This window comes from Microcebus murinus, chromosome X (genome assembly GCF_040939455.1).
Source record: "Microcebus murinus isolate Inina chromosome X, M.murinus_Inina_mat1.0, whole genome shotgun sequence".
Classification (NCBI taxonomy): domain Eukaryota; kingdom Metazoa; phylum Chordata; class Mammalia; order Primates; family Cheirogaleidae; genus Microcebus; species Microcebus murinus.
Window position 1 is genome coordinate 83,745,016 of NC_134136.1, and position 288,358 is coordinate 84,033,373.

A 288,358-nucleotide genomic window follows, 5' to 3' on the forward strand; every position below is an offset into this window, starting at 1 on the left:
GACCAGTATTATTCTCAAAACTCATTCCATTGTGGCTGGGAGGAAATGAATGCATATTGTTTAGTAAGTTCATGTTATCATGGACTTAAAGGAATAAAGTGAGACAATTGTAGGAAAAAGTCATACATTTAAAGGAAGGGAAAAAAATCTTGGGTTTAGCTCAGAAGTCAAGATCCCACTGGGATGGATGTTCTTTTTTCCTTTGCCCCTTCGTTTCTGAAGGAGGAAGGTCTCCCTCTGAACCTTTCAGAACAGGTGTTCGTAAGAGGGAAGGTTTGAGGCAACCATCAACAAAGGCTATGTGAAAATTAACCTGATGTTTATAAGTGTACTGCATAACAGGGCCGTCATGGGCTGACTTGTGGTTCCACCAATTCACAGGTTGAAGCCCTGACCCCCAGGAACTCAGAACGTTACTGTGTTTGGAGATGGGTCTTTAAAGAGGTGATTAAGGTAAACTGAGGTCACCAGGGTGGGCCCTGATCCAACAGGACTGCTGTCCCCATAAGCAGAGGAGATGAGGACACAGACAGGCACAGAGGGACGACCCCGTGAGGACACAGGGAGGAGACGGCATCTACACGCCCAGGAGAGAGGACTCAGGAGGAACCAGCCCTGAGACACCTGGATCTGGGACTTCCAGCCTCCAGGACGTGAGAGAATAAATTTCTGTTGCTGAAATTTCATAGTCTGTGGCATTTTGTTATGGCGGCCCCAGCAGACTCACACGAGTACCAGGACTTTCTTAAAATAATGCCTAACAAGGTTAGTTTGGAAATGACTATCCTGTGATGAGTTCAAAAACTTTATGGGTGCTGTGTAGATAAGTGTATAATTTTGAGGTATAATACTGACAGCCTTTTGGGAAAATTCTAAATCCAGTCAGTACAGAAAATGGCACAGAACAATGCTTGTTTCAAAAATGTCTTCCACGCCAACCCATGGTTTGGGTTCTGAAAAGGAATACTTGTCGTTCCAATCCTAAAAGGTGAAATTTAGGGAGACGGGGTGTACGTAGGTTTCTTTCTGTGGGTTCACCCCCCTCTGAACCTCACAGCGAAGAACATCTGCAGACATCCGCCATTTTAATATTCCCTTGTATCCAAGCAAAGGCTGAGAATCCAGGACAGAGGAAATGTTGGGGCACCAAAGGTCTGCTGCATCCTCACCCATGGGTGTTAGTCAGCGGGCCCAGGTTTTCACGGACTCGAGTGCCAACTCTATTTCCCCTGGAGAGCTGGCCCCGTGCACTGTCACTGTCACCTGCAAGCCACCAGGCGTGGAAGTCTGTGCCTCCCTGGAGCATGGGGGCTGCTCTAGGAGCCGGTTCTGAACAACACACTCCCACCCAATCTACACCCAGCACGGAGAAGAGCCAGCTCCGTGCCTGCCACTGCGGGGCTGCTCACACATGGCAGAGCACCCTCAGGAAAGGGCTGCAAAGATAACCCCCAAACGAGAACAAAACAAACAAACAAAAATAACGGTCCTCGTCATTTGCCTCTGGACACCCCTTCCTGGAGAGAGTAGGGGGTGCTTCTCTCCAAACCAGACCTTGCCGCGTTTGTGCGGTGTGCACACCGTGGGAGCTTTGCTGAGTTTTCAAACATGACAGTCAGCCGCAAATTGTTTAAGAAAATCGAGCACTGGAATCATGGAGCATGCAAGCACTGTTATGCTATAAGGAACGTTCCTGGGCTCCTCTGATGTTCGACAAAGGTCCCTGATGGCTCAAGTTGCAAGTTTTCTAATCCGGTGCTTCCTCAGGCACTTTTGGCCCTCCACCCAAGAATTCAATCACAGACGTGAGCACTTGGAGGGATGGCTGCCTCCAAAGAGTGCTGATCGTCCCCACCTCTGAGCGCCCCTTCCTTAGCTCTCCCTTTCTCTCCCGCCTCCTCCACTCAGCCTCTCCAGTGTCCTGACAAGTACCCACTCCAACCTGCTTTCCCTCCTCCCGCGCCTCTTATGCAGAAGAGCGTTGCTTTTAATCCCCTCTTCTCCCCCTGCCCCTCACTCCCTGTTAGAAGCACCTCTCAGCTCAAAAGGAGGAGGAAGCGATCTGATTAAACAGGCGACAAGGGGAGTCACGTTCTTAGTGGGATTTGCATTTTTAAGAGGAGATTAAGGAACACAGCCAACAATGTCACCCTGGAATTTCGTGCAGTCACAGGGGAGCGGGGCTGACCTCCGTTCAGGGCAGGAGGCTCCCATCCCAAGTGTTTCCAGGAGCTCAGGCCGTAGCAGCAGGTGGCTGCCTCCCTGGCACAGCTGTAAACAAACACCTCTCATCACGAGTGGGGTCTACGGAGCCAGAGGGATGGGTCGTCCAGGCGCTCTGTAGATACCCGGCTGTGTTAGACTTGCAGGATTAAATAAGCTTCAATGAAAAAATGTTTTTCCTCCGCCCGGCTGGCCTCTTAGCCTCTCTTTCCTTCCCATTCTTTCCAAAGCCTCATTTCTTGAAAGACAAACTGAAACTCAGTCTCCACCTCTGACCCTTTCCCTTTGGGAGAAAGTTAAGATCTCTCTGCAAGATCCTTCACCGTCTGGAACTTAGAAGTGTGCCCTCTTCTGTGAACGCTCTCTGAATCTCTTGTTCTTCACCGAACTCCAACAGAGGCAAAATGTTTTTGTGACATCCTGCCCTGGAAGGACAGCCCCGTGTCTTGGCTTCTCGGATCAGCAAAACTTCTCGGGAGTCACTGACGACCTCTGCTTCTCCACTTTGACCTTCTCCAGCTTGTCTTTGCTGCTGGGTGGTCTCACGCTGATCCTGTCCAAGCCACAGAGGTCTGTCCTGTTGTCTCACCAGCACCCACTGCCCACTCCTTCCCTCTGCTGACCCCCACTTTCAGGAGACCATCTTTCCCCGGGGCTTCTCGGCCACCAATTCCCTGCTTCCTCTTTTCATTTTAATGCCTTTTCATCTATTAAGACCCAACTTCTCCTGAAGTTACATACATCCTCCCAAGCCACGGTTTGGCTTCTTTCAGCAAACAGCCTCCAGTAACAACATGAGCTGAAATTAGTATAAACCATGAAGAGATCTGAGCTCCTCTCCTGCTCCCTGCCTCCTCACCAACGCCACACTCAAGCCATCCTCCTGCCTCAGCCTCCTGAGTAGTTGGGACTACAGGTGGATACCACCATGCTAGTCTAATTTTTCTATTTTTCGCAGAGACGGGGTCTTGCTCTTGCTCAGGCTGGTCTCGAACTCCTGACCTTGAGCGATCCTCCTGCCTCGGCCTCCCAGAGTGCTAGGATGACAGGCATGAGCCACTGCACCTGGCCAAGATCCAGTCTTAAACTGACTAATAACTCGCTTCATAAACAGGACTGTATGTCAGCAAGGAAATCAAGAGAGAATAAACAGCTCATCACACTGGCTTGATGACTATTTGCAAAGAAAGAGTATCCAAGAAGGACATTTTGCAGTGGTTTCCAGCAGCAGGTTCAGAAAAACCGAAGACCAAGGTCATGAGGGAGGTGTGTCACGCATAGACAAGCAGAAGCATTCAAAGATCTTAATAGCTTCCCAATTAGTGGGCATCTCAAACTTGTTTAAGGAAGAAATTCTTCTTGATAAAGGTGACAGTGCAGAGCGAAAGCAGGAGTTTGTTCAGTGTGGTGCCTTAAATAGCGTGGGTAGATGCTGAATCGCTGTGCGGACTCGCTGCTCCCAGGAAGGCCCCACGTGACCTGGGTCTACATGAGGAATGTGTCAGTGGAACAAGAAACATCCTTCTCTACTCTCATTACTTCTTTCCCAGTGGCTGGAGAGAATGACGTTGGGAGTGATTAGGTTTCCAGGAGCAGGAGGTAGATAACTTTCACCCTCAGCTCCACCACCTCCCGAGTGGCCTTGGAAATCGCACGACCTAATTAATCGTGCCTCGGTTTCCTCGGAGGGGATGTCAAGGGTACTCTCAGCCACTGCCAGGCGGGCGATGACATGCACAAGAGCAGAGCAAAGGCCCAGGAGTGTGTGTTCAGAAAGAACCTAGCGTGGGATCAGAACGCGACAAGCGCTAGACAACCCACTTCTGCAGAAATTCAGAGTATTCCGTGATTTTCTAGCGATCAGCATATGTGAATGCTTTATACTAATTAAGAGTGTTCCCCATGAGATTTTCCGTGTTTCAGCAACTGTCCTGTCTTCTTGCCTTTCTTCTCAAAGTCAGCACTTTTCCACAGGATGGCGGGCTTAGCGGTTCTTGGTGCTGCCTTCGTATCAGACAAAGAACATTCACTCCCAAGTAGAGATGAAGGAACAGTTTCCCCTTCAGGGAAACAGGCTGTGCTGGTGCTCTGTGCTGGGCCTTGGGCAGACCCCTGGTTTGTGATTCTCTACGTTCTCTGCATTTCTGATTACTGATATACTTAATCCCCGGAAGGGAAGGGGGGTGCTTAGTATCAGTGTGGCTGGCTTCTGGTCTAATCCAGACAGCTAACTCTCTTTAGGTGCACATCTCTGATTCAAATTTCCCAGTTCCTATGTCCACTCAATTGGTGGCACAGCCCATGCCTGGGCATGGCTTACTGGTTATATGGGCTGCTCCGAGTTCACCTTCCTTCCGTTTGGTATGATAGTATGGAAGTGGCCCCCAGAGATGACCCAGGGAATATTCGTAAAGATAATGGCTGAGAAGTTTAGTCAAACCTAAAACAAACCACAGACCCAGGAGGATCCACAAAGTCTAAACAAGATCAAAACAAAGCAAGGCACACCTCAGCAGACCAAAGACCCAAAGAACAGCTGGATGGTAGCTAGAGAAGAGACAGAAGAGAAGTTACACTTTCAAAGGTGTAACTGTAAGACCGACAGCCTGGCTCTGCAACTGAAAATATGAAAGTCAGATAACAAGGAAACTATATCTTTAAAAGGTGAGGAAAAATTGTTCTCAGACTGGAATTCAATAAAGAGTAGTCAAATAGGCATTGTCAGACAAACAACTGAGAAAATTTGTCATAATCGGACACATATATGTAAACATTAAATGGCATTATTCATTGACTGCAGTTCCTGAAAGAATGATTAAAGTTAATTGATAGTAAGAATTCTTTTTTGTTTGTATTATGGACTCAATTGCGTCCCCTGCCCCCCAATTGGTATATTGAAGCCCTTCCCACTCACCCCACCCATGTGACTGTATTTGGAGGTAGGGCTTGTAAAGAAGTCATTAAAGTAAAATGAGGTCACTAGGGTGGGCCCTGATCCAATAGGACTGGAGTTCCTATAAGAGGAGATTAGGGCACACACACACACACACAGGGACGACCACGTGAGGACACAGGGAGAAGACAGCTATCTATGAGCCAAGGAGAGAGGAATGGAGCGACTACCACTAAGAACAGTAGTGATTCTTGGTTTACGAAGAATTAGGCATTCTTTATCATATTCGTTAAATATCTATTCACAATTTACTTTGACTTTGAGTATGGAGTGCATGCCAATTCTTTCCTAAAGCGAATTCTGAAAACGCACCTTTTAAGTGACTTTGCATTAATATGTGAACTCTCCATGTCTTGGACGAGCTTTTAAAATAAGCGGTGCATGTCTATGACTGCTCCCTTCCCAAGGCTTCCTCCTCGCTCACAGACATCAGAGAACACTAAGATTCTTAAAGCGTCTTCAAAATACATTTCGTCCTCAGAGAAATACATTATTAACATTGTGGTAAATATTTGGAAGCATTTTAATGAGAAAAAAGTTCATTTCTTATACCGTGTTGTTAAAATCCATGTAGAACTTGGAAATTATGAGCATTTGCAATGAGGAAAAAGCAATGCATTTATACTAGAAGGTGATGATTTCATAGTTTCAAAACTACTTCGTGACAGGCCCCTGCCGAACTGCTGGGAACCAAGGAAAGAGAGGCAAGTATTTAATCTTTCCAGAACAGCGTGGGTCACCAAATGCACAAAGTAGTTAATTCGAGGAGCAATGAAATCACACCAGGCAACAGGATGACGCCACTGCAGATTTCAACATTTCTCTCTGTCCTTTGTCACGCAGACGCGATGCTAACCACGGTGCTGTAAAAAGATCTGGAAACCAGTTTAAACATTCTGTGACTGAGGTTTAACGAGACAAACACTCTGAGCTATGTTCTTATTTAGTTTTGTAGGCTTACAATGGCTGGCATATAATAGGCAAACAGTATTTCTTGAATTAATTCAATCTAGATAACAGTTTTTCCGATGAAAACGGTTACAACCCGTGAAAATATTTTGCGGCTAATGAAGGAGAAAAAAACCCAGTGCTCTGTGTACAAGGCTTTATTCAAGAGATTCATTGAGAAACAGAATATTCTGAGACATCCTGAAGGTGTGCTTTCAGAGCCAATGTGAGCTCTTCAATCGACAAATATCTTCCCCAGTATCCTTTATAAACCAAGTAGCTTCAGTCAACAAAAGAACGCTACAGACTTTGAAACGATAATAATCCCTTGGTCTTTAACACTTCATTTTCTCTCTGCAGAAGATAGTTCTAGAGACGGCCCCTGTGGGGCTCAGGTGAGAGAGCCTCTGTGTGAGACCAGGCAGTTTCAGACCACTCCCCATGGACCAGTGCAGTGTAGACTGCAGAGCAGTGTAGACTGCAGAACAGTGTTCAGCGGAAGAGTCATGACAAGACAGGTGAAAACTCGTTATTTTTCAGGACACAACTTGCCTAATTGCAAATTCGTTTTTTCAAAATTCAGAGACACCGTTCAACGCATGCCGAATTCAGCATCCCACCGTCCACTGTATTCAAAGACATATGAACTGTGCAGAACCTAGATGCTGAGTACTGTTTGTTGCCTGCCCGAAATCATTCCTACACTGCAGGAAGTTGATTCTTTCAAGTGTAAAACAGGCGTCTCCCAGATCTTTTATATAAATCACCAAACTCCATCCTAGGACTTTACTAGGTGGGGAAAAAAACTCTCATTAAGTAGTCATCAGTAAGTTCTTAGAAGTGCCGTGCATGTTTCATGTAGGTGGAATTAAGAAGAGACTGATGGCGTCATTTCTAGACACTCCTCCTAAAGAGCCTACAACACATAAGCAAATGTTAGCGGCCAGTTAGGGCACAGCTGTATATAGTCTACTAATCACTGCATGTCCCTAACACACTGTAAATGAGCTAAGAAAGTATAACAATTACTCTTCAAACTCCCTTGGCATGTGTCATTCTGGCATAAATTTCCAGTGTCATTTCTCTGTAAAAGCAATGAGTTATACAGTAGAGCAACAGCACGAAAACGTATCGAAGCAATCCGGCTGATGTGGAGGAATAAAAGAGAATGTATGTGCTTTGGTCGAACCTCGGTATTTTTCCTCTGTGCAAAAATATAAGAACTCGGATGCTGCCTTGGTTAAAACAACAGCAACAGACTTGAGGTCAAGTTTGCCCTGTAAGAAACATACTGTGATGTAGATCCACATCATGTAGATCCACATTAAACCTCTTTGTCTTATCTACGCAAAATGACTCGCTGATTAGAAAAACACGAACATAAATACAGCGGAAGCACAAGATACAGCCCAGATCAAACCAGCGACCTTTTCATCGAAAGCCTTTATTCATTGTACGGCACCATAGTTCCATAAAACATGTAAATTTCCTCTTACCGTTCGAGTACTGTTTAGGTTAACAAAAAAAAAAGTCAATCAGTCACATTTATGTTTTACGTTTATTAGAGAATTTTTTTTTTTTTTTTAGAAAAAGGTAAAATCATGACTGTCATCCAAATATGGAAATTATGTCAGAAGATTTTATTAAACTAAGTTGTGAGGGCAACAGTAAGGTGTCCCGAGGGGTCTGGAGGAGAAGTGGAGGTGCAGACAGGCACACTGGCCGTTAGAACAGGGAAAGGGCCTGCTGAGCGGTGCAAACCCACCCACAGGCGATCGCTGTGCCAGACAAGATCACGCACCCCCGAGGCTGGTCTGCCCTTCCGGAGTGGAGAGGAGGAGCAGGAGAACACAGGGCAGAGGCCCCGCGAGGGGTGTGCCAGGCAGCGAGCGCCCTACACCTCGTTCCCATGGCTGTCACCATTTTCCCCTACCAAATCGCAGATTCCAAAGTCCACGTGAATCTGTAAAAGGGATTAACCGCAAACGTGTAACGCCTGGTCAATTATTCCAAGTGTGCTGCGGCTCTCGGTCTCATCAGGTATAAGTTCTGAAATCCAGTTCTACTTCTAACAAAGAAATGTGTAGAAAATCAATCGTTCTTCAAAAAAGGAAGTGGTTTTCCTGAGGCAGAAAACATTCTCCAATGTGGATGTGGATGGAGATGCAGGACAAATGCTACGGGCATGGTCCCACCAAAAACGAACTGTTGACAAACTACAAAACATTGGCTCAGAGTTGGTCAATGATGAGAGACCCAGAGAGATATGTTGAGGTCACAAAAATAATTTTAATAGTAGCTAATAAGGAGAATTACTTCTTAATATCCATCAAAAACATGGCTTTCCCACTCAGATTACAAACCAGACAGAATTAACATCTCACTCAGTCAGTTGTTCCTGCATGTTAGTTATCAATACAGAGGAGAATAAAACAGTGTACTATATATAAAAAGATAACATATATGTACACACATACATACACAAAAACATATACATATATGTATACATAGTTTACATTTCCCAGTCAAGTGTTCAGAGAAACTAAAATAAAATGAACACAAATATAACTTATTTTGTCTTGGAGAGGTATACATTTTACACATACATGCATGCATATACATACCTTCACATATATATAACGCCCACATGCATGTCAGCACACTGGTAATACGTGCACAAGAATGTCTATCTGCTTTATCCCACACTACAGCAGCTTGATTGTTTAGATGGGAATTCAAGTTTCACCTTTGTTCTGGGCTATCTCTACTCTGTTTTCTCTCAACTGCCAAGCCATGTTTAATCGACACTTTACGGATTGGGCCAAGCCAAGAGGAAGAAAAGGCAAATTTCAGAAGGCCAGGATCAATAGGCAGGTTGTGGTCTGGGTGCTGTCGCCTGCCCAGCCGCGTGGCCCCGGCGTGGGCTGGGAGCGCAGGACACGGCCTCCCTCACTCGTAGGGGGGCAGCCCGAACAGCTCGGGCCGGAAGTCCTGCAGGGAGTCCAGCACCAGCGTGGCCTTTGCCGTCAGGTCCCGGCTCAGGTGTCTGTCTGGAACCATAACCACCTGCATCCCGGCTGCCAGGGCCGCCTCCACGCCGTTGGGAGCATCCTCAAAGACAAGGCACTGCGGGAAGAAAAAGAGAGTCGAGATGGCCTTTCGTGTCACCAGACATCTAGACGAGGCGGTGTTTGTTACCGTCATCCCGTCAGCTTTGCAACTGTGCAAAAGGAGACAGAGACACAGCGGAGTCCCGGCACACAGACTGCTGAGGACAGCATGCCGCCCCTCACGGCCTTCCGGGAGCGCCCGCCACGCGTCTCGCAAAGAGGGGAGATTTCCGTCCCAGGCGAGGCAGTCCCGAAATGGAGCACAGCTGTGCGGGGAGTCGGTATTTTGTCGGCTTAAAACTTTATTTTATCGGCTTAAAACTTTATTTTATCGGGATCGTAACAACCTTGTTCTATCAATAATCGAACATTCAGAGCAGGAGCGGCAATTGCAAAAGTAAGACTCACGCCTTTCAAATGTAAAACCACTTCAGAGCTGCTCGTGTCTGAAGCACTGTCGTTTGAAAATTAAACGGCTGGGGTGTTTTAGTTACAAATTCAGTTCCTGCGTGCGTCATTGCTATGTGACAACAGCCTCACGAGCACAGAGATGCGGTGCCAGTGTGCTCTGTCCTCCGGGTGTTCGTGCAAACCCGCTTTACTGTTAGGATTCCCGACAGAGGGACATCCCAAACCTCTGCACGCTCTCTGTTCAGACACCGCATTTCAGATGGGGTGTCTGTACGCCGCACTTGTCAGCGAGCCCCTAAACGTGCCGCCCTGTCAGCACCATTACGGCAAGTTTCACACGGGGACTCCCGCAGAACAAGACACCCTGAGGGCTACTGAGTGGTAAAAGCAAGCTCAGTCCCGTGGCATCTTTCTCTCGCCCTGTGTCTCGGGAAAACGTGGACCTGGGAGGGTCCTTGCCCTGGCTCTGGAGTTTCACACACTGCGCGTGACAGCGCGTTTACTGATGCTCTCAGCGGAGACGCGGTGGGGGCCCAGACACCTGTGGGGGAGAGGGGTCCTCCCCGCTGTCAGCCAGACGCTCCTCTGTCCCTGTCCTCTTCCATCCACGCCTGGGGCTGCAGGAGCCGTCCACGTTGGGACTTGAGCCGTCCACGTTGAGATGGGCTGTCTGCCCATCTCTGCCTTGAGCCCTTTGCCTTTTGTTACAAAAACTCTCTCCCCAGCTCATCGTCAGAGACGCAGGGTGCCGTGTCCTGTAGAGGGCTCAGGTACGGGGTCTGGTAGGAGCAGCTCTGCACACTCTGACGCTTTCAGGGCATTGAAAAACTCTCCCCCTCTCTCCTCTCTCACTCACAGTCATAACGACTTGTGGTCTGAGCTGTAGCGAGCAAAAGGACTTTATTTCCTTTCTCCCTCTCACTCCCTTTTTCTTCTATCTTCTCGTTCTTTCCATCTGGGCCTAAGACATGCCATTAGCCAACTTACTCCACAGGGCAACGCCAGGAGGAAGTGATTTAATCCACACCGTGATGGGGTGTGGACGCCACATTACCCTCACAGGGAACTGTCTGCCCGGCTGCTCTGGTCCGCTCAGAACTGAAGGGCCAACGGGCAGGCAGGACGTCCGGAGCTCTAGCCCGACAGCACCAGGCCGGCCACGGCAGCTGGTCCTGGCACCTCCCTCCTGACAGCTTCTTAAGCCCCCAGGGCACTGCTTCTTTGACACATTGGCTTCCCTCTGGGTGGGCGGGAGGGGGCTGCACTCAGAGGTCCAGGTTGCTTTTCTCAGCTATCCGATTCAGAGACTGCCTGTCTGTGATATTTCTGTCCCGGTCTTTTTAAAGTTATGACTCGATCGTACTCTAAATGCCCTCCACTGTTCATATCTGGGACCAGAGCCAGGCAAACGTTTAAATGTCAAGCGACATTCTGAAATACCCATCCCCTTCTCTGGGGATTCTGAGGCTTTGTGCAGCTCACCTGCGAAATACGGGCTGCGGTGGAGGAAGGGATTTTGTTTATCCCCTGGGGTGACTTTGCTTGGCTAAAGTCACAAAAGCAGCTTGTACTTCTGTCCTCGCGGAGCAGGGCAGGTGGGTGGGATGGGAGTGGGCAGCTCACAACTGGGGCGCATGCTGCACAAGGTACAGCGGAGGCGCCCAGTACCCCCGCCCTCACCTGCAGGGGTCTGGCTACAGGTAACGAGGACACCAGGGTGTCCCCTCACGCCTGACGGGCGCGTTCCAGATGCCGCAGAAGGGGATAACGGCAGCCAAGTGAGGCCTGCAAGAGCGAAGAGAGAGCACTGCGTGTCCCAGCACTGACCAGGGGAGCGGCCCACACAGGCTCTCCGCGACATCTTTACTCTTCTCAGCGCTGATTTACCGATGTTCAATTCGTAATCTGTCCCCACTTCATTTTAGAATTATTGATCCAAAGATGGCATTGATAGCTGAGATGTTATAATATTACGTACCATGGGTAAGAAATGTGGTAGGTAAATTAAGGGAGACATGGAAAAGTATAGAGAATGGTGGATTCAAGGTGGGTGAATCCGCCATTCTCTATACTTTTCTGTCACTGTTGTTGGGCACAATCGGAAGGCGACATAAGAAGCTTATGCACAGGCCGGGCGCGGTGGCTCATCCTAGCACTCTGGGAGGTTGAGGTGGGCAGATTGCTCAAGATCAGGAGTTCAAAGCCAGCCTGAGCAAGAGCGAGACCCAGTCTCTACTATAAATAGAAAGAAATTAATTGGCCAACTAATATATATAGGAAAAATTAGCCGGGCGTGGTGGCCCATGCCTGTAGTCCCAGCTACTCTGGAGGCTGAGACAATAGGATCGCTAGAGTCTGGGAGTTAGAGGTTGCTGTGAGTGAGGCTGACGCCACAGCACTCACTCTAGTCTGGGCAACAAAGCAAGGCTCTGTCTCAAAAAAAAAAAAAAAAAAAAAAAAAAAAAAAAAGAAGAAGCTTATGCACAAAAGGACCGTGTGGAACAAGCCAATGTGCGTCAGTGAAACCCTGAGCGCTCAGGTGAGTGAGGGACAAACTAGGCAGGCAGGCTGATCGGTCTGGGTTTCCCATCGTGAGCCACGGGCACTGCTAACTATTCTAAAAGGTCAGGAGATTGTAGTTGGTGCCGTGAACGTGGGCAGCAAACAGAAACACTGACTGCAAGCGTGCCCACGGCACCCGAAATCCCTGTCTTCATCTTCCTTTCACGAGGCCACGTCACGGGACAGCTGTCAAAGGTGCTCCTCACTGAAAAACCCAGACTCTTTCTTACGTGCCAGTCACCTTGCGAGAATTCCATTCAAGAAACGTGCAATGTGAAAACAGAAAGGCTGACAGAACGTGGGCTGCAGATGGCCGATGATGAAGACATGGCAGGAAAACTCAGCAACACAGAGTGGACCAGGAGTTCACGGAAAAAAACAGACATGCTGGGCCTCTAGCACCAGGCCTCGTTTGCACACAGATTTAAACAAAGCCACGCACAGGACAGAAAGCAGACACGGAACACGACTCCTGCTGAGAGCACCGCCGTCCCCACCCCGGGCTGGGCCCCACGGCCAGCCACACCGATGCTGAGGGACTCCACAGCAACTGCAAGTTCAGCGTTTGTGTGCTTCTTCTCAGAAGCAGCAGAATGAGAGCAGAACAACCGCTGTGTTTTGAAGTGCCCATATACATGTCCCAAGAGGTTTTTATGTCTTCATTAAACTACATGTCTTGACCCCAAAGATCTGCTGCACTTCTAAACAGGCCCGCTCCTACGAGACAAGTATCCACATGGTAGATGGTAAACACCTAGACACGTGGGAGGTGCTCACAGCATGGTGTGTCCGTCTACCGAAACCCAGGAAAGAGAGCTGACACGGTTACCCGGAGAGACTCCGCCTGCTTAAACATCAAAAGAAGACACTGAAAAATGACAGTTAGAATAACGTGGCTTATAACTCTTGCACAAATAACAGTCATGAGGAAGCATGCTTTTTCTATTCAACGAGGTGCCATCTGAGTGCCGTTTGGGCCTGCCACGCCAGCTGCAGCAGAACAGTGGCAGTTTCGCGGGAGTGCGAAGCCCACTCACCGGGGGCGCGCACACCGCAGTTCCGTTCTGCGCCTGTGCAAAGAGACCTTTCCCTCTAAGGAGAGGAACTTCAGCTTCTGCGAGGGGTTGGGGAGCAGACTGATTTTAGCCATGTGTGGGCTTGGCGGCTACTCGCTCCGAGGGTGGCAGGGCGGGGCAGCTGGGAGGGCCCCTCGCTCCCTGCTGATTCCAGTCAGGGCCCCAGCACGGCCGGTGAAGCCCGGCAGAGGGTGGCGGGCCCTGCACACGCTCTCGGAGGCCTCCTCCCTCCAGGAACCTCCCTCCTCCACCGCATGTGCCACCTGTCTGCCTGGACACGCAGGTGGACATGTGTGTGGACACGCGTGTCTCACACGGTTCTCATGATTTAGTGACTGCTTTGTTGCACGATGCAGTTAATGGGGATCCTAGGACACACCTCCACGACTTCAAGGAAGTGTCTGGCCAAGGAGGACACTCTTCTGGCAGCCTGTGCCCACTCGGCCGTGTGTGGGCTGTAACTAGGCGGAGCCCGGTTTCACCTGCACTTTCTCACGGCGCCACAGCCCTTGCTGAGCTTCGGCTAAGTGCGTGCAAATGAGAGAAGACGGTGCAGGTGCCCCGTGCAGGACTGACTGCCACAGAGGGGCCTCGCGATGTCAGAGCTGGGGGACAGACCGCAGTGAACGCAGCCCTCTCCTCTCCTCAGGGTGAGGGGCCTGAGCGGGGGCAGAGGTCAGGGGTGAGCTGGAGGTCACACAGACCCCCGATGACAGAAGTCTAGCGCAGAATCCACGTCTGCAGAATGCAGTGCTCTCTCCACTCTGCCGAGCTGAAGGATAAAACACATCTGATTTCCACCGCTGGGCGAGGAGACGAGCTTAATTAAACTGTAGCTTCAGGGATTTAATTTAGAGAGAATGACATTTCCAACTCTAAGGGAGGGGAAGCGTTTTGGCGTCTTATCACCTGGAGGTACTGAACGTGCTTCTCCAACGCCAGTTAAGCTGAGCCTTGCCCCGTGAGATGGCCCACGTCCAGGGCTGCTTATTGGAACCACCGAGGGACTTAAAGGGTTCCTGCACTTTAATTTTCTTAAGATAAATATCAGATGACTAAAAAGTCCCATTTTATAACTGAGAAGTTCACATAATAATATCTTTGTCTGACAGCCCCTTCGGCTGCCGTCACCAAAGCAGACTGGTGGCTTAAGTAGTGACTCTCATGGTTGGGCTCTGGTGAGGACACCTTCCTAGTTTGTAGATGACACCTTCTGCAAAGGTGCCCGCACGTGCAGGGTGGTGGTGGCAGAGGATGCCAGCCCTCTGGGGTCCCTTTTATGAGCACAGTGATCCCACTCGTGAGGGCTCCCATTGACCTCGTCACCTCCTAAAGGTGCCACCTCCCAAACCGTCACCCTGGGGCTGAGGGTTTTAACACATGGACTCTGGGGGCACACACACACTCGGTCATTAACACAATGGGCATGGGTAAAAACAGTGGCCTATGTGGTGGGCCACCATCCCGGTGAACAGGAAGAGAGGCAGCATTTGGGGCAGGCTGGGTTTGAGGCCAGGTGGGACCCCCCAAGCAGAGGGGCCGGGGCCTGCCCGTGCCATAGGTGTGGGCTGGGGCTGGTGGCACTGGAGCTGAGAAGCAGCGGAAGCCACAACCAGGTGGCAGAGGAGGAGGGCTGAGAAGAGAGGGGTTCTGGAGGCAGCCACGGAGGTGTCTCTCTGCAGGGGGCAGACAGGGGCGGGGACAAAGCTCCAGGGACAGTGGAGGCAGGAGGGCGCCCCCGAGAGGCAGCACCAGGAGTCAGTTCCAGGTTTTCACAAGGGGAAGAGCCATTGCAGAGCGTGTGTTTTGTTTCTTAGACATGCTCATCCGAGTGCTGATGCCTTCCCCGGGGTCCTACTCCCAGGCCATGCTTTAATGCTTAGCTTAGTTGTGTCCTGAATCTCTGTCCCTGCAGCATTTTCCTTGTCCCAGGCAAGGCTCCAGCAGTGGCCGGGGAGAGACCTGCCAGAGAATGAGGGCCACCTCGCTCCTGTCCCCTCGGGTCCTGGCAGGTCTTCAGGATGTGTGCTGTCCACACTGCTCAGCATCTCATCTGGTAAAAGGTTTCACATTTTAAACAATTATGTGTCTGTTTTAAATTATATACCTTAATGGAACCAGTGAGCTTTTCAGATTTGACTGTATCTTCTCTAGGGAATAAACCTTTTTTCGTTTTGCTTAGTGACATAAAACGTTTGACAGAAAGTCACTAGAGGGTCCCTTTCAGGGCCCTGGAAGGACACCTGGCATCACGTGTACGCACATTTTATGAACATGCTACAGCAGCTGCCTGGGGCTGTTCATGCAACATAGAGCCACGTATGACGGGAATGTAATCCTTAGAAACTATTTTTCCCAGTAGATATTTTCCTATGCACTAATTTTGTAACATCAAATTCCACTTTCTCCTTGAGAGAGAGCAAAACTTCAAAGGGGCCTTAAACTTTATTTTTGATTAATTTCTGATGAGCAGTGCTCATATCTAAGGTTTAAGTTTTGCTTCCATGTTCTTGGCCAGACAGTTAATTACTGTAAATAAGTATACCAACACTGTAAGACTGAATATGCACACACAGTGGGGCTCGGAAAGCAGTACCCGAAAATGAAGCAAAAGCTTCATTTGGAAGCAAAAAGCTTCTCTCCGTCCTTCTCCTGCCCTCCTGCCTCTCGGTCCCATCCTCCCCTGAGGTAGCTGCAGAAACCAGAATCCCTCCTCCCAAAGGAGGGCTGGGAGAGCCAGAACCCCTTTTCCTGAAAGCCAGTCAGAAAACCTAAAATTATTCTGTGCAAAACTGGCCATAAGGAAATTCTCTGACTGCCTTGTCTAACTGTAGGTCACGAGACCCCCACTCCAGAGAGGGTCCCGCCCCACACCCAGCAGGAAGGAGGCCGCTCAGAGAGGCCAAGAAGAGTCTGGACAGATGGGCCTTGCTGGGTTCCCCACTCAGTCCGTCAGCGTCAGATCACGCCCTTCTGCCCCATCATATTTCTACACGGCTGTCCATGATTTGTTGAACCTGAACATAAAAATGGACAGTTTCCTCTGTGTCACTGGGTCTCCATTCTGAAGGCTCCTGTGTATATGTGCTAAATAAACTAGTGTGCCTTTTCTCCTATTAATTAATCTGCCTCATGTCAGTGGTTTGTCGGTAAACCTTTGGAGGCCAAGAGCCTTGGTCTCTATATATACTTCATTAGGTATTTGTTTAACTATGAAACCTATAGGTAATACTATAAACATGACTGTCAAAGTATGCGTGTATTTTCTGCTATTAATCAGTGCTTTTGTTTATATTATTCATGGATCCATCCACCTGTCCACCCCCCTCCCTACTACAGGTACGCTACGTGCTGTGATGTGTTCTCAAGTCATCGTGTCTGATGCGGAGTTCAGTGTTATCGCATTAATATCGGTCTGAAAATCAAACTACAAACCCAGCACTGACATGAACATATTTGTAACCAAATCCTCTACAACCCTAAATTGATTCGTTTTCCTTTACAGAAAAGCCTTTAAAAAAATTTAAGATTTAATGGCTTGGAGGGCTACGTGGTGGAAAGCTGCCTTAAGAATTCTCTGTGTCACTTCATTCATGAAAAGTACATAACGACGCTCTCTTAGCATCCACATTATAGTGCACGTACATAAATTAAGTGCAGAGTAAAAGGCTTCAAGATAGCCCAAAAAACCTTCCCTAATTTTCTCTTTTAATGACGCAGACTCCAGAAACCAATGAAAACCCAGCAGGGCGCTCTAAGGTGCTTAGACTTATAAATCTAGTCTTGAGAGTTTCTACACAGGTCTTAGGAAGTGGGCTCCACCAGGTCGAGGTTGGGGGCTGTCCTGCACCTAAAGCAGGAAGACGGTGGCTGCAAAGACAACAAAAAAGTCATTGGAGTCGATCAACTCTAGGCTCCAACTCGTCATGAAAAGTGGAAAGTAAGGGCTGGGGTACAAGCAGACGCTGAAGATGATCACACAAGGAAAAGTCAAATCAGTGGTCCTCGCCAGCAACTGCCCAGCTTTGAGGAAATCTGAAATAGAGTACTATGCCAGGCCAGCCAAACCTGGTGTCCTTCAGTACACTGGCAGTAACACTGAACTGGGCCCAGCACGCGGAACGCACTACAGAGTATGCACACTGGCTACCACTGATCCAGGTGACCCTGGTTTCATGAGAAGCATGCCAGAGCAGACTGGTGAAAAGTAAATTGTGCAAATTTTTTCTTTAATAAAACTTGCCAGATACTAAACTAAACTTCTGATACTAAGGAAAAAAAAAAAGTTTCTACATGGTCAAGAGAATTATTTATTTTTCTATTACTGTTATGTAAAATGTGAGAAATCACATCAGTTTTCCACAGCATTTGTGTGAGACTCACAATCTACAGGTGAGACAGGAGGTCCCTTTCAGCTTTCTGTGTGAAGAGGTGCACTATGCCAGCAGGTAGGAGGTGCACTATGCCAGCAGGTAGGAGGTGCACTATGCCAGCAGGTAAAAGGTACACTATGTCAGCAGGTAAGAGGTGTACTATGCCAGCAGGTAGGACATGCACTATGTCAGCAGGTAGGAGGTGCACTATGACAGCAGGTAGCAGGTGCACTATGACAGCAGGTAGCAGGTGCACTATGACAGCAGGTAGGAGGTGCACTATGTCAGCAGGTAAAATGTGCACTAGGCCAGCAGGTAGCAGGTGCACTATGGCAGCAGTAAAGAGGTGCACTATGACAGCAAGTAGGAGGTGCACTATGCTGCAGGTAAGAGGTGCACTATGACAGCAGGTAGGAAGTGCACTATGACAGCAGGTAGCAGGTGCACTATGCCAGCAGGTAGCAGGTACACTATGCCAGCAGGTAAGAGGTGCACTATGCCAGCAGGTAGGAGGTGCACTATGCCAGCAGGTAGCAGGTGCACTATGCCAGCAGGTAGGAGGTGCACTATGCCAGCAGGTAAGAGGTGCACTATGCCAGCAGGTAGGAGGTGCACCATGCAAGTAGGTAGGAGGTGCACCATGCCAGCAGGTAGGAGGTGCACCATGACAGCAGGTAAGAGGTACACTATGCCAGCAGGTAGGAAGTACACTATGTCAGCAGGTAAGAGGTGCACTATGCCAGCAGGTAGGAGATGCACTATGCCAGCAGGGAGGAGGTGCACTATCCGAGCAGGTAGGAGGTGTACTATGCCAGCAGGTAGGAGGTGCACTATGTCAGCAGGTAAGAGGTGCACTATGCCAGCAGGTAGAAGGTGCACTATGATAGCAGGTAGGAGGTGGACCATGACAGTAGGTAAAAGGTGCACTGTGACAGCAGGTAAGAGGTGCACTATGCCAGCAGGAAGCAGGTGCACTATGCCAGCAGGTAGGAGGTGCACCTTGACTGCAGGTAAAAGGTGCTCTATGACCGCAGGTAGGAGGTGCACTATGACAGCAGGTAGCAGGTGCATTATACCAGCAAGCAGGAGGTGCACTATGACAGTAGGTAAAAGGTGCACTATGCCAGCAGGTAGGAGGTGCACTATGACAGTAGGTAAAAGGTGGACTATGACAGCAGGTAGCAGGTGGGTTATGCCAGCAGGTAGGAGGTGTAGTATGGCAGCAGGTAAGAGGTGCACTATGGCAGCAGGTAGGAGGTGCACTATGGCAGCAGGTAAGAGTTGCACTATGATAGCAGGTAGGAAGTGCACTATGATAGCAGGTAGCAGGTGCGCTATGCCAGCAGGTAGCAGGTACACTATGCCAGCAGGTAAGAGGTGCACTATGCCAGCAGGTAGGAGGTGCACTATGACAGCAGGTAAGAGGTGCACTATGACAGCAGGTAGCAAGTGCACCATGCCAGCAGGTAGGAGGTGTACTATTCCAGCAGGTAAGAGGTGCACTATACCAGCAGGTAGGAGGTGCACTATGGCAGCAGGTAAGAGTTGCACTATGACAGCAGGTAGGAAGTGCACTATGATAGCAGGTAGCAGGTGCACTATCCCAGCAGGTAGCAGGTACACTATGCCAGCAGGTAAGAGGTGCACTATGCCAGCAGGTAGGAGGTGCACTATGACAGCAGGTAAGAGGTGCACTATGACAGCAGGTAGCAAGTGCACCATGCCAGCAGGTAGGAGGTGTACTATTCCAGCAGGTAAGAGGTGCACTATACCAGCAGGTAGGAGGTGCACTATGACAGCAGGTAAGAGTTGCACTATGACAGTAGGTAGGAGGTGCACTATGCCAGCAGGTAGCAGGTGCACTATGCCAGCAGGTAAGAGGTGCACCATGCCAGCAGGTAGGAGGTGCACCATGCCAGTAGTTAGGAGGTGCACTATGACAGCAGGTCAGAGGTGCACTATGACAGCAGGTAAAAGGTGCACTATGCCAGTAGGTAAGAGGTGCATTATGCCAGCATGTAGGAGGTGCACTATGTCATCAGGTAGGAGGTGCACTATGGCATCAGGTAAGAGGTGCACTATGACAGTAGGTAGGAGGTGCACCTTGACTGCAGGTAAAAGGTGCACTATGACCGCAGGTAGGAGGTGCACTATGACAGCAGGTAGCAGGTGCACTATACCAGCAGGTAGTAGGTGCACTATGACCGTAGGTAAAAGGTGCACTATGCCAGCAGGTAGCAGGTGCACTATGCCAGCAGGTAGGAGGTATACTATGGCAGCAGGTAAGGGGTGCACTATGCCAGCAGGTAGGAGGTGCACCATGGCAGCAGGTAAGAGGCGCACTATGACAGCAGGTAGGAGGTGCACTATGCCAGCAGGTAAGAAGTGCACTATGCCTGCAGGTAGGAAGTGCACTATGACAGCAGGTAGCAGGTGCACTATGCCAGCAGGTAGGAGGTGCACCATGCCAGTAGTTAGGAGGTGCACTATGACAGCCGGTCAGAGGTGCACTGTGACAGCAGGTAAAAGGTGCACTATGACAGTAGGTAAGAGGTGCACTATGCCAGCATGTAGGAGGTGCACTATGTCATCAGGTAAGAGGTGCACTATGACAGCAGGTAGGAGGTGCACTATGTCAGCAGGTAGGAGGTGCACTATGTCAGCAGGTAGGAGATGCACTATGACAGTAGGTAAGAGATGCACTATGCCAGCAGGCAGACGGTGGAAGATCAGCCACCTACACGAATAAAATACTCAAATATGTGCAACATAAGTTTCATTTAATTTTCAGTTCGTACTTTCCCTGTGCAAAAACCACACCTGAGATCAGAACCGCTTGTGGTCTGGGGGAAGGAAAGAATGGTTCCTGCAGGACCTGTGGGAAGTAATTCCATACCTTCTTAGGAAAGGACAAGCACAGTGACGTTTGCCTGCCTTTGAGAACAGCTGCTGGAGAGGCTTCACCCAACAGGACTGCCACAGAACAAAGATGGGGCCTTGGCCAAGCCACGTGACTGATTTTTCCATGTTGTCTCCAAAGGCACCATGCCAGAGAGGCTGCCAATTATCACGGGATGCAACACACACAGAGGGAAAAGCCTAAAGAACTGACTGCACCTGCAGGGGATTAAAACTCTTAATTACCCGATGAACTGTGGATGAGCTGTCCTTGCGGTGAACACGTGGCAGCCAGCAATGCAGAACCCTCTCCTCAGCCCGACACCGCTACGTGGGCCCAGCCACCACGCCGGGCCATTTAATGGGTGAGCCAACAAAACAAACTCCCTGGAGGATTTAGCTTTTGGTTTTCACAAGGATGCCATCGATTCTCCTTCCCACAAATTTATTAGCTGCTGACTCATGAAATAAAAACTAGTGTCTACACGGGTCATTGCAAAGTGAGCGTTTCCAGAAGTCAAGATGTGTTCGGATCCCAGGTGAGGCCTGCTCATGTTCTTTTCACCTGTCCCTCCATGCTCATATCAATGTTCACTTCTAAACTGCTCCTGGGTGTGGTGGTTCATGCCTGTCATCCTAGCACTTTGGAAGGCCAAGGTGGGAGGATCACTTGAGCCCAGGAGTTCAAGACCATCCTGGACAACGTAGTAAGATGCCGTCTCAAAACCGAAAAAAAAAATTATCTGGCCGTGGTGGTGCTTGCCTGCAGTCCCCACCACCTGGGAAGTTGACGCAGGAGGATTGCTTGAGCCCAGGAGTAACTTTAAAGTGCTTACAATAAATAAAAACAGATAAGGCAGATTTTTACCTGAAAAGCCTTTATCTGCTTTCAATGACTGTAGCTCCTAGGACATTTAGACCCTGCTTTAATTATGAACTGAAGTGAACGGGCTCTGGGAGGCCCCCTCTGCTGAGCACTTGGGACAAAACAGCGCCCCAGGGCACATGTGAGGGCCTGTGCCTCTCCCCTTTCCTTTAGAAAGCCAAGAGTGTGGACATCTTCTCAAACGTGGACCACAGGGCTGACACCTCTTCTTCCCCCTCCATTACCTGAGACTCTGAAGGTGCCTCGGCTGGAAGACTGGACGCAGGGCGAGAGGGGAGCGAGGGTGTGCTGGGTGTCCACGCCTGGCCGGGGTGGTGGGAGGTAGGGGCGTTACCGCCAGAGCTAGAGGACGCTGTGGCAGATGTCAGACCCTGCAGGCAGGCGCTGCAAGGTCGAGAAGGGATGCGGGGGCCACTGGGTCAAGAAAAGCTCTTGAGGAGTATTAGGAAGACTCTTCTGGGGGTTTGCTTGTGGGGCTTGTGGAGCTATTTGCTAACTCAGGCTCCACGCTGACCCAAACGCTTTGTGCTGATATGGTTCTGTGTACAACTGTGGTACCGAAATCTGGAGTTTCCGCTGCGTGGGGCCTGACCAGCTGATGTTCACCACGGTGGAATGAGAACCCAAGAACTCCCAGCACGGAGGTCTCCGTGGTCCTCTGGCTCCCCCAAGACACGCTCGACTGCTCACACACCACAGCTCTAGATAGCTACCAGTAAAATAAAGTAGGGAGGTACAATTCACCTTCAAAAAACATGGTGGCAACAATATAGTGTATTTGGAAAAAACAAAATCAAAGTAAAAGAATAAATATTGCACCATACCAGCTTTTCTTCTCTAAGCTGGCAACACGTGGAATGAGAATGCGGTAACTGCCCCTAAGTTTATTTTTTTATAGATTTAAGTGATGTCAGCCCCCAACACAGCGCCCCCCTTTGTAAAGAGGGGCTGTGAGTGCTCAGATTCACACCTGCCCAGAGACCATCCTCATTATCTAACGGGTACCACCAGCCTTCTCATGAGATCTCGGTAATTGGGGCAAGCAGGTGTGGGTCAGGAATGGGGCGGTCTGCTGCCAGGTGCTGGGAGAATCAGAAATATGAACCCCTAAGAGAATATTCTAGAAGAAACAAAGAAGGGCATGGAAGGACAAAAGCCCAGGGACAGTGGCTCAGAGAAGATAGTTCCTGCAGCCAATGTAAGTTTCATGAACCCTAATCTCTGTATCCCTACTTTACTCACAAGGAAACTGGAGTGGACATTAGGCACGTGGTGGGCAGCCCCCAAAGATGCCTTAACCTCCAGGACCGTGCACCTGGCCCCATGCAGGGTCGGGGCTCTGCAGATGTGATCATGGTTATGGACCTCAGGGTAGGGAGAGGCCCCTGGATTATGTGGGTGGCACTAATCTGATCAGCTGTCCTCAAAAGCAGAGAACTTTCTCTGGGTGAAGTAGGAGAGATGCTGCACAACACCTGGGCCCAGGTGTAGGAAGGGTTCAGTCACGGGGCTGGCTCTGAGGGGCAGCACCCACTGCCAGGCCTCTAATATCTCAATTGACAGCCAGGATATTAATTGACTGCAAATTAGTGATATCTGTCTCTTCCTGTTTGTGTTTTTCTGACACTCATCAAAAATGCATATTTATATTAGAAGCCGGGTTTTATTCAATAGCTATTAGCAATTCAAGCAGGTTCGACGTGTTTCTATAAAATTAACACCCACATAAAGTCCTGTCTTGGGCAGGTGGAAGTCAGAAAGCAGAGCGGGCTACTCTCTGCCCTTGTGACCACACAGTCCCTGAGGGGGAGATGCCCGTGGGAATCGCTGCTCACCTGAGCCCACGGTGGGGGGAGAGCACTACTCCAGGTACACCGTCCTCCGGGGCACAGAGTTCAGTCACCAGGATTTGGGAGGTGGGTCTGGAGGAGACGGGTGGGTCAGGGAAGGTGACTCAGGGGTATTTGGTCAGAGTCAGGTCATAAAGGACAGGAATGACCTCACTAGAAGATGCAGCCACTGGGAACCTGGAGGTGCCAGGTGAGAGTTCCACAGGGCGGGAGCTTGGCAGAGACAGTTGCAGGATGCAACCCTGGCGTAGAGAGAGTGACCAAGGGGCAAACAGACACTCTGCATATCCTGGGGGTGTCCTGGGGGACAGAGGAGAAGGCTGACAGGAAACCGGGGACAGAAGCAAGGGAGAGAGCAGCCAGGCTGAGAGGTCTGCGTCTCAGGGGTGGCGTGGGGACGGCGCGTGAGGTGGGCCAGGTGAGCAACAGGACCTGCTGAGCGCATGACCACTGACGTAGGAGGAGACTCTTCCCGCTGTTAAATACCAGCGCTCCCTATCCTAGCAGCTCTGTGCACGTCTCCTGAGATTACATGAGGGCGTGACTGCCTGCTTCCTTCACTTCTGAGAAATCCAAGGTGCACATAGCTGGCTGACAGGTGGATGCTCGCCCTTGCCATGGTGGCTTAACAGACAGGTCACATGCCACGTGCATCGTGACGGTCTAAGGAGAACGGTCACTCTGTGAAACCGCCGATAGGAGGAGATGTCACAGTGTCACGTACAAATACACAGAGCACTGAGAAAACCACTTAGCAGTTACGCGGGCAGGACACCCGTGCTGGACAAACTCTTAAGGAGCTCCTCGAGGTGCTACAAGTACGGCAACACAAAGTCCCGTCTGGTGTGTGACTTCGGCAATTTACATTCTCCCCGATGCACGTGTCTCTGTGCAGGAACGTAAAGGAGGAGGAAACAGTAATTGCTCAGTGATCTGTGTACCAGCAGTCATGCTGAATAAAGCAGAACACCAGCAGTGTGCAGACAGTGGCGCTCCTGTGGGGTTAATGGTCTCTGTATGGGCGCAAAGGAAAACGCTGTTGCCATCAACTCTGAAGGTGCGATTCGGTTTATCCGAAGGGGCTGGAAAAACATCAGAGCAATTACTAACCCTTCTTGGTTTCAAAAGGAAGACATGCACCCATGCAGCTGGCGTGGGAAGAGGAGTATGTGGGAGGCACTGTTCTCACTGTCTGGGGAGATGAGGTCTCCCCCATTGGCCCATTAGCTACAAGGAATACCAGATAATTATGTCTTGAAATGCTGCAGTATGATATCATTAGCTATGTGTTCCTAAGCCTGTGAACTGGTGCGTAGGCCATTTCTTAATGACAACTGCAAAAATGTACCCATGACTGTATACCTCCTCCCATAAACATAGTGATCATTACTGTGGTCTTTATTTCAAGCATTTATACGAGGGCATAAAACAGCATGCACCCGACATTTCTCCCCATGTTGGGATGTTCGTTGGCACCTCCTCATGGAAGGAGCAGATGTGAATGGAAGGTTCTCACAAGACGCGAGAGTCCAGTGTGAGGCTGTACGGTCACTTATGGAACAAGAATAAAGACCGAACGAAACCATCATACACTGCCAAAAAATATCACTGGTTGAACACAGGCGAGCTGGTGATTAGCACTTACGGGGTGTCTATGAACAAATGATGGGGGGCAGTCTGTATTCTGAGTTGCTGAGCGAGCTGCATTCTCCCTTGGGAACACGACAGAAACAGAGTTCCCAGCAGTTCTACTTTTCAGACACGGCCATTGTGCATTAACCCACAACATCGCGAAGAGGAAAGGAAGTGGGAAGGAGGAGAGAAAGGTCAGCCCACACTGACCCTGCTGCTGTCGCGGCTGAGTCGGGTGGAAGATGCACTTCTGCAACTTGCCGGATACCGAGGCTGTAACTCAAGAGGCGTCGTGCGTCATGCCGGAAAAGGCACCCAGGGAACCCACGTGGTGAGGCCCCTTGCATCACAGGCTTTCGGAATCTCCCAGGCTGACCTCAAACAGTGTTTAATTAAACTGCTTCTACTTAGCTCAAACAATACGCAACTTAGCTCAAACAATATACTCCAGATGACCCACAGAAAATGTCTTCGTTTCTAAGAAGACACATTTCCTTAATCCCTAGCTGGAATAACCTAGTGTTTAAGACCACGAATGTAATTATTCGGCAAGCAATGTACCATGTTTCCCTGAAAATAAGACCTATCCCTAAAATAAGCCCTAGAAGGATTTCTAAGCATTTGCTCAATAGAAGCCCCACCCCGAAAATAAGCCCTAGTGACAGGCGTGGCTACACAGCCCATCTGTACAACCCATGCATGTCGTCGCGGAGTGGGAAAGACGACGAGCAGCCCTTCTCATCTGCCCCAGGAGAGCTCTATGGCTCCACAGGAGAGATCAGGGCCGATGGCTCTAAAGGAAATAGAGTCTCAAGAAACTCAGGATGGAATTCGTGGTTTGGAGAGTTAGGATGATGTTCCAGAAGAAGACGACTTCACTATATTTGAATAAATGTAGATTGCTGTACCGTACTTAAAAAAAAAGAACATATCCCCTGAAAATAAGCCCTAGGGTGTCTTCTTGAGGAAAAATAAATATCAGACCCTGTCTCACTTTTGGGGAAACACGGTAATGCTTAGATGTTTTCAAGAAAACTAGTCCCTCCTCCAATTTTTACTGTTTTTTCTTTTTTAAACGGCATCCAAGAGGAGGTTGTGCTAGCTTAACTTTCTTAGCTGAGATCACACGCCACGCACAGCGCACAGGCCAGGGGCCTGTGGAGGCCGCCGTGCTGCGGGACCACAACTGCAGGTGGGAAGTGCTGCCCACGTGGTTCCATGGCGCCCACGCTCATCTCCCAGCATGACCACCCGCCTCTCCTGCCTGCCGCCTAGTTCTCAGTCAACCACAGCACGCAGCACACCATGCCACACCCACCAGGAACGATCCCTTCTCCCTGGGAGCCTGCAAGCCTTGGGCAAGTCCAGGCCAGCTCCTAAATCGCCCACCTGAGTCCCGCCTGGGGGGCTTGAGCCCATTTTCACAGGTCTCAATAAATGAATGGCTCATCTGCTTTTGCTAAATGAACATTCTTACAGGAAGTCAGAGGGAGAAGGCTCTGGTAGCAGTTGTGCTATTTTGCCCCCAGGCCTAACCGAAGGTCTCCCTGCAGGTGGGCTCAGAGCCTGCTGAGGCTCAGTCAGTAAGTCTCCCAATGCATATCTAGTCTCCCAAAGCACGTCCAGTCTCCCAAAGCACGTCCAGTCTCCCAAAGCACGTCCAGTCTCCCAAAGCACGTCCAGTCTCCCAATGCACGTCCAGTCTCCCAATGCACGTCCAGTCTCCCAATGCACGTCCAGTCTCCCAATGCACGTCCAGTCTCCCAAAGCACGTCCAGTCTCCCAAAGCACGTCCAGTCTCCCAAAGCACGTCCAGTCTCCCAATGCACGTCCAGTCTCCCAATGCACGTCCAGTCTCCCAAAGCACGTCCAGTCTCCCAAAGCATGTCCAGTCTCCCAATGCACGTCCAGTCTCCCAAAGCACGTCCAGTCTCCCAATGCACGTCAAGTCTGCCAATGCACGTCCAGTCTCCCAATGCACGTCTAGTCTCCCAATGCACGTCCAGTCTCCCAATGCACATCCAGTCCCAATGCACATCCAGTCTCCCAATGCACATCCGCATCCGGCTCCAAGGCAGACTTCCCAGACGCCCAGGACAGCTAGCACATCACTCACTGGTACTTACAGAAACCCTGGCCCGAGCACTCCCTAGGAAATTCTTCCCACAGGCAGCACTCCTTAGCCATTCTCAAGGTTACTCACATTCTCTATGCCAGATGTTTGCAGTGTAGGGGTCTTCGAGACATTTTTAGGGGGTCCATAAGATCAAATCTACATCTACAGTAATATTAAAGCTTCACTTGCCTTTTGCATGTCAGTATTTGCATTGATGGTACAAAAAGACATCTTAGGTGCTTTAATGGCGGGTGTTACACTCTGCCCCACCGCATGCTGGTACCAGCTCCACCTGAGAACATCTGCCAGGAAACAGTATGCTCTAGTTGCTATGAAACCTCAGCCGTCGAGCTGACTGCCTTTTCAGGCACTAAGAGACAGAATGAACATGGCACACAAAGTGTGTGTTCGGCGCAGGCAGGTGAGATCGTGGTCTCCAGAAAAGACACTTGATCACCTGCTTGGATGGCAAAGCAAGACGGCCACTTCACTATGTTTTTATTCTTCATGGAGCATCCTTTTTATTTGAAAGAAGGACTGAAAGATAAGCAATGATTACTAAAATTTGGGCATGTGGCAGAACTTCTCTTGAAGATTTGCTGAGTGAGCCAGCTACTCCAAAGAAAATAACTGAGAGTGTTAACAAAAATAAAATCCAAGTTTTGGAGACAAAACTAGAATTCTGGAAAACATGACTCTACCACTGTAAGCTTGACAGCCTGCCAGAATTTAGACTTGTCTGATGAGACTGATCGCGATGTGAACCGATGTAGGTTTTTGATATTGTTATAATGAAATGCACCAGCATTCTGGAGATATGATTTTTCAGTTAACCAGTATTTTCTAAATGTATGATGTTACAAAATCATCCATGGATAAAAGATCCATTCAAAGTTTAAGATAGGACAATAGATTTTCATATAAAAGAGGATGAAAAGGTCACTGATAAAGCTTCAATTTCCATCTTCCAACCAACACTAAGGAAACTACCCCTTGTTGAATTTTGGTATAGAATCAAATAAAATACCTAAAATTTTCTGAAAAGATTATTACAATACCCCTTACTTTTTAGCTTTCTAACATATACTTGAACCCGAACAAAGTATCCCAATATATTAAACATATGGAGTTAGAGATGAGAATACAGCCATCTTCTATTAGGACAGACACTAGGCCAGGTGCAGTAGCTCATGCCTATACTATAATCCCAGCACTCTGGGAGGCCCGAGCAGGAAAATCACTCGAGGCCAAGAGTTCGAGACCAGCCCAGTAACATAGCAAAATCTCAACTCTACAAAAAGTAGAAAAAAAGTCAGTCTGGCATTGTGGTGTGTATCTATAGTCCCAACTACTTGGGAGGCTGAGGCAGGAGGATGGCTTGAGGTCAGCAGTCCGAGGTTGCAGTGAGCTATGATGACATCATAGCCTGGGGCCACAGAGTGAGACCCTGTCTTAAAAAAGACACTACAGGTATTCACAAATATTTAAAAAATTTTTAAAATATGCCACTCTGGCATTTTCTTTTGTTTTGGGAATGTAACTATTCTTGTTAAAAATGTTACTTATGTGATCATGTAAGGGGTTTATTAGCTTCCTTTTAAAATGAATGAATTATTTGTAAAATGTCAGTTTCAATTTTTAACACAAGAAATATCAAAATATATAACCCACATAAACAAAGGCTCTGATGGATCCTAAATAATTATTAAGAATGCCTTTTAGGGAACCTGAGACCCCAAAATGTTTGAGAGCTTATGTTCTTCTAAGCTGGCTGAAAATGAGATGCCCCGAGCCCTTCAAATGAAAATTTGGGGATAGAATCTTTGCAAAATTTTTACTTGAAAGGAGTACTATTCTGTTTTTATTACAAAAAAAATTCACCACTTATAAAGTAGGATGCAGGTGCCTGTGTACTGTATATGCATAAGATACACACACCCAGGTGTGTGCAGGCACATGTATTATAGACACATGTGACTTAGAAAACGAACGTCCCTTAGAATCCCACTCCTCTGAGATAACTGCTGACAACAATTTGGTGATTTTAAAATACATTTTTATGCAGTATCTACTTTTTGCTTCTACAGAAATGAAATCCTTCAAACACGTCTCCCTGGGATTTGTTTTAATCATTTGAGGACAGATCGAGTGAGAGTGGCTTTCAATGCCAGTACTCACAGATCTGACCCATCTGCTCTATCTGTAGGTGCCGTAGGTAGTAAATCAAATCTCTTCCTGATGTGATGCTCAGTTTATTTATTTTAACTGCTTGGAAGTAGAAATGGATGGAAAACGGAGAAGTACATTTCCAGACATGCTGGCAACTGCTGACTGTCCTTCTATGCACACTCCCATTCTTGCTCACACTTTACTTCTTAGACTACTGCTTTTGTGTTTGGCTTCTTTTGCTCAATTTGTGTGATTCACCTGTGTTGTTCTAGGTGGCTGTCATCAATTGCTCGTGTCCACAACGCTGCCGAAATCCTCCATCTGCATTTTTAGTTCCTTGATGATATTAAGCACATTTAAGTCTGTACCTGACACTTTGATCATAACCTAGACCTGCTGTCTGTTCCTTCCCTTTGTGTTTTTAATCAGGAGGTATCCTCTCTTCTAAGGCCTGGTCATGACTACCTGGGACCACTCTATTTCTGGCCCTCTGCCCTCCTTCCTCCTCCTTACGGCCTGGTGTCGTAGCCCAAGGCCTGAGAACTTAGTAGGGCCGCCCCCGACCACCACCCCATTTGGCAGGTCTTGAACACCAATTTTTTTTTTCCTCCTAGCCCCATGCTCCTAAAAGCTCAGTTAGGCTTCTCACTCTTGTTCGCCACTACTTCTGAGGATACTTCTAGGGGGTAAAAGGCCCCAAATGCTATTCCCTAACTGCTGGGTGATCAGATACCTTTAAGGAGATGCTTTCAACCTTCCGTCCAGTTTTCCTCACCGTCTTATAAGACAGACAGAGGTAGTGCAGCGCACCAAGCTCCCACCACCAGAAGCAGAGCTCCTGCTTCACGCTGGACATGTTGATATTCGATCCGTGTGGGATTTATCTCAGTGTTAGAAGTGTCAGTCAGGGCTCTGGGGTTTATTTCCCTCTCTCCATTAGCGAGACACCTCTCCTGGGGTTATTTATGGGGGGGTTTCACAACAGTCTGAAACGCCACCCTGATCCCCCCCATATATCCCCAAACAGAACTGGGCTGACTTCATTGTTTACCGTCAGCCGAGGGGAAGTCCGGCCATTTGCACGCAAGTGTCACGCAGGAGAGGAACACGAGGAAAGTGCACTGTGTCCAGGGGTGAGAAGCGTCCACAGGCTTCACCACAAATTAGTCCAAACCAAACACTTTTAACAAACAGTATGAACTAAAGCAATGCTATGAAATGCAAGCTGAGGAGAAGTATAAAGTATAAATATTTACACAAAAAGCACTGGTGTTATTTATGGGTCACTTTCTGAATTATTTACCGTTCCCTTCCAATCAGGGCGATGAAAAAGGTCTCCTAAATTTGTAAATAGTCTGCGGTGGTATTAATTAATTGAGATGCTAGCACACAATATGCAATAATTATTGCGTATAATTACTCGTTAAAAGCTACAAAGTTTTGAAAATTGACACAATCCTAACAGAACTGGTAACAGAGGACCAACTGACTCGATGCAGTCGTGTATGGTGGATAGTGTCTGGATTATATTTTTACTGGATGGTTCTTAGAAACCTCAAGTTACTGAAAAGATTACTGAACAAAATACCATTCCCCAAAACTTGCGGCTGGTCACCAGCCAACCTAGTGGAACGCCATGAGTAGAGCCGTGACACTTTTACTGACTGTGGTTACTAACTCTTTTTATTTCTTTTGAGACAGGGTCTCACTATGTTGCCCAGGCTGGTCTTGAACTGCTGGGCTCAAGGGATTCTCCGTGTGGCTGGAATCGCAGAAGTGTGCCACCATGCCTGGAAGCACAGGGTTACTAACTCGTTTAAAAAAACGTTTTAAGGAAGCACGGAGCATACATTTCTTCCTAGGCATTTGAGTGACAAAGAATTTTTAATAATGTGTTTTAGAGCATGCAATAAGACATAAATGGAGACTACAGTTTTTCAGTATACAGCGAGTTAAAGGGTCAAGAACAGCATCAGTATAAATATTCAGCCATCAGATTCTTCTTGCTGCGAAGTATTTCCAGAGACATAAGCTTTTTCCATAACAAAATCAATCATGAGCTGCTTCTGCAGTGCTCTCTCATCCCCTGAAACAACTCAGCTGTCGTGAGTCCCGCCACCGGCAGTCTCACAACCAGGGAAGTTCCACCCAGGGCAAGAGGTCCGCACCCAGACAAGAAACGGCCCACACAGCTGCCGTCATCATACGATCACATCTCCCCCCACCCCCACCCCCGTTCTCCCAAGGGCCCACTGGCTTTTTCCTAAAAATCACTTACTCTTCCAGAAGTGCAACCTCTCCCGTGCCACGAACAGGACACACAAGTTCCGGATTCTAACTGCTTCCTTGAGCCACACCTTTCTGTGAACTCCTTGGTGGGACCGGAATTAAAAATCTGTCCTCTTTTGTCAGTTTATTTACAGGCCCCAAGGTGCACTGAACCTAAGAGGGGAAAGGAGACACTTTTTTTTCCTGACAGTGGAATCTGCAGAGCTAGCAAGCAACCCCTTCCGAGGAAACTCAGGAGGGACACCAAGCCCAGAGCCAGGTGCAACTAAAGAGAAGTACAACGAGAGGGTCTGGTAAGGTGACTGCTATTATTATTTGTATTAATGAAGTAAGAGAGGGCCCCGAAACCTGCCAGAAGGGACGCTGAGAACAGGTGAGAACAGGTGACTTAGAGGCACCTGCATGTTGCTCATATTCACAGGTGACAGCAGGAGGGGCAATGACAACAGAGGATACGGGTCCCTGGGGCCCAGAGAGTGGCCGTTGGTAGCAGGTGACTCTCTCTGCCCTCCAGAGGAGCTCCAGGGTGGCTGTGCCACTAACTGGGTGTGTGGAGAGGGCTGTGACTCCAGGAACACCCAATTCCCCGAAGGCAGAGGCCCAGCAAAGCTCACCGGGCTGCCAAACAGGAACTTTAAGTTTTACTTATTTGTCCACTGTTCTGGGAGGTAAGGAATTTCAGGTTAGGGAGCGTAACTCAGGCTGGCAGGGTAACCTCAGGTGACCAGTCCCTGCCCACATGCCCTCCAGACATACACAACGTAGGAAATATCATGACTAAACTTTGGATAAGCTTCCACCTCCAATTACAGGGATTAGGGGTGAAAAAAACATTACTTAAAAACTAGTTAAATTTTTTTTTTTTTTAAATCTAGGAAACAGTTACAGAGGGAAACTTCCTCAAATGTGGTATAAGGTGATGTGAAAATATACCCAGTGGCAATTTTCTTATATCTGTTTCACTTTCTCTAAGCGTCGTAGACGTTTTATTGTAAATAAATCTCTCTTTCTAATTGAACTATAACCTTCCTGAAGGAAACGACGCTGGGATCCCATCGGGCATCTCCACCTCCCTGACTGCCCAGCGCTGCTCCGTGATCGCCCAGCTCCCAGGGAGCTCCTAACACACACGCCGCCCACGCGCCCTCGCTCCCCAGGAGTGCCCTGCCAGCTCCAGAGCCTCCCGCGCCGCGGCGTCCTGGCCCTCCTGCTGCTTCTCAAAGTCCTCACGGATTATTCCGTGTCGCTTCCACTCCTGTGGGACGTGTCCTGTTCCGTGCTAAGCCCACCCTCTGCTCCTTCTCTATACAAACCCTGCACGCTTATCCCAGCCCAGTCCGATCCCCAGTCCCCTGAGTCGACTTTGGGTCTTGCTCTGTCACCCCGAGCAGGTGTCCCTACCCCAATGCTACGCTGTGCAGAGGGCTGCAAGCATTCACAGAACCTGCACTGGTCAACAAGGCAATGGCATCGTATTTGGGGATGTGGATGACAATGACATAGAAATGTCTCAGAGTCTGTTGAAATGAGCCCACTCTACCTATTCATGTGGACTTAGCCCTTATTCATTAACATATGCAGGTTTCCAAGAAAAAGAGGAGACTCGCCACCTCTCGTTTGTTTGCCAACTGTGAAGGTTATCTCGCAGCTTAGAAAAAGAGATACCAAATACACACAAAACTCACAGTCCAGCCAATGACCCCTTTTGGGGTTCCACAACAGAAGAGAGTAAATAGGCAAGTACACAAACAGGCAGAAAAGTGCTTTAAGTCACACTTGATATTTCCAGAAAGTGGTAAGATACCAGCAGAGAGACGTAAGGGATGGTTTTCAAATAAAATCACTTACTTGCCAAAATATTATATAAAATATATTAAGTGCCATTTCACATATGGAAAAGTCAACTCAAATAACTCCCTCCCTAACCGGGGGACTGGCCTGGGCTTTGCAATGAATGACAGTGTATACAGTTAGTTCATCAGTACTCACCAGATAAAATACACTCGCCATTCTTTGTTTACTCTTTGCGTACATAAAACTTTAATGTGCAAAATTTTATTGAAAACAGAACAAAGGAAAACAAAAATATTATTTTATTTTTTTCCAAAACCCTGAAACTCAGCTCTCAAAACAACATTAAGAAGGAAACCAGAATATGCAAAGCAGTGATGGCCAGGCTTCTAGAAACTGATTTCTGGTTTTACTTGTACTAAGTACCCACCCCACAAGTCAGGTTGTAAATGACGCCCTCCCTTTTGTTTTATAAGAAAGATGGGCGTTTTTGTGGTCAGGAATTCCAAGGACCCGACTCACACACCCAGAGCACCTGGATGCCTCCCAGCTGGGTCCTCAACCTGCTGCAGGACCACAGGCTTGTCCACACCTGCGAGCCTCCAGGGTCCCACTGCTGTGGGACTGCAGCACAGACAGACGCCCTCTACACATCGGGTCCCTGAGCTTGCAGGGAGATGGCTGAAGATGCCTAGGTCCCTGTCCGGCTCTCGCTCAGTGACGGCTCATGGGCCTGGTGCTGGGCTCTGGGGCACTTCTGAAGGGATATATATATATATATATATATATATATATATATATATATATATAAAAGAATGATACATAAATCACTTAAAAGAAAATATTCCTAGTGAAAATGTAATTCTTGAATACCGGCTATTAGGCACTTTCTTCCAGCAAAATGGAAATCAATACTTAACGTAATTCACGACCATTTGATACTACTTGGTTTTTACTACTTTCCCACCACTGCTACTACTACTATACCTAATTCACTTTGAGTGACCCATGGCATATTAAATTCCGTCAGGCGACTCTGGATCCCCTCAGTGACCTCACGATCTGCACGAGATGTCCGTGAACTGCGCAGGGACCTGCCCGGAAGGCTCCCACTGGCACTGGGACCCGGGCAAGGCAGCGCGACGTCATTGCAGAGCTCCGTCCTACCTCCACAGCTGCACGTACAAGACACGCAAGCACGAAGTCAGGGGTGCTCCCCACTCCCCCCCACCAAGGAGCTCGCTGGAACCTTTCTTCAGTACTACAACAGGTGCATCACATGAGAAAAACCCCCAAAGCCTTCACTGTATCTACATATGAACTGTGACAAGAAAGGATTCATTTCTGCAAGACACGTGTTCATACATCCGTGAGTAAACACAGATTAGTAACATGGGTGATTGTTTAGAACTCTCCAAGAGCTAACCTACTTCAAAAATACACAGTTGCAAAAAAAAAAAAAAAAAAAAAAAAAAGAATACACAGTTGCTCATTTTTCTTTGACAAGCCTCAAACACACATTGTCAACCAGAGGAACACCAGGGCCTCACAACACTATTGCAACACTGTTCCAACACTGTTCTGCAGGCCTCTTTTTCGCAGGTTACCCTGTGAAGAGCTATTCCTGCTTGGGAGAACCCTGGCTCGGCAAGGTTCCACCATAAGGGGTCTCACGCAAAGCCGGCATGTGGGCTCCAAATAAACTTCGCTTCCACAGACACTTCACAACACAGAAACACCACCTTCCCATTAACACGGTGCCTTGCAAAACAAGGACTGCCCACAGGTGAGAGGCAGTTTACCTGCTTCTGCCACAGGCTACATTTTCCCTAGCCTGCCATCAGTCTGCAGGCGCCGTGCTGAACCCAAGCGCTGGCATGCTATGGTCCACTCTGGGGGATCCATTCATGGAGGGCGGCACTCGCACTAGACTAGCGAACAGCAACAGTAAGATAAACGAACAAGAGAACGCGGTCCCTGGCAGGAAAACTTTATAACCTGAAGCTATGGAGTCATTCTTTTGTAAGGGGGGGGGGTGGATTCGTGGGAATAACGAACACATTTCAATGACGCAGGACGCCAAGCATGCAGGCATACAGGTGTCTAAATGTAGGAAGCAGACACACGTGCCTGAAAGGGAAGGGACCTGTGTCCCCTGGCGGCTCAGCATGCACCCTCTCACTCACTAGCTGAGTGGTCTCAGGGGTGGCCTGCGTCAGGCAGCTGTGGTAGAGCGGAATTCAGTAATGAGACTTGAATTAGCCCAGGGATGTGAACTGCTATAAATGCATCGCTGCCATTCAATGACTTTTCATGGTCATGGCATCATGGAAAACCACATACTTGGTCTTTGCCCCTGGTTCAGGGTATGGGGCTCCTAAAACACTTGGAATTTCCTGAGGGCTTCACCAGCACTTTTCAACCTAACAAGTGTCACTTGGTGGGCCCCAGGATAGCTTCCGGATGGGGCCCGGGCGCCGGCAAGACCAAATGTGTGAGTAGAGGTATGCAGTGTTCAGCCCCACCCTGACCTCCAGGGAGGGGACAGGGTCCGTCAGGATTGAGTTCAATGACCAGTGGTTGTGATTTAATCACTCATCACAAAGCCTGCATAGAACCCCTCAGTGATGGGGCTTGGGGAGCTTTGAGACTGCTCACACACGTCAGGGGCCAGGAGAGGGTGTGGGGGCTCTGTGCCCACTCCTACACCCTGCTCTACACATTGTTCCCTCTGGCCATTCCTGAGTTGCATCCTTTACAACTGCAGTCCTCAACCCCTATCAGTCCCTGGGCTGTTAGGAACTGGGCCGCACAGGAGGAGGTGAGCAGCGGGCAAGCGAGTGAAGCTTCATCTGTATTTACAGCCGCTCCCCATTGCTCTTACCACCGCCTGAGCTCCGCATCCCCCCATCCCTTGGTCACTGGAAAAACTGTCTTCCATGAAACCAGTCTCTGGTGACAAAAAGGTTGGGGACCACTGCTTTACAACACACCAGTGTTATGTGTATGGCGGTTTTCTGGGCTCTGTGAGTCATTTTAGGGGACTATCAGAGCTGAGGGGGGTTGCAGGAACCCCCAGCTTCTAGCCAGTGGATCAGAAACATGAGTGGCCCCTGGGACTCAGGATGGATGTCCTTTGTCGGGGCAGGCAATGGGACTGAGCCCTTAACCTGTGGGGTCTGCACTAGGCCTGGGAGTTAGTGTCAGGACGGAACTGCACTGCCGGACCCCCAGCTGGTGTGGGAGACTCAGAGGACAGACGGCACGCTGACTCACGTAAGCCAACCGCCTTCACAGGTTCCCTGTAGTAAGGTGGACCTTAGGCCAAAGCCAGATCTTTAGAGAATATTCCAGTAGCCCCAGTTTTCCTGGGCAAGAGGTTTCTGAGTAATTTTCCCCAGGCTTGTCACCGGTGTAGCTGTGGGCCAGCGATCCCATCCGCATCTCACAGTCAGAGACGTTCCACCGAAATACTCCCTTCATGAACTAATCCCCCCCTACTACTACCGCCCCCACACACAGGCACCCAGAGGGAAGGTGGCGCTCGCAGGGATCCACAGCACCACCCCGGGGATGGACGCCCTCCCCAGCCACTCATCAACTGCGTCTCTGGCAGGACACCCCTTCCGAGGATGTCTCCTGTTATTCCAGAACGTGCATCCTCAGACAATTCAGGCCAAGCACTCCATGTCCGCAGCCACAGGGCCGTCGGGAGAACGTGCAGTCAGGCTGGACAGCACGGTCACCGCTCCCCAACTGTTCTTCCAGGTCCTTTAGAAGGACCAGCGTACACAGGAGAGCAGGAAGCCATCAGCCTGTCTCCACCGTGGACGGCGTGTGATGAAGCAGGATGGGGCGCTACAGCACACAAGTCTACCACGGCAACTTTCCCACAGGGAGACTGGTGGAAGTCCAAAAACTTCTCGATAAAAGCCAAACGTCATTATGCAAGCAAAAGCTCTGCAGTGACAGATTGCCACGTGACGAGCAATGCGGGAGAGGATGTGAGTTGTGACCATTTGCATCTGAATTGTGGCATACACCTACCTGCCTTTAGAGCCTGCTCCTTGGAAAGAAGGATACTGTGAGCCCCCAATCATTGCAACCCCCTTCCCTGATGAACATCTGCCCGGAGAGCAGTGTTCTGGCACCACGAGCTTTCCTAGACACGTTCCTGCGATCCAGAAGATTCCGGGCCAGTCTCAGGGGCCGGGTAGCTTAGGCGCAGCCTCGATTCTGCACAAAGCCTTTCAGCCAGGCCACCCCCGCCCTCGTACCCAAGTCCTAAGGAGCGCCCACACTGACCCTTCCACAGCGAAAACCAAGGCCTTCTGTGCGGAACAGCGAGCACATGGCATGGCTTGGTGAAATGCAGCCTGCTGTCACTGCCGGTCCCCCGCACCCACCTACCTGCTCCACGGGAGGAGGCGGGGAGAACCTCTTGGCACAGGCCAGGAATATGTCGGGCTCCGGCTTCCCGCTCTTCACTTCTGGGTCGTCGCCCAAAACGATGTGACAGAACAGACCAAAGAATTCCTTGTGTCTGCTTGTCTTCATTTCGAATGACGCAGATGCGGAGCTGGTGGCGACGGCAAAGGGTATGTTGTGTTTTTGCAGGTGGCGGATGAGTTTTTCAACCCCTGGGGAGGAGGAGGGAGAGACTTCAGTGAGGGGGACAGGGCATCAACCACCAGGCCTTCCTCCCAGGGGGGCTCTTCCAGCCATGTGACACAGCGCCGTGGCTTCCGAGGAATGATCCGACCTCCGACAGCTCGTCTTAAGGGGGGGTTATCAGCTCTGAAACTGCCCTATTCAACACAAGCAGGGCTCAGCTGCACAGCGTCTCCTGCTGTCGCTGAACACGACTTAGCATAGGCACCGTTGCTGCGCTGGCTGATCCTCTCTTGTTGAATGTGGACCTCGGGCACTCCCTGAGTTCACTCCCCTGAGCTGGCACAGCACGCGGGGAAGGCAGTGGCCCCAGCAGGGCCTTGTTGGGCCATGTTTGTTTTCCAAAGCAGTGGATGCACAAGGACTGCGCCACTAGTGTTTCTAAGACACCTCTGCGTTCCGCAGAAAGCGGTTCAGTCACTTCTCACAACGCTGAGGAAGGGAAATCACGGAACAGCCTCCACCAGAGGCCAAGGGGAAAGGCGGCAGCGCAGGGAGAGCTGTAGCACCACTTAATACGGGGTCAGAGAATAACACGAACCCTGCTGAATACAGACCAAACAACAGCCAGGTAGCACGGGAAAAGAGCATTTCCCTCGTTGTCATTAGCTATGAGGATTAACCACAGAGAACACAGAGGTTAATGGAGTTATTCATAGAGCCAATTAAGAAGCTAGTTATCAGAAATGTGTCAGAAATAACGGGAGTACTTTCCACTTTTAATCTATGCTGATTAGGACAGCTGTTAACACCTAAATACGTACAAAGCATTATGGTTTATCTAAATTGGCATTTTAAATAATCATATAAACACGACTACTTGAATAATGACATGAGGTAATGTCCCCACTTTGTCAGTTGTTACAGAAAAGACTGACATGGTCACTTTTTTCCAAACACCTAAAACGACTCATGTAAGGCAACAGATAGATCCTGTGAGCACTGGACCCTCTAGAGAAAAAAATCCTATGAGATGTTAAAGACACAGGCAGATCTTAATTCTATGCCAGGGCAAAGCTAAATAAAGCAAATAATTTCAAGAAAAATCTAGCACTTCACTGGATGTAAACTTCATATTGTCCAACACCTAATACAAAGTCACCAGGCCTGCAAAGACAAAGACAAATACAACCCATAGCCTGGAGGAGAAAAAGAAGGAAACCAGCAGAAATGGACACAGAAATGACAGGGGTGGATGCTATTTGCAGCTCATGATCTTCAATTAGCTTAAAAATATTATAATATCCAAGGAAGCTACTGTCACAATGGAGAGGAAAAAAGTAAAACCCAACTATATGTTATCCACAGAAATGTAAAAAATTTAACATCAGGTTTAACATAAAAGGATAGAAGACTATACCATCACATAATTATGTGCTCAATTACTGCTCAAAAGAGAGTTGAAGTAGCTGTATCAGTAACAGGCAAGACTGCAGAACAATGAATATTAGTGGATGAGTATTATCAGGGATGCATAGGGACATCTCACAATGACAAATAGGTCAGTTCATCGACAAAACATAGTTCTAAATATATATGCGTCAAATAACAGAGCTTCAAAATACATAAAGCAAAAAGTAATAGAACTGAATGGAGAAACAGACAAATATAAAAGGTTTCCAACTCCTCTCTCAGTAATTGACAGAACAAGTAGACAGAAAAGAAGGAAACAGCAGACTTTAAAAATACTATCAAGCAACTTGACCTAATTGGTATTTATATTAATATAACACTTTTCCAACAACAGCAGAATCCACATTATTTTCAAGTGTACATGCAACATTCAATAAGAACACATTCTGAGCTGTATAGCAATTCTGAAAAAGTTTAAAATAATCGACACATACAGAATATGTTCTCTAACCTCAACAGAATTAAAATGGTTCAATGATAGAAAGGAGTTTGGAAAATCACAAATATTAGGATGCTAACACACTTCTATGTAAGACATAAATCAGATGAAATCACCAAAGGAAATTAGATAGTACTTTGTAGAGAAAAATAATAAGATCAAAATTTGTGGAATGTAGCCAAAACACGATTTAGAGGAAAACTGATAGCATTACATGCTCTACTAAGTAAGAAGAAGGTCTCAAATCAGTAATCTCAGCTGTCACATTAAAAACCTGAAAGATCAATGATAAATTCAAACTTTCACCTTAAGAAAGCAGAAGAGCAAGTTAAACTCAAAACAAACAAAATGAAGGACATACAAAACCAAGAGAGAATATCAATAAAATGCAAAGCAGAACACAGAAAATCACCTAAACCACAAGCTGGTTCTTTGAAAAGATCAATTAACTGGGGCGACTTCTAGCTAGACTGATTATAAAAAAAAGAAATAAGCTTCAAATTTACCAATATTAGTAATGAAAGAGGGGACATCACTACAGACCTTAAAATCAATAAAAAGACAAAAAATAATATTATGAGCTTATTGCCAATACATCTGACAACTCTGATGAAATGGGATAATGCTTTGAAAGATATAAAACTCCCTCAAGAAGACACTAATAACTGAATAACCTTCTATCCATGAAAGAAACTGAATTTGTAGTTAAAAATCTTTCCATAACCCAGGATCAGATGACTTCATTGGTGAATGTACCAAACACCAGAGAAAGAAATTATACCAATTCCAAACAACTTTTCAGGAAGGTGGAGGGAATACTTCCCAACTCATTTTATAGGATATCAGCACTTCCCTAAAACCAAAACCAGATAAAAGCCAGAAAAGAAAACTAGAGCTCTCATGAACTCGGACACATACCTCCTCATTGAAAAATAACATTCATCCAGAGTAAAAATATCCTACATGAAGAGCTTCAGTGAAGTTTGAAGCCACTGGTTAAACATATTAAAATGCCACACCATTTAATTAGTTTGCAACAACCACTGATTAGTATCTGGAGGATTAAATTTATTAGCTAACTTTCAATTTCAACCATAAGCTAACTGAGATAAAAGAATGGCTATAATAAAAAAAAAATAGCCAGTAATGAACTTCTGTCTGAATATACACAGTGATTAAAGCTGAGTATCAAAATGATTTGAATTTAAAACAAGATTTTTAAATTACTGTATCACCCAACTTTAAACCAACACTTAAAAAAAAAAAATAATGGAGAACATTTAAAACACATGGCTGTCTCCAAAACACATAGTAAAAAGAGTATTTTGTCAAAGCGCGTTGGTGCTATTCATTTTACAATTTTAAATACAGGTTATGTTATTTTAGCATATGCTTCCAACCTTTCTGCTTCTGTGAATATTCTGCAATGTCCCCAATGTGGCGGCACTGTAGTGGTATACATGGAATGAACCAACGTGCCTATACTGGAGAGTGTAGTGTGTCTATCGACATTTTTGTAGTTAGTGAGATTAATCGAAAATGTTTTCAGACTATCTGTAAACCACCCACAGCATGCTGAGATCCTTTGTAAAGTTTGGGGCCAGCATGGAGATGAACTCCAAGACAAAGCTCTGACCGTAGCCCCCAGGCCATGATACTCAGGCAACCACGCACCCTCAGTTGTGGGCCTCAATTGCGTCAGCTGTCAAAGAGCAATGGTTAGTTAAGCTCTCCTCACGAGCCGCAGCAAGGAAAGGCATGAGAAGGGCTGGTTGTGCAAGATGACGGCGGTGCACTCTCCAAGCATTAAGGGAAGTCCCAAGTAAGTGCTAACCAGCATCGTGGCATCCGGTAAAACTTCAGGGTACTGCCAGGAAGAAATGATTCTAATCTCCTGATACGTAACTGCCTAATTCCTTCAAAAACTTCTGTATCCTTTCAATATTGCACACAAACTTTTTCTCTCTCTGAGAAGTGGGAGAATGTAAATGGAGTTCCGTCCCAGGGAGAAGCTGGTTAATTAAGTGTGCAGATGAAAGCCAGCTACCGGCTCCCAGCACTTGGGGTGCGTCTATCAGCCTTAGGGAAGGGCAGGAAGACGGGATACCCGTTGCTACAAAGAATCAGCCCTCATGGGATCAGTCTCCAGGGGAAGAATCGGGAAAAGTGAAGAATCAGCACTCTACATAGGAAGATTGCTTCTATTTTACCTCATCCTACAGACAGAAGGTAGGTGAGAATAAGAACGCTGTAATTAAAGTAGATTAAAAAGGAAAAATACAGAAAGGACTGCTAGGAAAGCACGAGTTTTTCAGGTGTGCTCCTGGAATTCGTTTGTCGAGTGGACCTATCCATCAAAACCCTACAAGGTCCGGCATTCTCTGTGTGACTCGCCCTGAGACCTGCGGGGAGGGAGGAAGCGAAGGCAGATGGGTTGCTGTGTGTTAGACGATACAAAGGGGGAGAGGAAACTGAGGACTGACTACACCCTCAATGCTGTGGTGTGCATTCAGAACCACGTCCTGGGCCCAAGTCTAGAAGATCTCTGCAGAGTCAGACAATGAAGACGCCACGTGCCACTGTGGTGGGTGGGCCCTCTGGTCATGCCACCTGGCTTCCCTTTAAGCTGAACAGTGTCATGGTCCCAGGACCGGATGCATGGTGTGTATCCAAGCTCCTACGCAGGCCTCCTGCTGTGGGTACCCGGGCCTCCTGCGTGGATGGTGCTTTGGCACTCACCTTTCTCACAGGTACCTTTCACAGTGGCCTGCAAGGCAGGTCAGCTAACACCACAGTGTTACAGGCCAAAGGCTACATGACTAGGTGGAGAAGTTTGAACAGTGGCCACCTAAAAGATACACCCAAGCTCTAACCCATGCTCTTTCTGAACATGGCTTTGCATGGGAAAAGGGTCTTTGCAGATGTAATTAAGTTAAGGATCTTGAGATGAGATCACTCTGCAATTAAGGTGGGCCCTAACTCCAACGACTGGTGTCCTTACAAGAGACAGAGATACAGACATAGAGAAGGCCCCTGAAGAGATTGGAGTGAAGCAGCCACAGGGCAGGTGTCAACCTGAGATAATCACAAGGATCAGAACCCAGCTTTCAAGAGCTTACTCAGATGCAAAGCTGACAATGGCCATTAGGTAAGAAATTCCAAAAGAAATGAGGCTCTGAAGCTAAGGCAGAAAACAAAGAAATTGTAGTAGGATGATATCATTTTCTACGCAAGGCTGGCTTACGAGTTATAACAGTTTATTTAGTTATAGTTTGTTTTTATTCTCCCATACATAGAGTTTGTATTCATTTCCTTTCCAATTTAAGAGTGTATGTAGCATTCCATCTTAAGGCAATGGGATAGTCATGAAGCCCTTGTGTGAGAGAGAAAAGAGGGAAGTTGATCCACAATGAAGATCAACAGTGAGGAGGGGAGGAGTGTCCCTCGTGCATTTCAGTCTTTTACAACACTTTACCAGACAGAGGAGGCAAGGAGGAAGGCTAGTTTATAACCAGAGAAACAATGGTCCCAAGCTGCCTGCCAGGTGACTCAGGCCCCATAATCACATTCCTGTAAGGTTGAATATAATGCACAGTTCCTCCCAGCCTCCCTGGGAGGGCAGGGGCCCAAGTTCCATGAGAGCCGGTGGACAAACCCGGAAGGGCTCACAGGGGACATCCACCTTTCCGCTTTCTGTACTTTTTCACTTCCCTGACTCTTTTGAGCCCCAGCCAGCCCCTCCCCACCCCTACTCCCTGAATTTCCCCTTAAAATGCCCAGTCAGCTCTGTGCAAACCACAGTTGAGCCCAGTATCACGTTGGACTCTTGCCCCTATTGCAACAGTACCTTGCTGAGGAAAATCTGTGCTGACCACTTTAGTGTCTGGCTCTGTTTATCTTTGACATTACAAAATTCACCCAAATTAAATTCCTGAATGCAGATAGTAGTCACATCCCTACGTATAAGTTTTTTAAGATTATAGCTTTAAGTACGGATTTTAAAAGAAATCTTACAGAATTCAGGAAATCTGGCTAACACACAGATTTAAAAAAATTTTTTTATAACTTTTAGATATTTACCCATTAAAATGGAGCCATCACTTAAAAACCTTACTGTTTGCTTTTTAGTTCCCTGACAGGAGGCTTCCGCCAGCCACAGCCACTGTCAGTGCGTCTCGTAACGATTTAATTCAGAGCCATGCCTCCAGCCATCAGTTTTCGGATGGTTCCCAAGCTCCTGGGAATATGCTTCCTTCTTAGACATCACTGATTCTGGCAGAGCACCTCTTTCCTCTTTCTAGGCATTCCGAATGAACTGTGCTGCTTTGAAAAGGTGCTTGCTGTGACGGAGAGGGCTCTTGGCCACGCTCAGATCTTCAGTCCTAATTTCCTAGGTACCCTGCACCGATTCAAGCTAATATCAGGGATCATGACTGTTTGAAAAACTGGTCCCGTCTTATGGAATTGAGCAATTCAGCTAGAACACGGGTGCGAGGGGGTGTGGCAGGAAGTAAAACAAGAGAGCTGGGTTGAGGGGCTGGAAGAGGAGCCAGACTCCTGCCAGCGGGTGGGGGCTCATGCAACGCTTGCAAAGCCGGCATGGCTGACCCAGCGTCCTGGCTCCAGGGGCATGAGGTTCTGGGGCACCCAGGCTGGTGACAGGCTAGGCTAGGAGTAGCAAAGAATGGATGGGGGTGTGCTGGGATGAAACGTCCTCCCTCAAAAACGCATGTCCACTTGAAACCTGGGAACTCGACCTTATTTGGAAATAGGGTCTTTGTGCTGATAGCTGTAATCATGTCAATCAATATGAAGCCATATTGAATTGGGGGTGGGCCCTAAACACAATGAATAATTTCTTTGTAAGAGAAAGGAGAAGGAAATCTGGAGATGGAGGAGACACAGGGAAAACGGCCTGTGAAGATGAAGGCAGAGATTGGGGAGACGTGGCTACAAGCCAAGGGACCCCGAGGATGGCTGGCAACCTCCTGCAGCTGGTGGGAGGGAGAAGGACCCTACCCTCGAGCCTCAGGGCTGGGGTGCGTGGCCCTGCCCACACCCTCATTTCTCACTTCTACCTTCTGAAGTGTAAAATGATAAATTTCTGCTATTTTAAGCCACTCAGTTCATTAATTTATTAGGGCACTCCCAGGAACCCAACACAATGGGTTGATCATATAGGAGAAAACTTGAATGGACTCAGGTCCTATCTGTGAGGTGACCTCAAAGCACACGCTGGTGAGGAAATTTGACTATGGATTTTCACATAAATGTGGAAAAGCTCTTCTCCTCTCCCCAAACAGGATTACACCCCCCATTAGGGAAGAGGCAAAGCAACCCTACAGATTATAAGCATTCCCTATAAAAATCCCGATGGCATAAATAGAGAAATCCATCCTAAAATTCATATGAAGTTGAACAGACATAACAATCTTGAAAAAGAAGAACAAAGTTGGGAGTCTGACATTTCGTGATTTCAAAACATATCAGTCATCAAAACAGTGTGTTACTGACCTAAAGACCGATAGAGTAGAACAGATAGTCCAGAGATGAACCCTCACATATATGGTCAGATGATCTTCAACAAGAGGGCCAAGACCACTTGCTTGATGGGGAGACGATAAGTCTCTTCAACAAATGGTGCTAGAAAAACAGACTACCCACATGCAAAGGAATGAAGTTGGACCCTAACCTAACACCATATACAAAAATTCACTCAAAATGGATTAAAAACCTAACTGTAAGATGTAAGACTATAAAACTCCTAAAAAGGAAACATAGGGGAGAGCTTCATGACATTGGATTTGGCAGAGATTTCTTGGCTATGACACCAAAAGCACAGGCAACAAAAGCAAAACTAGACAAACGGGACGTAACACTTAAAAACTTGTGCACATCACATGACACAATTAACAAAGCAAAAAGGAAACCTGCAGAAAGAAAATGTCCGTAAGTCACATGTCTGAGAAGGGGTTAATATCCAGAATACATAAGAAATCCTTCAACTCAACAACAACAACAACAACAACAAACAACCAAATTAAAAAATAGGCAAAGGGTTTCAATAGGCATTTCTCCAAAGAAGCACACAAATGGCCAAAAGGCACCCGAGAAGGTTCTCATTATTACTAAGCCTTAGAGATGTGCAAATCCAAACCACAATGAGATACCAACTCACACCCATTAGGATAACTATTATGGAAAATATAAAGAAAATAATAAAGTGTTAGTGAGAATGCAGAGAAAAGTGGAACCCTTGTGGACTGTTGGTGGGAATATAAAATGGTGTGGCCACTATGGAAAACAGTATGGTGGTCACCCAAAAAATTAAAAATCGAATTACCACCTGATCCAGCAATTGCGCTTCTGGGTATAGACCCAAAAGAAATGAAAGTAGGGTCTCAAACAGATAATCTTCATACCCATGATTATATAAGCATTATTCACAATAGCCAAGACATGGAAGCAACCAAGGTGTCCATCGATAGATGAATGGATAAACGAGATGTAGTCAACACATACAAGAGAATATTATTCAGCCTTAAAAAGGAAGAACCTGTCACATAGTACACCACAGATGAAACTTGAGGACATCCTGCTACATAAAATAAGACAGTCGTGAAAAAATAAATACTGTAGGATTCTACTCATCAGAGGTACTGACAATAGTCAATTTTTAGAAAGCAGAATGGTGGAAATGGGTAGTTAGCTTTCTTCAGTGGGCATAGAGTTTCAGATTTACAAGGTAAAGAAGTTCTGGAGATCCACTGTAAAATAATGTGAATGACTTAACCCTGCTGAACTGTGTGCTTAAAAGTAGAAACGATAGTACATTTCACACTATGTGTGTGTTTTTTCTTTAATCACAATTAAAAAAAAATAGTAACTGTATGGATGTGTTTCCACCAAGACTTGTCAGGATAACTTCAGGTGCAAATGGTGCAGAAAGACAATATGATGCAGAGAACTGAGTTCTTCAGTACGTGCACCAGTGCCTGAAGTTCACAGGTATTAAGACTTGCAGCAGACACAGACAGAATAACTACAAAGGGCACCTGTCTGCCTCTGTGTACGTGTGTGTGTAAGCATGTGTGTGTATGTTTAATCCAACATACACCCTGCCGTTAGCTGGGTCCTTGCAAGAACATTCTCCAGTTCCCAGGAATATTCAATCAACATGTTTGGACATATGTATAAATAATAACATGCATTTCAAAAACGTGTATGATCCATATTAATACAACTTTAAAACTACTGCCATAACTGCAACTTTTTTCCCCTCCTCTGCACCAGGAATTCTAAAGACAGTGTTCGCCATGTTGTCCCTAGAAGGATCTTCAAACAGTTTACTTTCAAGCATTTCTGGATCTATAATCTAGAACATGCTTGACCTTCTCACTTTTAGCAAGCAGCAGCAGGCAATTCTGTTCTGACTGAGCGTCAGCTAACAAGCCCGGAGGGAACAAAGTCATCCTTCCTTTCAAAAGAAGACTGGATACTAGTCAAGAAAGGGCAGCGTGGCACATAAACAGACAGGCTAAAAATGAGTTTGGCTTTTAACTTTTTCTGTTTTTTGTTTTTTTTTAAATTAAGCTTCTTCGGGGAGATTCAGCTGCTTATCAATTTGTTGAAGTTTGAATAGTTGCTGAAACATTAATCCTATATCTGATTTTGAAAAACAAAAACAAACAAAAGGCAAAGCCATCTATTAAAAATTGAAGTAATTCCATCGTGAACATGATCTTTACAGAATACTGATATAAACAAAACGCAAATGGTTTTGGCCCCCGGAAATCAGTGAAACTGATGCATATTATTTTGACTGAGCCCCCGGGAGAGACTCAGTCCCGAGACTTAACAAGACAAGCGAGGACAGGCTAAGCGTGCCCTGCGGCGGGGACCGTGCAAGTGATCTAGAGCAACGCTGCTGATGCTCACACGTGTGATCCAGCACGCACACTCGGGGAGGACCCACCTGGCAGGAGTGCGGCCGTGGGGAACAGGTCCTTTAACCTGTCTTGGCTTTCTTCCACCAGTTCCTCCTTGGACATGGGGAGCTGCAAGACGTCTATGATGATCTGCGCAGCCTCCAGCGTCTTCTTACCCATTACCAGGGACTTCACGTCCCAGCTGTAGTTCTTCCCGTAGCGGCCACATATCTCTTGAAACACCACTGAATACAGCCGTTCAGTATCTGCAGAAACAGAACGAGACAAAGAGAGGTTTTTATAGTGCATGCTACGTGAACAACACGCCTGTGTCAGATCGGCGTGCATCCGTGTCAGGCAGGTCACGTTCCGTGAGAGGAGGCCTTCCCAGAGACCCAAGCAAACTGAAAATGCGTGTGGCCACTCTTACCCTGAGCAGCCCCCTCTCGAGTTTGCTGCAGTTATCTTTGGAGCTATGGTCTATAAAGTTAGAAATCTAGAAAGAAATGAAGTCTGTATTATTGTGTTTTCTATTCACATCTATGTAAATTGAGTCTAAACGCATATTTGGGACAGTAAACGCCATCTGATGGCACACCACATCGTCAGTTGGTATCCCCCAGAGAGCTGAAGACAGCAGCCCAGGACGTGGTCTTGCGTATGGCCCACTGCTGTTCAGGACGTTTCCACTATCCTAAGGAAGGACTCCCAAGCAGAGTGCCCGGCCATGGAGTTCACTGTGGGGACAGAACACTACGCACAGGCAGTATCACAGGTTGGTCAACACCGGCCTGGGAATTAGCCCCCAGCTCTGCACTCACTAGCCTCAGCCAAGTAGTGAACCCCCTGGAGCCTCCTCTTCCTCATGTTTATACAAGGTGAATAGGGGTATTGGTAAGAACCGTCCCAATACCACCAATACCCAGTATACTGTATCACACGCGATATAATAAATAGGGCCACCTATACTCACGTTTGTTTACACTGATGTGTTCTTTTTCTATACGTATAGCTAACACAGAAGTAGTATCACCAGCAATGTTACCAATAGGAGTAGTGGTGGTGCCACGATGGTGTGGTGACACTACTACTGTGAGGACCAAATACTTCAGCACACACAAGCAACCTTCTCGGATCAGCGCTGGCCACTGTGCTCAGTCAGCACCGTCAGTGAATAAATAGGCGAGGGCCTAGAAAGATCACTTCACTGAGAAACCAACTAGCAACCTGCCAGGAGGTGCGATTTATGACAAAAAGCGACACTTGAAAACTGAGGAAAATATCCCAAATATGACAATTTCAAAGCCAGGTAAGCCGCGTGGAGCTGAGTGCTTCTTGGTGACGGTCATCTCCAGGGGCCCGGTGAAGGCAGATGGGGTTTGTCCTGACGCCTGGACAGGCCCTTCACCTTCCTGTCTGTCATGGCACGGACAGAGGCGGCCCACAAACGCAAGGGGCCATGGATGGGGCCACTCGCACGTGGATTAAAGGGAAGACTCGGGGACTCCTTTGACAAAAATTCAAATTCAAATTTAATTAGGGCGCTGACCACCCTGTCCTAGATATGGCACTGAGGCCTTCCCACAGGGCGTGGAGCAATGCTGACAGTGTGTAGCCTACACCCTGAATTTGCACAGCTGGACCCAGTAATGTTCCTGGAAAGAGCCGGGCGACTCCAAGGGCTTTTAACTGGTTTTCCCGCAGTGAGAGGGAAAAATACAACAACGGGAAAGTACAGAGAAAGCTGTGTACATTCATGAGCCATATAAATAATCATATGCATGTTCACGTACATTTATGTGCATACAGCCACATGTGCTTGTAGACACTCCACCATATGCATCACCTTTTGGCAGAATCCCGAGTGAACCAAGCGTGGAGAGCAGTTCTCTTGCAAAGGGAAACCTTCTGCATGGGCCCTGCACCCTCCCCTTTAAGCGGCATCCAAATTGTATCCTGTGGCTGCCCCAGAGGGTATTGCTTCGGCCACTCCAGGCCTAGCAGGACTAGGCTCACTGGTGGCTCAGTGCCAGCTGTGTGGCCTCTGCCCCAGTGCATGCACCCCTCCTCATCCTGGGGCTCCCTGAACTTCTGGGCACTCCCTGCCTTTCCCTCCTTGGAATGGGGCAGAGGCAGCCCCTTGGCCCCCCTCCCTGTGTGGACACTGGGGACCAGCATGGGCTGCTCTGTGAGGCCAGGGCTCTTCCCTGGGCTGCTGACCTGCGGGGCCCAGCCCTCTAGCCTCGTGATAGATGCTTATCTCTCCTGTATGCCTTCCCTGCTTTTCATGGCAAAACCACGCACAGCCCTGGGTCAGGTGCAATTTCATCTTTGGCGTATTAGCTGTTTTTCTCCTTGCTTTTCCACCACGAGCTGTATTTCATTGCAATGCTATACAATGCACACATCTCAGAGTCTCTGCCGTTCTGGACACTTGAGATTGTGAAGGCATGATCCCTGAAATGGAGAGAGTAGGCTCTAAGAAAAGTCTTCCTGGGTGGTCTGTAGGAGAAGCTGCAGTTTGGATAATAACCTGAGAAACCCGAGCTTTTCTGCAACCTGCCTTGCACGTGGTCTCCCTAAAGAAGTTCCATAATGAAAAGAAGGGCTGGCCCACGCTCCTCCATCGGAGAGCTGGGAAATGCATCCTTTGATGGAGGGCCACCCAGTAATGAGCCTCCTATTATGTTCTTGTTCCCCGTGAGGGGCAGAAAGGGCCGGGGCTCTCAGGGTCAGCAGACGGACGGATCCGCAGTGAGGCGGCACGTTTTCCTTGCTTATCTTGAATTTTTCCTCTAGTAGTTGAGACAGAAAGACTGATGTACATAAATGACAGGCACCGAGCAAGTGAGAAACTACTGTCGGTTTTGCAAAGCGAAGGAGAGGAGGCCAGGCGGAGTACTGCTCAGGGCAGCTGCTACACTACTACGGCAGGCATACAAAGAGGAGGAAGGGGGGGGTGAGGAACACAGATTCCAAAGACAGAAAAAAAGAGCTATATCCTCTAAAATGCTTTAAACAGTGTTTATTTAAAGCTTAAAATGTCACAGAGCGTTTAATTTAAAAGATACAGAACTGTAGGATTATAAATCTGTAGGGGACTGCGCAGACAGCCACTTTTCTTCACAATTTAGATAAAATCATCCTAAATCCCCCGTGGAATAAGGAAGGATCTAAACAAGTAATTAAACTCCTCAGATCAAATGATGACTACACCCGCTGATGACAGCACGCTTAAAGGGACAGAGCTGTAAAAGGAAAAGGAGCTAAAATAGGATAAATAAGGCCAACATAGTGGTGCCAAGCTATGAGATGCATATTCTTCCCTGCTTGCTAGCAGCTTAAAGCTTTGCAAATTGCTCCAGTGTTATTTTTACCAGGAAACTCGATAGACATTGTCATAACATGCTCCAGCCACATGTACCACTACCTTCCACAGGTGAGTTAGAAAAACATCTCATGCAAAGTGGGGGCCTTCCTCCTGGCTGGGATCCCAGTGGCTCGTGCAGACAGCTGTAGGAAGTGCCAGGCAGGCCAGGGCGGAGGAGGAAGGCTCAGAGGATGGGACAGGAGCCCGTGCTGGGTCCAAAGGCTGTTTCCATGCTGAGTGGCAGGTATGGTTCCCAGGCAGGAAATGTGAGGCATTCCAGCTAAAATGACACTGATGAGGAGTCGCTGCACCTGGAGGAAGGTAAGGCCAATGGCCTCTAGGTTTCTAAGGCTGGCAATGTGGTGAGCTGCATCTTTTCTCAACGAGAATGAATCTGGATGCTTGCTAGCCCACCCCTGACCCGCAGTGGGCAGGAGCAGGTCGTTTTACCCAATAAAGATAAAAGGGGTGAGGGCTTTCCCCCGTTTCCAGTAAGCTGTACGACTGTACCATGCAAACGGGCACATGACTCTCTGATTTTAAACCCGTGCGTTGTATTATTTAGCGGCGAAACATCACCATCAACCCATCTCTCACCAACAAGCATGTATTGTACGACCTCACTTTGCTCCCAGCCCCGTTGTCATGCAAGACCCAGCATGAGGGGCTGGGAAAGCCAGGGCTGGCGGGCCAGAGGGGGTGCGGTAAACTCAGCCTAACCACGCAGCAGCTGCAGGTCTGGGACAAGCTTCCCCACTGCGCTGACTTGTAGGTCTGTTGGGGAAATGTGGTTAAATATAGCCGCTTGGCCTGCACGCAAGGGGTGTGAACACTCAGAGAGGGTTTGAACCCTTGCTCTGCAGCTTACTGGCCACCAAGATACTCCTTGGTTTAAGCATCTGTGAAATGGGGACATTACTAATACTGCATCCTCGTTGTACTACACACCCTGAAAGCCTGCTGGGCCTTGGCTGACATCTGTAAAATGGGATGCTGGTCATTTAATCACGCTACACACCTTCGAGGCTGTTGTGTCTACTGGGTGAAATAATCTATGCAGTGCTCTGAGCACCCCGCCTGGCCCAGTTTCCTCTGAGCATCATTAGGTGGAACAGTCAGAGAATGCTTTTAGTAACTGTGAGTTAGGAGGAAAGGATAAGATCTGCATTCACTCTGTACCCCAATGCTTCAATAATGGCAAAAAGCTGGTTAATCTGAGAAATTAAAGTGCCTTTTTCCAAATATTCTATTAATACTAAAAAAAAAAAAAAATCACTATTTGGAATTCACCAAAGCATCACACCTATTAGGCACGGAACTAGCTTCATGAACACTCATTAACTAACTGCCACACCTGGTACAGGAACAGAAGCCCTGTCCAGACGCCCATATGGAGAGTGAAAGTTTTCATTTAGCTGCAAAGTATGCTGTGGACTGGCAAGAGGTGGTTTTAATGCTTCACATTTATCACAGTTAGTGTGAATGTTCACATATTTCCCTATACAAATATTAATGGGTTTGATCACAGGTGCTGCCTGAGAACCCCCTGAGAGTGTCATATATCATGGGACATATGTATCCTAATATCTTTTAAAAATGATAATAAAAACCTACATCTAAATACATCTGGCTCCATAGACTTTGGATAAGGGACCATGACCGGAGTTTATTCCTACCGACTAGCCCGGTTAGACTTTGTGCATCTTCCACAACTTGAACAAACTGATTTAATGCCTTTTTTCTCAAAACTTATCTTTACATATCTTGAACACAGTTTTAATTTTATTTCCAATTACAAAAAAAAAGGAAAAACCTAAAGCTAGTGTTCTGCATTTCAGATAGACTGGTTCCTATCTGAAACACAAAATAAACTGCATGGAAAGGCTGATTTTGAGCTAAAACCAAACCGTCACAATCTGGCAGTTATATAGACGTTAACAGACTGCCAGTTTGCCTGTTTCCTCTCACCTAGACATTCAGCAGTTTGGGGTTTTGTTTTTTGGTTTTTGGTTTGTTTTCTTTTCAGTTTAGCTTTTCATTGAATATGTTACAAAAACAGGTTTAGTCAGAAAGACCAAAACCTGTGTCATCACCAGACTCCGCAGATTATTTTCTTTGCTTCCACTTCCTTCCCAGCAGGGCAGGGTGGTGGGGTGTTAGGATGTCAGGCTGCTGGAGCAGGCCCGCCAGCATCCACACTGCAGCTGGGGCCCCCAAGGCGGATGCGGCCAGGGCCTCTGCAAGCAAGCCAGGCCCACACCTCCAACAGGTGTTATGGGCTGCTGTAATGAGGCCACCGATGGATTGCACCCTCACTGCAGTGCAGACAAGGCAAGCTCAGAGACTGCGGCTGCTGCCCGGCATGACACTAGTTGCTGGATGAATGAGGGCCTCACCCCAAGGGGACCTTCGCCTCCTCAGAAGGACCGAGCACCTTAGCAGCAGCAGAGGAAAAAAGCGCAGCAGTGTTTTTGAATGTCTTTATGGTGGTGTCATTTTTCTAAACCATTGTGAGTACACGGTAGGTAGTTGGAGGTAATTGGTAATTACTGAAGAGATTTAATTTGTAAACCCATTAGTTTTGTTCACCTAACATATTCTACCACTGGTTTCCTTAACCCCCTGTTTCTCAAAGTGTGGCTTGGGAACCAGCAGCATCAGCGTTCCACGAGAAGTTGTCCAAACTTTAAATTCTTATAACAGAATGCCTGAAACTGGGTAATTTATAAAGAAAAGGAATTTATTTCTTACAGTTCTGGAGGCTGAGAAGTCCAAGGCCAAGGGGCCACATCTGGTCGGGGCCTTCTTGCAGGTGGGGACGCTCTGCAGAGCCCCCAGGTGGCACAGGGCATCGCATGGTGAGGGGCTGACTGCTAGCTAGGTCTCTCTTCCTCCCTTGATAATACTAATAATCCCTTAGCTCATTAATCTATTAATCCACGAATGAATTAATCCAATCATGATGGGATGAGCTTTCATGACCCAATCCCCTCTGAAAGGCCCCACCTCTCAATACTGCCAAGTTGGGCATCAAGTTTCAACACGACTTTCGGAGGAACAAACATGGAAACGACAACAGGCCCTGCCCCAGATCTGCAGGATCGAAAACTGGGCTGGGGCCCAGCAGTGTTTGATCAAGCCTTGCGGGTGATCTGGATGTGTGCTCAAGTGGAGAACAATTTACCTGGAGTTATGTTTTTACTGAAGACCTGTGCTCCATAAGGTCAGTGATTTTAAAAGTGGATCAATCTTAACTAAGAAATGTTTAATTTTAACGTATGCATTTATTACTAGACATTAAAGAAAGAACAATCCACCATGGGCTGACCTTCATCCCAATCTACACTTTCCTCTATGTTGCATCCTGTTACAACTTACAGTTGCATTTTTTTTTCCCTGTTGCCTTCCCTCAACCCCCAAACCAGATTTATGTTAATATGTTTGTACTGAAATCCAGGTTCACAAAATAAGGACCCTGAAATAGGCCCCATTCTTCCTAAAGTTAATTGCAGCAAACGATTCCAATGAATTGCAGTTCTCAATTAATACAAGTTAATTAGGTAATACTGCATATCAAAGGAGATGTGGATTTCAGTGAAAATTATGCACAGCATTCTTACAAACATGGCAAGGTAACGCTCTTATAAAAAGACACCCTAATAAGCTAGTTCTTAAGAAACATAAATCTTGGAATAAAAACATTGACAACTCAATGGAACACAGTATATTTAAAGGATTAGTTAATTGGTTCGCCTCTCTCAAATAGAAATCAAGGATTAAAAAATACATTTTCTAGTACTAGGATCATTACATACGAAGTAACAGTTGTCCTTGGGGACTTTCTTTTGAGAATAACTCCTGAAATTTTTACTAAATATTTGCTATATATGTATGGTCTAGCATTGAATCCCCTTTTTTCTCTAGTGAAAGCATTTCCAGCTTCATAAAGGGTGTTATTGGAAAACAAGGCTGCATCTCCAAAAGCCGACGACTTGGTCAGTAGCACAGCTACCCTAAAAACTGAGCTTTGAATTACATGAGCCTGGAAACGCAGCCCTTCACAGGAGAAGGGTTTGCGCCTTCTGAAACAGCTATATCTGATATCCAGGGTTGCCTGGAGCTCGTTTTGACCTTCTTCCACAGCCAAGCTTGCTTAGTAATTCCTAGAACCCTGATGGCCAAAACTGTTTTGGAAGGTCACCGCGGCAACAGCTGTTAAACACTGCTCCTGATGCCCCCAGAGCGCAGCAGAGCGCCCCATCTCCTCGGTGGCCGTCCTCACCTCTCGGACTGGCTGCTGTGCGCACACAGCGCTCAGGGTGCGCCAGACCGAGGCTGCAGCGGTGACAGCAAGGCCAAACCAAACTGCCTCTCTCCGGGACTGGAAGAGCATATTTGCTTAGAGCATCCCTGTGCGAATGGCCCCTCACACGGGTGCTCCAGCCTGGTAGGGAGGTGTCATTAACTGTGCAGGAAGATGGGAGAAGCACGTGGAAAAAGCAGGGTCTGGTGGGAGGCTGGCGAGGGAGGAAGTGGTTAAATTATAAAGTAAATGAAGCTCTCCCCAAACTGAGAAGCAGCAAAGGCTGTTCATTTGGAGCTTGTATGGCAACAGTCAGCCACCATCATTTTCCTCTGCAGAGGCTCGAAGGCAGGCAGCGGGCTGAGGAAGCTCCATAATGAGCAAAGGGAGTCCTGACTGGAGGCTGATAGCCTGGGGGGACTGGGGACAGCTCCCTAGAAGCAAGGTGTGCCATGGGATTGTCTCCAGGATACCCATACTTGGCTTTCTGGCCGGCGGAGGGAACTCCGGAATGCCCAAGCCACTCAAGTCCCATTAAAGAAGACGGTCACTGACCTGGTCAAACACACTAGGCCAACGGCTGGACCCACAAGAGCTGCATGGTAACCCCCACCCTGACCCCTGGTTTCTTCCCGGCCACAAAGGGGATCCACAAGCAAACCCTTAGCGCATTCCCAGCTGGGCCGTGTCCCCCCTCCCAGTCTCCTTCACCAGTCCACGTTCCATATTGCACAGGCACCCCTGCATCCTGATCTACGTCCTCACCCCACCTCTGGTCACAGCCAATCAGAATAAACTGACCTCCGCACCACACCTACACCAAGGCCCTGTGACAGGACGGACAGAGTTCAAGGGCAGGAACGGCAACGGTCAGGAAACTCCAGCATGGTTTGGAGAACTGTCACAGCTATGTGGGCTTCGGTGATGGCATGTCTGAGATTTATCCTTGGCACCATCTCCGGGCCTGGCATCAAACCTAATTCACGGTGTTATCCCACCCCGACATGTATCACAAAGGCACCGTGATTTGTGGGAAACACTCCCAAACTGTGAGGTTGAATGTGGACAAAAACCAGGTGTAAGTACATCACGGCAAAGGGAAACCAGAACTAAAGACTGACATTGTCAAAATCTAGTGCCATCAAAATCCACAAACATACAAAACTTTGTTCCTCTCTTCTAGACTTTCCACGATCTCCATCCAACTCTGCTTCCACAAATAAATACCAGTCTATAAACTACGCCGAAAGCAAACTGACCTGGTTCAAAGTTTACTTGCGTGGTGGTTTGCTTGTTTTGCTTATGAGCATGGCACTGCCAGCAGCATGACTGTATGACCGGCTCACCACTCTTCGCTGCTACGCATAGGTTATTTTATTCTCACTTTGGATTTGAAAAAAATTGTAATGGTATAAATTAGAATCCAAACCAACCTAATATTTACTTTTCCTCCAAATTAAAATCCAGCCCAGGTTTCAAATGACTGAGCACAGAGGTCCTTATGGGACAAATATTTACAAGTTGGGAACATCCAGTGTCACAAAAGTAAACAGAAGATGTAACATTGATTAGAATCATAGATAACAATCTCAAGAAGCTGCATATCAATCTGTAGTATGCAAAAATGGCACATGCTCAGAAGCTCAATTAAACAAATGTTTGCTGGGTACATACTCTGTGCTAGGCACTGGGAAAAACAGGACAACTGAGGACAAAACAGTCTTGCAAGGAATGTTAAATAAAGTAGTATCTGGAAAAATTAATTAATATTTGTTGAACAAAATAAACACAGAAACAAATACCTGCAAAGGTAAGAGAAACCCTGCAAAAAGAGTGATTAACAAAACGCCACTGTATGAATCAGAATGTTGTCCTCACCTGAAGACCAACCAATGTGTCACCTTCAGCTAAGCATAAATCTATCCAAGGGATTTCCTCTGAGACCTGAGAACAAAGTCACGTAGAAGCTATGTTAGATGCCCAACACAAATTCCTAGCGGTATGGGGAGGAAGATGAGAAGGTAAGATGAAGACCAATGATCCACTCTTCAACAAATGCTGCAAGTTCTTAACACGATGAGGGCCCTGAAGTGCTTCTTCCTAAGGCCAGTGACAATAAAAGACTAAAATGAATAATTAAACAAGCATGAAATTATGAGTTTCAGTAATATTTGCTTCAAATCAGACGCTTGCCCTATTGGGCTAAGAAAGAAGTATTTTAAGTATTTGAATATTGCTTCTGTGGCTGTAAGCTATCATTTTTGAACTGTAAAGAAAAAATAAATGCTGCTTAAAATAAAGATAGGTAATGATAATTTAATTGAGCGATCATTTGCAACATAAAACTTTCAATTAGCGTTTGGCATAATCCATTGGCCTTGGCAATCATTTCATCTAATAGGTATAGGTATCAGTCTGTGAATTTTTTTCCTTACGATCCATATCTAAATTTAAAAATCACTAAAAAATGAACTGCAAAAATTGCCACTGGATCACAGGTATCTAGCAGCAGTTGGAAACATATATCTGTACTGGGGAAAGAAATAAAAACATTGATCCTTAGGATGCAAAACCAAAACTATATGCAAAACCAAAACTGTAAAACTTCTAGAAGAAAACAGAATATCCTTAGAGCCTTGGGTTTGTGAAGGTGGGGGAAAAACCAACAGTTACAACGTTAAACAAATACGAGTAGCCTAGAATGATTTTTAAAATACCCGGTGACCATCACAACGACAGTGAGCTATCCCTGGAGCCCAACATGAGAAAGTCTTCCTGGGACTTGTCAGCTTCCCTTCAGAAAGCGACCTTTCTGTAGTGGAGGAAGCTTTGAGGGATCCCTGCTGAGCTCTCTCAGGTTGGTGGGGGCACCCTCGTCTTTTGGGCTCCTGTCCCCAGTCCCATGGCCCCTGGGGCACAGGTGATCAGAGACAGGGCATGGCGCAATCCCTTCCCAGAACCTCAGGGAATCTTCTCTGTACGCCCACACCCTCTGGGGGTAAAAGCAGGTTCCACTCCTTTTTTACATGTAATTATGGGGGAGGTGGGATTGAAGGGATAATTTAAGAGAGGACCAACATATATCCTGGTTCACAGAGGGTGACAGCCTGTCCCAGACACGGAAAGCAGGGAAGCTCCCAGAGAGAAGAGACCTGCAGGTAGGTGCCAAGGGACGGCAGGCACATGGGAGGGTCCTGCGGTCAGCAGGGGGGCTTTCCAAGTGGTATGCTGTGCGCCCGGCCGGCAGCTGTGAGGACAGTGGATATAAAGGGCTGTGGATCTGGACTTATAGATTTAAGAAAGAGCTACAAAATCTTTAAGTTGAGCTATCCAATGAAGAGTGAATCTTCAATCCTGCATATTTTGCATTTACATTCATTTGCACAAGAAACTAATATGCATGATAAAGAGGAAAGAGCCCAGGATGATACTGAATAACACTGCTATCTACATGTTCTTTTTTAAAAGCACACATGCAAAAAGTGCCTTTTAAATTCATTTTTTCTGGTTGCAGAGATGAACTATCCTATCTCTTTTTCCTATATATCTCCTTTCCTTCTCACGTTTCCTACGTGGATTTTTCAAAGTGGAATCTCAGGTGGCGCAGATGCTGATAGAAGAATGCTTTCCTATTTCCTTTAAGAAGGAAGTATTTCATTATGTTAGGAAATAACAGATTTGTCTTCCTTCTCCACCTCCCATTTTGTTTCCATGGGCAAGAGTCATGGTGCTGAGCCTTTTTCCAGGGCCAACACCTGTCCTGGGCATGGCTCTGAGTGTCAGGGATGATTTATAAAGACTTTTCTAACTCAGCATGCTAGAAGTCAGATTACATGCAACTTTCTCTGAAGAGACTTCCCCTCAGGTCAAATTCACTTAAGATCATTACTAGAATGACCTCATGGGTTTGTATATATCTGAAACAACATTACTTTCAATATTTAGATAGAGATTAAGGAACCAAAAAAAAAAGTTCTAAGTTGATGTCATATATAACCCTAAAATTGTTACAGATTTTCACTTTATTTTTTATTTTGGAAAATATCATCAAGCCTGGGTTGGCCACACTTAAAAAAAGGCAACATTGTTTATACATGAATTTTTTTGGTTCATTATCCAATAACCAATTCAAAAATGTCTTGAATAATCTTTCTAAATTGCGCCAAGTTACTTTAAAATACGATAAAGAATAGTGATGCTACAGCGCTGTTTTTGTAATACCTTAATGCGATGGTCCGTAATTGGGCATTGATTTTACGCCTTGGGAGACATACAAAAAAACAGTATAAATGTATTTTTAGTCTGTAAATCTTTTTTTCCCTCCTGGCTTAAAAAAATGCATGAAACAGTACTTATAAGTCTCTCTTGATGGACATACAGGGTACAAAGATGTAATGTGTATGACAACAACAGCACAAAGAAAGGGGGTGCGAATGGAACCCTCTAGGAGCAAAGGTTTTGTGAACTATTTAAAATAAATTGGTTAAGATGTTTATCATAATTCGCAGAGCAACCCCTTGGAAAGTAACTCAAAAATATACAGTAAAAGAAATGATAAAAGAATTGGTACACTAAAAATATCTACTTCAGATCAAATGGCACAAAAAGGTTGAAAGTAAAAGGATGGAAAAGATATTCCATGCCAACAGAAGCTGAAAGAGGGCTGGAGTGGCTATATTAGTATCAAAGTAGAATTAAGACAAACATTTTTTTACTAGAAGAAACCCCAAAAGTTTTAATAGAAACATTTTATAGTGATAAATGGGTCACTCCAACAAGAATATGCAACAATTATAAACATATATGAACCTAACCAGAGCCCCAAAATATAAGAAACAGACAATGACAAAACTGAACGGAGAGAGAACAGATTCTATGATAGTAGCTAGAGACTTCAATATCACATTTCTGATAATGGACAGAACAACTAGACTGAAGATTAAGAAAGACATACAAGACTTGATTTAAACCACTTAAAACATTGTAAACCAAGTAAACCTTAACAGACATCTATAGAACACACCACTCAGCAATAACAGAACATACATTATTCTCAAGTGCACATGGAAAATTCTCCAGGATAAGTCACATGCTAGACAAGTCTCAATAAATTTACAAAGAACTAAAATCATACAAAGTATTTCCCCATTCAACAATGAAATGAAATTAGAAATCGGTAACAGAAGAAAACCTGGGAAATTCACAAATGATGTGACAATTAAATAATGCGCTCCTGAATATTCAAGAGTCAAAGAAGAAACCATGAGAGAAATTAGAAGAGGCTTTGAAGGAAAACGAAAGCACAAGATAGCAACCAACACTTATGGGATACAGGAAAAGCAGTACTTGGAGGATGTCTGTGGCCACAAATGCCTACATTGAGAACCAGTGGTTAGAGAGGTCAAACACTGCCAGCTTCCAAGATAAGCCAGGGAGTAAATGTGGGTGGTCTCTAACTGCAGGAAAGGCAAGAAAACATTCTCCCTGAGGGCCTCAGAAAGGAAGGCAGCCTTGCCAACACTCTGACCTTGATTTTACCCTCAGATGGTGTGACACTTTCCACCTCAGAACTGCAACATCGTCAATCTGTGTTTTGGGCTCAGTTTGTGGTTGTCACGACACCAATAGAAAACGAATGCCTTAAGAAACTTTCTTAAACTGTCTTCTTTTTTTCTCCTATGTGGGCTTCTGCACAATTAGTCTCGAATGTATCCAAACCTAACGGAACACAAACATAAGAATGAACCTTTTCTGAGGTTTCATTCCCAACAGGTGTCAGTGAGGGCTGCAGGCAGGGTTTCCAGGAGGATTATATGTGACAAGGTACCTGATGAGGCCCACCAGTTCACCAACAAACAGCACGCTGGGCCGTCGCTATTGCTACAATATAATCACACCTGTATAAATCTCGATAATCACTGTTTATAACATGAGTTTCTTTCCCATTGCATGTTGACACACTATGACGCTGCCACTTAGCTAATACCAACAATTTAAATTCATCTCAACTTTTGTAGAGCTCTGGATGGGTGGATCTTTGTCCAAACCCTCTTCAGGGCTGGTTTCCCAGTGTCCCAGGCTTTATGGATGAATGCTGAATCCACACATCCCTACTCCTTTTGAATAAATGAAAACCAGCAACTGCCCTCCACAACACGCACAAAGGTGTTATGACCTTTGCCACCCAAATGCAATTGCTTCTGCCCTTCAGGGTGTCTTTTCGGGCGTCTGCCACCCTTCCATTTCTATCCTCACTGTCAGCAGCCCCTATTGAAGGCCTGTTGGGAATCACCCCCAGGGATGTGTTCATGAGTAAGGAGACAATGTCAGAATTACATTTTTTTTTTTTTAATTTAGGGCAATGTCAATTATTTTGAAATCTAGGAAACGCGTGAAGAATGAAAACAGCGATAAAAAGTACAAAGTGCTCCTCTTCTCAAGAAGCACACAGGTGGTGACATCATGAGCACATTCCTTTGGCTGTCATAGCATGTCTTTTGTTCACTTATTATTTTACATCAGTGGGGGTGGAAGAGTGTCAGAAAAGTCAACTGTAAAAAGATGACAGGAGTTAAGACTGGAGAAACTTACTTGGTAATCTTGCCAGCTCACACACTAAGTGGACAGCCCTGGGCCATTCACTGGTAGGTTTGCCCAGAAAATCTGTAAAACACTGGTCCAGATAGCTTGATCCCTTCACAGAATCAAAAATGTTAAGTTCCTGGGAGTGTTTGTCTGCTAGGGCTGACATAACAAAAAGAGCATAGATCGGGCTGCTTAAGCAACAGAAACGTATTCCCTCACGGTCCTGGAGGCTGGAAGTTCGAGATAAAGGTGACCACAGGCTTGGTTTCTCCTGAGGCCTCTCTCCTTGCCTTATAGAGGGCCGCCTTCTCACTGTGTCCCCACGGGGTCGTCCCTCTGTGCGTGTCTGTGTTCTCATCTCCTCTTCTTATAAGGACACCAGTCCTACTGGATCAGGGCCCACCCTAGTGACCTCGCTTTACCTTAATCACCTCTTTAAAGTCTCTGTCTCTAAACACAGTCATATTCAAAGGTCCAGGGGGGCACAGCTTCAATGTATGAATTTTATTGACGGCACAATTCAGCCCATGACACTGGGTCTCCAACTGCTGGATCTCCAACTACTCGGTATTTCTTTTCATAAAAGGCAAGAGCAGCCAGTTAAAATTATCCCTGTATATCTTGTTTGTTAAGCGAAAGGGGTTATCTTAACACGGGGAAGGGATGTAGAAGATCACTAAGAAATAAGGATCAACATCCCTTTTTAAAGAACATATATTTGCATAATGTGTATATAAATTGGTCCATAGATCTGAGATTTTAAATCTACCTAGGATTTCTCAAAAGAGCCAACCAAAAAGCATACGGTGTGGTTCCCTTCTATGCAGAGTATACTTCTGGTACTCAAAAGCAGTGGGAGTTTTGTTGACAAAAAGAGGCATAGCTTGGTAACCACAGGCATAACTCAATTTACTAAGTCTTCCATACACAAGGGCCCTGCGGGATTAGGAGGCAGAAATGCTCACTCACGTTCTCAAAGAGCAACTGACCTTTATTCCACAGCTCCAATTACCAGGGAAGGACAGCTGGGGAGAGACCGCCTTTTCTTTGAACAGGTAGGGGCTCGGCAGGCACATAATTAAGGCTAGCTCAATGTTCATTTTCTAACTATGTCAGGCCTTATGAGGTGTCACTGTAAGTAAGTCAGACAAACTACATGAAAGACATTCACAATTCAATCAGATATCCTCTTAATAGCTGTCCCTAGGACTTGTACTGACCTGGGAAGTATAATGAGAGAATGTAGAATTCTTGTCAAGTTCAAAGATTATTGGATTTGGGTGGAAAGAAATTTACATATGTTATGAAATGAAAAATCTAATTACCTGGCTGGAAACTGAAGGTACCTAGGAGGAGAACTGTTTTCCTTAATAGACAGACATCTCTCGACTCCCAAAACATTTAGAGAGATGTTTAAGAGAAGTAGCACTACTGAATGCATTTTCTGTGTTATTTTATTACCTGTCCTCTTTAATTAAATTTGGTCTATGAAGGAGATAATGCTATAAATAAATGTTTCAACACATACCTGAATTATATACACTTGTAATTTAGGACAACATCATTGGAATTCTATTGGAACATTAAGAACTTTAGGTTCATCATTTTTATAAACTTCACTTATTTAGGCTTAAAATAATCACCGACTATTTAAAAGGTTTCATTTGTTAATTCAGACAACTGAAGTATTCAACAAAGAAATATATTAGTTGTATAAGTGGGGCTTAACAAGTATAAAGGTGAAGTTTATAAAAAAATTTGTAAATGGAGTCACTGTTATGGCCTCTAAATAGAAACTGTTAAAATTATTACCAGATTTATAAACAGAGTAAGCAGAAATTAAACATTTAGAAAACAAAAAAGTTTTTGAGTCTGTATTTGAATAGTATATAAATCTTTAAAACTAAAGTATATAGTGGCAAGTCTCATGAACAAATCAAGCACTTGTAACACGCTGTCCCTGCACATGCCATCGTAGGAAAAGCAGGGACTGGAAACCGGCTGGGACCCAGGGGCACCAGCAGAAGAGCTGCTGCCCTGGGGCAGAATCATGTTCCTGGCATTCCAAGCTGGTACCCAAACACAGTTTACCATAATAAATAAGAGGTCGTCAGGGACATTCAGAACCAGGACAGCTCCCCACGTGCACGAAGGATTTTCTGAATATGGGTCTGGGTAGCTAATGTCTATTTTTTAACATTTCCATCTGGGGAAATGGGTTCTATCTAAGTACTTCACATCAAAACTATTTTAGGCCCTTTGTTTACACTCTAGTGTGGATGCTAATGAATGAGTCTGTGGACAAAACTCAGGCAGCCACCAGACGCAACAGTGGGACCCAGGACGATCGTTCCATAAATAATCAGGAATTCATGTATCTACATATGGGATTATATAGATCCCTAGCCCAAGCCCCACAATCTTTCTAGTCTCTTACTGCTCGTCAAATATAATAGTATTCAAATGCAGCTGGACTAGGAGCTCCTGCAGGTGAAATCGCAAGTTAGAACACAGTCAGTCCTCATGGGTGAAGACAGGACAGAGAGAGTCCTTAGCCGTCGGCAGTTTTGGCAACCACTGCTTTGAATGTAATTAGAGAATGCAAACATGTGGGAAAGAGGTGCCGGGATATAATTAGTTACACCGCGACATTTAATTAATAACATTTAATAACACTTAAAGATCACAGGGCACACACAAAACAATACTCCTTCCTTTCCATTCTACATTTCCTTATTGCCTGCACCGTACCGAACTTGAAGTGTGGAAAGAAGGGGGATCTGATGTACATACGGGCTCCATCCATCCTGCTGTCATGTAACACGTATCTGTTCATCCAGACACACATGTATTTATTAATTGGAGCTTCTCTATGAGCAAACACATCGTGTCGAGCCTCCAAAGTCAACACGACAGGCCCTAGATCCAAGCCTCGGTGCAGGACACGTTCTGGAACCCCATGTTTGCTCAGCGTTTTGGGGAGAGTGGGGCATAGAGCATCTGGAGCCTTCCACCCACCCCAGGGAATGTTACCCGAGGAAAAGAGGAATGAGGTGCAGACACAGTGGCCAGTCACCACCGCCTCTCCGGGAAGTACCGTTTACTTGTTATTAATATTTTACCGTGTAACTCCTCGGACTTACGGTCATGCTGCAAGTTTATCCCGGGCATGGTGAGGGACTGCAGAGTTTACTCCAGAGCACTTCCTTTCTTTCCCTTGTCTGGAAAACCAACCCCTCTATTTAGCAACCGTGGTGCACCTCCTTCTGAGACGTGGAGCTGCACCCTCTACTTCTCCCTGATATTTGCAACTGAGCAGGAACCAGAGGGCAAGGAGAAGGGAATGGAATAAAAGGACTTCAAAGACGTAAATTCCGTCACACCTTTAAAGTGGTCTCTAGGCACTATCACTGTCCAAATGTGCATGGGCCTTGGTGGATGGACACCTATTTCAGTGTTTGTGGCACGACAGTACATAGAGTTTTGTGCTTTAAATGGGAAATCATGGTAGTCTGTATCCGTCACATCGACCTAAGAGGGGTCCAGACTTTCAGCCACCTATAACTCAATGTGTCTGAGTTCCTAAAACAGAACTCCCCGTGTGTCAAGCTCTGCCAGTCTCCCCAGTCTCAGCGTCAGAGAAAACCACTGCTCCTCGCCCAGGCAGACAGAAATCCCGGCCGTCCGCCTTCTCCCTGTCGTCCCTCTCCACCCAGCTGTCGGCAGAACAGCCTCTGAAGCAGGCTTCTCCTCTTCCTGTCATTCCCACCCTGCAGGTCCTTGCCGCGGGCCCGATGGTGGCCCCCGGCAACCTGCAGACAGCGTGGGGCTCTGCCTGATGGCACCTTCATTCCAGACTTCTGGCGCCTGGAACCGGGAGAGAACAATCTTCTGTTGTCTAAAGCCCCCCAGTTTGCGGGAAGCTCGTAAAGCCCTTATTTCACTGGTCACCTGGACCATTGCAACAGCCTCCCAGCCAGTCTCCAGCGCCCAGGCTTCAACTGCCCACGCCACGGGAACCGCCCTTCCACACACACCCTCTGGCAAGGCTGCGCCCCGCCACGCAGGAGATCTGAATTCCTCCGCATGCCTGCCCCTGGCGTGCCTTTCTGCCGGGTCCCTCCCCCAGTGACCTCCACCCCAGGCGTGCACAGGCCACTTCTGCCCCACGCCCTGCTCTCTTACCTTTGCACACACGTCCTCCTGGCCCAAGTGCCTAAGCCTTTCCTCCTGCACCCAACCAACTCCCAACTCTCGCCCGCCGCTCACTGGGGACACATGTGTTCCTCTGTGAGGTGCATCTCGCCCGACAACCTCCCCTGCCTGGCTCCCAAGGAGGCCACGTCCTCTCTAGCAGAAAACAATGATGCAGTGGGACAGAACACGTCCACCTCCTCCCAACACAGGCCTCACGGCACAGCCGACTCCATCCCCTGAACAGCAGGGAGGGTGTTGTGTTCATTCGCCACAGTCCTCTCTGTACCTGGAGCTGGAGGATCCATTATATAAGTTATATAAGGGGTTCACGGACTGGGGTTCAGGAGTACCCCAAACATTTCTGCCTCTCCTCAAGTAACCTCACGGATCCATCTTGTCATGCTTTCTTTCTTTGTGAGCTTAGAGCTCTCTCCCCAAACTCTCTGCAGCAGAAAGTGCCACCTACCTTCAGCCACCTGAAGACCCACCTAAACGCGGGGTGCATCACGCCAATTATCGCAACTGCCTCTCATGGTTGGCTACCCGTGCTGCTCCACGGGCTTGTAAGGGGAACATTTACATGCTTTTTTTAGGTTGCTCTGGGGGGGCGGGGTCAGGTCAGCACAACTGGTTTAACAAGATGTGGGCTGAGATAGGGCTGGAGCGTTCAGAAAAGAACAAGTCACACAGCCACACCCAAGGACAACTCACAGGTTTGCATTCAGACTGCAGAACCAGGCACAGAAAAACCAACACGGCAGGGAGGGCAGCACTCACGGCCCAAAGTCCAAAGTTATTTTTATCCACGTGAACAAGCCTTCTCTTGGAAAATACTTACAGACCAGTTTATCACCTTTGACAAAGGAATCTAGAAACATACACCAGAGAGGAAAAAAACCAGAACTCTCCCCGGTGAAAGCTTCCCTCTCATCAAAGTGACCTTTACGCAAAGACACCTGGGCTGCAGAACTCTGTGTGTAATTCCAGCGCGGTGAGCACCAAAGCTCGAGAGCTGCCACGCAGGGATCCTTCTGCAGGTAACCAGCAGAACCACGCACAGTGCAGGTTCTCAACGGATATTGTTATTAGATCAGGAAAAAGCCCAAGAGGCTAGAGAAAGACACAGCAGCTGGGATGACACAGAGTGGCTTGGAAATATGTATAATAAGTGCTTGGAATGTGCAGGCTGGGAGGTAAGGAATTGAGCTGGAAAGTTGACTCCCAGCTTCTGCATGTGTGGCTCTCGGTGTCACTCGCCGTGTGCAGAACACAGGAGAGGGGCAGATCGGCAGCAGAGAATCAGAGGCTGTTCAGGACATGGGCTTCGGCGCTGTCTCTGGAACACTTGGGCAGGAAAGGGCCAGTGGTCACTGGGAAGCGTAGATGGGAACTCGAGAGAGGGGAGAGGGTCAGCGATGGAGGTCAGGGTGTCAAGCATGTGCTGAAGCCACAAGTGCAGAAGAGGCCTCCTCGAAAGAGAAGAGAGCTCAAAGTCACAAGGACACCAAACGGATCACACAAGGAGGAGAAAGGGATGAGGACGTCAGAAGAGGAGCTATCTGTAAAGCCAGAAAGAACCATGTCCAAGGGGACAATCGAAAGCGCCAAAGGAAGCTGGAAGTTCTGGAAATACAAGAAAAAGATGCCATAACGTACCTAGCAACTGTCAGGACAGTTTCCGTGAGTGGCAGGGCTGGGAAGCCGGCTGGCAGGGAGGGGATGGGACATGAGGGAGCAGGGACAGTGAATGAAGCTTTTTCGCAAGTTCGCCTGAGAATGGAAGCGGAAATACAGATAAGCCAGCACATCCTTCAAATCAAGACACCAACTGTTCCCAGGTGACAGGCACAATAAATGTGGCAACAAGTACACTGTGTTTATTATGCACTATTACAGACGCGATCGTACAAGGATGCTAAGTTCTTCAGAAGTGCCATCCTCTAGGTGGGGACGTGATTCCATCTGATGTAATGGTAAACACTAATGGTATATGGAAGGGCAGCATACTATATTCAGATGATCAAGTGTCTTTTGCAAAATCACGTTAAACACTGCAGTAAGGGCCTTGGGTCGGATATTAACGTGGTCTTCGGTGTGATTATTTTTATATTTTGATGAGCCTCCAACATCCTGGAAATGTCTTTTATAGATTTTTTCCCCCAATTAAGGCCTGTTGAATTTGGTTGTTAATGTCCCTTTAGCCTCTTTTAATCTACATAAGTGTGTCCCTGCCTTTCCTGAGATACTTCACCACCCCTGTCTCTTTATCTTTAGCATCTTGACACATAGACTTCTTTTTTTAAAATTCAGAGTATTATGCTCTATTATAGTCATTATTCTTTTGATTGCAATCTGCCTTCCCTGCATTCTGGCACAAGAAGGTGCTCTGTGCTCATCTTGCAAGCTTTCTGGCCCTGGACCTGGGATCAGCCACGTCTCCTCAGGGTCTTGGTTCCTTTCGTTGGGCATGGTGTTTAGAAATCCAGTATCTGATCTCTTTTAAGCACTGATGACTATCGCTTTGTGTGATGAGTAAGGTTTACAGAAGTAGGACTCCGTGGACAAATACGTGGGTCAGTCTGAGCCCTTACGTTTACTTTTCAAAAGCAGACTGTGCTGGCAGTGGCACTGGCTCTGAATAATCTACACTTCCTAAGGCGTCTTATGCCAGAGCTCCCAGTGTCCTCAGATCTTATCAGCAAGCGCTGCTCAGAGAGATCACAGCATGGGATCTGCTTTAGGCAGAACTGAAAACAGCCTGACCTGCAGGGCCGCTCTTTCTCTCCCGCATGCTACTGCATGCAGCGGAGGAACCCGTGCTCTTCAAACCCTCTGGGGTTCTGGGGTGTCCTCTTTCCAACAGCAGCAGTGCGGGGCACACTTCTGCTGCCTGCTGCCTCAACTGCTTGCCTGAAGGCTCAGGCCATCCACACATGCAAGCACTACAGCCACCTGCTGCAGACGGACTCTCGGGCGCTGGACTTCTCACCAAACGTCCCAGGTGCCACCATGGAAGACAAGAGTTGGCTCGACAACTTTCCTGAGGACAACACTGCTCAACGGGACTGGGACGACTGACCTCGTGAGGTGACTGACCTCACACTAACCACCTCCCCAAAAAGGTGATGAGGGGAAGCAGCATTATTCTTGCCAGAAGTGGCTGCGAACGTCAGTCCAGCTGAGGTGCCGGGCATCATTTCTAGACTCAAGGAAATACAGGGGCTGGAAGAACAAATAACGTGGCACCATGTGGAAACCACCAGGCAGATCCTGAATGTAGGACATTGTGATGATAACTGTCCCAGGCTCTTCTGAAAGTCACTAAATACCACAGGGAAAAATGCAAGGTATATGGCTGTGAAGTGGGGTTGGATTTTCTAGTTTAAAATAGGCTAAAGGGACATAACTACTACCGGGTAACTAGCTTGAGAAACACTGTTAGCAATCTCAGTCTTGACGTTACAATGTAATCATAAGTAAGATCTCTTTTCTTTTTAAAATTATTATATAAAGTCTTTGCTAGGCAGGGCATGGTGGATCATGCCTATAATCCTAACATTTTGGGAGGCCGAGGTGGGAGGATTGTTTAAGCTCAGGAGTTTGAGACCAGCCTGAGCACGAGTGAGATCCTGTACCTACAAAAAATAGAAAAATTAGCCGGGCATGGCGGTGCATGCCTGTAGTCTCAGCTACTCGGGAGGCTGAGGCAGGAGGATCACCTGAGCCCAGGAGTTTGAGGCTGCAGTGAGCCATGATGAAGCCTCTGTACTCTAGCCAAGGCAACAAGGTGACAGCCTGTCTCAAAAATAAATAAATAAAAAAACAACCCCTCCCTGCTTTAGAAAACATGCATACTGCTCAGCCATTCCTTCTCCTGGTCTGAAATATCCACTTCTCTTCTCAGCTCCTGTCTATGTTTGACAATATCGGCCCCCTCCCCAACATGCTTTCAGGCCAAAATACTGCTCTGTCACTAACACGCCCTTACCATGTAATCTCCAGCAACTATTCATTGATTTCCCCAATCTTGTTTTAGTTCCCACCTGGACTCTAAGGTCCCAAAAGGGAGAGACTAATTTTGATGCCTCTACCACACCCAGCACGGTATATTCTCTGAACAGATGAACGATGAACACACTCCTATAGAGATGTGTACGCTCTGGTGGCCGTAGCCACAGGGGGCTATTTAAATCCAAGTTACATAAATGGAAGTACTGTGAAAAGTTCAGTTCCTCAGCTGCATGGGCCACATCTGGGGTGGGGCTGGTCTCCAGCCATGGCTTCCGTCCACAGCAAAGCAGATACAGAACGAGCCCATCCTGGCAGAGAGGCGGGCTGCAAGGACAGTGCGGGTCTAGACAGCGGACAGTGTACAGGTCTCAGCGGGAACCACCCACTTCTCTTCCACATGCGAGGGGCCACATAAACGGGAGGGAGGCAGGGTGCTCACGTTGGCTTCTGTCTCAAAGCTTCAGATAAAGCTTATTAGATGTGCAAACTATGCTCAGTTCCTCTCAGTTCACAAACAGACTGGACGGTCTGTCTGTCACTGAATAGCTGTGTCATCCGCAGCATTTTTAAAATAGAGCATGACTGACCACAAAGAGCATGCCAGCCCGGCTCCCCGGCTAGGAGGAGTCAAGCGGATTCCCAGGCCCAGCCAGGTGCCGCCAGCAATGCCATGGAACACCCCTCAGGCAAGGGCACTGAAGAGGGACCACCCATCCCACCCACAAGCACCTTGCCATGCAGCACACTGCACCCAGGCTCTCAGCTGCGGACCATCGGCATCACAGCAAAGGGCCCGAGGGAGGCAGGGGACGGAGGAGGACTGGGGAAGGTGGTGATGTACCTGCCAAACTGCTTAAAAGCTGTCAAGCAGAGCTACAAGCATGGCCCTCCTTTGCAAAGCCAAAGGGAAGAAAATGTTTTCCTTTTTGTGGTCTTACACAGGAAAAGTGCATGCATTAGCATTATTATGTTTTCAAGAAAATGCTCTTTAAGCACCAACAAGGCAATTTTAAACCACAAATATCTGCACCACAAAAATCAAGGATGCCCCCAACCATTTCAACACAATTAAACGAAACTTTTACTGTATTAAACGCTGCAATTATTAGACCCTGGTATTCAGTTATAGTTGACAGTAGGAACCCTGACAAATGTAATTCATCCTAGGATAACACTATTGTATTTTCCAGAAACGGGATGTGTGTCAGCCACTTTTCAAACATCACATGAAAAGATTTCACGTGCCACCTGGGCATCTATACAAGGAGTGCTTTCCAGGGGCGTTTCTTAGGAGGTATTACCTACCCTGCTCTGCTACATTGCTTTAACTTCCCTATCTATCCCTGATAAATGACAGAAAATAACTAATATCTAAATTATAGTAGTTTAAAAAAAATAAAATCAAAGAGTAAATAATAACAAAGATACAAAAGACCAAATAATCTCTAACACATAACTTTTCAAGGAAAAAGAACAAGAAGAAATCAGTTCTTAAAAAAATCCTGATGATTACTCTCTCATAATCATGCAGACATTCCGTATTTATTGCACGTCACAGATACTGTGGTTTTTACCTACTGAAGGTTTCTGGCAACCCTGTGTAAAGCAAGTCTATCAGTGCCATTTTTCTCATAGCACATGCTCACTTTGTGTCTCTGTCACATTTTGGTAATTTCCGCAGTATTTCAAACCGTTTCATTATTACTGTATCTGTTATGATGACCTGTGATCAGTGATATTTGCTATTACTACTGTAATTATTTTGGGGTGCAATGAACTGCACACACATGAGACAGCAAACTTCATCCATGAATGTGTGCATGTTCTGCTGCTCCACTGATCAGCTCTTCCCCATCTCTCTACCTCTCCTCCCTATCCCCTGAGATACAACAGTATTGAAATCAGGCCAACTCTACAATGGCCTCTAAACATTCAAATGAAGAGTCATAAATCTCTCACTTTAAATCAAAAGCTAGAAATGAGGATATTGAAAGCTGAGATAAGGCAAAAACTTGGCCTCTTGAGCCCTGTTAGTTAAGTTGCGAATGCAAAGGAAAAGTTCTTGAAGGAAATTAAAGTGCTACTCCAGTGAACATATGAATGATAAGAAAGCAAAACAGCCTTATTGCTGATATGGAGAAAGCGTGAGTGGTCAGGACAGAAGATCAAACCAGCCACAACATTCCTTTAAACCAATCCAGAGCAAGCCTAATCCAGAGCAAGGCCCTAACTCTCCTCAATTCTATGAAGGCTGAGAGAGGTGAGGAAGTTGCATAAGAAAAGTCAGAACCTAGCAGAGGTTGTTTTTAAGGAAAGAAGCTGTCTCCATTACATAGAATTGCAAAGTCAAGCAGCAACTGTTGATGTAGATCCAGCTAAGATTACTGACAAAGGTGGCCACACTGACTGACAGATTTTCAACAAAGATGAAACAGCCTTCTATTGGAGGAAGATGCCATCTAGGAATTTCATAGCTAGACAGGAAAATCCAATGCCTGGCTTCAAAGGTTGGGCTGACTCTGTTGTTAGGCGCTAACGCAGCTGGTGACTTTAAGTTAAAGGCAATACACATTTACGATTCCAAAAATCCTAGGACCCTGAAGAATTCTGCTAAATCAACTCTGCTTGTGCTCTGCAAATGGAATAAAAAAGCCTGGGTGACGGTACATCTACTTACAGAATGGTTAGTGAATATTTAAAGTCCACTGTTGAGACCTACTGCTCAGAAAAGAAGGTTTCTTTTAAAGTATTAAGGCTCACTGACAACGCACCTGGTCACCCAACAGCTCTGTTGGAGACGTACAAGGAGATGGGACGTTGTTTTCATGCCCGTTAACAAAACATCCGTTCTGCAGCCCATGGACCCAGGCGTAATTTCAACTTTTAAGTCTTATTATTAAAGAAATACATTTTATACTTCATAAGGCTGTCACTGCTACAGACAGTCATTCTCCCAGTTGGATCTGAGCAAAGTAAGCCAAAAACCTCACATTCTAGATGCCACTAAGAACATTCATGATTCACTGGAGGAGGTCAAGATATTGACATTATTCCAACCCTCGTGGATGACTTTGAGGGGTTCAAGATTTCAGTGGTGGACTTATATGCAGATGTGGAGGAAAGGGCAAAAGAATTAGAACTAGAAGTGGAGGTTGAAGATATTACTGAATTGCTGCAATGTGATAGTAAAATTTGAACAACTGAGGAGTTGCTTCTCATGGATGATCAAAGAGCAGTGTCTTGACAAAGAATTTACTCCTGATAAAGATGCCACAAATGTTGAAGATGTTGAAATGACAAAAAGGATTTTGAATATTTCATAAACTTAGTTGATAAAACAACAGCAGAGGTTGAGAAGACTGACTCCAGTTTTGAAAGAAGTTCTGCTGTGGATCAAATGCTATCAAATAGCATTATTAATGTGCTACAGAAAATTTTTTCATAAAAGGAAGGGTATACTGATGTGGCTGAATTCATTGTGCTATTTTAAGAAATTGCCACAGACACCCCAACCTTCAGCAACCACAACCCTGATCAGTCTGCAACCATCAAGATCAAGGTAAGACCCTCCACCAGCAAAGAGAGTATGACTTGTTGTTGGCTCAGATGATCATTAGCACTTTTTAGCAATTGAGTATTTTAAGGTATGTTCATTGGTTTTGTAGACTTAATGCTACTGCAAACTTAATAGGCTACAGTAGAGTGCAAACATAACTTTCACATGCGCTGAAAAACCAAAAAATTCACAGACTGCCTTTACTGGGATATTCACTTTACTGCAACGGCCTGAAACTGAACCCGCAATATCTCCAAGGTATGCCTGCGTCCAGTTTGTGCAGCTGTGCAGTTTGTGCAGTTGTGTGGTTTTCCAAATAAAACCACACTGTGAGGGAGAGGAAGCTAGGAAAAAGTAAGGAATGGACACTTTATACCTGCACACCCAGAAATCTGCTACCTATTTTAGTTACATTGTCAGCTAGACAAAACTCTCATTTATCTACAGAATTTTGCAATTTAAATCTTACCCCCTTCTCAATTATTCTAGAAACAGGAATACCTGCAGTGGAAACCCAATCACTAAATATAAGAAGAAACTTAAGGCTGGCATGGTTCAGGTCTAATTAGAAAACACAACCAAAGGTAGCTGAGTCGACAATCTGATGCTTTTTCTCTAGCATATAATAAAGCATCTTACTCCAATTCTGGACCCTTAACATGAACACAGGTGTTCTGTGCTTGTTACATTTCAGAAACCTTTCCAGTTCCCAGGAATAACAGATTACTCATTGATAACACTATAATGAGGCCAGTTATAGCCCCTTACATGTGAGCTCACTTCTGTCATCAGACTGGCCTCCAAATTTCAGCTTTCTCCTTTGCAAACATGGATGAGAATTTAAATTTCACCTAGCAAGATGAAATAAAACCCAAGGGTGCACTGTTAGCTCCCAGGGGAGCTAGGGCAAAGACAGAACGTGAACCTATCATCACAGAGTTGCTGATATCCGGAACCAGACCCAATACATAAGACAGAAGGCCGGAGGTTATCTACAAAATGAACAGCACACAATTATCATCCCATTCCAACTGGAATCTCTCCAAGTTCTGGGGCTAGACAATAAGCACATATGGAGGCATACGGAATGATCCTTAATTTTGCTCTACCTTCCTGAGAAAGGTGTCAAAAGTCATGGAAACCTTACTTGGAATGAATGACTCGGTCACATTAAATGATAAGAACCAACAGCCACTGAAAATCTTATCACCTCCACTTTTAATCTCAGATGTATTACATAGGGTCAAATGACACTGTGATAGGTTCTTCTGAGTATTTACCTAGGGTATGCACTAATATAAGGAAAATCTATTTTTGTTATCAGCTTAATGACGTTCCAGTGTCTAAAGAAATAGCCTAGGCGAAAGTGAACAAAACAGTCTGTGGGCTTCCGACCACACACTGGACAGGATTGCCACCTGGCTCAGGAGCCCCCGATCCCCTCGGTGCTAGGCTTGGTGAACACTAGACACCTGCCTCCAGGACCTTCTGGGCTCTCATGGCCCTAGACAGGGAAGCAGGCACTTCTAAACGGCCTCAAGTATTATTATTTGGCAAGGAGGGAGCTATGGGAGTGAGAAAAGGTACAGAACAGGTCTTCACTCTACTATATGAAGGTGGAGTAGGATTCCCAGTCACTCATTAAAATCCTACAATCTGTGCATGTTTATGGAGACATGGCATATTATGGTCAATACTGCAAATATTCTTGCCGCCCCTCACAGATGTACCTTATTATTTTCTGACTTTTTAAGAATTTGAAAATCAGCTTATTCTTTGATTTTTTTTTTTTTTTTGAGACAGAGTCTTGGTTTGTTGTCCAGGCTAGAGTGAGTGCCGTGGCGTCAGCCTAGCTCACAGCAACCTCAAACTCCTGGGCTCGAGCGATCCTTCTGCCTCAGCCTCCCGAGTAGCTGGGACTACAGGCATGCGCCACCATGCCCGGCTAATTTTTTTTAATATATATATCAGTTGGCCAATTAATTTCTTTCTATTTATAGTAGAGACGGGGTCTCGCTCTTGCTCAGGCTGGTTTTGAACTCCTGACCTTGAGCAATCCGCCCGCCTCGGCCTCCCAAGAGCTAGGATTACAGGCGTGAGCCACCGCGCCCGGCCTGATTTTTTTTTAAGGATTTTAAATTACTGTATCAGACTCCTGGAAAATATATTTTACACACAGTACATCTTACATATACCAAAAATTCCAAATTCTGAATATACTTAACACCCTCCCTCTGCCTAGCCTTCCCACCACCATTATCAACAGCAGACATCATGGGCTGCGCTACAAAAATCTAGACCTGCATTGTCCAAGCTGGTAGTCACTCGCAAAACGTGGCTATTGCACACTTGGAATGAGACTAGCTCAGAGTGAGTATAAAATACACACATACTTTGAGGACCTAGTATCAAAAGTGAATGCTAACTATATCAGTGATTTTCTTATATTGACTATGTGTTGAATAATAATACTTTGGATGCATTAGGTTACATAAAACATATCATCCAAGTCAGTTCCATCTCGATCTTTTTGCTTTTTGAAAGTTGCTCCCAGAATATGTTAGCTGGTTCAATTCTATTTCTATGAGACAGCTGCTATGAACAACAAACTTCCTTCTCTTTCTAAAGAAATTTGGCCCATCTTTTGGGTTCCTAATTTCAGTTATTTGCAAACCACATAATCTCCCCTACACAGGTACTGAGATACTGTTAATACTTGTCATCTTCCTTCTTCCTTGAAATCTTGTCACAGTTTCCTCTTTGAATGGCATTTGAAAGCAAAACATTACTACTTAAATCACAACTGATTAATCGTTGTGTCAAGAAAAACAGAATCCAAAAGTGTTTTTGTTGGAAAGGACAACCAATAGCACCATGTATTTCAAACACATAAGAAAGTGACCTTTCTTTCTTGGCAACATTTCCTCTAAAATCTTCATGTACTTCCTCATTCTCCTCTGATTAAACAAGCTTCCCCTGTAATGTAAGAATTCTCCATGAAACTACTTGGTTTCTATTTTACTTCTTCCTTGAGAACTCAAGTACTGGGGATACATCATTGACAAACGGAACTTACTGGGGAAATGCTTTCAAAATTCTGAAAAACAGATCTACTGCAAAAGAACTCACTATAAATTGATGATATTTTGTTATGTAAACAACAGATATACTGAAGTGAGGTGCCAAAGAATTAGAGCAGACATAACTTAGTAGATTAAATGAGATACAGTGGTATGTTCTGGGAAGCTGTGTTTTATATAAGACATTCTGCGAAAGAACAGAGGAAGCAAAGACGAATTTCTGAGGGAGTTCTGCAAAGCCTACAACTTCAAAGGAGAATTAGGGCAGCAAAGGAGGAAAAGGGCAGAAAATGAAGGGGAGAAACAAAACTAGAGTTTATCTTTCCAAATAGCATTACTTCTTGGGCTATCGGAAGATTGGGTAACAGTGTCAGGTCAATGCTTGTATTGCCATTTAAGTAACATTCATCACTTCAGGGCATGGGTATATGTGACTCTAGAATCAGAATTAGGCATCAAGCTCATTTAGAAGTTTAGTATGTTTAATTTTAATGAGACATCTTGTTTGGTATTAAAATTCATGAGACTCCCAGAACAGGTTCTCTGGACCTTTCATTGGAGAGTAAGGAATTTGACAATTTAACTTCTTGACCTGAGTAGGAAAATTCATATCTACAGACTATACTTATGAATCCCAGCAGCTTTCTGAAATTGAATCATTTCAAATTTAGTAGCTGTATACACTGTTTGCTCCAATTAGTGACCTCTGTGGGGATTTTTTTTTCCCCTTTGGAATTTACCAGTTTATAGCTGTCTGCCCATATAATAGACTGTTTTTGGGGCCTTTTAAAAAATCATGCTACCGAACCACCCAATGAAATGACAAACAGGAGCAATCATATGCACAGTTTAAGATGAGCTCAATGTCTTATATTTAGAACTATATCGATGCACAATTATTTCTTGGCTTGGATTCTTAATGGCTGTGTGACCTTGGGCAATTAGCTTTACCTCTCTGGGCTGCAAGATTTGTTTTTTTTTCCTTTTTACTAGTCAAATGCAAATACTTCCTCCTACCTTGCCAGGTTTTGAAATGAAGCAATAGATGTAAACCAGCAGGCCAGCAGTCCACATCAAGCATGCAGACATGCTGACAGATCTATGAAGACTTCTGGTGGGTACCAGGTTAGAACATATTTTTCATAATGATAATTCTGTTGTGGTTTTGGGTAGAGTTCAGCATAGTCCTTTACTGAGTTATAAACCGAATGTTCTTTGAATTCTACTTGAATTCCTCTTGGCTGGTGAAGTTCATGTCTGCTAGGACTGACTATCAGACTGTTGGTGAAGTTCGTGCCTGGTAGAATTGACTATCTGACTTATTTAGTCCACTGCCAAGGACTTGTTAATGCCTCAGATCCTAAATTAGAGCAGTGCTTTTCAAACTTTCACGCATTTGTGTTGTTAAAATACAGGTTTTGATGGGGCAAGTATGGGTGCGGGGGTGGTCCCAGCTTGTGCACCCAGGTGAGGCCCACAGTGTCGGGTCACTCTGAGAGGCCAGGAAACTTGGCAGGGCTTCTGCACCTCCACACTACTGACAGTTGGGACGGGAAAATTCCTTGTGGTGGCACGGGGAGGTCCTGTGCACTGCAGAAGGTTTCGCAGAACCCCTGGCCTGGCCCCCACTAAACACCAGTGACCTTTTCACCCCGTCATTCCAGCTGTGCCACCCAAAATGTTGCCAAGCGCGCTGGGCTGGGGGGGGGGGGCCGCGAAATCGCCGGGTTGAGAAACACGGGCATGTAGGATGCTACGATCCAGGTGCGCCCACGACAGCGAGCGCGGAGCCGGCGGGCAGGTCCCCGGGAAGCGATTCCGCAGATGGGAACGCCGAGGCGGGGCCGCGCGGGTGGGAAACCGGAAGGAGGGCGCGGAGGACCGGCGCGGTGCGCCCGCTCGGTGGTCCCCGGGGCACCGCGCCTCACGTGCTCCGGCCCCACGCGCGGCCGGCCCACCGGAAGCGGGCGCGGGGGCGCGTACACGCCGCACCCACGCGCGCCGGTCAGCCCAGACATGGGCCCGCGGGCGCCGGCGGCCGCCCGGCTTCGGGGTCGGGCTGGGACAGAGCGCGCGGGAGCCGGAAGGTCCTCGCCGGGACACGGCCCCGCCGCGACCCCGCGGCCCTGAAGGACCCGCCCCGACGCCGACCCCACGCCCGCCCGGGGACAGCGCTCACGGGAGGCGACCGCAGACTACCCACCCAGAAGAAGGCCGTCCATGTCAAAGATGAGGTGGGTGACGGGGCGCGGCGGGGGCGCGGGCGGGGGCGCAGCCATGGTGCCGCCTTCTCGGTCTACTCTAGGGAGTGGGGGAAGCCAAGCGGAGGTGCGCGCGCAGCCGCCCGCCCCGCGCACGCGCGCTTCCGGCCTTGGCAGCCCAAGTCGAGCCGGGCTGCGGTGCGGGCGGGCGCGACACGTTTGCCCGCGTCCACCACCACACCCCTCGCTTCACACCTGAAACGGGCTAGGCCGCTCAGCCAGGGGCCGCGCAGAACTGAGCGCCTAGTCTGGGGTCAAATTCATGGCTCGGAGTTAGATAAAGGGCGGGAATGTGGAAGGAGGGACCGTGTGACAGGCTGTGGGGTGGGGAGGACGGCTTGAGGATGCTCAGGGGGTCATCACTGCGGGCCGCCAGGTTGCAGCCAAATGGCTTTGGTCACGGGGTTGCCCGGTGGGTTTCTCCGAGCCCGAACCGCCAGCCCCCGGACACCAGGCGGGGTTCCCTTTCGGTTTCGCCCGCCCGCCTCTCTGCTGTCCTGGACCAGGACGCGGGCCCAGGACGGCAGCCGCGCGGCGCATGCGCACTGGCGCGGGCAGGGTGCGCCACCCGCATCTTTGAGCGTCCGGGGCTGGTGCATTGGCCCTTAGGATGAGTATGCATGGAGGATGCTGAAATTATAGTCATTTTTAAAAACGTCTTGCGATTTTTGCCTTCTTAGGTCTCATTTACCTTTTGACTGCTCTTGAGTTTTATTCCTTTTCCAATTTTGTTTGAATGCAACCAGAAGATCATTTTTTTTTCCATTCTTAGAAAAATACCTGTTTGTGCCTGTTTCTATCTCGTGTTCGTTTAGTGTTATACACGCTTAATGACGAAGGTAAGACCTTTTGAGAAGCACAGAGGAGAAAGTTCCAAAGACTTTAAAACGTGAGTGTGTATTTCTGGTTTAGTGCACCTATGGTGGATGCGGCACTCATGGATTCAGAAAGGGTCTTATCATCTGTGATAGGCAATGAGCCTCCGCGGGTCGCTTTCCCCATGGGCAAAATGGACATGTCAAAGGAGGCAAGGCAGGTGAAGCTCTTAGTACCAGTGCATAGTATATAGTCAATAAAATTATGTATTTTTAGCGCTGGTGCTGTAAGAGATTTCCCCCCATTTAGTACAATCACGATTTCACTTTGAGAACACTAGATTTCAGGGAAGGCAATTCATGAGCAAATTAGGAAGGGGATTGTGACTCAAATGCTGCCATTTGTGGTCTGTTTCCAATGACCATATATCTGTTTCCAATGACCATAGTCTGCTCCATTCTTCTCTTTACATCTGTGGGGTACAGATCCTCCCCTTTCCCCCTTCCCCCCAATTAATGGTGACAGGTTGGACCAGGGACCATCTTTCTTAGAGGCTGTCCATGGCCACATTCCTTGATGGTGCTGAGAAACCAGAAAGCTCTGGCTTCTATCTAAGGGGGGCCTCCACTTCAGCCCCTCACTACAGATTTCCCTTTCTTCTTCCCCCAGGTAACTTGCTGGTAACAGAGACCCAGGGAGCCTCTTTCAGGGGATGTGTTGAAAATTTTCTCGCCTCCTACCACCAGTTTCCCCCAAGCCCCGTAGATTCCGGAAGGGAGCCTGGTGGAGGGAGGTGACTGAATCGCTATCCCTGGCTTTATACTCTAAGATGTATCTGGTACTTTGGTGGGAAGGGGTGTTGTTCTTGACCCTGTTGAACCTCAGGGTGCAATCTGGCTCTGAAGGGAAGGTCAGGTTTGCTGCTCTGCAGTGCTGAACAGCAGAGGAGGGCCCGGACCAGCAGCAACAGCAGCTCCCAGGGGATCACTAGAAATGCAGACTCCCTGGCACCCCCTACCCAGACTGTCTGACTCAGCATCTGCCTTTCAACCAGGTCCCAACATGTCCTAGGCCTTCACTCCCTGCCCCCTGGGCATACCAAATACTTCACTGTGAGGTGGGGGTACGTGAGGACCTCTACTTATTCTTTTAACGTAAAGAAGTAGGAAATATGTTAAGCTTGACTAGCATATGATATGTGTGTGGATGCTCGTGAATGGTCTTGTGTTCTGGTCACTTCTCCCGGTATCCTTGTGCAGGGTGTCAAGGGGAGACACTATTGCCCTCCGTGATTTATCTGATTTCAGTATGATGCAATGTGCAGACTAGGGTAAAGTGTATTTACAGTGTACATCATTTAATTTTTAAACCAACCCTCCCAAAATGAACAAGATGGACAGCTTAAAGAAACACCTACAAAAAATAATAAAATGCAGGTTTGAGTTAGTGACAAGAAAGTGGAACTTCTGGCATCAGATTTACAGCCTTCACTGATGATGAAAAGCCCCACAGGTTTTGTCACATCTGTAAAGTTAGGACGTACCTATAGATAGGTATGCGCTATTCTAAAACTGTGTAAGTGGAGGGGGCAAAAACGCACCAGAGATCTGGAGCATTAGAATTTCCACACTTTAGAATTTCAGCTCTGGCCCTAGGATCCTCGCTGACTAGGTGTCACCGTGGACACGTGAGATGGGGCTCTGGTTCATCACGTCCCACTGATAGGGGTGCCGCTTGTCTCCGCACTGTAGCAGGGTTTGGGGCTCCTGGCCCCACACAGTCCTTTCCTGGCTTGCTCCTTCCCTCCCTTCCTTTCTTCCTTCTCTCTTTTCCTGCCTTCCTTCCTTCCTGTCCTCCTCAACTCCTTTCCTTTTTTCTTCCCTCCCTCTCTGTCTTCCTTTCTTCTTTCCTTCCTGATTTGCCACTGGCATGGCCCCTCCCTCCAGGACCTGTTGGGGTAGCTGTGCCCGCCTGCAGTGGATGTGACTGGGGGTGTTGTGTCTGGGGCCGTTTGCTGCCTCCTTCCCCAGGTTCACAAGGCGGGGTGCCCACTGGCCCTGCCACTGGACAGAACCCCAGCGTGGCCTCGCCGCACCGAGCGCCGTCTCTCATGCGCGCCTCGCATGACGGCTGCTTCGGATTAGACCACTTGCTCCCCTGAAAGGCTTTCATCTCGCCTTGCATCTTACATGAATTACACAGTGCACTGGTAGGTTTTCAGAAGTATTTATGAAGGGCATGTGCTGAGAGTCCAAGTTTAAAGAATGATTGGTTGTTGGTAGTTAAAATTGGGTCTTCGTTTCATGTCAGCTGTGGTAACAGCCACCAGCCCTCAGACCATGAGGGTGGACTCACTACTTTATTAATATAAACTGTCTCTTATTTCATTCTCTCAGCACCTCTTACAAGTTAGGCAATGCAACTGTTTTTCTTACCTTGCCCCCCCCTCCGGTAATGCACCTTAAAAGGAACAGGGTAGAAAGGTGGTCTTACTTCCTTAGAGCCAAAAAGCAAAACCTATTATTGTATTTCCCTATGTGTTTTAAAAATGTCTTATGAGTACATAGTCAAAACCCTAACCTGAACAGATACTTAATATGAAAATCCAATATAAAAATGATTGTACAAATAAAGGAAAAGGTGTTCTAGAAACCACCAGCAAAACACTATGAGGAAATAGGAACCTTCAAAATATAAACAAAAAGAAACTTTTTTTTTTTTTTTTTTTTTTTTTTTTTTTTTTTTTTATTTTTCCTCCCGCCTCCCAAGAAACTTTTTTTTTTTCCCTCTGGCAATTCTGATTTCGGTTCAGAGTGTGGCAGCAACCACATGGTCCAAGCAGTCAATTCTCGACTTGCAAATTTGCTCCTTTGTTTTGCCTGTGCTCACCTCCTGTGTGCCGGAGCAGGCAGACCTCCAGGAACAGAAGGCTGGTGGCATAGCCACCTCCTCAGCTTTGCCTGATCACATCAGCCTGGAAAGCCTGTCCCTCCTCAGTCCACAGCCACTTCCGCCGGAAACACTCCCGTTCCTGAGGTCGACGATGGTCTTCTCATTTTTTTAAAACCCAATATTTGACAAAATTACTCAATGGAGACCATTTCGTACCCTCTTTAGAAAGACTGTAGCATCTCCCCCAAACAGACTTTGGAGATACCAGACTACTAGTGTTAGGTGTCGGGTCCCCCGTGACTCTCAAGTTCTCACCACCTACTCTCTTGGAGCAGTTCAGTAAGGATGTGGTGTCTCGCCAAGTTGCAGTAAACACCAAACACGCTGCAATAGCAGAGTAAATTCACATAGTAAAACGCACAGGATCTTGTTAAATACCTCAAATAGTTAAGATGTTAAGAATCTTAAGGGGAATGAGATGTGTATACATATATATATATATACACACACAGATATGTTATATAATATATGTAAATAATATGTTGGTGTGGGTAATTTTAAGGGACTTTAGAGGGAATGTCTTTATATATATAATTGAAATATATTTAATGTGCATATATGCACATGCATTTTAATGTTATATATTATATGAACAATTGTGTGCAGTTCCAAGAAAGTTAAGAGGAAAGGTCATTATATTTAATTCATATAAATATACGTATATATGTGTATGTGGTTTGAAAAAACTTAAGAAGAAAGGTCTTTATATATAATACATATCTGTATGTGTGTGTCTATATATATTTATATATAATTGCACTGGTTTGAGAGTTGTATAATAGGCTAAGTGAAGTAGATGGATCTAACAGGTACAAGAAATGTATTTTGTTCTTTTGTGGGCACATTTCAATCGCATATGTTTGTTAGCTGCTGTTGTATTAATGTATGAAGAATAACATCTGAAAAGCATATAGTTCAACTCAATTTCCTAGGGCCATTTGAACTACTCTGAAAGAACCTTAAAGGTAATCAATTTCCCTGTCTCCCTCCTTCTGGAGTAAAGTAGGTATATATACCTTATAAACGAAGGCAGTTTACTAGGACTTAGTTTAGGGCTTAATAATAAAGCTGTAACTTCAAACACCAAATTGCAATATATCAAGCAGAGGCCGTTATTAGCCCTGTTAGTGAAGAATGAGCAGCGAATGAAAATTAAAAACCTGGAATAACCAAAAATACCTACCCAGAAACTGTTCAAAGTTTTCCCTCTTCCTACTTTGGTCTGCCCCCCACACACACATTACTCATAGCACGCATAGGAGAATTCTGGGAGGGGTTTCCCATGTGTTTTTGCCCTTTGCTGCGCCTTAACCTTCCTTTTAATACCCAGGGGGCATCCCAGGACCAGAAATATGAGCACAGTTGAGATATTTTAGTATTTCTAGACTTTACCGGGGTGACATATGGTTTGGTGGAGAACAGCAAAGCCCATCTGGATATAGAGAAAGCTCCCAACTGGCGAGCCCCTGGCATCGTGGACAAGAGCACAGGAAGGCTGCACACTGGCTTCTGGAGCTCCCAGCATCTCCCCTTACCTGTGCCGAAGAGAAGAGCCTTTCTGTGAGCGCTGTGTTGTTCTCATCACAGTTGCCTGATTTGCATTGGAATGCCTGTTCCTTGGTTCAGGGCCCTAATTACCAAGCTTTGGTCTTTGCTCACACGTTTGCTGCATGTCCAATCTTCACGAGTGACTCTTTGCTGGCTAAGCTCTGAACGATGATGGCATGGTGTCCTGCCCTCCTCGTTCTACAGGACTCCCGAATTTTCCACTAAGAGTCTCTCTACTGGGCTCTTCCTGGGTAGAGCTCTAGGGAGAAGGTGTGCCCAGAGATAGCTTGAGGGTCAACACAGGTTTAGGAATGTCACACATCAGGTAGGTTCAACCCTGAACAATGTCATTAAGCACCTACACAGATTCAGATAACAAAGTATGCACTGTTTTTATTTTGTTTTGTTTTTTCAGTCCTCCAGGACATTTGAAAAAGTCTGTGCCTGTTATGACCTCAAAGCACAGTGGTTTTCATAGCTCTGTAAAATGAAATCCTTTTCCTTCTCCTCTCTAAAAATTGCCAAAAAGGAGCATCTATTTCTTTGTCAGACACCGTGCCCTGGGCCATTATCTGCAGTCAATAACTCTACCTGGAATATGTCCTTCTGCCTGTCTTACGGATGACAAACCGGTGCCCCAGGAGGTTAAGCCCTTTTCTGAGGCCACACAGCTAGTGAGTGCTGGAATCAGGGTTGGATTCATTTCCATCTGACTCCAAAGCCCTCCTTCCACAAATTAAGATGAATCATTCTGGGGAGATATTTACTGTTAACACGGTACTCAGTTGCCAGCATCATCAGCTGAACTGCAAAGAGACAGCGTCATGGAGTAATCTGCCATGTAGATAGCCGGGAACCCAGTGGCTGTCTGGCTTCACAGCAAGGGTGTAAGAGAAAAAGAGACAAGAGGGTTTGTGAAGAGGTTTCTGTAGCATGGGAGCCTGCCGTTTCCCGGGTGGGTGGCATGCATCTCTCCTGACTGCAGGACAGTGGGGAGGCTTCCGTGGCACCCCTCAGGGAGGATTGTGCAACTCTTGGGACCTGAGTCACTGGCCCCTGCCTCCTGCCTGCTACAGCTACAGAGACTCCTGGGGTTGCAGGCTAGTGGAATGTGTGGGTACAGTCTGTCCTCCCAGACTCCCTCAAACAAATACGCGTGACCAGATGACCTGAACCACCAGATGAGGACCAGCAGAAGGAGGGTTTGCAGACATTTGGAGTTTTGCTCCATAAAAGTCTCCTGGGAGGACAAGAGTCACCCCTAGAACATCAGCTGGAGGGAGAGACCACACTGCCCTCATCTCAGGAGTAGCAAAAGGGAGAAGCAGACGGGACAGCTTCTAAGAACCTAGGAAAATACCTCTCTGGTTTGCCTGAAACCCGCTGACAATGGCACCAGTGAGAAAAGAACCTTCCGTTCCTTTTGCTTCCCATTCCCTCTGCACTTCAGGCATGGAGAGGGGAGCAACTGCAGCTGGAGATGAAGGCAGAGGACAAATGGGGAAGCCAGAAGTTTCCCTCTGCCTGCCCTTCCTGAATTAAGTATGACTCGGATTTCACCAAAAGGCAATTACGTTTTATCTCCCTGGCTCTCTATTAAGCTTATTCATTGCAGAAAAGTTTTATACCAGCTAGTGGTCAAAGTTCCAACATGGCCCACCATATTTCTGCCATTTAAAAGCCCTTCCTGCCAGACCACCCAAGCATGCCTGAGCTGGGGGAGGGGTGGGGAGATAAGCAGAAGTCTTACCCTGGGATCAAAACTATAGAGATTTGGTGTTGCAGTAGAAATCTAATTTTGAGCTTTAAAGCATTTAGATGGCAGAAACGTCATGGGACATGTTGGAACTTTGACCACTAGCTGGTATAAAACATTTCTGCAATGAATAAGCTTTATAGAGAACCAGGGAGATAAAACGTCATTGCCTTTTGGTGAAATCCAGATCATACTTAACTCAGGTTAAAATATTTTTCAGGTTTCAGTGTGCTCTATCCCTTGGTTATTATTAAGAATGGAAAATAGGCTAACGCTGCTGCATTATACATTATTTGAGCACCTACCGAGAGCCAGAGGCATGCAACATAATTAAAAAATAAGCAATATTTTATTTATGGAAGTAGAATCATAAAAACAAAACCTCAGATTTAGGCTTTCCTTTCCTTTCTGTTGTTGTTGTTTTTTCCTTATTCCCTAAATGAAGTAAAGCAAAGTTCCCTAAATGAAATAAAGCAAATGACATGAGGAAACAAAAGAGAAACACACTGGAGGTTATTTTTTCCTGGGGTATGAGTTTCCCTCAAGGTGTCAGGTCAGAAGATTCCCTGCTGTGGAGTCAGCACTGCTGGGACACCTCCCTACCTCAGCACCCACAGGCAGGATGGTGGCCTTGCCCATTGCCTAACCTTGGATGTTGACAAAGAGAATGAATTCCTCGAGGCTCTTTGTGCCGTGTTGTGCGTGCAGGTCACTTAACAAACAGGCTAGCAGGGGCTAGGTGCATCGGGCTCTGGGCAGATCATTTAAAACATAACCTTTGCCATTCCTACCCTACACCTGCATCCCATTATTGATAGAAACACAGTAGTCACCATGTATCTGTCTGGCCCACCCCACCGTTTTGTAACCTCTCCCTCCTTTGTGAACACACGCTGGCTCTCCTGGCCGTGCATGGTGAAAGCAAATCCAATGCCCGCAGGCAATGCTGTCGGTGAACTTCAGGGTTGTTTTTTCTAGGTCAGGAGAGCCAAAAGGTGAGTGAGGATTGCTGTTAAGTATTCAGAACTGGCCCATGAAGCTCCTCCAATGTGATGACTTGGCAAAGGAAGTCCAGCTTCCCTCTGATTGATGTCTAAAACATGTGGGGCATTGGGGAAGGCCAGGTGGAGAAACACATGCGTTTAAATAACTTTTTTATGATAGATTCACCGATTACTCAGTGATGACATTATTGCCAATGATGGTCCAATATAACTACCCGGGCTGTCAAATGACTGTTCACACATTGGGAGCGTTTGGCTGGGTTGCTGTCCAGCGTGATAATGCGAAGAGCTGTTTAAGATCCTTGAAGGACAAGTACAGAGTGTCTGGGTCTCCCAGTTGCTAGCCCTGTCTGAAAGCCTTATGAGAACTGGTAAGTTGGATTATCATTGTTATGGTTTTGTTTCTCTGCTGCTAAGATGTTGACATACATGATGAAAGGAAATTGCTATGGGGAATATTTGCTTTGGTTGTACTGCTTCGAAGGAAGTCTAAAGGTTTCTACTTCTTCCCCTTTCTGGAATTAGCAAAAGGGCAGGCAGGGCAAGCGTTAATAAGTGGAAGAGCGAAGTCTTGACTCTGGGAGATAGTGTTTTAACTTCTCTGCCGTGTTTGTACATTTTTATCTGTAGTGTTACATTAAAGAAAATATCTGTCAAACCACCTACAACCATTTATCTAATATATTTTCATTTGTTCATTTTCCCTGAAAGAAGGCAGTCTTTAGGGAGAAGAAAGTAATTGGCAAATAGTCTTTCTTTCTTTCTGGATTAAAGCGGTAGTTTGAAAACATGGGCTTGGTTTAAAAACGAATAATGCACAGTTTAGAGGAAAGATATCTAAAAGGAAATGAGCAAAGTAGGAGGTGCATTTTGTGCTATAGCTTAGTCAAAAGGGAAATTGAATAAATTAACCTTATGTGTCAAAATATTAGACCCACTGTTTGAGTTATATACAATGTATATAAATGTCTTTGCCATTCAAGGAGTCCGTGAAAAATTGGAGTTTTTCTAAGTTTACTGCTTACTGCTTTTCCAAAACATGTATTTGAGAAGGAATAGTAGTTTTACTTCTTTTTACTTTTTTTCTCATTTACATTTTTTCTCATTCTTTTTTTTAAAAAAATTTAAATATATGGAATTAAAATCTGTCATGAACGCCTTAAATACATATCCTAAAAATGGGAAAATGACAAATATTCCTACTCCATTGAGGGGCATACATGTAGATCGCTGAATTTATTATCCTCAAGGCCATGGTGTGTAATGTTTCTTAACAGGGCGCATTGATTTTGCTCTAAGATGTGGGGTTTATTACTCAATTGTTTCAGAGTGTGTTTCGCTATGTAGACCATCTCTATAAAGAGGACTTTGTTGACTGAGGAATGACTATGTGGTTTAGAAATTGGCAACTATTTTCTGAAAATTCAAATTAATTACAGAAAATGGAGGCATCGGAAACAACCCTGCATACCGCAGATAATCTACCAATTATTAACCAACCAAATGAATCATTTTTTTTCCAAAGAGAGATGCTAAGACATTCATTGAATCCCTTTTAAATAAACCCTCTGCATTAATCACGTGGCTGAATTATATAAGTGATGATAATGAATGAAGAGGTCTAGTTCTAGCTAACTTCTTATCTGGGTATCAGTGTATTTCATGGATACATCAGTTTTGTCTTCTGTGCCAACCATTGCAGATTGAATTAGAGGGGTGTTAAAAAAAGAGTTTGCATTGAAAATGATGTCACTAAAAGTGTTGAAACTATTTTATAGAAAAACAATTTCATTTTATGATCATTTGCGGCATGCATTCTTTGTCTCAATAAACACATGATAATGCTTGACAGTTTATACCTGTGAATTGGTGTCTACAGGGGCATTAGTGTTTGCCAACTGAGAAATTGCCCTATATTGTTTATAATGAGATTATAATGTAACAGTTGAGGATATAGATACTGGGATAGAGAAATCTGAAAGCTTTTAGTGCATGAAAAAAAAAAAAAGACTGTAAAGATCCCTGTTGATATTAAAAACTTAAACAGTAAATGCCAGGCATTCTTTAAAACATTGAGTTAAAAAAAAAATCTTAAGACACACTCTCCAGATCAGTCTCCATGGCCATTGTTTGGGTTCTGTCTTATCTGCTCATAAAATTCCAGCCTTGTTTTGGAAATTAACCACTGTAAAACTTGGCCACTGAGTCAACAGGCACATCCCTTGTGCCCCTGGACATAGGTAAGATAGGATGTGATGATGATGAAACAGAAGTGCAATCTAAGAAGGAAAACAAATAGTATAAATACTGCAGGTGCCAATGTCAATAATAATTAAATGCTTATCATGGGGAGGAAGCACAGGGCAGAGGCGTGGCACCGAGCTAATGAGGAGTGCATGGCACCTTCAGCTGTGAGGTCTGGTGGGAAGGCTGGGCAGGGGACAGAGGTGGCCCGGGTCCCAGGTTCCTCGTGTTGGTTCCAGGATTGGCTGAGTGCTGGTTTTAGAGACAGACAGACTGGGAGGTTCTCTGTGACTCAACAGAAGCACCATTGCTATTGGAGCTGGCTGATTCTTGGCTACAGGGCCCTCCTGTGCACTGTGGGATGCTGAGCATGTTGCCAAATGGCCCCTGGTGGGTAGGATCATTCTCTGGTTCACAGTCACTGGCCCGGAGTCTGCATTTAAAACGTGCAAGGCAGAGCAGGCTTTCTCAGCCTCAGCACTGTGGACATTTGGGGCTGTGTCATCCTCTGTGGTGGGGGCTGTCCTGTGTGCCATGGGATGTTTAGCAGGAACCCTGGCCTCTGCCTACCTGATGCCGGATCACCCTCCTGCATGTGTGCGTACGCGCACACGCGCGCGCACACACACACACACACGCGCGCGCGCTGCTGAGTTACAACGTCCGAATTTGTCTCCAGACACTGCCAAATGTTTCTTGGGCGTCAAAACGGCCTCCAATTTAGAACCACCAGGTTAGAAACGGTCAGGAATCAGCACCGCCTGGGGTCATGGATAAGATGTGGACATCACCCCTGGCAGTCTGTTCTGAGCTCCTTTTCCAGCTGGACAGGTAGCTCTGTGTTTGTGCTGGAGCCTGGCACGGCTGGTTTGACATGGATCGTTGAGCAAGGGTGCCCCGGGTCCCTACCTGTCATCTAATTTGCCTGTGAGGAAACTGTGGCGTTATCTATGTTCAAGTCACTTGGCCAAGGCAGTTTGGCAGAGGTGGCTTTTCCAGGACCTGACTTCTTAGCCCCCAGACTCCACCACTTTTTTTCAAGTCCTGCCTTCAGGTATACAAGTCTGCAGTCCTTCGTCTAAACCCTGAAATGGAAGAGAAAACAATAACATTGAAAACTAAGAGTTTCTGTAACGTATTTGGCAGTGACACTGTGAACCAACTCATGCGAAATTAATGTAGGCTGAAAAGTCTTCATTCATCCCACTGAACACGGATATTCGTTTTGTTTCTCTGCAGAACTGTTAATAGGGGTGACTTCAGGTTGCAGTCCAAGATTTCGTTCAAGGTGTTATATATTATATGAGCTCTTCACCAGTACCTTCTAAATTCCAAAAAATGTTGAATTGTGGAACACATCTAGTCCCAACAGTTTTTGTTTCTTCTGGCCTCCGTGCCCAGTTGTGAGCAGCCTCCAGCTCCTCCTTCCCAGCCCACCCCCCTAGGATGCAAGGAACCGTTTACACAAATCTATTGGGGGACGCAGTGACCCAATCTGGGAACTCTGCAGATGGGCGTACCAACCCAGAAGGCAAGTGTTGACATTTGAAAGGCCAGATCCCATTAAAACGAACAAATTAGTTAAGAAGAAAGAAAAATTGTTCTTTGGCAAGCATGAGAACATCGGGGCCACGCTTTCTCAGCCTTGGCACAACTGATATGTGGTGCTGGATAATTCTTTCTGGTGAGATGGGCCTGTCCTATGCATTCTGGGGTGGTCACCAGCCTCCCTGGACTGTGTGAGAGCCAATAGTCCCCTCACAACTGTGACAGCCAGAAATGACTGCAGACATTGTGCAGTGCTCCCTGGAAGGCAAAAGTCACCCCTGGTTGAGAATCATGGGTCTAGAAAAAGCATTTTAAATTGAGCAATGCGGATCTTTGACTTGCAGCAGGGTTCTCTACCCTGACGCTACTGACAGTTGAAGCCAGGTTGTTCTATGTCATCACGGGCTGTCCTGTGCATGGTAGGGTGTTGAGTAGCATTTTTGGCCTCTGCCCACTGGATGGCACTGGCACAGCCCATAAGTTGTGACAAACAAAAATATCTTCAGACATTGCCAATCCCCCCCACGCCCCGTGGGAACCTCTGGTCTACTGCAGAGTCACGTTACTTTAACGCCGTGTGGCGCCTTTATGTTTTACAGAAAGCACCTTGTCCTATTTTGCTTCATTTCATTCTTTTCTCACTTCAACCCCATGATGTGGGTCGTTTTGAGTCCCATTTCATAAATGGGAAAATTAAGCCCAAGCATCTCTAAAGAGGATCAGAGTCAAGAGCCTTGTTTTTCTACCCTGTCATGTCACATTGCCGGACATCCCATCTATGATGCGTCCAAAGAGGTGTTGAAAGCCCTTTGCCTCCCTTGGCGGGCTGGGTCATAGCAGATAATTCACAGTACTAACTAGACAGTCACCACGGTCGGCAATATGAAATGGATTCCAGGACCTTCTAATTGCAAATCAGTTCAAGTTACAGTTTGGTTACTTAATCTAAGAGATTACAGTTGCAGCTTCCTAGAACTTGCAAATTGCATGACTCAGAAGGTTTGCAATTGGAAGAGATCCACAGCAACCTTGCTCAAACCTAGAAAGGGATTTTTCAGCTGCCTATGTGGGAAGCTCATAGATTCAAAGGGAAAACCATGAACCTGGAGCAGATGCCTTGAAGAGCAGCTGCAAATTCTCTGGCAGTCTTGGAGACACGACTCATAGCTGCTACCTATCGCTGCGGATAGTGGCCACCCCTGTAGTTGAAAACAGTTGGTTTTACGTTCTGGTTAAGTTCTCTGGTGTTGTGACTATTTTATGTCTATTTGGGAATAGATACCATGGTGGTTATTCATCATTGCATAGCAAACTGCCACAAACGTAAAGACTTAAACTGACACCCACTGATGATTTTACAATGACTATGGGTAAAGAGTCCAGGTGTAGCTGAATGGGGTCCTCTGGTCGGGGTCTTGCAGGTGTCAGTGAGGTATGGGCTGTGTTCTGCCCTGGAACTTGGGGTCCTCTTGCAAGCGCATTCAAGTTGTTGGCAGCCCATAGTTCCTTCTTGCAAGGATTGAGGTTCCCAGTAGCTGGGGACTGCCCCTCACCCACAGGTGTTTTACATCAGGGCTGTCTGTTTTATTAAGGCCAGTAGGTGAGGGGCTCTTGTGCTTGGAGTCTGTCTCCAAGGGCCCACCCGATTAGGGCAGGCCCGCCCAGGATCACCTGTCTTTGGATTAGAACAAAGTCCACTGATTAAGGCCCTTAATGACACATGCAAAATCCCTTCACTTTTGCCATGCCCTATTGGTTAGAAGCAAGTGACAGTCTCCATCCTCGCTCTAGAGAAGGAGACCACACAAAGGTATGAGTACCAAGGCTGAGAGTGAAGACCCTGCCTCCCCCAGGTGCCTGCTTGTGAGTGCACCTGGGAACCTAATCATAATCTAGGAAAATGTGTTCTGAGAACCAGAAAACCTAGTGGCAGACAGATGTCTGGGGGGAACTCACGTCTAAGTTGAGGTTGACAATCTCGACTCTAGTTAGCCACTCTGAATGCCACTGATTTATATTTGAGCGAGATGAAGTTATGGAAAACCCCATGCAGAACTGAGTATTTGATTCTCTTCATGCCAGAGTCTGTTCTGACTCATCACAGTCATTTTCTCTGCTTGCTCAAGATGCCTCTGGGGTCTGGTGGCCCTTCTGAAAAGATGAGGTGATCAAATGGCATCCCTCACGGCCCATGCCCCCCTTCACGAGGGGGAGCCCACCCAGGTTCTTCCTGTGCTACCCTGACACTGGGTCAGCTCTGCTACTTCTGCGTCCAGCCAGGCCTTGCAACAGGGCGCCATCTCCCAGTGTTGGGAATTATGATCCCACTGAGTTTCTCTTCCTTCTGCCCTTACCCAGGACGTGCATCAGAACAGTGGCTCAGGTGCCTGGGTCTGTGGCCAGGCGGGCTTGGTTGCAGTTTTCCCCAACTGTGCAATGAGGGTCCACCTTCCACTCACAACAGGGTCTGTGTATTTGTCCAAACTTCATTTGGGGGATATCTTGTCACGCCAGTGACATCACAAGGCTTGATGGTACTTAACAAAATAGCTTTAGCTGTGGTACCTCTCTTAATATAATATTTATTTTTTGTAAATGGAGGTGAAATTCACATAACATAAAATTAACCATTTTAAAGTGTACAGCTCAGAGGCGTACATTCACAATGGTGGTGGTGTTTGTTGTTGTTGTTGTTGTTGTTGTTATGGAGACAGGGTCTCACTTTGTTGCTCGAGCATCAATAGCTCACTGCAACCTTAAACTCCTGGGCTCAAGCGATCCTCCTGCTTCGGCCTCCCAAGTAGCTGGGACATTGGGCCAGACAAACACAGGGTCTGTGGTGGTTCAGTGCTCTCCAGGATAGTCTCTGACTTTTGTTTTGCCCCCTACTTCTTTGTGCCTTCTACCCCCACCCACCTCACCCTCCAAAATGTCCACCCCAGTCCCAGCCTGCCATGGTCTAGAAATGGAGCCAGTGGCCAGTCACCTTGTAAATATTCAAATTCCAGTGATATCAGGAGCTATTATCTTTGGATTTATTGTACTGATTTACATCCAGGGGAAAGAGCCTCTCTTGCAATCTCATGTCCTCACCGTCAACAAACACAATTGCATCCAGCTGATAAATGATGAGATTTGGGATTTTATTAGCCATAATAGCATAAAAGTGGCTGAGTGACTAATTACAAATTATTTTCCAGCAAAAAATGCTCCTGGCGACTGCCCAGCCATTAATAGGAAATGAGGCCTCCCTCGGTACAATGGTGTCTGTGGAATAGATGTGGCACCTAATTATATATTTGATTAGATTCATCAGAAGGATCAATATAGTGACTCTTGGCAGCTTTCTTTAAATAATTAAAGGAATGCAAATATTCCCAGCTGCTCTAGAACCACTTCTTTTCTTTAAATAGTTTTGATGAAAAACATGTTTACAACTTTTTTGAGGCCTATTTTACATTTGATTTCATTCACCCAGTTGTACAGTTCCGTGGTTTTTATTAAATTGCCAAGCTGTTGGATCCTCACTATAAATCAGTGTTAGAAGGTGTTCATCACCCCACTGAGATCCTTCATGCCCCCTGCTGTTCCGACCTCCTGCCTGAATATATTTTTAAGAAGGCAGATTTTTCTGGGTCTCATCATATTTCCATGATTCCATGGCCCGGGAATGCCGCCCTCTTGCCCTCTGGGGTGTGGATGATCTGGGGATCGTATCGCTCTACCGTATGAGCCTATCATTGGTGACTGTACTTTTTATGACCCTATAGTCAGTGTCCTCGAAGGACCCAGAACTAAATTGCTCAAGCTTGGGGAAATAAAACCCGTGTATTCTGTAAATCCCTGGGCCTGTCGCTGTTTGCAACGCCTGTCTGTCTTATGCCTCCGTGTGAAGTCAGCTAACCCTGCCCTGCCATTTTGCCTGGTTTCTCTTCCCGTCTGTAGTTATCGTCATCTTCTAAGACTTGCCTTAGACTTCTTTCCCATGCTTAGGCTCTTAGGACTGATCTCATTTACACACAAGTACACATATGTCATTACTTGTCTATCTCAGGATGCTTTCTTCTGAAAATATGTATCCTCATTTCAAAATACACAGCTAATAGGAAGAGTGGGGGAAACATAATGAATACTGGCAAATTACACAGAGGTAAAAAGAAAAATAAAAGCGAGCAACAAAGCTTTAAAAGTAGATGTGGAAGCATGTGGGGTATGATTTGGTAAGGGATTGTAAAAGAGAGAGAAAACACAAGGCCGATGTAATTTGGGAATATTCAGTCAACCCCTAGGCCTGGTTCGGACAATGAATAATGAGTTCTCACCTGCGAGTGACAAAATTGGCACTGAGGCCGGATCCACTGGTGATACGGGACTTTAGCAAGGGGCTGTCCTCTGGAATCTTTGCACAGCTGAGAGCTTACTCTATGATAAACTCTTTTCTTTCATTTTGGGAACTTCATCCCGCAGATCAAATGTTGCTCTGAAATTGACTGTGATGAACAAGGTGGATTAGTTGGTGAAGGAGGGTGTTAGAATCCCTGGCAGGAAGTGGCCATGAGATCTGCCATAGTAAATGATCAACATAGCTTGGCGTGTGCCTTGAGGTTTGGGAAAACAGATGACGTGAGCGTCATTTGGATAAAAACACAGATATTATCTTCTGGCCAGGGACTCTGAGAAGAGAATGGCTGAATGTACGCAGAAATGAAAGTCTGCCAACACAATCACAAAGCCACAAAGGATCCAACCGAGAAGGGAAAAGATGGAGCATTGAAAGAAACCGTCGTGGCTGTGTAGGGTTTCTCTTTAATGAACTGCGGCTTTGAAAGGGAGTATTTGAGAGGTGGAGAAGGGCCAGAGAACCGTGAAGTGAATGGCTACCTTTCTACATGTAATGTCAGGAAGTCCGAAACTAGCACAAACACGCTCACTTGGTACCCTGCTTCCTAGGTCTACCCTGGTTCAGTTTCCTTGCCCTTTGACTAGACAGCACACCAACGGCATCAGAACTAACCCTTGTCACGCTAACTGGCCATTTATACCATATGCGGGTTCTGAAACTCTAGTAACAGACATCGTGTGTGTCTGTCATGAGGCCCAGAATTAGCAGGTGAGGATAACATTTTGCCACATTTGCCTTCTGAGTCTAAGTGCTGCTGATGAGTTTCTTTGAGACACTTACATAGAAATGCTTACTTGACTCATTCCAAAGTGCCTGCTCACAGCCTCACCTGTGTCTTTGCTATCACTTCTCTGTTGATTTATGGACACGAAGTAAGGTTGCTTTTGCATTGTCCAGCGTCCCAAATCCACCACTCTGCTCGATTCCCAAAACCTCCTAGTCACTCCTCTCACTTTTAGTAGGAAAACTTTGCTCTGAAAACTCCGAGTAGACAAGCGAGCAAATGGACATCATCAAATTTGACTCTTCATACTTGTTCTACCCAATCCTTCGACTTGTCCTGATTTTAATCTCCCACAATGACTCCATTCGGGCTTCCACAGCTCCCTTTGGGCTTCCACAGCCACAGTCTTTCTCAAAACACTCGATTGCCTTGGAGGGTCCACATCCACACCTTCATCTCTACCTACGACAAACTGGCTTTGGCCTCTTCTAGAATTTCTTTTCCAAGTTCAGAATTGACGTTTTAAGTGTCAGATCCGATACCTTTTCCTTTGTGACAGTTCAGACCTTGGTTCTTCCATGTCATTCAGCTCACTCTGAGCTTCTGGGTCCTCTTCCCCTCTCTGCTCCTGGAAGGTTCATGGTGCTCAATCATCTTCCTCCCGCCATTTTCTCCTTCAATTATGCCCCCCACCCACCCCATGGGTGATCTCACCCCAAACCATGGCATCCAGTGCCATCCATTGTTCGTGTGTCCTCACTCTATCTCCCCTGCTGTCCTCGCCCCTTCACTCCAGTCTCCACGGAGGAGGCAGTGCTCGTACCATGCGTGATAGTGAGGCCAGTTCCAGAATCAGAAAACCTCGATCCAAATCCTGTCTTTTTGACAGACAAGCTGAGCTGGGAATAAAAACCACCTCTGTCTTGTAGAAGGAGAAGGAATAAATGACATGATTATAGATTTTATTAGTAACACTATGAAGATAATGCCTAGCATATTATTAGCCCTCAGTACATGATACTGGCAAGGATCTGTTTCCTCCAGGCAGATTGGTTGGTGAAGGAGGGTGTTAGAATCCCTGGGAGGAAGTGGCCATACATGCCATTCTTCCGGCATGAGCTAATGTTTTCCAAACCTACTGTGTTCCAAGGAAAACCTTGAGTGTCTCTTTTCTAGGATGACTACAGCTTCAGAACTTTCTAGCTCAATCAATGGGGCCCCCATCATCCAATCCGTGTGCTAGAATCATTCATGTTTTATCTCCCATGCCCTTTCCCAGTGAGTCATCCGTCTGGTTGGCTTGGTTTCTGAAATGCCTCTCGAATTTGCCACCTCTGTCCCTCCTTTGCATGCACCCAACAGACAGGACCTTTGGGCACCACAGTCCTTTCTTGGACTTGCGGAAGTCCATGATTTTTTTCCATGTTCTTACCTTGCTTCTCCACTGACCTTCAGCTTCTGTGCTTACCTAGTTCCTTGCTGATTCTGTAGCTCCATCTACTTTCTTTATGGAATGTTTCTTGAGAGCGAGTTTTGAGCTGACACTCTGGAACCATTTCCATTGCTTCCCAGTAACTCCCCAATCAGTCTAGCTCCAAAGTCACTCTTGGTTGATTTGGCCAATTTCCCATCAACACCAACAACTCACATAATCACGGAGGTACTCCGAAGGGTTTTGACAGACCAGGGAGATATCTACGGGAAGAGCTGGAAAGAGAGGAATGCCTTTTGTGTGAAGTGGAAGGCAGTTGACCTTGGAAGAAGTGTGCTTGGAAAACCACCTGATGCCAACATGTCAGACGTCCTTCAGCAGCTCGGGGTGGGAACAGAGCACAGGTGGATGGCGAACATCTAGAAATCGATTCCCTTACACGTTCCCAAGCCACTGCACCCCATCAACAAGGCGCTTTGAATATCTCTAAAAGTAGGTGCACCCCAGTTTGAAGAATAATGGCTCAGATGCTTGGAATCAGCTTCTCACTGGTGTCATTAAATCTACCATCTACCCATTTCGACTGTGTGAGAATAATTTTCCCACCATGTGTGTCATATTTCTTTAAAAACATGTCTCATTTTACTGTGAAAATGCTTGCTGTGGGTCCTTTGGGATAGCGCAAGATAATCTCTTCTTTCCCAAGATCCCTAACTTAATCTCATCTGCAAAGTCCTTTTTGCTGTGGAAGGAAACATATTCTCAGGATCAGGGTATTAGGGTGTGGACATCTTTGGGGACCCTTATTCTGTCTGCCACACTCTAATTTCCACTGATGTATAATGGTGTGTAGACATGGACTTTGATAACATGATGATGTAAATAATGCTGTTGGTTTTCTCATCAGCAAGTAGTGTGAACGTGAACTTTTCCTGCCGTCTCATTGTGTGCTGATTTTATATGACAGAGACTTTTTACTCTGGTCAGTATACTTGAGCTGGTTCAGGGACATCTGATGGGTGTAGAGAGAGATAAAAGTTTACTGTACAGTGAATGAATTAATTCTGTTAACACCAAGCATGTAAACGGAATCAGAAGGTTCTTTTTATTTTGTTTTGTTTTGAGTGACCTAAGCTTCAATGCTAAGAGGTCCTAATTCCCTGTTCAGTGGTACTGCTTTTTGGTGTTTGGCACGTTTTAATTGAGCTTAATTTGGAGGCAAAGATGTTTTGCTGCAGATGCAATGAAGGGACTCCCCGCTCCTGCCAGCCTGCTGTACTTACCGTGCTCCACGGTGTATAGCTGGGGTGTCGGTTGTGTCCACTGAATGTGTCAGTTCTCTCCTCACTGTTGTGTTTGTTTTTGTCCTTTTGGTTGGGGTCCTCAGTCCAGTCTATCCACATCCTCAAGGGCTGATCTCCTACGGAATTATTTCCCCTAGGAACCCCCTTTTCCTACTCTTTCCTAGCAAACTTCTCGTGAGTGTCGTACACGCTGTCTCTGGCCCTTCCTCTCTGTTTTCCGCTCTAGACCACCGCTCTCCCTGGGTGGCACCAATACCCACCCCAGTCTCTGACTTCACAACCCAGTGGCCACGGGGCAGCTACACATCAGCGTTCTCGCTCAGCAAAGCCACTACTCCATGACCGCAAGGCACCTGGACTAGTTACCCGCCTGCCGTCCTGACTAGACATATCTGAAAGGTCCAGAATATTTACTTTGTGGGCTCACGGAAGCAGAGAGTAGATGGAGTATTGGGGTAGAGGTTGAGGGACGGGGAGATGTTGGTTAAAGGGTATCAAGTTTCAATTAGACAGAAGGAGTAAGTGCGGAAGATCTATCTTGCAGCATGGTGACTATAGTTGATAATGATCTGTTGTGCCCTTGAAAATTGCTAAGAGTAGATCTGTGATGTTCTCACCACAAAAAGTAGGAAGTATGTGAGGTGCTGGGTATGTTACTTGGCTTGATTTAATCAGCCCACATTGTTTATGTGTGTGTGTGAGATATATACCATGAGTTTTGTACCAAATTTACATTTGTTGTACCTTAATTAAAGATAAATTTTTGAAAACAGTATTTACTTGGTGGAGCAAGGTGACATGGTATTGCATAGGTAGCGTGGAATTGCGGTCCAGAGACCTGGGATTCTGCCGTGGTTTTATGAGCTGCCTTCCTTTGTAATGTGAGCAAAGAACCTTCACACGATTCCATCCCGTCACCTATAAAGCATGGTCCTTGGGTTGGAATTCCCAGACAGTGTTCCTCGTACCCTACAGAGTGCATAGACCCTCAATACCCACATGCTCCAAAGCTCCCAGGCAAAACTTTGAGGTCAACTTCCCTGAGGTTACTTCTTGCTGTAAAACTAGGTGTTGATTTAATAATGAATGTTACTGCATTTGGGTGAGGGGTAATCAAGTAGTGGGTGATTTATAAAAGTTGTCACCTGGGAAAGCTGACAAGCTCCATAAATTTCCCCAGCTACTCACAATTAATAATTTTACACTGAAAGCAAGTAATTACAAATTTGCCTCTAAATCACTTTTTAAAATCCACACTCAAAAGTTGACAAACTGTCCTCATAAGTCAGACACCACTTACCAGCCTGTTATCAGCAAGGGAGAAACAGAGCTCTGTCTCGGTGATGGCACGCTCCTAAATGCCACAGCCCACACCTGCTCTTTTGAATAAGGGAGTGTTAAATGCCTACTAAAGGAAGCTGCATTGTTTGAGTGGGCAGGGCTGCTACATCTGCTCACCAAGGCATGGGGACTGTACACTGTGGTCAAGTGACAAACAAAAGTGGCACGCAACCATGTATTCATTGAAAGTTCTCCACGCATGCATGAATTCAATAAAGTATCATTTTCAGCCTAAAATGCTAAGACTATGAAGACCAATCTGCCAACTGTCAAATCGCTGGGTAAAATCAAAACCCGTGTGTTGAAGACGTCTTTATGAAAACCGGGTTAGTAAGGCAAAGCCACTTGGAGGTGAAGAAGAACAGAGATACTCACTCCTAGAAAGCATCCCTTGAATGTAACTGTCCCTGAGATGTCAAGAGAAAGTCCCTAAGGACATGGCCTGGGCTAGGAAGTGACTCTGCAGAGGTCCCCTAGGTGGTCAAGGTCTTGTGGTTAATCAGCTGTGGCTGAGAGGCCGGCCACACACCTGGACGTCCTCACTGGGCACCTGGCACAGCACGAGTGCACGCCGACATCACGGAAAGGTGGCAGGTTTCAGGTTGTTTACTGAGGCACCTCTGGGCTTGAAGATGTGCAGCAGTTTCATGGGGCTCCTGTTCGAGGCTGAGATGAAGCTGATTTGTCCCATGGGTTGATGATGAAGGCCTTTTAGAAAAGCAACGATTGTTTCTTTTGTTACACCTTGATTCTGTTTTCTAAGGATCCTCCTATACTGGCTTTATCTTTGGATCCTAAAGCAGGTACTCAGCAGCTCATCCTGCAGGGGATGCCAGAAACCATTAGGGTCTAGTTGATGAGAAATGAGGTGAAGCCATTGCTTGGGTGCAAGGTTTGCGTGTTGGTTCAGTACTGATACTGTGTCTGTAAGTGCCTGGTGCTGGCTTCCTCCTGAGCAAGTTGTATTCCCTGAACACCAGCCGATGGATCCTCCATACCATGGGGTGATTGTCACCTGCAGCAAGGTATGACCAGGCCTCTGGGGTGGCTTTTGGGCCAGTGTACCTGGCTGGATGCAGAAATGGATTCTAACTTTGCCACTGACTTTTAACCACTCTGGTCCTTTTCCTTGTAGTTGGGGAACTGTCTTTTCACAAACACAACCTGTTCCTGTAGACACAGGTGGGACATTGAATAGGAAAGTGCTTTGAACAACAATAGGTGCATATGGATTGTGTAAGCTCCCTGGGGTTGATGTGTGGATGCTAGCTTGGGAAATGACAGAAGTGAGAAAATCTGTGACAACACACAGACAGGACGAAAGAGTGCGAGGACGAGCTCTGAGTGAGCTCCAGCTTTCTTCTCCTTTCCCCACTTCCCTATCGTCCAGGAGGGTGCACAGGGCTGCCATAAATTCTCACAGAAGGCTGCCTGCCCTACTTGAATAGGGTCCCCCAAAAGCATATCACCCACAGAACCTCAGAACGTGACCTTAACTAGAAGTGCTGTTGCCACCCAACCAGGTTCATTGCCTACTGCACAAGAAGCAGACAATATGCTGAGTCAGCAGGGTTTATGGCAGAGGGGGAGTCTTGATTCTGCACAGCGCTAAGCGGAGAGACGGGAGAAATTTCTCAAATCCGCCTCCCTAAGAACTTGGTAGAGAGGGTTTTTGAGGATAGTTTGGCAGGTAAGGGATTAGGCAATTAGGTTTGTTAATTAGAGCAAAATTATGGGGGTGTAGGAATCATCTTCTTGTGTTGCTCCAGTCCCTGGGGTCACAATTCCAGTTGAGTGGGTTTCTTGGTCTGGGCCGCTGGTCTGGGTGGGTCAGTCAGTCCACTGGAATGGGGGGGCTGGAAGATATCTTAAAAACTACCTTTAGGTTTTGAAAAGGCGATGTTATCTATGGAGAAAGTTAAGAATCTTTATGGACACCAGCTGTGGGGAGGAGAAGTTAAGCATCTTTATGACCACCAGCTGTGTGGTTCTGGAGTGGCAATTATAGAAGCAAACAGTGACTAATTATTATCATTATTTTTAACTAGGCCATTATTTTACCATAGTTCTCACCTTGTACCCCGTTATTGAAGGGCGGTTTCAGGATGTTTGTTGCAGATGTAATTAGTTAGCTTGAGATGAAGTCATCCTGGAAGAGGGTGGGCCTTTCATCCAATATGATTAGTATCCTTATAAGAAGAGAAGAGATTCCTAGACAGACAGTCACAGAGGGATGAGAGGAAGACACAGGCAGAACACCGTGTGTCCACAGGGCCAGAGGTTAGAGTGACGGATAGAGGAGCCAAGGAACACCAAGGAGTGCCAGCAACCATTTGTTTTATGTTTTACTTCACTTTTTTTATATGTATGGCTTTGGTCCAGGTTGATATTTATAAGCTATACTTTTCCATAGGTGTTCAATCTAATTCTGTGTTAAATGTACACCCTAAGACTGTTCATATTTCCCCTGGAGAAACTTCTAGAACTCATTGTACAGCAGATTTAAACAATCAATCCAGCAAACACCTCTCTCTGTGTACTGCTGTACACAGCCTTATGGACAATGGACATAAAAAAGAAGATGTGGTTTTCATGGGGAGAATTACACAGTAGCATTAGGGAGGCAAGATGTAAATGCCTCCAAAACTAAGACTCAGAAGCACGGAACTACTTGGCCAAGATCACACAAGGTATAACTCACAGAAGTAGAATTTGAGCCTCACCCCATAGCTAAGGTTTTTATCTAAGGCACAGAGCTGGGTGCAGTGTATACTAATTGCATCAGCAGTGCTGTTTTGCAAATGAGGACATTTCCATTATGTAGCATATGAGTGAGAATAATCGAATGATTCTAATAACCTATTTTTTCTAAAATATCAAATCACCCAGTGACTCTGAAAATCGCAATACCCTTAGCATAAACGAAGACAGTTAACAGTTCTCCCATCCTGAGCACCCCAAAAAGTGGCCGGAGTAACTGAACAATCACAAGTCCCAATTCATTGGCAAATTTCAGACTATCCCAAAGGCAAAGGAAAAAGCTCCCTAAAAAAATTCTACAGTTGAAATTCTTCTCCCTCACTGGGTCAACATTATTATGATTGGCTGATTTAAAGGATGTGTTTTATGTCCTAAATTCAAACCTAGCTCTACTTCACGCATCAATGCCATTTTATAGTTAGGTTCAAGTTGTCAAAATTGTAGCAGTTTTGATTGTGGTTCTGAAAGAAACCCGGTTCCCCACAACATGACTGAGAATCTGTAACAGTAACAGTCACTCCATTTTAAAGCTAACTGATAACTTTATTTGATGCCTAACTGTGCACTTGCTTAAGAATCCCCAGGAACTGACCCGGAACAACTAACCTTGAAATCAAGATTGTAGAACTCCCCACCCCCTGCCCCCCTGGAGAAAAATGCTGACCAGGTACCCTTCCATTCTGTTGTGGTCTAGCTGACACAGGCCAGACCAGCAGATGGCCCCCGCTCAAGATAGCCACCAGAACAAGGCACGCTGACCTGCACGTAGGTAGTTTCCCACAACTCCTTTCCCTTTAAAACCTCTTGGTAGACTGAGGAATTTGAGATTGTTTTTGAGACATGAGCCCACCATCTCTCCGCAGGCTGCCGGCTCTTGAATACACCTGTTTTTCCTATCACCAGACACTTGTCTCTCCAGCCTGGGTTTTCAAGTGCTAGGTAGCCAGACTTGTATTCAGTTACATCCCCACTGTGTGAAATGGGAAAACAACCACGTGGAATCTGTTCTTTATCATTTTGACAATTTTTAATTGCTGATTGGCAGCCACGTTGGCAATTAGAAATTTTCCCCTGCAAGACAGGGGTTTCTGTGAATTAAGAATGCAACTGATTCAGTCTGATAATTCCAGATGTTCTTCATGTATAGAGTGACACTTTGACACTTGCTTTGATTAAATTCACGGCATTTCCACAGTCCCGGGTAACACAAGCTTTCAACGCATGCTGAATATTGATATACACTCACAATTTCTTACCTGAAACCCTTAGAGCCGGGTGTGTTTAGAATTCGGTTATGCATATTTTAGAAAGGTAATATGTGCCCTTACTGTACCTCCCATGACACCCTCAGCAAGTGGAGCAACATTCAATAATCACACACACTAATATTTTTACAGGAAAATGTATGAATATTCCTCCCAGTGGGATGCATGGAGGCTACAGATGGTCTAATAGTTAATTTACAGTGCATTTATATTGTAACACACTGGTCGTGTGATGATGGACCGTAAATACCCCGGTACTTCCTATTTCTAAGTAAAACATCAGGTAGCGCCAATTGAAAATAAGTTAAATGCCTTTACACATACCTGCAACATCTATTCATGTGGTCTGAATGCTTCAGTTCCTTTGAGAAGAGGTTATATCAGGGCTGTCATAGCTTTCCCATCATGGTGTTGTTGCCCATGGATTGATAGGCAGGGAATAAGATCCTCTAAGGACAAAATGGTAACATGAAAAATGACCCTTCAAAAGACTTTGCCCATTGTCACCTGTCTCTCGTTCTTGATGCCAGCAGTTAACATATCACACATTCTAACTTTACCTTCTAGGTCAGGGGTTGGCAAATATTTTCTGTATAGGGCCACATAATTAACATTTTCAGCTTTGCGGATCACCCAGTCAACCTTGTAATTGTAGTGCAAAAGTAGACATAGATAATGTATACCGGAACAGGTGTGCTGTGTTCCAATAAAACTTTATTGACAAAAATGGGTGGTGGGCTGGGTTTGGACCATGGGCCATAGTTTGGTGACTCCTGTTGTATGTGATTCTTTTCACTATTGTTCACAATTTCATTATCATTATTGTCACTATTAATGTTATTCTCATGTATATCAGTGTATAGCAAACATAGAGTTGGAAAAAATGTATATCTGATCTTCATGGAATATAACATGCCTTGGTCAAAAAGCTACATTCTAGATTTCATATTGAGGAAAAGATCAGAACCGAAAACATTATATTTTAAAATAAGTCTGAGGGAGGAGGACATGCCAGAAACTATATTATTTTATGTTTTTCTTTTAGCCCAGATTGCTGGCTAGTGGTATACTAGTTATTGGACTACTTAGAAACTATTTCTCAGGAAGTTCTTATTTGCAGGATGATGAATAGGTAAATGGAGCTCACATTTCTATCATTGCGGACATTGGCTTTTTCTAATCACTGACAACTGCATCTTGCATTTACCTAAAGCTTCAACACAGCAAAAGACTCTGAGCTCACAGACCTCTCTCCTGTTGGCTTTTGTTACGGTTTCGCTAGGGTTATAGCTTAGTAGCAAGATGGGGATGTTTGATTAGCACTGTATATATGTTCAGGACAAAAGTTTGGTTTGTTTGTTTTTATCAGATACTGTCTTATATTGAGTCCCAGGAAATAGATTCTGAGTTAAGATTGTGCTTGGGAGGTTTTTTAGGGATATATTCTTGGGATCCACACTTGCAGGGGGGTAGGGAAAGAGGATGAGCCTGATGGAGAAGTTGGGGCACCATGCTGTCACAGCCAAGGCCTCAGCTCATTTCAGAGGGAGCTCTGCAGCCCGGGAGGTCCTTCAGAGCTGTCCCACCTTGAGACACAGAGATTCCATCACCGTGGCAAAGGCAGCTCTCTTTAGCTAAGGCCAGTTTCCAAAGGCAGACGTGGCTGGCAACAGGTGGGGAAGAAGACCTTGGTCAGCAATGAGTTCAGACCACAGCATCCACCAAGGATGTCCCCTGTGCAAGTTCCTCTACAGCACATTCTGTTGTTCTCTTCAAAATACGTTTTCTTGCCCTGGATTTCCATTTAGCTTCTTAAATTCCTTCAGTCAATCTTCTAAATAGTCACATTTGCCTTCAGCTTTTACTCCTACTTGGAATATTCTGGAACCTTTCATGAGAAAGTAGGGTGACTACTCATTCCAGTTGGCATGGGACTGTCCCAGTATGGAAACTGGAACCCATCAATCCTGGACAATCTGGGATGATTGGTCACTCTGTGGCAAACTAATCAGTCAGATTTCAGCAACTTGCCTTTCCGTTTCATTACCATCTTCCTAGATCACGACCCGGCTTCCTTAATAACTGCACTTCCTGGGCTGTTGCTAAGGACAAATGCTGTCTCTGCTTTTCTCACTGTTACACATAGGATGGATGTCTTTAACTCTTTTTGACATTTCCACAGTGCAGTTAAACCTGAAGTCACCAATAAGCAACACAATACTTGCGAGCAGCAGAGACCAGTGGGCTGAGACAAGACTGACACCTCACGTCAGTTCAGTTTGGGTTTTGCTGCCAAATAAAGAAATGGAGGTTACAAAAATCATTTGGTTTTTAGGGCTTTTTGTGTCTCAGAGTCATGGACAAAGGACGGCATTTCCCGAGGGCATGCTTAGATGGCTGTCATTTTCAGTATCCTGTATCTGAAAGCTCATTTGAAGAGGGGGTGGGAATGGTGAGAAAAGTGGGCAAGCAAGTGACAGTTATGAGGATTATACATAAACAGAGAGTCAGAGGAATAAAGTGGGCTTATAATCGCTGAACTCACAGACGAATCAGAATGTGAGTTGCTCATGATAAAGGAGACTTAACCTCTTGATTGTCTTCAGTCTTGTTCTCTGACTATAGCTTGGATGATAAAGAGACCTATTTCCATATAACTTGTTTGGGCATGTGCTAGGCTGGATAGTTCTCTGTAGTCTTGTTCTGTCTTGTACATCATGGGACACCTGGCAGCACCCCTGCCTGGCCTCCACCTGCCACATGCCATGAGCAGCCACCCAGTTGTGACCACCAAACATGTTTCTAGACATTGCCTGATGCTCCCTGCAGAGTGGAATGGCTCTTGCGTGAGAACTCCTCTAGGACTCTCTTGAAAAATGTCCTCTGAGTGCGGGCCTTGAGATTTTGCTTCATGCTGTTTCATGCTGCAGGTGTAGACACTTCCTGGCAATGCCGCCGTGATAGGTATGGTGACCTAATCCCTGCAGAATTGTTTCTTCTTCATTACTCTCCTGGGGTCGCAAGCACAGACTATATCATGTGTAGTCACAGGGCTGCCGTGCTGATACCTTGAAATCTATTTTCTGTAAATAAAATGTGTGGTCAAAAAGCAAGGCTCGGGGGAAAGGGAATGATGATTTGGATCTCTCCTACCTTGCAAGAAGAGTCTCCTGATGGTTCTGATCCACATCTGAGCAATCTTGGTCTAGCCCACTGATGTCATTCATGGTGAGCGAGCAGAAGACACGGCCCTGCCCAGTGGCTTTGTCATTCTTGCTGTGGGAGGTTAAAGGTCAATGTTGACAGCACAGTGTTCCATTTCATCAAGGATCCAACATGAAAAGCAATGCTGGAAGATGGATGACAGTTTAAAATGCCATCTCTGGGGGGGCGAAAATCACATTTCTGAGGCTCTGATGGAACCTAAGAAATTCTTGTTGGAAGCTTCACTTCAATAAAGCAAAATCCTCATTTACAAAAATCTATAGAATAGTCATTTTTCTCTAAGGTGATGGTCTCTTGTGAATATTTTTTTACCAAGTGGAATTGCACTTCATATTTTAAAGCATAAATGATAGATTTATACACTAACAAATTGTTCGAGACATATAGTAGTTTTTGTCTAAATGTCAACAACTAAAAAGAAAATTCTTCAGTAGGTTCAAAGCTGTCGTCTTGGGTTTCTTCTGAGCTCACTTGCAATTCGTGTCTAGGGCTGAATATCGGTAAAGAGCTAGATAGTAAATATTTCCAGCTTTTCGGGCCAATCTCTGCCACAACTACTCAACTCTGGCACAGTTGCACAAAAGCAGCCATAGATAATGCATAAACACAACATAGCTGTGTTCCAATACGCTTTATTTACAGACGCTGAAATTTGAATCTTATGTATTTTTCCCATATCACAAAGCATTTTTCTTTTATCAACCATTTAAACAGGCAAGCATCCTTAGCTCACTGTGAAAACAGGTATCACGACAGCTTTGTAACCCCAGACCTATTCAGGAAACGTTTATTGAGTGCTTGCAATGGCAAACAAATGATATAATAATGGGCCCTGCCCTCTGGATCCTTGGAACATTTTGGGCAGGCAGCTATGCAGTAAATAGATGACTAACTAGATATATTATTGCAAATAGTAATAATTGCTATCAAGGAGGGAAAGGTGCTGTGGTAGCCAGGAAGAGGGAGCCTGCTTTCTATGGGATAATCACGGGGGGCTTCTTTGAGGCAGTGGCAGTACATGGAGGCAGGCTGGTTGGGAGTTAGACAGCGAGTGGGAGGAAGAGGAATCCTCTAGGCAAGAAAGTGCTTGTTCATGTAAGTGCTCCGACATGTGGTTATTCCATTCCTGATTCTTGTGCTTTTGAATGAATCCACAGATGAGCCCAAAGACCTTGGTCTGTCTCTGCTGAGAGCCACACAGTCGCTGCCCCTGCACATGGTGATCACAGCCACTTAAGATCTTCCCGAGGACAACCGCTCACGCTTGTCTGATAGCATTAGTACCGTAAGTGTGACAAACACATGTGTGTGGACCTTCGGTGTGAAAATAGCACCAGCTGTGCACAGATGTTCAACTCACATGACTGCGTTGTCTAAGTCCAGGAGTAGCAGGTGGTGACCTTTGTGCTGGTGTTGGGGACCTTCTGATATTGCAGGGATGATGTGGACATGTGGCTGTCCCAGTGGTCCCTTTCGTTCAGAAAGGACTGTCCGATGGAAGGTCACGTTGGCCAACAGGGAGCATCAGTGGGCAGGTATGTTTTTCTGGAGAAAAACTACTCAGGGCCAGCGGGGGCAACATGCACAATCTGGTGAGCAAGAGCATGAGGCGCGTCCTGAGGGAAGTCTTGAGGAAAACACAGGTGTGGGTGTGTAAATGGTGTGATGCATCTCCCCGGAATTGGAGGCAGCTCTAGTTGAAAGGTGCAAACCCCTGCGACATGGGAAGGATCATGGTACACCTGCTGTTCTCAACTGCTTTCCTTCCTTCCTCCCTTCCTTTCCTTCCTCCTTTCTTCCTCCCTTCCTCTCCTTCCATTCCCATCTTCCTTTCTTTTTTCCTTTCTTTCTCCCTCCCTTCCTTCTTTCCTTTTCTTTTTTTAAGGCAGAGTCTCATTCTGTTGTGCTGGGCTAGAGTACAGCAGCTTCATCATAGCTCACAGCAACCTCAAACTCCTGGGCTCAAGCCATTGTCTTGCCTCAGCTTATCCAGTAGCTGGGACTACAGGCACATACCACGACACCTGGCTAAGTTTTCTATTTTTAGTAGAGACAGGGTCTGGCTCTTGCTCAGGCGGGTCTCAAACTGCTTAGCTCAAGCAATCCTCCCACCTTGGCCTCCCAGTGCGCCCGGCCTCAACTGCTTTTCTGATGCCACACCTGAGGGGCAGAGCAGGGTCCCTCCCTGCGGGAAGGACATCTCCCGTGATGGAGGTGAGAGCTCAGGGCAAAACTGGGTCTCTCTCTGCAGATAGAACACCTGCCCTGGTGGAGCTGAGAGCTGAGGGACAAGGTGGCTCTCCTCCCTGCAGGAAGGACACCTCCCTGGTGGAGATAAGACCTCAGGGCAGAGCAGGGTTCCTCCCTGCAGGCAGAGCACCTCCCCTGGTAGAAGTGAGGGCTGAGGGACAAGGTGGCTTGTGTCCCTGCAGGCAGAGCACCTCCCCTGGTAGAAGTGAGGGCTGAGGGACAAGGTGGCTTGTGTCCCTGCAGGCAGAGCACCTCCCCTGGTAGAAGTGAGGGCTGAGGGACAAGGTGGCTTGTGTCCCTGCAGGCAGAGCACCTCCCCTGGTAGAAGTGAGGGCTGAGGGACAAGGTGGCTTGTGTCCCTGCAGGCAGAGCACCTCCCCTGGTAGAAGTGAGGGCTGAGGGACAAGGTGGCTTGTGTCCCTGCAGGCAGAGCACCTCCCCTGGTAGAAGTGAGGGCTGAGGGACAAGGTGGCTTCTGTCCCTGCAGGCAGAGCACCTCCCCTGGTAGAGTCGAGGGCTGAGGGCAGAGTAGGGTCCCTGCCTGCAGGAAGAGCTCCTCTCATCCTCTAGCAGTGAGTGTGGCGAAGGTCCTGGGGTGGGACGGGAAGCATGGTTGCAAAGATCCTGCTGGTGAGCACCCCTGTGATCATACTGGCTTCTCTTGGGCAAACCTGCAGGGTCATGACTCTCTGCCATCAGGACATCAAGGGGGCACTTTGGGCGTCACAACCTTTCTATTGTTCCCCGTAGCCGCAAGCTCAGAGAAGCGGGCAAAGAGATGGTTTCAGAAGAGACATTAGGGTCAAAATCATCGTGAGTAGTTCTCCCGAAGTGGGTCCCTGCCCTGGAGTCAGAGACCCCGCGGCTTGGCACGCAGCTCCCACCGCTGCCACGCTTGCTCGGGGGCTGTTTCGTCTCTCTATGCCGCTTCTGTGAAAAGGGGTGAGAAGGACAGTTGCATAAGGAAGTTATAAAGAGCAAGAGATGACTCCCTTTTTGTAGGGAAAAACATGATGAAGATTTGATGATTTGTCCAGCCAGGGTGACGGGAGCTATAAGAGCTTGCCAGGGTGATTTTTAATGGTCTTCAAAACGCAGTCGGACTGATGGGTCAGTGATGGTCGTAGCCCTGTGTCTGGGCAAGCTCTGCCCTCCAGAGAGACTTTGTCGACTGGTACATAGTGGGTGGAGGCCAGCGATGCTGCCAACCGTCCCGCGGTGCACAGGACAGACAACCTTCCCCTGTCCCCCACAATCCCCAAATGCCCCTAGTGCTGAGGTCGAGAAACCCTGCTCTGTGGAGAAAGAGACTCTAAACTTAATCTTCTCTTTCATCCTACAATATGCAATGGTCTTTTACTTTGAGGGATCTGAGTTAGAATTAAAGAGAACAAAAAGACAATGACTTTTTAGGGTTTTTGTTTGTTTGTTTGTTTGTTTTTCTGTAAGGCTAAAACCCTGTAGCACAGAATTCTCCGACCGAAAGGAACATCCTACAAGCTTAAAGACTCGGATTGTGTTCATCGCAAATACTGAGCTGCTTAACAGACTCATTTTCTATTGTCATTTCTGTTAATTTGCTCTTTAAAAGGACCGGGTGTTCCTTTTTTTGTTGTTGTTGTTCCAGAAACAAACTTTCTGGGTGTTTAAAGAATAATTTATTTTCTAAAATCATTAGTAATATAGGAGGTGGCTTTGATTTCCGACCTAGCTATCAAAGCCTTCTGTACTTGCTAAGTGGAGTTCTCATTTTTTATTCCTCTGAAAAACAACTGTACATTTTGCAGCAAAATGCTTAAAGTACATTTTTTTTTTTGTCATTTTAGTCTATAGTGGAGATTGACATTCTTTAGACCCAGCCAGAAGGGCTCTGAGAAAATTGACAGACTCTGGAGCTAATTAGAAGTATGCGGCTGCAAAGGCTCATGATTAATTCATGATAAACGGACGCAGCATTCATTATCCTTTCCTACTGTCCTGATGCGAAGCGGGAGTCTTTCTGTGGGGGCTAAAATATCTGTTCCTAAATACCTAATAACAATATCCGTTCCATCTCAGCAACACGAAGCCGTCCTCACTGGGGCATTTTAATGTGTTTCGCAGTTCTGAATTCAGGATTCCTTGAATAGAGCATGTGAAATTCTCTCCCTCTGCTTAAGCGGGTGAGGACTTTGGTTGTCTAGTGTTTCTAATCCGTTCCCCTCCAAAGACAATGTTTAAGATGTTAAAATATAACTTTATTGTAAAACATCTACAAAAAAAGGAAAGTTCCTGTTTGTGGGATATCATTTTATTTGAATAAACCTGTCAGAAGTCTCTTGGCTTAATTCTGCTGAAACATATACTAAGGTTGTCAGTAGGTTAATTTTTTGTTTTTTAAATCCTTTGATGGTGATGTAAAGGTTTTTCAAGTGGATGGTAATCCTTAATCAGGGCAGCAAATACCCATGATAAGCATGTTTTAGTGTCAAGATATTAATCCCAACTGCAAAAAAAATGTTGCTGTGGAATGTGTCTCAGCAGAAATAATGGAGGAAAAGTGAAGAGGTAAACGGTGAGGGAGGGTGGAGCAATGTGAAGGTGAAGGTCACAGCCTTAACCAGGTGTGCTGGGCATCATGTACCTCTCAATGTCAGGCTATCAAGACCTGTGTAGAGTACCTGCCACAGTTGTTCAGCCTGAATCTGATCACAAGGAAACATGAGGCCAATATGCAATGTAGCACATTGCTTTGACATGACTGGCCCCGGTCCTGCTAAAAGAGTCAGTGTCACGAGAAACAAAGAAAGGTGGGAGGATTATTCCAGGTTTCAAAAGACCGGGAAATATAACAATACCTGAACCTTGAATGGCTCCTGGCTTGGAAAAAAGAGCCAGTTGGTACAGTTACTTGAGGACTGTCTAGGAGATGAAGTTATTGAATCTATGTTTGTCTTCACAGTTGTGGTCATGGTTATGTGGTTATGAAGGAAAATGTCCTTACTCTAGGAGATGGGCACTGATGTATTGGGGTGGAGTGTCAGAATCTATGCAACTTGCTATAAAAAAGTCATGATACACACATATAAATATATTCCTTATCCCATCTTAATGAACTGATGTAGAAAAATGTGCTATGTATGCATATATATGTTTGCACACCTTCCTCCCTCTCCCTCCCTCCCTCCCCTCTCTCTCTCTCTCTCTCTCTCTCTTCTCCCCTCTTTCCCCCTCCCCCCTGCTTCCCCTTCCCTCTCTACCACTCTACCCTCCAGAGAGGAAGAGAGAAAGCAAGAAAATGTGGCAAAAATGTAAACCATCAGTAAACCTAAGTGAAGGAATATACTGGTATGCACGTTTTATTCTTTCAACTGTTTTGTAAGTTTGACAGTGTTTAAAATTAAAAAGTTTTGGGGGGAAATAATATGCTATGCATAAAGTATCATTTTACTTCACCCGTTTGAGGAGATGTTTTAGTCCTCTTGATTTTATTTTTTAAGTTTTCCACAGAACCAGTTTGTAAGCGGCGCATGTTATATGCTCTTGTTTGTCTGATTCGGGGTGCCCGTTCTCACTGGGATGTGCGGCAGGGTCTGGTCCCGTTTGTGGTGGATTCCCATGTGTGGGGTGTGGGGTGTACTTGGCTACCCGCCATCACTGTGCTGTTACAATGATGTATCCCTGTTTCTTTGTAACGTGATATAGTCACGTAACAACGTGATACATATAGTGATACATATAATATCTATGTATTACTTAATGACAGGGCAGGGGTATGTTCTGAGAAATCCACCAGTAGGCGGTTTTGTCATTATGCGAGCAGCATGGCATGTATGTACACAAGCCTGGGTGGCATAGCCTACTGCTCACCTGGGCTATATGATACAGCCTGTTGCTCCCAGTCTGCACACACACACAGCATGTTACTGTACTGAACACTGCAGGCAATTGTAGCACAGTGGTAAGTATTTGTGTATCTAAACATACCTAAACATAGATAATGTTCAGTAAAAATATGATATTATAATCTTATGGGCCCACTGTCATGCCTGTGGTCTATCAGTAACTGAAATGTCATTAAAGTCACTGTGGAGCCTGGCGTCTTGCTTTCCATGTTGCTCCTTTACGTAGTAGTCACCACATGGTAGATTCTCATCAAGAGGGACATTCAGAACTCGTCTTTGGTAACTCACATGACCCATTCCAAATCTTCCCAACTCCTGCTTTCTTTCACCTGAGACAGGGTTCACGTGATAGTGTAATCGCTACTATCTTGGGAGTTGTCTCGGGTTTCTAGCAGCAGTGGTCTGGTTCATACTTCCTGTTCTGAGTTTATCTCTGCATGGTTTGCTGAAACAGGATTAACTCAGGTGCTGTGGCTCTGTGGACCCTTGAATTAGACCAAAGAGCAACAGAGCCCATATTGCTCCCTCTGGCCAAGCACACCCTGGTGTCGGAATTGAGAACAATAACTCTGTGCTACATTGTAAAACACTGTATGTAAAAGTACCTCAGGAACAAAATGTTCCATGTCTAGTAAGACATCTTACAGACACACTCCAGCCAAACACGTAGTTTGCAATCTTTACATCTATTCTAGTGAAAACATTTAGGATGCGCAGTACTTGGCAAGCTGTTCCAGTTGGAACCCTGAGGGTTCCTCAGCTTGATGCCTAGAGCCTCTTCAGCCCTGGCAGGAGTGGTCAGCGAGCTGATTCCACCCACTGCTCTGAGAACAACACTGAGTTTTATCTACATTGGGCTTTCTTATGGACAGAAGATCCTGTGATTAAACACAATGACAACCCCTGGTTTCTCCACCTGTCCTGTTATAGATCTGAGAGCAACACTGAAGCTGAAAGCTGTTAAGCTCTTTACCTAAGACTAGGTGAGATTGTGGATGCCCTCAGCTGCATCTTAGCCACCGTTTCTTTAGCTGAGTTACTACTGTAGGGGAGGAAAAAATAAGTTTCTCTATTCTCTCTGAGTTCTTATCTGGGACCAGCCCTTGTAGCAAAAGGCAGATAAGTAAGAGAAAAACAAGCACATTTATTAACATGTATACTTCATATATTCATGGAAGACACCAGGGGAGATTGCTACCCCCAGGCCCTCCTTGCATCTGCCAGCCTCTTGTATACTTCGTGTATTCATGGGAGATATCAGCCAAGACTGAGTAAATCTCAAAGAGGTGGCTTTAAGTTGAGACTGAAATACCATCCCATGCTGAGGCAAAGAAAGAAGGGTGTGGGGAAAACCAGCTATGGGGATGTGACCAGGAAAAGGATGGTAAACCAGGGTAAGGTTTGTTCTGCAGACTTAAGTGGGTATCTTCTCTAACCTTAAGAGTTTTTAGGGATTCAGTCATCCATTTCTTCCTGGTACCTTGTGGGAGGCACTCTTACAAATGGAGATTTTGTTTCTAGGTATGCATTTCTCTTTTCTCTTACAAAAGAGTAACTTCTCCTTTGTTTTCAGGACTTCTCTGTATCTTCAATTTCTCAAAATAATCCGATTTATGCCAAAGAGGCATATTGTGGGGTGGTATCTTCTGGTCCCCTGTCCCCTCCAGCCATAGGATTCTCAGCACCATTTCCACTACTACCAAGCTTAATATCAACAAAGAAATGCACAGATTACTGAGAAGACATTATTTTTCAACTCAAAGATCTTTAATGCAAAAGACGCAATGCCCTCTTGCATTTGCTTCTTAGCTGTTTCTTGACTATGCATTTGTCTCTTTGTATGTGGACACCTTGGACTGAGCCTTTGTCATCTCTCAGGTATCAAAATGTCTGGCTTCCCAGGGCTCTGTCTGTATCCACCAAAGTCTTTTCTTCCACCCTCAGCTGCCAGGGGCACCCTCTCAAAAGCTAGGCCCAACCTGCCACGGGCCCTGTCAGAACCCTTCAATGGCTTTCTGTTAGGAGAAAGATGGAATTCCAGAACCAGACGTGGGTGGATCTCTGTTGTCAGGCTGCTATGTCCTTCTTAGCCCCAGGCCCTCCTTGCATCTGCCTGTCTCTTGCTTTCTTTCTACCCTCCAAGCACTTTGCCTTAAAAATCTCTCCTACTGGCCAGGCTCTGCCCCCTGGGCCCGCCTCACGAGTCAACCCTACTTGCAGTAGGCGTCCTTCCTCTCTTTGACTAGTCATGTCCACTCCATGCTCTGGGCACTCTTGTTCCATTTGCAATTTCATACTGTTACTTATGTGAGTGTTTGTCCAACATTTATTATTTGAATAGTATGTGACTTTGCAAATGCATTCCAAGCTCTCTGAAGGCAAAACCACACAGTAGACCCTACTCCATCCCTGCAATGCACAGAATGCCTTAGTAGGTGGTTGGTAAATAGCTGTTGAATACATGAATGAATAAAATGGTTCCACCACCGTATTCATACAATATTGATATCAAATTATATTCTTTGGATTTCAACCACACAAGAAAGAAAAATTTTCTGATATGGTTTGGCATATAACTTATACCAATATAACAAATGATCTTTAACCCTGTCTGGAGTTTCACAGACTTTCTCATTATCTGGCAACTGTGTCAAGTGAAAAAAAGTACAAGGTTCCTAAGTTTGGAAAGGGGAGCGTTATTTCTTATAAAGAGTTGCAGCCCATAAGTGGCCATTCTGACAGGTTGGGAAGCAGAGCCTCCACCTGGAAGCCAGAAATGCATACATTGAGGGAATGGTTAAGGAACAGGAATTTATGCTGAGAAGGGTAGCCGAATGTGCATACTTAACAAGCTATAGGAGGAATCCTGGGTATTTATGAGAGAAGAAACAAATACATGCGCAATTGAGCTTCATGCCCCTTCATGGGGTGCGTGTTCAGAAAATTGCAGTGTTAGCATGATCCAAGAGTGGAGTTTTTAGCCCTCTGATATCAAAAGGTGACATGAAAACCCTTACTTCACAGCCTCCATAGACAGATCAGAACCACCCCATGGTTGCTGGTCTCTTACCAGGAAAGAATGCTGGTCAATTGCAGAGCCAAAACCACAAAAAGGGATGAGTGGATCACGAGATTGGTTTCTGCTTAGCCCTTAGAGGAGAAATCCTGGTGGTCATTAGCAAGGGAGGGATTATAACGAGGCATGTCCAACCACCCCCATCCTGTCACGGTTCAGTTTTAAGGTTTTTTAAAGTTTTAAGGTTTCTCTGGGGCCCCCTTGGCCAAAAGGAGGTCCATCAGTCAGTGGGAGGCTAGGGTTTTATTTTAATTCACAAATGTGTATCCTCAAATGTGATGAAACCTAATACCTATTAAAGATTATCTCCAATTAACCTACCTGAGATTCCAGAGGGGGGCTAAAAGCACCTGGTCCCTGACAACAGTAAGTAGTTTTGTTTTTCTTTATAGCATTTCAAACTACAGTCCATGGATTTCCTTTGTATTCCACTATGTGACTTCGGCAGTCTTGATGACAATCATTTAAGAAGTATAGCAGTTTCTTAATTTATGCTGCCTGTGAGGATTTTGTTCATGACTTTTTTTTGTATATAAAGTACATATTAAATCCTCCTTTTGAAGAGTGAGTTCTAAGGGATGTTCTGTGGAAATCCTTCATTTTAGGATTGACTCTACAATATAGTTTTTAAGTACAAAATATTACATGAAGTCAATCAAGAAGTGATCTATCTATAATACAACTTCAAATTCATCATTGTGTTTCGATATATTAATGTTAGACAGCAGTAATAAAATACCTGAAGTTAGATTGATTTTATAATTTAGTGGCACAGCCTTCTAATTTTACAATAATAATCAGTCAATAACGAGTGGTTTGTGTATTTCTTAGCCTATGCTACTGTTTATCTCTACTTTTCTTAAAATCAACTCTTGACTTTGATAACATAAGGGAAATTTACCATTTACTATTATGTTTTCATAATTCACTGTTTTCACAACTTAAAACTTAGCTCTTTCTTCAAATTCTAAATTCCTATGACCTCTTTAGTCTTATCTTTTGTAGTTTGTTTCCACAGACCAAAGGGATTTGCTGTGAGTTTAATTGTATCATATTTCACACCAGATGAATAGAGAGCCAGTCAATTTTAGTCATCTGTCAAGTCTATTTCGAGATTCTAATATTTAGGGTGAGGGTTGATTAAGTGCATAGCTACTGTATATTTACAATAATTAATCAGATGTCACTTCCTTGCTTAGTCACTTATGTTCTTTGCTTTTTTAACATAAGCATCAGAGCAGTTATTCTGAGATCAAAACTTTGACTCCAGACTAAATTTATCTTTAAAGGACATTTCTCTTTTTGAGAAATAGGAAATTGCCTAATAACATCCTTAGCTTTGGAGACATTACCATACAAATGTGAAAGATAAGTGTGTGAAGCACATTTAATAACACTGAGCATCATAATGATAGCTAGAAGTAATTTTGATTTCCTATCTAGCAGCCACACATTTGAAGTATTAGAGGACTTCATTTTTTTTGATGATACTGTTCTGTAGTTTATTTCAAATGTTATTCTTGGTCCTCTTCTCTAGGAATGTCAAGAACCAGTTTAGTCCGCAATCTCTAGTTTTCTTCTTAGTTTTTTCAAAGTATTGTTAAGTACTATTTTTGTTGTTGTTCTTTGATAACGTGGGGAAAGAGTCAATGACTATGATGTAATTTCCTTAAAAAAAATTTTATCAGGCTTGCCAGAAATTTTGAAATTTTATACAGTCACTTCTGACTCTAAAAGCTTTAATCATATTACAATGTCTATGACGTAAAAACCATGCTTCAGCTTTCTGTGCCTCTTAGCTGTAATTAATAACCTCAGATTCTCATTTCTAGAGGTAGAACTAGTGAAATGGGACCAGGATATGTGCTAAAAACAATGAGGTGAGGTTCCTTCTTTCTTTTGCTGCCTTTGGACATTTGTTGGACCAAGTGTGAAACAGATGGATGATAGGCAGAGAGAAGAGGCAAGATAAACTTTTGTTTACTCAGCGATGGGAAGGAGATACCAGGGGCAAAAACAGATGCCCCAGTGCCATGGTGAACACACCCTCTTGGCTCTGAGTCTGGTACTGGGGGCTTCTGGGGACTCACACAAAGAACCCGCATATTTTGTAGCCCTGCCAGACATACCTCCTGCCTGAAATTCAGAACCTCGTAGACTTTCAATTTATCCACCAATTATTTCCCCCTTTCCTCTCTTCACCCACAAAGCTACATGTGACCCATGTCACCCATGCTCCATAGTAGAAGCTGTCATTCCACATGTAGTTTGCTTTGCTACCCACAGTTGCCTCTTGCCACCATGCCCCTTGAACAAAGCCATATATAAAACCATATACTGGTTGGATGAATAGGTGGATGGATAGTTAGATAAATTGATAGGTAAGATGGATAGATGAATGATAGAATGGATAAATGCATGGATGGATGGATGGATAGATAGATGGATGATAGAATGGATAAACGTGTGGATGCATGGGTAGACGGATAGATAAATGGATGATAGAATGGATAAATGCATGGATGGATGAATGGATTGATGGATGGATAGATTGATACATATGATGATGGATAGATGGATGATAAAATGGATAAATGGATGGGTTGATGGCAGATAGAGATGAGATATGGTGAATAGATGGATAATAGATGGAATAAATGAATGATTGATAGATAATAGTTATTGTAACCTTGTAGTTTCTCTATTGAGAATGTTCTCAGGGACATGTTTATGATTCAATTTTCTGAGTCAGCAACAAAGAGACTTCTTCAAGAGTGCTCTCAATGTGAAAACCCAAACCAATTTTGTTTTTTCTTGGCCTTTCTGTCATACACATATACATAGACTTCTAATTTTTTTTTATAGAGTTGAAGTTTTATGAATCATTATAATAAATACAGAGAAGAGTCAGCAAGCTCTTCACCTATTGGGAAAGATTTCACTTTACATCCTGTCTCCTTTCTGGTTGTGCTGTGGTAAGGAGGTTCTTTCATCACATCCGTTCTGCTCTTCAAATGCATTCTTCTCAATAATAATGCACTCACGAGTTTCTGTCGTTTCATGGTTTGTGTGTGTCTGGGAGATCCCACTCCGCTCTAGGGAACTGCACTAGAGGTTTATGCATTTGTCTTGAATGCTGGTTCAGATGTTGTTGCCTGTCCCCACTCTGTGGGTGTCGGGGACATAGGACCACCTGCGACCTAATGTGGGAACAGACGAGACTGGACATGCAGAACCCGAGCCCTGCTCAGGGTGGGAACTTGTCGGTGTTCCTAGACACCGAAATCAGGGCCACACTGGTGTGTGTGTGGCATGGTTGATTTCTCCTTTCTAATCCTTTCTTTTGTTTAATTGTTATGTTCTGTTAACTCTCCACAGCTAATGTTGGCACTGCTAACTGGATTTGTTACAATCTCCTTTCTAATCCATGGTGCTTGGGATGGTTGATTTTAGGTGTCACCGTGACCGGATTAAAGAATACCTGGAGAACTGGTAAAGCATTCCCTCTGGGGTGTTTCTGGGAGGGTGTTCCCAGAGAAGATTGGTGTGACCAGTTACAGAAATGACTGCTGTAATTGCCAGGAGTATTTTCTCCCTATGTTGTTAAGAATACTTTTATGTATTCATATGTATACATATTCGTGTATAGCATATACATATACATATATATATACACACACACACACACATGTATTTAGTGAATATCTTTGTTTTCCTTCCTCTCTTATTCCTTTATCATGTCATGTAAAGTATATTAACTTTATGTCAGTAGGTAAGTCTTGCTAATTTTGCATTATAATATTTAAGTCATGGGATGTCAGGACAAGAGTCGACTTCACCCCAGGGCTTTGCTTCCTCTTCTAGGGAATGGATTAGTGCGTCTTCAATTGTTTGCAGGATAGCTGTTATCACGTTAAATGGAACGACTACCTTGCTACTGTGTTTATGTGGAGATTAAGTATGATTTAAGGTGATGCATATGGGTGCCAAGTTGACAAGGAGTGGATTTATGATGGTTAATTATAGCATCAACTTGACTGGATTAAGCAATACCCAGAGAATTGGCAAACCATTGTCTCTGGATGTGTCTGTGAGGCATGTCCAGAGGAGACTGACGTGTGGGTCACAGGACTGAGTGGGGAAGATCCACCCTCAGTGTGGCATCATCCCATCGGCTGGGGGTCCAGGTAGAACGAGGATTTTCTTCCTGTCTCTCTCTTTCTCTCCTGAACCTGGGGCATCCTTCTTCTCTGTCCCTAGACCATAAGAACACCAGGCTCTTCCGCGTTGGAACTCTAGGACTAACCCCAGCGACATCCCAGGTTCATAGGCTACCAGCCTCAGACTGACAATTAGTATGACCTGAGATTAATCCTCAGGGGGAAATCTCCAAAGATTAGAAATGTGTGTTAATTCAGTCCTCTGCAGTGAGTATTTATTAGGCATTTACCATGTGCTGGTGCTGAAAAAATAAGGACTAAACACATTTCTCTAAAAAGGGAACCTTATTATTATTATTTTTTTTTTCTGCTGATGTGACAAGGGCCAGTGGACAGTTATCAGAGCTCCTCAAATAGGAGTTCTGTAAATTAGAAGTCTCTTCAGGCCAACCCTGAGCCCAGGTTTCTTTTCTTTTTATTTTTATTAGTACAAATTATTGTATTTGAGGAGCTTTGCAAATTTAACTATGACAATATCTTTCTCTGTCATCAAGAATACAATGTAGTTAAATTGTATTTTCCAAACATTTTTTTCTGATTATGAAAATAAGTAGAACATTTGCTAAAAAGAAGAATGTATTAAGAATCATATAAAAACCACTGGCAGTCCCATTCTCCCCAAACTAATGACAAGTAAAGTTGCATCATCATTCTATCCCGTTATGTGTATGCATGTCTATACAAATATGCGCACATGAAACACACATATTCACATATATACATATATGAATAATCTTTTAAAAATTTGTGATCATGTTGCCTTTATATAGTGTTTGGTTCTGCCTATTCCACCCTAAATTTATACCATGGAGCTTTTCAATATGAGCAGACATACTTCAGAAATAAAGAATTTTAAGGGCTGTATAATATTCTAGTGTATAATTTTTTTGTTGTTCTATATAACTTTTTATTTAAGAATATTACAGGGGTACAAATCTTTAGGTTAGCTATATTGCCTGTGTCCCTAATATGTAATTTATTTAACCTTTCCTCAAGTCTCCTGGTTCACAATTTTCTAACCAATGTTGGTAGGCTTATAAAGAATAAAAGACATGCTTGTGTCTCTCTCTATTACTAGATACATTCCTGGAATTAGAAACACTGAGTGTCAAAGAGTGTGCACACATCGAGGCACTTGCTGTCCATTGTCAGGCATGCTCCCAAAACTCTGTCGGGATTTGTGTTTCCCCGGCCGATGAGCCGGTCTTCATTTCACCACTTCTTTCCCAAGATGCAGTGTTACCCTGTCATAATGTTTTTCAAATCAGTACAGTAAAACCAGAATTTTCTTTATGTTTTAATTTTAATTTTCCTTCCTTCCTTCCCTCTCTCTCCTTCCTTCCTTCCTTCCTCCCTCCCTCCCTCCCTCCCTCCCTCCCTCCCTCCCTCCTTCCTTCCTTCCTTCCTTCCTTCCTTCCTTCCTTCCTTCCTTCCCTCCCTCCCTCCCTCCCTCCCTCCCTCCCTCCCTCCCTCCCTCCCTCCCTCCTTCCTTCCTTCCTTCCTTCCTTCCTTCCTTCCTTCCTTCCTTCCTCCCTTTCTTCCTTCCCTCCTTCCCTCCTTTCCTTCCTGTCTGTCTCCTTCAGTTTCTTCCCTCCCTTCCTTCCTTCTCAATCAATTACTGACAATATCTTTCCCCATTCTAAGATCAGGGATACTAATGACAGATTTCGTGGATCTGCTTTGTGGCCCTCACGTGACCCCCTACTAGGCTCTTCTCAGTAGCAGAGCTTTTGTTGCCTGTTGTTGTAGACACCGTGGTAAGCTGGGGTATGTGCCATGCCTAGACCTTATGGGAAAGGAAGAAGAAATACAAGAGTGTAGACCATTCTTTAGTAAAATAGACCCTTGGCCAAATGTGTGATCATCTAGGTTATCAGATAAAGCTCTTAATAGATGTTTTTCATTCCAGTTTAATTACACTGGAAGAAAGGGATGATTTTCCCTGCCTACGCACCCACATCCTGGTTTCATAGTGAAGAAGAGAAAGAATGGGAATTTAATCCACACAATTATTATTCATCATGTTCACTATTCCCCTAAGATAGAAGTAACAACTCTGTGTTGTAGCTCTTCTTCTTTGGGGTTCTTACCTGGGAGAGTGAGGCAGCAGGAAATGCAACCACCTGGGCAGAAAGGCTCCCCCCATACTGAGTAGCAGAATCCTTGGGAGCAGAGACCTTCAGCTTGAGGAGCAAATAGTTGGCATTCAGTGCATTCATGGGCGGTATTCAGGGGCCAGTGAAACTGGCTGGAGTGGTTTGACTGGTGTAAAACTCCCTGCTGGATGTCGTTTTTCCCTCTGGATTTTGCAGTCATTGCTTGACTGCCTTGTACCAGTGAGTTGAAAGACCAAAGCATTATCTTTTGGTCTGTAACCTCTGCACCCTCCCTGCCCACTGCGCACAGGTGACCTCTTCTTTGTCCGCAGCACCCTAAGAGTCCATGAAAATGGGCTTTGCTCTGCGTTTATTTTTATTTTTTTAAAATTTCATCTGCGTTTATTTTTGTTCATTGCTTTGGGCACCTGGGGGTCTGTTCAATACTGAGATTCACGCCCTTCAGTTGTAAAGCCATGTCTTATTTTATCGCTTTGGTGGCCGCTCTCTCTCTTCCTCTGCCATGTCTGTTAGCTGAAGAGCGGCCCCCAGGTTATGACCTCCTCATTTTCATATTTTTTCTCTCCTATTACCAATCACCTTGCTTTTTTGTTCCAGTTCCCTTTGAGATGTCCTCAAATTGATCTTTCCAGCATTCTGCCGAATTATTTATCATACACCGAGTTTCCAAAGGTTCTGTTTCGTTTTCTAAATGTATTTGCCTCCTTTTATTCTTGGTGTGCTTACTGGCTGATTGATCGATCGATCAACCTTTTCTTTCTTTTTGCTCTTGTTGGTAATTTGGTCTCTGACCAAACATGACTGGCCATGGCACACTGCTGATAGTCAACCATTTTTGACCTATAAAAATGGCTACTTCAAGTGATTCATCCTAATACTTTGATAAAAAGATATCCCATTGGTCAATAATTAAAGCCTTTCTTTTTCATTACAAATAAACGTAGAACTGTGCGATCCAAGGGCATTCAATAAGAGGCATGCATGTACCTGTGTGAATAAAATATAAATCCTGATTCTGCGAAAGTACTGACCTGAAAGCTATGCTTGAAGATTTTGTTATAAATTTAATTATAATTAGCTCTATCCTACAGATCCAACGGTTATCACAGAAAGAAACAATTAATTAGTTTGGGTTTGGCAAGCAAATTTGATATTCTTTTCCTGTACTCCATTTTTATTAAAAATTACACCTGCTCCCTCATGCAGAGGAAATACATTTTTAAGAGTTTGCTGATTGATTTTTCTGCTTTGCTAAGAAGTTGCATTTTTATTCAGACAGTGACAACTAGTACGGTGTCGTCAAATCTCCTTTATCGCAGACATGAATTTGGGTGTCTTGGAGCATTTCCATGATCTGTGCAAGTTGTAGGGATTAAGATAATGCTAGAAAGTGGAGCATTGGAGAAAAGTGGTTAACTTTTAACAATTCAGTCAAGTAACTCTCCATCATGCACACTTTCAGGCAGGGGAGGGAGTCAATTTATGGCTTTCCATATTGGTTGAATTCATAAATATTAATTCCCAAAGTTTTGATTTTTCTAAATGATGTCATAAAAAGGTCTTTTAGATAATGATAAAATAACCAAGCCCCCAAATTAAACTTTCACCATAGAGTACAGACATATTGATAAACAAGAAAATTTAGAGTTCTAATTCTTAATGAAAACCAAATTTGAGCTTTAATGGAAGAAGGATCATCATACATAAAGGAAATTACATAGATATTTTGTGTTTTTGGTCAGGAAAACCTAACAAGTAATGGAAGACTGACAGTATAACTTAATGGAAAGAATCAGTTACTTGGTCACATAGCAGGGTCAAGGTTACCCAGACCTGCTTAAAATCATAATTTCTACAAATCACTTCATGACAAATATTTTGCCAGGTCTACTCTATGCTAGGAGATGAGATGATTATTGGGGGAATGGGAAGAATGGTTTCCCAGCCTCTTGGTTTTTAGAACAGCAGGAAAAACAGCCATTCAGTTGAATACTATGGGAGCCAACAGCGCAGAGTCTGAACTGCCCACTTCTGCGCTACAGTAAAATCAGACACTTGCTTCACAGGCAGTGAAACAAGGCAGCAGCATTTGCTGGGGTATCCTACGTTGCAGGGGACAGGACGGGAACTGGGACGGATGAGGAAGGCCTCACTCAGAACTGAGCACAGGAAGCTCCAGGGCGTGGACTCCCTTTCTGTCTGCATCACTGTTGCATGGGAGGTGTGGAAATAGCATCCTAGTCGCCAAAATCCAGAGTTGACACGGGAGCAAGGTGGTTCGGGTCTCGGCTCTTGAGGCAGTCAGTCGTGAGGGCAGTGGGGTGAGGCATCCGCAGTAGAGTGGCTCTGTCTGTCCTGGGGCGCCAGATGGAACTCTAGGTTGGAGGTCCCATTAGGTGTCTTCCATATTGGTCCTCTAGGGTCCAAGGAACATCCCATGACAGGGACCTCCGTATCCAGGGTAAATGGAGCAGATACTTTTGGAGACCACCTGTGAGATTCAAGTGACCCTGTTAAGTCAACATTCCAGGTCCAGATGCATTTGCACAAGAGCTTTAAGAGATGGATACTGGAATATTCTGGAATATTCCCTATGTATTAGCAGACACTGGGGATTTTGTGTATGTGTGTGCATTTCCTGTGAGGGGAAACTGGTAAAAGTGAAACAATTATTTTCTTTTCATGCATATAGTTTCCTAAGTGGAGAGTAATTTAATTTGATTTTTATTAATAATATCTAGACTCTCTAAAGAGCTCACCAAAAATAATCACAGGAATTTGACAAGGGTTATTTTTTACATCGTGCCCATTTTCTCTATCGTTTTACTATAAGTTCTCCTTTGCAGTTACTGCTTGAGGGTCTCATGCTGTGACCTTAGCCAAATACACCTTTTCCCCAAATACACCTTTTCCCCAAATCATGGACAAGTGCAAGGAGCCCTCCACGCCTCACCGCTCTTCTTGTGACATGGGGAAAGGATACCACCACTTCGTGGGGTGAGAAAGCAGTGATGCTGAGACGTCCATGGCCCCTTCAGGGACAGGCCTGGACTGGAGTCCTTCCTCTGGTCCCTCAGAGCCAATCCCCCCATTCCCACCCTGCTCTCTACCCTGCGGGGAGGAAACCCCGTGTGAGTGACACCAACGGGTTCTCGTGCCCCTTGGCCCTGTTGTGTTTGGCCCAGGAAAGCCAATGCACAGGAGCAGGAACAGAGTGGGGTGCGGATATCCATCGCCCTCTTTCCTCCCTGCAGGGTTGCCCAGGAAGGGCTGCATCCTGCACCTCTCACAGGTCACCAGGGGCTCCAGGGAGACCCCCTCTCCCTTGGGCCTTGGGGTGGTACCAGCCTCGGGGGCCAGCCCTCTCCTGGCTTCTCTACTCCCACCCTCACCTCTGGTAGCCATCTTTTCAGTGAATTCTTCTCTACTTCTCCTGTTGTCGTGTGTCTTCTCCTTTCTGCTGGGACCACGTACGTGGTGGATACGAGACCCTTCTTGGCAACCCCTGTCCACCCCAACAGAAAGACACAGCCCATTCATAGACCACGATGCTCTCCCACAGCAGGGAAACAGCTAGAGCTGCTAATTTGGAGCTCGCATGTGTCACAAACATATCGGAATGTGTTGCTCCTTTGAGCTGATCAGAGACGTTTGCCACAGTAACTGAGCCATGGATGGGATTATCCACCCCACCCTGCAAGGTAACGGTCATGCAAGGGACATTGGAAGAGATGGGGCAGACACACGCCTCACTCGTTTGCATCGACATGACGCTGGATAAGTGGCATCTGATTTCTGATAGAAGCTTGACAACCAGGATGCTACACCGTGGGCTGTGATTCCACAGCCTGAAGAATGTCTCACAGGAAAGAAAAGGTTTATTTTACATAAAAATCAAACATGTACAGGGCTCCAACTCTGCTAGCCCCGGAGCCTCCCCCAAGACAAACTTGGTCTGTGTGGAGTCATATACAAGAGCAAACAGAGACTTAGTCAGGAGAGACTTTCATTCAAGAGGATTATTGCAAGAGGGAAAATGCTCTGACTGTAAGATCTCAAAGCCTCTCCAAGGCCAGAGGCCAAGTGGTTTTTCTTTCATGGTGTGGAGTAAACAAGCCTAGAAAAGGTTCCTTTGGGGGAAGAGGGATGCAGGGTGGCCTGATGAGACTGTGGACCATGGAGTATTTACTCGGAGGCCCCGTCTTTTCCCAGGAGGGGCTTCTGTTAGCTCAGGCTGAGGATGGGCCAAAGTTCGGGGGCCTGGGGGCAGGAGGCAGCTGATGCAATGTGGGACCAGCGGGGACAAGCAGTCCAGCTAATCGTTTCTAAGGTCTGTCTCTGGATTTGTCCTAGCAGACAAAGGACATCCATGAGTCTTTCCCAGATACATGAGGAAGGTGTGAGGGGTCGTTCTTTGCAGTCAGTTGTTGTCCAGGACACGAAGGGTGCAGAGTGTTAAAGAAAAGAGTATCCTGCAGCCCTTGTTCAAGCTCGGTAAGGAAGATGTTGTTCAGGACCATCATGGAGACAGGTATAGGGACGGTGGCAATGGGGTCTTGCAGTGGGGGAGAGAGACGGGGCTCCGATCTGAGCACAGCTGGGTGAGTAGGCATGGGGGCATGGGTGGAAAATGACTGAGAGGGGACATCAGGGGTGAGGGGCATTCTGGCTAAGCTGACCTCACAGGATTCCAGCTGAAACCAACCCAGGTGACCAGACATCCCCCAGAGGAGCCGATCACATATCCAGCCAGGGTGACTAGATGTCGAGTTTGGGGGCTTCTTGGGAAAACCGGATTTTACAAAGAAGTACAGAGATAAGCTTAAGAGCAGGTTCAGGAGCTGACAAATGTGTGGTCAAGCAAAGAATCTTTGTGAGGGCATTCCTTAACCTTTGCTGTTTTCCAAGATCACAGGCTTGGGTGAAATTTAACGTTGCCGGTGTCATGATCTCTATGTGGCAACCTCTTTTTCTGTTTGCAGCGGTGGTGGTTGAGCTGCACAGGAGAAAATATTCAAGGGGCCCATGTTTAGAGTATATATGCTTGCTCAGGCTGGCACATATACTCTAAGAGACATATTGTGGCTCTACGATCAGTGATCACCCTAAAGCCCACTTGACAGTCTGCATGTCACCTGGAAGGATGATGCAACCTGGTGCTGGGGCTTGCAACCCCTGACCCTGGGGATTTTCCAGAAGACAAGGCTACCTCAGCTCAGATGGTAATTTTATAGACCTTAGAGCAAAGCTTACCCTCACAGGACCTGTTTAAACTCACCATAGGACAGACATGCCTGGTAACCGACCCAGACTGAATGCAGGTGTAAGAAAGGGAAAAGAATTTCCCCAACTTGCAGTCAGTTGGTCATCTGACCCCCTGACCGTGCCTGCCCTGTGCCACCAGCCTGTACCTGCTGTCTGTCTTGTAATAGCCCTGCTACATAGACTGCTTGAGCAATACATGATATCTAGACTCATCTCTGACTCCAATTGAACCAAGGGGGATAAGTCGCCCCTGAGGAAACTGCTTCACTAGCATCACCCAAAACTCCTGAACAGGCGCCTCTGGACAAAGGCTGTGTCCTCCTCTCAGGATCTGCCCCACCTGGAACGCTGTTGGCCCAGCCCTCGGCAGCAGACCGGACCCAGCTGTGTGGAGAAGTTACGGAGACTCAGTTGGGCAGGCCTGCTGCCAAAAAGAGGCACTTCATAGGAATATGCTTATTAAAGTCCCATGGATGCAGAAGCCAGGAACGGGGCGGGACGGGGGGTCGGTGAACGAATTGAGTTGCTTATTAAAGTCCCATGGGGGTGGAAGCTGCCGATGCCAGGAGTTAAGTGCCTTTTCCACTGGCCGTGCTGAGAACCCTTAACCGTGAAAGAAACCAAGTTGGGAAGTTCAGGGCAGCTCCCTGCTCATGTTGCGTGTCCTTCTGACACTCGTGCTCCTGTTCTTGTTTCTTGAATCTGCTGTTGCTTGGCAATTTCCATTGATTATAATGATTTTCTGTGAGGCTCAGCCGGGTGAGGGTTTAGGATGGGTTATAGATGGGGCTAATTAGTAAGATGCAAATGGCTTTTGTGGCTGTTTCAAAACATCTAAATGACCCACAATTAAATAATGCTGCCAAATTATGTGCTAATTATCATCTTCCTATTGAGTTTATTTCACTGGGAGATCACATTCTCCATCTAATAAGTAGAGCCTTGTGCCCGAGTCTTCCAAAGAGTGATGAGGATGCTTTTTTAGTTGGGTTTCTTTCTCCACTGGTGTGCTTTTTTTTTTTCATTTCCGCCTCGATGTATCTTAGGTGATGAGCTTGCTCACGGGCTGTAGGAATCTTCTGGTTGGGAAGGATGACAAGAGCTACTTTGTTTAAATTCCGTAATTCTCCATGGAGTAATCCCTCTGCAGTATCCCTGACAGATGGGGTTTTTTGACCTCTGCCCAGGCTCAGCGTGGGATGGATGAGCTATGACGAGCTGGTCATTTTGTGGTCTGGCAGCTCTTGTAAGTCCCGTGGTTTTTGTTTTCTATACTGTCCTCACCCTGGCTTCTGAGACGACAGCTAAATCCTTTCTCTCTTTCACAGGTAGACATTTGAGCATGTGAGAGGACTACTCTAATGCTCTAGGTGAAATTTTGCCAATTCCTAAGTAATCAGGAATGAAAAACGGTTTTTGTTTTTAAGCATCCGGTACCCTTAAGCATCCTGATCACTCTCCCCTTGAAAGACAGTGAGTCTCTATCTTAAATCTCAGTGGTCTGAACTGAGAAATATTCCAGCTCCATGGCTAAATGTGCACTGGAGTAGAACTCATCGTTTGTGTCTCAGAAATATCTTCCTATTAATGTATCTAAAATAGCATTAAGTTTAGCCTTCTATTAATAAGTCATTGCATTGCTCAACTGGCTAAACTCGCTTTGTAGTACATGAGTTACAAGTAGGCCACATCTGAATAGTATCGTCATCGTGCCGCTGATTGTGTTTCTTAAATACGTGGATTATGTATTTTACCCACTACATTACGTTTTGTTGAGTTTTCATTTTGTTCCACTTACCAATGTCTTTCTGAATCCCTATTCTCTTCCAGTGCACAAGCTATCTTCCACATGTTGGATAGATAGTCTAATGGCCCATTCATACAAATCATTGATGTAAATTATTGAATAATGCAGACTGTATAACATAGTCTCAAAAACCCTTTCCTTTCGGTATAAGTCTTTAATCAGCTTTCTCGTGGAACATTTGTTTAACCAGCTATAATTCGTAGATACTATCACATGACATGTTTAAATTCTGTGCTTGAATGACTATGCATTCTACTGTTGGTATTACCTGGAGGAAGTCTGGTAGCATTACCCTAAAAGATAAGGTGTCAGCGTCATTCCTAGAGACCTCAGGATGGTACCAGATGATCACCAGTTAACTTTCTAAGTGTCTGTAAACCTTCTATAGGAATATTGATTCAACCTTCTATAGGAATATTGATTCAGGAATCTTGTGTCAGACAAATTTTGTGTTAACTAGTCTCTAGTTTCTAATATCTTCCCTTTTTTCACTTAGAAAAGGACATGGTTGTTTATGAAATGACATCACACTGTGTGCCCTTCTGAGCAGTAAATGTTTGCCTATGGACATTTACCTAGTATATATGGCATACTCTTTGACTGTATTGGGCACCTTTTGTTTGCATTTGCATAGGCACAGTAATAGAGTGTTTCTGACCACTGAAAATTCCTATATTGAAACCTAATCCCCAGGGCGATGGTGTTAGGGGGTAGGTCCTTTGAGAGATGAAGAGGTCCTGAGGGTGGAGCCTTATGGATGGGATCAGTGCCCTTATAAAAGAGACCCCAGAGAGCTCCCTCGCCCCTTCCACCACGTGAGGACACAGCAAGTGGGCACCATCTATGAATCAGGAAGTGAGTCCTCACAGACTCAGACTCTGCCATGCCTTGATCTTGGACTTCCAGCCTCCAGAGCTGTGAGAAATAAATTTCTGTACTTCATAAGCCATCTACTCTATGGTATTCTATTATAGCAGGCCGAATGGACAAAGATAAGAACCATTTTATAATAATAAATAAGGAACTACCATGGCTAATTAAGTAGAATTATATCCTGTTGTCAAGTGTGGTCATATTATTGTTTGAACTTGGACCTTCTTGGTTGACTATTATTGTAAATATAATAATATTATATAATTATAATTATATATAATAATAAGTATAATAATAATAAGCTTGAAGCTTAAGCAAACTCAATATATGAAACTTTTCGTCAAGGACATCTCTACTTTATAGACGACATTTTTTAATGAGAACACCCCCAGTGGGATTGAGCACAAAGAACAGAGGTATATGTGGGGAAAGATGCCTTTAGCTGCAAATAAGATGCTTTGAGTCTTTTTCAAAGCTATGTTTAACATAAATGACATAAATGATTATCATTAGTTTCTTGTTTTATCTAGACTTTTGCAATTGTTCTGTTGTCCATTTCATACCAGAGAATATTGGCCTAAATTATGAACTTGCTGATGTTTCTTCCATGCCTATCTTCCTTTTAGCCTGAGAGTTTCTTTTTGCACTTTTGATTCCAAAGATGGGATCTTCTTATGCACTTCTATCAAAATTATTTTTCACTTGAAGGTGATTTTGAATCACTTCCTATTAATCTTATTAATTGATAGACAAAGTCTATAGATTTTATCTGAATGCCAATACTGACAAAAGATAACTAATATGCTTAAAAATAGTGATTGATTTTTTAATTTTTAAAGAAAGTATACCTTCAACAGTTTTGATTGGGTGAGTGGCCATTCTGGTCACCTTAGCATTGACAGGGTTCCTAGTACATGGGGCTTTTAGTGCTCTAACCGTGAAATCACAGACAAACCAAGGAAGGGAATTCCCCACCAGTCCAACACAATCAACCTTTTTCAGTTTATGTTGAACATGCATGATTATATTGGACTATCCATTTTTTTGTCATTTCTTTCAGTGACAGTGAGAGTTCAAAGAGTTTATAAACTCATTAATAGTTTAAGCATCACCAAGGGGAAGGAATTCAAAAAGTCCCAATTTTAAAACTCTAAATCTAACTGAATAGTAAATATTTTTTATAAGCAAAAAGAAAAGCCTGTCACCATAATTCTATTCATCATTCTATTCCTAATGTTTTCCTTTTCTTAAATTTTGTGGAAATCCAAATGATTTTATTGAGTTGTTTGAACTCTAGCTGTGAAGAAAGTCTGAGATAAAAGCAATGCTGTGTGATGATATTAAATGGCTTTAAAGGCATTTGTCTTTCAAAGTGATAGTGTTCATTATCTGTATTTTTTTTTCCTATTGCTTTTGAAGAAAACCCCAGAGTGAATTAAATGTATTTTTTAAACTGGTGGAAACCATCTGGGGACATAGACTAGCTAGACCTTCATCTTCCACTCTTTCTCCATCATGGAAATATTTTGAGATATTTAACATCAATGTGACCCAAGGAGAGACATTGGTGAGAGCCAATGGGAAAAGAAGGAGAAAGGAAGAGTGTGGTCCCTTGAACATCTCCCATCTGACTTGGGAGTTGAGTGTCCTTCTCTTCTAAGAATGGAGATAATGTGATACAGAAGTTTCGAGTAACAGGGCCAGGATTGAAAGGATGACCACCTGATTTCATGCTCTGATCTTTCCACTCAAACCTCTTAAGTCTTAGAAAAAAGTAGCTTTCTTGGACATTACTTTGGAGTAGACAGATTTCTGACTTGAGTAGAAATTAAAATCTAATGGGCAACATAGCACTGAATCATCCATCAACTGGTAGCACTAATACAGAAGTAGGGTTAGTCCCTTCTCGTACTGATTTTATGACTGTCATTAGAGTCAAGCATTTAACCTTCCTGGACTTCAGTCCCTTCGCCTGTGCAGTGGTCTAAGTATTTAGGTCCCCCCCCCAAATTTGTATGTTGAAATCCTCACCCCCAAAGTGATAATGTTAGGAAGTGGGGCCTTTGGGTGATGATGAGGTCGTGAGGGTGGAGCCTTATAAATGAGATCAGTGTCCTTATAAAAGGGGCCCCAGAGAGTTTCCTTGGCCCTTCCACTATGTGAGGACACAGCGAGAAGGCACCATCTATGAACCAGGAAGTGAGTCTCCATAGCCTCTGCCACGCCGGGATCTTGGACTTTCAGCCTTTAGGACTGTGAGAAATAAATGTCTGTTATTTGTAAGCCTTTCAATCTATGGTATTCTGTTATAGCAGCCCAAATGGACTAAGAAAACCTGTAAAATGAGAATATTTGCCCACGGGATCTCCAAGACCCCTGGTTCCCAGAGCCTTCTCCATTTGCAGGCTGGCCTTCCCTACTTTGTAGAGTATCTCTGTTGCTCTCCAACTTTATTTCACTCATCCTGGCTTCCTTTGCTGGGTTCAGTCTTCTCCTGCCATTTCCTCTGCATGGCACAGATGGGCCATGGAAGATGTCCCTCAAAAATCTCTTGGCTAAGGGCATAGGAACAGCTGGGGTGCCCATGGAAATGCCAACAAAACTTTCAAACTGTGGATTTAGGGCTAGCACTGTTCCTGGAGGACAAGGACATTATTCGTCCCTGCATTTATACTCTCTAGTTAAAGTCACTCCCAGTTATGGATCACCCTTTATATCAATACATGTTGGCTCATTGGACTAAATGTAGCTCAGGTTCAATAATAGAGATGTGGAGGGGGGTACAGTAAGAAGCCCAAAGCCAAGAATGATCTGGTGTTGTTTCTTGTCTTGAAGGTCTCCAGGGTGTCTACCAGGTTCAGTGATTCACTCGGGGAATCCACAGACTTAGTATGTAGTAGAATTCATGGCTAAGATTTATTTCAGCAGAATATAGAGCAAAGTTAACAAATAGAAAAGGTAAAATCTGGGGGAATCCAGGCACAAGCTTCCTGGTGTCTCTCCCAGGAGAATCACACAGGACATACCCTCCAGCCACGAGTTGTCAACACATGTGAAGTGTCACCACCTACTTGGGAAGCCTGTTGGAGACTTAGTGCCCAGGGTTTTTACGGAAGGCTGTTCACATGGTCACCCTTTGCCTAGCACTACTAAAATTACAGCCTCCCAGAAAAAAAGCAGATATTCAGCATAAACCACATTGTTTGCACAAGCATTTTAGGTAGAGAGAGCCACGCTTATTAATGGTGGGAATGGTGAGAACACTCCCCACATCCAATTCCAAGCAAAAGCTAACCTTGCAAGTGGCCTTTCTAAGGAGAGCAGTCTTGGGTCTGCTATGTTGAGTTCTTTCTGCATATTTCTAAAAAGTGTTTTATATTTATTAGGGTTTTTTTTATTTCAACATATTATGGGGGTACAAATTTATTTATGGGGGGTACAAAAATTTATTAGTTTTTTTAAGGAAATAAACTTTGCCACCATGACATCATAGATGCATCCCAGAATATAAAAGCTAGAGGAGAATCTTGGAAGATAGCTCAATACTTTGTTTTATAAATAAGGAAGGCAATTTAATCTTTTTGTTTTATTTTCTTTTTGTATATTTTTATGAGCTGTACATACAAAAAAGTTTAGATTGTCAGTGTCCTGTTTGATCCGTTTTGACAATTTTAGACACATATTGTCACCATCCAAAACAAAATACTGAGCATTTCCATCACCAGCTCAGAATGTTTATTTCCTTTTAATAAATACCCCAGGCAGAGACAAGCACTCCAGATTTCTGCCACCATCAATTACTTTTGCTGTTTCTGGGACTGTATGTGATTGGATTCCCGCAGTATGCATTTTTGGTGTCTTGCTTCTTTTACTCAGGGTAATATGTTTGAGATTCCTCTATGCAGTTGCCTTATCAGCCGTTTGCTTATTTTCATGGCTAAGTAGTATTACATTGAGTTGATGTTCCACAGTTTGTTTATCCATTCCCCTACTGAGAGATATTTGGATTGTTTCTAGTGTAGGGTCATTGTGACTAAGGCTTTGAGTGGTTGTATAGTTTCATTTCTCTTGCTGAAACATTGAGTCGTAGTAAGATATATGTCTATTTAATTTTAAAAGAGACAGACAAACATTTTTCTAAAATCGTTGCATGATTTTTCTCTTCCACTTGTGGTATATAAGTGCCTGGCGTGCTCTGAATCTTCACCAGCATTTGATGTTGTCCGTTTTTTAAAATTTTTTTTATTTTAGCCATTGTAGTAGATGTGAAAGGGTATCCCACAGTGGTAATTTTCATTTTTCTTATGACTAATAAGGCTGAACACCTATTTATTTGCTTATTAGTCCTTTGTATATCTTCCTATAGAGAGTGTATACTCAATTACTTACCCATTTTATTGTGTTGTTCCTCTTTTTATTATTGATTTGTTCTTTATATATTCTGGAAATAAATCCTGTAAAAGGTAATTGTCTCACAGATATTTCCCTGATCTGTGGCTTACTTATTCATATTCTTCTTAGTTTCCTGATTCTTTAAATTGAATGTTTCTTTTAATTATTTTAAGTTATCCCATTCTTCTCTTAATAATCAAACTTCCTTTTCTTAGTGATAAATTGGAAGCACCAAAAAATCTAATCATTCCAACAAAGAAAAGAAAAGCTTCTTACAGCATTATTCTGTTCTAGTTACTGTATTGGCCTTGTTCAAATAGTGTTTTTTGTTTTTTTTGTTTTCATTTTATAATAGCAAGCTTTAGTTTGCTGCCTGATGAGACAATACGATGGTTTCAGAGTTTGTAATAAAAACATTATGAATATTTGTATTATTAAGAAAAGTTTTCAAGTGTATAATATAACTGAACGTTTTAGAATAGACATGAAAATATGAAATAATGAATGGTGACCTTAATTTTTGCCATAAATAATCACTGTTCCATGCAATTTTTTTTTTTTTTTGAGACAGAGTCTCACTCTGTTGCCCAGGCTAGGGTGCAGTGTCTTGAGTGGACAGAGGCTAGCCGTCAGCATTTGCATTTGGGATTGTCCTGTCAGGGTGTTTAGGATCCCATGATGAGGAGCAGCAGTATGGATGAGTGGAAGTTCTTAGTGAAGCCTGATATCAGATCTGGGAAGCCGCATTCAGACCCAGAGCCCAGAGGGAGTTGGGTGTATGGGGTGTACATCAGAAGCTCTTGGGGAAATCGAGTAGAAGGGAATGGAAAGTGGTCACGAGTGGGCCCCAAAGTCTGGCAGGTGCATGAGTAAGGAGGGAGGGTGGGGCTTGATTAATGCCCTGCTCACCCCTATACGGTGCATAGGGTTAGCAAAACGTGCTTATGGGACTTTGTCCCTTTTATGTTCTTAAACCACCTTGAGAAATACAGAATGGGTTTGGAGAAGGCAGAGTGAGATGCATTTTGCTCCATTGGAATTTGGCTGTTTTTCTGTCCTAGTTTGTTTCTGAGGTCTTTTATTCCGGAGGAAGAGGCAGACAAGGTTTCCATTTATTTTCACTTTTACCTAGACTAATTTGGTAGACAGAGCAGGTGAGCAGTTTCCTACTTTGAATTGGGGCATGAGAAGGATGGATAGATACGCTTCTGCTGCAGATGCCCGGGTTGGAGGCCCCAGGATTGGGAAGGCTGGTTCCTTCTGGCAGGAGGATGCAGGATGTTGGCTAGGCACTGGGCAGGGGACCATGTTAGGAGCCGATACAGACGCCCAAACACGGGACTCTCCTCCAGAGCGTGCCATTGCCTGACTGCAGATGTCAGGCCCGCTTGGATTTCCCTGGGGTCCTGTGGCTGGGGTGCCTGAAGACTCACAACCAAGGATGTGATAATTACATCACTTTGGACAAATTTTACCTTGAGACTTCCTAGGGCTGGACTTTTATTTTTTTGGACCTGGCAGAATGGGTCTTGGGTTTTTTTTTTTTTTTTTTTTAAGATTGTGTTTGCATATGCTATATTTGTACATATTTATGGAGTACATGTGAAATTTTGTTATACGCCTAGAATGTGTAACGATCAAGTCAGGGTATTAGTGTGTCTGTCACCTGAGTATTTATCATTTGTACGTGTTGGGTATGTTTCAGATCCTCTCTTCTAGCTATTTTAAAAGTGTAATATGTTACTGTTAACTATACTCTCCCTTCTCTTCTAGAACTTATTTCTTCTTTCTAACTGTATGTTTGTACCCATTAACTGACCTCTCTTCATCCCCTGGCCATACACCCTTCCTGGTCTCTGGTAACTCTCATTCCACTGCGTACCTCCATGAGAACAACTGTGTTAGCTCCCACTTGTAAGTGAGAACATGTGATATTTGTCTTTCTGTGCCTGGCTTACTTCACTTAACATAACAACCTCGATGTTGCAGAAAATGACTGGAATTCATTCTTTCTTTATGGCCGAATGGTATTGCATCGTGTGCATGTACCGCATCTTCTTTATCCACTCATGCATGGACGGACACTTGGGTGAATTGCATCCCTTTGCCACGGTGACTAGTGCTGCAATACGCACGGGAGTGTGGGCATCCCTTTGCTGTACTGATTCCTCTTCCTCTGGATAAATGCCCAGCCGTGGGACTGCTGGGTCGTATGGTTGTTCTATGTTTAGTTTTCTGAGAAATCTCCATACCGTTCTCCATAGCGGCTGTGCTGCTTTACATTCCCACCCATGCACGGCAGCTGCTGGCCATCTGATTACCGAAGCAATTTTTTAAAAAGCCTCTACGTTCTACTTACAGAGCTTCACAGCCGTGTGCACCTATTCTTAGTCGCTGAAGAGAGAGCAGCGATGACAGGATGTCTTGTTCAGGGGAATGGGCTCGGCCCACGAGCCAAGGCCTCCCATCCCCAGGTTCCTACAGAGGACGCCCAGGGTGGGCCCCGTGAGGTGCCTCCAGTGCAGGGGGTGACCGTCCTGCTGCACTGTGACGTGAGCGTGACAACCGGCCTGTCACGGGTTGGCCAGGCGGCTGTGCCCAAGTCGTTTTGAGCTGTCTTTGTCTTCTGGCTCTGATTTCTAATCGCTAAAATGATTTTTTCCCATCTCAAGTCATTGCTCAGGCTGAATGATTCTCACCCCCACAAAGACAGCTTTAGTACCCCGGAGAGGACGGTCCCAGAGGCCCGGTGACAGTGATGGCACGAATGCCGATAAGTATGGAGGTGTACAGGGACAGTGCACGCTGTCCCCAAACCCTTTGCTCTCTCTGCTCCTCTGAGCTGTGTGTGTGTTCTGCTTGCTCTCCTTTGATGCTGGCTGTGCATGTTTTCATTTCCCCTGGTTTCCTGAATAGCACCAGCCCGTTCTCTCATATCGAATGCTGGAAATCCAGGTGAGACGAGGGAGTTCGGTGGTATTTTGTCCAGCGGATTGTGGAAGATGCCAGTATCGAAAGCCTGTCTCGACCGAAGCTCTGTTCCTTCCTGCGAGGTCCCTGAGCAAACGCTGTGTGCAGGGATATCCTCTGTAGGCGGCCTGACACTTTGCTCTTGTCTCTAATACTGGTCTTCCAAGGACTCCAGCAGAGTAGACTGAAGTCTGTCCAGACATCCTGCCATCATGTCCTCCTCAGCCCAGGCCTAGTGTTTGAGTCGGTTGCTGACATGCATAGAAAGGCCCCTGTCTTGGCCGAGCAGGAAAGGAAAGACAGGGACAGAGCAAATAAAAGGGCCATGGAGCTACAGGGCTGGGGCAGAGGCTCCACAGGAGGAGGAGAGGATGGCCAGCGAGAGAGAACAGACCCCAGTCAGAGGCAGCTGGCTCTTAGCTCGCTGCCGCTCCAGGGCAGCCTCTGCAACCCTGGGCTCCTTTGAGAGCTCCCCCTCTGGGATCGGTGCCCTGATCAATGCCTTCAAATCCATGCATCCCTTAGACACTTTGAGGATGTGCAGACCGTCCTCATCCTCATGGGAAATGCATTGTTCTGCAACTTGAATCTTCTATAAGAGAAGAGAGGCGTTTTAAGCTCACCCTATGTTAAAGACCAAACTTCCAGTGTATGTTTCTGTACAGGTTTCTCCTACAGAATCCTTCTATAATTCACTGTTACCAACAAAGAGGTCATTTAACGCTAGCCTTCTCACCCTTTCCTCTCCGTATCTCACGATAATGAGCCATCTGTCCACTGTTCCTCGGTACCAAGAACTCTTCAAATACAGCGGATGCGTCACGTACCAGAGAGGGATTGTTTAAGATGATCACATTCCCCAGAGTGTCGAGAACCACTGTGGGGCATGGTCTTCTCCGTAACATTCAGCAAATTGGAAATAATGGAAAGCATTAGGTAAGCTGTGCTGAGTGGATCGTGGCGAAGCATTTAGAGTTGGAGGCTGGAGGAGTCTTAGTTCTGAGCAGGAGAGACCTGGTTCCTTCTGCGTGGTAGCTTTACGGGAGTACACTGTGCATCTTTGCCTGGGCAGGAGCACATGTTACACAGGACGGACCTTCTGATCTCACCCAACTGCTTAAAGCTGGAATTGCAATAGGAGGATCCCATCTTTGAACTGTATACCATGTGAAAATAGACTAACACGGAATAGGAGCATACAGCCCGGAGACGAGCATTGTTACAATTAATTCCAGGTGGCCTCTCCTGTGATTCACATCATTTATGCAGGGAGCTTTGAACACCCTTCAGAAGAACTATTTGGAAAATATTTAGTCTTCTGAAGCATAGGGAAATTAAGGGGAATTGAAGTGCCAACAGGGACATCCAGTGTTGGTTACACACATTTGTGAGTACACCAGAATAATTACGAACTATATGCGACGTGGGGAAATTGCTAATCTTCCTTTGTCATGGAAGCAAGCCATTGGATGTTGATACCTTACTATGTAAGTTTCAACGATTTAGAAGGAAAATCATGAATCAGCCCCAATGAGAATTTATTTTGTATAATCTGGAAGAACATTGAAATACTAATGTTTATAAAGCATTGATATTCATAGGTATTTGAGATAATAGTATGAGGCTATATATAAGTGCCTGTGTATAATCTATATCCGTAACTATACCTATCTATCTGCGTATGAAAAGAGACAGATCTATATATTTTTGGCATTTTATATTATATATATATATATACACACATACATGTATGTATGTATGTGTATACTATACATATATATTTTACTATATACACACATGCCATGCATATTACTATATATGTTATATATGTATGTAAACACATATATACACATATTTATAGTATATGTACATACTATGAAAAAAGTGCTTTTTCAGTTAAGAATTCATTAAGTGATGTGATGAATAAAAGTTTTCATCTGTGTTGTATATAAATAAAATGTCTTATACTCAGTGGCAAAGAGGGTCAAACACAGCTCAGGCTAAGCAAACATGTTGTTACCATGTGTTAAATGGTTTAGTTTGAAGTATGTAGATGTTTACAGATTTTAATCCTGCAAATAGCTGAGAAAAGAACTCTAGGACAGTGGCCGGGGCATCTGGGAATGGAATTTGTAGTGGTGAACTATTTGATGTCTTATTTTCCTGCATTTTGTCCTTAAAAATTTTACAATTCATGCTCATTTGTCGTGAAATAGCCACATAATCCAGCCATGTATGACGTAAAACAAAAAACTCCCTGTAGCCAATGTCTGAACAGCCCCTCCCGAGGCAGTCTCCACAGTTGACTCTTGGCCCCGTCACCATTTCAGTGAGTGGATATGGCGTCTGACAGAGCTAGACTGTGCCCCCAACACACACTCTGCCATTCGGTTGCCACATGTCCTTGAGCAGGTGGTTTCACCACTCAGTCTCACTGTCCTTGTCTGTACAATGGGGATACTAAGTACTGGTCGTTGGGAGTAAAGGGTGATCTGTATGAAATGGGTAGCCCAGGCTAACCATCTGTTCCACACTAAACCCCGTGGGTTGCAGTTATCACTGCTGCCCTGGCTGCCCTGGCTAATTCTGAAGCCTTCCTTCCTCGCCATTGCTTTTTCTGCTGGGGGTGAATTTCTACTTATCTGCTGCTCTGGGACTCTAGGGAGGGAGCCCCCTTTCCCCTGCCTTACTTGATTGGGCACTTAGGAGACCACAGGGCAGTTATTCACTTTGCCTGAGAAATTCCCTGGCTCCTGGACTGGGTTGGAAGGCCTCTGAGTCACATCTGTGCCATAAATCAGCCAGCGCCTGCCAGGGGGACCTGTCTGTCTGCAGTTCTCTGTCTCAAGATGAGCGCTCAGCCTTGCAGAGATCTAGCCGGAAAACCAAGGACTGTGGCTTTTCAGGAACTGCACCATCATGGGCTGTGTTCATTGAGGGGTTTGCTTTGTGCTGTTGCTTGCAGACTCTGCCCCTCTCCTTCCTAATTAGAAAGTACTGCAGACTTAGTACCAGGTAGACTCAGAGACACCATCCGATTTTGGAAGCATGAATGTTGCAGGGGTTTGGACATGACAGGAGCCCTTTTATTGTGGAACTGTGGAAACCGAGACCTGCAGAGGTTGGGTGAGGTGTTCAAATAATGACTGCTATTGGCAGCAGCCCGGGGACGGGAACCACCATCTCTGGATCCTTGCATGCTGCCCTCCCCTCTACCTCGGGGTACATCAGCTGGACCCAGACAAGAGAGGGAGGACATTAGAGTGGAGCCAGCAGATCTTCACATACACGGCATTTAGCATTTCCAAAGCCCTCTTAAAGACTTCACATGCGCACAAAGAAGTTAGGCAAGACTTACTTTTTTAAAAATACTTTTTCTTTATTAATACTTTATTAATACTCTAAAAATTATGAACATAATGGATTTAATTATACTGGGTATAAGTAAGTGTACTGAGAATTGCAGAGACGCAGGGCACCAGCTGGTGTTGCATAGTCAGAAGAAATGGGCTCAGGGAGTCAGTACAATGTGAACATGGATTTTAGAAAAATCACAACTGATTTAAATAGATATTTAAATCTATAGAAACGTCTGTTTAGACGCAAGTTCAGAATGGGGTTTTGCTGTCCTCACGTTACACTATTTTTCATCATTGATATAACATGTCGTGAACATAATTTCACCACCATATGTAGCTTGGATTGAAGAAAACTGCATTTCTTCTACAAAATGTGGTTGGTGGTGCAAGTTTTCCTGTATGTTTAATAAACCTTCTTACCCATGGAGCTAATAGATTGGGAACATTTTCTTTGCTGCAGTAAAGTTTCTGTTATGTAAGTGCATTGTTAATTTTCTTTTAATGAACAAATTTAATATAATTACATCTCTAGTTATGAACATGTTCTTTTGTCTCTCTCCTTTGTAATAATGCTGTTCCAGGAATAGTTACTTTCTCCAAAGAAAACAAAGTTTCTCTTGCTCTTTTGCCAAATTAAAGTTGTTCGGAAAAATAATTTAATTTTTTAAAGGGAAAATTAGGCAATTTTTCAGAAGTGAATGTATTGGAGTGGAGCACTTTCATTGAGCTTTTAAGTATTTATCTATCAAGTAACTGTGTTTTAATAGTTTGAAACATCTTTATAAACACCCTGTTCTAAGCCATGCTTGTGGGAAAGAAATAAAGTCTGGTAACTTCAGGTGATGATTTCTAAGCAGTGGGATTCTAAGTGGTTTTTGACAAACTTAACTTTTCATACATTCTTAATGGGGCTAGATGGTATTTCTCATCCTAGCCCTAAAAATACCTACCCTGGGCACATTTAGGAGGTATAATTAATGATACCCTATCACACGGAGCTAACAAAAAACCATTCTGTGATTCGGAGATTAATATAGACGTTAAAAATTATTAATGGGCTTCTATCCTTTTGGGTTCAGTTTGGATTAAAAAAAAAAAAAAAAGGCCTGTACCTGAACTGACTCTTTCACTAGAAAGCACAGAACATGGACCTGAGTCTTGCCCAAGGATCACACGTACGTGCGATGGACCTACCTAGGGCGACATCGGGGTGTGGGGCAGAGTCACAATCCTAAGCCGCCAGGTCATGTTGAACTTATTTTAAGAACATGTTTCATTATTAACAAGTAGTCAGAATTTAAATAACCAATTCAAAGAATACGTAGCTCAGCTCAGCAACCATGTCAAAAATGGATTTTTGTTTTACATTTGAAAGTTGAAAGTGCCAGAAGAAGAACATGGTACTTAGGGCAGCCCTAAGGGTTGGGAAGGAGATTGGAGGGGGCAAAATGCAGGCTGCACATGAGAGGTATTGGCTGTCATTGTTCCCTGCCCAGATAATGGCTCCAGGGAGCACGGTCAAAGCCGTGATTGAGCGCTGCCTCTTTCTGACACTTCATAGCCAGTCAGTAACCAAGTCCTATCCATGGCATCTCCTGTCGGCTCAGTCCTCCTCTGCCACCTGCTCTGGGCTCACCTGGGCACCAGTTCCTCGTCGGGATCTGGCCACTGTCTGGGCATCTGCTCCAGCCTCTGCCCAACCCACCTGCGAGGGAGCAATGGGAACAACAGCCTGGGAATGCACCTCAAAGCACGCCCGGCACCCCAAACCGACAGTCTTCCCGCTCTACTCCATCGCTTCTGGGTGAAGGTGAATGCCCCCTGTGTCTGACTGACATGGTTTCTCCTGACTTTTCCCCACCTCAGGGTGAGAGTTTTGCATGGAAAAAAAAATTAAAAATAAAAAAAAGCCAACAAACAAGGCCCACGGTTGTAGGAATGCCGCAGTTTCCGCCACAGAAAAAAGAACGTGGAGAAAAACATACCCACATATTACCTTAGTGGCTGTCTGAGTAGTTAGATTTTTTTTCTCTTTCCTTTGTACATTAATAATAACAGTAAAAATAAAGTGAAACAAAATTCCTTAAAAAAAAAAAGATTCAGTTTTTGTGTATAACCAGAGCAAAGTAGCCCAAGGTAGATCTCCAAATAGCTGGGATTTTGGTGAAATTTTATTTATGTGGATTCATGTGCAGCCTGCATTTTGCTCCATTTAATCTTTTTCCCAACCATTAGGACTGCCCTAAGTACCATTTTCTTCTTCTGGCATTTTCGACTTTCAAGTGTAAAACAAAAATTCATTTTTCACATGGTTGCTGAGCTGAGCCATGTATTCTTTGACTTGCTGTTTAAATTCTGACTACTTGTTAATAATGAAACATGGTCTTAAAATAAGTTCAACGTGACATTCAGAGCCGCTGCATGCAGAGCTGGTCCTCGTTGACAAAATTGAAGTTCCCATCTGAAGCTATTGAAGCCGTTGGACTTTGTATCCGTTACCTACTGCTGTGTAACAAATTGCCCCTGATCCTGGCAGCTTAAAGCAACTCACATTTGTTACCTCACAGTTTCTGTGGGTCAGTCTGGGCACAGCTTGGCTGCTCCCTCTGCTTCTGTGCCTCTCTCAGGCTGCGACCAAGGTGATGACTGTCAGGGCTGTGGTCTCATCTCAAGGCTCAATGGGGGCAGGATCCCTTTCAAGCTCACTCAGATGGTTGTGGGCAGGATTTAATTCCTTGCAGCCTGGCCCAAGAGCCTCATTTCCTTGCATACTCCTGGCTGGACACCTCCCTCTTGCCTCTTGTCACATGGGTCTCTCCATGTGGCCACTTACTTCATCCAAAGCCAGCAGGAGCTAGAGTTTGCCAGCAGAATGGAAGTCACTGTTTTTTGCAACCTAATCACCGACGTGGTATCCCATCACTTTTTCCTTATTCCTTATTCTGTTCACTAGAACCGCATCATTAGACCCAGCCCACACTCAAGGAGAGAGGATTCTACATGATATGGGTACCAGGAGGGAGGTCATTGGGCTTATCTCATCTTGTTCTAAAACTCTATTACTCTACTTATTATATTTAACACAAGCTATTAATAATAATGCTAATAATTACAACTACTGGCTGATGACTGTTATTCCATTATCAAGTCAGTGTACTAAGTGTGTAATTCTATCCACACTGCAATACTTATAAAGTCTCATTATTATCATCTCTGTATTGCAGAAGAGAAAGACTACCAGGCTAAATAAATAGCTGCCCTGTTTTGCTGCTAGCAAGCAGGGGAGCAAGCAGGGCAACCTCATCTGCAAAAGCCACGGTTCTCACCCTGCTGCTCATCTCAGTGGGTTCTGTATTTGTGGATTCCCTCATTTGGTCAGGCAGGATCTTGCAGGGTGATTCTATGTCTTGTGCAATCATGAGACCACCACGGGACTGCTGTGATGTCTTATTCTTTCCAGTTTTGCCCATAAGTGTTTGCTGGGTTTGGTGGAAATGTCAGTGAATTGCTTTCAGTTGCAAAGGTAGAGATAGACTAAAAGGCTTCTAACAAGTCACAGTTGTCCAGCACTTCATCATTTTGGAAACTCTGAACTTGTGTTTTCCCAGTTGACTCCCCTGTGGTCAAGGTGGCATCTCAGTGTGGTTCACAAGGGGACCAAGTCCCGTGGTCAAAACCTCATAGCTGGTGGCCCGAGATGAGGCCAGACCCCAGATTCTCAATTCTCCTCTCACTCTACTTGTTCTTGACAAACACAAAATAAAAGCCACCCAAGAGAGAATTAAGGAGTTAGGAATGGGAGAGTGGCTGTCATGAAAACAGAGTGCCACATTTCCTGGCTTGGTTAACTTGAGAGGGACGGAATAGTAGGGCAATGGGTTTGCTTTTCATGAAAAGAGAAGATCCTGAAAAGGAAGGGGGTTGAGGTGGGATTGGAACTACATGGGGTTGGAGGAGAGAGAGAGGGGAGGGCATGGCTCTGAACTGCCAGCGTGGGGGGACTAAGGATGCACTGATGCGGGCTTAGACAGGTAAGGGCAAGATGACTGTTTGGAGAGGATGACTCCTGACAGCAAAGCAGGGTGGGGAAGACTTGCCACGTGGATAAATGATGGAATAAGTAAGCAGGGAGGCAAGAGCAGGAATGCTTGCAGCCCGACGTTTTCTTCCAAGAGCCTTTTCTGAGATGATTGCCTACGGATGTGGAAATGTAAGGACCTCCATAACTTGGGGGGAGCCTGTTATATCCAAGGAACATTATCTGTTAGCATTTAAGATGTGCTTGCGGGTGCAAAGGAGAAATGCGTGGCTACTCAAGTGGGTTGGAGTTGCTGAATCCTTCGGCAGAGGCCGAGCTGCCTGCGTTTGCGAGCAGAGTGAATCGCAGCTGTGTTATGTACAGGAGGCCGAGATGTTCAGGTGATGGGGAGGGTGACCTGCTAGGGCGAACTCTGTCCCTCGCAACAGGGGGCAGTTTCGTCCCCGAGAGGACATTTGGCAACATCTGGAGGCATTATGGGTTTCACAGCTGGAGGAGCGGAGGGAACTCAGTCGGCGTGCGGCTGGGATTTTGTGGGTGGAGGCCAGGGAGGCTGCCAAACACCCTACAGTGCACAGGACACTCCTCCTGCCTCCAACCGATTATCAGTCCGAAGTGTCAGTAGTGTTGAGGCTCAGGAACCCCGTTAACTAAATTGAAGATCATTAAGTCAAATATTATAGAACTCTGAGTGAAAACGTGTCCCTGTGTTATTTTTCCACATAGGTAAGATACAAGTGAAGCACTTCAGTGCCTGTTAACATATTAAGCACTCAGAGGAGTATCATTTTAAAACAAGAAAAAGTATGTATGTATTTTCCATGTCGAGTGAAATGTGAAAATACCGCTGAGGTGGCGACACACAAGCACCCCGTTCGGTCTCCAGCCTCATCTGGTGTGAGTGCCGTCTGCTTCGTTTTCCTGGGGACACGAGGTCATGAAGCTCACTCTTTCACAAATTCCTGGGGTGCGTTACGGATTTGCAAACCATTAAATCTACTTAGGGTCCCCTGATGCTCCAGCCCTGGGCTTTTTGTAGGCATTACTAATGGTGTTTGTAGTGATCTTAAACACCTCTAGTGCGTCTCACGTTTTATGTTTAGAGACAGAGTCTAATTTTTGAGTCCTGTCTGCCACTTTGTCCCCAAGTTTGTGGTTAAGGAGGTAAGATTTGGGAGAGACTTTCACCTGTGCTCCAGGCCCTGCCTAGGTCAGCGTTCGCAGGCCACAAGGAAGGTCGCGGGGAGTCGCATGGGAGTCTCACATTAACCATGTTAAAGGGATGATAATTCTTATCCCCGAAGACAGCAGATCCATTAGTTACACTCTCGGTCTGTGTCTTAGGGCCAGCAGGAAGCCATTACAGATCCTGAGCTGCAAAATAATAATTTTATGATGAGATCAGGGGTAGTTTTATTTCTAGCCTGTTTTAAATGAGAGAAGATGACAGGCCTTTGCCAGGGACTAAATCATTTCGTTCTAGGCTTTGTATATAATTCATGTAAAATGGATATCATAAAATATAAATAAAACACTAATGTGTCACATAAAATAATTCTATGGTGATAGTTAATGATGTAACTAAGCTGAATAATCTAGACACACCAAAAATGCCTTTTTAAAAATATAAACTGTTTCCTCTGTCATTGAAAGTGAGTGTGACCAAGAGACACATCCTTGCATTCTACAGGCCAGTCCCATGGCCATCCTGTCCTCACAAGGAAGAGACTTAAACAAAACAAATGCATGAACAAAAACTCTTTTGTCCTTCTCAAATATTAGGAATGATAGAATCAATCCCTTTGCAAAGTTTAACACATCGACTGCCATGTGCGTTATATTTAACTCGTGCTAGTTTTGACCCCCAGGCCTTGTGAAGCATATGTAACTCACACGTCTCTACCTTGGGAGCTGCATGAACTATTTCTCAACTTGCATATAACTCGTGCACAGAAAACAATAAAAAATAACAAATTTTTCCTTAAATTAGGAAGGATTGTTTTGTTTTCAAAGTTTTTATTCTGTTTTCGTAATAAAAACACCATGGCCCCAAGAAAAACAAATAATTTTTCCTAGTGTGGTAGTCAGTGTGTTAAGGATCTAAGTGAGTAATAAAGGTGCCAACTCAATGGAGATAAGGTGTTTATCAGGAGAGAGGGAGGTGGTTCCTCACGATTAGGAAAAGTCGTGTGTGAAGAAAGCACTTGCAGGCTGCCAGCCACATAGCTTCCCCCAACCACCCATCTTCTTGGGGGAAAAAAAAATCACCCTTTCCAAAATACTTTACATTCAAAGAGCTCAGCTGTGGGAACATGACTGGTGCCTGGGTAGACCAGCCCCATGGGAGCTTTTGAGAAGAAATGCCTCTCTTGGGGCGAACAGGACAGCCTAGTTGGCGCTGAGCTCTCTCTGGTTGCTGCACGTCGGGACTGTCCACTCTCCTACCAGCCTCCTCTTTCGCTGTCATGCCATCGTCCTCAAGCAGAGGCAGTTTTGCCCCCTGTCCCCCAGGGATGGTTGGTGGAGTCTGGAGACATTTCTGGATGTCACAGCTGGGAAGATATCACGGATGCTACTGGCGTCTAGCCGGGGGGAGGCCAGGCATGCAGCCAAGCGCCATGCAGCGCACTGGATAGGACCCTGCACCAGAGTCATCCGTCCCCCAATGTCAGTAGTGCGGAGGGTGAGAAATCCCACTTTGCCACCGTCCATGAAAGCCATGATTCCATCCAGTGGAAGCCATTATTCTGGTTGTTTGATTTGCATTTGTGCGCACTCCTTTAACCAGGGCTCAATTAAGTCATTTAGTGAGAATATTTATTCACTCGCAGGGCCGTGGGGGAGAACTACAAAAGGAAATCACCTGTGGCCTCAGCATTGCCAGGTTGTAAATTCTTAATGGGAAGGCAAGGTAAACATGCATTTAAAGAAAAAAAAAATTCCACTTTAAAACGTTGTTGATTTTTTGTCCCTGGGCCTTACTCAGGGATATTCCATCAACATTGGCAGTGCATACCCTTTTTCTGTTTTTGCAGGTTGTCAATTCAGATAATATAGTGTCTCAGTGAGCTGTTGCCACAATGGTGCTTTATAAGTGCATATTCTCACTGTCTTCGTGTTACCTGAAATGTACAGGCTCCAGGCTGGGCATGGGGCTGTCCCTGCTGCACCTGTGTTTGCTCCAGGGCTCAGGCTTGGGGGGAGGTGACATCAGGCTTGGGGGGAGGTAGCATTGATTAGAGTCTGAAGCTCTTCTCATGGTGATGGCAGAAGTACCAGGGGGGCAGGCTCAACAGGAAGCATAAAGTTTGTTTCCCTCACCTCTGAGGGCATCCCACGGGCTAAGACATGTCACACAGACACGCTCAAAATCAAGGTGTGGACAAGTATACTGACCTCCCTAAGAGGCCAATGCAAGTGACATGGCCTCACGCAATACCACTGGGGATGGAGAAAAATATTGCATTTCTTTAAACTAGTAAGTTCATTTAATATTTCCCTTTCAAGTTTAACATTACAAGAATTTTTTTTAACTCATTTGGGTTTTTAAGAAAATTATTACTATGTTTAATTGTAAAAATGTGCTTGCATAAAATTTACCATCCTACCCATTTTTAAGTGGCATTAAGTACATTCACACTGTGGTGCAGCCGTTACCACTGTTCGTCTCTGGAACTCTTTTCATCTTGCAGAACTGAAATTCTGAGCCCACTAAATAATAATTCCTAATTCCCCTGGGGATTGAATACTTTAAAAAAAAAATAATGTAAATCAACCACCTATGTATATAGTGAATACAAGTCTTATTTTTATAGAGATGATTAGCCTATAGCATGCATTTATTAATGCAACTGTGAGCCCAACCTATGTCTAAGGGATAGTCTGTGCAGGGTAGGGACATGTCTTCCGGATTCAAGGACGGTTCCCAAAGTCTGTTTCACCAAGACAAGGAGCCTCCTCGCATGGAATGCATTCCAAGTCTAGTCCCAGAAGCAGGGTGGCCCAGAGCCAGAGGGCCAGCGTTAGAGGAGTGGGTGGATGTCCAGAACCATGTCCATCCATCGCTCAGAGGGGAGTCTACCTAAACCCCAGCTTCCAAGCAGCAGTACGTCCGTCCATGGGAAAGAAGACAGTGAAGTGGGTTTTTGTGGAGACCTACGTGGAGCATTAGGAGTACGAGGCATCAGCAGCACGTAGCTGGCAGCTTGGGGGCGGGGGAGTGGCCAGGGCAGCAGCCGGGCACTGGGCAGCACCAGGGGCTTTGGCAGTGTGGAGCCACAGTGCCCATGATGCAGACCTCAGCGTCCTCGGCATTGTCCCCAACGTGGTGGGACCCAGGTGGGGTGGGCAGTGCCTGTTGGGGCATTAGATGGACAGCCTGGGTTTGACTGGTGTTCCTGGCTCCAGCAGGAAGAAAGTCCTTGCTCCAGAGCCCTGGAAAATGACAGGTGTCATTCCGTGGTCAGGGAAACCGGTGGGGGGAATTTCAAAAGGGCTGAAGTCTCCTCCAAGTGGGATGCCGAGAAGCCCTCGGAATACTGTCCCATGCCCAGGATAACCTGGGAGAAGAGTCCTGGGTTCTAGTGTAAAAACCACTGTTTGCTTGGGGTATGGCCAGGGCAACTCACTGAAACTCTCTGGGTCTTTGTTTTCCCATCGGAAACAAAGATAATTGGGATACACGATGCTCAAGGCCTTTTCTAACCAAAACGGTATTATCTGAATGTCGTTGACCTCAAGCTGGCCTTTAGGTGGTCCATAACACCTCTTGGTTGTATAAAGTCTGTATTCCTAACGCATGTTTTTGTTTGCTCGTTTGTTTCAAAGAAATAGTCCATTTCGTATTTCTTTCAAAACATAACTATCAGGTTAAGCGCTCAAAGATAGGCACAACCTTTGGCCTGTGGAACTCGGCTGTTTCATGCAATTTCACGCGAGGGATTCAGTGGGAAGTTGCTCTGCATCCCCTCACCTGTACTGAGCACAGGGGCAGATTCATCTAAACTAGTGGCCTTTAGATGCAGTTGCAAATGTGTCTTCACGTAGTGTAGCAGAGTGCTTTTCATATTCATAATCTCTGTTTTGAACGTGTGACGGTCAGAGGGCCTCAGACAGGCGGGTGTCCAGTGTGTGTGCTCAAGCTGCCGTCCTCCCCTGAATTCCTCCGGCCCGCTATTCTTGCAAGGCACGCGATGCCATAAGGTGAGCGTGTGTTGGGACGGTAGACAAAGACGATGGATTAGTCCCTTCCCTCGGCACGTTTGCTGACACACAGAGCTGTCCTGGCTGGTGGCCCTGTGCACTCTCAGTTTCACAGGGTTTATACATTTCCCTTTAAAAAGCTACTAAACCGAAACTCATAGTTAATTTTAGAAAGGAGATGGCATTGAAAATTGGATCTTCATGAGACACCTGTCTTTCTGGCACTCAAAGAGAGGATGCTTAGCTCATGCAGGGGCCTGCCTTCAACAAAGACATGATGGGGGGTATGGGGGGCGGACAATGTGTTTTGATGTTTGTAACAGAACCTCCGTTCTGGCTGAGAACACAAAGGAGAGGTCATGGCTAGCCACGGGGAAGGCAGTGTGTGGTTCGCGAACAAACCCACGGGAAAGAGGATAAAACTATTTGCCTAGCAACCTCTTAGACAAGTGTCTTCCCAGCAACCATTGTCAGGGGCCGGCAGGTTTTGAGAGCGACCCTGCTGGAACCTGTGCAAGGCGGAAGGAGGGCCCTGGAGAAGTGGAGGCGCAGCAAGCCCCAGCCGGCATCCTTCAGCTCCCTTTGTCTCCTTGCCTTTTGCAGGAAGATGAGAGTCCTTCCCCTCCTGCTGCTATTCCTGTGGGAAGCCCAGAGCCACTCGGCACCACCGCGGCCCAACATCGTCCTGGTGATGGCTGACGACCTCGGCATCGGGGATCCGGGATGCTACGGGAACAGGACGCTCAGGTTGGGCGACGCACTCTTGCGCACACACTTGGCTCTGAATGTGGGCAGTGGGCCCCAGAGGCAGTTAACAGAGATCTAAGAACACAGACCACGAAGAAACGTTCCAAACCCTCCCAGCGGCACACTTGCATGCATGGCTGTGTGTTCCTTTCTTATGGGCCATGGCTATGCTGCCCTGTACATGTTCTCATTTCCGTCCCCTTTGTTCCCTATTTTGTCTTTTCTTTTTGGTCTCTGGCATGGTTCTGGTTGGTTCTGAGGCTGCCTCACTCCATCCCGGCTTCCCAGCCAGCCACTCTCACCTCCATACCTAACTCTGCCACCCACCTAGGCCCTTCCTCTTCAGCCACCCAGGTTGTCCGGGTCCATCCAGGCTGCCGTAACAAAATACCGCGGGACCCAGTGGGTGGCTTGTAAACAGCAGGTATTTGTTGCTCACAGCTCTGGAGGCTGGAAGTGCAAGATCCCGGCATGGCAGAGGCTGTGTCTGGTGGAGACTCACTTCCTGGTTCACAGATGGCACCTTCTCGCTGTTTCCTCACGTGGTGGAAGGGGCGAGGGAGCTCTCTGGGGTCCCCTTTATAAGGACACTGATCCCATCCGTGAGGCTCCACCCTCAGGACCTCGTCACCTCCCAAAGGCCCCACCTGCTAACACCATCTCTTTGGGGGTGAGGATGTCAACCTCTAAATTTTGAGGGGACACATACATTCAGACCAGGGCACTGAGAAACAGCCATGCGGAGAGATGTCACATGTTGCGATAGCATGACTTTTGATCACAACAGTTGGAAAAACATAACAGGAAGTAGACTTGGGAGCATCCGACACTTGCCTCTGAACATCCTCCCAGAGGAGGGTATTTGTTCCAAAGCACTCTGCCAAAACTCGACTTGATGTAAGACGTATTCGAAGAGCCCTTTAGTTGAAACAGGAAAGTAAGTCCTTGTGTCGTGAAATATCAACGTGAGAGTTTCATTTTCTCTTCCTAAAAATGAGGAAACAATGACATAAACACAGTTCTGTTGAGAGCTTCATCACACAAAAGATCAATACAAACTAAATCAAAGGAGAGGATGGGGAAATAAATCATTTGCTGTTATTACAGTTTTCTTGTAGGATCTGTGAATGCTAAACATCTGAGGCTGGGCATGGGCCCATGGGCAGGTGCCGTGATTTATTTTTATGTCATTCACTCTGACTTCTCATCTTTTCTACGTCACAAAACATCATGGAAAGTGTATATTTCATCCTTACATATCAGAAAGTGTATATTTCATCCTTACATATCAGATCAAATGAAAATTAAATAAATTATTCTTTTAAGGAAAAACTTGCCCATAAGACATAGCCAAATGTATCTGCATCAAATGTTGGTTTTTGTTTTTTGGCATATATTCCAGCCTATGTCATGGGTAAGATTTTTTAAAAGCATACACAGGGATAAGATCTGTACTCAAGGTTCTTTTAAAAGTTTAGTTGACACCACATGTGTTTTCTGCACCATGCCCTTTTGCCTAATTTTTATAAAAGTTTAGAGAGCACTTTTTGACATTTGTGACACAGATCTTATTGATTTAGTTTTTCTTATCGGCATAATTTCTTTTACTTTTTTCCATTTTATTTATTTATTTTTAATAGTATATATTCCTAAGGTTATTGAGATAATGGGTACCCATTCCTACTAAGATGTCTTAATAATTAAAAAATTAAAATCAAGGCTTTGAGGCTAAATCTCTACCAATTTTCAAAAGAAAATTTGATCTGTAAAATCCCACAGAAAAAAGTCCATAGCAGTATCTACCCTAGATCTATCTTGCTTTCCATATTAGAGTCCTATTCTTTCTGAATTACATTTCTTACTTTATATTTTATAACATCATACCCCAAAATAGTCAAATTCTTCCATGGGCCAGTCTAGGCATTATGAAGTTTAAGCCACATATACAGACAATTTCTGTCTTCTAGGCAATCTCATCCTTTAAGGCAAAAGCAGAGCAGAAATATTGACAGTTGAATGCATATGCTTAATTAATAGATGGCAAACTAGTCTGACATTACAAATGCAGTGAAATGATTTTCCTCTGTGCATGACTGTGGCACTACTTTGTGTGGACACTGGTCTAGGTAAGCCCTTAGTGTGACTAGTGAACAAGGTGCAGCCTCCCACCCCACAGGCTGCCATCTTGGAGGGGAGCACAATTAGTCCTGTCATCACTTTATAGGGAGGAAGCTGCTGCGATGAGAGCATAGGGACTACTTACTGTCCTACGCATACATCAGTCCCATCCCATGGACGGGGGACCACTGGCTGACCATGAAAATTCCATCTGTGCCCAGGGCTGAAGGATGGAAGATGACCATCCAGGCAGAGAGGAAGGGGCCTGGGTTTCTGGGGGAGGATGTGGGGAGACATAGCTTGGTGTGGTCCCAAAACTGGAAGATGTTAATTCCCGAATGACTTCCGAAGATGATCAGCCAATCCATTCATGGAGAAAAGGCACCAGGATGGTTTATCTTGCATAATGCATCATCCTAGAAGTGAAGTGATAAAACAGTGTTTATTAAGCATAAAAAAAACCATAAGCCAACAAAGTGTGTATAGATGGATGGATAGATTAGGTAGATGATAGATGAGACAGATGATGATAGATAGATGATAGATGAGATGGATGGATGGATGGATGGATGAGATAGATGGGACAGCATATCATTTCTTCACTATAGTTTCTGTCCCTTTTTCCTGGACCATGTTAACACATTTATTGATGTTCATTGGTAGAGGCACATGGAGCCTAATTATTCCCTTGTCCCTAGGAGCATGTGGAAATTAGGCAGAAGCTCATCAGAGCTGGTTGTGAGATTCCTTTTGACTGTGTATATGTGTGGTTTAGCAAAGAGGAGTCAGGCTGACCCTAGAGCCTTCTCTTTTGGGGGCACAGAGTTAACTTGGGGGACTCAGGCAGGAGAAGACTGAAATCTGATCCTCACTCATCTCCTACCTTCACTCCTTGAAGTGGTCCATTCCCCAACGTGATTCCCCTCTTCTAATCCAGGGCTGGAGGGAACAGGTGCTCAGAGCCCTCTTAGAACTTGAATGGACCCCCAGGAGATGTCCCACCTGGATCATTTAGACATCTCCATGGTTTTGCTCTACTTTGAATCTTGGTTCTGTGTCATGTCTTCCTCACCTCCTCTGCCTGCCACATTGTCTTTCTTGCCCACGTGATCACCCAGTTGCCTTTGGTCATTTAGAGGTTTCCCATCACGAAGAACCACAGGACAGTTGATTTTGAAGATCATCACAAATGCCGATTCTCTTGTTCTAGGACTCCCAATATTGACCGGTTGGCCAAGGAAGGAGCGAAACTCACTCAGCACCTGGCAGCATCGCCCCTGTGCACACCGAGCAGGGCGGCCTTCATGACCGGCCGGTACCCCGTGCGATCAGGTAGCCTCCTGCCTGCATTGCTGTGGCTCTTGTCCCCATTGGGGCAGCCCCCCAGCCCCAGTGTTCTCCTGGTTCCTAAGGGTTGACTTTTCTTCCTGCTTCAGGAATGGCGTCTTGGTACCGTGCTGGAGTCTTCGTCTTCACAGCCGCTTCGGGAGGACTTCCCCCCAGTGAGATTACCTTTGCCAGGCTTCTGAAGAATCAAGGCTACTCAACAGCGCTGATAGGTATGGACTTCTGAGGAGGAGGAGGGGGTGGACTTGGGCAAAGTTAGCAAGAGAGTGTGAGAGGGCCTCACAGCAGCCTTCTTTGGGATGACTTCACTCATACACTTTGCACAACTTTAAATAGGAATGAAATGATTTCAGTCCCAGATTAGCACACAGTGTGCCTACATGGGCTATTTTAATGTATAGATATGTGTTCTTGTGTGTGTGTGTATATATATAGATAGATAAAGGATAGATGATAGATGAGATGGATGAATGGGTGGGTGGATGGATGGATGGATAGAGAGATCCATCAGTGGATGCATGACATAGATAATAGATGAGGCAGATGATGGTAGATGGTAGATGATAGATGGATAGATGGATGGATGGATGATGGATGGATGGATGGATGGATGGATGGATGGATGGATGGATGGATGGATGGAGAGATCCATCAATGGATGGATGAGATAGATGATAGATGAGGCAGATGATGGTAGATGAGATAGATAGATGGATGGATGGATGGATGAGTGGATGGAGAGATCCATCAATGGATGGATGAGATAGTTGATAGATGAGGCAGATGATGGTAGATGGTAGATGAGATAGATAGATAGATAGATAGATAGATAGATAGATAGATAGATAGATGGATGAGAGATCCATCAATGGATGGATGAGATGGATGAGGCAGATAATGATAGATGGTAGATGAGGTAGATGGATGGATGGATGGATGGATGGATAGATCCATCAATGGATGGATGAGATAGATGATAGATGAGGCAGATGATGATAGATGGTAGATGAGATAGATGGATGAATGGATGGGCAAATAAATAGATTGATGGATAGATTAGATGATAAATGAGACAGATGATGAGGGATAGATGATAGATGAGATGGATGGATGGATACATGCATGGATAGATGCGATAGATGATAGAAGAGACAGATAATGATAGAAAGATAGATGATAGATGGGTGGATGGATGAGATAGATGACACAGATGATAATGGATAGATGACATATGAGATAAATGGATGGATGGATGAATGAGATAGATGATAGAAGAGACAGATAATAGAAAGATAGATGGATGAATAGATGGGTGGATGGATGAGATAGATAAGGCAGATGATGATAGATGGTAGATGAGATGGATGGATGGATGGATGGATGGATGGATGGATGGATGGATGGATGGATGGATGGATGGATAGATTGATGGATAGATAGGTGGAGGGATGAGATAGATGATAGACGAGACAGATGATGACAGATGGATAGATAGATGGGGGTTGATGGATGGATGGATGAGGTAGATGATGGATAAGACAGATGATTATGATAACAATAAATAGATACGTACATACATATATACATAGGGTAGATCAGACAAATGGATGATAGATAAGATAGACAGGTAGATAGATGATTGGATGGACAGAAGGATGGATGAGATAGAAAGATGACAGATATACTTCAAGGGATTATACAAAGCTACATATACATGCTATGCTAATGACAAGGATTTTCGTTTTATTTTTCAATACTATTAATAAAATTGTGTCAGAATTTATCCCGGTTGACATTCCCGTTGATTTTATTCCATTGGTGGGAATGATGTGTTCTCCCCTTTGGCATGACAGGCTTGGGTCTAAGCAGGTCAGGTCATGGAACAAATCCTAGAAAATCTCATAGGAGCAAAATGGCCCTTCTCTTTCCTCTGACATCTTGTTATAAAACCATTGTCTCTTTTTTTCTTTTATGAGGCACTCATTAATTTCATGGCATAATTAACATTTTATAAGACATTTCCAGAGGTGTTTAAAATAATTGCTAAGTTACTGAGTATGATTTCCTCATGCCCCAGGGGTTGGTTTTTGAGTAAGAATTCACTTCAACTTTTAACATTCAAGGCACAAAATTATGCTGGTTCTAAAACATTAATTTTAAGGATATATCTTAGAAAAATATCTATCCAGAAAAAAAAAAATCTTGTATTTTTCTATGTAGTTCTGTTTCCTGTTATTAAAGACATTACATGGTTTTGTTTTTGTTGTTTTTCTCTTTTGCAATCACTGGTTTAGTTTTTGTTGGTTTTCTTTTTTGCAATCACTAAATTAGTTCTTATTTTCCAGTAGCATGAGTGGCTGATACGTTAGTGTTTGTAGAAGAGGAAGTAAAAACCGTAGGGTCCTATGAGTGGGGACCTTAGCTGCCCCTAAGCAGAAGGAGCCAGCTGTTCTGTGTGGGCGTCAGAAGCTGGTGTTGGAATCAGGGCGTTAACCGGTGTCACCAAGCAATTTGTCTCCTCAGGGAAGTGGCACCTCGGGATGAACTGTTACAACAAGACCGATTTTTGTCACCACCCATTACATCACGGCTTTGATTACTTCTACGGGCTGACAATGACCAACCTGAGAGACTGCAAGCCTGGGGAGGGCACCGTCTTCACCATGGCCTTCAAGAAGCTGGTCTTCATACCCCTGCAGATCCTGGGAATCACCGTCCTCACCCTCGCCGTGCTCAACTGCCTGGGGCTGCTCCGTGTGCCTCACACGGTCTTCTTCTGCCTTCTCGTCCTGGCGGGCATCATCCTGGTGGTCTTCCTGTGCTTCCTGCACTACTTCCGGCCCCTGAACTGCTTCCTGATGAGGAACTACGAGATCACCCAGCAGCCCATGTCCTATGACAATCTCACCCAGAGGCTGACATCGGAAGCAGTCCACTTCATTCGGAGGTGGGTACTGCCTTTCCTTGCAGCACTGCCTGTGGGGAAGCATGCTCCGCTGTGTCCCTGGGAGGCAGGGGAAGGAGCAGGGTTATGCCAACTGCACCATCCCTTCCCTACTTAGTGTATTTGTCTAGCCAGGGGCCCTGGAGGAGGAAGGTGGAAAAGGACGTGGCCCCTATTTGGTAGCCTCAGAAAAGAGCTGCCATGCCATGAGCTGTCATCACAGTCGCTGGGCTGGGGAGGCCGTGCCAAAGTGATCTCTGCTGATGACAGAGGAGGCGTCTTGCAGCACTGTGGTCTTTACTCTTGAAATGTGGCACCCGAGGGAAGAAAGGTAATGGTGACTATCTAGTCTAGAAGTTGTCCTTGTGATATAAACAACATGGAAAGATCTGTCTGAAATATTTTGGGCCAATCTCTAGGCAAAAAAAAAAAAAAAATACTCTGTGAGAAAACTAGGTGAAGTGAGTTATCACTTTCGGATCTGTTGGGTCCCATTGAGTTCATAGTTTGGGGGTTGCCGTCAGCAAGGGGATAACCGTGAACCGAGGACCGGCCAACAGTCCTGAGCAAGGTAGACAGACATGGTACATATATGTATTATAGTATGTGCCATGTGGAGCCTACAGACACAATGATGCAGTATGAGGCTATATGAGGAGCACTGTCTATTCAAAACAAGCAAATAAACCAATAAAACCGTTTTGTTCTATTTGTAACTTTAGAGGACAGCACTTGAAAGAAAAATGGAAATTTCATCTCAACATCAAAGCTTCGATCTTTATGGTGACTTAAACTGTAGGGGAGATTTAGAAGGGCTTTCTTGGGTGATTTAAAGATTATAAAGGAGATAGAGATGATACAGATAACAATTAACCATATGACCTGAAATTATAAAATCATTCCAGATGATGAAAGGGAAGTTACTGTGATGGGAGGAAAGTTTATCAGGGATTTAATTTAAAAACAACCTTTTTTTTTTTTTTTTTTCTGAGACAAAATGCTCAGCCAAAGAAGAAAATACGTAGATAAGGTAGGCAGAAACTACTTAATTTAGGGTTGGTGGGATAGATAAAAGGCAATTTACTCTACAAAAGTTACGTGGTGGTTTCCTTACATGGAAGATATTGCATTCCCCTTTCTGTTTCACGTGTGTGAAGAATTGATGCTCTACTGGAGGTCTGGAATGGGGGACGGTTCCCCCAACACTCTCCTGCCTTCAGTTATGAAACAGTATAAGGGTAACACATTCGCCTTGAGATGCAACTGTGCCTGCACCCATGACATCGTTGGCTCTGCAATAGGTAAATCATGGGGCAGATTTCAGTGTGCCTCTCTGGTATTACAGAGGTGTTTTATACGGCTCTGAGGGAAACTCACTCATGACGTGGCTGTCTGAATAGACCATTTAAGTGACTTACACAAAAGTTCCACTTGATAGTATCACATCCTCTCCCTAAAAATAAGGCAAAAGTATTATACAATGATTAACTCCTACAGTTCACATCACCTCCACATTTCAATGTATTTTCTTAAAATCTAAATTGTAACTTAACTTTGAAATACAGAAACAGGTTGTTGGTCATTTATATTAAAAACTGTTCTTAGTTTCAGGCTCTGGGACTTGGTTCCAGAGAGTAAGTACTGTGTGTACCAGCTGCCCCGCTGCTCAGATTGCACACACGATTGAAGTTTTATTTTTGGTTAGCATCCCACTTCTGGTACCAATTTCTGTGTTGGTCAGGTAAGCCTGACAACATTTCACTGGATTAGCACTTGAAAATTTATTTCTTGGCCATACAAAATCTATTACTGATCGGGTAGTGCTCCAGCAAAGCTGTGCTCCATGTGGAGACTCAGGGATCCAGGTTGCTAAGATCTCATGGCTCTGTCGTCCCAACAGATGGCCTGTCCAATTGCAGCCGCAAGAGAACAGAGTTGGAGGGTCACCTGGAGACTTTCCCTTATGTCATGGTGAGAGCAGTGCATATTGCTTTGATTTAGGGCTCACCTACGTCACTTGGCTAAGGTGCAGTGGCCCTTTGTACACAGCAAGAAGAAAAGGAAACGCATCTTGGTTAACATGTAGCATCATCTACCATGAGCAGTGATTTTTCAAATTTGCTTTAAAGCTGAGGAATATTTCAGCTTTAAAATAAATTTGAGATTTTATTAGAAGCTAAGTGTGTCAGAGGAGTAAAAGCCGTAGTGCTTAGGTTAATCTGGGACAGAGAACTACATTTGGAAACTGCTGACATTTAATAAAGCCCCTATGGAAAGATAATGAACAGCTGGAGAGAAAGGGCAGAGTCGGGAACAAAAACGTAAAAGGACGTGTGAGCAAACACCTACTTAGCCAGACTCGGGGCAAGTTGACGTTTAACAGACATTCGTTAAGTGCAGAAGGCATGCATGTCAGGAGGAAAGTCAACACGAGACTGCAATTTTAAAAATGAGGGGCTATTTGAGGGGAGGGGATGTGAATGGAGGTTGAAGGAATTTACACAATTTAATGAGAAATGAAAACTAAGGGGCTAATTTATTATAAAATTGCAATCATGCAGCGTATAACGACATTTGGTTAATTGAACCACATATACGATGGCTGTCTCATAAGATTACGATGTAGCTGCCCTATACAGATGCACCATTTTTCGTCTTTTATACCGTGTTTTCAATGTTCCTTTTCTATGCTTAGGCATGTCTAGATGCACAAATGCCCGCCATTGTGTTACACAGTTGCCTACAGTATTCAGCCTAGGAGCTGTGGCTGTACCACATAGCCTGGTTTTGTAGTAGGTGTACCATCCAGGTTTGTGTAAATACACTCTAGGATGTTTGCACAGGAACGAAATCCCCTACTGATACGTTTCTCGGAACAAATCCCCATTGTTAAGTGATATGTGACTGTGTTGGAAGGGTTGACGCAAAGTATATCGTTGCCCAAGATTTTAGTATTTTCATCAGAGTACAATAGAGTATGTTAAAGATAACAATGTAAATAGTTTGTTTGTATACATATATGTATTTAATTTTCAACGGGATAAATTACTGAAATTGATTTCCAGCGGAAGTTGTAGGACATGTGTATTTAGGGCAGCATCAAGGATTAATGTAGAGAATAAGGAGGGTCCTGCCCAGGGTGGATGAGAACCACTAAAAGTCCCCTAAGTAACTAACTATCCGTCTGTCAGAATTCGGGTCAGACATGGGCTGTTTGTCATGATTTGCACAGATTTGGGTTGACAAGGCTTGCTCCTGGAGGGCTATGGGTTATGCTTGGGCATTGTTCCTACAGCCTGGGTGAACTTTGGAGTCCGGTAAGCGTGGCTGCGTCATGCCGCACCTATGCTGACAGCTGGTCTCACCCAGGCATCAAGTGCTGCAGAAACCCATCGGATCCTGCTGGCAGCAAAATGGCATGATGACAGACATAATGCAATTCCAGAGAGGGAGAGAGAGAGAGAGAGAGAGTGAGTTCAAGCTGTCAATCACACCCTGAGCATTTTATTTCAACTATTATTCGCACAGAGATACTGCCCAGTGATCAGTGCCTAAGGTCAGCCCACACAGGCTGACGTGGGATGGCCACCCGCCTCCTGGGCATGGCGCTTGGTTCAGAACTGTCCTTTGCTAGCCTAGGACACGGTGGGACATCAGATAGGATCATTATGACTTCCTGCAAGTAGACAGAGAAGGGCAGAGGAGGAGAGTCCTTGACTGTGGGGGTAGAAGATAGCATACATGGGTTTTAGCTCCTGTGGACAAACGCCACGATTGTGTGTCACCTAGATTTCTTTAGAAGGTGATGCCAACAGGCAATTTAATGTAAAAGCTAAAGAACCTCGTAAGATACACATGTTACGTCATCCACTCATAAGAGGTACACAGATCTGACTGAAATAAGAGCTTCCTAAAATGATCTGTTATTCTTACCGGGGTGGTCACCTCTGATACTTTCTTGTCCCACCCTGCTCTGTTCTCTTCCTTTAGAAAAGGATCTGGTTGTGACGCTAAGTTAATTTCCTGACTCACCAGCGGGTCACAGGCGGCATGACTGCCGAAGCTCTTGCCTGGTGGGTGAGCTTGACTGAGCGTTGTGATAGGAGCACGGCCACTCCAGGCTGGGGCGGCGCTCCACGCCGACCGTCAGACCAGTCCATTTATGACAAAGTGTCACACACGGGACGCTGTTTGGCACATTCGCTGGACAGCTGGACATGCTTATATAGCCCTTCGTCTACTAGCAATCCCGCAAAACCAGCATGGAGATTAACACAATGTCCCTTACAGCACCACATCAGAAGTGACACTCAGCTTCCAGGGTTGGGCGCTTGTTATAGCTTGTTATGTTTTGAAATGCTCTGACCTGTTGAGTAGATGAATATTCATATGATTACAAGGCATGTTAATGGATTCCTCAGTGTATTACTTTGGGAGGAGATGAAACCAAATTTCATTATCATCAGGATGTGGAAGCCGGACCAGATTATCTTGATTATATTGAGGTTTCTGCAGTTTTCTTCCAGAACAAGACATTTAAGATGTTCTAGCAATAGTTGGAGGTGATGGTTACAGAATTAGTAAAAAAAAAAAAAAAAAAAAAAAAAAGTTTGTTTTCTTCCATATAGACGATTCTAGTATAAATAGCTACTGCCCACATTGGAGTAATGCATGGTCAATATCAGTGAAAATACTATAATGGCATTTTGTACACTGCGATGCCATTCACAAAAAGCTTCTTATAGACATTATCTGAAGACACGAAGACTTAAAGCGTCTACGTAAAATTATCGTGGGGGAATTTTCCTCCTGTGTTCTGTTAGTTATCTGACTCACTGAATTAAGAGAATGGCCTTGAAGTGCCACCAGAGAACCCTGAGCATGGCGACCGCAAACGTTCTTTCAGAGACCCGAAGGCACCTTTATACGTGTTCTCTCACCACGCGGAACGTCCTGAGCCGTTTAGGCAGGTCTTATTAGCACCTTTGCGACAGATGGATGCAGAGTCAGTCAGGAGCCGGAAAAGGGATGCCTGATCAAAGCAGCGGCAATGGTAGCGGAGTTTTCTCAAAATGCTTTTGAACTGAAAATTTCCCAGTTGTAATCCATGCCTTTTTTAGATGGTTCCACATAAAAGACAGTATTTTGTGTGCGCGGCTCCTCCTCCGTTCATACGCCAAAATTCCAGTGAGGAAAATGACTTAAGCTCTTATTTCTAAAATTTACCATCTTTCTGTGCGCCGCGTTGCTGATGTGATTTACACCCAAGGGGTCCATTCCTGAGATGCCAGCATGAGATGTCGGGATATGAATGACAAGGGCAAACACGCTTCATTGCTTTGTGATTCTCGCAAACGAGGTCCGGTTGGCCGAGTCTGCTCTGTGGCCAGCGCATGTTTTCACGTTGAGGAGAGTGGCGATTTAGAATACAGAACCATCTACTCCACAATCCTTCACCCTCGTGTACTCTTTCAGGGATGGGTTTATCTTGGGGAGATGCTTCTGTTATTTAGAGAGCGGGATAATTAGCTCACCATATGTTATACGCTGTATAGCAATTCAGGAGACGGGTCATCCTGAATACACTTTAATTAGCAAGACATCCTTGCTATTCTTACAGGGAGGAGAGAACTGTACATTTTTTTTTTTACAGATATAGAGCTCTCCTTATGTGTCCTGCAAGGTCTTCCCAGGAGGGTTGACCTGGCAGCCCTCTTCCCAGTGCAGTGGGAAACAGGTCTCCTTTAGGGGCACAGCGTAAATGGGAACACAGTCTGGGGCTCGTGCAAGTGTAACGGGCACCTGTTGAGTGGTTGCCGATACACGTCAGGCGCGGGGGATCTCTCACACTACATGATGACCCTGCGAGATCGGGACACAGGTGTGTTAGGGTGGAGAAACTTTGAGTGTCGACACCTTTGAGTAAATAGCCAAAGCCCCACAGGTTATAGTAGAGGCTGGATTTAAATACAGAGCCAGCTCGGCTTCCTCAGTGTTAGGACCATAAAGAGTTGGCGTAAATCTTTGCTGTTGCACATACTCTAGTGAGGCAGATTTGTTGATGAGGTCTGAGTGAGGATTAGTTGGAAGAGCACCAGGGCCTTATACAGGACTCTCAGCACCCTTTCTCCAGAGAGAGGAGTCTGGGTCCTGTGCCCTCACCCAGCCAAGAGGGGAGAACCCATCTCTGTGATTCTTATATAAGCTCTGGTGTCAGGAATGTTGTCATCACCATGGTGACGGAGAAGCACCTGGATATTCTCGAAAGAAAATAAAGGTTGAAGGATGATGGGTGAATCCAGCAAGTTAATTTTATCCATGAAACAGTTTTTTTCTTTAGTTCAAATCAAGGCTAAATTTTAACAAGGTGTCATGCCGGTGGGTAGAACGAGATTCGTGTCTTACATCGTCTTCAATAGAGAGAGGCAGACCTTGGTCGTTCTGCTTTGTGAAAAGCCAGATACATCAGCACGCTTCCTTTCCGACTTCATCGGAAACAGTGCTTCATTGCTAGGAAACACATTTAAGTCGAAAGAGATCACTTTGTATTATTCTCTGAAAGTACGCACACGCTCACCTTGCAGAGTAAATTTCCAAGAACGACGATGACTTTCTACACACCCACGTAATTGGTGCAGCTTATGATATCCAGCTGTTGGGTTTACAAATTCATATGAAATTTGCCGTGACTATTCTATTTTCCAGGCCCCAGTTTCTGTAAGGTGTATCAGTATATGAAATAATCGTGCATGTGCATTTTGAGATGCTGTAATTAGAAGTTAAATTAAAGCTAATCATTTTCACTTAAGCTCAGTATAGGATCACTGCTGTCCTTCATAAATGGGTCCTTTAGCAAAGGGTCTACAGATAACACACTCGAAATTTGGAAACGGTGGAGGGGTGTGTTTTTAATCTCTGACTTCGCAAAGTGGTGAGATCTCCTTGTCCTAACTCTGATGAACGCCGCTCCCTGACCTTTCATCCTGTTCTCTGTACGGCCCTCACAGTTGAGGACGGTCAAAATCCTGCAGTGCCTTCGCAGGGGCCCTCCAACCTGGCCTCCCACATTTCCCGCTGGCCGCGGCATAAGCGGCTGTGATAGATAGTTGCCATTTGGCGCAAAGTGTCTTTCTGAATGACAGGATCTTGGGAGGGTTTCATTAGTTTAGAGAAGAGTTTAAGCCAGAAAGGAATAGGGGTAGTATTGATTTTCATTTACAGATAGAAAAATAAATCTGATTTATTTTGTAAGGGCTCACACACATATTCCTAATTGGAAAAGTTGCATAATTAAAGAATTGTCCGAAGCGCTGGGCAGCAGCACATAGGACAGCTGAGACCAGCCGTCTAGGCTCTCGTCGAAGGCACAGGTTGCTGATGGCAGGGTCCTGTCCAGCCTCCCTTTATGTCTCCAGCGCCTGGTACCGAGCGTCAGCGGAACACTTGTTTAATGGCTGTGAAATGCATCGGCGGAACACATGAACAGCTGGATGTGTGAGTCCAGCTGCCATGCACAGCGGTGGTCACATGGTCTCCGGCGGGGTGACAGTGGGTGCCGCTGTCTGATTTATGCTGTAGTCTAATTACCAGCAGCAGAAGGGTTCGGAGAGAATCAACAGACACCCTATTTGCATACACGTTATTCCCTGCACTGACTCAACTTCGGACGCTAGTGGAAGAGTAAAGGTCAAACACTCAGAGGGAAGTTATACTCAAGACTGTAAAAAAGTCTAGTCTGTGGCAGACAGAAAAAAAAAAAAGAAACCCAAAACGAATGCCTTAGCCAGCTCTCCTTGCCTGGGTGTTCACTCCTATCTCCATAGGATGTAAATCTTCTTATTCTGCGATCGGAATGATTACACATTGCTGGGAAGGAAGGCTCAGAGCTGCCTTCTGTATTTTTAACAAATGGAGCAGAGGCTTGTGGCAGCTGAAAGTTCTATCTTTCCGCACCGTGTGTGAGACAGTGGCAATAAATTTTCAAAAGAGTTGTTTACTGAAGTGCTCCAGCTAATAAAAAAGGAGTTAAGCTGTTACTGAGAAATCTCCCTCCCACCAAACCGCTGATGGGCTCAGTCAGTTTTCAAGGTCGTAGAGAGAGGAAGGGAGCCCCGGATCTTTCTCGTGGGCCTGGCCGTGAGGTACGTGGCCTTTCCTGCATGTCCAAAGGATATTACCAAGTGAGAATTCCTTCACCCGGGCACGAGCTGCCAATCAGAGCCCAGGTGTGCAGGAAAGCTGATGATTTATGTCTGTCTGGCCACATTCCCATGCGCCATCAATTATACTTCTATTCCTGGATGGTAAATCTTCTTGCTACGGTGTTTTTGCAAGCCAGATAGGCTTTTTTATGTTTTCCAGGTTTATTTTTGTGTATAAAACCTAATCACTCTACTATGACACACAGGACACAGATACATAACATATGCATAAAGTGCTGGTATCTGTGAGGTCTCCCCTGCTGAATGAAACCACTGCATTATAAAGAGATGATAGGAAAAGAATTGTATAAATATGTGCACCTTGATAATCAATGCAGTAATTCCCTTCTCCCCTTCTACGGAGAGTCTCTGCAAATGCAGGGCAGAAGTCACATTCCGTAGCCGAGATTCAATCATGAAACTCGGGTCTTTGACTCAACCACTCTTACCTTCTTCCTGAACCAGTGTTTATCTTGGGCTCCCTTATTTGCTTGTTGTGCCATCTTTATCCGTTTTTTGTTGTTTTTTTTTAAATTCCATCCTCACGTTTTAATATGCTGAGGCATATAGGATCGCATATATCTTGTGAGCCTGCCAATCATGTGGAGAGCTGCCTCTTTCTTCTTCATATGTATTTTTTTTAACTTTCGGACAAAAGAATTACCATCCAAAATTGGAGAATCCCAGTTGGAACTGGAGCAGAGCCCAGTGTTGGACGTTTCAATCCACGCAATAGCTCTTCATTCTCAGCAAGTGCTGTCAGTCACATCCTATATTTGCAGCTATGACCATACACTGTGCTGGGAAGATTGACTTTTTAAGATTCCTTGTCTATTTCCCTTAACTTTAAACCTAAAAATAAAAGGGAGAACAGATGAGAGTGAAATTGCAGAGAATTGTTCTCATACATAATGTAACTCCCTATTTAAGAACAGGCATAAAAGTGTAATTTCATGTTCATTTTGAGGACTCTAAGCCAGCCTTGGGGAGCACAGTGTGGTTCTGGGGAAGGAGGTGCGATTTGTCCGGGCGTGAGTGACGGTCCCCATGACCCCTAGGATGGAGACATCATGGGCAGTGCGTGGAGCCAAGTCTCTGATGTTGTGGTGTAGTTTCACCTCGGCCAGGTCCCTCAAGGGCAGCCACCCTTAGAAGTGGCCAACGGCACAGCTTGGTAGATGGTCTCGTGTGTGGATCACAGCCAGGATGGCAGTTCCAGTGCCTCCATGTGAGCATTGGTAGCTCTACTTTTTTAGTTTTTTCCTAGGCTACAATGGTGAGAGTTTTAGACCACATTCTGTGGCTTCTAATCTCATGCCTTCTGATTCCAGTCATTGTGAGAGGTGAGACAAGACACTTATAACAACAAAAACAACAACTACTACTACTTCTCCTCTTTCCTCCTCCTCCTTCTCTTCCTCCTCTTCCTCTTCCTCCTCTTCCCCTTCCTCTTCCTCTTCCCCTTCCCCTTCCTCTTCCTCTTCCTCCTCCTCTTCCTCTTTCTGTTTCTTCTTCTTTTTCTTTCTTGGCTATGAAATAATAACCCCATTCCCTCATTTCATTTTCTTGTAAAAAAACAAAAATAACATAATTTGCCAGCAGATGCTGGAATGATAACACACAGTACCAATGGTTACTGATAACATGTTAGATTTGACCGGCCTGTTTTCAGAGAACGGGAGAGGTCTGGCTCAGCTCTCATGCAAAGTGTGATGTTTTGTGCTTATTTTCTATGTCAGAGGAACAGGGGTTAATAAATGGAAGGACCCACCTTAAAAGGAAAGTGGTATAGCCAGGAGATCTGAGGAGTTGCAGGGGCTAAAGGAAGGAGCATGAGCTATATTAACATTATTGGATTACAAATGCATTTAGAAAAGTATACATCCATTTATTTTTTTCAAAGTAAAGTTGTTAGAGCCTTGATACACAATCCTCAGCTTGAAGTGTTTTTGGCTTTCATGAAGAGTTAAGGTATCCAAAAATACAAAAGAAGGCAAAATTAATTAAATGTAACGTATTATTTCTTAAGAACTTTTAGTGGCTGGCATAGATGTCGAACATCTCTTAATAATCACTTCTGATCCCTTGGAAACGACAAGAGAATTAGGATACAAGGTCCGTGTAGTAATACCTATTCTGGAGCGATTCTTACATAACCCGTGTTGCATTCACAGGTCCCCGCAGTTGCCGTGACTGCAAGGGGGGCTGCTGGCACTGATGAGGCTGGTGAAGTAGTTCGTCCACTAGCAGAGATACTGGGTTTATGCCACCTGCCAATCACTGGGCAGGTGCCAGGGACACATCGATGTAAATGATGTGCCTCAGCTTGTGGTCTAGCAGGAGAAGAGAGCAGATCATTGATTTCTGTGTGGTTCTTGTGCAATTTATTAGAAGTTGCATTCATTCAGCCATCCATTTCTTCATTCACTCATCCCTTTGGCAGTATCGCTGAGCACCTTCCAGAGGCCAGGCTTGGGGCTGGGGCCCAGGTGTTCAGTTGAAGACAGCAAAGTTTCGGTGCTCATGGGTCTGCCTGGCAACAGGGGATCAGCATCTCAAAGTGGGTGTGAGTTTTAGGCAGAGAGATTATCACGCTCAGGGCACTGGCCTGTGAATATGCAAGCCCTATTTTGGGACTGGTTGTGTTCACTGGGGTAGAGTTTGGGGCTTGTGACTGTTGGCATCAGGATAAGAACTCTTCGTGTTTTGAAGGTGAACCTGAAGCCTAGATATTGAAGGAATCCACCCGAGTTCACAGAAGTAGTTAAAGGGAGAGCTTGAATCGGGGTGACAGCAAGGCAAGGAGGGAGGACAGTAAGGCAGTGGCTGCCGTTAAGGTGTGTCTCCTCTAAGCATCGCAGCTCCTTGCGGGCATCTCCGGGAGCTGCATCCACCTGCGCCAGGCAGTGGACATGTGTCCTGTGCCCCAGGAGCTTTCAAAATGGCCACTCGCTCAATACTGCCTTGTAGAAGGAAAGGAACTCCTGGTCGTTTCCCAGACAGAGGGAAAGACTGAGCCTGTCGTGTGACATTGAGAAGTAGCAGTAAGTGCGTTTCTCAGGGGTCAACCAGATGCAAAGAAAAACAATGTGCCTAACTGCTCCCTTCCAGCAGACTCGGTTGTGAAACCTCAGGCCTTTGCACAATAGCGGCCATTGTAGGGAGGGCCACTCGTTCACGGTGACAGGGACCTCCGTAGCACCTGTGTGTTCTAGTCAAGTGAAGGAGGTTTAGGTGCACTCTGAATTAACTCATATTTTGCAATGCCATTCATCTCTCTAGATTAAACTATAGGTGTGGGCCAGTTCAAGGAACTTTCCATTTACCTTCTAAAATTTGAGTATTGACAATTGAGAGTTCATTCTGAGAGACAGGTTCTGTTGTAGAGGAGGGGCAAAGTGTGTCAATAACTAACAAACAGCCACAAAGTTACATTTGGTGTTAAAAAGGTGTTGACGCAGCCGGGCGTGGTGGCTCACGCCTGTAATCCTCGCACTCTGGGAGGCTGAGGCGGGTGGATTGCATGAGCTCAGGAGTTCGAGACCAGCCCGAGCAAGAGCGAGACCCTGTCTCTACTAAAAATAGAAAGAAATTAGCCAAACAACTACAAATAGAAACAAAAAATTAGCCAGATGTGGTGGCTCACGCCTGTAGTCCCAGCTACTTGGGAGGCTGAAGTAGGAGGATTGCTTGAGCCCAGGAGTTTGAGGTTGCTGTGAGCTAGGCTGACACCATGGCACTCTAGCCAGGGCAACAGAATTAGACTCTGTCTCCAAAAAAAAAAAAAAAAAAAAGATGCTGATGGAAGTAGCACAATGGAATATTACACAGCCTTCAAAAAGAAGAAAATGCTGTCATTTGTGGCAACATGGATGAACCTGGAGGACACTAAGTTAAGTGTAACAAACCAGGCACAGAGAGACAGATTATCACACCATCTCACTGATAATGAGGAATCTAAAAGAAGTCAGACTCTTAGAAGCAGAGAGTAGAATGGTAGTTACCAGGGGCTGTAGGTAGAAAGTGAATGGGAAAAGGGGAGATGTTGGTTAGAAGATAGAAAATTTTCAGTTAGATAGAAGGAATAGGTTTTGGTGACCTGTTGCACAGGTGGATGACAATACTTAGTGACAGTGTATTATATATTTCAAAATTGCTAAGAGAGTAGATTTTAAATTATATGAGGAGATAAATGTGTTAGTTTGGTTTAATCTTTACACAATGTATACATATGTTGTAACATCACATTGTACCTCATAAAGGTTTAAGATTGTTACCTGTCAATTGAAAACAAAAAAGATACTGTCTTTATTAGTTGTGTGTGTGTGCATAAACTTTTTTCCCCAAGACAATACTGTTTTCATGCTGGTTGAATTCATATTAATCACAATATACAGAGGGAAGAATAGAATTAAAAAAAAAACAAAAACAAAACAGAGACAGCTTTCCATTTCATTTCCTCCTGAGTTATGTCACTGGAGAATGTTTCAGTGACATAATACTTCAGTTTGCTGATCCATAAGGGTAGCAGTAAGCCACTTCGTAGAGATACTCGGACACTCACCTTTCTCCGAATGACGGGTCCCATCCTAGGCTGCTGAAGCGTGGTATTTTGTGCATTTTCAAACAGCAGAATATAGTAATAGGCTGACCCTAGTCACAGCGGTGGTGGACGTATTTACATTGCCCTTGGCTTTTCCTCTCTTTGCAGGAGCACTGAGCGGCCATTCATGCTTTTCCTGTCCTATCTCCACGTGCACACGGCCCACTTCTCCAACCGCGACTTTGCAGGCAAAAGCCGGCACGGCAAATACGGGGACGCCGCCGAGGAGATGGACTGGAGCGTGGGTACGTGCATCCCCTGCGTGTGCTTGGAGAGCGGGAGGACTTCGCCCCCTCTGTCTCTTTTCCTGCGAATTTCTACCTGTGTTCCTGATGCCTTTATAGATGCCATGTGCGTGTGTGTGTGTGTGTGTGTTCTCTAAGGCAACCAGAAACACGTGATTTTCAAAGGTAAACAGGATACAGAAGCAGCTTCAGCCCCCTGTGCGTGTTTGTGGTTGCCAAGGGCTACGTCTGGGGGGGAGGTCTGTGTCTGTTGGAGATTAATGGAGAAAAGGAGCGGAGTGCCGGTCCTTGTCTTCTCTTACTCTGTCAGCACTGAAACACGAATGGCGCCCTGTCATTCGCAAAGCCCAACAGTGGTGGGTTTGGATGCGGAGCACTCCAAACTCCACGGCTTTGGAGAGCCACCCAGGACGACACGCCTGGGCCCCCCTGCTCTTGCTGCGTCTGGGCAGTGCTCAGAAGAGGATTTCTGCTTCTTCGTGTCCTTTCTCCCTTTTCCTAGGCCAGTTACCATATTTCCGAGAAATAGGGCATTTTTCAGAGATGATGGAAAGACTTCCTGTTGGAGGTTTAGTTTAAAAATCCATCCTCTGTACCAATATGGGACACTCGTCCCCTTTTCATCTAGGTGCTTCAGTGCCACGGAGTTTGCTCTGTCGGCTCATGTCAAGCAGCAAATTGATGAAAGTGATGGTCCCTAGTATGGTGACTACACAAACAAGTTCTGTTCTTCTTCTTTTTTTTTTTTTTTAAATCGTGAAAGGAACTCCGGCTTAAGAAACAAGAAGACTGGACTCTTCTTCCAGCCTCTAGATCTTTCTTTAATTATCTCTGTGAACTTGGGAGATGTCTTAAATCTCAAAGCCTCTCATCTGTGACCTCGAGAGGAAGGAGTCAGACTAGGCAAGTCCTAAGTGTCTTTTTTCTCTAACAGCGTGTGCTTCTATACTGTAACAAGAGTCAGTGTCACTTGTAATATTAACTAAGAAAAGCAAAACCAGAACATTCTCCCGAACAAGATTTATAAGAAGGATGCGCTGTGCTTAGGGCTTCCACATGTGTCAGTACAAACCTGCCTCCTTTCATTTTCCCATTTCTAAAATGTTGCATGTAAATCAATTTACATGTCTCACATCTAAGTGGTGTAAATCACTAGACTGTTCTGTAGCACAAATCAGTAGAATATTTTATCTCGTTAACGAGTGTTATATTTTAATGTGTCTGACTTCGTATACAGCTCGCAGACTCCTGTTGGCTGGCAAGCACCTCACGCTGACATCATCGCACCTATTGATTAAGTTTTATTTAATTATAACATACTGGTACACACACCTCCTCCGACTTATTAGAAATTATAACTTCCAGTGTGGGCTAGTTCCCGCTAGAATTATTTAGAGAGTATTTTTCAGTCTTTGAAACCTGCATTAGACCCTTATATAATATTTATAGATGATTGTGTTCTTTTTTTTTTTTTTTTTTTTTTTTGCCAAAAGATAAAACCCTTCCCCTAGGCATTACATTAATTTTTCAGGAAGTTTTTGTTTTATAAATCCAATACATCTGAGTGTTTTGAGAAACAGCCCTTCTTTCCAAGAAAAGCCTTTCATCATTACACAGAAGGGACTACGGCACTCGGAATAATTATGTAATAAAATGAAAGGGGGATATTTGCTTTAAAAGAACTGCTCCCTGCACAAAGGACAACTGAGCTAGGAGCGGTGTCCTAGGCCAGGCACATCTCAGTTATTCAAAGCATTTTTTTCCAAAACCTGAGGGCAACATAATTTGGGGGGAGCATCCCTTTCTCCCTGGCAGGTTTCTCTGTGCCTGGGAAGGCGTGTTTGCAACGAAGAGCGTGTGCACCATGGCGGCTCCACCCCACCTTTCTGCCCAATGCCTAGCTGGGCGATGGCTCTGTCTTGCGTTGTTGCTGTAACTGGAGGTAGACTGACTCCACAGAGGTGGCGTGAGAACCACAGAAGGGGCTTTGCAATAAAACCACGCAGGTTCCCTAAACTCCTGGAACTATAATACCGCCGTGCACATCCAAAGGTGGGGGCAGCACTTTTTAAATAGTCCCAGTGACCGCCCTTGGGAGCTTGCCCCACGCCTGGCCCTGAGGTCACATGCGTGGCCTCCTTGTGTGCCGCCCATTCTACACGTGAGGCTTGGGGAGGTTAAGGACACCCACCTCAGGTTGCAGAACTCATAATGGATGAACAGGTGTTCACACGCAGCTGCCTCATGTCTCCACCGCCTTGTTCCTCTTCTTGCTGAGTACCAAGAAAGGCTGCATCATCGCTGTGCATGGTCAGCAGCAGACGGTCAACAGCAGATGTCTGGGAAAGCATTAGCTCATTCATTGGTCACGTTTTGTGGGTGCCAACTGTGTGCTTACGTGTATTGGAGAAAGGGGTTCAATAATGGTAAGACTCTTGGCTTCAGGGAGCAGAGAGGCTACTAAGGAACTTAAAATTCTTATCACAACGCAAGGCAGAAAGTGAGGAATATCCCTAGGGAGGTGCAGGTGAAGTGTTTGAGTGGTAGAACAAGGAAGGGAGGACAGATGGACATATGTGGCCGGTGGCTACAACTGGCCCTGCCCGCAGTGGAATTCCCTGGGTGATCCTGCTGCTACTGCAAAGTCAGACTTTCAATCCAATTAATTCTGAAGCAGCGGAGCGTTGAGGAGGAACAAATGTGTAAAATTGCATTTGTTTTCAAATGTGCACCGGGCATTTGGCGGCATGTCATTCTGGCTGTTTTCTTCCATTGGAAATAGGCTGACATTGACGACAGACCTGTTCACGGGTGGGGGTGTGGAGGGAGCTGGTGGAGGGATGGATGTAGTTCTCACGGTGGGTGGTTCTTATCTATAGCTTATACCATCCTAGTGCACGCAGCTCCAGTCTGTCAGGCAGAATCTGCATGCAGTCAGCATTCACTTAGAGCCCCCTGTGCTATTAATAGAACCACACGCAGGAACCGCAAAGCAGCCCTTGCTCAGGATTAGACCAGCAAATTCTGAGCCCTTATGAAGAGAAATGTCAGCAGAGAACAATCAGGTGGGTGCTAAAACAAACCTCTGGCTTCAGGTCAAACCTCCCTGTTGAAAACAAAAAGATTCCTGCCACTGCTAAGGGTGGGAATCAAATCGTTTATGTGAGATTCTCTGTCAGACACAAATGGTGGAGGGAACACCAGTGTCCTGGGCTTGCTGAGTTTGATGCTCAGTTGCTCACCATCTCCGGCTTGGTTCCCCTAATGGCTTAGCCTCACAAGCCAGCCTTCCCTCAGTTTCTCTTCTTTGGTTTCTTCCACCACCCCTCCCCCCTACCCTTGCGGGGTTGGGGGTGGGGGCTCTGGACAGTGACACCACCTTTGGGCACAGAGAACCAATCTGGAGGAAAAATAAGGGATGAGTGCTTGAAAGGTGACCCAGGGAGGTGGCACAGAATGCGTCTCTCTTTACCGTGCCTGACACATGGTCAATCAAGTGCTGCTCAACAAAGCATCAGGGGCCCGCATCCTGCCCCTTTCAAGGGATGGAGAAAAAGTTGGAGGGTCTCATTCACAAGAGCTCAGGGTAGAGACAGGAACCTCAAGAAATGTAAGAAAACTCCGCCAGAGAGGAGCCCTGGGTATTGGTCAAGGAGCCCTTCGAACCTTCGTAATTCTAACCAGGGTCTGGCTTACCACACCTGGTTCTGATGGATTGCCCATTCCAAAATAGATTCTTTCTAGGACAGCTGTACTAAAATGGCTTTGGGGGAACAGACTTCAACATGCAATGAATACTTCTTCCGTGAATATGCTCATTTACCTGCACAAAAGTGCTCTGGTTTAGTTTATGAGTCAATGGAAAAACATCTATTTTTAGAATCCTATAGACTGAGCATGTGGTAGGTACTTAGTAAGTAGTTGTGAAAAGTGAAGTCTTGGATAACAGGTGCCTGATATTTACAAGGCCTTATCTAAGGTGCCAGGAATTGCTAGGAACACAGTCATGAATATGGCTGTCAAGGTTTTCTCCTGTATATGTAGATAATGGTCCAATCATGGGTGTGCAATAAGATTACCCTGCAGGAATGTTTAAGGCAGTGGAGGAATTTATGACCCACAGTTTATCTCCACCTAAATCCAGGATAAGAGTTTGGGAATCAACCTTTGTGTCTCTATTTTGCAAAACTGTAAGATCTGAAAAAGCAATGCCCATGTTCTCTGTCATTCCTTGTTCTATAGAGAATGCAGCCTGGATGGCAAGGCTGTGTGTTTCCCTTGGGATTCAATGCATCGCTTTTCTATCTTGGATTTCTTAAACATTCATATTTTTGATCAATGGGACCTTCTTGAAAGCATGAAAGTAATGTACATTGACATTACACTGGTGCACACTGACAACAGCAGGTCCCCCAGAACATTGAAAGGAAGAACCTCCCGCCCACTCCCCCTGGCAGAAAAAGAAAACCAACAGAGCGTCCAGAGACTGAGAAGTGGGGTCAGGGAATTCAAGGGCAGGGAGCATTTAAAGGAAAGAGGTTCGACACCAACAAGTTCTTCAGAGACATGAGGAAGAGGTGGAAAGGGACAAGTGAGCGTACTCCCATACACTTTAGAATCATGGTGGGTGGCAGAGACTGTGTATCCAAGGAGCTGGGCTCAATGACGTTGGGTAACGCTTTCAAGAGAAAGGGAGGACTTTGCACCAAGGTCTGTGTCTGAGGTCAGCGCTGCTCTGAGCTGGGTGTTGGCATCAGTGTATGGAATTGTGTGGTTTTCAGTCCAACGTGGGGACAGGGCATAGGGTCACCAGACTGATTTGACGATTGGAATTTTGCCAGCAGGGAGTGTCCCAAAAGGCACTGGGCAGCAGACTTTGGGTTAGCAAGGGAATGACCACGATGGTGGGGTACGAGGAGGGAATGGGTCGGACATCAAGACAGGACTGTGGGAAAGCTGTCGGAAGGCTAAGGAAGATTGGGAGCATTTATATCCCAGAGGTGGGACCACTGGGCTTCTCCGGGTCCCTGGCATGCCTGTAGGGTGCTGAATGGAAGGTGTCGAGGAGATTGTGGAATTTGCAGTACACCAGCAGAGACAGCCCGGCTGCCCTGTGATTGTCGCACCTGATGAGCTTCGCTCACTTTCATGGTGGAGGTGTATGGCGGGCAGAGAGAGGGGATGCATGAAGGTTTACTTTATAAGGAGGAGTGTAGACCCATGTGGACCGCACATTCATTAACTGAGCTTCCAGTGTTACTGAGCACTCAGCATTGAGGCTTGAAAATTATTTCGGTGGTTGGTCACCAGCCAACGTTTCAGGTTTCTGACGGGTTTCCAGGAGCCAGAGGCGTGGTCTGCGTGCGCTGACGCCAGCTGGCTTCCCGAGCTGTCCGGGCAGCTCCATCCGTCAGCTCCATGGCGCGGACTTTACTGAGAGCTGAGTGCCAGGAACATGCAGCTCGTTGTGTCTTCCTGGCTGTGGTTCTCATCCCCGCAGGATGTGATGTGTGGCGAGGATGCAGTTGGAGGTGCTAAGAGCCAGAACATGGAAGCGTCTTATCTTAAAACTCTTAAGCTTCTGAGGAAAAGCCTGTTGTCTGTTTCCATGGTGAAGGTTGGATGTCACGTGAATTCTTCAATGCGTTTTAAATTTTCATTTTGTTTTAAACGTGTGTTCCAAAAGAGTTCAAGTAAAAATAAACAAATAGAGCCATGGGGCACCAGCTCCAGACCAGACAGAAAGATGGAACCAAATAGGAAGCCCAGAAAGAGAATCGAATGTAAATATAAAGGTGGCCTTTTGGGGCAGATGGCTAAGCGTGGATTATACATGAATGGCAACAGGATGATTTAATTTTTAGGGGGGACAATATAGTTGACTCATTAATATATAATCCAACATTGTGGTAAGTGTGTTGCATGCCCTTAACTGATATAGTGATGGTAATGGTGTTGATGATGAAGAAGAAGATGATGATATGAAAAGAATGAAGACATAGTGCAAAGTGGTGATGGTCAAGATAGTCAATTTTATAAGGAACTGGAGTATAGAAGACTAAAGTAACTTGCCCAAAGTCATGCAGATAGTGTATGATGGCTAGGATTTTAACCTGGTTCTGTCTTGCACATTGCACTGTCCTGCTGTCCCTCATGCATCCAAGGAAATTCCCTGTGCAGATTGAATTTGGAAAGTGGAACCACCGAAGAACGCCAGAAAACATACCGAGACATGTTTATCTGAATATATAATTGAACAAAGTCTTTCTAAGTACAGAAGCCAAAGAATAAACAACTCACCAAGGAAAAGATTGCTAAATTCTGTGCCATGGAATCTAAAATTTCCCAATGTCAAGTAAGAAGATAACATAAACTAAACTAAAAGACCAAGGACAAACCAGTTAATGAAACAAATGCAACACAGATGTAAAATAAAAAGAAAATGCCTAGGATATAGAAAGAGGTGGAACAAAGCAAGTGATAAAAAAAATAATAATAGGAAAATTCACTGGTTGTACCAATTTATTGTACCAGTTCACTACACGATTTTTAGCATTGGACATTATTATGTCTGAATAATAAAATATTTGCTAAAATGATGAGTGAAAGAGGGCAACTCTTTTTTTTTAGGAAAATTAGCACATACCACAGTATACTGATTTCTAAAGAGGTCAGTTTTTGTTGATATTTAAAAAAAAAAATTAAACCACCAAAAAAAAATCCTCTGTTGCCATTATCCAGCGGAGTCTGCACATTTTCTTAAGCCCCAATGCTTTTAGGAGGACCCAGTGAAAGCTACAGCAACTGAATCTTTGGTGAGTTTGTTGTTGATAGCTTATCCCTGTTATTGTAGCTTACCAAGTATAGTTTACATAATTCAGCCAGCACTTTTCATTTCTGAATGCCAGAGCATCTATGACAAAATTATTTAAACTTAAGCAACAAATTGGACTTTCATTTTCACACTGTTGTTTTTCTTCATTGGAAATTCCCTTTTTTGGAATTTCAAAAGGTTTGGTGTGTGTGTATACACACGTGTGTGTGTGTGTGTGTTTGTGTGTGTGCACATGATATTTTTATGTCTTCCACTGCAACCTGTATCACACTTTTAAAAATCGACTTGGTGAAATCTACTCAATTCAATAACATTAATGTGATGCTAATTCCCTAAAGTGGAAACTGCAGTTAAATAAAAAAAAAGAAAAAAAATGAAATGCCCTGGTTTATCCAAACGGTCAACTCTTGGTATATGTGTGCTGTAGTAGCTTAGCTCTGGATCAGATGAAATATGACCTCCAATCCACTCACTATAAACCCTCCTCCCTGACATTGCGTGCAGACAGTGTCTTCCCAGAGCATTTTGACAGGGACCAGTATGAAACCACCCCTGCCTAATGAACAGATTGTTTTTATTCAAGCAGATCTAGACAGGAGGGAAATGAAATAGTCTCCACTACAGACCACTGTTTACCTGAATGTGAGATGCGTAATGAGGTTTTGAAACTTCAGGAAAACATCCAGGAGGTGGTTACAACCCCTTCATTGTAAAGGAAACGGCTAATACAGACCCACTTACCCGTGATTCTCTTTCCACAGTCGCCCAACGTGCTTTAATGAAGAGACAGTTTAGAAATCTCCAGTCACGTGCTCGACTGCAGTAAGCTTCAGGATGATGTGCTGTTTGGCAGTTTGGGAGTGTTTCCTGTATGCTTTTAAAATACAGGGCTTGCTCAGAGAGTATAGGCGACATTGTTACCGGAATGTAATTTCATCTAGCTCCCTACTCCTCCCATTCCTGAAGGAAGAAAATGAATTTATGGTAAATGGAAACAAAATCACTTATGTTGAGATTATTTTCTATGGATCATCACTTTCAGAATAGGATTTGGGGAGTCTTGTGGGTGGTGGGGCTTGGGTGTGAGATGCTCACGGACCACCCCAGAATGCACGAGCTCCCCCGCACCCGGACAGCGTTCTATTCATGTGGGGGCTCAGACCAGGGAGCTGAGAGCCGAGGTCTGTGACCCCACGTAGTTCAAGGCAGAGTTCTGTCTGTCTTGTGTGTGAAGCAGCATGTCACATACTCCTTTGCCACAGAGAAAAAATTTCTTAATTGTTGCTTCAGTCATCTGTACTTCTTTTTAGCATTTTTTCCCCACTTTAGCTAATTCTTTTTCTGACTGCCAGAGTAATGCACATCATGCAAAAGCAAAGAACACAGACACAAATGACACGGGGAGGGAATGTCTCAAGCCCTCTCACCCTGCACAGGTAGCCTCGTTCGCAGGTAGCTGCAGAGGCTTCATTTGTAGTGTGCTGCCAATTCTGTCTAGTAATAGTAAGATATGACTATTAAGAGTATTTCACACAAACTCCATACGCTGTTTTGCAATTTTCGTTTTCCAGTCAACTGGATATTTGGGCATTTTTCCATTTCAGCATTTTGATTTGCATTTCATTTTTCTTACACTACAATGTATTTAGCCATTCCTCTGTGAGGGAAGTCCAAGTTCCCACCGATTTCTTTTTCCTGTTTCAAACAGTGCTGTAGTGAATATTCGTTTTTGTAAAGGTATGTGCTTGTGGGGACAATTTTGAAATAAAAAATTCAGCAAAATTAAAATGCTGGATCAGAAAGTATTAAAAATTTTTAATTTTTTCGATACTTGCTCAAATAGTATTCTCTTTTTTTCCACCATGACAGGAGGACACTCAGTCATGATCTATGAGGATGCTGATTTCTGTATACTCTAACGCTAGATATTATCATTCTGTTTTATATTTGTCAGGGGAAAATGGTAGCTCGCTATTTAAATGTTCCTTTCTGTTGCACATCAAGTTGAAACTCTACATATTTTAGTTTGTGGTTGTATTTCTTCTCCCATGAATGCTCTGTTCATATTCCATGGGCACTTTTCTATTGGACTGTAGATCTTTTTCTTATTGATTTATATGGGTTATCTACATAGTGAGGACATTAATATTTAACGCATTGCAGGTTGGCAAATATTTTTCCTACTTTTTTTTTTCATGTTATTGTAGAGTCTTTCATAATAATCCCCTGTGTTCAAACATTGCCTTTCCATCATGATGTCAAGTGGGGGTGGGGGGATGACAGTGGTTTGATGCTCTTGTGTTAATTTGGGGATATAAGGATTTGAGAAGGAAAGTTTCTTTACAGTAGGACTTTGTAAGTCATTTTATTTGCTCCCAAGAAGTAGAAAAAAGGGAAGGCAGTTTACAAAGTAGTATATTCTTATATAAATGACTCCTCCTCAATACAAGATGGATCTTGTTCTTTGGGAACCCCCAAACCCCATTGGAGCAAAAAAATTAGAGCAAACCTCTGCTGTGTCTGGAATTACCTGGGTGCTTGGTATACTTACCACAAAATTTCACTCATTCAAAGCCGTTCACAGCAGGTGTACCCATGACTGTAATTTAGTTCATGACATTTATCAGTTACCTAAATTTTAAGCAAATACTCAACTCCGTTCACCTATGTAATCTCCTTTTGTCATGGCAAAATGTTAACTTTTGCACCTAATCACACTTGCAATTTATGGAAAATTGTTACAGAAAGAACAGTGTTGTCATAATATTTTTTTCATTCGGAGGTAAGACAATAGCCAGAAGAGAACAAAAATGACACAATTACAGCATTTTAAGTCTTTCGACTTTGCTCATTTGGAGGTGGAATTGCCTGTCACATACCTGTGCCGGCAATTGCTATTTCTCGCCTGCCAGGTCTCATCAGTAACAGCCATCTTATGAATGCATTTATGCATCTGAGTTTTAGCAGGTAAATATGCCATATTTAGGGAGAAGGAAGGCTGTGGGAAATAAGCTTCTTTAACAATCTTTGAAGCTTTGAGCACTGACTTTAAGAAAAACAATTTTGCTTGTGTTTACACAACTTGACATTTCGGTTTGGTTTTGTGCTGCCTTGCAATTAAGCAAAGGGGAAGGAGAGGCGTGAAATGACATTACAATTTATTTTGAAATAGAGGAAATTGCCATATTCACAGATAGGGCAGATGCTTCCACGTTAACCTTTCTTGGTAAGTTTATCGTCGCAGAACTTTCTGCGGGCACGTCCTGGCACGGGGGTGCTTCTGCACAAAGCACCGCTCTTCTAGACAGGAGTGGGCTCTTGCTCATACGTCGTTGGCCAAGGAGGGTTGCAGTCCACTTGCTTTGGGAGAAAGAAAGGGAATGTTTACACAGAACGGTAGAAATAGACTTACAACATCCCCCCGTGGTGTGGTGCTATGGACGGAATCCACACTGTAGAATATACGTACATGTGCATATGGACTGGCGTGAGATGTGTGCACCAAAACACAAGTAACAGCGAGCAGATTGCCTTCCACCCTGTCTCACCAGAAGCCAATAAATCCCTTAGCTGCTTGTGACTCTGCAGATGGCCTCTGCTGGCGTTGGTCAAGAGCTTTATCTTTCTTAATCTGTCCTGCACCGCACGCTACGGTGCCAAGAGTACCATCCTCAGAGTGGCCGCTTCCCGGAGGAAGGTCTGTATTCTAACACATTTTCTCAGTCCCTCTGCTTGCAGGTGCTCCAAAGTCCCGCTCAGGCATGTCTCAGTTCGCCAGGCTGCTGCTCTTACTGTACTGCTGCACAGGGCTAGCTGTGCTGGGAAGGAGGCCCTCGGGCAGGGGCATCTCTTCCAGTGCACACTGCCTGAGTGCTGGCTGCCCGCTGCTTGGCGTCAGTTTCTCTTTCTGCTCTTAAAGCAGCCGTAGGCAAGGTGGTCGGGTTTGCCCTTGTTTTGGGGGAGGAGGGAGATAATGATGACTTCCAGAGTGACTACTGTCTCCACAAGGCTCACTGGCCCTCCACGGCCATCCACGCTTTGTGATTGGACTGCTGCACCCTTGGGCAGCCTCCTGGCGTTTAGCAGTTGAGCTGCTCATGCCGCTGAACGTGAGTCCCACAGACAGGTTATTTGGACTTCTAAAAGAGTGGAGGAATAGGATTCCCACGTAGAGCCGCTATCAAGAACTCAAGTGTGATTGAAGGTAAGGGCAAGGTATGGCCACAGGGGTCATAAGATTAGCTCGGCCTCATCACCTCTCTTTGCTGTCTCGACTGGGCGGGCGACATTGAGCTTATTTTCCGCTGTCTTCCTCCGTGACCCTTTGTGTGACCCGTTCACCCGCCAGTTCCACCCGCCAGTTCGACGTGCCGTGTGTGTGTGCTGTCGTCACGCACGAGAGGGCTTGCCCTCCACTGCGCTGATGTGGAATGCTTGGCTCTCACAGATGAAGCGTATCTGCAAAAATGCATTTTTTTTTCTGCATTCACCTATTCTTGATTTTAAATGCGTGCCTCAGTTTACGCACATATGGACAGCTTGAAGCAAATCCCAATGGTAACAGGACAGCAAGAAATGAAGGAGGAGGAGATTGTGTATGTTTTTTATTTGCTCTCTACTTCCTATTTGAGTTTCCAGTAAATCTGCATGTGTGGAAAAAATAGTAAACTTTCTGCAGAAAGAGGTTTTTACAGCCTTAGCCTAGAGATTGAAACAGTACATAGTAGGGAATTAGAAGGATGGGGAGAAGGGCTCAAAAACCAAACAAACTTTTGGCTGTAATACTTAGTTGGAAATTAATTGTGTAGAATATTGATTTTGGTTCTCCAAACTCATTTAGCTCATAAATCATTAACCTCTGGGTCTTATCAACTGTATAACAAAGTAACCATTTTTAAACAGCCAGAACCTTCATTTCATGTTCTCGAGCCTGGGACTAATATTATTTTATGTGGAATTTAAATCTCAAATTAAAATGAATAGTGTTTAACATTGTTTATAAATCATTTCCATTGAGAAGAAACGATAATAAATTATCAAGGGATCAAGCTGCCCAATTAATTCAAGCAGGAATAATAAGAATACAAGGGGGCTTTAAAGTAGTATCAATAATAGCAACATGATAACATGATAACAATAGCCACCACCACTACCACAAGGATAATAATAAACATTTATTAAATGACAACAGCTAAAATGCAAAAGCATTTAGTCTAGTCTAGCCATGCATCTGAATACTTAAATGGAGCACTTAATTAAATCCCCACAACTATGCCTCGTGGTATTTTCACCATCATCTCTGGGTTATGGGAGAGAAAGCAGAGCTTGGGGAGGCAGAGCGACTTGTGCGAGGCTGGCCAGCAACCACGAGCCTGCGCTGCCCCTCGGTAGCAGCCAAAGATTTCTGGATAGTTGAATTCAGTTGAGGATGCAGCTGAAGAGTCTCCTGCTCTGTAGCTGCAGGTTGTTTATAAAACAAGCCTGTTTGGAGCAACAGCCTCTGGTGGTTTTCTCCCAGCTCTTATATTCTGGGATCCCACCGAGTCCCAAGTTCTTGAGTTGGCTTCGCATGCTATAAAGGATGTCTGAGTTCAAAAGTAAGCACAGGGTACAGAAAGCAGTAGGATGTAGCTATGGGTAGGTAGTACAGACGTGTTTGGGATAATACTTCCTCCTCCACCACCAAACGTTTCCAACCGGCACGTGTGATCTGCCAGCTAAATACTTTGAGGCATAGCAAGAAAAGACACATTAGGATCTGGGTCAAAGCTGTGTTCTGAGTCCTAGTCCACTGATGCCCATGTGTGTATTTGAAAGGTGAGGTCGAAATCAGCAGTCAGGATGGGGTTGAACACCTGTCGCCTTTGAGTCGTGGCCCCACTATGGCTCAGTCAAAAAACCTAAGGCCAGGATCCCCCTCTGTGAATTTCTTCAGTCTGCTTGAATTAACCGAACTAATTAATTAGATTAATTGAAGTCATATATTTAGGGTAGTCGGCATAGTGCTGACTGGCAGGAGAGAAGTGCTCAACCCACACTAGCTGCTGTCGTTATCATTGTTATTGTCATTACAACTTTCCCTTTCGCAGACATGCAACTCGTCTTTGTTGACAGCGTGCCTGTGCTTCCGTTCCCTTCAGTGGAAAAATCATGGATGAGAAAAAACTCTATGATGAAAGAGGGAACAGATATTTGCACCACTTATCTTTTTTTATTACAATTTAACCTCATGTGTACGATGTCCCCTGCAGCCCTCCTCACCTTCCCCAGAAGAGCCCACGTTCTTCGTAGCTTTGGCGTTAAGGATCTCGGGGGAAGAACTGACCTGTTTCTTGGGACTGACAGCCGAACTGTCTTTGTAACGTCCACGCCTCCCCCGCTGTTGGGAGGAAGTTTCAGGGCAGCTGTGGGCTGGCAGCTGCCGGGAGGCGGCGTGGATAAAGGAGGTTGCAAGACACACGCGGGGAGCTGGACGAGGAGTTAGCCGGCGTGTCCACGTTTTCACTTGAGTGGGGAGAAGGGCTCGGGGGTGTGATTCATGCACAAGGTGTCGGCAAAGGGGAGCATCATTTCAACTTTACATCTTCAGCTTTACAGACGTCCTGATCCAATGCAAGGAGCTGGTCCTAAAAGGAACATGAGTTTGGGTGGCGTGTAGGTAGAGCTTCAGACATCAGGAATCCTGAAGGGCATAGTTTCCTGGATAGCGGTTCTTGTCCCCTGGCCGCTCTGTACTCGCAGCCTCCCCTGCCCTACCCTCTGGCTCAGACAGGACGCTGAAGGCTGCGCCTCCCGTCGCATGTTGGTGGGGAAGCTCTGGCCAGTCTGTTTCTTCAGCTTTGCGCTGACTTCTGTCCTGGAAGTGGTCCAGTGCGCATCTGGGCAGCCAGCTTCACACTGCATGGCCAAGCCCGGGTCCCCTCCCAGGGCCAGTGCAGCTGGTGACCATGCCACATGGCAAGGGGCTACAACAGGAGGCCCGGTCCTTATTTTCCGAAGGAAGAGAAAGTCCAGGCAATACGTTGCTAGATCCAGACGGAGAGTGGACAGACATCGTATTTACTCTGAATGCTGCCCTTGTTTTGTTTTATTTTGTTTTGTTTTTGAGACAGAGTCTCACTCTGTCACCTGGGCTAGAGTGCCGTGGTGTCAGCCTAGCTCACAGCAACCTCCAACTCCTGAGCTGAAGTGATCCTCCTGCCTCAGCCTCCCAAGTAGCTGGCACTACAGGTGCCCGCCACTGCGCCCAGCTAATTTTTTTCTATTTTTAGCAGAGACAGGGCCTCACTCTTACTCAGGCTGGTCTCGAACTCCTGAGCTCAAGCGATCCTCCTGCCACAGCCTCCCAGAATGCTAGGATTACTGGCATGAGCCACTGCGCCAGCCTGAATGCTTCCCTTTTAAAATGTTTCCTGCCAGTCAGATTGCCCATGGCGCAGGGAAACCACCCGCTGTGATGCCGATGACCTGATGAACGTGGTGTCCACCGGTGCAGACCCAGAGTGGTTTCCTCTGACCCCCTGGCGTGCTGACCTTGTGTTCTCTCCCGGAGACGCACGAGTACAATTCCACAGAGATGACGCGACTGCTCTGTTCTTCCCCTGCCTTTGCCTCATTTACTCAGGAAAGCAGCGGCGTGCTCTGTGGGCATGAGCACGAGTTGGAGTTATTCAAATTATTTCCAGCAAATGCATCACCCTGGAAAAAACACGAGTGATTGTTAATGCAAGAAGATAGCGGAGTAGAGCCGCGGTGGCATCCCGGATGGTAAGAGCAAACGCACGTGCAGGAGATGAACGGCACGTCACGACTGTGATGAGGGCAGCGCTGGGCTCAGTGGAGGAAATCACAGCCTTGCCACGACAGCCAGGTGCAACGTAGAATCGGGACGGATTTCCAGAAGGTGGCATGGACTCCACTAGGAAGGAATCGACGTGCAAGACAGGAGCCAAAGAAAGGGTCACATGTCGAGTGACAACCCGTCAGTCTCACAGCTGTCCCTGTCTTCACTGCCTTAATGATCCTAATTATAGGTGCATTATGGTCATTTACTGTGCCTGAGAGTTACGTGTTCAGTTGTCCGAAACTAGGCAAATCTCATTATCAGTGTCATTCTTGAGCTCTGTGAAATGCCAACCATCTCTTTTTATCCTATGTCAGCGTCAATTAGGCATTTAGTCACAGGCAACCTTCTTAAAGCGTGGTCCTCGGAAAGGCGCCATCACTGTCACGTACGAGCTTTTTTTCCTAGAAATTCCAGTTACCAGCATGGCCCTCCCCACCAGGTGTCCTGATTCAGAGCTTTTCGTTTTAGCCTGGCCCCCAGACCACGAACAAGCCTGCTAAAGTTTGAGAAGCATGGATATATGATGTGAATACACTAGAGGACCCAAATGCTGAGTTCAAGGTCTCGTTTATCAGTTTGGGTCAGCCTGCAGAATGAAAGAAAATAAACATATAAATTAATCTAATGGGTTTCTTAATGTCACATTTGCTGACTTTTCCATAGCTATTTTGAAAATGATTAGGGATATCTTCTTAACGTGTTTTGAGTGAAATTTTTATGTTAGCTGAAGAGATGTGGAAGCGAATACAATAATAAAAGCAGTGATGAGCCCCAAGGTAATGGATGGGGGGGGTCTGGGTGAATGAAAAACAACCGAGATACTGAGATACGGTGTTGGGTGCATGGATACACCTCTGCCAGGGCAGGATTTGCCTCCAATCAAAGACCTGTAGAGAGGGTGGGTACTCCCTCCCCGTCTGAGACACCCATGCCTGCATGCAGCCTAAATTGTTCATGGCGAGAGTTTGAGCCACTTTCCTCTTGCCCAGCCATGAGAGGAGGAGATAGAAGCCAGCCTTCTGTTGTCATTCAGGAGGTGGAAATACAATGGGTGGTGGCTTTCACCATCTTCCTCCTAGTTCTTAGTTCCTGGAAACTTCTGACAGCTGGTTCATTTCCAATGCCTTCCTTGGACCTCCAAGTCTGGTTGGCGTGCGGCTAGTTGAGTCCTGGCGTGGCATTTTGTGCAAGAGTCACATTAGATCCAAGTGCACGAAGGCACGGCACCACATCTCCTGTTGAACCATTAATATTTCGCCATTTTGCTTGCTTCTCCCTGCAAATCCCTCACATCAAATATCATGAAAAGCCATGACAGACAACACTGATAAATGTTCCGAAAGGAAGCACAATGTTTTTATATCGCTACCAGCTTACACGATACAGATAAAGAATCTGATTTAGGACTTTTTGTTTGTTTTTGGTCCTATACTTTTTCTTTTCTTTTGTGTGTAAACTTTTTTTTCCCAGCATAGTATGGGGGTACAAATGTTAAGGTTACGTATATTTCCCTTAGCCCCCTCCCTCAAGTCAAAGCTTCAAGTATGTGTAAACTTCTGAATTTGATTTTATACTGTAGATAAATCATATGCTTTCAAATGTTCCATCTGTGGGGTCCCGTGAGCTCCATATGAAGGAGAATATCAGCACTGAAGTTTTGGAAATCTTGACCATTTATTTTAGGAAAAAGCGCTAGATCGAGTTCACCTGCGTGAGATGGGCACTGCTTCTAACTGGGACGATAAACCTGTTTGTACAGTGACAGCAACGCCCTGATGTATGGGAGGGGGAGGTGCTTCTGATCCTACATAAGCCGTCAGAGAATTGCCCTCCTAGGGCCAGTGACAGCAGAATTTCTTTGCGCCCCTCGACAAATGATTTAGGACAGTCTCAGAACACAGCCCTTAGGCTGCCCCACCCCACCCCCAACAATGCCTAGGATCTTATGTGTGCGGTGGAGAGCCTGGCCACCACTAGGTCATACAATTACTTACTGTAACTCTCACCTGTTCTTAAACTCAGCGTGAACACTAGGGTCCCATCACCAACCTGTGGGTCAGGTGAGGAACTAGCTTGCTCATTGAAATAGCTCTAGGGGCACTATTTAGGATTTCCTTGTGTTTCCTGGAGTTACATTGAGTAGGTGGAAATGCTCTGTTAATTGGTCATGGCAGGTGACTGCTAAGGGGCAGTCAACATATTTTTTAATATACATGTATATAATATGTTATATGTTGTGTATGTTATATGTTACATATTATATATGTTAGATATTTTTTAATGAGCCTGATGCTTCCAAAATGTAAATAGTTACTTCACAGCATTTTGCTTCGGTATTTTCTTAGTCTACCTACCTGGTAGAAGAAAATCAAAACTAAGTTAACTGAAGTAGCAAGGCTTCCTTCCATTAGGCAACTCCACTGTAAAAGGTCAGGGGCATGGAACGCTCACCCTGGGGCCAGTCCTGGACAAAGTGTTTTGTGTACGATCCCTCAGCCTTTCCTCATGCCAACCCGATACTCTTATCCGTAATGTCCTGTGACTTAGAGACTAGGAATCCCGTGAGTCAGCTGCTTACATCTGGGCCTGGAAGGCAGAGCTCGAGCGCTTGGTTCCATGTGGTAGCCCCTCCCTCACCTGCAACCCCAGAATCCTCCCTGCTTGTTTGAAACCCTGCTCTCTCCTGCACAGTGAGGCTCAGTGCCTGACTCTTACTTATGGCCCAGTGCTTATTTTGGGAGTGAATTAATACAACGAATGAACTGTTTAGAATTTAGCCTTCCTGTGAAACCCACATCCACACTTGAATGAGGAAGGAGCTCGATTTTCCCATTTCCAGGTTTTCTTCCAGGTTTTCTAGGGTTACAAGAAGTTTGGTCAAGAAGCCCTCATTTTGCCTTTCAGAAGTTGTCTCTAGTTAAAAAAACAAGGTGCTCTTGAAATGGCTTATTTTTTGTATTTGTTTCATTCAGGAAACAAAGTGAGAAAGCCTCGGAAATAGAGCATTTAATTTATAAGCTAGCCTGCAACCCACCATCAGTAATTCAGAACTATCATTCTATATAAATTGGTATCATTATACCTTGAGAATCTTACTGAAAAATAATATTTGCAGACCTCTGACTTGCAATCTATTGCTCTGAAAACAAAAATAATACATCAGCATTTGTTCCCATGGGAGATTTCTGTTCGGAGGTTTTAGGAGAGAAATATGTGAGACTTGTATAGGATCAATCTTATGAAAAATTAAATGTTTAATGGGCTCTGGGCTTTACAAATGAGATTCTGGCTGAAGACCTAAATAGTATGGGGTGCAGAGTGTGTCTTTCAGGAAAGAAAGGACTAAAAGGAAATCAGAAGTCTGACCCTTTCTCAGTATAGTTAGGCAAATGTCCCACCCTTTGTCCATGCGTGATGGCCTCAGATACTTTCTCTTCTGCTGGCCCCTGCCCAGTTGTGTAGGGACACTTTAAGGAAAATGATCACTTCAGGCATCGAATAAGAAACTATGATTGGGACACATTAAATATCTCGATCATTTGAAATAACTTGGAATTTGGAGGAAATATTTGGGGAAGAGTGTTAAGATGGGAATGGAGGCGGGATATTTTAGTTGAAAGAATCTGTGTAATAAATACAGCTATAAATTTGGAGATAGAAATAGCCTTGGAGAAACCCTCCATAGGAAGTAGCTGGCTCTGACTTTGGGGGCAAAAGCTGTCCCTGGAGCTCTGTGTTACCCAGCTGTTAGCACAGAGCCCGTGTGAGCTGGGGGCTTCCTAAACACGTGTTGCATGAATGATTGAGCAGGCTTGGAGCCCACATGGCATCTGAAAGGCATTGTTGAAGTTAACGGACTATTTCTGAGCAGTTTTATCTTTACGGAAAAATTGAGTAGAGAGTAGAGTTTCCATACAGTGCTTCTCTCCCTACACACAGTTTTCCTTATTATTTACATCTTGTATTAGCTTGGGGCATTTGTTACAATTGATGAGTCAGCATTGATACATTATTATTAACTGAAACCCACAGTCGACACTAGGGTTCACTCTGGGTATTGTACGTCCTGTAGGTTTTGACAAATATGCAACGATGTGTATCCACCATGGCAGTATCACACAGAATACTTTCCCTGTCCTCAACGTCGTCTGTGCTCTGCCTGTTCCCCACCCCTTCCGCTCAAGTCCATCGCAACTGCTGATCTTTTTGTCGTCTCTATAGTTTTGCCTTTTCCAGAGTGTCATATGGTTGGGGTCATACAGTGCGGAGCTTTTCCAGATTGGCTTCTTTCACTTAGAAGTATGTATTGAAGGCTCCTCTGTGTCTTCTCGTGGCTCGATAGCTCATTTCTTTTTAGCGCTGAGTAGTATTTCATCGTCTGGATAGACCACAGGTTATTTATCCATTCACCTCCTGAAGGATGGCTATGTTGCTTCCAAGTTTTTGGCGATTATAAATAGACCTGGAATGAATATTTGTGTGTGTGTTTGTGTACATGTAAGTTATCATGAAAGCCACATTTTTATAATACATTCCTTCATGGCATTTTCTTTGTGCTAAAGTACGTCAACATACACAAACGAGTAATTTTACTTGGAAGGAAGGTGCATGGTTGCATGCTGTTTTGCTTACTGCAAACTGCAGTGCACACAAGTGAACTCCTCCAGCCTCTGCTACTGCCCGGTCTGCATTGGTTTACATAGAAGTCGTCGTATGAACAAAAGGGGGCATTTTTCTTTCAGAGTGTAAGTGGAGGTTATATCGCCTATTGCTTCCTTCTAGGTCAACTCATTAAGCTAATTACCGTTTTCAAAGTAATAAGGCTTAGATTAGTGTCGCAGCCAAATATCCGCAAGCCCAAGCGCACAGGTGGTTTTGCTGAGCTGCGCCAGATAACACCACAGTAAATGTCTGCCTGATCATGATTTATCATGGGAGACAAATTGCTGAAATGGCCCTCGGGTGCCTTATTGCTTGGTTCTGAGTATGACATTTATATATATGGTGTGGGGTCCAGGAATGTTTATCACTGAGTTAAAAATTGAGAAAGATTGAACATGCTCTCGCCTGTGGCATTTGCAATCAAATGGCAAAAATATGTCTTGTAACAAATGACTTGGGTGTTGTTTTTGCATCAGAAATCATCTCTGCCACCTCTGTGAATAGCTGACTCTGCACCCTTCTCCCCTCACTCTGCACCCACTAGGTGAGGGTACAGCCAGGAGCAGAGGGCCTGTCCGCTCTGGGCAGGACCCACCTGCTGGACAGGATGCATCCAGCATCCCGTATTTAATTATTTCTGGCACAGAAGATGCCTGGTGTCCTTGTAGAATATCAATGGCTGTAGTCACTCTATTATGATTAAATGAAGCCCATCCAAAATTTGGTTCCTCTGTAGAGACCATCGGCATCACGTACACATACCAAGAAGATGTGAAAAGGCTTCTTACTCATGTACTGAAGCTTTCTGGGGGAGAACAGGGCAGCTCCTAAATTGATCCAAAAATAGCTTGAGAGAGCAGGGAAAAGAGACCGATTCCGCTTTTATAGTGGCTCAGCACTGAGGCTTAGATGAGGGTTTCCCACGCTCAGGCAGGGGCTTGTGCGGGTCCAGCCTTCCAAGACAGTGAAGGGGGTTGGGGTTGGATTCCTGATCAGCTTGTGCAGCACAAGCGGAAGAGGGAGAGTGTGCTTTAAAAACTCTTAGCAGTCCAGCATCAAAGTATGGAGTCAGACTCTAATAGAGCCATGAAAGTCAGCTGTGTGTGCTAACCAAGTTCAATACGCAGCCCAGGTCCACACAGACCCCTGTGGGAACCATGCATTGTGTACCTCTGGTTTGTTCATCGTTTTATCTTCTGAATTGAGAGCCAGCGATAGCTTCCTACCCGGAGTCCGCATTCCAGCCTCTTCTTCAAACTTCAACTGTCAGGGTTTCTGAGTCAGATTTAACTCTTACGTCCTGCCTCTCCCCCTTCCCGACCGTCAGCAGTTGCCCAGGTCGCTTGTCTTTTTCCATCAGGCTAGCTCTTCTCCATCCAGTGGGGCCAGAGGTGTTTACTCGGAGGGCTCAGTGGGGCTGAAGGAGAGAACATGCAGCAAAGTCCTTTGCGTGTGAAGAGTGTTCAGCAGATGTAGCAATTATTGCTGCTGCTGTTGTTATTTTGAAGTGTTGTTATCGGGGGGTGGTCTACAATGCTACTTTTGGGGAAAGAAGAAGGCAAGTGTGAGGAATATTGCTATTAGTGATGGGCAGTTTTAGTCTTGGGTACCTACTGTTAGTATTAAAAGAGGACATTCATCATGAGAAATTTGTATAGATATGTGTTCCTGTGAGAGGAACAATGATTGTTTGGTTGGCCCATGCAGTAAGGAAAAATGGTAGACTCCTTTACAGCCTCACGGCCACCAGCTGGTGAGAGGAAACCATCCAGCCTCTTTCCCCAGCACCTTCCTGCACACGGGTCGTGATTGACAAGCCTGGTGCTGTCAGAACACATGGTCAGGTCCCCCTGCAGAGCCACTTCGTGATGCCCAGATACCTCTACGTGACGCTAAAGCCACTGACTGACCCTTCTCCCTTGTTGGATCAGCATGGAGCAAGCTCCAGTGTGCGCGAGCATTTCCCCTCCCACCTTGCAGATCAGCCTACCCATTGAGGAAGGCAAGCGCCGCCTCCCTTTCTTTTGTGAATATTAAAGGGTTTTAATACTGAGTCTTTCTTTCCCCTCCAGGGCAGATCTTGAATGTTCTAGAGGAGCTGAGATTGGCGGACAATACCCTTGTCTACTTCACATCAGACCACGGAGCCCACGTAGAAGAAGTGAACATCAAAGGAGAAGTCCACGGTGGAAGTAACGGGATCTATAAAGGTGAGAAAGGCTGGCGTGTGTCCACAAGCTCTGGCCTTCCAGTTCATCCACTGTTCGCTTTCTCCTTGATCTTAGAGCTTTCCCGTTGTTCTGCTACTGCTTTGTAATACGTAGGACTTCCCTGTGTCGCGGGAATCGGACAGGCATAAGGCCAGTGAGACTTAACGCGGCCTTCCTCCTTGGGGTCCCTGTGGAACTTAAAAGCCCACATCCCACGTTGAGACACTGGAAGGAGGGTGTGCAACCCCAAGTGTAAATACAACCCCATATTGCCTAATTGATTAAAACAAGACTCTCTCTACTCCTATGTATGAGTTTCCCATTGCTGCTGTAACAAATTAACACAAACGTGCTGGCTTACAACAATACACACTTATGGACTTACAGATCTAGAACCTAAGGGTCCAAAGTGGGTGTCTCACTGTTCTAAAATCAGGTGTCAGCAGGGCCTTCTGCAAGCTCTAGGAGAGAGCCTGTTTCCCCTGCCTTTTTCAGATTCTAGGGGCTGCCCACTTTCCTTGGCTCAGTGACCCTTCTTCTATCATGAAAGCCAACACCCTCTTTCTTTTAGTATCTCCAAAGCCCCCACCCTCTTTCTCTCTGACCTTTGCTTCTGTCATGCCTTCGCCTGAAGGCATGTTCTGAAGGCACAAACGCTAGTACTGTGTGTCCCTGAAAGTAACACCTACACATAAAATAAGCCCTAGCAGGATTTCTAAGCATTTGCACAATAGAAGCCCTACCCCGAAAATAAGACCTAGTGATGGGTGTGGCTACGCAGCACATTTGCACAGCCCATGCATGTTGTCGCAGAGCGGGAAAGAAGATGAGCAGCCCTTCTCATCTGCCCCATGAGAGCTCTGTTGCTCCACGTGAGAAATTGAGGCCGATGTTTCTAAAGGAAATAGAGTTGCAAGAAATTCAGGATGGAATTCAGGGTTTGGAGAGTTAGGATGATGTTCCAGAAGAAGACGATTTAACTATATTTGAATAAATGTAGATTGTTGTACTGTACTTGAAAAAAATAACACATCCCCTGAAAATAAGCCCTAGGGTGTCTTCTTGAGGAAAATAAATATAAGACCCTGTCTTATTTTTGGGGAAACACAGTATGCACAGGTGCTGGAGTAAGTGGGGGAAAGACATCCGTGCTCGGCCAAGGGGTCCCCGGTGGGCTGGAAAGGTGGCAGCCAGTCTGTCTGTGCCTGCCCCTTGCTCTCTTACACATCTTTCTGTCCTCCAGTCATTGCCCTCTGTGGCAGTGCTGGGAACCAGGAGCAGCTGCAAACCGCTTGCTCTGTGAACTGCAGGCAGTTCAGTAAGGCGGGAGGACACCAGCCTGAGGCAAAGACAAAGAGTCCTCTATTGCCCGTCCCTGAGGCTGCAGCCCATGCAAGCTTCTGCTGCCGTTTATGTCATCATGTGCACACCCAGAGTCCTGTGCTCTGCTGACTGCCCTGGGGCAAGGAGCATTTCTTACACCTGCGGTTACCTGGCCCCCAGCCCCAAAGGGTTCCTGTGTTCAGTGCTTGTGGGCAACCTTCCTAGACTGCTCAGACCCCATGCCACCCCTTCTCTGGGTCCCCTTGCTACCGCCTAGTATGCACTGTGGGTTAAACGAATGAACAGGTGTGTTTAATCTCCTTCCTAGACTGCTCAGACCCCATGCCACCCCTTCTCTGGGTCCCCTTGCTCCAGCCCAGTGTGCACTACGGGTTAAACGAATGAACAGGTGTGTTTGATCTGAACAGGATTAACCCACCCGGCTGTCCCTCTCTCAGCCTTCCTCTACGTACCCCATCATCTTAGAGCAGTGAGAAGTGAAAACCTGTATTCCTGATCTGGGGATTCTCAGTCTTTCGGTCTTATTTCCTCGAGGCTCTGGCCTGCACCAAGAGACTTGTGTTTATTTTATTTTTTAGATTCCAGTGTCTCTAAAGACAGAGATCCAGGCCGCCCTGCACGCTCTAGTTCAGCAATCCCATTCATTCTCTCCCTTAATGCCTGTTAGGTTCCAAAATAGCTCAGTGCTGCCAAGGAGGAGGCATGTGCACAGTCACAGAGATAGCAATGCTTAGAAAGGAGTGTTTATGAAAGGCACACGTGCAGTGCCGTGGAACCTCAGGGCAGGGAGAGGCGACCACAGGCTGCCACTCCCAGGGAGGCTTCCTGGGGAAGAGGAGAGTTACTGGCATTCTGCTTCAAAAGGCTCTTAGTTGGCTCTTAGGAGACTCAGCTGTTTTGGTCAGAAACACAGCATCAAGGGGTCTTTGAGTGAATGTTGGGAACTGCTGTTATCATAGAATCCTATGATTTTGTTTTTTGTTTTTGTTTTTAGAAATGTGCAAGATTTGTTAGAAATGTTTTACTTGAGTACTAGAAATACCATCAACGAATGACACTGTATTAATGTCTCAGCCACTGCTGTGTGGTAAAGCATTATCCTTTTGTCAAACTTAGTTGGAATCAAGTTCGCAGTGAAACAGTGTTAAAATACAGTGCCCTGAAAGAAAGATGCAGTTTCCTCCTAACTGTGGGAACTGGAGCACACACCAGTGCTTTATGCAGATGCAGAGGAATCCTGCCGTTTAACGCCCTGATCAGGAAAGCATCCTTCTCTGAACACTAGCGACTTCCAGTCTCCATCAAAACCTCTTGAAAAACGTATTTTCTATTTGAACTCATTGACTCCTCCGAATCCCCAAGTCAAATCTGTTTCACTAATGAAATCCATGGGCTTATTTGCTAAAATGGTGATGACTCAACAGGTTATTCCTTTGAATGGCAATAACATTACGTCCCTGCCGTAGTCTACATTTAAAAATTATTATTTAATATTCTAGGGGTGAGGAAATAGTAACACTACTAATTGTTTCTCATTTTTTTTTAAGGGAATGGGTCTGCAGTGTGATCATTTTGGTTAGATTTAGATATGAGTAAATTCTGTCCTTGTCAAAAAGCTCCAGGATAAAAAGGAATTGGGAGATAGGGCTAGGCTCAAATGCATATTTTGGAGCTACTTCTGGCCAAATTTTAGAAATCTTGGCAATAAGTTAGTCCTTCATAGCTAGAGGAGTTCCTGAAATATTTACCTCTGAGAGCCTTCTAAAATAAATTTCTTCCTATTGTCCACATGCTTTCAAATGATTGTGTCAACCTAATGCTCTTGAAACCGCAAGGGGGTGTTGGCCTAGGTCTAGTTGCTCATTGCACAAAGATCCAATTATTGAGAGAACCAGGATTGCCAAGGAAGAAAGGAATTTTTTTTTAATACAAAAAAAGTCTTGTTAGGATTACTCTTTCAAAGCCAGCTCCCCAACTAACAGAGACCATGGACTTCTCTAGGAGGGGTGGCGTGCCTTGGAGCAGGTCTGATGTATCTAACAAGGGTGTGTGCGCTGAGGCAGGTTGTGGGGGCTGGCGAATCTTGGCGTCTGGAGGTCTGCCCAGAGGCCGTCAGAATCTCAACTCCCTGGTCCTGCAGAAAACCCACCACTTCTGGGAAGCAACTCGAAAGGTCAAGTTATTAGTTATTTCAGAGAAAGGATTATTTGAAAGCAAACACACACATACACATAGGGGTCACTGAAATTTGTTCATAGAGCTGGTGACACTAATAAAACCAATTTTCTAAGGCATGATGCATCTTCCTGTTTAAGAATTACGGAATCATGTCTCCAGTAGAGCTTCTAGTTAATTTGGTAGTGCTCCCACACCGTATTACTATGATTTTCTTAGACAGCAGGATAAATAGGTAAGCAACAAAATATCCCAAGCCCATTGCCTTGGCCTGCGACCCTTTTTTATAGCTGTTAAATGCAGACAATCCATCAGGGATACTGAAAGGCTGAAATGTCCACACTCCTACTTTGGGACCTTGGGAATAGAAACCACTGCTTTGAACTAACAGAGGACGGAAGATTTCTGTGCAATCCTGAACTCTCTCTAGGAATCGTGGATTATGGCTGTCCGTTTGTGTGCCTGCACCCTGGGCGGGTATCATCGGGTATATCTAGATCAGCGGTGTGGCTGAGTGTTGGTAAATGCTCCATTCTGCGTCCACATCTGTGTCGAGGCAGTTGCATGAGCGCTCAAGGCGAGGTTGAGTTCTCTTACTGAAGGAGCAGGTGGCCCCATCCCCAGCCTCACTTGTCTATGTCAGGGTTTTAAGCCCTTGGGGCTCTCCTAACAGAAAGAGAGGTGCAAACGAATTCATGGACGCTTCTGCTCAGCCTGCATCACCGGCTCCTCCTCACCTGAACTTCCTCTCAGTGTAGGAGCTCTCCAGGGCTTCTCCTGGGCCCCCACCCCTACATGCTTACCCTCTGTGATGTCATCCAAACCCATGACCTCACACAGTGTCTGAGTGCTGGTCCTCCACACGCCCAGCCTGGCCCTGCCTGGGCGCCCCACCCTGAGTCCAGCTGACATCACTCCATCCGTCCATCCCCATCAGCTACACCTCCTCTGGGCCACCCTGGTCTCTCCTGAGGACCTCTCTGCTGGGTTTCCTGGTGGTCTCCCCTATTCCTACGATCCATTCTCCACCCAGAAATTGCCTGAGCTTTTATAAACTCAGCATACTCTAGTAAATTTCTGAGGTTGATGTAATGAAGTATCACAAACTGGGTGGCTTAAAGGCAACGGAAAGTTATCCTCTCTCAGTCCTGGAGGCCAGAAGTCTGGAATCTAGGTGTGGATGTGCTAGGTTCTCTATGAACCTCTGGGGAGGATCCTTTGCTGTCTCTTCTTAGCTCTGGTAGTTGCAGCAATCCTTGGCATCCCTCCACTTGCAGATGATCTCTCTGATCTCTGCCTCCATCTTCATGTGCCTTTCTTCCTTTCTTGAAACACTGTGATACCTTGCCATGCACGGGAAGTAAAATGTGAAGCCTGCACCCCACTGTACCTAGTCCCACCATGCCCTGGCCCAGCTTCATTCTTCTCTTCTCTTCCTGGCTTTTGCTCAGGTCCCCCAATACCTTAATCTGTCCCCACCTTAGGGCCTTTGCAGGGGTAGTTCCTTCTGTTGGAAAACTCACCCCCTTGTCTTGGCCTGGATTTGATCTTTCATGCACAGGATGCCTGTGTAGGGTCTCCCTGTAGCGTCAGGTCCACAGTCCCTGTACTCATCCCACCACCTATAACAGCTCCTTGCAAACCTGCTATCTTACCAGTTCATTGTTTTACTTGCTCATACTCTGGCTTTCCTATTATAATGTGAGCCCCGCAGGAGCCAGGATCTGGGCTGCCTCATTCACCACTGTACCTTAAGTCACCATGCAGTGGGCATTTGATGCCTACTTGCTGAGTGAGGAGCATTCAGGAAATCCCTGGGGATGTCCCCCCTTTTCCCTAAAATACCCTCCCTTAGACGGGACCAGACTCACTCCTAAGATTTTCTCTTAGTGGAGTTGAGAGTGGTTTGCCTCCTCCTCGTGGTACAGGACGTCCGGTAGCCTCAGAAGAGAGCAGGTCTGGCTTCATTTCCATCCCTCTCCCAAGTCAAGGTCACCCCGAAGAAGGCTCTTCCTCCCTTCCTTTCCCTCTGCCTATAGGCAAGTAATAAATGCCAGTGGAAGGGATAAGTTAGTGCTGTAGATGGTGTCTGCAGAGGTGTGGTGGAGGGGAGTCATATTTTCCTGAGCATTCGAGAATGTAGACTTTGTGCACATGCAGAGCAATGCTGTTAAAAATCTCCCCATGGCTGCATGTGAGGCTCCGGCTCCCGGGTGTTTCTTCCCTGCCTTGAGTGCAAATTCCAAAAGCAGCTGATGGCTTGCGTCCCTGCCCACTTAGGAGTTGCTTCTCACGGTTGCTGGTTGTGACATCGCCTCCCCTCATGAGACAATAACCACAGCTTTCAAAGAGCGAGTGATACTTTCATTGGGGGAATAAATAACAGCGAGAAGCTCTGGTAGTTGATTACGAGGTCGTTATGTCTGGGTTTGCTGGTGCACATTTTTATCAGCTTCCCAAGTGTTGGCAGAGCTTCCCCGTCTTGCTGCCGTCAGTACTCCGTCCTCCCAGAGGTATCCACTGCCTTTTCCCCTTTGGGAGAAGATCACATCATGGTCATTCATCCATTCACTCACTCGGTTAAAGCTGACTGACGTGCGTCATTGCGTGTTGACCCTACAGAACATGCCAGGCGTGGGGCTGGCTTCTAAGGGTGCAAGGGTGCAGCATACGGGTTCTCTGACCACTAGCAGTGACATTCTACCTGTTGAGGTAGACAGAGAGGCCATTTCAGCGTGACCTATGAGTCAGGGGATGCTTGAGGAAGAACGGTAGCAGCAGCTACCCAAACTGGGGACGCAGAGAACCCTGCTGGAGGGGCTGACATCTTGCAGGCTGACGCTGTGAAGAGTTGGCTAGGGGAGGACAGGCAGGAGGTACATGCTAGGCAGGCGTGAGATGCTTATAGTGAGCAAAAGAGCAGGTGATGTTTCCAGAGGTAAAAGTGTAGGCAAGGGAATCAGGTGGTGAGGCTGGTGAGGACTAGAGGGCTAGGAGATGGAGACACGGTGCCACAGGCAGACACCGAGCTCCGCCTGTGGGTAAGGAAGGACACTGGAGGGTGTTAAGCCAAGGTGGGCCGTGGACAGATTCAGAGGCCACTCTGGCTGCAGCGTGGACTTACCAGACAGACACCTGCAGGATGTGGCAAACCCCAAGCAGTTGACGGCAGTGTTCTGAGCTGAACAAAAGGAAGAAAGGAGAGGATAGGTTCAAGACCTACTTTGGTGGTAAAATAGGCATCACTTGTTGACTGATTGGATATGGGGAGCCAGGGTATGGCCGGTGGCATTGTGTGCTCACACTATAGTGGTGACTATGATTGGGAACGCTAGATGCTGCACAAGTGAAGTCATTGGGATGGGAAAAATAATGAGTCTCAGTTTTGGAGTATTGAGTTTGAAGACCTTACATCCAAGTTAATGTATCCAACTGGGATGAATTAAGTGTATATACATAAATATAAAATTGCCAGCTGGCTGTGGTAGCTCACGCCTGTAGTCCCAGGTACTCAGGAGGCTGAGGCAGGAAGATCGCTTGAGCCCAAGGGTTCAAGGCTGTATGTAGTTAGCTGTGATTGTGCTGCTGCATTCCAGCCAGGGTGACAAAGCAAGACCCCGGCTCTTAAACAAAAATGTGTGTAAGGCATGGGATGTGCCCCTTGGATTTGAGAAAAAAGCGTCTATTGGTGAACTGTGCTTGAGAAATTGATGGTGCTCTTTGGGCAGAAGTCATGCTGAGGTTGCACAGAGAACAAGTTGGAAGTGACAGCATGAAGATGCTGGATGTTCACAGTTTCAAGAAGCTCAGGTGAGGAGGGAAGGGTACCTCATGGTTTTTTGGACAAACAACTGTGTGCATAAATGGAGAGTGTGGTTGCTATGGTAAATCCAGTGGTGTTGGCCATTGATTGGGTATTGGGTGTGAGGGAAAGGAAGACAGCGGAGATGTCTCTTATGTTGTTGGCTTGAATGGTTGGGTGGACAGAGGTACCCTTTGGGGATGAGGGCTCACAGGCAGAGGTCCACATTTGGTGGGCATGAGGGGGAGGGTATGAGGTCTTTTAGTATAAGGAAAGAAGGGAGTCAAGGATCAAGTCTTGAGGAATGTTAACACAAAAAGTGAGACAGAGGATGATAAAACCTAACAAAGAAGATACTAGGACAGTGATCGGAGAGATGGGAAGAGAACTGAGAGAGAAGGTTCTGGGAAAGGCATGGTCAACAGAAAAGAACGTTGCTGAAAAGCCAAGTCAGATGGTGACTCAAAGAGTTCATTGCATTGAATACATATATGATGCTAATAAGGTTATTTTCAGAGAAGAGACAGGGGCAGGGAACTGATGGATGCAAGGGTTGTTGAAGGTGAGACAGCTTTCAAATCCTGTTGAGAAATTTGCTGGGAAAAGAGGCAGGCTAAAAGGACATTTGTCCTGGGGAAGATTGGAGTGTACTTTCACAAAGAGGGAATTGAGATACAAGGGGTAAATGAGAATGTCAGATGTCTGAGAAGATCATGAGGGATGAAATCCAAAACACAGAAGGAGGACTGGTCTTTGGAAGGAGGAGGGCCGTTGTCTACGCAAGAGGGAAGGAGGGGAGCAGGTGCTGGAAGGTTTGCATGTCCGGTGGCGGAAGTTGTTCCCAAATGAAGCCTTCCTTTTTCTCTCTGTAGAAAGAAGCAGAGTTATCTGCTGAAGAGGGTTGGTGGAGGGGATGAGAGAAGTGTGTAGGATGTGGAGGTGACAAGTAGGAACAAAGGACAAGTTGACATCCCAGTTGCATTTAGGGATCTTGCAGCAGCAGTAAAGGGACCCTATTCTGTCACTTCCATCAGGAGCACAAAGCTGAGATGATCTAGATTTATGGAGAAACAACTAGATATTTTCATAGAGGGGTGGTATCTTGCTGGGGAGGCAGGAATGCATATCCCAAGATATGTGGCAGTCCGTGTTTTGGCAACAGAGTGATTGAAATGGCGCATTATGTGATCCACTGGAATAGGGACGAGATAGCTAGGTTAAAATTAGCAAACCCCCTGAAAACTGAAGTGCCATTTGCAGTGACTGGAACTGTCCACTTAGGCAGGGAATCGAACTGCAGAATCATCACAGTCTTAGTGCCACGGACAGAGTGATTTGATTGCATTGGCTTCAGTCAACAAAACGCACGACCTTAACGTCACACAGTTGATGGAGAGAGACGCTGAGATTCCGGGGTGGCAGGGCCGTGGGAAAGTTGGACTCATGTGGCCGTGGTGGGTGGATTGGGCTCTTCGAGGGCAGGGAGTTGGGATAGCTCGTGTTTATGAGCCCATTTTCCTGGGAGACACAAAAGGTGAGTTTCTCTCCTGAGAGTCAGAGGACAAGCTGTTCGGTATGACTCCCGTGGAGAAAACCTTTAGAATGGAATGTATTAGGGAAATGAAACATCCTAGCACAGTTGAAAGACCAGAAGACACCAGAAATAAGAATTTGTAATCACATTCATCTGTAGGCTTGTCTACAGCAATACTTTTCATTGATTAATTAATTCGTTATTTTATTTATTCAAAAATATATTGAGCACCATCTATTTGGAAGGTGTTACACTGTGGACTTCAGTCGACTCTGCAGTAAATTAGAGAGAGTCTATTCGGAAGTACCGTTTGTCCTGTCGAGATGATAATGCATGCATAGAACCGGCTGTCATACACCCCATAAACTTGAACTGGAAATTGAGGGTAGGGAAATATTACCTGCGGTGGTTGTCGTAGAAGGCTTAATGAAATCGGAAGGAAGGGCATGCTATCCGGACATCCAGGCATTTATAGAGATGATTCATTTGTGGGGGCGAGTCCCGTCAGAGCAAATGTCAGCCGTGGTGGGACTTTCCAGACCACAAGAAAGGATGAGCTGTTTATGGGGACGTCTACGTGAAACTCAGCTCAACCAAGAAGTAATGTCAGGAAGGTGGACCACTGCCAGGGTACCGTTAGCTTTACATTCTAGGCCAACATGTGGTTTTTTTTGTTTTTGTTTTGTTTTGTTTTCCATTCTTGCAGAAAATATTAAGAAGAAGTCCAATTAAGTAAGAATAAATAAATTTTCAGTCAATGTTACTGTGGTAGCTACCCCCAGTATGAAGGATTTAATATTATGGACTAAGTACACAATTGGTGCCCTCGCCCGCCTCCCAAAATCCAATGTGAATAAATTAGAACAAAGGTGGCCAAACTATATTATCATGCAGGCCAAATGCAAACAGACAACTGATTTTATAAATAAAGTTTTATTGACATGCAGCCATGCTCATTCGTGGATTTCTTGTTCCTGGTTGTTTCTTGGCTACAACAAACAGCAGAGTTGAGTTGTTGAGAAAGCCACCCAGAAAGCCTAAAATATTTACTCTCTGGCTCTTAAGAGAAAAAGTTTGCAACCCCTGACTTAGGTGACTTAGTGGTTGGATGTATTGATTAAGTAGTCACTCTTAAGTGTTCCAACTGTTGTCCATTAATTTTAAGGGTGTTTTCCAATTCTTTACCCCTCGTTTGAGAACTGACATCAGTAGGTCTTTGTTCCATATTTTTTCCCCTGATAATAAGTAGGGAATAGGTTAATAGAACCTGGACAAATATTGGTGTATCTCCCGTCTGCAACTTGTGGGTGTTCGTCCCTGGCATGAGTAAATCAAGGAGACTGTAAAATGTAGCATCTTAGGCGAGAAAACAGTGAGTGTGAATTATACTTATCACATGCTTCCGTGTGGTTTGCGACAATTTGCGGGATCAGTGTTATCCCTGCTGGGGAGATGCTCAAGAGGAGAAAAAGGAAAAATAGAATATTTCATACAACTCTGCTCAGATCAAGCCTAAGAATGACTATCATATGCTCTTGCCATTAAAAGTGATTTGACCTGCTGTGTGGCAGCGTCTGGGAGGACAGAAATAGAAGCCTGGTTTGGAAACAGCTGTTCCCGACAAGAGTCTAGCAGTGGCTTGTAGCAGCGTCCTCTCTGCGCCCGCCTGGGGAGACCCGCTAACTCGGCCGCCAGCCTTCTGTGAGCGGGACGCCATCCCAACCTGCCGTCAAGGCGTTAAAAGTGTGAATTTGACAATCACTCAACCAGATTTTAAACTTAGACCATGACTTTTTCTCTGCTCAGAAATTTTCAGAAAAAACTAATCAGATTCCTTTACCTGTTTTTCTTTTTCTCCCCCCACCTGCCACAACCTTCCTAAGCGTATTATTTCTCTTCGCAACCCAGCTCAAAACCTACTGACACAAGGCAGTTTTTTCGAGGTAAAGGACACGTCTTGTGGTTTTCGATGGCACTCAGGCAGGTTTGTCTCTGAGTGAACCCGGGCTATCCCTGGAGACTGTAGGTTTCTGCAGGGCGAGACCCCATTCACATATCACCGTGTGCTCTGTAGGATTCTGTCGGCATGCGACGAGAGTCATCAGAGGGTGTATTGCAGGTATCCTTGGGGAGGGGGGTTCCTGGAGGGCACAGTCCCCGCTCAGTTGTCTTTGTGTCCCCTTCTGGGATCTGAATATCGGTAAAGCCAGCTAAGTTTAGTAGGACGGGTTCTGGAACTCTACCTGGCACCGTCAATGACATGCTGTGTAAACTTGGCCAGAGTTTTCTGAACTGTGAAACGGGGTGTCTGCCTCTCGGAGTGGTGGAGTTAATCAGAGGCTCTCAGGAGTTAATGCAAGTAATGAGCTGGAGTGCTTTCGGGGACATGTCAAGCTCCATCATCCTTCCTGACCAGGGTGACTCTCTGCTTAATAAGCGTCCGCTGAGCCAGCGAGGCGGCTGGTGATCACTCGCTGAGTCCCTGCAAGCTCCACGCGCTGCTAACGACGGAGGTGCCCGGGACAACCGCGCTCTGTGCTTTTCAACCCTGACACACACGTGTTGAGCATGTCCTTTTCCACGATCATGGCAGGGGGAACGAGACTCAGCTGCACCACCTGACAAGCGGTGGTATTTGCTTAACACACGCCTGGAAACGTGTGATCATGCTTCATCAAGCGTGTTTTTCCTTAGGCAGCGTGTGCTGGGATGTGTTTATCATCTGTTTAAAGTTTAATTTTTTTTTTTTTTTTTTTGCCGTGGCTGTTGTAAAAACACTCCTTTAACAACTTTAGAAAAGTGCATGAGATTGTGTTTATTGATACATTTGTTTAGTTTCTGAATATGGATTAAGAACTACAAGAGGAGAGTGTTATGGTATTACACATGGTGGGTTCAGATCTTCCAACTGGGCACATCTGCAGCATAACATTTTGTCGTGAGAGTACTAGCTGTGGATGAAACCAGCCCTGCTGCTGCCACACCAGCTGGTCAGAGGGTGAGCGGATCTGCAGGCTGCAGGCACAGCTGCCCCCACAATCCTGAGCCTGGTCTAGGGGTGCTCTCTACATCTTACCTGAGCAGAGCTGAGCCACTTCTTCGCCCCCAGGCAGAAAGGTTGCTACCAGGTGGCCATTTGTGGCCATTGTGGATCTGGAATCTCTATCAGGGCATGATATTTCTTGGGTTTCTCCAAGAGTTTTGTTTTGTTTTCAAAGTAGTTCTACATCAAGCCACAGCTCTCATAACACTTACCTCCCATCACCCGGAGGTCTAGAAGAGTAGCAAAGTCCCACAAGGAGAACAGATCCCCGGCATGTGAAGCATGATATACACCACAGGTGCTTAGGTGCACCTGTGGACTTCTGGGCACTGTCTGCTTTTATCAGTTGTGCTGCTCTGCTCCTCCCCCCACCTCTCACAGGGCTCTGCAGCCAGGTGTACTCTTGGCCTCACCTGGTGAGCCACCATCAGCCACCCTAGGACGTTGCCTGATGCCTTAGAGATGATGTATGTATTAACTCTTGTGGGGATTTACTCCATCTCAGAGTCCCTCTAAATTCTACAATTTGAGTGTGTCTTTCTGAGTTTCTAAAGGTGGTGTACCTGTGGTCCTGTTCTGGCAGGACACAAACAGCTTGCAGCCAGTGTTTTGCTGCCAAGATAAAGTAATATTGGAGAATTGTTTACGTTCACAGGCTTTGGGGTCAGTTGGACAAAGCAGGGTTTGTATCTGTCACTCCACCCCTTACTAAGTAAGTAGCCTTCAGCAGTTGACAGCTTCTCTCAGTCTCAGATTGTACAGCCGTAAAATGGAGAGAAATAGTAGGATTTATTGTAAGGATTCAATGAGACAAGATACCTATTCCAACCCATGTCGCATAATAAGTGATCAATTAAAGTTACCCATTATTATTACCAAGAAAGCCAATCCTTGTACAACCCTCTGAGGTAATTCTTGTTGTCTCCACTTTGACTTGGAGAATGCAGACTCACTTAGTGACCTGGTGAAGTGATACATACATATAAAATTTATGTATATATATATATATATGAGAATCAGTTTAGATTTACAGAGATTTACAAAGGTGGTAAACAGAGTCCCTGTATACCCTTAACTTAGCTGCTAACATTGATTTCCAGTATTATCCTACACGACCATAGTGTATTTGTCAAAATTAACCTTGGGACATCATTATTAACTGACTTGACTCAGATTTTACTAGTTTTTCCACTAATGTCCTTTTTTCTTTTCCAGGATCCAATTCACAATGCCATGTTGCATCTAGAATATAAACTTTTAGAGGGTGCTTTTTCCTTATTTTAATAGCTTGGTCTATATTCCTGCTTATTTATATTTTGTTTTATTTTAACCAAGAGGGCGATATGTATATGCCATCAAAACCATTCCCGAAAATAGCCCTTCTGTTCTTGTTGTTATATAGCAAGCACTTACTTCGTTGTTAAATTTAAAGCGAAAGGTCTGTGACTTTGATTGAGGAGGAGGACAACCAGATACAATTCACACACGAAGATTCCTTCCGTCCTCTGCTCTGGGCGCTTGCATGAATAACAGCAAAGTAGTTAAACTTCCCATGTTTGCATGTGATCTCTGAGAAGCAGGAATCACAGTTGCTGTCAGAGTAGTACGTTAAGATGATATTGAAAAAATAAAAGATGGGAAGAAGACTTTTAACCTTCTTGGGAGGCCACTGCAGAAACCGTAAACTATGCTGTGAACTTCTGCAAGCATCTCCCCTCAGCCAGCATCTGTGTACATGCGACATTGAGTCCCCACCGCAGGACAAGCCTGCTGATGTGAGGACATCAGTCTACCGTCCTCAGCTGGCAGAAACCAGCTTTGGGAGATGCAGATTGGCTGCAGGAGTCCTGAAACCTCTGTCTCCAGCAATTGGCATCCTGAATTTAAATGGCATTCATGTCCAGGGTGAATCACATGTGATATCCTTGCTAGGAATGAGTGTGTGTTCTTTTTCAGCCGGCTCTGTTTCCGTTTAACTCTCTATTTAATGCTTTTGTGCCAGCTTGTTGAGAACAGGCTGTTTCTTGGAGTAGCTGAGCGAGCACCTGCTCCCTTTGTTGCAGCCTGACTTCCTGAGGCCACGCCCGCGGCAGTACTCAGGTCTGCGCTTGGCTTGTTACCCAGTCGTTTATGCCGAGGGAGGCAGTGCTTATTCATCCATCCGTGGGCCACCAGCAAGGCTTGAGGGACTTCAGCCCTGGCCTCTCTGAGCCCCAAACTGGCAAGCCCCATCTCCATCCCTGGGTGGAGGTGTTGGTGATGTAGGGACCGAGAAGAAATGTCCTTTTCACCCTCTGAAGGTTCTCTGAAAATCAACTGACAAAAGGCAGGTTAACAGGAGAAAAAGTATACAGATTTATCAGTGTACACGAGAGTCTTAGAAAGTAGAACTCAAAGAAAAGGCCAGATGGTTGGTGCTGTTGTACCATATTGAGGTTACAGAAATAACAGGGCTTGGATCCTGGTAGAACAGGTTACGGGAGGGGGCAAGGGGAGGCCCGGCCTGGCACGGGTGGTCTTGCTGTGTGGCTGACACCTCCCAGGGGGCAGCCCTCGGAGAGAAGAGATAGTGAACATGCTTGCTTTAGGTCCTAAAGGTGTCAGAGTCTCAGCTCATCTGGAAAAGGGAGGCCCTGGGAGAAAGCCGGCTGCGTCAGTGCACATTTCCTCTGCAGATGCAGATCTCCCCTGCAAAACGCAGTTTGCAGGGCTCCTTCTGTCTGCACACCCTCTGAGCAGCCGTCTCAAACTATGCCCAACAAGTAGATTTTGGGGTGAAGTATTTTGGTTTCCTTCAGTGACTGTCTTCCGACATGATCTGCTGACAGTCTGACCCACTCCGGAGACCTACTTGCTTCCAGCCTCCCCGGCACCCTCTCAGGGTTGTGTTTATTATCTTCCAGTTGCCTCATGCACACAAAGCCTGTTTCCTCCATTAGGCTGGTAAGAGCTGTGCTGATAATAAAATAGCAGCAATGATGACCATGGCCATTTCGGTGCCCTTCCTCTCTTGCAGGCACTAGGCAAGGCAGCTGGGATCATCATTCCGTGGGATACTAACAGGAACATCGTGAGGATGGCAAGGCTGTTTGCCCCAGGGCCCGGGGCTGGTGCATTCCTTTCCTATGGCCACTGTAATAGTTGGCCACAAGCAAACTGAGTGGCTCTAAACAACATGAATTTCTTATCTTAAGGTTCCAGAGGTCAGAAGTTGAAAACTGGGTCCTCAAGGTGTTGGCAGAGCTGCATTTTTTTTCTGGGGCCCCTAGAAATGTGTTTTCTGGCTTCCCGAATGTGTTCCTTGGCTTGGGTGTCCTTCTCTGTCTTCAAAGCCTGCAGCATGGCATCTTCTGGTCTCTCTCTGTGATTACGATCCCTGCTTCTCCGCCAACTCCCTCTTCCCTCGTAAGGACCCTGTGATCCCACTGGGCCCACTCGGACAGCGCAGGATTCTCTCTTCCTCTCAAAAGCACATCTTCAAAGTCCCTTGTGCCACATAAGGCCGCATGCCCAGGTCCCCAGGTTCCAGGGATTCGGACTCTCACACTGGGGGACACCCTTATCTTGCCTACCATAGCTGGTGAAAAGTCAAAATGGAATTTCAATCCCCTGACTCCAGAGGCATTGATTTGAGTCTTTGTTGCTTTAAGATTAGGGACTCTTCTGATTACAGAGTCATTGCTTGTGTCCACCCTACGATGCTGGCCATGTCATACATAGTGGTGACCGTATCATATACATTACCTTTTTTCTACTACAGTATATTTGTTCACAAAATACCCATTGAATCCATGTGATCAGTTTCTTCCAAATGGACTGCCCCACGCGGAGTGAGGAAGAGTACGTTCAAGTGAGTATTGAAGAGACTGAAATTTCCTGCTGCCTCTCTTTGGATATTTTAGGAGGAAAAGCCAACAATTGGGAAGGAGGCATTCGGGTTCCAGGCGTCCTCCGATGGCCCGGCGTGATACGGGCTGGTCAAGTGATCCACGCGCCAACTAGCAACATGGACATCTTTCCCACGGTGGCCAAACTGGCCGGATCGCCGCTGCCTGAGGACAGGTACCCTGGTCGGAGGGTGGCTGGTGTCGTCCGGCTGTCAGGGTGCTTTGGTTGTCTGCATAATGGCATGCTACCTCCAGCCAGGCTCACTAGGGGGTTTATGAGTGGGTTAGACAACGTAAACCTCCTCCCACCCCACCGTCAATCCTGTTATACCCGAGGGAAATAAACTCAGAGGCCGCGCACATTTTCAGTGACCAGGGGTGGGGATGGATGCTGTTTAACTGAGCCTTCCTCTCTGAGCATCCTGCTGGTGCCATGATTGTCAGTCTGTCTGTGCCCACCGTTGGCTGCCGCGGCGCAGCTGGGCGATCGCTCCTTCGGCCTCCTGCGCGCGCTGGGACCCCACACATCTGCCTCCGGCCTGGCTCAGCAGCTCTCGGCTGCAACAGCGAGAAAGGCGTGTAATCCCCCAGCTTGGCCCCAGCATGTGTAGACTGAGCGAGTTCCAAATGAAATGTCTTTCTCCTACGTTTAGACACAACTTCATATGACATTGCCGATGGTTCCCTCGTAAGTGCTATTACCAATCTGAAGGGTTTTAAGGGAAGCACGCTGATTGATTGTTTTCATTAGTTTGGTGGCAGGCCAGGCGAATGTCACGCAGGCGGCTGCAAATCTTGTTTAAATTCGGCTGCCATGGGAAGGAGGAGGAAAGGGGAGAGGAAAGAGGAAACCAAAGGCGACCATGGCAGCTCCGCCAAAGCAAGCCCAGAATTAGGTTTTCTCACCTCCCGTTGCTTTCCACCTTGTGTCCTTGATGTTTTCAACTCCGCTCCCCAACACGTTCCTAGGCTTGTGCACAGATGAGAAACACGGTGATGACAGTTCAGCCATTCTCAAGCTCTGTGGTCTCAAGACCCTTTTACATTCATCAATGATTTAGGACTCCAATAATCTTTTGTTTATGCAGGTTATATCCATCGATGCTTATTATATTATCAGTTAAAACAGATTTTTTTAAAACACGACAGTGCCCCAAGCATATTATTTCTTTGGCTGATACAGTAATGACATCATCATCCACCCAGGAGGGCTGCTGGCAAAGTCCATTGTACACTCCTGGCAGAGTAATAGTGAGAAAGACAAAGAATGCCTTCCCGTTGTCGTGGGAGTAATGTCGGCCTCTCAGACCTCCTGAAAGAGTCGCAGGGATTTCTGAGGGTCTCTGGACCACACTCTGAGACTAGCAGGGGCTCTGGATAAGAGTGGAGACTCCAGAGCTGCACTGCCTGGGTTCCTATGCTTGTCTCCACTGCAGGCCAAGTACTGAATCTTCCTGGGCCTTCAATTCCTCGTCTGGAAAATGGGTTCAATAATAGCACCGATTTTACAGGGTTGATATAAGAATTGAAAACATCCATGCACATAAAGTGCAATACAGAGAACTAATGAATATTTGCCATTTTTGTCCCACCTGCTGTATTAAGGTCATAGTAAGATGTCCATAAGCTCAGTACCTTCCTCTTCCACATTTCTTATCCATCCAACGTCATAAAATCTGAGGGCTGAGGGGACTTTTAAGACCTACTCTAGTTAAACTATTCTGTTTTCCACTCTAGCCATAGAAAACTTGGCAGCCATAACTCATGGAAAGTCTTTTCTATATAAAGCCAGAAATCTCACTCCCTGTGTCACCTCCTCATTGGCTCTAGTTTGCAACTTTGGAATAAAACTTAATACTTCCTCAAGTAGCTCAAACAGTGTTCAGGCCATTTCCTTCAGGACCTTTCTTTCTCCTGGCCCGTAATATTAAAATCCTCACTGCTGCTCATCTTTGTATCACCTGGGAATGGCTGTCCGCCCCACTGGGGAAAAGCAAGGGAAGGGAAAAGGTAAGACGCAAAGAGGAAAATCCCTAAAGGGACATCTTCCTGCTTCCACTTCCTCTCCGTGCCTGTCCGGGGCCAACGGGGGTGAATCTGTGTTTCTTCTGCGAGGTCATTGAAGAAGGAAAGAGCCTCCCTCTAAGAGACAGACCCAGATGTCACGTGGGTGAACTCGTGACATCAGTAGAACGAAGTCTCGGTGTTGAGGACCTCCATCCACACATTTCAATAACAGCATCCAGGCACTACCCTCACGTCTCTGTCCATGTGTAAATGGGAGACCCAGCCATCTACCCTCACGTCTCTGTCCATGTGTAAATGGGAGACCCAGCCATCTACCCTCACGTCTCTGTCCATGTGTAAATGGGAGACCCAGCCATCTACCCTCACGTCTCTGTCCATGTGTAAATGGGAGACACAGCTGTCTAACCTTTGAAAACAGCCTCCTTCCTGCAAAGGTTGGTGGGAGTCAGCTTCCTCTGTTTCCGGCCAGAGCAACACTAAATTTACGCTGCTCGGGAGAAGGAATTCATTCGGAGGGTTGGGCCCACACTGTTTGATGAGCTCTTAACAGAGTGCCTTCGCGCCTTTTTGTGTGTTTTGTCTGAAGGAGAGAATTTCTGCCCAGCAGACTCCCTTTCCTCAAGAATTGTGTCTAGTGGGAGGCCTTCCCGGCCAATCAAAGCTTGGAGGGAGATCAGAAGCGCTTAGATCCAGGGTTTCTACTTAAGTAAAGAGAGAGGGGTCCACGGGTGAACAGGAGAGATTTTTGCAGCATCTTAACGCTGCGGTGAGGATAGTTCTCTAATTCAGCCCCACGGCGTGCCTACACAAGATTTCTTTGCGGCAGTGAATTTTTCCTTCGTACACACTGATTGGTTCATTTGCATGCAGTGGCAGGACTTGTCAAAAGAACTCTCAGTGTCCATCACCTCAGGCAGATTGAGAAAAATCACTCTCCCCCGTGTCTCCAATAAGCTGATTCTGGAAATAAATGGAGAGCAGCCTATTTTTTGTGTGTGTTGTAAAAGGCAGGTAACAGGGGCTTTATTAAAGAAGAGTCTAATACCAACCCCCAAATGTATTAATTCATTAAAACCCAAAACCTTTCTGTGGTTCTCATCTTAGCAAGCAGATACAATATGGTCATGGTAAGACTGCGACCTTCCTATTGTTGGTAATAAAGAATCACAACAGGTCATAGCTGGTTAAATTTTTTGGAAAACATCTGAATTCTAGCCACAGACTGTTCAGCTGCGGGGGGGAAGGAATCAGAGTGCTGGCATCCCTGATAATCAAATGTTAGAGGTAAAATAGTTTAGATCTTCTATTCCATAGTTGAAATAAAATAAAATTTGATTATTTTTGTAATTTAGGAGAAGAAATTAAACCTTTAATGCTCAACGTGGCTTTTTTTAAATGCAGACAAGGAAGGGATTGAGTTGACCTCTCCCAGCAACTTTTACTGACTGACAGCTAAGTCAGCACAGGAGGTCCGTTCAGTGGAGTGGTGTAGGTGAGGACGTGAGTGAGCTCTGTCTCGTTCGCATTTGTTTTGCAGAATAAAAGGTGATGTGAGCAGTCCCGGCTTTGCAAGTGCAACCGCTTAGAACGGACCCGCCTTTCTATTCAACTTTTGGCGGAGTGTTTTATGTTTACATATGTAAACATACTTTTCTAAATTGCGAAAATATATAATGTCCAGGTACCGAGGATTCCCTTTGGTTTATTACAGATAGCTGTGCTTTCTCCTGAAAATGCGTCCTTCCTTAGTGATTGCTTTCTGCGCTGGAATCACTTTGTTTTGAGTATCGTACAGGCAGCTCTCTCACCAACACCCTGCCTCTACTTAGCCTCTACGTCAGTCTCCAAAACCTTGTCTTCCGCATCCTCCCAAGCCTTTTCCTTCTCCTGTCGTCCTCCACGCCTTCCCGGAGTTGGCCAGGCCAGGGGCAGCGGGGAGGACATTCCAGGTGAGAGACCAGGGTGTTTGGAGACTGAGCGGAGAGCACGTTCATGGAGGAATGAGGCCGAAGTATCCCCAGGAAGGGTTCCAGGACACGCTCTTTTTGATCATGTGAGAGAGTTGTTCCCGTGCTGTGTAACTTTAGACCTGAAATTCTGAAATGAGGGCGCCTTGGAAGCGAATTGTTAATAGTGCCATTATCACTGCCAGTCAGGAACCCTGGGAGAATCATCTCGCCTTCCGACTTAAGAACAATCCCTAATGAGCACCTGTTCTTTACCAAGAGCCACGAGGACACTAGGAGAGAGCTCATCCAGTTTTATCGCATTGGCTACTATGCAAACTTGCTCTGAAAACTTCAGTTAGTTTGCAGGAAAAGGCCCATTAAACGATTCCCATAGAAAACAGCAGTGCTTCGTGTTACGTTGAAAGTGGATTGCCCGGTCTCCCCCAAAGCAGGACATGGTAAAAACATGTTTGGACTAGCAGCATCAATAGAAATGTGCTGCTCTCCAAGTCATTGCCACCGTTAACCGCGAATCCCACAGGTGGTTTAAAACAACCCCAGGTATTTTGATAGCTTGCACACCACTTAAAAGTTTAGCTCAATAGGGTCACTTTCAATTTTTCATGGCAGAAATGAGTCTGTCTTTGACAGGCCATATTTCTGCAGCCCTGTTAAACGGTGGCTTTCCATAGCCCTGTGATTTATTGTCTGCTTCTAGAAAAGAGCATCTTAGGTGTAGGATATTTTTTTAAAAAATGAGTCTATCTCCACATTTGAAGAAAAAGAAGTTTGCAGAACAGACTTTGTTCCCCTCCATAAAAAAAAAAAAATTCCCAATGTTTTGCTTTTAAGTAAGAAAAAAATTCATGAGACTTAGAGTCTTATTTTGTTAATTAAATCCCTTTTTTCTATCATGACCAATTTCAGTTATCAAATACTGATCTTAAGACAGCAGTTCCATCTCCCACGTTCTTAAATCACATGTTGAGTTTTGTTGGCAAATGGAAAACATAAAATAGAAATAAAAGCCAGGCCAGAGTGAAGAAGTTAAGGTCGAGATTGTGTCCGAAAAATGGAGGTTCCATCTTTGTTTGGGGGAGTCGAAGAAAGACGGCCCATCCCCCCGAGGGTAGATGACGCACAGAAGGATGGACAGCCTCCTCTGCCTCTTGTCACCTTCAGGCCATTGTTTGCCATGGGGGCCTTTTCATGGTGGAATCCTCACACCTGCCCACCTGCCCGCTCACCTCCTCCTTCCTTTCCACCCTGTTGGGCATCTCACATTAGAAAGGCCTGAGTTTTTCTTGAAAGCGATTTGCAGAGAAGGCTGCACGCAGGCTGCCTGCCCTTTCGGGGTGGAAGCGGTGTTTCCTGGCGGCACACACAGCGTCTGCATGGCACGGTCTGCGCCACGCTTCTTTGCCTTCCGCTCACGGGGATGCAGGCTCCGGAACCGAGCCAAGCCTGACTTTTGTTCTTATTTTTAACTTAATGATAATAGAATATTTTCGGTCCATAGACTTCTGCAGAGCATATGATTTAATAACGAGAGTTGGAGCCAGAGAAGCGCTAAGCAACACGGCTATAATTACATTACCGGTTTTTAGTGGGCTGAAATCAGCCACAGGAAAAAGCTTGGGGGACAGGAGACCTATGACCTATGACCTCTGAAGCGCGCTCACCCGCATCACAGAGCTGTGTTAAATGCCCGATCTCTAAACCCCTTGTAGTCAGACAGGACAGGGACGTGGTGTTTTTAATCAGAGACAGAAAACCCTTGAGTTGAATGCTCCAACTCTTCCAAAATAGTTCTCTGCCCCTTGTTTTGATGGCAGCAGCCTAATGGTGGCAATGACTTTGGTTTCTCAAGTGGCTGTCATCGTATGTTTAGCTCAGAACAAAGCGTCAGGCTTTTCGCTTATATTAAAACTCCAAAAAGTCTTACTTTGCTCATCACCAGTTAAATGTCGATTCTTTGCAATCTGAAAAGTTCCTCTTCGCGGCCTGGTTAGATGCCCCAGCAGTGGAGGAGATACGTTTTCATTTGGGGGTAACCCATTCCGCTGGTGTTGAACAGTGCCGTCATCACTGTATAGAAACCAGTTCCTCCTGGTGGGGAAACACGCTTTGACTGAAGGCTGTCCAACCCAAGGGGCCCCGTGATGCATAGTTTCTTCTTTTTAACTGGAATTTTCAGGCACCCCCATTTTCAACTGACCTATAGTTCATGAAAAAAGCTCTCCCTTTGGTCGGACAAAAGATAGAAAATCAAGTTTCAGGGAGGAGAATAATTGAGAGCGCTAATGCCACGTTGCTTGGGTTGCAAACCCATCAGCTCTTACTAGTCCCACGGCCTTGGATGTTCTGAGCCTCACTTTTCTCGTCTCTGCAATGGGGATGAAAACAGTCCCAACTCCTGCTGCTCTTTGGAGGCTTAATGAGGTAGCGCATGGACAAAGCGGGGGTCAGTGTGCTGCGCACGGCTCCCAGCTGGGGTTAGTCTTCGTTGTACGGCTGGTTTATTACAAATGTGGAGCTCCACCACGCCCTGGGTTGTCCAGAAGGACATTTCAGAAGTGAGAGCATCCGTGTCCGAGGGCGAGGTGGCTGACGCCCGGCTGTTTTATCGCGCAGGATCATCGACGGCCGTGATCTGATGCCCCTGCTCCAAGGCAAAAGCCAGCGCTCCGACCACGAGTTCCTCTTCCACTACTGCAACGCCTACTTAAACGCCGTGCGCTGGCACCCTCCCAACAGTGAGTAGACACAGCTTGCCGCGCTCCTCACGCTTTGCACGACCTCTGCCGTGTGGCCGGATGGAGTCGAAAGTCGGCTTTGCTCTGCGGAGGCCAACAGAGGCCTCAGAGTGCCGCCATGCTTTGCTTTGTCCTGTCTTCCCCCCTCTCCCTCCTCTCTCTGTCCCTCTGGTCACGCAGTTGTCCAGGTACAACGTCGTGGGACTGTGCCATTCGCCCAGCTGAACGCCTCTTCCCAGCACAGGAATGGCAAGTTCTCAGCAGGGCACCGTGGTCCGCCCTTCATTGCTTCGGCAGCTGCCCAGCTTCCCTTCCTGCACTTCCCGCCCCCTCTGAGTCTCGGCCGAGCAGCCGCTGCACTCGGTGCATTGCTGTGCCTTGCGTTTGCAAGTTCCTCTGCCTGGAGGGGCTTCTTGCCTCTTCCTCCCTGGAGGGTGCATGTCCGTCTCCCCAAGACTCCCCTGAAATGCCGCCTGCCCTGCCTGCGCTCAAAGCATTTTCTTCTCTTCCTCTAGCATTGATTGCGCTAAATGCTAGAGAATGAATGAATGCATGAACGAATGAATGAATGAAGGGCATTTAAATATTTACCTTCCTTTCCCCAGCCTCCAAGATGGTAGATCCTGATTCACTGAAAATATGTTTTCTTACCCATCATGTGTATTTACTAGATTTAGATATTTAAAGCAAAGTTAAAATGCTTTGATGTTATCACATTCCCAAACCGGGGGTTCTTTAAATTGCACATCCTAACGGGATCTAATTTGGGTTTTCCAATAGGTTTACAGTGCTATTTCCAATGAGCATCAAGGAACAAAGGAAACCAAGTTATGATCCTAAGTGTGGTTGTGGATTTCAGATTTTTTTTGTTTTTTCCAAATCCTTGGATTGAACTTTAAGGTTCTGCTCCTAGAGGCTAGACCAGGGATCCTCAAACTTTTTAAACAGGGTGCCAGTTCACTGTCCCTCAGACAGTGTTGGAGGTCCAGACTATAGTTTAAAAAAAACTATGAACAAATTCCTATGCATACTGCACATATCTTGTTTTGAAGTAAAAAAACAAACGGGCAAAAATACCCGCATGTGGCCCACGGGCCGTAGTTTGAGGAAGCCTGGGCTAGACCGTCCAGGGCATGTCATGACCTGTCAACTCTTGGCTCCTTCTGAAACTCAGGGTGATTCTCATACTGTTTTTCAATGAATGTCTCCCCACCTTACTCACCCAGACAATCTACCAAAGACATAGCATTTAGCAAGCAGCCTTTCTGTTGTTTTAAAAGTGGAAAATTATAGCCTTTCCTTTAGCCACACGAATCACACCAGGTTGGTCCTCCAGGGTTTCTGCTTTAAGTCTGGGCAGTTTCCTGGTGACATGTTGTAGATGATGAAAATCAAAAATGTGGTCTTGGGATTCTAGACTGGGAAGTATCTCATGCACATACCTCATCAGCGTGGCCACAATTCCTAATCTCCCTGGGAACACCACTTCTGTTTTTAGATCCATTTACAGCATGGAGGGCTGAGCCCTGTTATAAGAGAGAGGTGTACTTCTCTCAATTTGTTTTTCTATGGAGCCTGTGAGGCTATAAAGAGCAAAGTTGCTGTGACTCCCGGGTGTTTAAAGAAGGCTGATCTCGTGTCCTGGGCCTTGCAGTAGCACGTTTGAATGGAGCCAACCCCCCAGCCAGAGAAGCCGGAAGAAACATATTGGATCAGGGGCTGAAGGAACACGTTATGTGGAGGAGTAAGGAGAAGGAGGGACAGGAAGAGATAGAAAATAGGAGTAAGTGAGAAAAACAAGACCCAGTTTCTCAGAGGCAACTGGCCCTGGGATAAAATTTGCTTCTGAGACAGGCACAAGTATCAGTTCTTCTTTGTGCAGTTCATCAAGCTTTTAGGCTTGAAACCAGCACCAAAAAAGGAGAAATCACAGTATATCTCAAGGCTAGAATCATTCATCAAGCTAAAGGGTCTAAAAAAACCATGGAATTTATGAATCATTTATGATTCACTGTTCAGATTATATCTGCAACTCGGTAGCCATCTTTTTTTCTGTCTTGGCTTTCATGCATGGCTTGGTGTTTAGTTATTTAGTATTTTATCTACTCATTTTTTTCTACAAATATAAATTGGTCACTTAATATGTGGAATGAACTTCACCAGGGCAGACATCTATCAGTGAGCAAAACAAACGAAACTCTCTGCCCAGGATTGAGTTCCATCTTGGAGCCTGATGCTACTACTATCTGTGCATGGTGCTGCGGATGAGGGAATACATAAGGACAGGACAGAAATTGTGACCTGTTTGAACGGAGCTTCCTGTCCCCCTAAAAAGACAGGTCTTACGTAGTATTTGAGTGAGAGTGCTTAGGTCATCTCAGATCTGCTTTGGTAGGAGATTGTCAATAATCCCTGGATGATGTAGATCACTTCCCATAAATCTTAGGAATAAGAGGGTTGCCACCTGACCTCCGAATCCTTTATTAGAAAAGAGAAATTTAAGATCAGGGATTATTAACTAGCTGGAACCAGCTCCTGGTCATTCGGGGATCTTGCCAGCTGGTTGTTAGACTATTGTCAGTTTTAATTCAGCCATGTTGGGAGTGTTTACACCACAGCAATTGGCAGACGCAACAAATCCAAGCTTGATTTCTCCCTCACAGAACTAGATTCTCAGCAGTTCATTGATATCAGTAAATTAAGACTGATTGGAACTGTTATTAAGATGCAACTACTATTTGTCTTGATTATTCAGGGGCCTAATTGTTAAAATTTCAGGCTCATTAAATATTTTCAAAAACTGAGAACTAGGATTCTGTTTTCACCCTCTGAAAACATGAGACCCTTTTAACTTTTTATATACAAAGTCTTCTCTATAATTTAGTTGTCTCAGCAAGTTGAATGACAAAATTTGATTATGATCTGATTATCATTATTCCTATTATATTTTAAAAGAGCTCATGAAAGCATTATTATAACCTGGGTAACTTTTCTTGCATCAAAGTGGGAATTTTGAGTTAAAATTTACTGTTCAATGTGCTCGAAAACTTTTGGCCTTACCTTTTGACACATGAATTAATGTTATTAAAAATTCAACACAATGACAACTCGATTTTATGGGCGAAATTCATCTTAGCAAGTGGATAGATACTTGGCTTCAGGATTTTAGAGCCAATCAGTATAATCTATGGAATAAATGCTCACACTAATGGGAAAGCCCTCAAACCAGCTGGTCACACCACAATCCCTGGGGTAGCTATAGGATACAATGCAATGTCCTATGTAATTAACAGCTTAAAGCATTTTCTACAAACATGTATGGAATCTTGACATCTTCTATGGGGGAAAAGTCACATTATTTGAAATGTCATGCTTTTGGGAGGAAACAGGCTCTCCAGGAAGCCACAAAAATTGGTTCAGAGGAACAGGGCACTGACACCATTCTTTCTCCTAAAGAAAAATGTGGCTGTCCATATGTCCGAACCAGCAGGTCCCCATAAATCCTGCTCCATTTTCCATTCAAGTTTGCTGGAAACTTCTTTTTCCCTCTGTAAGTAAGAAAAAATTTTAGAACCCTTACTTAAAAAAAATTGCAACACTAGGGACATTTGAATTATTCTCTTCTAGCTTTTTGGGAGGAACTGTACAATCTGTTAATATTAACTAGTGACGGACATCCCAATTATCCAAGTTTGATGATACGAGTGCACCACATTATCACATGTACCCTGAAAATATTTACATCTAATATGCATCCATAAAAATATAACAATTACAACCAAAAGCAGTAGGGTAATGGAATTCATTCTAAAGGAATGTGTTCGTATCCAACTTTCTGAAAGGCACATTCTTTTCAAAATAAGAGCTAAGTAATGGTTTAAAATGAAAACCAGCCTTACCATGGTAAATGAGGAAAGATGCTTGCAGTGTTCAGTATTTAAATTTTTCATTTAAATAGACACTTAATTCTGCCTCTAAAGTACACCTCATCAAAGAGAGGAAATTCTGATGACAGCCACTCATGTCTCAGGAGCTGGCCAGCATCTGGAAGGCCGCGCTTGGCTCTCATCTTCATTCGTAAGTGTGGTGTGTACCATTGCATGCCCTTCCTCATCTGATTATCACAAGTTGGAGCTGAAGAAATAAAATATTGAAGGCTGAAGCTGAGCTAATGTGAAATTCAGTAGATGCAAATTTCATCTCACCGAGAACATTCCCGTCTTTCAACTTACCTTAAGAAGGACATGCTCTCACCCTACTGTAACTTTGGTAGCAATTAGGAAAAAGCGTACGTGTGTAAACCATTTCAAGGATGTATTTTAAGTCTTAGGATTTCTTTTTCCTTTGCGAATATCTTGGCCAAATGCTGCATTGCTACAAGTTTCTGATCTCTCTCACGTGCACCCATTAATTCATTTACATGCCCACTGAACACAGTAGCAAGGTGCAAGACACGTACATGTACTTGTACTATCAGCCCAAGATAGACAGAATTGGCTTTGGTGACCTTGGGGGAGGAGTGACTTAGGAGGTTGGAAAAGGTTTCCCTGAACTTTTAAATTTTTATTTAATTTATTTTATATCGTTTTCATTCAGACACATCAGTAATGGGCTTACATTTCTTAGCCATTCACTTTCTTTAATGGGAAAAAAAATAACCTCATAAATAAATTTTGTTTCCTCTATGTAATCCATTAAGCATGTATTTTCATATGGAACTCCATATTACCTGATAGACAAGATCAGACCATTTTTGAGACAGACATTCACTTTTCAACTCAGGTCATACTGTGTCTAACCTAAGATTACATTAATACCCTGGATGAAAAAGTACTAGCTATTCAGTTTTGTTAACTTGCCACCATGTAAGCTTACTATCTGCTAGAGACAAAATAAATCAGAATTGAATTTTCCTTCTTGAATACCAGAAAAACAGCCACAAACCAAAAACCGGGTGTGTCTGAGTGCTCAAACATCCTGGTCAGTGTTGTCTGGGCACCCAACTCATCCTGATGTTTTTATCAGAGGTTACTTCTGACCTTTCCCCCTTGCCACTGTTTCATCGATTTTCTGCAATATTCTACGCATTTCTTTTCTTTGACTGCAACACGCGGTGTCTCTCAGTGCTGCTGGTGTGTCTCTGGCCCCTCCTGACTCACTCCCGTCAGCTCTTGGACCTGGGGTTTTTCCACTTGGATATTCCAATTCTAACCAAGGCATGTAATGCTTAACAACTGTTTGTGTCTTCCTTGCCTTTGAGTCTTCTATACAAAAATGTTTTGTAGGTAGGTAAAGACTTTTTTCTTTGCTAATCTCATAATCTCATAATGTCATGTTTTTAATGTGACCATTGTGTATCTTTTGGAGACATACTTGACAACAGTAAACACTTGTACTTGTTGCATATTTACTGTCTGCCAGACACTCTCGCCAACACTTTGCATTTGATATCTCTTTTAATCCTCCTAATTAAGAGATACTGTGACTATATTAGTTTCAGATTTGGCTGTGGGGAACAGAAAAACCAAACCAAAACAAAAAAGAACAAAACAGTAGCTTACATGAGAGAGATGTGTGTATGTCTGTCTCACGAGTGAAGTCTAGAGTTGAGTGGTCCACAAAGTCTCTGGGATGCAGAATCTTCCGGGCTCCTCCTTCACCCCCTGTAGAATACAGAAGGTTCATCTTCAGGGTGAGTAATGGCTGTGTCTACTTTCAGAGGAGGACAACAGTGGGTTGGATGCAAAAGATGAAAAGAAAAGAGGGCAGGTCAACTGTCCCTCAAGGAAGATGTCCACACTATTCCCAGAGGCCAGGAGGTCGATCACTTATTCACACCTCGCCTCCCCGGAGGCTGGGAAGCAGAGTCTTGCGATGGGCCTCCATGTGCCCGGAACATTGGATGACCCTGGAAGCCTGGGATAACAGCTAGTGGTGTCTCCCAACGTTATTCCTCCCAGTTATACACAGGGAGACGGAGGTATAGAAAGTCACATTATTGGCATATACTAACAGAGCTGATGGCAAAGTTGGGATTTGCAACCAACGCCATCTGCTTTCATAGTCTGTCCCTGTTCATTGGAACCTCCTCCCCTAAGACATTCTGTTCTTTTACTCATAATCGCAAAGGTGTTCCCTCTGCCTACCCACGTATCTGGGCATCTCCGTGTCTCCGTGGACTGGTTCCACATTCATTCTCTCATTCCCCAAGCACGTCTGTCCCTGGGACCGTCAGCTCTCGTCCTCCTTCTGCCTGCTCTGTCCCTGACCCGCACGCTCCCGGCTGCCCTCACGTGCACTTTTCATGCCTCTCCACGAACTTTCTTTTCTGAAGGCACGAGCAGTTCGTGCTGGCCACACGAATTCTGATGACTGCCCACTTTGTGACACAACAGGTCCCACAGCAAATGCACTTACAGGCTCTCTGACTGCCCCGCTCGGTGACCTGCCGTGGCCAGATGCCGTTCTCTGGTGCCTCCCAGTCGCCTGTCAGTCCTTTGAGCTGGAGGCCACAGCGTGCTCTTAGGCAGGATGCTCTGGGGACATCCCCGAGGAGAGATGCCGGAACGCCCTGGGCTTGCTGTCTGCCCACGCCGGATCTCAGCATGACAGCCGTCTTCTCCCCTCTCTTTCACAACCATCGACTAATGGCCATTATCTCCTTCATTTTTTAAAGTATGCAACAGTTTTTGTTTTGTTTTGTTTTTTTGTTTTTGGCCACTTGTTATATGTAAGGCACTAGGTACTACACACTTGTGAGATATGGGAGATACACTCATGAGATGTGGAAGCTACAATTCTTAGACAGGAAATAATCCAGCAAGAGAACTGGGGACTTCAAGGACTGGCTGAGTGGTGCAAACTGGCGAAAGGAACAGAGGGACACCAGCCACTTCCAGCGGGGAACACGGATGGGCTTGTGGAGGAGGACGCAGCAGGGCCCTGAAGGCTGGGGGGACTGTCCACATACACAGGCAGGGCACGGGGCTTGGGGGAGCGAAGGACGAGTCTTGTGTATGCCACACAGCCGCTTTGTACTGGGTTATATTTAGTATATTCCTGTCCCTCATATGCAGATACCGAGGCTGAGTGGAAGGGAGTATTTGGAGTGTTTTGTCCCCAAATACTCAGGCCTCAATGGGGAAAGCTAGGGTTGCTGTCAACCTGCCGGGCTGTGCAGCAGGTGTTCGCAGCCACCTGAGCTGCTTCCTTCTCCCCCTCCTTCTCCTCCTCCTCCCTACTTCTGTATCTGGAGTTGCAGTACAGCCAGCCACAGGAAAGAACTGGATCTGTAATACATTAGCCCGGGGGCGAATAGTTGAGAGGTTTGGGTTATTATGAATGGGCAGGAATGCTCCTCAGGGGTCAGAGAGAGAGAGGGCTTGGGGCCAGGCTGCTTTTGGGTAGTTTATGTGAATTGAGTTACAAGACACAGGTGACCCCATAGTGGCTGCAGGTGCAGACACAAGAGATTTTGGGTCTCAGAGATTTGGGGAGTTGGTGTGGGGTGGCTGTCTGAGGATAGGAGAATGTGTTGAGTGATTTTTTTGAGGTGTACTGCAAGAGTTAGGAGGTCACCAAGGCCTGAGGACCACGGGATAGATGTGAAGGCATCAGTTCATTAGATGACATCCACATTACTTAGAGGGCAAAACTAGGGTCCCTCAGGTGTGGGTCCCTCCCAGCTGAAAAGCAGCGCAGTATTTGAAATGGTTCTTGAAGAACTCTAAGATGGAGAGAGAGCTGGAAACATTGCCAAGACCCAAGACCCAAAATATCTGGGTGTGCTTTATAGGATATATACATGGAATCCTCCAGGCACCGAAATCAACCTCACCAAGGCTAGCAGTCGAGCAACATTCATCACGGGAAGTCTAAATCTGAGTGATACTTTGAGAGCCCATGTGTGGAAGCCATTTAAACTTAGTTTTCTGTATTCTTTCATGATCCTTAGCTGGGGCGAAAAAATGTCTTAAGACACGCATCACAGTAGCAACAGATGTAAGGGCAGGCAGAAACCATCGTGCTTTGTGCATAAATTGGCGGCAGCCAACTCAGGTGCAGCCCTTGCTGTAGACCCGGTAGCCTTCTGAGAGCATCATGTGTAGGAACGAATGTTTAATCCTCAAAGCATTGCCACCAGACAAGGGCTATTATTATCCTCATTTAACAGAGGGGCAGACTGGGCTACGGAGAGGTGAGAGCATTCGAGTCCAGCATCACGTAGCCAGGAAATCTCAAAGCTGGGATTTGAACCTCAAGTGTGGATGCCTGGAGTTAAGCCCTTAACCCAACCGGCGGTGTGGACCTCAGACTAGTTTGAAGTTTCAGCTCCTGTCTGCTCGAATGTGCAACAGCATTGCCAGATGCACTTTGCACCCTTTTTATTCTGGGGGACCACGTCTGCTCATTTTGGGAGCTTCCTGGCCACCTGACCAGGGAACCTCGAGACCTCTTTATTTAACTTCATTTGTAGCCTATTTTAATTTTAATAATACAACTGTCTTAGGATTATACATGAAAGATGCTGAGTCCAGATCCTGCTTGAGTAGAAAGCTGCTCTCACCTAAATTCTGTCTTTTTGTCAAATGACTGTAACATGTCTTCTCTCATGAGTTGAGTCACATTTTTTTTTAGTGGTAATTTTACATAAAAATGTGCTTCATCAGATGAGTGGTTGTTTCCAAAGCATTGTGTCATAGTGTGGTGAGGTAGCATTACTCTGACTGTCATATGTTGTTGACCAGGAATTGTGACAATCCTAGTTGTCTTAACTTCCGGGAGCATTTTTTAAACCTCAGTAGAATTACTGTCCTCATCACTACTGAGAATACTTTAACAACAACAACAAAATCTGTCCACCTTACTTTCCCTGCATTCTTTATATAAAAGTTAAGACTCCCTTCTCTAGGTCATTGGATCTCAGCTGTCAATGAATGTAAGTTCCTGTGGTGGTCAGGATATCCATCTATCGCAGGGGTGAGAGAGATGCAGCCTTTCTCAGAGTTCTCACCATTGACCAGTAGATCAGAATTTTAAAAATACAATAATAAAAAGAACATTTTTTTAATTCAACATTTTTCTAACATATGAGGATATCCAGGAGGGAATAAGCTATCAAAATAATTTTGGAACACAGGACTAAATATAGCCACTAAAAAATATAACATGGGGCCAGGTGCCTCCTATTTTATCAAGCGACTGAGCTTTACTCTTTGTCTTTGAAATGACTGCTTTGGAGATGTCAGTTCCTGGGATCCTAACGAGCAACAGAGCAAGCTCCCCGGGTAGGGACCCTCGCAGGCCGACGTACCATGAAACACAGTTCTGTTTCTCTCGTCGGGGAAAATTCAAAGTGGTCCCAAGAAACAGCACAGAGACTAAGCACTCTGTCCTTTCATGAAAAGTTTTTAAAAATTCAAATTAGAGGGTCAAAAGGCAAGCAGCCTCAGAGCATGCTAAATCATTGTTTCGAAAAATGAAGCCTCCGTCCCAAACTCCTTAGCGACGTTGCCACTCCCAGGTGAACCGTGGCCTGGGCCTCCCACCCGTGTTCCAGATCGCATCTGGGGCGGACCACGTGAAGGTGGTAATAACAGCATCCCTGTGAGCAGCTTTCAAAAGCAAGTGGAAAATATAGGCCCTTGAAATGAATTCATTGCAGGAGGCCGCACTCTCTTGGGGTCTGAAACATGCTGAGGCTTGGCCCGGATGTCGAGTGTCAGCCACCCTCCAGATTTGCAGCGCTGGGTTCCAGAACAGGAAGGGGCTTCCCCTTGCTGGTACAGGCAGGGGATTCTCAGGCTGCAAAGGAAGAAAGCAGGATGAGAGGAAGGGATGTGAGGAATCTTTAGGTTATCCCCTGCCTTTTAAAACTCTGCTGGAGATGGTTACCAATTCCGAAATTCTTCCTGCAGCCTGGTGTGTCTGTGCGCCGGCCTGACCTTATCTTTAGAAGGCAAGTGCGCTGAGCGCGTGTAAAGTCAAAGGGATGTCATGTCCCGCTTCCCCCAGAATCAGCTACACCGCAGTCTGCAGGCACCTCATTAAGAATCCCCTTTAATAGATCCATCTGGAGCACGTTCACCTTGCTTGCCCTACGTTTCCTAGCTGCTGCTTCCAAACACAAACCAGACAGAGGCTGACTTTTCCCGTGAATAACCTTGTCTGAGGTCAGGGGCCATCTGGGGACGGCTCAGTGACTGTTGGCTTAAATTGGTTCCACTAATTTATTTCATATTTTGATCAGTCAATCACAAAATTCCTATAATTACCAAAGTTGCCGCTGTCATTCTACGTATAAGTTGTGTGGCGCTTCCTAGTGGGAGTGTCTCTTCGGTTATATGCAAACAGCTGTAAGGATGCTCACACTCTGCCACTGACTCTCATTGGTGCATGCATTTTAATTCTCTGTTTTCACCTGCTACGTTTTCCACACGCAGGAAACATTTTTAGGCTCCTCCCAGAGGGTGCGTGAGAGCACGCAGCTCCCTGGAAAATCAGGACATTGTCCAAGAAACTGGAAATGAATCAGTTATTTCCTAATTTTCCACTTGTTTGTAAGTTAGTTTTTCCAAGAAATTTCAATATTTGGGTGTGTAACGGAACCCAGAACTTACATTTTTAAAACTAACCATCTGGCGTGGATGCATTCACCTAATTTGGAATTCCCAACAGCTCATTAAGGTATAATTTGCATGCCGGGATATTCTGATTCAGAGATTTTTAGTGAATTTTCATAGAGCTGTACAACCCTGGTCGCAATCTCATTTCAGAACATCTTCGCCCTCCCTCAAGGGATCATCTCTGTTCCCCATTTGCTGCCCCCTCCCCACTTCAAGTCTCATTTAATTGTTGATTCAGCATTCCTGGGCTTTCTCAAAACCGAGAACACAGGCTGTTGACTGAGGTCCCCGCAGGTGTGAGACTGTCCCCGCTGGCTGTGTGCGTGCCTGCGTGTGGCTTGGTAATCCGTCCCGCGGGCACCAGCGTGGCGCTGCTGCGTGGTAAGCCTCGGCCTTCCTGGAGCATGCCCTGGCCTCATTGTTGTGTCCCGCTGCCATTGGTGGCAAGTACCGCGACCGCCGCGCTCCACACCTAACACCATTCCCGTCCTTTCAAACCGCAGGCACGGCCATCTGGAAAGCCTTTTTCTTCACCCCCAAGTTCACGCCCGAGGGTGCCAACGGGTGCTTCTCCACGCACGTGTGCTTCTGTTTCGGGAAATTCGTGACGCATCACGACCCGCCTCTGCTCTTCGACATTTCCAAAGACCCAAGGGAGAGAAACCCACTGACCCCCGCCACCGAGCCCCGGTTCCATGAGATCCTCAAGGTCATGCAGGCAGCTGCGGACGAGCACACCCGGAGCCTGCCAGAGGTCCCCAACCAGTTGTCACTGGGGAACCAACTGTGGAAGCCCTGGCTGCAGCTCTGCTGTCACTCCTCAGGCCTGTCTTGCCAGTGCGACAGAGAGAAATACGACGCGCGGGTGAGCCGCTAGCAGGGTCTGTGCGCCAGGCGCGCGCGCGTGCGCGTGCACAGGCGCGCCCTCTGCCTGCGGACCCCGTCTGCGAGCGCGCTGGGCGCAGCGAACCCCGTCCGGGTCTTGGGTTTGGACCGATTCTCTGTTTTATCACCTGAAGGCTTGAACAGGAGCTCTGCAGTTACTCCACTAGGGGTTTGGGGTGAGGACTAAGTTCTGCCATGTGTGGACAGGAAGATGCTGGACTTGTGCCTTCCCTGGCCAGAGTCCCTGGTCACCTGGCAGAGGGATAGAAGGGCGCGCACTAGAGTACCTCCAACACCAGTGCAGACAGGTAACAGGAAGGTGCACAAGGGAACCTTAGTTCACCCCTCGGCATACACGTATGTTCAACAGTATAAGGTATCATTCGCTCAGTGATCTGAAGTTTTGCAGTAACCACCAAGACTCCCCAGCAGCATGATATAAAAGATAGCCAAGTTTAAGCTAAGTTCAGCAAATCTTAACATGTGCAACTTTGTAGTAAAGGGAGGGCCATCTTCTTTATCAACAATAGGTCGTGGTAAGTTCTGATTCGGTTATTGGAAGGCTAGTCATCATTATTGGTGTTAGTTAGAACACATAGTAAATGCTATTTACCGTTTATATAGATGTACACATATATACTTTTATTTATATATGTATATATACGCACATATGTGCACATATACACACATAACACAGTTTTTCTTCAAGAAGGTTAAGATATTTAAAATGGGGACATAGAGGCTTATCAGTATTTAAGTAAAAAAAAAAAAGTAGAGGCTCACAAATAGATTTTTTGTTTGCACAGTAATTTTTTGTGATAGCCGTCATTAACAATAATCCCAAGACAAATCTCTCCCAGACTGATTACCCTAACTTATACTATTATAATTGGGTTCCACTGTTTTTTTGGTGAATGGAAGTTCTGAATGAAAAGGCCACTTCGGGATGCCACTGTTGTGGAACTCTCTCCCAGTATAATTGAGAATCCCTGGCTTGGAATGTCTGGGATATTTCAGGAGGAACAAAAGCCCCCACAAGCAGTCCGTGATCTGTACACACAAGCACGATCATCTTCACTTGTAGGCACAAGTTAGTGGCAGCAGCACAGTAGTGAGGGTAAATTCTTTGGTTTTACATAGTTTTATCCTGTGGCTGAGAAATATCTGTCCCTTCCATCCACAACAGGATGCACAGTTTTGTTGTTTTTTTTTTCATTCCATTTCCCGAAAACCCCAGTCGATGAGGGAAAATACATAATCGGTTGCACGGGGAAGTGGCTGATTGTGACATAGCTGGGGGTGGTGCCAGAGTCTGAACCGCCAGCCCATCCTGAGCACAGACCCCTCCACTTGTGGCATGTGAGGTGCAGTCCCTTCTTCAGCCAGGAGACATTCTCCAACAATAGGATTGGAACTCCTCTATGGATAAATCGGCAGACAATACACCCACCTGCTTACCGATTTACCCCTTTTGTGGCCTTTTCCGCAAAAGCACCTCCTATTTAGTCAGCATCTGCTCAGTCCCAAGACAGTGCAGGGGAACGAAACGCCTGGCCCCCGTGCAGTGGCTTGGACAGGAGGTAGCTGAGTCCTGGGCTTTCTGAAAGTTGGCTCGCATTTCCTCTCTGCTACCCTCCGCCGCAGGGAACGTCCAGGATTCAACAGTGTCTACCCGGCTCCTCTTAAAGTTCTATTTCGGTCTGTAATTTTTGCTTTTTCTTTCCTGGAAAACAAACAACAACAAAACAGAAGTGACTCCCCACCCCCACCCGGAACAGTTGAAAGCTGGAAAGCCAACAGGAGTCTTCATTTAACATGGATTTCTCATCCCAGAAATTGAGGAAAATCTGTCTTCTTGTTTTAGAAAACATTCTTGTTAAAGAGTGCGCTCGTGTATTGATGATGTTAGGATTGTTGCTGATAGTATCATGCAAAAACTAGTTAAAGCCACTATTATGAATTTGTGATTAAAGGTGACAATGTTTACGCAAAAGATTAGCACACTCAATGCAAGTGGACTTTAAGAAAATACTTGATGATGTGGGAATGTATGTTGGAAATTAAATAACTTGAAGAGCTTTTATAGATTATGTGAACACCTATTTGTGGAGAATTAGCTGTTTAATCTGTAAACTGTTAATAGCAAATGAAGGATGAAGTTTACCTCTGGATGCAAATGTATTGAGCTTAAAACTGCCTCAAAATGACTGAGATCACCACTGTGTTTCAGGGCATTTGAAAATCAGGTTTATTTCTAATAGCCACAGTTACTTTAGACTTCAAACCATTTACCATCTGAAACTTTTGCTTTGAATGTGTAACAGGAAATTTGCATTCTTTTGTCCAGGAGAAACCCAACAATTGTTCTTCAAGGCATAGCCGTTTGTTGCTTGGTTGGTGTTTCGCAAAGCTGTAAGGCACGGCTACTTGTTTTCAAAGCATCTATTGGCTACTTGTTTTCAAAGCATCTATCGATAGTACCTCTGGAGTCTATGTCAAGACCTTAGTGGGTTTTGAAGCTTTAAATAATTTTTGTTTTTAATTTTATATTCTTAGCATTACATAGATGTTAAAAGTAAAGCAGTTTAGTAATGTATACAGAGGCATCATTTTATAAATTGGGCAGGAATTTCAGGAAGAGCAAAATTACAACCCACGTATCTGTAGGACTCAAAATCCAAGAAAGAAAGCTGACTTTTCAGATTTCCCCGAAGGGCATACAGTGAAAAGTGGAGGAAAACAAAACAAAACAGAACAAAACAGACGTGTCTGTCACATCTCTGGAAAATGCTATCTTCAAAATGATCACATCAAGTAAAAAGTTCCTTAGAATGTGCTAATGCAAAGTTAAAATAAAATTTTTCTTGGCAATTAAAAATGCTGTGTGCTCTTAATACCAGCCTTTCTAGTGTGATTCAATTCAACAACGTGTAGAATGTTTACTGGGTTTGGGGCATGATCTGAAGCAATGGGAAATACAAGTTTCAGTTCTGCAAAGATTCGTCAAATCCCTTCTTCACTGGAGAAGGGCTGAGTCATGCACATGCAGAGAGGGAAAAGAAACAGATAAATCAGAGGGCAGGGCAAAGCCAGCTTACCCCCCATCCAGCACACTTTCTAAGGCCTTTCTAGGGGTCCACAAAAATGCTTTGATTTCTTTTAAAATCAGAAGGAAAAAAATGAACATTGGAGGTTGGAGATCATGTTGGAATTCTATGAACACAGCTGTAAAATACAACTTAATGTTGCTTGCAGAAACTTGATAAGCAAAATATTGTTGTCTAAGTTCTCTCTTTCTCAACTGGATTTCTTAGGAAAGCCAAACCAGAGTCAGAACAAACTCCCGGAACGGTGAGAGGGAGGAGTGAAAAGGGCACACTGTTGGGACTAGGATAGGCTCACCTTGGATCAAGCACTTCTAGTAAAAAGGCAAAAAGTGGCTGTGAAGAAAGAAGCTGGTCGAGACTGCATGACCCATGGTAGCAGACAAGACTTGTGCAGGCCTCTAGTTTTCTGAAATAAAAGCTAAGCCTTACTGCTTTCTCTTTAGTGCCCAGAGAACATGACGTGTGGTGTAAATGCCCTCAAGCATCTTAAATCATAGCTGTCTCATCTCCAGGGACCTCACATCTGTCCCAGGCTCCACGGACAGAGAGTCCCTGCTTGGACAGACTTTAGCCAGCCTCCTGGGCTTTCTCCAAGGTCCACGTGTGTACCTCCTTGTAAAAATCCATATTCAACAAGAACCTTCTTAAAGTCACTTTAGCAAGAACTCATTACCCTCAGTATCCGGTCACCCTGGATATATGATCGGGTTTCTCATCCCCACCCCACCACCAGGGCATGTCTAGTCACCTGGGCTGGCTTCAGCTAGAATCCTGTTACGTCAGTTCAGCCAGAACCCCCTCACCCCGATGTCTCCATTTAATCTTTCTCCATCCATGCACCCCACCTTGTGCAGCTGTGGTGAGTGTCGAGCCCAATCTCTCTCCCCCACTGCAATCCCCCATTTCTGTGGTCGCTATACCTATCGCCATGGTCCTGAGTACAGTCTTCCTTACTGCAGTTTAACAAGCAGCATTGAGTAATTTGTCTTTACTATCATCCATGACAACTTAGAACCTTCCAGGACAGCGTGAGTGTGAGATTTGAGTGCTTCCTAAGGCCCTGAACGTCCTCGGTTTCCCAACACCATGAACCACTTCTGTGTGGCGAGAGCTAACTGGTGAATGTTCATGATACCGTCTCTTTGTGGAATGGGCTCTGAATAGAGTGCTTGTAATTTACCAGTATTTGACACTGTCAAATACTATGTTAAGCGCAGCCTTTCTAATTAAGGAAACGTCAGCTTTCCTAATTAGAATGGGAGCAGCTTAAAATCTGCTGACATGTTCCTGGAAAGGAAAGATTGTCATGTCCCCGAGTATCAGTTTTCTAAGAAAAATCTAATAGGCCTTCCATATAAGAGACCCTCAAATGTGGGGGTTCTTCTAGAAGTGGTCCTACTCATTAAGTTCAACTCCTCTGAATGATTTTTGATGATTTTTTGCTGTTTATTTTACCTTTGCTGTTTATCTTACCTGCTGTTTATCTTACCTTATCACATCTCCAAAGCGGTAAATTATATAATTCCTTATGTACACTTCGCACAGTAAGCAAACATAATCACTTCCAGATTGAAGTCTAGGATATAAAATGTGCTTCACTGATTATGTCTCAGGTTTCAGAACTACATTAACTATACATACGGATGATGATGTTTCTCTAAAGGCAAAACCTTCAATGAATATATTTTTATAAATATGTACTTTGAAAAACTTATCAAAATTTGTCTGATTTAACAAACGGTGCAAAACTAAATACATAAAATACCATATTTATAAAAATACGACATATTCCCTGGTGGGCAGGGCACAATTTTAAGTACAATTGAAATAGAAACTGTCTGATGGCTAAATGTACAGTTTTATCTTAATGAGTACTAGGGCAAGGTGACATTTTCCTACTTCCCTTATAGTTATGCTGGGACTGTATGACTCACTCAGGCCCAGCCAAAAGTTACCTGCGTGATCCTGTGCTGGTGTTCTTTGCCTGTTTTCACTAATGTGGAAAATCCAGATAAGAACTCTGAGGAGGCCCTAAGGTACAGTGATGCCACAAGAGAGCGCAAGAGAGGCTAGATCCCTGAGTCACCACCTGGAACAGCTCCAGAGAACTGCCTGACCCGCAGGTGACTGACCTGAACAAGAACTACACTTTGTTTTTTGTTTTTGTTTTTGTTTTTGTTTTATTAAAGCCACTGAGACTTAAAGGTTGTTAGTGTAACAGCAGCTATAGCTAATTACCTTGACTAATAATATGAGAGGTTGGCCACACTAGATAAACCTAACATTTTATGACAGTTCTTTGCATTTCAAAAAGAGATTTTGATTTACTGGTGCTGCTTCAGACAGAAGCCGCATGCACTTATTCTTTAAAGACCGTCAGTTATGTGAAAGTGAGAATAACAGAAACTTAAAGATAAAATTATAGTGGGGTCTACTATCAATAGACCATGGTTCAGAATTAAGGATAAATGATCCCACAATTATAATATAAGTGCATGAAAAAGCAGATTTGGTTAATTTGCATGGCAAACAACTTAATGATTACATAAATGTTGAGGTTCTTTTTGGGATATTGCATTCGGCTTCACTGGATTCTATGAGGATAATAGATTTCAAAACATATCACATATATTGGGGGATAATGGTAATTTTAATGGCACAATTTTCCAATGAATATATTTTTATAATATATTCTTTTAATTCCTTATAAACTTTATCACGTTTGAAATACTTTTGAGAATGTTGCCCGTGCCTATAGAAAGCACTCTGGTGAATGTGATATTTTAGTTTTGTTGATCAGGTTTTCGTCTTAGGAAAAGATGATGTAAGCTTTTTAAGACAAGTTCTTTCAGCAACCTTTGAAATAATGCCATGTAACTTGTGTTTAATATTTCCAATTAATTTATGAGGTGGTTTTTGTGCTCCTCTTTCAAAGTTAAGTTTTAAACTAACTATGCAGTTGATGCAGAGCATGGTCTCCGCGTTAAAATCGAGGGACATTCTGTGGCAGGGCTCGAGAGCACCGTTGTCTAGTGCCTCTCGGGCCGACGTGCATGAAGGCGACAAGTGTCGTGGGAAGAGGCTGGGGGAAGTCAGAGCTTCACATAATTCAGGAAAGGGCACTGGTGGCATTTTATCAGACAAGGGAAATGCATCGGGCTGGTAACTGCAGGGAGGAAGCGGGGCCGACAGGCCATCCATCAGAGCTGGTATCAGGGAGGGCTGCTCACACCGCTGCACCCGGAGCAGAGACAGAGCGCGTTTCCGCGGCACATCCATCTCACTGAAGGTGCGGGAGGGAAGGCCGCATGCTGATGCTGTAAGCACGGATGGGCTTCACCTATTTCATCTTCCCCGCACACCTACCAGCTAGCTGTTCTTACTGTCCTGTTACAGACGAGGAACCCTGTACGAAAGACAGCACATACATAAGCTTTTTTATGCTTAGATGTTTACAGTGTTCTTTGGTTTTTTTTTTCTTTTTTAAAGGAAACGCATAGTTTCACAACCTCCATATATGACAGTGCATGCTTTGCACAACACGGTCTACAATGGGAAGGGCGCTTTGTAAATTTGTGCAGTGCACAACCTGTGCCACCCTATGTAGCAATATCTGTTAGATAGTGATGTTGCATGAATAGATGGCTATATAAGTAATGGTCAGAAGTGATCACCTTGTTTTGTCTGGCAAGGGACATAGGAGCATGCTGTGTGAAACCCATGGGTTGAGTCCATGAGCTAGCATATCAACATGGAACATTCCAGAGTGAAAGATGCAATCCCAGTGTACTGATACAATAGAATTCAAATTAACAAAGAGTTGATGTATTGCTTTCAAAGAAAAAGGCACATGGTTTTGTGGTTATCTGTTTGTTTATCATTCTAAGGCCGTTATAACCCTATCTGCTAAAGGTATCACAGCCTACTCACAGCTCAGGCACATACCGTCTTTCCCCAAAAATAAGACGTACCCATAAAATAAGCCCTAGCAGGATGTCTAAGCATGTGCGCATTTGAAGCCCTACCCCAAAAATAAGCCCTAGTGACGGGCGTGGCTATGCAGCGCATCTGCACAACCCATGCATGTCATCGAGAAGCAGGAAAGAAGACGAGCAGCCCTTCTCATCTGCCCCGTCGTGACAGCTACTATCCCAGAGGTGACCAGAAAGGTGTGGGCAGCCCCACCAGCAAGGTCGGCTCCCCCTGTCGGGTCCCAGCTATCCTGTGCGTGCTGCAAGCTGAGGCTGTGAGGGGAAAGTCTCCTCAGTGAAGTGAGGAGCAGGACGCTCCGCTTTAGGTATTGTGTGTCCCCAGGGGGAAGAAGGAAAGCTGTGGCTGCCATTTTACTATGATGATGTTCCAGAAGAAAACGACTTAACTATATTTGAAGAAATGTAGATCCTTGTACCGTACTTAAAAAAAAAATAACACATCCTCTGAAAATAAGCCCTAGGGTGTCTTCTTGAGGAAAAATAAATATAAGATCCTGTCTTATTTTCGGGGAAACACGGTGGTAGGGTTGTGAACCCCCCTAGTGAACTAGGAGCAGCAACATCACAGGCTACCTCAGAGCTGGAGCATCCATCGCCAGTATAAATATCTCCAGCACTTTTTCAACATCCAACATACAGGCTGTTCCCTCAGGCTGGTCGCAGAGTTAAGAGGACACCAACGTTGCCAGATGGCCCATGATGGACTTGAAACGTGAGCAAGAAAAAAGCCTTTGTTGCTTAAGCCAGTGAGAGTTGGATATTGTTGCTGCAACCTAAAAACATTCACCCTGAGTAACTTATGTAGCCATCCTGTCTATGCAAAGTAATGTTTATTACATTTTGCAAAATGTTTCATCCCCTGTTTTTCTCCCTTAGGGAGTCTATAGCTAAGGAATTCTAGAATGTTTTGGACACTGGAGTATTGGAGCTTATTCCTACTTGAAAAGATAATTTAGATAGTGGAAGGACAGGAAAAGTGAGAATGGCTTTGAACCAGGTCAAAACTAACCCAAGAAAACAAAACTCATGTGTAGGTGGACTGTATCTTCAGAAATATATGTTTCTCCTAGCTTTTACTGAGTGGATATTTAAGCAATCATTGTATAAATTCAAATTCCTTCGCTTTAATAACAATAGCAACAAAACCGTACACTTTAATGCTTTTTTTTTTTTTTTTTTTTTTTTTTGAGACAGAGTCTCTCACCCCAGCTAGAAGGCAGTGGTGTCATCATAGCTCAGTGCAACCTCAAACTCCTGGGCTCAAGTGATCCTCCTGCCTCAGCCTCCCGAGTAGCTGGGACTACAGGCATGCACCACCACACCTGGCTAATTTTGCTATTTTTAGTAGAGACAGGATCTCAGTCTTGTTTAGGCTGGTCTTGAACTCCTGACCGCAAGCGATCCTCCCGCCCTGGCCTCCCAGATAATGCCATTTTTAATGTGCTTAAAATGTTTCATCCTGTTTAATTATATGTTAAACTTTTTTTGACAATCCTTTTAAAGTAAAAAGAATGTATAGTAGGAACAATAACATTTATTTGCATAGTGCTTATTAGCAAACGTTGAATGCAAACAAACCATCTTTTGACCTTTTCTCATTTGAATTAAGTTTGCCCTTTTTTTCTCCACCTCAGTCACATCGAATGAATTCTGGTGTTTAAAAGATTACATAGTGCTATTATTTTTCATGACCGCGTTTAAAGGGTGACTTGTGTGGGGGAACATATTTGCAACCGTATTGTGTAATTTCCATCACAGTAGAGCAATGGTAAAGCTTTTGCAGGACTATGCATGGTTCCATTCTTGCAGAGTTGTTAAAATTCGACAGTGCCGATGCATAGGAGGGAGCTCCCAAGCTGGAATGAGACAAGGACTTTTGCATCCAAGTGGGAGAAGGGAGCGGGAGGCCCGAGAGAGATGAGAGTGAGATGTGCATGAGGCAAACCTTAGCCATCCCACGTCTGTTAACGGTGCCGTGTTCTTAAAGATGACAAAATAAGGGTTGAGGGAACCCATGTGCTATCAGTCGCAGCGTGGCAATTACCCCGTAATAGTCTATCTTCCGCCGCCTCAGATAATGCATGAGAAAGCGCTTGACGAATGCATCTGTCCAAACCGCTGTTTAAGCTGCGGGGCAGAGAGAAGAGCCGGAATTTCAGACCTTCACCCCTCACTGTCGTGCACGCCCGGAACGCGCCGGGCTCTAGTGTCAGCTCATCGCTCACCCTGGTTTAAAAATACGTATTTCTCTGCAAAAGATTGCCTCGGCGCTTCTCTGCTCCCAAGAAGTTTTCTAAAAATAAAAGAAATCCCTTTTGGAGAGGCAGAGATTTATTCTAGGAAATGACAATGCTCTTGATTATCTTTCAGCGAAATCTGGCAATGTGCGGTGTCTGTGACGGCTAGACGGCATGTTGCCCTTTCTGGAAACGAATGGCAATGACAGGACATTTTTGCTGCGGTCCCAGCAGCTATGTTAATGTGAACTCTGTGAGTGCCACACACACTTAGTATTGACCATGCATTTTGAAAGCTTTGAGAACAGCATGCACTTCACCTATCTTCTTTCCTTCTGACCAACCGCCTTGGCTAAGCCTCCCATTTCTCCTTTCTGCAGTATAACCACAGAAATCCACATACTCTGGAAGGAAAAGGATTTGACTTAGAGGACTCACATTGCCCTAAATCGCTAATTTTGAAGATTTCATTTCAACGCAAAATAATTCAGTTTCCATCACCTAAGTAACTCTCACATCTGAGAAGGGAGGATGGGGTAGGTAGTGGTGGCTGAATTTTAAAGCATCGTTGGGATTAAACACAATTATTTTATATACCACATTTTAATTGTTCTGATAAGAGAGGATTACCCAATGAGAATGTGTTTTTGGCAGTACCATATTAATATCCATTTGATGTATCATTTCTGCCATTTGAATTACGGTCTGAAAGGACAAATGCAAACTGCAGTAAAACTCTATGCCATTTCCTACTTGGTGGATGAGTATTTTCCTGAACCATACGACATGGATTTACATCAATGCAGGGAGTTAATCACATTGCCCTAGATTTTCTTTTACCTTGGCAGAGAAACGGAGCTCTTTCCAGCCTGGTATTCAGTTCCCTGATTATGCTGTTGTCCATCTCACTTTCCAATGCCTTGGGTGTTACAAAGGCAAGACACCATCATCAAACACTAAAATATAACACGAACCTCTACGGGAGACTCTTTTCTTGCATTTTTACGTTAAAGGTGACAACAGTAAAGACCGTTTATTTATAATTTGTATGAGATTGTATTATGTTCATGCCAAAAGGAAAATGGTTTCGATCTGTCTGTTGAAGCCTCAGAAATTTGGAGCAAAAGCTGAGAATAAAATATTGTGAGCATGTTTCTTCTGAGAGGCTCAGATGACTATTTAAATTTTAAAATCTAAACTCATCTATGCTTTTCCAAATGGGAGCACAGGATAGAAAGAATACGTGGTAATGGCTGGGGCATATATATTTTTTAAAGCCATTTTATTGTGGAGAATTTCAAATAAACACAAAAGTAGAAAGACTGTCACAATGAACCCTTGTGACTTCTCTCTCAAACTTCAAAAATTATCACCATTTTACCAATCTTCAAAAACAACTGTAATCACAATATTTAAATGTTTTGCATTGTCATCCCTCAGTTGAAAATAAGAATTATAATGTTTTTGAGATAGAAGGCATAAATCGCTATGACAATGTGTTTATTCTGAGTGTAAATAGTAAAAGAAGTGAATTTAATAAAGACGTAAGCCATATAGGGGTGTTCTGTGTGTCAAAAACCATCTCAAAACGCAGTGGCTTAATGCAATGCCCACTCATTCAACTGCTGGTGGTGTGGGTTGACATTTTGGCCAGGTTCAGCTGAGTGGTCTTGCCTGTGCGGGCCAGGCTTAGACGGTCCTAGCTGGGCTCGTTCCAGCACCTTCCATTCATTGAGGAACAGCAGTACTACCTGGTTTCTTGTGGCCTCATCTGGGAGACAGCAACAACTGGGGCCTCTCTCCACGTAACTGCCTCGTGCTCCAGCCCAACTTGTCTGCAAGGCTGTAATTCTGGTAGTTCCAAGATCAGCAAGAGATGACACTGTGCAGATTCTGTGCAAATGTCTACTTGCTGCTGTTTGCTGCTTTCTCGTTAGCCCAAACAAGTCACGTGGCCAAGCCCAGATGCAAGGGCCTGATAAATAGACTTTAATTTTTAAAGGGGATAGTTGCAAAGGCACGTTGCAAAAGGATATGCAAACAAAAGAGGGAGGAATCTGTGGCCTGTTTTACGATCTACTTCTACAATTAAGTTTCATCAAAAGGAAATGAAGTGGACATAGCAGCATAAGGACCTCCAAATATCTTCTTCTCCATAAAATCAATAATAAAGCTGGGAAAAGTGGTCAGAAATAATTTTCACACAACTGTAGAAATTAGCCAAAGGCTTGCAGCATCCTGGGGAAACATTTTCTCAAGAAAAATGGTTGCATCTCGGTAAGAGCTGTGTGCTGGGTGGCTCGGGAGGTCACCCTAGCGCGAGCCTGTGCTGTACTGTGGCTTGAGAAACAACAGCCCGCAGGTTCTATCACTGGCAGCCGAGAGAGCGGAAGGTGGCAGGAGTGCTCTCAGAGCCTCAGTCCTGAGGGTGGTGTATTTGTCTGCGTTTGACCCTGACTTGGACTTGCCTAGTGCCAAGAAATCTTTCCCCTGGGGAGTGAAGTACTCATATGTACGACATGTGCGTGAACATTGAAAACAGGATGCTCAGCGAAGAAGGCAGACAGGAGGGGCCACGCAGTCTAAGACCCCTTTGTATGAAATGTCCAGAACAGGCAAACGCATAGAAACAGAATATAGATTAGTGGTTGCCAGGGGCTGGGGGAGAGTGACCTCGAATGTATAGAGGGTTTCTGGTCACAATGTTGAATGTTCTGAAATTATGTAGTGATGATGGCTGTATAACTTTGCGAACAGACTAAAAACCAGGCTAAAATGCAGAATATTATGGGATGTGAGCTATAGCCTTTTTTTTTAAAATGATGTCCATTATTTCAATAAATTAAAACCCAAAAAAGATAAAGTAAAATTCTTTTGCCTTCAGTTATTCAAAATGAACTCTCTGGACTCACTTCATTGCAGAATTGTTTAACTTCTACACCATCTTTAGGATTGATTCATGGAGTTTGGATGACACCTTCTCCCATTAGTTTGCCTTGTTGGATGAGTGCTCATGTCTGTATTCCAATGACTCCTCCTACATTGAATGTATCTTTCTCTACCCACCTACTCCCATTCCCAGGTTTATAAACCAGGATTTATCTTAGGAGTCTCAGCTCTGTTACTGCCTCTCTATGAGACATTATTGTTTCCACATTGGAACTGATCACCACCACTAGTGTATCTTTCACCATGGGTGATTTCAAGTAGATGTGTTTTAGACTGCCAAGTCCTTGAGGGAGGGACCGAGTCTTATTCATCTTGTATCTGAAGTGTGTAGCATGGTGTCTGACACCATAGCAGGAATATTTCGTGTTCTCTGGACACAGTGAAAGCTGTACCTCCCGTATCTCAGGAACAATTCATTCCAGGTCAGCACACGCTGTCCATTCCTCCTCCGCCGCCTATGTTGTTAAGGCAACTTAAAAACAGTGTTGTCCCAAGGCCAACAAACATATGAAAAAGTGTTCAACATCTTTAATCATCAGGGAAATGCAAATCAAAACCACAAGGAGGTATCACTTAACTCCAGTGAGAATGGCCTTTATCAGAAAGTCCCAAAGCAACAAATGTAGGCGTGGATGTGGAGAGATAGGAACACTCAGACACTGCTGGTGGGACTGCAAACTAGTGCAACCTCTGTGGAAAGTGGTATAGAGATACCTCAAAGAAGTAAAAGTAGACCTACCGTTTGATCCAGCAATCCCACTACTGGGTATTTACCCAAAGGAAAAAAATACATTCTATAAAAAAGACGCCTGCACTTGAATGTTTATGAAAGCATAATTCACATTTGCAAAGATGTGGAAACACCCAAAGTGTCCATCAATACATGAGTAGATTAATAAAATGTGTTATATGTATACCATGGAGTACTATTCAGTCACAAAAAGCAATGGTGATCTAGCACCTCTTGAATTTTCCTGGATAGAGCTGGAGCCCATTCTACTAAGTAAACTATCACAAGAATGGAAAAACAAGCACTGCATGTACTCACCATCAAATTGGTACTAATTGATCAACACCTATGTTCATATATGGAAATAACATTCATCAGAAATCAAGCAGGTGAGAGGGGGAAAGGGATGGGTAAATTCACCCCTAACAGGTACAATGCACACTGTCTAGGGGGTGGGCACACTTATAGCTTTGACTCAAACGGTATAAAAGGCAATTTATGTAACCAAAATGTTTATGCCACCATAATATTCTGAAATTAAAAAGGTATAATAAAGTGTTGTCCCAAAGGAGTCAAAGACTTATTTCCACACAAAAACCTGCACACAGATGTTTATAGAAAACCTTATTCATAATTGTCAAAACTTAGAAGCAACCAAGATGTCTTTTAGTACAATAGCTGAATGAGTGAATGAACAGTGGGTACAGCCGGAGAACAGGATATTACTTGTTGCTAAAAAGAAATGAGCTATCAAGGCATGAAAAGACTTGGAGGAAACTTAAATGTGTGTCACAAAGTGAAAGAAACCAATCTGAAAAGGCTACATGCTGTGTGATTCCATCTATCGGACATTCTGGAAAACGCAAAACTTTGGGGACTGTAGGAGGATTGGTGGTTGCCAGTGAGTCCTGATATCAGCTCAGTGGGTGATGAAGGTGTGCCCATGTAGATTCACCAGTTATAACAAACGCCCCACTCTGGCGGGGGTTGGGGAATGCTTATGGTTGGGAGGCTGGGTGTGGGCTGGGGGAAGGGGTGTGGGAAATCTCTGTATCTTTCCCTCAGTTTTGTTGTAAATCTAAAATTGCTCTAAAAAATACAGTCTTACCTCACACATAGAGTAGTGACATTTGAGTTATATGTACGGTAGCCACCTGAGTGGACCCATTTACCTTTTCCTAGGTCCTGAGATGTAGCACATGGCCTCCTATCCAGAACTTGTTTTGTTTTGTTTTGTTTTGTTGCACCTGACTTGAATCTGGACGCCAACATAAAGCCACTGGAAGTTCAGTGAGTCTATTTGTAGTTTGCTCTGTCCACATGAGCAGTAATGTGGAACATACCGAAGAATATACTATGAGCCATGATCCCAAGACTTACGCACCATAACTATCCCCTGCTCCAATCGTTCCTTTTCTCCAAATCTCTGGCCGTCTCTGTCCTATCCGGCTTCTCTGGGCTCCAGCGGAAGGCCTCAGGTGCACAGATTTCTGGCCACTCTTCCATGGGGACTCCTCATCCTAGCTCTGAATAATTTACCTGGTTCCTAGACTCTCATCCTGAGCTTGACTTCTGTCCTCCAGTTTGCCTCAATAGTCTAAACTCTGCCCTGGGATTTGCCCCAGGACTTGTGGTTGTGCTTGTCCCCTTTGAATGAAAATGACCTCCTGTGTTCACTCTCACTAGCTCCCGTAACTTGCTGCCCTCCGTCCTACGAGATTCTTTACTGGAACCTGTGTACACCCCACCCCCCCAAAGGGTGCAATCACTTCTGCAAAGCAATCTGGAAAGATTAGGTAAGAATCGAGGTGCTAACAAGGTGCTTCAAGGAAGCATGCGTTTTTGGACCCTCTCTCTGCATCTGAGGTATCCTCAAGCGCAGATGCCTCTAGGCACCCACAGTGAGCTCAGCTACCACGCAGAGTGGTCCGGATTGCCTACCAACCAGAAATTATTCCGTAAGAATCCTCATGATCTAAATTTATATATGCAACGCGTTTATGTAATTTCTTGTAAACCTAGAAGTCTTGCATCAGCGACTGCTTTTACATCACGAATATTTGTATCCACTTCCTTCTTGAGAGGACAATTTTCTTTCTTCAGGCTGTTTTGAAATTAATAAAACATCTCATGGAATATCCTATGTTAGCACACTCCAAGCTTCCCTTGGGTTCTAGACCTCAAGTGATACATGGTATATTTGGAAAGGTAGATTTTTAGCAATAAAAAAAAAAAATGCAGACTTAGGTAGTTCTAGAAATAAAAATACTGTAGTCACAAGGCAAAAGACAATTTTTTTTCAGATAGTACACACTTAGAATAGATTTAACTCATGTTTGTAGATAATCATGGGACTAGGACCATGACCTGATTAAAATTATGTGTTCTAAAAGATAATATACATTAAACTCTTAGTTATCCAAGACACCATGTACTTGGGGGGTTTGCTGATGACAAATAAATTTTCGCCATAGAGTTAAAGCCTTAAAAAGAACAAAATAATTTATGCATGTTTGCTCTAACCCTCATTCAAATTGATTGGTTTATTATTCTCTTATTGTCTAAGCTGTTTTGCATTGTGGAAGTAGTTTTCCTAAGGCTCGCTATTCTGGAGAAGGTGTAGATTTTCCAAGTGCAAAGTGGAGTCAGTCTGAGCTGATGGACTGACGCTGACATCAGGGATTAAATGACTGGCTGTTCCTGACTTACAGAATGGCTAGTCTTGCCACAGAGGAACTCAACTTTATACAGATTCTTAATAAATAAACTTGATCATTTTGGTGACTCAAAAAACATAGTAAAATTTCTTAGTCATATATCATGGGATTAATTTGTGTAAACATTGCACAAATTATAATTTAGTTTACAAAGAAAAGTATTTTTGAGTATGTGGAGTTGAATGGATCTGGTTCAGTGCCGACCTTTACTTATATGGGTATGGGTTTGTATTAATTCTATCATCAGTTTCTTGGTTTTGAGGCAGTTTATTGATGGTCTTTCATCTTCCAGTCTATGATGTTAGTGCCCCCTGTCGAATTCCTTGTACCAAGGACCACAGGCCAACAGAGAAGTCTATCAACTCTGGCCCAGGTCTCACCTCACAGGCTTTGGCTTGGACATGGCCATGTATCAGTCAGCTATTTCCACAATAGTGCTGCATAACAAGCAATCCCCTAACTCAATGCATAAAAACGCACACTTATTCTTATGCTCATTTCTCTGTGGGTGATCTGGTGTGTCTCTCCTCCTTGCGCTGCATTCAGGGTCAGGCTTGAGGGACAGAGAACAGAGCACACAGAAGACACACATGCTGCTCTTCAGATCTGTGCCCGTAACTACCATTTCTGTCTTACATTTCTTTGGCCAGACCATGTGGCAGGGAGGAATGTTCCTCTCATGGAGATTGAGGGGGAGGTATTAGTTTTCCGTCGATGTGTAATAAATTGCCACAAACTTAGCAGTCTAAAACAATGTCCATTTATTTTCTCAGTTCTGCAAGCCAGAAATGCACAGCAGCTTGGCTGGGATCTCTGCGTCAGGTGTTACCAGACTGAAATCAAGGTATCGGCAAGGACCTCTGTTCTCACCTGGGGCTTGGGAGGTTCTCTTCCAAGATCAAGGGTTATTGGCAGAATTAATTTTCTTCTCACACTCTCCACGTGAGCTATTCCATATTTAAACCAGCAACAGCAGGTTGAGTCCTTCTCACGCTTCAGATCTCTCTGATGTCTTGCTCTGCCTCTGTCTTCACTCCCAAGGGCTCACGTCGTTATGTTGCCTCTACCAGATAATCTGCGATAATGTCCATTTGAGCGGGAAGATGTCTCCACTGTAATAAGTTGAGTGACCTTAGGAAGTTAGAAGATAGGTTCGTCTTACTCAACTGAACCTATTGAATTTCCATTGAGATGTCAGCTGAAATTTATCTTCCAAGTTTGCATAACTTGGAAGATAAATTTAACGAGTCAGTAATCCCACTGACATCTGCCTGACATCTGCAAAGTTCCTTTAGCTGTGTAACTGACTATAACCACAGGAGGAGCACCTAGATGTAAAAGTCATGGTGTGAATATTCTGAAATAAATAATAAAAATAAAGTCATGGTGGCCAAAATTCTGCCTATCCGTGGGGCAGAAGTCAGTGTCTGCTGAACAGTATTCCATCTCAGCCTAGCCCGATTCTGACCTGAAACATGACCATGTCCTCCCAGTGACTTCAACTTTTTTCATACCTCATTGGCTGAAATGTAATCACATGACCAAACCTAGCCACAGAGGAGCCTGGGGAATGTAGTCTTCAGCAGGGTAGCTATAGGCTCAGACAAAGAAAATTCTACCATTATGAAAGAAATGCAGAATAGACGTTGGCTTAGCACCGGTAGCCTTTGCCACCTGCCGTAATGACTTACACTCCAGCATGTGATCAATCTTGCTGACATCATTTTATTCTCATACTATATCTATGAAGGAGCAATAATTTTCTCGATTTACAACTGAGCAAAAGGTTATGTCGCTTGAGGGTGTCATTGCTCAGTGAGCGGATGAAGTAGTGGGAAAGTTCTAGGCAGAGGTGGAAAGGGGAAGTGGAGGCAGGGTGGGTGAGATATTATTGTACATCCTAGCAAGTGCAAGTCCTTTAATGCTCTTGTGCCTCTGTATGTGTGTGTCTGAATTGCTTTGTGTGTTCACGTGCCTGTGATTGTGTGTGCGTCCGTACACATTGGAATATGCTTTTGCATGTGTTAATTGTGGTGGCTGAAAATGGCAGCTATGGTTGAAGAGGAAAACAATGGAAGGTTTTAAGAACAGGGTTAAAATGTTTCCCAGAAATTAAACTGAGGAGCTGTTTCTTGGTTGTACCCGGCAGTGCCTCCTCGGCCTTTGGGGAGCAGCCGGGTGAAAGGGCAGCATACGTAGAGGTAGGAGGTTTTGTCATTGAAACAAGTCACTCAATGTGTAACCGTATAGACAAGGGATACCCAAATCTATTTTACTGGAAGGGAAAAAGAATACTTCCCTCTCTCTGTGCAATGTTCTATAGAAATGCTTCCTCATGTGTCAGCAAGTTGCACTTCTGTGGTTCAAAGAAGAAAAGTAAGGAACGTGCTTGGAGTTTCCCTTCCAGAACAGAAAGCATCCTTTTTGCAAAGGGCTCGTGTTTCTTCCCGGATGAATAAGGATGACATGACCCTTCTGCAGAGGGGCTCAGATCCGTGTGTTTCTACCCGCTTCCTCCCTTTGCACAGACAGCGTCTGTGAGAGCCTCTAGCATCCTGCGACAAGGCAGATTGGAATCACATTATGGTTGTAAATGAATTCGAGGAGTAGCAGATGCAATAAACGGGTGGCTGTCTTGAGATGTGACATCTACGCCAACCCATATATCTCTGAGGAGAGACGGCTGTTCCTCCTTCCTCCTTATTTACTCTGAGGCACCATATCAAACGCTCCATCATCAAATAAATGATGGCAGGACAGAGAGTGGAGGTGCTATAAATTCCACGCTTGGCAGCATGTGCGAGATGTATTTCAAAGGAGTGACACTACCTAGAACTCTTTTCTAGAACGACCCCTGCCCAGAGCCCCTCTTCGGAGGCCTTGCTCACTTCTGAACGAGGTGGTCCCTGCTCCCCTCACCTGCCTGCCCCCTCCCACTGCACTCACAAGAAGCTTGGATTAAGAACAGTTAACACAGGCATTTATGGCATGCTAAGAAGAGTGTGGCCGGTGGGCCTTGCTGTGAAGGCAGGGGCTGGGCCGGTCTGATTTCTTGCCGGGAATTGAAATTGGGAACCTCAGAAACTGAGGCACCAGCTCTCACTGGTCTGTGAGAGCTCAAACCAAAATGCCATGATTCGGCAAAAATATGGCTCCCTTTCCAGCTTGCTTGGTGCGTGGCAGTTCTTGGTTTCCTTTCTCTAGATTTCCTGAAGTTTCCATGAACTCTCACATGAACATGCATTTCTTTCCCAACTTAAGTTATCTCAAGAGGGTATCTGATTGCTGCAAGAAGAAAAAATAAGCCCCACTCTAAACCGAAACTAGCTTGCATTTATTGACTATTTACTGGGTACGTATGCTGAAAGCTTTCTGGATAGTGACTCTGTTATTTCCCAAAAAGTATTTCCGACGTTTTTCAGATGTGAAGACTGAGGCTGGGAAAGTTAAGTTCCTCAGCCGCCACATCCTCAGCGCCTGCGTCACGCTGCCCCTCAGAGAGATGCATGGGAACATGCTAGGTTGTATGTTAAGCTGAAGGAAACATGAGTGGTGAATTTCACGTGTTGATTGTTCCATTTGTGGTATAGGATTCTCAACAGTCCTGAAACAGCCACTGGACTGACATTACATTAAAACCTAAATGGATCCCAGGCCAGGGATTTCGGTTAGCTCATCAGATGACTACTGTTGGGTATTGCTGAGGGAAAAGAAGGAGGAGGATGTACCTATGCAGGACCAACAGTGACAAAAACAACTGCAACAACAACGTAAGGAACAGCAATAAATGACAAACGAGGACAGTGGTTGTATAAACTTTAACTGGGCCAAGGAGTGGTTTTGAATGAGTTGGGTAAAGAGCGAAGACTGAAGGCAAAGTCAAAACTCCCTCGTGTGAGTGCCAGGGACAAAATCCTCACTCACGGTCTTACCCCCACCCTTCTCCAAGGCAAGCTTTCCCTCTCTCTCTTGTGTCAGTCACACTGAGGCAGACAACATGGGCTTTGGAGCTTCACACACCTACCTCTAAAACTTCACAGATGCCAGTTTTGTGATTTTGTGCTCAGTTCCTCTTCTGTGACATAGACTTATGGACAACACCTACCTTGGAAGTCAAAATGTGGTATAATTAACATACACACATATAGCACAGTGTTTGTAGTATCTAGACTGTATGTCCAACTTCCATCTTCCAACACTTATTGGCCATCCACATACATGGGCATCCTTAGCCCATCCTCTGTCCGTAAGGCATGTTTGCCATAGCAGCCATTCACATGTGTCCTCTTTCCTCTCTGGACACTCACTGACCTGAGAACATGGAAGTCCTCTGGCTAACACATATTCAGGTGTTCCACCCTTTATCTCAAATATCCTCTGTGTGATTATTTTTTATTTCATTTTTGTCTCTGTGGACTCCTTTGCCTTACCTGTTGTGCTGGGCTCCTAAACTCTTGAATGCATCCATCGCTGTCTCTCTCTAGGAACTTTCTCTAACTGCGTTTTTCTTTTGTAACTTTAACCACTTTGGTACAAGCGATGACTATAGTCGACAGCCACAGAGGACCGCGCACAGCCCAGTGTCGACTGTAGCCGACAGCCGTGATATGACTTTTCTAATTTTTCATTTATCAAAATAAAATTGTGAACATTTAAAAATAACGTAATGAAAACATATATGTATATGTTACCTATTCTGATTTACGTGACAAGTAAAGCTGCCCGTGAAGTAAAACAAGCTTTCAGTGTTTTCAAGCTTTCCTCATCACACAAAAGCAAAACGGATCCATCGTCAGTGCACAGCACGGACTATCGTGCGGACTGTGAGTGCTGGCTGTGGGCGAGGTTTCGCGGCCAGCGAGCGCTGGACTGAAGTGGTTAACCTCTTCCTCCCCACCATCTCCTCCTACTGAACGTCCCTCTTCTCAAGATTTTCTTCCGCCCTCCTTCCCTGATGCACGCTGCTCCATCACCTCCTACGCTGCATCACAGACCTCTGCCCCACCACAGCACAGCAGTCCGAGCAATGGGTCTACTTCTGCCTCTCCAGTGCGCCCATCAGCAATGGGGCGTCCCTTCTCCTACACGGTTGTCCACTGCAAACTCTCCTTTCAAAGGTCTCTGCTAGGCTTCTAGGTGCCTACTCAAGAATGGCCTCTTTCACACTCATTTGGATGGAATGCTCAGTGTATTTGACAATGGCAACCAACTCTTCTTTCTTCAATTACCGTTTTTGGGTCTAGGACACCACACATTCTAAGTTCTCCTCTTGTCTCCTTAGATCACTCATTTTCCTTGGATGAATTCCCTGTTTCCCCACCATTTCTCCCTTATCCTACCCCCTGCTACTTTTCTATTCATTATAGAGGTTTCTCCCTTGATTTTTGCCTATCCTTAGTTTGCAGCCTTTCCTGGCTGCAACTGCTTTTCATAGAAACGACTTCTGACTCCCTCCCCTGCCCTAGCTCCCACCTTTACCTGAAGTTACAATCAGTCTTCTAAGTTCCTTGCCAGACACTTTAAACTCAATGCATCCCCAACAGAATGAATTCCCTGAAGGAAAAAAAAAATAGATGCAGCCCTCCCCTTCCTCTTGGTTAATTGCATTACCGTCTTCCAATTCATTTAGCCTCAAAATATGGAAGTCACCTTTTATTTCTCTCTCAACTTTTCAATCAATTTTTATCGAGTTCTGTGGATTCTACTTTGGAAATCTCTCTTGAACTCGTAAGCTCTTATTGATTCCAAATGGCACCATCTTAGTTTGGGGTCTTGTCATCTTTGATCTAGATTATTTCAGATTGATCATCCTTCCGACGGCTTCCTGCACACTCTAATCTCTTCTGCAGACAGATGCAAGAACTATCTTTCTCAACACTCATTCTCTAACCTTATCTTTCCTGTCTGCGTTTGAGCTGCTCTCCGTATTTCTCATGTTCTAGCCACATCCGATAACTTGTTAGTTCCTCTCCCCCGTTGTGGCCGTTGATCTTGGCTTGCGTTAACAGAGCCTGCTGTCTGGAATGACTTTTCTCCCTTTCCCCCTCCTGAAGTCTGTCTGTGTTAGTTTTCTGTGGCTGCCATAAACAAATGCCCACAAATGTAACAGCTTGACAACATCACACCTTTATTATCTCACAGTGATGTGTTAAATAGGTCAGAGAAGCTCAGGTGCGCTGGGCTTGTTTCTTTGCTCTGGGAAGTAAGGCTGTGGTCGATGTCCATGGAGATTCGGAGAAAGAATCAGCTTTGCAACTCATTCAGGCGGCTGGCAGAACTGGGTTCCTTGCAGCTGTGGGACTGAGGTCCCTATTTCCTTGCTGGCCGTCAGCCAGGAGCCATTCTAAACTCCCCCACCTGCCTGCACTTCTTATCTTGGTGCCTGCTCTGTTTCCAAACTGGCACATTGAGTCCCTCCCACGCTTGAATCTCTCTTCTCACCTGTTCCTTCTACCATCTCTGTCCCACTCCAGCTGGACAAAGTTCTCTGCTTTATAGGGTTCATGCAATTGTATTGAGCCCACTGGGATAATTCATGCTCATGCCCATCTCTTAAGCCTTGCTACCTTAAATCCATTTGCAAATATAATTGTCACATAACTTCACATATCCATAAATTCCAGGGATGAGTGTGGGCATTGTTGGGGTGGGGGTGGGGAAATTCTGCCTACTACAAAAGCCCAGTGATTTTTCAAAACACAAACTCTATCTCTGTAAAGCGATTTTTCACTTAGTTGCCTCCTTCCAGGTACTATTGCGCTAACATTGTGCTTATTAATGTCCTCTGACATTTACTTTATTTTTTAACTGTATTTACTTTACATTTACTTTATTTTTTTACTGTATTTTATTACAGAAGCTTATTTGCAAATATGTCTCCTACCATCAATGGTAAATTACACGAACTCAGAAAACACACCCTAATCACCTTAACGTTCACATACAGAATCTATCACGGTGCCTTATGTGCATATGTCAAAAAACTGAATATGTTCTGTAGTGATTTGGTAAATGTTTATTAAACTTGTGCCATGTCTGAGGTACTGTGATCTCTCGATTATAAGCAAATTTGAAGACATCAATTAATGCTAGGCATGGTAGGTAAGTCTTCATGAGTGTTACTCACATCAAGATGTATTAATATGTAGAGGGATAAATACCCCACATACTCATTGTATTACCTGTGTGTTGCCACACCACAAAATGCCACGAACTTAGGGCTTAAAATAACACACATTTGTTATTTCACAGTCACTGTAAATGAGGAACCTAGGCACAGCTTTGTTGGATCTTCTGTTTCTAGGGCTCTTGCAAAATACAATCAAGGTGTCACCCAGGGCAGGGGTCTTATCTGAAAGCTGGACTGAGGAAGGAGTTGCTTCTAAGCTGACAGGGTTATTGGAAGATGTGGTTCCTTCCCAGCTAGTCGAAGAAGGCTCCCTCAGCTTGTTACCATGGGGGCAACTGGAACATAGCAGTTTGCTTTCTCCAAGTCTGCAAGTTGAGAAGAGGAGAAAATCTGAGAGCAAGAGAGAAGTTACAATCTTTAGTAACTGAATGCTGGAAGACATGTACCATCACCTTTGTCATATTCTATTAGTTATGGCAAGTTACTAAGGGGGCCAAACATCAGGGAAGCGGATTGCACAAGGGCATGGATTTTCCAGAGGCATAATCACGGAAGGTCACCTGAGCATCTGCCTGCCACGTGTGTGCACACGGAGACACGGATACACATGCACGGTTGATCCTTCAGGAGACTGAAGAACATGTGTGTTAGGAGAGAATGAAAGCAGGTGATTATAGAGCTTGCTGGGATTGGGATCAATAAATTAGATGGGCAGGCTGATATTTTGAGGAAAGTGATTTGTTAGATGGAGATAAGATGAATGGAATCCTGTATTTATAAAGGCTTCCACTCGAGAGTAAAGTTAGTTGTCTTGACATAAACAATCAAGGCATATCCTAGTGGTTAGCAACCCTGCCTGCTCACTGGTAAACAATAGAACACATACCTGTGTGCAGAAATCAGGATGCTTCTAGAATAGTGATTCTCAAAATGGTTTGCTCTCAGGACTCCTTCTCAGTCTTAAAAATTACTGAGGACCCCACCAAGAGATTTTACTGATATGGGTTATATCTATTGACATTTACCAAAGTAGAAGTTAAAACTGAGACATTTAGAAACATTTATAAATTCACTTAAAAGTAAGAATAATAACCCAATTTCAGGTTAACATAAAGAAAAACATGTTTTTTAAAAAAAATTACTGTATTTCCCAAAGCAAAAGAAAATGGTAAGATAAAAAGTATTACATTTTTACAAATCTTCTTTAATGTCTGGTTTTAATAACAGAAAGCTGCATTCTCAAATCTGCTGCAATATTTTTTTTTAATTGGTGTGAATCTGGCCTCCCACAGAGATGTCATTTGGATAATTAGAAAATTCTTCTTTAATACTATACCAAAACTCAACAATGATAGTTTCTTAAAGGTTAATTTAGAAGTGTAATTGGAACCCATGCCAAAAAACTTTCTGTCCTCTGTAACATTAAAATCCATTGTTTTATCTTGCATTTTACACATTTGTGGAAAATATTGGTTCACTCAGGCAGGACTTGCAAATATTCACACATATTTCATGATGCAAGATGAAAAATTCACATTTATTAATATCGCCGCTGATTTGATGAGGAAAGAACTTAAGTTTTGGGAAGTCATCCAGCTCATGGTAGCACATGTAAGAATTCTATAATTCTGTTTTTCCTCGAAATCTTGAATTTTATCCTCAACAACACTGTCAGTTGTTTTCCGTGAAGTGAAAGACTCACATTGTTCATGTTCGAGAAATTGTCTGCCAAATCCCCAAGTCTGGAGTATAGCTATAGACTGTCAGTCATTCTCCTGAACAGAAGTGGTAGCTGCTGTCTCACTTCACTACTCAGACAATGGAACCTGTTCCTTTCCTGGAGACAGCCATCCAGCTTCATTGTGCAGGAGAGGAGCTTTCTGTGTGCTTCCCATTTCATCGTGCAGAATATTAAAAAGACATGCACTCAAGAGACAGTTAAGAAAATTAAGAATAACGGTATGGCCTCATAAACAGTATTCTTCCCTCAAACCAGCATTCTTACACCTGCAGCAGCAAGGTGGTGATAAACAAATAGTCATACAGTTTGGGGCCACTGCTCTGATTGGGGCCACAGTGCCAGCCAGCAGTTTTGCCTGTCATTGCTTTTGTGCTGTGAGTGCAATTGTCAGCATGGTGAAAAAGGTCAGTGACATCTCAGTATGCAAATAAATGTGTTCTCGAGTATCCCTTGAAACATCCCCCTGACTCTCAGAGGTCCAGGGTCCTTCCTTGCAAATTGCTGCCCTGGGATATAGTAAGCAGCATCCTTAAGGGAGTGATCTTTGAAGAGAAGATCACAAAAGTTAACTGTCCTCCCTGCCATCCACTCTTCAGCTAAAATTCAGCTAAACATTAGCTCTTTCTCTAATCACTTCTCTGGACACCAAAGCAAAGCAAAACTTCTCAACTTAGGAGGAAGTGTAATACTGGCTACATCTGTATCAGCCAAAATTAGGTCTCCAGAGCATCCTGCTTTCTTCTTGTCGTTTGCTTCTATTCTTAATTAATTTACTTTAGTCATTTGCTTATAGTTTTCTGAATGTTTATCTGTTCAACCAGACCAATACTTCTTTGAGGATTCTGTGCCTTTCCTATTAAATTACACCACACTTTGAATTATTAAACACTTTAAAGGTCTTTATTAAATAAAGGTAAAGAAATATGTACCATCTAATCAAACTATGAAGAAAATAAGGATTCAGTTTAGTATGCAAGTTCCATAGAAAATGCAGCTGTCCTTGTTTTTGTAAGAGCAAAATGGCAAATTGGAAATAAATCAAATTGACACAATCTTTCAATTCTGTCCTACTGAAATACACCTTGAAAAACTCATTGAAATATATAGCATAGGCAACAGTAGCAATTATGAATAAAAGCAGTTCTAGAGAGAGAGAGATAAATAGAAGTTAAAATGAAAATTGATTGAATAACAACTCTTAAAAACAAGTGTTTTATAATTGCTCTTTACTCAATCGGGTTTGCATAGGGGAAATAAATACCTTAGTATGTAGTGGTGATTCTAAATGTTCATAGCCTAGCAGAATTTCCATCTTTTTTTTTTTTTTTAAGATAGAACCTTGCTCTGTCACCCTGGGTAGAGTGCCCTGGCATCAGCCTAGCTCACTGCCACCTCAAACTCCTGGTCTCAAGCGATCCTCCTGCCTCAGTCTCCTGAGGAGCTGGGACTACAGGTGTGTGCCACAATGCCTGGCTAATTTTTCTATTTTTAGTAGAGACGGGGTCTCACTCAGGCTGGTCTTGAACTCCTGACCTCAAGTAATCCTCCCATCTCAGCCTCCCAGAGTGCTAGGATTACAGACATGAGGCACCGCACGCAGCCAGCATTTCCATCTTAAGCTTGTTTTGTACAACATGGGTCAGAAACTTTGATTATGGGCCATTTCCTGTTGCAGATGTCATCACTTTACATCTGTCCAAAACAGCTGGTTTTGTAAGGGCTGTTTGATATTATCACATAGGCATTTTCCCATTTCATTGATGCCTGAGAAAACTGGTGTGTGTGTGTGTGTGTTTTAATTCAATTATCCCCATAACTCACCTTTTGCAAGACTCACCCTGCAAGGATTTAATGTACCACTAATGACCCCCCACCTCATTTGCCCACTGTGTCCTGTGCTTCCACCACCTGGGCTGAAGGGCTGCGACGGTCATTGTTTCATGATTAACTCTTCTGGGGAAAGGCTGCACATGCCATGTCTGCTTTCCTTGTTGCTAACTCTTCACAGTCTGCATGTCTAGAACCCTCAGAGAAAGTGGCGTCTGCTGACGTGACTGTCATAATTCTCTCAGTAGCGCCATTAATGATAGATCTCAAGTTCCAAGATAAATATGCAATGATTTGGTGATTCTCCTGAGAGTTGACCTTGAATATTCATGACCAAGATCTATTTCAAAGTCATCTGCCCGTTCTTGCCTTTGTGTGCAGCATTCTGAGAGCAGATGAAAGCGGTGAAGAGAAGAATGCTTTAGTTAGTTTCTGTAACTCTTATGCATTATTAATTTCTTAACCAAACACACACAGACACACACACACACACACACACAGACACACATGCATGTCAAGATTGATTAGAATCCTTAATGGCATATTTAATTTGAAGATTGTCACACCATGACCTCCCCCCAACAGAACTGACTACTGAGAGGGAATGATTCACTATCTACTAGTTATACTAACAGTTACACATGAATATTGTTTCTAATGATCTCAGACAAGCTGCCTGGTAACTTTATGTCTACACGTCCATTAACACTTGTTTTTCCTAATTGAAATTAATTGGAATAAATATGTGTCAAACAGTTAAACTCAGTTATCTAATTTTAATACAGTGATGGAGCAGTTTTTCATACTAATGAGCCTGGCTGTTCTTTCTTCTTATAAATTTGTCCTTTGGTGTGCCTTCTTATGACAATGGTTTTTTCGTGTTCCAGGCTCTGAAGTAGCTCGAAGTGTGGCACGCTGAAGTTGAGGCTCTGCCGGGCGGTAGGAAAATAGTTGGTCAATCGAGTCACATTACAAAAGTAGTGGAGGCAGAGAGGAATAGAATCCTTCCAACTAATTGACAGCACATAGCTGCTCCATGTAGCGCTTATTTCATAGATGCTGAATAAATACGTCTGTCTTGAACAAAAGTGTTAGATTAGGATGTCTCGACCTTGTCATTCGGTACTCACGTAAACACAACCATGGACAACAGATAAAAAGTCTCAGAGTGTTTTGAGAGCTTATTGCACATAAAGTACTCATTTGTAGGCAAGGCTGTGTTACTGTGTTATTACAAAAATCTATACAGTGACCTTGGAGGTAGTACGTATGGCTACCGCATACGAGGTGCTTAGAGCAATGCCCTATATTTTCCAAGACCTACGTATTATTAGCATCATTTGGAATAACCTCCATGGTCCTGCAGAGATTTTATGTGCTGAGCTTGGAAAGCATCATACACAACAGGATCAGATTCTTCTCCTACACTGTCATGTTATCATAGAAATCAAAGGCTTTCTGTTGTCCAAAGTTCCAACTGTTGATTGCCAAAGAGACTGATCAATAAGTTGCACATCAAGGGAAACCAACATATTCTCCCTGCATGGCACTCATATAGAGTAATTAGAAATATAATCTGCATATTGACAATCCTGTCTGAATATCATTAATTATTATCATTATTCGTGAGTGTATCATATATATGGATGTACATGTGGTCAGTAACATTTTTATTATATGCATAGACGCGTGGTTGTTACATGGAAAGGCCATATAGCTCTCCTCTCACAATCTTGGTGGCTACGGACATGCACACGTAGAACGTCCCTAAGCGCCAGCTCACAAACACAGCCAGAGTTCTTGGGAAAACTGGAATCTAATCGGACACTTCAAGTGCCTTTGCACCTAGCTGTCAGCACATGCATCATTTTGCAGCTGTGAACCATCAAACAGGTATTCGACTAGACTTAAAGAAATTAGTGCTAAACAGTTGTGTAAGGTTGGCAGATGAATTCACATTAAGATCAGCTGGTGAGGAGTTCACAGAAATAATCCAAGCACAATAGAGAACCAGAGCAGCTTTGTCAGTCATCGGAATAAGTGCCATAGTTCTTTGATTTGCTTTGGCTCGGGATTCTGTCTGTTGGATGAAATTACAAGAAAAACAAAAAATTTCCCCTAAGAGTAAAAGGAAAGCTTGTTGCAGTAGCCACAGACTCTGCGGACGAGTCCAAAATGGAACCAAACATATGTCAAAATATTTCACAGTACACTTCATTTGGGGGGGGGGCAATGAGCTTTCATTATTTTTTGTATGGCCTCGTGTTATGGTCGAAACTCCTATTTCTTCTGGCGATGGGGAAAGAAAAAAATATCCCAATATTCAATTTGCCATTCGGGACAACAACCTCTTCTGGTCTTAGATTTGGGGTTAATATTCGGTCAACTCAGCATTCAGACCTCATCAAGTTGGGGGCCTCCTCCACCTTGTTGTCTCAAAAGCTGCCTCCCCTCCTCACCCTAAAGTGCTGCCTGGGTTTGGGGAGAGCCTCTACAGCTTCATGGAGGTGGGAGTGTGGCCTATGAAGTGAGGGGCCTTTTTTTCTCTCTTTTTATTTCTTCCCTTCTTGGGGAAGTACCTGCAGTTGGAACATCTCAGAATCAGTGCTCTGGGTGAGGATGAAACTTCCAGTGGCTCCCGGAGTTGCGAACAGGGTCCCACCTTGGCTCGGCCGTGCCCTGCTGCTCCCAGGTTCCGAGTCTTACTCTGCTTGTCCCTTGCTTTGAGCATCCTACTTTGTCTCCATCCAAAAGAGAAGCATGCCAGCGGCCGTCTTTCAAGTAGAAATCACTGAGTCTCACGTCAAGTAAGCATAGGGTGTATGGAGAGCCAGAGTGGCAGGGGTTTGAGGATTTCTCTGGAATTATTTCTCAGGAGATGTTTCTCTGCCCAGGCAAGACATGCCTCTGTTGTTCTCCACTGCGACCCCCGCCTGGGTTCCTGTCTCCACCCCCAGGAGTCTCTCTCTTTCTCCTCAAGGTTTTCAGCTTAAAGAACTTCAGTTTTCTCTTCCTTCCAACATCAAGTAACAACCTGTGGAAGCTTTATGTCTGGTGAGGACTTTCTTTCCATTTTAACCTCTGTGCCTCTCTGGTTTTTTTGGCTCATAGCAGAATACCAGGCTTGTGCTTCCCAGTTTTGCTTTTGGTTTATCAAGAGAAAATGTTTGGACTTGGCCTTTTCTTTTGTTGCCAATACCTGGCATGCAAAACTGGACCATCTCTGAAGACTGAAACTTATCTACTTGGCAAGTCTAAAATGGAGCAATGAGCTCCTTATTCTAGAGACACGGGCCTCCTTCTGAAGTTATCGATTCTGCGGGTTTGGTGGGTTCAGTGGGGAGAGTCAAATTCTTGGTTGGCCATACATTAGCTGTGTGACCTTGGGCAAGTTACTTCAGCTGTTAAAATCTTACCTTGCTCCGCTGCACAATCCAAATAATTTCCACCTGCATACATAGGAGGATTGGTAGGAGAAGCAAATATGGTATGCTTATTTACATTCTCAGTAAATGCTGATTTTTCTTTTCCTTTTGGAGGTTTACCCTCAAAAACCTATTCTCAGCTGCCCTTTGACCTCAGCTCCACATCAAGGTTCAAAGTATCGTTTTGCAGCTCAGATCCTGAGAGTCAGAGGTTGACATGCAAATCGGACCCCATAATCTTTTTATTTTTCCACGTTTATTTCCAAGTTAGTCTCCTTAATATTCATGGTTTTCAAGGTCAGTGGGAAATCATGTTGATTCATGTGACTCCGGTTGATTAGAGTGAAGGGTTTTTGACTCCATCACTTGTAGCTGCTTAATGGCTTGGAGAATTAACGAAGGGGAAAATAGCGAGAACATGCCAAAGGAATGGCGATTACAGTGGCATGATTGAAAAGTTTTACACGTGTGGGAAATAATCCCTCTCCTGCCCAACCTTTAATGCTGTGGAAGTTTTGCTCCTATTCACAAGTAAAATGCAATTTCTGCGAGTAGAATTAGTTTTTTGCTAAGAGGAAAGAAAAATGTATGTGTCATAGTAGGACCCGAGAGTTGTAGTTCAGAAGGTATAATCTAATGATCGGATAAAGAGAAGGGAGGGAGAGAAACAGAGAGAGAACACTCAGGGATTTTCATCTGGTATTGTTTACCAGTAAAACAAATGGATTCAACTACTTATGTCCAGCCCTAAACTTTTACTCAACCCAACACACTGAGACAAAGTCACTGGTTATCTTTGAAGAACACTTTCTAATTTCATGTCTTCAATGTATTGCACACTTTGAGGAGTCCCTAGCTTCGAACTGGAAGCCAAAGAAAGGCTGCAGTCACCGCAGAACACTTTGGGTTGCAAACTCATCGCGTTGCTGAATTCCCACCCTTCTGAGCCTCTCAGATGTCGGGAGATATCTTGCTTTTCAACGTACTATATTGAAATGTTACACACGGCCCATGAAAAATATGCATTTGATAGACTTCATAAATCCATTCGCTCCAGCTGCTGCTGCGATAAAGGTCAGCCGTGGAGTGTGAGGGCATTTGCTAATACTCTCTGTTTCTGTTCACTTTAATCCTCGCTCCTCCCCATCCTCGAAGTTGCTGCAGAAGCTTCGTGCTCTCGTTGTGAATGCTACGTGTCCCCTGTTTTTCGATCGTCATCAGTGCAAATGTGGGTGGGATCCGAACGGCTACTTTGCAAACCCCTCACCTTTGGTGTCCCTGCCCAAGGAAGCCCAGGACGCTGCTGTAGCAGAAATGTCAGAGCCAGAGGGGATTTTAAATATAAAATAAGGAGGCCGGGCGTAGTGGCTCACGCCTGTAATCCTAGCACTCTGGGAGGCTGAGGCTGGTGGATTGCTTGAGGTAAGGAGTTCGAAACCAGCCTGAGCAAGAGCGAGACCTGTCTCTACTATAAATAGAAATTAATTGGCCAACTAATATATATAGAAAAAATTAGCCAGGCATGGTGGTGCATGCCTGTAGTGGCAGCTACTCAGAGGCTGAGGCAGGAGGATCGCTTGGGCCCAGGAGTTTGAGGTTGCTGTGAGCCAGGCTGACGCCACGGCACTCACTCTAGCCTGGGCAACAAAGCGAGACTCTGTCTCAAAAACAAACAAACAAAAAATATATATATAAAGTAAGGTCCAGGAGAAAAAATAAAAATCTATGTCGAAGTAGATTTTTCCTGAGCATAACTTCTTTGTGGGAGACAGGAAGTGACAAAGCTACTTGGAGGTTGTCAGCTAGCTGGGGGCCCTTCTCCGTGGATAGCAATTCACAGATGAAAAGCTGTCATCATATTCTGCAGCTAAGACTTTTTCCTTACAGGGACTCTCCATCCCTTTTTTCCTACTCTCTCGATAATCCCTTCCAATTGTAGATAATCCCAAGTTGTCCATTGATGAAAAAAAATTCGCTAAAAAGAAGAGATTTTGACTTCTTTTTGCTCACTCTTTAAGTCATGCACACAGGAATCTGCGTGTTCTAGCCTCCGGGGAGTGACTTGGATGGCAGAGAGGGGAATGGAATGAGAAAGTACATCTGGTTGTGCTCATCAATTTCCAGCATTTGCCTGTTTTATTTTCCCATGTTGGGAATCCAGAAGCCTTTCTAAAATGATATGAGAAGGCAGTAGATTGAGAAAATTTCTTCCACATGTGTGAGAATGCAGGCTAAGCCTCGGAAGAGGGAAATTACTTGTTGTGAATAGGGATTCTACCTTTTGCTAAAAGAAATCAGGAGAACATAAGGAAAGGAAGAAGAGGGAAGAAAGGGAATGCCATATGAGCTGGAAGAATAGATCAAAGAATTCCTTTTTCTGTATTTTCTATTTCCCATGTATAATTTCATTGCATGGAATCCTTCTATTATCTTGAGCATGTACAGAGTCAGTGATATCTGTTAGGGTTACCTACGGCACCCCTGTGTTCTAATGGATGCAAAATGGTTTAAAATAAAGAGGCGATTTTTTCCCAGTCCCTCTCATAAGAGTCTGGAACAAATCAACACTATTTTCAAATGCAACAAATGTGCTGCAAGCCAATTAGGGATTTGTGTGCTCACATTTTCCCAACGGTAAGAGTTTTCCCAATGAGTAAGAGCTTGCAAATGAAATAAATCCAAGTGCCGATAAGAGAAAAAAATGTTTTATTGAGATGAAGAAACTACATATATATATATATATACACACACACACACATATATTTACACACATGCAATACATCTGTACACATACATATATTTGTGCATATAAATGTGTATATATATTTAATCCACAATCTTTATGAAGGTGGTATATTGGCATTGCCTTGTTATTCTTCTAGAGTATTACAAAAAGAAATGGATTCTCCACATGGCATGCTACCATGTAGCTTGCACATTGTTGTGAAACAAACAGGTGTGGCTCTCACAAATTCCTCCTTTGCCATAATATTTATGACAATAACAACAGCAATGTCTAACATTTATTAAGCACTTGATATGAGCTATGTCCTGAGCAATGGACATAGACCATATCATCTTTTCCTAGTGGTAGAAACAGTTGTTTTCCTCATTTTTCAGATTAAGATATTCACAGGACTAATTTATTCCAGGTAATAAACTCTTCTAGGGAGAGGGCTCCAAATTAAGTCAAGAAGACTTTATACCAACAATTAATTTCTATTAGAATATTAAATAATTAATCCAGTCATTCATCATTGAGTCACCAACTTCTTTAGTTGCCTAGAACAATGTCTGGCACACAGTATTTGCTCAGTAAATATTTGTTGAATGAATGAATGATTGAATGAGTAACTCCCATAAGACACTATGCTTCATGATTGAATGAGTAACTCCCATATGTAAGACACTATGCTTCGAGGTATGGGGATGAAAATGTGATCCAGATAGGGCTGGAGTCCTCAAATATGATCATGGAAATCTGCCTTACAGCTATATGACAACAATGAAAGGTAGACATGACACAGTAAAGGAAGTGGATCTACCATTTGACCCAGCAATCTCATTACTGGGCCTCTACCCAAAAGATCCAATGACACTCTACAAAAAAGACACCTGCACTCAAATGTTTATAGCAGCACAATTCATAATTGCAAGGCTGTGGAAACAGCCCAAGTGCCCATCAATTCATGAGTGGATTAATGAAATGTGGTATATGTATTCCATGGAGTACTATTCAGCTCTAAGAAACAATGGTGATATAGTACATCTCATATTTTCCGTGGATGGAGCTGGAACCCATTCTACTAAATGAAGTATCTCAAGAATGGGAAAACAAACACCACATATACTCACCAGCAAACTGGTATTAACTGAGCAGCACCTCAGTGGACACATAGGAACTACAGTAATTGGGTATTGGGCAGGTAGGAGGGGGGAAGGGGGGCGGGTATATACATACATAAGGAGTGAGACGTGCACTGTCTAGGGGGTGGTCACACTTGAAGCTCAGACTTGCCAGGGGCAAAGGCATTATTTGAAACCTTAAAATTTGTACCCCCATAATATGCTGAAATTAAAAAAAACAAAGGGGATTCTTAGAGAGAAATGTAACTTATAGGTGTGTGACCAGAAAAGGTGAGTGGAAGAAAGAAAATTGAACTTGACTGGTATGGGGGCATCAAGTAGCCCACAATGCTAAAAAGGAGAGAGGATGCTTTTCATTTTTGGGGAAACAGTAGCTGGGAATTCACAAAGGGAAGGCCTGGAAGTAGAAGCCTGGGCCTTGGTTAGTGAGAATGTACCATAATATCCAACTGCAGAAAGGTGTCCCCTCAAGATCTGCTAAAGGAAATCTTTCAGAATTCCCAGTAACCCCGGCGTGGTAGTCAGAATAATGGCTCCTCCCATACCCTGAAGATGTCCCTGTCCTAATCCCTGGCATCTTTGACGGTGCCACCTTACATGACAACAGGGTTTGTGACCGTGCAGATGTGAGAAGATCCTGAATTATTCAAGTGGGCTGAACACAGTCACAGGGAAAGGTGACGCAGGAAGGCGGGAGGGTCAGAGTGAGAAGAGGAGAAGTGGGGACGGAGGCAGAGGTCAGAATAGTGTGGCCGTGAGCCACGGAATGTGGGCAGCCTCTAGAAGCTCAAAAAGGCAAGAAAACAGCTCCCCTCTGGAGCCTCCCGACAAAGCAGAGCCCTGTGGACACCTTGATTTTAGCCCTTACGACCCTTTGCAGACTTAGGACGTCTAGTACAGTAAGTAGTAAATGTGTGTTGTGACAAGCCACTATGTTTGTGATAATTTGCTACAGCAACAACAGGAAACTGATACAATGAGCTAACCTCTTAGAAAGGCACACTTACTCTCTTGTCAAAATCTTTTTTGTTTTTCTGAGTGTCCTTGCTCAGCACAATTAGCAACCTTGGTAGCTGCACAGTAATGAAATGCTATGTTCACGCTCAGAGAGACATACCTGAAAAACCATAGCAGAATGGGGTTTAAGATATTTAAGATGTTGAAGACAGCCTGACCCTGGAATTGAACCTGCACTTGGTCGTGTCTCTCCTGTTGCCGTGGCACCCAAAGAAGATGATTCAAATGCTGCTTTTCCCCTTAAAGCCAAAACTAGCAGCTCACATATTCCAAGAAAGATACAGCACTCGCCACCTTCATTCTGGGAATACAGATGTGCACAGTATTTTTTTTTTTTTTTTGCAGAAGTACGTGTATCTGAAAAGCATCTCAATGAGTGTTCAAAATATTTGGAAGGAGACACAGACCAAAATGCACCTCTTCTTGACATGGGTCCTGTTAACCTTTGCCTTGCCGATGTTTCCCTTCCTGTTTTCTCAGAGAAACGAACGAATTGTTTCCACAGGAACATGAAAGACATTAGCCAACAGGACAGCATGTATTTTCCTATCTTTCTTCAGTGTCCATGATGAAAAATGGCTCTGTTAGACTGTCATCAATAATTATGACAGTTTCTGAGCTGGATAAAAAACCCACCATCAAACACATAACCTTCAAGGATTCACCGGAACACATGGATTACATGCTGCAGTATTTTTTGCCTTTTTAAAATGATACACAGATTCTTTGGTTGACTGTGGAAAACATCACAGGTTCTTTAGATTTCTATGAAATGAAGGAAACCCAACTGTGTTCCAAATTTAATGTAAAGTTGCCGGGATTTCTTTCCCCTTAACTTGAGCCCTGTGTGAACCGGCATACACACAAAGATGTGTTTGAGTCAATTCTTGATTTGAAACTAGGACTTCTGATAGCATAGAAATCGTAGACACACAATGACTGCTGTCAACCTTCTTGATCACAGGGCATAAATCAGACCCCCAAATCCAGACAGTCTTATCTTTAATTCACTTTAAAGCCCAACAGAGGTGAGTTTTGATCTAAAAGAATTCCTGTTTTCCAAGCCCACAAAGAAATTCTGTCCATGCTTATGTGAGTTTGAATAAGTGCTAGCGTCTGTATTATTCCACTTTTTGTAATTGTCTACAAAGACAAATGAGGTGGGAAACAGGAGCTATTTGAAAAATATCAGCAGGTATCCACATGATGAAACTGGTGCATCTGGTTTTCATTTGTTCAAATATTCCATCAGTTGGGTGTAGATTGAAAGATTCAAAGACCTCAAACCTGAACTCATGTAAGAACTTTCCAAGTTTTCAGTGCTAAAAATGTCATGTATTGTTTGATTAAATAATGATAAGAGAAAGACAAAGTGGGACAAAATAGAATAAAAATTTGGGTGCAACTCAGAGGTTCAACTGGAAGGGAAAGGCATTAGGAAGAGATGGTCCTTCAAGGTCCTTCAAGGACCTACAAAAGCCATTGTAAATTCATACAAACAGTCAGATTGAGGTCAGAATTGGGGAGAGGGTATTTATGTCTGATACTATCTCAGTGCGCTGCGAGTGCTGAGAACTCATGGGCAAGAGACTGTCCAGAAAGTAAATGTGATAAAATATTCAGTTCTAAGAAAACTCAGTGGAAAATAAAGTCTTGGGATCATGTGTTTCACAGCAACAGGATGAAGTTTGAACTGATCTGTTAATGAGGGAATGCTAAAAAGAGACTAAAGCTGTTTTTGGGTAAATTAGTTCAGAGGGCAGGAGTCAGTAGAGTTTTACTAATCACAATGGCATTTTGGGATGAGAGAGAAAAACATATATTGGAATATAGTTTTTTAAGTCTCAGATTCAGCCATCTTTGCATATATGATGTGATTGGTCCAGATTTTCATTTCTAGTATCCAGTCCTATGATGTGAATGTTGTAGTTTGTGAATTTAGGAGGGAAATGTCCCTGTCAAAAACAAGCATCAGATGGACGGGCAACTATCTCAGAGGGTTTTGTTTGGCTGCAGAGAAGTTGGTGCCCAGGGTGGAAAACCAGAGTAAAGGTGGAGAATAAATTTATTTCGTGCTGGAGGAAGCGGGGTGTCCGTTTGGGCAGGATCTCTGGGACAGTGTTGTAGGGTACCTCACCATGGCGCCAAGCTGCCTGTTGGTTGGAGTTGCGTGTCTTGCACTAACGAGGAAACTGTCACGTGTGATGGGCTTACTGTATTGCTTTCCACCATGGGAGCAGGGAGCCCCAGCCACGACCCACATACAACAGCCTTTCACTCTCACCACTCTCTGTTTTCAAAGTTCATCAGTAACAGCGCTCGTGAGTTAGAAAAGAGCTTAGGTCAGCCTCCTTCAAATGCCCACCTGTGGTCCTCCTGGTGGCCACTCCATGCTTCTGGAAAACCCCACAGACCCCCAATAATCCTAATGCCTGCTTACCATACAGGTTCTGGCTTTGGGCTCAGGCTGTCTGAACTTCTGCCCTAGCTCTTCCCTTTGCTAGCTGTGCCATCCTGGGAGGTTGCTGAACAGCGCTCGAGGATTCTTTGTTCTCTTTCTCTGAAGCAGGGCAGATGTAACAATCCCTCTCTCGCTGAGTAGCTGGGAGGGTGGAAATGAGATGGCTCTGGAGGAGTGATTGGCACGGTGCCTGGCATTAGCGATGGACACCCAACCAGTGCTGGCCATGATGGTTATGGCACCACTGGGAATTCTAACACTGCGAGCTCCGTGGATGGTGACGAATCGTCTAGTATCCCTTTAATTGAACACAATACTAAATGCACAGTAACAGATTTGATGCCACATGCATGTTCCTAAGTCTTTTGAACATAAATCTTTTTTATTTGCGTGCATGATTTACACTCAAATTCTACCTTTAATTCCAATGTATGATAATGATTTCTGAGTCTGGCTGTATGGCTATAGCAAACATACTACTTTTAGGTTTTTAGGTTTGCTGTTTAGCTCAGGAAGTTTTGTTTCAAAATGTTACACCAATGAAATAGGAGAAGAAATTCTTCAGTGTCTCTCTCAGCAACTGCAGGGAAATCCTAGTACATTATTTCACTGGTTTTCAAACACCGTGACTACCACTGTATCGCTGTTCATCATAGTGGACTACCACTGCGTCCAGCCCTTCTGGTTGAGATAAAAATCCTCTTCTTATCACTTCATAATAGCCCACGATGTCCGCTATCATTTGAGTGCTGGGATGATTGGAGAAAGGTCAGTATTCAGAGGGTGGAGGGAGGGAGGGTGAAGGTTCTGAATTGAAGCTCAATTCACGAATCTCCTTTGAAATGCTTGGGTGTTCGGGTTTGTTCTGCTGGCCCGTGGAAGAACCTGCTGAAACTGGTCTTTGCAGGGGACTCACATGTTTAGCTCTAGCTCATTGACATGGAACTGCCCAGGGCAGCTGCACAGTACAATAGTTCAGTCTAGTTTGCCCATCTCTAAGCCCAGGACCCTCTGCCCATTTCGGGGAATATATATTATACTTTTTCCTCAAAGTCAGATATATTCAAAAGCCCAGTGATAGCACTGGAGAGAATCTCTTTAAACTACAGAAAATGAATTGACAAATGCAAGCAGATATCAATAACATTGGCCGTCCACTCCCAGCTTGGTGCATCCAAGAGCAACGTACGTAATTTTCTGTGCTGTCCGGTATTTATTGAAGCTACACAGGTTATGAGAAATTCTTTAGGGACTGCCGCTTTGATACTCTCCTATTGTACTTAAACATAAAATGGAATATTAAGATAAAGAATAGATTCCCTATTAAAAACTCACCTTAAGTTTTATAAGAGATTTTATCAGGGGGCATAAAATGCAGAAGGTATTGGATATGGAGGTTTATTTGGGTAATGAGGTGTTTTCTTAGCCATTCATGATGTGTGCAAAAAATATTCCATCCAAATTCATGCTATTGAATGGATCTCCTTTTCCACCAAGAGACACACTGTGAGTGTAGCCTTGACGATCAAAGTGCTCAGAACTGTTACATGCTCCTTGGTTCTTGGCTGAGGGACCTAATAAATGCTCTGTGTTAATATTTAGAAAAAGAGGTGGTATATGGACGCTTTGTTTTGTCATTAGCATGGCAGAGATGAAAGTTTTAACTCTGTGGAGCTACATGTCACCCTCGTTGGAGCTACTTGACCATAAGTTAATGCCTTTTCATGTGGCAGGCAGGCTAGGGTGCACTGGGAGGCTTCTAGTTCCTCAGGGAAGAGTGCTTGTGAAGGAGTAGTGGGGGTGGAGAGTGCATTCACTATCTATCTATCGTTGCACAACAAGTAACCGCAAACCTAGCAGCTTAAATTAACACCCATTCGATTTCACCATGTCGATGGGTCAGGGACCAGGAAGTCACTTAGCTGGGTCATGTGCTCAGGGTATGTCACGGCTGCAATCAGGGTGTGGGTTGAGCTGAGCTCTCATCTGAAGACTGGACTAGGGAAGAATCTGCTCCCGGGCTCTTTGGGGTTGTTGGCAGATAATCATTTCCTTGTGCCTGTAGAATTCATGGCAACTTGCTCCTTCAAAGTTCTCTCTGGAAGAACAGAGAGAGAGAGAGAGAAATTGATCAGTTGATTTTGCTCCTTGAAGATTCTGACTTCAGGGTAGGCCTAGGTCCTCTTTTAAAAGGTACACCTGGCACCTGACTAGGTCAAGAAGACCCAAGGTAATCTCCACTTTGATTAGCTCAAAGTCAGCTGATTAGAGGACCCTTGGTTATATCTGCAAAACCACTTTGCTTTTGCCATGCAATATAGTAATAGGGGCGGTATTCCATGCCCTGTGCTGTGTTATATTGGTAAGAAGAGAGTCATAGGTCCTGCCCACATTCGAAAGGAGAAAATGACACAAAGGCATAGATGCTAGAGTGTGGAAATTGTGGGGCCACCCCAGAGTGTGTTCACTATAGATGGGTAGCCAAACCGCTGTTCCTCCCACTTTGAGCTGAACATGGGACACGCTAAGACAGAACCTTTTAACCAGAGCCTATGATCCTTAAAAGGGGATCCTAGACAGACTTTAAGAAATCCATGAGCCCCCTGAGAGGGTATAAAAGCTTTTATAGAAGTGTCTACTTGTGTGATTTCCTGGTTAGCAGGTCTTGTTTTACGTTTGCATTACATTTACATTTAACTCCATGAGTACTGTCGTAAGACCTCTCTCCAGGGACACACTTATGAGATTTCTTGTCTGGAAGGAGCAGGGAGGAAGGGTGTTGGATCTTTCCATTAATATCACCGGAACCTGTGTCCTGAGTAAAGATGAATCTAGCGTAGGCAATGGTTCTAGCATTTCCCTTCTCACCGTCATTCTTTGTGAGCGATGTCAACAAAGTAACAGATTCCATTCTAACAATTCTTTCTTCTTTCAGTTGTACATGAGCTTTTGGTACATTCACTTGCTCAGTCATACCAATTTCATTTTTCTAGGTGTCCCTAACTACCACCAGACTTTATCTGGAGTTAAAAAAAAAAAAAAGTCTGGTTTCCAATCCAGTGATTTAGTGGCTTTTTGTAACAGGGTACTCAAAGTCATTTCCTCTTTCTGGTTCTTCAGTCTATAACCTAGAATTATCCAACTGATACTTGCTTCTACTGTGTCTGCCTTCTGAGATTTGATCTTGGCTGCACCAGAAGGCCTCAAGCACATGATTATTACGAGTTTCCTATTTACATACCAGCCACTGGGGTAGGGACATTTAGATGTAGCATCTTATTTGAGCCTCAGAATGATCCTTGCAAATCATTAACTTTTATTCTCATTTTACAGACAAGGAATACCATGGTCACAAATGTGACCTGACTGCCTCAAGGTCATAGAACTAATAAGGTGTTTTAAATCCAGATAGGTTTGATATGAATGTCCACGATCTCTCATGAACCAGCGTTATCACACCAGGGGCTCTAAACCCCTGGGTGCCCGTTCATGAAGTCACGAAGACAGCAAGCCTCATTGTGAAATCTATCCCACATTATATCAAATCCTCCCCCCTCATTTTATGCTATGTTCATGGTTCTCAACTGGTAGCAGTTTCATTCCACCTCTCCCCACCCCTGGCCAGGGGACATTTGGAAATGTCTGGAGACACTTTTGGTGGTTATATCTGGGTAGGGGAACAGGGCTGCTACTGGCTTCTAGTGGGTAGAGACCAGAGATGCTGCTAAACATCCTACAATGCACAGCACAGCCCCCCATGCACAAGGCAAATTATTATCTGGCCCAAATTTAGCCATGCCCATGTCAATAAGGATTGAGAGACTACACTACATTTTGACTTAATAAACTCTGGTTCTCAGACATGGTTTTTAGAAAAAAACAACAAAAAAATCCTTTGCTATTCAGCAATAGTTGTGTGGATATAAATTCTGTATTCACCACTGATGGCCACAGCATTTAATCCAGTTCATTTTTAGGATTCTTGCCTCCTACATGTTTTCAACTCTTTGTTTATGATTTTTTCCTGTGGGTAAGTGTTTTGCTGCTGCAAATTTGTTTATCGTTGCTTGTTATTTCTCTGTGTTTTGCTATTTGTTCTGCAGCTCTGGGATACTTGTAAGGGGTGCTATATAAAATAAATAACAATAATGATGATGTTTACAGTACTTATCCCTGGCAATTTCGAGAGCATGGTGCAAGAAGACACAGAGGAACAAATGACAAAGGAGTTAGTTTGCATCTTCGCATTTTGCCTATAAATAAGCACAGAGCAGCTTCCCTCTGTGGTGAAGTATTCATAGATTATTTCTTCAGAATAAGTTTGCCTCGAGTGCTCGAATGTGTTTCACCCTTGGATACCTTCAATTTGTCTTCATTTTACAGTTTATTCTGTTAATTAGAAAAGGTTATAAGATTAATAACTAGTCATTGCTAATGTACTCAATGAACTGAACGTTGAATGCGATGAGGGGGTTTCTCCCCCTAAAGGGACATAAATGATCCTTTCGTATGGAACCCATCAAACCTCTGATGAAGTGCACTGCACACACAGTGCTCAGCACTACAATGGCCTTTTAATGATTTTCAAAATCATCCAAACATCAAAAATGCAATTATATTCCATGCGCATAATAAATTACTATCTTGGGAGGAGGGGCTAGATGCTATTAATTGAGATAATGTAAATCACGTGAGCAGATTCTAGTTGAAGAGGTATACAGAATAACAAATGTATTCAGAACACCAAAACTTTATACTTGCATAGGGTTTTATCTTGCCAAAGGATTTTCACATGGCTACATTTTGATTTTTTGCAAGCCAGTCATGCTTTTTTTTTTTTTAAAGTTCGTAGCAGTTGATCAAAAGTGATTCGACATCATGCAATGGGTGGAAAATTGGGACTCAATCCGCCTTTAGTGACTTTGAGTCCATTCCTTTTTATGTTGGAAACCACACCAGTTTCGGGGGCGGGGGGAGAATATTAACAAAACGATAGAGCTTGGACATAGCATGTTACAAATCGTCTAGTAAAGAAAAGATTATTTGCAAATTCGGAGGTTTGATGAAAAGAGCTCTGCTGAAATGAGGACGCTCTCACCCATTCAGCTGAGCGCCTGTTTGCAGATGCCCGCAAGGACTGAGGTACAGGGGAAGGAGCCATGTGTCCTTGGTGTCCGGTAGCTTGGCCGCAGCTAAAAGGCACCCTGCGGCGTGCAGGCAATGGAAGTTTCTTCTCCAGGAAACCTCAGGCCCTTGTTTTGTCCCTAACCCTATTTGGAGGGACTTTGTGTGTTCATATCAAATTAACCGAAAAGTTGCACGACTAGTCAAAATAACTCCTGTAAACACTTTAATTGGATTTACCAGTGATTATCAATAATATTTTGGCCAAGTTTCTCTGTTGTCTTCCCCTCCCTTCTTTGTGAGATAGTTGCCAAGCTGGTTGAAGCTGGTTCTTGCCTGTGGTTGTCAGCCCCTCTAGTTAGCTTCTGCATAAGGGTTGTTAGTTAGTTTAGCATCTGCACGAATCTTCAAGCCCCTGCATGTGGTCTCAGCCCTGTCTCCCAGTCTCCTACTCTAAGTGCAGTCCATGATCCTGAAACATCTTGGTCTTTACTAAACTCAAAGTCAGTCTGGTCCATGAAAATATATGGCAAGACATTTATTATACTATATTAGTCTATTAATAAGTTTGCTACCACCCATAACTTACATTTCACATAAAGGAAAATAGTGATGCAATTAGGTTACCATTAATGTATTATGCCGAATATGAACACCTTGCTGCTCATCTACTTATATACCAATGGTAGTGCAATTTTGTCAATGTAATTCTAATATAAATTAAAAATAATGGGAGCCCTGGCATCTGTCTTTAGTTGTGCATGAGGACTTCAGACCCGGAGGAGCTCCAGGTGATAATGCAGTGCACGTCGTATCTGCTGCAGTGCTGCTGAGGTCAGCTGCAGGCAGAGGTGTGGCTGGGTCAGGAATCTCCATCAATCATTGGCACAGACCAACATTCTGCGACGTGCCGAAGATACAGATGACTGTATATAGTCTCCTACCTTGGTAATCTGAAAATCCAGTATGTGAGCTCTCTAGAAATGTACAGTCTACTTCCTGGGGGCCATGGTTCAGTATCCCTGCCCATGTCAGCTCATCCTGCCCATTAAGTTTGTCCATGACTCTGAGGTCGCCCTGGGGGTCCCCAAGGTATCCCTGCACTTCATCCCACCAAAGCCTATGCATGTCTGTTGATTCTCTGTTTCCTCTAGAACCCATGCTCAGTCATTTCAACCTCTCTGTGAATATCATCACTCCCACAGCTTCTAATGTCCCTGTCCCTATGCCCAGTCGCCACGTGGGAGACCTGGGACTCATCTCTGGCACTCTCAATTCCCTGACACAGAGCTCTCCTGTATGGAAATTGGGTGTCTTCCACACAGTAGTGGTATCATCAAAGCCACCAAGAGAGTCTGCTAGCAGGTGGGGAGTCACTGTCTTCTATGACCTCACCATGAAATAACATCCATTACTGTTGCAATATCCTTATGGAAGTAGGCCACTTAGGTCTCCCCAATACCCAAGGGGAAGGATCACAAGAGGATGTGAATATCAAAAGGTGAGGAACATTGTACCTACTTACCTTTGAAATCCACTTCTCAGAGATGTCTGCTTTCACTCATTAAATGCCAAAATTAGGACCAGCACATTAAGTGAATTGACCAAGGTTTTACAGTAGGATAGCAAGAGTGCAAAGAAGAGAACCCTTCACTTTTGCAATTTGCCCAAATTCTACCTCCTGCCTCCCACCTTTTGGTCTACGTGGGTCCAACCAGGATGGCAGGATGTTGGCTACTTAGCAGAAACTTTTGTTTGCACATGTTTCCTTCTGACTTCCAACTTTAGGATGACAACATATAGAAGAAATTATATCTTACAGGTCACCTGCATTTCCTTCTCATTGGCTGTTGGTAAATAGAGCCTACTTGCATTCATGACCTTCAAAACACAATGGTAGCTGAGAGATGAGAATTTCTAAAAAATGCTTTTATGTCAACTTTACAAAACACAAGACTCTCACTGCCTGGAGCGAGAACCTTGAAATCTGAGCCAGGGCTCTGCAAACCTATTCAGTTGCATGGTTTCTGGGCAGCCCGAAGTTACAATGCTTTCATGGAATTTTTTTCCTGACACAAGAAAACTCTTTTATGATTGCTCGAAGGTCAGACAGTTACACTGCCCTGTTTTCTGAGGATGTGCTTTACTTGTTTTTCTTCTAGAATAACGTAATCCTCCAGCTTTAAAGAGGACTGTGTTCAGGAAAAACAAGCCCCCAGATGCTGCCTAGATGAAGCTTTGAGGTAGCCGTTTCCAAAGTTCTGTCGTCGTGTTGGTTCAAAATCTCTTTCTATTTCCTTAGGTACGAATTCCATAGCAAAGGGGTTTTAGCTCCATTTTGTGGAAATCTAGACAGTTAAGCTTCCTGTTAACTGGTTATTGGTGTTTTGCTCTCTGAGCCCCATGGTGGAGAACACCAAGGAAGAATGATGTTGAATCATTTGGAAGTTTTATACAATTTTGTTTTCTACTACATGCCTCTCGAAACAAGCTGTAGAAAATGGTGCCTGTAAGTAATACTTTACATCAATTTACAGTATTTGCTGTTCTTCCCTGCATAACCACTGACTTGTGTCTACCATTAGCACATGCTCATAATTACTGTGTCTATTATCCATGCATACTAAGGACCATGCCTGGGGTGAAGTTTAGGAATACTAAGTCAAATTAGAGCTCTTTCCCTCAAAGAGCTTACAACACAGAGTCTATTAAGGAAATTGACAAATTAAATGGAATATGAGAAATTGTAGAAAATACAAGCTTGTCGTGATGGGTAAGTTGCAATTTGCTAGATAAAGAAGAGAAGAACCCTGGCAAAGCAAACTGCACTGTTTCATGAATTGCTACGAAACAGTTCAAGAAAGAAGTCCTGTTATTTCTGTATAACTGGCAACGGCAATGTGTGGCTAATTTAAGAGTAGAAAGCGCCCGGGGCATGCCAGGCTCTGTGTGCTAAGATAAGAAGATTAAATTTTATCCTGAAAATGATTGAGAGACAGAGAACCTCAGAAATGACTTCAGAGAAAACTAGTATTTAAGGGGAACTTAGAAGATGGAGTCCTCATTAAGAAGAAGAAGAATGGATGAATGGGGAAGTTTCGAGATCACCCCTGAGGCTTGATGACACAAAGACAGAGAGAGGCAGGCACAAGGCAGAAGACGCTGCTCCGTTGAAGACATTTGTGGAACCACGAAAACTTGAGCTTTGGTGAGGATGGTTTTAAGGGGTGCAGGGACAGGTGTTAGTGTTAAGCCTAGGCTTACTAGCTCTTATGGAAGACCTTGCTCCATGAAGTTGAAGTTCTCCAAGCACTACTCACTCCAGGTGAGAGTGAAATGGTAATAGAATGAATCTTTCCCCATCCTCAACCCCTAGAAGACTGAAAATTGTCTTGATGCTGAGTAGTGGGAGGGTTAAACTACATTTCATATTTTCCTCCAAAATCTCTGACGCACTATTGTTCAATTCAGTGCAGTTAATCTTGGTAGATAAATAACAAACACACCTAGTCTAGAATGTTATCAGAGAAATACCTTTATGTTAACAGCATTGTTTGTGGAAAGAAAGAAACATGGAAAAGGTTTTCCCTTCACACAGTTTTTTCTTTAAAAATAATTTTTAAAAGACTTTAAAACAAATTTCTTGTTAAAGATGACATGAGTATCATTAACCAGAATTAATTCATCCATGACCTACTTTCAACCTTGTTTTCCAAACAGATCCTTCCTAACAAACCACGTCTTTTATTTCACATCATTTTGATTTAAAGCGTCCAATAAAGTCATTAATTTCATATATCAAAATGGAAATGCATACAACAAAAACTTAGTCAATAAGGAAGGGGCTTCAGAATGATACTAACATGTCAAATCAGCACTTGCATACCTGGTGAAAAGCCACTTGGTTATGATGTATTGTCATTTTTTATACAGTCCTGGAGGAATTTACTAAAAAATTTTTTTTCATCTGTTGAGGGAGATTGGCTCATAAGTATTCTTCCTCATCCTGCCTTGTCAGGCATTAGAATGAAAATTATGCTAGTATCATCAACTGATTTATTGAGTGTTCCCTCTCTGATCTCCCTACAAGTTTGAATAAAATTGGAATTGTTCATTCTCTCAGTGCTTTATAGAACTCATTGGTGAAGGCATCTGGGTTTAGTATTTTCTTTCTAGAAATATTTGGACTGGGAATGCAATTTTCCTAATGAATACATGACTTGAGGCATTCTATTTATCCCCTCAGTTACATCTTTCTAGGGATTTATTGTCTTGATGTCTTTTGTGTTATTTTTTGAATTCAGTAAGATCTTAAAGTGTTCTCTTTCTTTTTTCTGATATTAGTTATTTCTGCCTTTTCTCCTTCCCTACCTGTTAATCAGACTTGCTAATTTGTTAATTTTATTGGGCTTTCTGAAGAACCAACTTTTGGTTTTGTCAATACAATAGAAATATATTTCTACTTAATTAAATTCTACTTATTTCTCCATTTCCTTCCTTCTATCCTCTTCCTGATTATTTGACTATTTTTTTTACTTTCTAAGATGGTTATGAGTTTATTAATTTTGTCTTTCTTCTTTGCTAATATACACTATTTCCCTCAACACTGCTCTAGATACATCTAAAAACTTTAATAGGTATCTTTCATTCATTGAAAAATATTTTCTAAATTCCATTATACTTTCTCCATTTACCTGTGGATAATGCAGACTTTTAAGAAAATTTTAAACATATGGGGATTTCAAAGTTAATTGCATAATGATCAGAGATCTGTACTGGGTGTTTTCAATCTTTTGATATATATGAAGACTTGGGGTTTTTTTGTTTGTTTGTTTGGTGCAGTGTCTCATCAACTTAGGGAAGGTTTTATGTATGACTGCAAAGTGTGTAGTTTTTAGTTTAATAATTTATACATGTCAATTAAGACAAGCATGCTAATTGAATCATTGTAATCTCTATTCTCTTTTAAAAAACTAATTTTATTTCAAAATATTACAGGGATAAAAATGTTTTTGTTACATGGATGCCTTGTATAATGCTTTACTTGGGGCTGTTGGTGTGCCCGTCACCAGAATAGTGCTCACTGTACCCAACAGGTGAGTTTTTGTTTCTCATCCCCTTCCCCCCTCCCCCTCCTTGGTTCCCAATGTCCTTTATATCTCTTTGTGCTCAGGTGTGCCCACCATTTAGCTCCCATTCATTGCTCTATTCTTACTGAAATTTTTGTCTGTTGGTTCTACTAAGTGCTGGAAAAGACATATTAAGTTCCTCCTTGATAATTATAAATTTGTCTATAACTTCTTTTGGTTCCATCAGCTTTTACTTTATGTATTTTTAGGCTTTGCTATACTTTTCTCATCTTACATTTTATTTATATAACCAATGATTCATTCAGAAAACCTATTTTGTCTGATAACCCAGTTGCACTAGTGTTTATTTAGTATTTACAAGGTTGATGTTCTTCCATCTATTTGTTTCAATGTCTTTGTATATATCCTTTTTAGATTCTCCTCCTCTATATTGATTATTATGTATTGTTTATTATGTACATATTATATATTACTATTTCCCATATTTAATATTGAAAAGTTGTAAGTCATTCTCATTATTACTCCATTGAATGAAATTTGCTTCTCTGGCTCTTTAAAAAAAATAAATTTACTAAGGCACAGTTTATAGACAACAAGCTACATCCACTGAAACTATAAAATGAGTTGTTGCATGTGCCCATGAAACCACAACCATGAACAACACAGTGAATATTCCCCAGATGCCCACAAGTGCTTTTGTACCTCTCTGTAGCCAATCATTGCACCTGCCCCAGCTCAAGGGGGAAAGGACCTGCTTTCAGGAACTATTATATATATTTGTTTTTACAAAAATGAAATTATATTGTGCATACCTTTCTGTGTCTGCCTTCTTTCACTCAACAACCATTTGGGGATTCCCCTATCTATGTATCATTCGACTACTCACTGCATCTTATTCTGCTGAATGAAAATATCTCTTTCCTATGTAGGATTCTGTGGAATGCAAATACCATGCTATGTTCACCTGTTGGTGGGCATTTGGGTTGTTTCCCGTCTTGGGCTCTCGCAAATCAGACTGCTGTGGGCGTTCAAGTCTAAGTGTGGGCCTACATTTCATTTCTCTCGAATAAACATCCAGGAGTGGGTTGGATAGGTACATACTTACCCATATAAAAAATCAGCCAAACTGTTCTCCAGAGAGACTAGTTGGTATTAATCAGTGTATTCTGGTCATACAGGCGACGTATTTTGATTTCCAGCACCTACAGCACATGTTACAATGAGGGAAACGAAGAAGTCACGTCGTGGAAAGGTGCTCCTGGCACTGCCGATAGAGAAGCATGGCGTGGGTGCCTGCAGGCAGCGGCTCAGCGGGCGTGAGCTGCAGAGAATCGGGCTGAATCCCGGCCGGCCGTTCTCCATTGCCACCGCGCATCTCACCTACTGATGGTGCTCTGAGGCTCACTCCCACGCATGTCTCAGGTGAGAAGCCAAGCATTCAGCCCCACCCAGCAGCCAAATCCCGAGGGCTTGTAATGTCACATCCATTCGTGGCCACTTCTGACACAGGAAGAATATTTGGATTTTTCCTTAAGATTAGGTGTGACTCTGTCTCAGTTTCCTGTTATTAATCTCTTCCATTAGGGTGGCACATTTTGTCACAATCAATGAACTAATCATGATACATTATTATAAACGGAAGTGCATAGTTTGCGTTAAGTTTTATTCTTTGTTTTGGTCAGTTCTGTGATTTTGAAACATACCTCATAACATTTATCCACCATTACAGACTACATATACTTTAAAATGTCATTAAACCAAGGAGACGCCATAGAACCTGACTATAAACTAAGGCAAGCCCAGAAACTATGCCATAAAGGGAAAATACCTGGATAGGAAATCCCATCATTGCGAAATCCTATTCTTGCTTTCAGTGTTCAATAATCATATTAGACTCAAAGAGAAAGATGTAATTTTGGTTACATATAGTGAAAATTTGGGACGTGAAACATGTTAATCTTCTTAGGTGTGCCAGTAGTCCTGGCTCTTTAGGAGGCTGAGGTGGGAGGAGCCCTGGAGCCAGGATTTCTGGGCTGTACCACGCTCACTGTGCCCTTGGGTGTCCACGCTAAGTTCAGCGTCTTTATGGTGACTTGCAAGAATGAGGAACCACCAGGTTCATCACTGAGCAGGTCAAAGGTCCCTTACTGAGCAGTACTGAGGTTGCGCTTGTGAACAACCACCGCTCTGCAGCCTGGGCTACGTAGGGAGACCTTGTCTCTAAGACACAAACCAACAAACAAAGTGTTTATCTTTAAGAAAGTTACAGAAAGTGGAGGAAGTTATGGTCTAAGGATAGGCAGTGCTTGAGACATGGGTTTCATGGATGAAAGGATTAGCTGTCTCATGCCTTCAGGTTGAGGGGAGTAAGCTCCATGCATTGGAAGGTCACTCACTACCAAACCCTGGCTCCATCATTGAGAATGGGAAGAAACTCAAGAGGAATTTTTAAGCATAATTAAGCAAGCATTTTGTTGGGGAAATTTTTGCACTGGAGAGTAAGCAGGAGCACCTCATATTTAATTTGCATGTCATTTTTCCTATCGTTTTAGGAGACTCAACACCAGTATTTTCATTACTTCTTCCAAACCTGCGTTTCTCCTAAAACTAATCTCTCTTCTGATTTTTTAAACATTTTCTGAAATGTTTAATATATTCTGAATTTTAATGTTTATATTTTAATATGATCTTACACACTTCAAATATTCTTTGGCAGACAAAAATCATTTTCACGATTCACGAGTGAGTGAGTTGTATATATGTATCACTTTATAATCATGGTTGTCAGTCACCCCTGCCCCCTGCCAGGGGGGTATTTGGCAATTTCCGGAGACATTTTTAGTTGTCACAACTGGCAGAGAAATGTTACTGGTATCTAGTAGGTAGAGACCGAGGATACTGATAAACATCCTACAATGCCCAGAACGCCCCCCAACAAAGAATTGTGCATGCATCTTCAAGTGTGAGTACTGCTGATACCGGGAAGACCTGCTTCTGGGTTTTCTCCGTCTAACTGTCCCCTTCCCCACTTGACAGCTGTCAGCACATGTTTGTCAGGCTGGGAAGTCTATGTCAGCTGTTACGCACGCCTGCTATTCTGAGGACACGGGTTCAGGACTGAGTCACGGAGTATCTTACTATAATATACCAACATGACGTGTGCTAACATAAAAGACCAAGAAGCCAGTACGGAAGCAGCGTAATTAAGCGAGCATTTTGTTGGCGAAATAATATCTGCTTTGGAGCATTGAAGGCATGAAGGATTTCTGATTTGAAAAAAATAAATTAGATCATGTTATTATAATTCTGTTTAAAGCTCCTGAAAGGCTTCGCTTCTGATGACTTATTTTCCAATGTCTTTTTTGTCATGCCCAAGTCTCCCTCAACCTTTTAGAATCCTTTTATTTATTTTTTGCAGCAGTCACAATCAGAACTTATATTTTAAAGTATTGGATACCTCTCTTCTGCTGTCAGGCTGGAGGACAGCAGTAGTGTCTCTTTTGCTTATTAGAGCTGTGCCTGGTACACAGCGGTTTCATCCTCACTATGGTCCAGTGACCACAGGTGTCACTTGTAAGGGTCCTTGGAGGATGGAGGTGTTCTGATATACCCAAGGAAGAAATGATGGTAGGGGCAAATGCATGCCGGTGGGGCCCCAGAGTGCACCTGCCTTGGATGGTGGACAGAAAATAGATTCTACTTCGTGGTAGAGAATGCTATGGTGGGGTCCTGTTTTATATATACATATACCTGTTATTATATACCTAGGCAGACTGGATGCATAGGTAATAATGACAAGCTCTTAAGCATCAGTCAGACACAATGGAAGCCTATTTCTGAAATAATCATCTTCCATAAGGATTTTATTACTGAGATCTAAACTCAATCCGTATAATTTTTACATGTTATTCTGATGCATGTAACTTCCCTCCTTCAAATTTTTATCTTTTGCATGCCACCTAGAAGATGCATGGTATGTGTCAGGAATGTGAAGAGTGACATTCAGGCCCAACTAAGCAGCTTCCCTCCTGGCTTGTTTTGTAGTCACAATATCCTCACAGTTGATCATTTTGTCTGGATCACAATGTGTTTTGATTTTCTTTGTAAAACACTGTCAGGACAAACATCAGTGTTATTAGTAGGGACGTGAGTATCTTTAGTGGTTACTTGGGTACCTTTATTCTAGTGGTGACTTGGGAACTTTTGCTAGACCATGGTTGCATTATGCAGTTCCATCAGTTTCTAGTATATTAGCTACATTTTGTTTTAGGGAAAACATTTGCCTCCCCTCTTCGTTTGAAATTTTGAATAAATATCCTATATTTCTCTCTCTCTCTCTTTTTCTGGAAAACAGAGCATTGAAAAGGGAATGGCATTGGAGGTGGTGTGTGCCAAGACAAATTTGTCTTGCATTTCAGTTCCATTTTCACTCCTTTCCTCCCCTCTAGACAAGTTATTGCGATGATGCTCAGCACCTGAAGTGGAATATTTGTTTCTCATTCAATGTCTGCCAACTCTATGTCCTCCTTAGTTCTTTGAATGTGCTATCGATCCGTGAGTCCCGCTTCTTCAGTATTTAATCTAGAACCTCTTCTCCCCAACCAACCTTTCTTTCATGCCACATTATTTTTCTAAATCCCTCCTACTCTGTTGATGCTATTTTCATCTTGCCGTCATGTAATCATGATGTCTTCATTTTCCCATCCAGAGACATCGTTCTTCTCAGATTTCCTAGCCAGCTGCCTTTCATTTCCAACACCACCTCTCACACACGTGCAACCTTTATGAATCTCCGTGACTCGGTGCAGCCCTGGCTTCGTGGGAGAGTCCAGAGACGGCCTGTAGCCCGTGCTGGGTGTATCACATTCATTTATCTTCATGGACCAGGGCTGGATTCATGCCTGTGTGACCTATGCTGTCACTCAGGGACCCCTGTTTTCAAAGACCTGGGCTTGAGTTAAAGCTCTGTGTCACTGTCTTCAAATTCTTAATAGTTTCAAATGAGAGGCCCCTTTGGTGCTGTGAGGCGGGGGCTAATCATTCAGTTGGCGGGCTCCCCACACATTTTACCAACTGTCCCAACTCTGTGAACTCTGTTGAGTCGCATACATGATATGACTTTTAGACTCCTCCTTCTCTTTCCATATGTATCTCCAAACTTTTTCTAAAAATCTAATTCACTCTCTCATGAAAATAGATATGCCTCCTGCAATTATTGTTAATGATTCGAACTGCATAATTTATACATTGTTAAATAATTTGCAGTATAAATAAGAAAGAGTATTTTTTTAAATGGACTGGGATATGGTGTCATTTTGAGTAGTCGATGACTTTTAACATATATACATTTTCAGTGACCTGGCAATTTTATCTGGTATTGCAGTACAGTTGTAATAACTAGACTTAACTGTGGTCTTCTTAGAAATTCTTCCATGGGCCCGTTGATAAAATCTACCATCAATATAGCTTGAATCTTACACTCTTCTCTGTCGCCATCACTACTGCCTTAGTTGATGTTTGTTCATTCAGGCAAGAGCTTTCTCTTTGGACCTACCACTCCCACTACACACCTGACCTTAGATGGCAGCCCTGTTCATGTGGCTGTGTGTCTACTGGGCCACGTGACTCTCTCATGCAAAAATTATCTTTTATTCAACTTTGCATCTTTGTTGCTAAGCACGGCAACTGGTTTCTGCTATTTAGTTAAACGCTGAGAGTGGGAGATTTGAGGCATGCTTTTGAGAACACTCTCTTGGACTCTATAATGTCTTTGCAGCCAGCTACCATAATCACCCTGGATTTGTTTCATTCCATCCTCAATCCTTTCTACTTGAAAACCAATAAATTTCTTCTTTGTCTAGATACACATTGACAGAAAGTATAAAGATTAAGAACATGTCTCCTACCAAATAATGCAGGGAAACCAACTACTGAACTTCTAAAATACCAATGGAGATTTTCCTACTAAGTCCCCTAGAAAATAGTATTCTTTACCTATTAATTAATAACATCTCCAGTTCCAAAGATTATCCGGAAGCTGTCACATTAATAACAAGCAACATATTTTCGTTATTTGCATCCAAATCCTTGAGTTTCGAATTAACAACATTTGAAGGAGACCTGTTCACACAAATGAAATTTGAATTGTAGATAAAGTGACACGTTGGAAGGGTTAGGTCACGTTGTAGCTTTTCAGCACCACCAAGATTTAATTTATGTAGTGTCATTGCAAAGAGAGAACTCTTAATGGCTTTTTAATTATTCTCAACTTCAAAGAAAATGGGAGGGAGACCAATTCTCAGGCAAAGGAAGAAAATGTTGGAAGCTGAGCAGACATAATTATGCAGTAATGCCCTAGTAAAAGAATCTCAGGACATGGGAGTGGAGAATACTTTTCTGCTCATCAAATCTGCACCATAGAATATAGTCCTATTCTTTGTTCAGTTCTCTACCATCATGCCTCAATCTTAAGGGCTGGTGACCACAGTCAGCCATGGGAAATTTAGAAAGCTGTAGTTACATTTTTAGGCAAGCTCGTTGGGCTGTGGGATTATAAAGAAATAGTAGAAGCAATTTGCTATGTCAGTTTACAGGAGCCAGAGATAAAGTGACTTTGACACAATGGCTTCAGAAAAACCCACAAGTCCAGAGTGAAATGCTGTAAACACTGCCTGAGATGGAAAAATGTTTTAAACTTATGTCTGTTGGGACCAGATGTGGGGAAAGAGTTTCAGAAATATATTGCTATGTAAGAACTGATTGCCTATATGTGGTTTACCTTTGACTGTAAATGTAGATGAAGAAAATGTGAGTTTCAAGGCTAACTACTTTTAATACATGATCATTTTTAGTTATAAAGTACAAAGCTTGTTTGAGAGCCCATTCTCTTGAAGAACATGTACCTTGTATGACCACAAAGCAAATCATAATATTTCCTAGTAATAATAGTTACCATTTATTAAGTGTGTGTAGTATTCTGGGGACTGAGCATTTGCTTGTGAAGGGGGTACCCCCACTCCCTAGATATGAAGAGTCAAATTTTTCCCCAGAGAAAGTAAGAATAAAGAACTGATGGAAGCCTAAAGAGATAGGCTATAGAAGCAGTGGAGAAATAAGTAAAACTGGTGTCATGCTGATGAACACAGGGCATAGAGAAAATATTAATGATTAGCTTGTCCCTGGACTGTTCTCACTTCCAGTAAAAAATTCCAGTGGAGAGTCTTGGGGGAAAATGAGGCATGTGCATATTTGTGCTAAATAAGCTGACATAAACAAAAGTATAGGATGTTAGCCTACAAGGAAGGAAAGCAAGTTCAGCCAGCCACGGTGTGATAAAGTCATTGTTTTCTGTGAAACTTTTCTCATTGTTCTATACTGCTACCCAAGTGTAAAAGTGCTCTTCAGCCCTGGCTTGGTGTTGAAGTTATATGCACATTTGTAGAAGCCTGTCTCAAATTGTGTGAGAGTACTAGTTTTCAGACTAGCAGGATATGACTTTTATTGCCTGCAAATGTCAATTTAATATCAATGGTACAGAGAAAGGTTCACAGTTTCACAATTTTCAAAACCTGGTGCAGGCTCAGGGGAACTGGTGTACAACCAGGGAAATAACTATTTTTAGGTAAAGGAAAACAATATAAAATATTTACTCACATGTTTCTATCAATATCCAGTAATTATTTTATTTTCTGTAACCAACTTCCAATACTTACGATGTCTCTGTATACATGTGTGTGCTCACATATTCTGTCCCAGATGGTGGACAAGAATTTCTTATAGTTCGATCTTTAGTCAAAAGCTTACTGTCACAATTTTCTAACTATTAATCAGGAGTCATTGGTTTCGGATATGGTAAATAAAGCTGCTGGTACCAGCAAGTGTCCACGTCAGTGTGGCCTTAAGGTTACCCATACGGAAAGACCGCCTTGAAAACCAGAGCTTTTACACACTGTGCACGGAAATCTCATTTTGTTCTGTGTTTCCTGACACATTTCATTACTAGGCACGATGAGAATATTGAAGTCATATTCATGGAATAAAGTGAATTAGCTTGACTGAGTCTTTCTATAATGCATGCATAGATCAAAACACCACATTGTACCCCAGAAATATACAAAATTATTGTTTGTCAGTTAAAAATAAGAAAAGAAAATATTTATTTGTTCAATGAGTTTTCTGTCTTACATTTTCCTCTTATATATTTCCAGTTAGACATTTTTACATCGCCTTTTCTTTCTCTGGTCAGAGATTCCATTTTCCGTCAGAGTTTTTCATACTTCCTTCCAAAGCAGCACGCAGCTGCTGAGCGGTAACTGCGTGAGAAGCTGTTGGGCCCGTGAGTGGCACAGAAGTGGAAAAGACCTCAGGAAGCGTGGCCTCCAGTGAAAGAGGCAGAAATGTACACAGATGCATGGCCCTGCCGTTGTCAGGCAACGTCAAGAAAGACCACGTAAAGAGGCCAGCAAGTATTGGCTCCTCTCGCTGTACAAATCCCTCAGAAAGCCACGACTCAGCAAGTCAACTCTAGACCCAGTGGGAAGACAGCGAGGCCGTTCGCGTTGCTTGTGTCTCTCCGAATCACAGGACATTCTTCCCATCCAGGCATTTGAGAATGGACCAAGGGCGTGAGCTCCTGAAAGATGCAAAACACAAGAGACAGTGAACGTGGTAGATTTACATGCCGTGTGCATGTTGAGGGGAATTTCTCAGCGATCCAAGAGCGTGTTTTCCTTTTGCAGTGAATCTTCAAAATAGAGAGTTAGCGTCATTTGTTCTCTACGAACTTCGGCTCTCATCGAAAACTCAGAACTTGAATTTTCCCTGCTTTCCTCTACCCACCTCCCCCAGAATTTCAAGATGCTAAGTAATGAATGCAGCAAAGAGGAAAATATTCCACGGCAATTAATGAATATCTTTTCATTAAACTTTATTCCATTATTAAATGTTCCAGTTTTATGTCAGTGGATTACATATTATGCACGGCTTATTGGCCATTGCTTTATAAGCATTTTGTAGATGAAAGGCCAAATAGAATGGCTGTTATTAAGTAAGTGGATTTAAGACAGGTCTTGCCCTTGTCTGCGGCCCTCACCCTCCCTCCCATTTGAGTTCTCTGGAATTAAAATCAGACTTCAGGTGCTACTCATGTAATTAGAACTTCGGTACACAGGGCTTTCCTCTACAAAGTAGCACATGTTCCCATTACTGCAATTTCTTCCCAAACTCTCCATCTACTGCTTTCAATTATTTAAATTCTATTTATACTTTAAGGTACAAGAAGCCTTTCTTGGCCTTGCTTATCTGCCAGGACCTCTCTCATGTGTGCTAAGAGAGTGCTTCCTCTTTCAAACATCGTGCTTTGTAACTTTCCATGTGTCTCAGTGAGATTGCAACACAAATTTCTTACATTAACAGACATTTAACTAGCAGTTTAAGAACATGCATCATTCATGGAATTTAAAATTTGAGATAATGCTAGTTTCTGAGACAAGAAAAAGTAATCGATCATTTAAAAAATCAGTCACCTAAAGGACGTTGATAAAAAACAATCTCTTTCATGATTTCAGCCATTTTGCAATTAAATTCCATTTTTAAAACATACAGGGAGAAATGGAATACAAAGAGTGGTAATTATTGAATGATATTGAATGTTATTTGTGATGAATGCCATTCATCACCATAAACTATTTAAGTATAAGATCTATGTTTCTATACAGATATAATACACCAGAAGACATATTACTAAGATTTTTTTATTCATTCTCTCCCTTGCCTTAAAAAAGTGAAGTAGGAATCAAACTCGATTGTACCTTGAATGTTTAACAACAAATAGCAATAACAAATATTTACTTTAACCAGGCACTAGCTCATCTGGAAGTAATGCACATGAGCACTAATAAAGAACATCATGAATTATGGAAACAAAACAGAACCCTCATTTGGCATGAGTTATATACATTTGCTGTTCATATAAGTTAGATCTCCAGGCCTCCCAAGGCATATCCAGGCAGAGAGCTTGCTCAAGGAATTCATCAGAGATCTGTAATTATTCACCCAGACTAAGTGTGCTATTGATGGCATTCAAGAACCTTTGGAAAGGATTAACTTTAGATAGTGTTTGGTGATAGACATAAAATCAGAGTGTGAGACTTTGGGAAAAGATTAAGAGTGTTGAAGATGGCAGCCACATTTGCTCAGACCTAAAGGAGATAGGAGTTAGGATGTCCACACCCAGGAAGGAGAGATAAGAAATCTGAATGGCTGGTTACATTTTTGGCATAAAAACTTCTTTGCAACACCCTGAAGGTGAGGAAGGAAATTCCAGACCTCAGACATAGAGCCTCTTTCTATCTCTCCTGCTTATCCACCAAGCTGGGGACTACATTGGATTTGGGTCCAATAGATCAGGGGTGGGCCTGGGACTGTGCATTTCCAACAGGCTCCATCAGATGCTGATGCTGCTGGTCCGTGGACCGCAGTTTGAGGAGCAAGCCATGTGGACACTCGCCTGCTGTGAGAAGGATGCTGAGATATTGATCCACTCAGCTCAACCGGGGGATAACTGAGCAGGTCCCCCGCTCTGGCCAGGAGCAGCCACATTTACGGACATCCACAAGGCACAACCACATGGTCATTTTCTATGTGTTCTGGGGCAAGAAAAGGGCCCATTTGTACACTCTCACACCATGCGGTGGCCAGGATACTGGGAGATGCACAAGTCGAGGAAGAGAGAAGCAGGGACAAAAAGTGGTGACTGTCGATGTCATTACAACTATTTAGAAAACTGAAGGGCAGGTAATTTTGAAAGGGAAGGCTGTCTGGGATATGTTGAGCTTGAGGAACAGTCTAGAAGCTCGGATGGAGATAGATGTTCGGTGAATACAGTCTGCAGAAGTCTGGTCCCGATGACTTTTGGCCCCTGGTGTTACTATCATGTTTACGTTACGTGGCAAAGGGAGTCTGCAGATGTCACTGAGGTTATTCATCAGCCGACCTTGAAAGAGCAAGAGTGTCCTGGTTTATCAGCGTGGGACTGACGGTATCACACGAGTCCTTCATAGCAGAGAATTTTGGGGGCTGGGGAGGAAGAGGTAAGATGGAAGGGGCATCGTATTGAGTCAAAGCACGAGACGTCCTCCACGTTCCGGTGCTGGCTTAAAGACGGAGAAAACCATGTGATGAAGGTTGCAGGTGGCCTCAGACGGTGCGGACAACCTCCGACAGGCAGCGTGTGAGGAAACTGAGACCTCCATCCCGGAACCGCAAGGAACAGTATTCTGCCGCCCACCCGAAGAAACCTAGAGATGGATTCTCCCTCAGAGCCTCCAAGTAAGAAACTGGGCTGGCTAACACTTTAGTTTTAGCCTTGTGAGACCACGAGCAGGGAAACCACCCCAGACTTCTGACCCAGACAACTGCGACGTAATTAATAAGTTGGTGTTGTCTTCAGCTGCCGACTCACAGCAATCTGTGACAGTGGCAATAGAGAATGAATGCAGTGGGCGCCAGACGGTGCAGGTCTCGTGATAAAGATGCGGGCCTTGTCTGCACAGATGACACACTGCATTAGGAGCGGGAGCCTGTGATTTCAGTGCAGCAAGTAGAAGGTGAGAAGAGAGGAAAGGACACTTTAGGGGAATAGAAGCAAACTGTGATTGCAGCTGGTGCTGACTGCAGGGGAGGAGAAAAGGATGAAGAAGGCAGAAGTGGACCGAAGGGAGAGGGAAGGTGGATGGGCAGGTCGCCTGTGAGCTTTGAGAGCCTGACTCGGCAGCACTGTGTGCAAGAAGGTGCCAGCACAGGCTCTCACATAGGCAGGGGCTTGTGCAGACAGACAGACGTTGAAGGCCACACGCTCCCTCCCGTGAGGATGGGGTGAGAGTCCGGGTAAGGGGAGAGTGGCACATCTGACGAGCAAGGGGAAGAGAACATTTCCATGATGACGAGAGAGCTTCTCTCTGAGTGCCGGGTGTGGGAAAGAGTCCTACAAAACGGGCTTTGAGGATGCCAGAGGGAGGGAGTGCAGTGGGCATGTAGACAAAGTTGGCAGAAGAGGCGGGGCAAGGGTGCTGAAGGCTTTTTTGCTGTCACGGCATCTAGTCTCATCTGCTCTATTTCAGCCCATGAAATAGACTGTGGCCTCACCCACCACCCGCTTTCTAGAGCTGATTTCAAGTTCATCCTTTCAGTCTTGAATGATTGTCCTCACATGATGACACTGGCCATGTCTTGCCATGTGGTGACCACATTTCCTTTGCTTCCAAGCCTCTGGGCTGAGCGAGACTCTCAGTCCTTCTTAAGATCCCCTTCTTGGTTATTGTCACCCCAATTTCTGTTTGTGCTCAGCCCACAAGACCCTTCCGCACATCTCGCTGGCCATACTCAATCTTCAGCTATGCCAGCGGCACTCAGAGACTTTGTGGTCACTGTCACCTCTCTGTAGGCGGAAAGACACATTGCTTGGTCTTTATTTTCTTCAAGTCTCTTCTCAAAAGTCCCCATTCTTAGGGTTTCCTTAAGTATTCTATATAAAATGGCAATCCCAAATCCCAGCTCAGCACTCATTATATAATACCTTTTCTAATGTTTACCTATCTATCTGTGTTTCTGTCTATCATCTGTAGTCTCTTTCCCCAAAGATTAAATATGAATACATGAGGGCAGGACTTTCTTTAATGTTCTCAGGGGCTAGAACAGTGCCTAGCACATAGCAGGCACTGGGGAATATTTATTGTACAGGAAATGACTTTTATTGATTTACCCAGCACGGAATCCTGGCAGTATCATAAATTTAGGAGGAAAACAACATAAAACTCTGAATCCTTAGTGATCCAGGAGTCCTTCATAAGGTATATGCGCTGCTGTGGTCTGAATGGTTGTTTGCATCTTCTCCAAATTCATATATTGAAATCGTCACCCCCAGTGTGATGGTATCAGGAGGTAAGGCCTTTGGGAGGTGATGAAGTCTTAAGGGTGGAACCTATGGATGGGATCAGCGTCCTTATAATAAAAGGGACCCCAGAGAGCTCCCTTGCCCCTTCCACCACGTGAGGGCACAGTGAGAAGGCGCCGTCTGTGAACCGGGAAGTGAGTCCCCACCAGACACAGCCCCTGCCACGCCGGGATCTCGCCCTTCCAGCCTCCAGAGCTGTGAGCAACACATGTCTGTGGATTAAAAGCCACCCAGTCTATGGTATTTTGTTATAAAGGCCTGAATAGACTAAGACACATGCTTTTTTGCATTCTCATATTTTTTTACATTTTTTTCTCTTATAGCAAAATTGAGTTCATCCATCAGTGGGGACTATTCAGTCTCGTATACCAATCATGTAAGAAGTTTCATCCTTACCATCTTGTTTTTATCCTTATTTTCGAAACCAAACTAACCCATCCTCCTTGAGTGTTGGTAGCTAATAGATGTCAAGTAGTCAATACACTTATATGATATTTGGGGTATCAATATCAGGGAATAATATAATATCAATATAGTCAATATAACAGAATAATTGATGTTTTCTACCTTGGTTACCAATCAAGAAAGAGGAGGACAGTTAGCAATAACTTACTTTTGTCCACACCACGACCATATAGAATCACAGCATGCAATAAATGTACCTCTTGAAAGCTACCACACTGCAAACAGATAGGCAGTGACCTGTCCATTCACCACAGCCATTGAAAAGCCGTAACAGGAAAATGAGAGCTTCTTGAATTGTTGGGGCAACAAAATTGACCAGAACTAAGAAAAAAGATAATTGCATCTCTTTAGATTTGCCTATTCCACCATCAAGATCATTTTTAATATTATAAAAGGGTGCTTTCCAGTAACATCAGTTATTGATCGCACATATATTCAGAACTGCGAGCGATTAAGTAAAAATCAAACAAACCCAGACACAAGTGAATGACCTAAACATATTGACTGAAAAGAGACTGGGAGTTAAGAGGTATTTCAAAAGTTGTGAAGTCTTTGAAATGATGGTGTTCCAATGAAGCAAAAACTGAAAATGTTTGTTATAAGTATTTTTCTTCTCGGGCAAGCACATGCATGGTCTCTACTTCTGCAAAGTGAGAAATGCTAGAAACCACAAGGCAAGAATACACGTGATTTTGGAGATGTTCACCGGACTGAGTGATTAGAGGGCGTTGGTCTCCTCAACCAAATGCAATGCCGACTTAGCCACTGCCTAAAATGCGGTGAAAAATATGCCAAGTTCATGAGTTCCTAACATTAAATCTTTTGAGCAGATATTTTCTTTCCCTTCCCTTCCTTGCAGATAGGAA

The 288,358-nt window shown here is 44.7% G+C and overlaps 2 protein-coding genes across 6 annotated transcripts; one reads left to right on the top strand and one right to left on the bottom strand.

The window, feature by feature from the left end:
* Positions 1 to 7,527: 7,527 nt before the first annotated feature.
* PUDP (pseudouridine 5'-phosphatase) lies at positions 7,528 to 79,179 on the bottom strand. Its single transcript, XM_012782472.2, has 4 exons — positions 79,044 to 79,179; positions 47,786 to 48,004; positions 37,698 to 37,927; positions 7,528 to 9,250 (listed from the first exon to the last, which is right to left on the bottom strand). The coding sequence occupies exons 1-4, from the start codon at positions 79,117 to 79,119 to the stop codon at positions 9,074 to 9,076; spliced, it is 702 nt and encodes a 233-aa protein (XP_012637926.1). The 5' UTR covers positions 79,120 to 79,179; the 3' UTR covers positions 7,528 to 9,073.
* Positions 77,898 to 229,540, top strand: STS (steroid sulfatase). Of its 5 annotated transcripts, none has more exons than XM_012782470.3 (11): positions 77,898 to 77,965; positions 108,580 to 108,707; positions 151,480 to 151,623; positions 154,952 to 155,073; positions 155,178 to 155,300; positions 157,612 to 158,035; positions 170,945 to 171,081; positions 192,497 to 192,634; positions 208,435 to 208,594; positions 215,031 to 215,152; positions 226,281 to 229,540. In XM_012782470.3, the coding sequence occupies exons 3-11, from the start codon at positions 151,484 to 151,486 to the stop codon at positions 226,652 to 226,654; spliced, it is 1,740 nt and encodes a 579-aa protein (XP_012637924.1). In that variant the 5' UTR covers positions 77,898 to 77,965; positions 108,580 to 108,707; positions 151,480 to 151,483; the 3' UTR covers positions 226,655 to 229,540. The 5 variants fall into 5 exon arrangements, with proteins under 5 accessions (XP_012637924.1, XP_012637925.1, XP_075855372.1 ...); XM_012782471.3 differs by having other exon boundaries at positions 77,900 to 77,954; XM_012782469.3 differs by lacking the exon at positions 77,898 to 77,965 and adding an exon at positions 78,878 to 79,074.
* The last annotated feature ends 58,818 nt before the right edge of the window (positions 229,541 to 288,358 follow it).

What these genes read in the sequence shown, in the direction of transcription:
- STS (XM_075999257.1), top strand. Translation starts at nt 78,591, where the DNA reads ATGCTACGATCCAGGTGCGCCCACGACAGCGAGCGCGGAGCCGGCGGG. An exon ending in GCAGTCCACTTCATTCGGAG is followed by an intron (nt 158,036 to 170,944) that starts GTGGGTACTGCC and finishes CTCTCTTTGCAG; the next exon opens with GAGCACTGAGCGGCCATTCA. An exon ending in TCGCCGCTGCCTGAGGACAG is followed by an intron (nt 208,595 to 215,030) that starts GTACCCTGGTCG and finishes TTTATCGCGCAG; the next exon opens with GATCATCGACGGCCGTGATC.
- PUDP (XM_012782472.2), bottom strand. Translation starts at nt 79,119, where the DNA reads ATGGCTGCGCCCCCGCCCGCGCCCCCGCCGCGCCCCGTCACCCACCTC. An exon ending in CACGGCCGCACTCCTGCCAG is followed by an intron (nt 37,928 to 47,785) that starts GTGGGTCCTCCC and finishes CCTCCTCCCCAG; the next exon opens with GGGTTGAAAAACTCATCCGC. An exon ending in CGCCTCCTCCCGTGGAGCAG is followed by an intron (nt 9,251 to 37,697) that starts GTAGGTGGGTGC and finishes TTCTTCCCGCAG; the next exon opens with TGCCTTGTCTTTGAGGATGC.